Genomic DNA, 288358 nt, shown 5'->3' on the forward strand with positions numbered 1-288358 from the left:
TCAGTTGTAGATTATGGCAGAGACTGCAAATTGCCCACCCTGATACTAGTTTTTCCTCAGCCTTCAGATCTGTCACACCTCCAGCATTCCTTTCCAGGCTTCTGAAGGATGCAAATGTTCTTATCACTTGGCTGCTGTTGCTGGCTCTCCAGTTTTTGTCATTATGAATTTATACCTTTTATTTTCATTCCCTTGCTGCCATTTAATGGGGTTTGTGGATGGAGTGGAGATAAATGCATATATTCAATCTGCTGTATACAATCTGAAAATCCAAGAGAGTGTGCATTTTGGTAAACAAACCCCAGGGGGGAAAAAAATCCACTTTGAAAATAGAACTAAAATAGTATCCATTTTACAAAGGATTCTCTTAAAATGGGATAATATTTTAGACATGGGATGGTAAAAAAACACGCAATCCAACCGTTTCATTTTACCAATAAGAAAGCTGAGGGTTGCAGGCTAAGGATCTTGCCCAAGCAAGTCTCCTGACTTTCCACTCACATCTTTCCCCAGGGCCTTGTGGTTCTCAATGCTGGCTGCCCCTTAGAATGACTTGGAAAGTTTTAAACAACCCTGACCCCCAGGGCTACACCCTGGCCAATTAAATCACTATCTCTGCAGAAGGGCCTGGGCCTCAGTAGCCTCTGGATTCCCCAGGTGCTATATTGTGCAGCCAAGGTTGAGGGTGACTCCCTGTGGCCAGATTGACTGGTTTAGCCGATTTCTAAAGGCATGGTAATGGGGACATCAAGATGTCCATCATATGCTTATTTTTCATAAATTACCTTTGAGTGTTTCTCCAGACTTTGAATAGTGTCTACTTTCATGCTTCAATTCACAAGCAGGCATTCTGTTAACGCGATTAACAATGAACACTAATTTCGTTCGTTAGTGGCATTAATACAGTATTCTCATGCCACACTCCTTTGATGAAGGCATATCATTTAGCTCAGTTCTCACATCACATTTATACCCTACAGCAAGTCTCCACAAAAGAGTTTAAAATTGCTGAGTGACATGGTCATTTTGCTGTATCAGGATTTTTTCATTGTCTAAGTGCAGTAATGGCAGAGCATATTATGCACTTAATGGCTATTATCGTGATTATAGTTGGATACTGGATACTGTAGGAGTAGTCATTACAATCCTCCATCATGATGAATTAGTCTATTATCTCTACTTATTAGGTCATAGGAGCTGGTTAGTGTGGCTGAATTTTAGCTCTGCCCAGCAGAAAGCGTAGTCCCGGCTCATCATGGTTATCAGGAAAGAACAACATAGGTCACCATATATTATCCCTATTGTTGGGGTGGGGGGAGAAATCTCATAACAACCTACTAGACTGTAGGTTAGAATGATCTTGTATTATGAAGGACAACCCATTGAATTTGAGTAGAAGTCTACAGTGAAAGTAAACGGCTTCTCAAAACTCAATACTATCTCAAGGCACTTTTAATTCTAACAATGGGTTAGAATTGTCATACCAGATGACTTTGAAATATCTACAGGTCCTCTTTACCAGAATGGAATTTTTAGCTATTCAGGAACAATGATTTGTAACTTACTTATATCTTGCCACTTAAAGTTTATGTATTCAGAACAAAGTATAACATCGTTTTTCATTTTGAAAAGAAAGCAGATGCATCGAATAAATGCTGTTTAAAAAAAGTCACACTTTGAACTAAAATCATAGATGGCTTTATCTAAACAGATCCCTTCTGGTGAGGACCAGATAATTTGATGATTTGTGGGACCCTTATAACTGCATGTGATTAAAGCTTCATGTGTATTTATCATCTGTCACAACTTGTTTGTTTTCTCTCTAAGCACCATCTTTTTGTGATACTGTGACATTTATTTTGTAATTTTATTTTCTTTATACCAAAATAGTCTGTGGAGGTAACGATTCATTAAAATGGCCTGTCTTCCTCACAATAAAACTGATTATAAACTGTATCAAAATTTCTACCACTTAAAAGCCAAAAAGTAAACTTGCTAAAATTAAATGTGCCTAATTTTTGTAATTAAAAAATGTTTACTCACACCTCTAATTCTAGCACTCTGGGAGGCTGAGGCAGGAGGATCGCTTGAGGCCAGGAGTTCCAGACCAGCCTGAGCAAGAGCGAGACCCTGTCTCTACTAAAAATAGAAAAAATTAGCCGGGTATGGTGGCACATGCCTGTAGTCCCTGCTACTCAGGAGGCTGAGGCAGGAGGATTGCTTGAGCCCAGGAGTTTGAGGCTGTAGTGAGCTATGATGATGCTACTGCACTCTAGCCAGGGCAACAGAGTGAGATTCTGTCTCAAAAAAAAAAAAAAGCTTATGTTTACTTAAAAATAGTGGGGAGAAATCTCACTATTACTAGAAAGAACAACTATATCAAATTAATTATAAAAGCACATTCAGAGTCCGGTTTTTTTTTTTTTTTTTTTTGAGACAGAGTCTCACTCTGTTGCCCGGGCTAGAGTGAGTGCCGTGGCGTCAGCCTAGCTCACAGCAACCTCAAACTCCTGGGCTCAAGGGATCCTACTGCCTCAGCCTCCCGAGTAGCCGGGACTACAGGCATGCACCACCATGCCCGGCTAATTTTTTTGTATATATATATTTTAGTTGTCCATATAATTTCTTTCTATTTTTAGTAGAGACGGGGGTCTCACTCTTGCTCAGGCTGGTCTCGAACTCCTGACCTCGAGCGATCCACCCGCCTCGGCCTCCCAGAGTGCTAGGATTACAGGCGTGAGCCACCGCGCCCGGCCTTTTTTTTTTTTTTTTTTTTTAAGAGACAAGGTGTCACCTTTGTCACCCAAGATGGGGTGCAGTGGCCTGACCATGGCTCATTGCAGCCTTGAACTCCTGGGCTCAAGCGATCCCCCTACCTTAGCCTTCCGAGGAGCTGGGACTACAGGCACACACTGACAAAGCCAACTGATTAAAAAAAATTTTTTTTTTGTAGAGATGGAGTCATGCTATGTTACCTAGGCTGGTCTCGAGCTTCTGGGCTCAGGTGATCTTCCCACCTCACCCTCCCAAAGTGCTGGGATTGTAGGTATTGAGCCACCGTGCCTTGCCAAATCCCGGTTTTTAATATCAAAAGCAGTGAGGAGGGAAATAAAATACCGCAAGCCAGATGTGATCATTTCTTTTGAAACCTTTTAGATGTCCTAAAATTCTATTTTTAACAATGTAAAATCACCTTGGTTACAACCGTGCATCTTAAAGCAGTATATGAAGTATAACTGCTGCTTTATCTTTGGAAAGATAAGCTTCTCTAGTTTAACTTTTCAAAAATTACCAATTGTGATTTTCCATTTGCATAAGTTACCACTTTTGAGAAGGAGATTCTGACATTGTGAGTTTGCTGTAAGCAGAGTACAACCTTATACTAAGAGTGGCAGCTCAACTGAGGATTCACTTGCTTGTCACAAACTGCCACAGCTACAGAGAAAAAAATATTGTTAATTCTTGTATAATATTCACTCTATGAACCTAAAAATAGGCTGTAAAGGCTTAGTTTGATTTGATGCTACATAACCTCTTAAATCATTTCAGTTATTTGATCTCATGTGTATAAACACATCAGACACAGCATCATCATCCTGTTCAGCCTCCAAGGCACATCGGGTTAAGTACCTCAGAGAACGCTCGTGAATGATGTAAAACAGTTCTCAGAGAGTCTTGCTTCTGCATTTCATGGAATAGTCATTTTCCTTTGAAACGTATGATGTTAGAGTCTATGGCAATACCACCCTGAATGCACCCAATCTGGAAGCTTAGGTCCCCTTAATTTTGGCGGTGTGGAAACTGGAACCTCAGAGGAGAGGCCTGTAATGCCAACTAGAAACACTCTGCTGTCCAAGGACATCTAGTGGAAGGGTAAAAAACTAAAAAGCACCAGAATATATACAATGGAATACTTGTTCAGCCACAAAAAAATGAAATTATGTCTTTTGCAGCAACCTGATGGAAGCCATTATCTTTTTAATTTTTTTTTAAGTTTTTTTATTTTTTTGAGAGTTTCACTCTGGGTAGAGTGCAGTGGCATCATTATAGTTCACTGAAACCTCAAACTCCTGGGCTCAAGGGATCGTCTGCCTCAGCCTCCCAAGTAGCTGGGACTACAGGCGCACCACCACACCTGGCTAATTTTGTTTTTTTTCCATAATATTTTTAGTAGAGACAGAGTCTTGCTTTTGCTCAGGCTGGTCTTGAACTCCTGGGCTGAAGCGATCCTCCTGCCTCCATCCTCCTGCCTCAGCCTCCCAAAGTGCTGGGATCACAGGTGTGAGCCACTGTGGGCCTGGAGGGATACAATTCATTATCTTAAGGGATACAATTCAGAAACAGACAAATAACACCCCATGTTCTCACCTGTGAGTGGGAGCTAAATAATGTGTACACATGGACACAGAGTGAGGAATGACAGCCATTGGAGACTCAGAAGGGTGGGAGGGATGAGAAATCACTTAATAGATACAATGTACATTATTCGGCTGATTGTCACACTAAAAGCCCAGACTTTACCACTATGTAATATATCCATGTAACAAAACTGCATGTGTAGCCCTGACATTTATACAAACAAAACAAAACAAAACAAAACACCAGAAACCTCAGCTACACTTAGAGCTTATTAGACCAGTGCTTTCCAAATGGTAAAGTCCATTCTCACACCCTGGAAGTTCTTGGTAACATCAGCAGGTCTGGGGTTGTTGGCCTGGGGCATTTCTAACAAACTCCTGGGGCAGGGCCAAGCCACACTGGTTCCTGAGTCATTCTCTGGGTAGTGAGGTATAATCTCCACAGCATGATGAAATGCTTATATTTTAACATTCAATGAAGTTTACATGTTTTTATGCTCAGTTTGTCTTGTTGGCTAACCCCTAGGTACATAATAAATACTTAGAATTTTTCACCAGACATGGTGAGAAATTATTTTGCCCTTTAAAGCAGCAGTCCTCAACCTCTTTGGCACCAGGGACTGGTTTCATGGAAGACAAATTTTCCACCCGGGGGGGGGGGGGAATGGTTTTGGGAGGATTCAAACACATTACATTTATTGTGCAGTCAAACCTCACTGCTAATGATAATCTCTATTTGCAGCTGCTCCCCAGGGCTAGCATCACTGCCTCAGCTCCACCTCAGCTCATCAGGCATTAGATTCTCATTAGGAGTGAGCAACCTAGATTCCTCCTGTGTGCAGTTTACAGTAGAGTTCTTGCTCTTATGAGAATCTAACCACTGCTGATCAGACAGGAGGCGGAGCTTATGTGGTGAGGCGAGCAATGGGGAGCGGCTGTAAATACAGTTGAAGCTTCCCTGGCCTGAGGCTCACCTCCTGCTGTGTGGCCTGGTCCCTAACAGGCCACAGACCAGTACCAGTCCCTAGTATTGGTTCATAGCCTGGGGAGCACCTGCAGGCTATTTGGGGACTGCAGCTTCAAAGGAATAACACTTTGGTTACCTGTGTAATTTACTAGTGCAGAACATTTTACTCCTTGATGAATCCATAAAAATACAGCACAACTGTATTCCTACAGTCTGTACTAAGTCTTATTTTATCCTTTTATTTTCACAGGGCAATGCACAATCAGGTTGTTTTTAAACACAATAAAAGTATCATGTAAAATTGATAGTAACAAGCGTAACATACCTCTATTGTTATTTTAGTTTTCTTTCTCTGAAACCTCTGCTTTTTTTGTGTTTATACAATATTCATCAGTAAGAATTTTAGTGCATATACTAAGAGCCAAGCATTGTCACTTCCTGATCTGCTTAAAAACATTTAACATGTTTCTTTTCCTCCAGCAAACTCTATTTTTTTTAAAAAAGAAACTTTTCCCTTCAATAAGACTATTTCAGAAGTTGCCGGTCATCTCTGAACCCTAACTCAGTAATAAGCAACTGTGGCACCACAAGTGGAAAGCTTTTGATAATGGGGTCAGTGTTTTCACGAAACACATGAGTTTGTTGCTATAACCCAATGACTCCAGCTGGGACAGTCTGGCTCATTTGCATGCGCATATCCCAAACTATAAACAAGAGTAATGCTTGTACCCATACCCAGTTCTCTTGTTGACTATACCTTGCCAGATGACTACAGACTAATTTTTATGGGGTGAAGTATATAAATATGTACATCTTTCTTACAAAGAAACATTTTAATTCTATTCCCTTTTATGACATAAAACCTCCTTGAAAAATATGAAAGGTTTGGAAAGCAAATGCTTAGGAAGTTTTCCGATATTAAACCATCTTGTTCTTTTAATATAATCATACTCTATGAACACGTGCCTGCTGGTGTAGCAGAATACAAGTAGGATAAATCAATAAAGTTCTAGAAGTTGTACTCAGAGGAACATAGTTTTATAAAGGGTGACAGTTTAAGACAAAGCTAAAACATTTATATGTGGTAATGATTAAAACAAGAACACAATTTAAGGTGAATGGGTTTTTGAAGGCTATTATTACAAAAAGGATGGAAGGCCCCCACTGTCTACAGAAACTGTGATGTGAAATTTGTATTATAGTTAATAAAAAAGAAAAAAAAAAGGAAGAAGCTAAAAGGCCCCAGAGAAAATGAAATATTTTTGCACAATATTTCTTAATGTCAAATTGTGTGGTGTTTATTTCATTAAAATCAACTTAATTATTTTATCTATTGGCTTCAGATGGAATTTTAGAAAATATCTAGCAAGAAAATAGTTCTAAAAGTGCTTCCTGTTAAGTTCTTTGGTATAATTTGGTCATTTTGATAGTGATTAACCCATTAGGTAAGTACTTGAACGTCCATGTATAAAGGAAAATGCAATTAGGAGTACAAATATTTAGAAAACCACAGCTGAAGAATAAATTATATTTTTGCCCTCATGGAAAACAGAACTCTAAAATTTTACTTGTGTTTTTGTGGCAAAGATATCCATACCACCTACAAGAACATCTCTAACTTGATTTATATTAAGGAAATGTTACATAAAACATCCCTTGATTATTTGAACAACTGTTCTATATACTTTTTTAAAGTAGAAGAGGCAAGTTTCAGCTTAAAGAAAGAATAATTTTGAATTTCATAGTTATAATCTTTTGTGCCTTCTTGATTCAATAAGTGTCAACATCTAGAATTTAATGTCAGTTTGCAGAATGTTAACGATTATTCTTTTATTTTGGGAAACAGCTAATTTTCTTCTTGAAGCATTTTCTCTATTTCCTTATCCCAGTTTTCATCTCGTTTCTCTGATTCTGTCACCACTTCATATTCTTGAAGTTCCTGTTGTAGTTCTTTTTCCCAATCTGCAGAATCCTCTACAAGAAACAAAGAAGGAAAAGATTCTCTCTGAACTCACAATGCTGGTGTGAACAATTCAGTCAACTTCAACAACCTACGTAAAGTCCTAGCCACCGTAATTTTTAATGTCTCAGGCTTCATCACTGTGTGCACTCAAACTGAACAAATTTTAATAGTGACCAAAGAGAAATATAATTAAAAAGACAAATTTGGGCCGGGCGCGGTGGCTCACGCCTGTAATCCTAGCACTCTGGGAGGCCGAGGCGGGTGGATTGCTCAAGGTCAGGAGTTCGAGACCAGCCTGAGCGAGACCCCGTCTCTACTAAAAATAGAAACACATTATATGGACACCTAAAAATCTATATAGAAAAAATTAGCCGGGCATAGTGGCGCATGCCTGTAGTCCCAGCTACTCGGGAGGCTGAGGCAGTAGGATCGCTTGAGCCCAGGAGTTTGAGGTTGCTGTGAGCTAAGCTGACGCCACGGCACTCACTCTAGCCTGGGCAACAAAGTGAGACTCTGTCTCAACAAAAAAAAAAAAAAAGACAAATTTGTTAATGTAAAAGCAAAGATATCAGATGTTGCCAATAAATTTTGGGTGTTATTTTGCTTTACCCAGGCCTCTGCTTTTTCATTTATTCATTTATTCATTCATTTATGAGACAGCGTCTCGCTCTGTCACCCAGGCTAGAATGCAGTGGCATCAGCCTAGCTCACTGCAGCCTCAAACCCCTGGGCTCAAGCGATCCTCCTGCCTCGGCCTCCCAAAGTGCTAGGATTACAGGTATGAGCCACTGTACCTGGCTGTTTTATTTAAATGATAGTTGATAATATTTGCTTGCAAATTAATTTTACCACCACCAGTGATGATGATGGTAGCAAAACAGCTAACATTTATTAAGTACTTACCAGGCTGGGCACTGGCCTAACTGCTTTTTCTGTAGCATTCTTTTGATCCTTAGCACAATCCATGGACCAGACACCACTATTAGCCACGTCTTATGGAAGGGGAAATGGAGGCTTAGAGAGGTTAAGCAACTTGCCCAAGATCATACTACTTGACAGTGACACATATGAGGATGGAACCAGATCTGCAGGCTCCATGGCCTATGCTTAATCACTGTGCAGACAAAGATCCTGTCTCCCCGGAGTGGCAACACACACCAGGATCTGAAGTCAGGCAGTCTCTTGCCGAAGCCTGGACTCTCCCATGGTGCTCCATCTGCAGCTCTCACGCTGGTCTTCCATGTTGAGACTTAGAGCTGCAGTTTTCCCTGTGGATACTCAATATGCCTCTGTGTGTGTGTGTGTGTGTGTGTGTGTGTGTGCATCTGTGTAGAATAACGCATCTGCTATGTAGTGTTATAAAACAGTGAGAAAACAAACTTGGTATTTAAAAAGGTAAAACTAAGATTTACTTCCATCTTTTAAAAATAAACTTTAAACTTAGTAGCTACAAACAAAACCAAAATGTTTGAATTGTTCTGCAGCTGCAACCTCAAAGGAAAAGAAAACACACTGTGTGTTGTGTTGGAAACCACAAATTTTGCAAATATTTATTAGGTGCTTACTGAGTGCTAATTGCTCAGCTCCATGTTAGGTAATGTGGGGGAATAGAAAGGGTTGTAACAGCCCTTGAGGAGCTTAGAATTTTATCTGGGGAGCCAAGACATATAACATATAAAAGACAATTAAGTGACCTGAGTTATAACTTGGGCAGGAACTCAGAGAAAGAACAGCTCACCTGGAGCAGCTGGCCAGTGCCTTATGAATCCTAACCCAGGGCTGCTTCCGGTCTCCAGTGGGGCCTGTTACTAGTGTCATCACCAGTAAAAAGGGAACCTGTGCAAAGCGTGCTCTAGCTATTGCCTGCAACACACGGGGCTCACGCCCTCCTTCCTTCCTTCTGTGGTGGCCAGCAGTCATCTCTTAGCAGAAACCAGACAGGAGTGGTGGGGTCTGAGGGGTGTAAAGAGCCCAGGTTTTCACTTCCCCACTCAATTCCCTTCCCCCACCATCTTCTCCTCCAGAGTCCCTCCGCAGCCTGCAAACAGGGTTCGGGTTCAACTTTGAAGGCTACTTTTCTAGCTGGTGCTCTTTATCTCCCTGTGGGAACAGCTGGCTTCCTGGACATGCTGTACGTCTGAGAAGGCTTCAGGAAATGCGCTTCATCTGATGATGACTAATCCAATCCTTTGCTTTCATCCAGTAGAAAGCCAGGAACTTGTCCTGATGGGCCAAAGAAAGCAGCCCCCTCTAGCTCTTTCTTTAAAATTTGTTTTCTAAAGGCAGCCTGCTCCTTCCCAGAAGCGATGCTCTTTCTGCATGCAGCAGATGGAAAAAAAAATCTTCTATGTATATATCTGTAGCCAAGCAGAATGTCAGCTTTGAAAGCAGCAGGCTGGAGGGCAACATCTCCACATGCATGTGCTCTCCCCATTCCTGCTCACAGGTCCTTGGGGCTAAGGTGCCTTGGGGCAAATAGCTTAACCTCTCCAAGTCTCAGGCTCTTCCTTCTACATTTGGGGTTTCACCAGAGGAGCTCTATGGTCAAACCAGACTCCCAAACCCCTTGACCCACTTCTGTGAGTGCTTAAGGCAGAGGGATGTGAGGTCAGGCCATGTTTGCTAGACTCCTCCACCTTCTAGTGTGGAACAGAGAATACATTTTGATGCAAAATTTACAACATTTTTGTACACTGGCTTCAGAATAACAATTTTCTACAATCGACTTTGGAATTACGGAAAAGAACAGTTGATTTCATTTTGTTGTTTACCTTCCAGCACAGCTGTCTTCTCTTGCTTTTTGTCAAGCACTAGCTGTTCCATTTCTTTCCTCAGATCTTCCTGATTTAGGTTACAGGCATCAAAGGCATCACTGACAAACTCAGACACACCTGGGCTAGTAGAAATTTCTTCCTCATCCTGAAATGCAACAAATGAGCTCTTGAGACGGTTTCCTAGGCAACATTTATGTGTTAGAATTCTGGTTTATGGTAGCCTCACAATCTAAGGCAGGCCAATTTTCATTTCCTTCCTCTGCTAGCTGTAAGACATGATCACTGCTCTCCAACCTTCTAACTTGCACAGTTGCTTAGTAACTAAATGAATTACCACCTAAGGCTGTTATTCTCACTCACAGCTTGAATCACTCCAACCATTCTCTCTAATCCCTGATGAGCACATCTAGAATTATATATGTCAGTAAATTGCCTTACGTCTCAGCTGTAGATCCTTAACTATTCAAGTACTGGACACTTCTTCAAAACAGATAAGACCCATATTCACAAGTAGTTTTAAATGGTATCAGAGATAATTAACACATTTACTTCATTTCCAGACATCAACTGCTAGGTACAATGTAAAACTGTATTACCTCTTGAGTTTTAAGCTGAGATTTGATTACAACAGGTGGTGTTTTGGGCCGTACTGCCTCTAAGAAGTGAGAATAAAAGAGACAATAATTGCTTGATTCAGTTCTGAATACATATTATAATCACAGCTAAAATATCCACAGTATGATAATACTAAATAATTTTCAGAAATGAGCTTTTATGTTATGCTTTCAGCTTTTCTTAACTTATTATAAGAAATAGCCATGGGAAACCATCTCAACTTCTTACTTTTGGGGATATTTTTAATGTGTCATCATAGTCCATGCCCCTTATATAAAATTTCTAGCAGGAAATAATTTTTGACTTCAGTGTTAGCAAAATTCACTGAAGAATAGTTCTGCATTTTCTTTTAGGATAATGAGAGTTAAGTTATTTATCAAGTTTCCCTGTTGCCACGAATGCTAGAAAGTGCACAGGAAAATGCAATGCTCAATCACATCTCCTCTTTCTCATGGGCCTTGTTTGCTATTCATTAACCTTAACTAGATGGACAGTATTTACTGAATACTGCCTTAAATTCATTTTGTTAAACAGGCAGTATTTGATAAAATGGCATTTTCCAATAAAATTAATATAAATGCTAAAGAATGACAGACAATTGGGATACACGTTAACATCTATATACAAAATGACAAATTTTCCTGTGTAGAGCAACTTCATTACATTTCCCTGACCCTAAATGCAGTGTCAGATCCTCTCCTAGTAGTCTGTACAACCTATACCTGTTTTGCTTAATCATTTAAAATTCCATGAATTATATTACCCCACTTCTTGCAGGATAAACGTCCAGTTGTAATTAGAACCTACCTATACACAGCAGGTACACACTAAAAATTTTAAATATGACACAAAACCCATTTCTTATCTGAATTATCATTACAGCTCTCAAATAGCTGCCGATATTGTAAAGCGCTTTCCCCCACAGCCAGGGGTAAAGTGTCACAATAACAAAGTGTCAAATGTTTACTAGTGCCTAGCTCAAAGCTGGACACTTGGAACTTGGAGTGGAGCGGAGTTTTGTTCTGCTGTACGGAATACATGTACCGAGGAAGCATCAGGTTGAAAGAAAGACTGAGAAACAAAAAGGAGATGACTGAATCAGAATGGAAGACAGAAGATATAAAAAGTCACAGGGTAAAGGGACAAAAAAGAGAGGTGGGAAGATGACTGACATTTGAGAGAGAAATAAGAAGAAACAAAACAAAACAAAACAACCTCCTCGCCCCCCAAAGAACCCCACTGGGTGTGGTTGGGGCGTGCCTATGATCCCAGCTACTACTCAGGAGGCTGACGTGGGAGGATCGCTCGAGCCCAGGAGTTCGAGGCTGCAGTGAGCTGTGATCACGCCACTGCACTCCAGCCTGGACAACAGAGCAAGACTCTGCCTCTTAAAAACAATGCAAAAAACCAAAATGCATCCAAGGAATGAGAAAGGAGATAGCAAAGTCAAAAAAAGCTTGGAGAAGATATGTGTGAGCTGGGTCAGAGAGAGGTGAACAAGAGAAAATTGATTTTCTCTGGGAAAAAAGAATTTTTCTGTAAGATGATGAACATTTCTGGTACATACAAGAAGTCAAGCTTATTCGAGTCTCTACGTTAATAGCAACTGTTTTTTTTTTTCATTGATCTGTTGGTTAATTTAAAAAAAAAAAAAAGAAGACTACTTCTTTGGTAGAGTGCTGTCTTGTCCTTGGAAAGTACCTGTGAGCGGCGAGTCCTCCTGTCTGCCGTTGCCTTTTTCCTCCTTTTCCGCTGCCTGCTGCTGGGCAGCCAGGGCGGTGAGCTGGGCCGACTGCTTAATCAGGGAGACGCGGTAGAAGTAGTTCCTCCAGAACACTTCTTCCTTCACGCTTTGAAAGACAGACAATAACACATTTGAGAACGTATGCAGACAAGTGCACGCAGGGGTTATTTGTTGCAGAGGAAACTGGAATATTCTTATTTATTTTTTTAGAGATGGTGTCTCGCTATGTTGCCCAGGCTGGAGTGCAGTGGTTGTTCACAGGCACAAGCATAGCTCACTGCAGCCTTGAACTCCTGGTCTCTAGTGATCTTCCTGCCTCAGCCTTCTGGGTAGTTTGGACTACAGGTGTGTGCCAGGGCACCTGGCTCTGGAATAGATGATTTTTAGGAGCACTTTCAAAGCCTAGTAAGGTTCAAAGGAGATTCACATTGGCTTTAGAACTGAAAGCTGCATACAACAGATTAAACAGAACAGCTATCTTCTCCACAGCAGCAAATGACAAATTACGGAATGCCAACAAAACCTTAGCACTTCTTGGTATCTTAATGACAGCAACGCTGCCCTCAGCAGAGGAAAACAGGGTATGGTTGTGAAAGCAGCACGATCAACCTGGGAGAGCAGAAGCAGAGCCCATACTCCACCAATCATCTGCTGTTTCCCAGTGGATTCAATGCTTCCCAGCAGTGAGAAGAAAACATTGTGGGCGTTGCTCCTTATGAAATGCTTGGCAGCTTGTTAATAACCAGCAAGCAGTAAGAGTGAGCAATGAGGCGCGAGATGGTTGCTAAAAAGACCGAAGCGCAGTTCAACCTGAGAAGTCTCAGTGGTTCTCAAACTTGCCTATGTATTAGAATCACCTGGTGTGGGGTGTTGGTGCCCACATGGGATAAGTAAGTGTCCACACAGGGGGCTGGCCTGGAATGGAGAGTGAGAACCAACTGGGGAGAGAAGGGTGTCTGAGCAGAGGAATGAGTGGTGGCAAAAATGGGAGACTGGTTGCACACAGGGGCATTGATGGAGTCAGTAAAAATACTTTCTCGCTGTCAGAGAAGGGAGTTACAAACATGGAAAAGGAAAACATGAGACTGAGCCCCGTCATGAGATGGCACTGTGATCACATGGTTTTCATTCCATCTAGACACAAACGAGCACACACACATTCCCTAGCTGTGTCCACTGAGAGGGCATGGAGTAGTGACACTCCAATGGCAATAAGGACACCTAGCACCCAGATCTTTCAAGGTACCATTTCCACTAAAAGGAACCAGAGCTCTCTGGATAAATGGCAGATTCCAAGGTTAGAGCAGGGAAAACAAAAAGATAAGCCTGGATTATCTTGTGCCAGAAAGCAAGAAAACATTCGAACAATGATGGGAATGAGTTAAAAGGACACAGAAGTCATTTGAACAGGCTCCCACTAGCCAAACTGGTGATAAATTGAGCATGAAAATAAATAACAATAGCAACGGATTATAACCCATTGCATGAGTCCATACAGATGTAAATAAATGAATACATGGTAAGTTTGATGAGAAATGGAATATTTACAGTTACAATGTACCTCCCCACAAAATACTAATTACTTTCAAAGAGGAAAAGAGTAACTTTACAGAAAGTAACTTTATAGAGGTTTTGTGAGAAACTTGGGTCACCTTCATCAAGTGACCCATATGTGAACAGTAATGGGACAAATGGCAGCATGTGCTGCCTGAGAGGATGTGACAGACAAAAGGAGACTGACAAGACATGAAAACCAATTGCAACCTCTAAGTCTGAACTGGACTCTTCTGAAAAGGGCATTATTGGGACAAATGGAAAAACGTGACTAGGGTCTGAGAATTAGATGGTAATAATGTGTAAATGAGCATCTCCTGATTTGGATGGGCACACCGTGGTCATGTGGAGAATGTTTGTAGGAGATATACACTAACCCATTTGAGAGTGATGGGGCATCAGGTCTCAAAGGATTTGGAAAAAAGTCCTTTATATTGTACCTCCAACCTTTCTGTGAGCTTGTGAGTGTTTCAAAATAATAACAACCCATTGATGACTATGTTATCTCAGAGCAATTAAATAAAAATCTCAGGCCGGGCGCAGTGGCTCACGCCCATAATCCCAGCACTCTGGGAGGCTGAGGCGGGAGGATCACTTGAGGTCAGGAGTTCGAGACCAGCCTGAGACCCCCATCTCTACTAAAAATAGGAAAAATTAGCTGGGCATGGTAGCGCCTGTAGTCCAGCTACTTAGTAGGCTGAGGCAGGAGCCCAGGAGTTTGAGGTTGCTGTGAGCTAGGCTGATGCCATGGTACTCTAGCCTGGGTGACAGAGCAAGACTGTCTCAAAAAAGAAACAAACAAACAAACAAACAACCAAAACCAAAACAAAAACAAACAAACAAACAAAAAAACCGCCAGGGTGGAAGACAAAACAAGACTAAATGAAAACATAAAATATATACATGCACACAAACATGCACACACACATCCCCAAACCAAGGACACCTAAGCAAGGGCTTTGGTGACCTGCAGGGTGTGTACAGTTCCATTGGGTTTTTTAAATTTGTTGTTCCCTGGAGGAGCCACTCATTTTATGTTTTAAAAATGTTTTTATTTGCCAGTAGAAATGGCAAAAGGATGTGAAAATGCCTCTCTACCCCCTGGCTTATTAGAAGGGATACAGGGTTCTTACAATGAGGGGAAAATGGAGGAAGAAAGCATGACAGAAAAAGACTCCGAAGGAGTAGAAGCAAATTAGAGAGAACTAGCAGAACACACTGAGATTCAAGCCTATGAATCTGGACAGGGCTTTCCTTAGATGAGACATCAGAATGCACGGTTGTCACATCTATGAATGGTGAAGCTGGGCCTGGAAGCTAGCTTTGCAAGTGACAGAGACAAAATGCAAGATTACCTACATAAGCTAGGCTAGGCCAGGTAACCAGATGGAATTTGCTGCCATATGGCCCATATTTTCTTTTATTAATTCCACCAACATTTTCCAAGTGCCACACACATCAGGCTGTGTGTGGGGGGGATTCAGAGATGAATAAGACAAGTTGTCTGCCATCATAGATGGTCACAAGAATAATCACCTCTCCCTTGTGAAGTCTGTAATACAGGCCAAGCAGCATTTCCCAAACTTATATGGCCACACAATTCTCTTTCTTGTAAGATCTCTTGGAAGTAGTTCAGCAAGAATGAGACCTGGCTTATCAGCAGTTCATAAAGGGTTGTGTTGACCGTCAGGTTTAGCTGAGCAAACTGTATAATGCAGCTGCTAAAAGAGCTAATGAAATCTTAGGCTGCATTAAAAAGCACACAAGATATGCTATGGTGTGCTCTTCTGCAACATTGTCACATTCACTCCTGAGAACTCATTTTAACAATGACACTGACAAACCAAAAGGTATTTAGAGGTGAATCACCGGGATGGAGAGGGGTACAGAGACTAAGACACTTGGGGGAACTGATAAGTTCCAGGGTCTTAAACCATAACATCAGAACCATATAAAAGTGAAATCAGCCTTCCCATGAGTTACTGGGCTGCCTAAATATCTTCAAGACCACATTTAATTCTCAGCTCTATGAAATGTACAAAATGAAACTTAGGTGTACTGGGTATCTATGGTGGATCACGAGCAATGTTTATTTTCTTGATTAATAAAAACAAACACTTGGACTGCTTTCTTTCTTTCTTTTCTTTCTTTTTTTTTTTTAGACAGAGTCTCACTCTGTTGCCCAGGCTAGAGTGCCGTGGCGTCAGCCTAGTTCACAGCAAACTCAAAGTCCTGGGCTCAAGCAATCCTCCTGCCTCAGCCTCCCAAGTAGCTGGGACTACAGGCATGCACCACCATACCCGGCTAGTTTTTTCTATATATTTTTAGTTGTTCAGCTAATTTCTTTCTATTTTTAGTAGAGACGGGGTCTCGCTCTTGCTCAGGCTGGTCTTGAACTCCTGACCTTGAGCGATCCTCCCGCCTCGGCCTCCCAGAGTGCTAGGATTACAGGCGTGAGCCACCACGCCCAGCCTATGGACTGCTTTCTTTTCCAAAGTCTCTCCCTCTTGATATAAGAAGAGGTGATCATAGAGGCATATTGCAGAAATATTCTATGTCACCCTCTGGGGAGGAGTCACAGTACAGATGATATACGAAGGTTCTGAAAAGTCCTCTGATAAAGAAATTCATGGAGCATAGCAACTCCTGAACATTTATCTCACTACTTATGCTTTCATGGACTATCTTAAGGCATCAGTATCCTGTGAACATTCTCTGGGAAAAACTGGGCAAATGTCACAGCCTGAGGGGGGAAAGGACTTGTGATTTCCCTACTGTTAGAATGAGGGCCTCGGAGGGTGCCTGTGATGTACCCCATCTCAGTCATCAGGCTGTCATAGGGAAGTGCTAACATACTAATATGCATTTTGAAATATAGAGCAAGTGTTGTTCTGTTTTCCAAAGTATTCCCGGTTAATGATGGCTTCTGTTCAGAAAAAGTATCTCAAAGGATCAAAGTTGCACTTCTATGTGTCAGGGAAGAAAAGTCCAGAAGCCCCTATGTTTGTGTGTGATGACTCATTGCTGTTTTGTTTTATTATGGAAATTTTCAACAAAACACAAGTGGAGAGACTAGAGCCATGCACCCACGCACCAGTGACCTACCTACCACGATTATCAGCATTTTGTCAGCCGTGTTCCATCTATTCCCTCTCCCTTGCACACAGGCTTTTCTTTGGGTGGTGGGTGGAATATTTCAAGGTAAATGCCAGGCATTATATTCTTTCATCCATAAACACTTCACTAAGCATTTCTAACATTTAAGGGCTCATAAAAAATAACCATAATTTCTAAGTCACCTTGAACAAAATTAGCAGTAGGAAACTGGAATTATATTGAAGTACTTGAAGGACAGCTTACTTAACTTTTGACAAATTAGAAACACTAATTGCCAAATACCAATCCCCTGAAGCTTTCAAAAACTCTAAAATTAGTGTCAGCAGCAAGAGGGGGTCCAGAATTGTTAAAACCCAAAACTATGCACAGCAAACTGCCTCCCAGGAGCCACAGGCCCCAGCGACTCAGGGCCTCTTGATGCGTCATAGCAATGAGCCCAACATGTGGCCCAGGGTGATTCAAATGGTCTTCAACGACCACTTCTTGCAAGGAAAAATATTCAATTCTCAACAAGCTGTGGAAAATACCTTTTGCGATTTCATCACCACTCGCTCTCTAGGCTTCTTTGCTGCTGGCATGAACAACCTACCGTTAAGAGGGCAAAATTGTGTTGATAGTTTAGGCACATATTTTGATTAATTGTACTGCTTCTTGTTTGATATATGATAAACTGCACTTGATTTGAAAGTGGACATTTCATATTTAATGACCTAATATATAACTGTATTTTCTGAGCCTGGAAGAACAGTTCCAAAGTGGTGTTCCCACACAGACGGAAAACCTGTGCTGCTGTGTGAACCAAAAGTCTAGCAAATATTTGTTAAAACCTCTATGTAGCCAGCTAAACATAGGGAAACGAACACGTGTTCATCTGTGCTCCCTCTGAAAATGCCATGAAAATATCAGAAAAGAAATTACATCGATCAAACCACAAGGACAAAGAGAATGGGAGAGGGAAGGACAGTAGAAGCTAAAAGGTCAATGGGCAAATAGCAATCTATTTTGTTTACCAGAATAAGCTGTGCTGAGCCACCTGCAGGAGGGGCTGCTGACAAGAAGCAGGCCTGGGGGGGAAGCCTAGAGAGCCCCTGGGACTCCTGCCCTGCGCTTCCCACATGGGGAGGCAAGCTGAGCCGCTGTGCCTGAAGAGGGGACAGTTGAGACTAGGGGTGTGATCATCCTGAAGCCACAGGGGTCAGGGGACAGACAGTTTGCATACTGACTGGTGACAAGCCAGGCTCTTCCCATTGTCCTGGCTGCAGCCAGGCAGGAGGCTGAGGAGTCCTTGGCGGGCATGGGGGAGCCACCGCCCACAGCTACTGCGCCTCCGCAGTCCAAAAGGCCTGTCCCAACATACAGCGCCATGCGCCCTCTCAGTACAGCGCTGTTACCGCACAAGGACGGGCAAGGAGCACCCGCCACATGAAAGGTAAGGTCCAAAACAAACACAAAGATCCTGAGGAAATGGCATAGAGAAGAGGAGACTCTCTCAAGAAAACTGTAATTCATGTCCTCAGGAAACAGTAAGATAACCGCATCGGTGTAAGAAGTGTGAGTGGTATGAGAAAGGGAACGTTCACAAAATAAAAAACAATGCTGACTCCCAGCACGCCACACATTCAATACCAGGGACTGGACTAGAAAAGGCAGGGCAGAGCCGGGACACAAAGCCTGGGGGAAGCAGCAGAGGGGAAGGGCGGCTCCGGCAGGGAAGGCCTTCCAGAACACACTGTGCTTGCGCTGGAGCTTCAGACAAGCAGGGATTCCCAGGGCCCAGAAGAGCCATCAGTGGAGGAAAAGCCTTGGGCAAGAGAACAAGAACGCTGCTGCCAGAGCACAGCCCGAATGGAAAAGCCGCCAGCTTGAAAAGAACGTCCTGGCTGGGCGCGGTGGCTCACGCCTGTAATCCTAGCTCTCCGGGAGGCCGAGGTGGGCGGATTGCCCAAGGTCAGGAGTTTGAGACCAGCCTGATCAAGAGCGCGACTCCCGTCTCTACTAAAAAAATAGAAAAGTATTAGCTGGACAACTGAAAAAAAAAAAAAAAAATACATAAAACTAGCTGGGCATGGTGGTGCATGCCTGTAGTCCCAGCTACTCGGGAGGCTGAGACAGGAGGATCGCTTGAGCCCAGGAGTTTGAGGTTGCTGTGAGCTAGGCTGACGCCATGGCACTCACTCTAGTCCGGGCAACAGAGTGAGACTCTGTCTCAAAAAAAAAAAAAAAAAGAATGTCCTGGTGCACTGTGAAGACCTGAATTTGATTTGGGGAGACGAGGCATGTTTGCGGTTTCTGCAGGAAAATGTGTGCTACCTTTTGGCTGCGACAGAAGAGCACATGTCATCTCCACCCTCTATTTCCTGCAAAGTCTGCCTTCGGTTTGGATTCCCGGGTGTCCTGCGGGGTGGGGGAGGGGGGCTGCTGAAGGCCGCAGGCCCGCTTTTATGAACAGATAGTCTGAGGCCATTATTCTTCTCTCATGCCGAGCACGAGACCAAGGCCATTAGGAAATGAAAAGGACGCTGTGTGCGAAGTGCCACTACACTGAAGGACACACTGCTTACAGTTTAGGAACGAGGGCGAATCTCATCCTGCTCAGCAGCTCATCCTCCTGGAGCATGACCAGGGCAACGGGGTACATCTGATCAAAGTCGAAATTAAACTGCACGCCTGCCGGAGGGTCACGAAGGAAATTCCTCTTGTCCTTTGATGAAAAGGAAAAAAAAAAAAAATGGGGAACACTGCAAAGTACAATATGTAATAATGCATCCTGGATTGGACAAATATTGAATTCTTTCTAAAGCTCTTAGCTACAAAGTCCACTGAGCTATCATTAATCCGTGCACTTATGAGAGACCAGAAAACAGCTGATGCTTTCATATATTTTCAAACACTCTCAACTGGAGAGAGCCTCTTGGGAGGCCAGGAAATTCAATCGTGTGATTAGTTGAAATCATATGAACATTCGTTTGTTTTAGTGGGCACCTTTAGGTATCTGAAAACTAGTGTAAATCTTTTAAGAAACATTTTAACCCAAAGTTGAAGAGTCAGCTAGCCATGTGGTCACGTGAAAAAAGTGAAAACCATAACCCAACTCATTTTGCAAGTGTGCACAGACCCTGCTTTCGTCCCACATACCTCTTGGACAAAGCAGGCAGGCCCAGGCTCCTCCGCCTCAGTCCTTACACTGAGGGCCTGGGAATGCAATGGAACACAACTGTTCTTCTCAGAGTGCGTCCAGGCTGGGAAAGGCTCGTTGGTTCACTCATAGAACCTCTCACGCAACACCCCAGCTCACCTGCTGAGGACCCTGTGAAGTGAGTACTTCCATCCTTATTTTACAGATGAGGAAACAGGGTTAGGGAAGCAAAACTGGCCTGTCCAAGGTCAGGTATGTGTTCTAGGGAGTGGCAGAGCCAGGACTCCAAGTGTCCCCCTCCCACCAGGTCCAGCCCTTCTCTCCATTCAGCAGAGCTGCAAACTCAATGGGCTGTCTTCATATCACGCAGGCTCTCGTCATTTTAATCAAGGGCGATCACTTGACTCTGCAAGATGACCACTGCCACAGGGCATGACAACACTGCACGGTCAGTTTGGGATTACGTAGTGCTTCCAACTTTCTCACCCACTCCTCTCAACTGGCCTCCCTGTGGACTTGGTACCTCCTGCAAGTTTCTGATGCAAAAAGCATGGTGCTGGGATGTATGCAGTGGGGACAGGAGGAAAGGAAAATGACTCGCTCCCCTCAACACTTCCTTGCCTTGCCATAATTCAATCTTTTAAACACATAATAGGCCAGGTGCGGTGGCTCATGCCTATAATCCTAGCACTCTGGGAGGCCGAGGCGGGAGGATCACTTGAGGTCAGGAGTTGGAGACCAGCCTGAGCAAGAGCGAGACATCATCTCGACTAAAAATAGAAAGAAATGATCTGGACAGCTAAAATTATAAATATAGAAAAAAATTAAGCGGGCATGGTGGCGCATGCCTGTAGTCTCAGCTACTCGGGAGGCTGAGGCAGAAGGATTGCTTAAGGCCAGGAGTTTGAGGTTGCTGTGAGCTTGACGCCACGGCACTCTAGCCCGGGCAACAGAGCGAGACTCTGTCTCAAAAAATAAATAAATAAATAAATAAACATAATACACATAGCAATGTTAAGTGAGTTTTTCTTCATGCTGCTGGATTCAGGTTTAGGATACCTGAAATTAAGGGTCATAGAATCCACAATCCATTATTTAGTTAACACACTGACAAAATGTGTCACACAAACATTTAGTCATTAGAGTATATTAAAAATTGGAATCTCGGCCGGGCACGGTGGCTCACGCCTGTAATCCTAGCACTCTGGGAGGCCGAGGCGGGTGGATCGCTCAAGGTCAGGAGTTCGAGACCAGCCTGAGCAAGAGCGAGACCCCGTCTCTACTAAAAATAGAAAAAAATTATATAGACAACTAGAAATATATATATAGAAAAATTAGCCGGGCATAGTGGCGCATGCCTGTAGTCCCAGCTACTCGGGAGGCTGAGGCAGGAGGATTGCTTGAGCCCAGGAGTTTGAGGTTGCTGTGAGCTAGGCTGACGCCACGGCACTCACTCTAGCCTGGGCAACAAAGTGAGACTCTGTCTCAAAAAAAAAAAAAATAAATAAATTAAAAAAAAAAAATTGGAATCTCATTAAAAAGAAATTTAATCTAAGACTGTATTAGAGAAAATGATCCCACCACAGAAGACCCTCAACACGGCCTGTGACTGCACAGCCAGGGTACAATGTGAGAAATCTGACCGAGAACCACTGTGAACTCTCCAACGCCCTGTACCTGCCATGCCCAACCTGCAAGAGCTGTGAAAGGGTCCGTACTTCTCTTGGATCATGACTCTTCTGTCAGCCAAGATGGAAATAAAATGAAAGATCCAAAGTCAAAGCCTTCTTGGATTACCTGACCCTGGAGAGGCCAAATTTACTATGGAACAAGGATAGCTTCCAATTCCTCTGAGATGGAACATGACTCATGCTGATTAGCATGTAAAGGGAAGTCTCCATACCACCCCCTCTCCTACACACTGAGCATAATAATAACCAAGGCAAAAAGCTGCTGTTTTGGACTACTCAATTAGGATAGTTTGTTTCTCCCTTATTGTTTTCTTTCTTTTCTTCTTTAAAATCTTTTTTGTTTATAAATATGACACACATCCATTTTTTTTTTATCTTTTAGTTTATTTTGTAGAGATAGGGTCTCACCATGTTGCCCAGGCTGGTGTGCAGTGGCCATCCACAGGCCTGATCATGGTGCCCAACAGCCCCAAATTCCTGGGCTCAAGAGATCCTCCTGCCTCAGCCTCCTGAGTAGCTGGGACTACAAGTGCGTGCCACTGTGCCGGGCTTACATATCCATTTCTTTCTCTCTATCTTTTTTTTTTAAGACAGAATCTCACTCCATTGCCTGGGCTAGAGTGCAGTGGCATCATTGATAGCTCACTGCAACCTCAAACTCCTGGGCTCAGGCAATCCTCCTGTCTCAACCTCCTGAGTCGCTAGGACTACAGGCATGCATCTATGTTGGATTTTAACAGTATTTTTTGTTTTTGATAATTCCTGCATCAATAAAACATGAATGAATCTAAGCCTAACTGAATCTTAGTTATTTTACCTTCCAAGGTAAAAATTTCAAAGCCTGAAATTTCTCTCATGTTTCCCCTGGATTTCTATAGCAGCTTCCTAATGGGCATCTGTCTCTAGTCCCATTTCCCCTGCCTAGAGCAACTCACTCTGTACACCACCCCAAGAAAAACATACATTTCACCTATGACTAAAATCCTTCAATGACTCCTTGTCGCCTTCAAGATAAAATCTAAATTTACTAGAATGGTGTAAAAAGGTCCCCGGGATCTGGATCTTCATCTGCTTCTCCACCTGCATCTTATAGTCCAGTCAAAACCAAAACACTTGCAATGCCCCCACCTGGAAAGCGAAACCCTTCCCCATATCCTGCACATGTCCGTGCACCCTCCTTCTATGACAACTTGGCTCTAGTGCCACCGCTTCTCAGAAGCTACCTTGGGACTATCCTTTTCCGTCTCCAAAATAAATGAAATGCTCCTCTCCTCTGCACTTCCTTAGTGTGCTAAGTATTACCGTACTTATGATAGCATGTATTTATTTAGCAGCTCCCTACTAAACTTACAGGCTTTTGGAGGGTGTGTCAAGTTTATCTTAGGTCCTAGGACAAGGCTTGGTCCAGAGTAGTTAGAAAAAAAAAATTGCTGAACTGAATTCTTACAAGTACTTAATGACAACTGTATCAATTTTTTTTCATGTATTATGTGGCCCTAAATGGCCCCCCAGTTCAGGGAGCTTAAAGGGTTACTCTGTCAGACTCTCTGAATTGTCCCAAACTAGTGCCTGGCTAAGTCAGACAACGTGAGGCAACTCTGGCAGAGATTGCTAACTGTCTGCCAGTATCTATTCCAGGATTACAACTCCATGTTCTAGCTGGGTCATGTGGCTATCCAGCAAAAGGATCCCTTGCATCCAGGGGTGGCCATGTCTCTAAGATGCCAAAGGGATGTGGGCCTAAGTGACAGGTGCAGTTTCTGGTTCTCAGCCTTAAAATGGCTTGGCATGCCACCTCTTCCCAACACAGCAATGGTCACAAGGAGCTGTCTTCAACTGTATATTGTAGGTGAGGACAGACAACGTCCTAGGGGCCGGCATAGGAACAAGACAGGAGGAACCTGGCTTGGGTCTCTAGGTGACCTCATGGGGCAAAGCACACCTAGTTACATGAGGGGAGCAAAAGGGAGGGAGGAAGGAAAGGAACAAGAGAGGAAGAGAGAAAAACTCATAGCTTATTTAAACGACTACAGTTTTGGATCTCTCTATTACAGCAATTTAGTCTATCCCTTAAAAAATTCAGCTGCCATTACAAAGGACACATTAAAGAGGTTTCAAAGCCCCTGGGTCATGCAGAAACCTTGGGAACTTTCTTATCATGCTATCTGCTCAGCAGCAAACATGACAAGTACAGTCCCTGCCTTCGTGGCACTTACATTTGAGTTAGGGGGTGGGGTAGGAGGAATGGGAGGAGAGAGACAAGGGTTTAAGACTGCTATGGCTAGGCCGGGTGCGGTGGCTCACGCCTGTAATCGTAGCACTCTGGGAGGCTGAGGTGGGAGGATCGTTTGAACTCAGGAGTTCGAGACCAGCCTGAGCAAGAGTGAGACCCCATCTCTACTAAAAATACAAAGAAAATTAGCTGGACAACTAAAAATATATAGAAAAAATTAGCCAGGCATGGTGGTGCATGCCTGTAGTCCCAGCTACTGGGGAGGCTGAGGCAGAAGGATCACTTGAGCCCAGGAGTTTGAGGTTGCTGTGAGCTAGGCTGACGCCATGGCACTCACTCTAGCCCGGGCAACAGAGTGAGACTCTGTCTCAAAACAAAAACAAAAACAAAGATTGCTATGGCTGCAACTCATTAACAGGCCTATGGAAAGAATAAGAAAAAAAGATTGCTATGGCTAGGAGATGGGGTGAAGGGGTAAAAGGGTGGTGAGGGAAGGCCTCTAGGGGGAGGTGGCATCTGTGCTGAGATCTTGTGGAATGGTGTGGGGAGGGAGTTGCAGGAAGAGCAGAGAGCAAGCATGAAGACCCTAAGGCAGGGCAAAGCTGGGCCTGCTTTTGCCCCAGAAAGGAACAGCATGGCTGGAGTGCTACAAGTCAGGGGCGCAGGCACAAGGGAGGAATCGGGCAGAGCCAAGGGCCTGAGACGCCAGCGGAGGGGGTTTAGTTTGCAGTCCACGAGTGATGACATACCATTGGAGGGTCTATGCAGGGGAGTGACACGAAGTAACTTATACCATAAATGGATCCCTCTGGCTACTGAGGTGAGATTGTAGTCAATAAAAGGGGCAAGGATGGGATGGTAGTCAGGTTGCCTGAGGCAGGAGATGAAGGGATCAGGGCCAAGCTAGTGGCAGCAGAGAAGCAGACTAGAGCTACATTCTGAACACGGCACTGAAGGGACAGACGAAGGCACTGGGAGTCGGGGAGAGATATGACTCAAGGAAAATTCCTAGGTTTTTGCTACAAACATCTGTGAATAACTAGAGTCTTATTCTGAGATGGAGAAGATGAGGACAGGAACAGGTTTTGGGGACAAGAGGAGCTGTGGGGACTTGACTGGTGAGTATGTGATGTTTGCCCTCAAAGGACACCAACTGTTACTGTTCCCATTCTCTTCTCAGGATAAGCAGATATGTGCCCTCAGCGTCAAGTTTGGCTGTAATGCGGTAAACAAAATACACGGCACTCACGCTGAGCTACTAACGGATGCTCGGTCCTTTAAAGAGTTTACTAAGTGGGAAGAAAAAAACCTTACATTTCCCTGGCAATGGAAGGGAGTTCAGTTCTGCATTCATTTGTGCTAAATACTGAGGTCCCATTTATAATCTTGTCTAGTTAAGAAAAAGAGAGTGTGTTAAAAACAAAAGCTTGAAAGCCACTAATAATAGTAAAAAGATCTATTCATAGAGTTATGTGGTACGAGGTGTGCTGGGTGCTGAGGACAAAGAGATCAAGGCCGGCCTTTGCTCCCTGAGAGTTCACAGCCCAATGGAAAACACAGATGAAGAGTGAGTGTGACATTTGAGAGTGTCACTTCTCACCTGTCCAATGGGAATAAAAGCCCCTAGCAACTTTGCAGACATGCTGTGAGTTTCAAAAGAGAATGTGTGAGAAAGGGCTTTCTGAAACGGTCACATGCTACACAATTGTTAACTGGTATTGCTACATTCCCTCTGAAATCCTGAGGTAAATTTTTGTGGGCCAGCATATGGAGTTTTATCACTGTCAATTTTAGTTTCCAACAAATAAACATAGTTAAAGACAAAACATAGAATTACAATCATTTCATTCACAAGGATTAGAATGCTGCCAACAACTTCATGATAGCATAGCTCAAAAGATTATCTTAATAATAGAAAAGAACCTTTTTTTTTTTTGGAGACAGAGTCTCGCTCTTTTGCCCTGGCTAGAGTGCCGTAGTGTCAGCCTAGCTCACAGCAACCTCAAACTCCTGGGCTCAAGCGATCCTTCTGCCTCAGCCTCCCGAGTAGCTGGGACTACAGGCATGTACCACCATGCCCGGCTAATTTTTTCTATATGTATTTTTAGTTGTCCAGTTAGTTTCTTTCTATTTTTCAGTAGAGACAGAATCTCGCTCTTGCTCAGGCTGGTCTCGAACTCCTGAGCTCAAACAATCCGCCCACCTCGGCCTCCCAGAGTGCTAGGATTACCGGCGTGACCCACTGCGCCCAGCTAAAAAAGAATCTTTTTAAGGCTGAAAGAATTATTTCACATAATAGCTATACTTTTACATTACGAAAAAAGAACTTAAGGATAAGCAAATTAAAAGTTAGTAAAAAAAAAAAAATAGTGAAAGTTGATGTATACATTCCTAATACTTCAAAATATTTTAAAAAACTGTATAGAGGAAAAAAATTTTTCTAAGGATAAAGTCATATCAACAGAGATGTACCATGATAGGAAGAAAGTATGTTCTATCCAGGGTATCACAAGATACTTACAGCTGACAAGGCCAAGATTTGTTGTTGAATTGTTTCTTCATCATTACTGTCAACCCATGGGGGCACGGCTGCTTCTACACAGTTTTTAATGGCAAAGAAAAAAAGAGAAAAACTAAGTAACAATGGTTACACTGTAATCTAGAGCTTCAAAGAATGAGAAAGTTTCTGCAGATCAATTAAAATAGTAATTTATCAATAAGTTCCAAATATGAACATTCACCATAATAACTGGACTTATGAGTTTTATGCATGTATGCATTTGGTAAAAAAATAACTCTTTTTGGATGATACAGTGGAGAACTGGACAACACCTTAACTAGATGATCAAATGAACATCACCAACGAGGGAGAGATGGATATTGTGGGCCTCCAGACGTGATATCCCGAGATGGACACATCACTACCTATGTAGTACTCTGGCCAAGCATATATAATCTGAATCTAATCATGAGGAAATATCAGACAAAGCCCAAATGAGGAAGAGTCTATTTACAAAAAGGGAGCAGTAGTCTTCAAAAGGATTAATGTCATAAAAGACAAAGGCTGTTGGAATGTTCTAGGTTATAAAAGCCTAAGAGACATGACAAAGGAGTATCTTATCCTCACATGGATCCTGTACTGAGACAGAAAATGTTACAAAGGACATTACTGGCTCAACTCACAAAAGTAATAGATGAATGGTAGATTAAAATACCATATCAATGTTACATTTCCTATGGCCGTTAACAGTAGTACGATTATGAAACAGAATATCCCTAATTCTTAGGAAATGCATACTGAATGGAACAGGAAAAAAAAAAAGACACAGAGCAAAGGCTGGAGAGAGCATGGAAGGGTTTTCGGGAATGAAAGCAAACGAAAGAAATGGACAAATGGGAGGCAATAAACAACAGGGCTGGAATGAAATCCTCCACGAGCCACTAGAAGCTAAATATGGGGAATATCAAGAAGACTCACACCTAGCCCATGTCTGCTGGGGCTCACAACACAGAGGTGATGACAATTCAGCCCTGTATGTGCTATGCCAGGAGACAAATGGCAACTCCCTAGAGAGTTGGGACCCACGAGGTTTTCTGTGGTGACCTGTCTTGGAATAGAAGGAAGAGGTAAGTGGTGGATGGGGGTGGAGGTGTTCAGAGTGGAAACAACAAAGAGTGTGAGACTCATCTGAGGATCTTTCCCATCTGAGCACTGTGCAGGTGGAGGGGAGCAGGGGGCGGGGCAGAGTGAAAGCTGTGGATTTGGGAGATCAGCACAGAAGACACACAGGCAGGGGGTCCTTAATAACCTGCATTCAGCAGCCCACAATGGCAAGATTAGGATGGGAAGCAGGAGTCACCAGGAAAACAAAAATGGGTACCAGCAACTAGTTCATGACTCCATGCAATCACCCCTCCCGTCTTAACACTAGATTCTAGCCCTACTGGTCTCACAACACCAAGTGAAAAGGCAAATCTAGCAAAAACGCATGATGCTTCTCATGAAGTCAAAGAAAAGTGACACTGGAGAACTGCTTGAATCACCACAAAGCCCTTGACAAGAAGGATCTGGCAGTTAGGACAGCCCCAGCTGAAGGAAACTAGCTTGGTGACCCAGGAAGTACTTTAAAAGGGAACCATTTGAAAACCAAAGGGGCAATTAAGATAGGCCTTTGTGGAAAAGAATGCTGTCTTGGAACATTTTGGTGGAAACAATCCCTTTTACTATTATGCTCCAAGAGTCAAATGGAAAACACATCTTATCATACACCAATTGTGAGAGAAGTTACGTGTATGCATGGATGGACCTGGGGATGGGCAGACAGATGAACACATGGTTCATTCTTTGGTTCATCCCAAGCCAGCAAATGGTGGCAATTATAATCAAAATTCTGTTAATGATAAGATAATATGAACATAGTTTCACACTTTAAAGAAAAAATTAGGGTAAAGCCCCCTGAAACTTACTATAACATTTTGATCTCCACTGCAAGTGTCTTCACTTTGGGTAGCCTCTCCTAGCACTACTTAACCTCACACAATGAGGTCCTCCTGAGGCCCAAGCTACTGGTCTGGGAGAGATACCCCCACCCTCGGTTTCTCTGAAATTGCTCTTTTTAGAGTGAACAATAACCTCCTGGTTGTCCAACTCCAAGGACACTTGTAGCTCTCTTCTCTCTAGGCCGGTTTCCTTATGTGAAAAATTCTTCATAGAGTTACTGTGATCATGAAGTGAACAAACGTATGGGAAACATTTTCAGTGCCTTTTCTCATGGTCACTGGAACTCTCGGCCATCTCTCCCAGGGCTGACTGTGCTCCCCTGGAAATCCTCCCCTCTCTGGGCTTCTGCTGCTTCTCTCCCCCAGATGTCCTCTCTTGGGTAAATGGGCACTGGTTTTAAAGGCAGATTTTAGTTTCATTACTTACCAACTGAGGCACCTTCAGCAAATGACTTAACCTTGCTGACTGTATCATCTTCCTTTTATTAAATGGGATGCTATACGTAAAATGCCGGCTACATAGCAGGCACTCAGTGGTTGTCAATTCCTTCCATTCCTCCCCTCCCTAAACACTGCAGATCTTCTGCTTATCTCCCTTGATGCCTGACATACTTTTCACAGAGGAGCTCACCTACTCCCATGGTTTTCACATGATTCGATCATAATCTGCATCACTAGATTGACTTCTCCCCCATGCTTCAAACGCGGGAGCCTGTTCATTTAATTTAGAGCAGTGCTGACCAAGAGAACTTTCTGCAATGATGGAGATGTTCTATGTCTGCACTGTCCAATACAGAAGCCATTAGCCACGTGTAGTTATTGAGCACTTGAAACGTGGCTAGTATGACTAAGGATTGAACTTTCCCCAGATAAACCACCTACATTCCCTTCCCTGCCTTTGTACATATTCCCCACACCATGATGTCTAACAGGTACCTCAAAACTGAAATCGCCTCCAAACCTTCACCCCTACTCCCTCACAGTTCCTATCGCAGAGGCATCAGCTCCTACAGCAAGTCCCCAAGCCAGGATCAATTTCACTGCCTCCAAATAATCACTAAGTTATGCTAACTTGTATAGCTGCTTCACACTTTGGAGTTTATCTAGGTGTGACAATGCCTGATGGAAACTAACCGTGGCACAGTTCAAACTGAATTGTTTTATACTACTTTTGCCAAATCCAAAAACACGAAGCTGGTTTTGTGTTTGGGTACCACCAAACAGTAAAAGTAGGCATTCTGGGACCTTATAACTGCAAACATTTAAACAGGCATTTGTCAGTGAAGAAACGTATTGAAAACCCATGACTTTTCATGGCCCTTGGTCACTGCAGGTGTGGTCACTCCCCTGGAAAGCTCTTCTGGTTTTTTTCTCCTGAAGAGAACAGGAAAGGAGCCAACACTTGCTAAATGCCTATTAGGTATACATCATGCTGGGCACGTGGTAGAAAGTGAGAAATGAAAGCTTACTGTCTTTCAGAGCCAGTCCCTAGTGGGCCATCACTGGCTGACCTCACCCACCATCCCAGCCATAGAAAACAATTTACTCCCTTCCTTTAAACCCTGAAGTTTATAAGTTTGTCTCCCCCACTAGTCATTTTTTTTTTTTTTTTTGAGACAGAGTTTCACTCCGTCACCCTGAGTAGAGTGCCGTGGCGTCAGCCTAGCTCACAGGAACCTCAAACTCCTGGGCTCAAGCGATCCTTCTGCCTCAGCCTCCCAAGAAACTGGGATTACAGGCATGTGCCACCATGCCTGGCTAATTTTTTCTATATATATTTTTAGTTGTCCAGATGATTTCTTTCTATTTTTAGTAGAGACGGGGTCTCGCTCTAGCTCAGGCTGGTCTCGAACTCCTGAGTTCAAACAATCCGCCTGCCTCGGCCTCCCAGAGTGCTAGGATTACAGGCGTGAGCCACTGCACCTGGCCCCCCACTAGTTTTTGTGCTACTCAAAAGATTGGGGCCATTAGGCATGCACGTTTGTATTCTCAGAGCCTTTAGCATGGTGTCTAGCACATAATAGGTGCACAATAAAACTTGGCAGGTTAAGTCAGTCAAACCTATACCATACCTGACTTCTTTGTATGCTGCTCCTCAACAAATTTTTTCTGTTCCTTCTGAAAATCTCCGATAATTGTCTGTTAAAAAGAAACATAAAGAGTCAAATTACTTTGAAAAGTTTATTAGGTAAGAATTACATTCAAGATTTTTGAAGTCTGTTTGAGACACTTGATTCATTTTCTTCAAATAAAAAGGCTAAAAAAGTGATACTTCCTCATTTTCCCAATAAGAGGGCTCTTCAATGCTTTTGAATTTTAAATATACAACCTCCTTTATGATATATTATCTCTTCAAATGCAAAAATAAAGTAAGTTTAAAACTGAATTTTTATGTTATTCCATAAAACAATAAAAGACAGGTCAAGTCTCATTCTAATAAACAGTACACATAACAACAGTGTGTAAATAGCAATATATCTAGGATTTAACTGAAGACCTCCTTAGTTCAAATAATTAACAAAATAAACGAAATGCCCTAGGCCCACTGCATTTTAGCACTGCAAAAAATGAACAAACTGAGTCCTTAGAGTCATTAGGAACAAAACGGTTGTTCCAAATGGACTAGAACTTGAAAACCTTTAACAATTGATGTAAAAGCATAAACATATCCTGAAATAGTTATAGTTTAAAATTAAACTCACATGAAAAGTTTAATACAACCCAAAAGTATCGATGTATTTTAGAATATATTGCAATAAAAACCAGTTATTTAAATCAAGTACTGTATTTTATATCATAGCCACTTATTATACAAAGAGAGAGAAAAAACCAAGACTCAACAATTAATATTTTTTATCAGAATAATTAATATGTATCCTACCTGAGTTTAAAAATATTCATAAGATATATTAGCTGCTAACAAATTTCATAAATTTCTACTTCCAAAAGATATTTAAATGTACCTTATCGATGATGTTATCTATTTTTCCTTCTTCTACAGACTTCTTTATTGTTTGTGCTGTCTCAGCAACTGATTCAGTTATTTTTTTTGTGGCGGCAGTTGCAAAGTTAAATAGATAGTCTGTAATGAATAAAAAGAGTCTATGGTTATTGCATTTGTGGGTTTTCCCTTAAAGAGATCTCATAAGGATCTAAAATGTTAGGGCACATTCCTTGTTAATAAGGACTTGAAACAAGGAATGGGAAGCACTGATTGCTTTTTGGGGGGACTGGCCCTCCACACTGGGCCTGTAATTCATCCCTCTCAAAGACCATTGGCATATTCCCAATAGCTGCTTCAAACTTTTCTTGTCCTCAAGTCCCTAGTTCTAACTTATCTCAGTAAACAGTCTCCCCTCCTACTTTACCAATAAGAACAAGGCTCCTTTATACTTTCCTTCCTTTCTAGACCCCAAGTACCCCATCTTTATTTTCTCCTCCTTCCCTCCTGTGCAAACAAAAAATGTCCCTCCTGTCCTAGTTTAACCTGTCCCATGATAAATCTGGGAGAATTTTTAATAATAAATAGAAATCTGGCAAGCCCTAATAAAAACATAAATCCTTAAGAAATGATGAGCAAAAATGTAGAACAAGATTAAAACTAGACCACACAAACTTTCACCTTTACAAAGCCAAACCACAGAGTCAGCTTTCCTGTAGACCCGAAAAGACCTATGTGTTAAGGCTCTATGGCACTATAATATAAAGGCCCACGTGTAGACAAATAGCATTTCAAAGTCCACACTCTACAGAATCCGGGCTGCAGGAAGAGACGCAAGGCAGGTCCTGTGGCTGGACCTGCTGGGGGATGTTCATGAACAACTGACGTCCTCATCTCACAGGAAACATTCCACATGTTGAGGCAGTCTTGCCTCTGTGACTTGCACCTGTCGAGGGGGTAGGCAGGTGGAAACCACGAGACTCTGGCAGGGAGAAGGCCTGATAAGAATGGCAAAGGGAGCTGTGCACAGGAGCTCACTCTGTGGGTGGTATCACTTCCAGGGAAGCGGGCAGCTTATACGGGCATCTGGGAACAAACAGCAGTATTATCTCCAGATCTGAACGACCCTCTCCCCAACTTCCCACATCCTTTGCCATTAAACGGTCTACTTTCTCCCATCGTGTCTAGTGGCATTTATTTGTCGATCACATCAAGACCCATCAGTACTACTACTACTACCACAGGATGCTACTTGCTACTTATCTCTGGTCTTGTCCTCAGCATTCTCCCTCCTAGTCTACATTCACATGACCACATGGAAATTCTTTAGTACCTCCAAGGAAGCCTCAACTATGTTATTTCTGAGTTTGAAATGCTTTTATCTGCCCAACTCTACACATCCTGTAGGTCTCCATTTAAATATCACTTCTCCTTGGGAAATGTTCCTTGGCCCCTTGACTAGGGTGAGTGCTCCTGAGATGTGGTCCCGATCTTGTTTTGCCCGATCAACAACCTCCGTGACACTCTATGGATTACTTGGTGAATGTCTTCTCAGCTAGGCTGCAGGCCCATCCTAAGCCCCATCAGGGCAGGGATCAAGGCTGTCTGACTCACCACTGTATTGCCAGTGGGTGACCAATAAGTACTTGTTGAATGGATGAATGGGGAGGACATAATAAATGCTGAGCTTTAGGGAGGTCACTCATCTCTCTTTGGTTACGACTCGTCTATTTACACTGGCGTGATGAAATGGGCAGACAGCCACACTACTTTGTAAAACTATGTTTTGCAGACAAACAAATCTAAAGTTCTAAAAGTGGAATTCTTTTACAAAGAAATTCCTAAAAAAAAAAAAAAATTCCTTTTAAGATTTCCTCTGCAATACATTTTGAATTCAAACTGTCATTTTTATACTAAGAGAGAACTGTCATTTAAAAACTGGTTTTTTGGCATAATAATCTCAATCCTCAGATTTTTAATGACTCTGTGGGTAGAGTTTACTGGATACACTGAATGTTCCAGAAAGCAAAGTTCTTGCCTTCAAGGAATGTCCATTTCTAAACCAAAATAAATAAAAAATCAAAGATAATAAGAGGGGCAAGATTATTCATTAAACAGAGGTGATAGCACCACCATGGAGGGAGAATTGCCTCCTGAGAGTAATTAGAGTAGCTCAACCCCAAGGTTAGTGGGCGTGAGATCCAAGGGACCATGACGAGAGATTTTCAGGTAAGAGGCCCACAAAGACGAGAAATAGTTTATTGATTCTGCAAAGAGATCAGCTGACATCAAGTTAAAGACAGTTTTTATTAACTAGCTAGGAAGAATTAAGACTAAGATAAGGGTTAACAGGAAGTAACAGGAGTACAATGTCTACTTCAGGAACTTAGGCACAAAGAGAGGATCCGAAATGAAGTAGTGCCAAAGAAGAAATGGAAGTCAAATTCAAACATTTGTGAGTGTGACTTAGTAACCTTATGGAAGGTTGGGGCAAATAGCTAACAGTTATTTTACCTTCTGTATCATTATGTCATTTTATTCTCATAACCTTCCTGGGAAGAAGAGTAGGTATAATCTGCCCAGTTCACAGAAAGGGAAGCTGAGGCTCACAGAGGAAAACCAATTTGGCCAATATGATAGGGGTAGACCTTGCTGACTGCCTAGCTAGTAGTAGGCTATCTCCTTCCTCCTTGCCAAAACCACCCCAATTTTGATGGGTGCCTATGTGACCAGCCTCAGAGAATGAACCTTGACAAGTGTGCACTAACCAAGGTGATGGCACTGCCTCTTCCAGGATGCCTGCCAGATAACTTGCTTTCTAAGAGTGCTCTGAAGCTTAGAAAAGCCATGTGACAGCTCTGGCCAAAAAGACTTAAGGGGACACCTGCAAGGTGGCATCTGGGAAAGATTTTCCTTCCTAACAAAAAAGGAGCTGCAGGGAGAGTCTCCTTCCTCCCTTTGTGCTGCAGTTGCTGCCCTGTGAGCCTGAAGTGACCAGCACAAACCAGGAAGTATTTAGGGTCCAGTCTTGAAGGCAGGCACTCAACAAATGTTTGTAGAACAAATGGGGTTCTCAGGAGATTCCATGCAGATTTCCAAAGACTAAAGAAACTCATCTATTCTGGGAGTCAGGTTCAGAGATGTTTAATTTCAGTTTTCAAAACATAGATAGGTTTTCTTAAAGCTAATATATCTCTTAAGATCATTATGTAGAAATAAAAAAAATTATCTCTCTTGTCTCTCTCAAAGTTTGTGTATGAATTAGAACCTTTACTTCTTTGCAAAATCACATAAATTTCAGAAACAAAAGGGTACTTCCAGCTAACTGCAGCCTCCCCAAATATCAAAAGAGAATCGCTGAGCAAAGATGGCAGCATTAGCTTCAAACTAGATATCCATGTAAAAAATGCATTTATTAGAAAATATTCAGAGGTTTTTTTTTTTTTTTTTTTTTTTTGAGACAGAGTCTCACTTTGTTGCCCGGGCTAGAGTGAGTGCCGTGGCGTCAGCCTAGCTCACAGCAACCTCAAACTCCTGGGCTCAAACGATCCTACTGCCTCAGCCTCCCGAGTAGCTGGGACTACAGGCACGCGCCACCATGCCCGGCTAATTTTTCTATATATATTTTAGTTGTCCAAATAATTTCTTTCTATTTTTAGTAGAGACGGGGTCTCGCTCTTGCTCAGGCTGGTCTCGAACTCCTGACCTTGAGCCATCCACCTGCCTCGGCCTCCCAGAGTGCTAGGATTATAGGCGTGAGCCACCGCGCCCGGCCTGGAGGTCTTTATCACCAAATACAAACATGAGGTTTCAAGTTGACAGTAAAGCTCTAAGTTTTAAGAAGCCACTTTTGATATTCCCATGATAAATGAAAATGGCTGTTTTCTTTTTTTTTTTTTTATTTTATTTTATTTTTTTTTTTGAGACAGAGTCTCGCTCTGTTGCCCGGGCTAGAGTGAGTGCCGTGGCGTCAGCTTAGCTCACAGCAACCTCAAACTCCTGGGCTTAAGCGATCCTACTGCCTCAGCCTCCCGAGTAGCTAGGACTACAGGCATGCGCCACCATGCCCGGCTAATTTTTTGTATATATATATTTTAGTTGTCCATATAATTTCTTTCTATTTTTGGTAGAGACGGGGTCTCGCTCTTGCTCAGGCTGGTCTCGAACTCCTGACCTCGAGCGATCCACCCGCCTCGGCCTCCCAGAGTGCTAGGATTACAGGCGTGAGCCACCGCGCCCGGCCAAAATGGCTGTTTTCTATGAAGTAAACACCTCTACCTTGCTTTTCCTAACGGAGTCCCAATCTTATCTATCCCAACTACCTAAGGTATCTCTCAGCTCTAGTCAAATTCATCTCCACACGTCTTGAATATTCCAAGTTCATCCCTTCCCAATTTTCTACATGAGAAACAGTCATTCCCTTTCTTGTGATTTTATTGCACAGCACTTAGTTTTCTTTTTCTTGTGCACTATTTCGGGGCCTTGGGCTGAGATTATGCACTGCTTTGATTTGAGATTATGTCTGTTTTACCTGTCCCTCTGTGCACTGTATACTTTTTGAATGTCAGGGCCTTTCTTATTCAAATATGTGTTTCTCCACTCTGAGGCTTCTCTCTTCCCCCATTACCTGCCTTTGTCTCTTTAGCAGATTCTTTAAAAATACTTGCTAAATTTAATACCTGCCATTGCTGCAGTTCTCTTGCTTCTAATGCTGGTCTGCTTTAGGGCACATTTCCTCAAAGACGCTTTGACTACTGAAGCCCACCAAGGTCTCTTCAGAATCAGAGTACTACAGCATGTGTTTATATTCTTCATGCCTATTATTTTCCTCCCTCCTTAACCAGACTGTAAACTGGGAAAGAGCATGGGCTTTGAAATTAGACAGATCTAGTTTCAAATTTCACTTCTACCGCTTACTATAACTTTGGCTCAGTAACTCTGGACTTATTCCCCCAATTCATTGGGGGTGTTTAACAGATGAAATGAGGTATCATAACACATCTGGTACTGCAACCTGCACACAGCAGGCAATTGGCATCTCCTCTCCCACCTTAGGAAAAAGGTCCTTCTGCACCTAAAAAGCAGAAGATCAGGAAGGACATTCGGTATCTGTCAATTTACTTGGAACAACGCGTTTGCCCCAAGAGCAAAAAAGCACTTTCTAACCAACTGAAGCCCGCCAACGTTTCCTGCCCTGGCGGGTCGGGGTGAAGGTGAAAGTTTGCGAGTTGAACAGAAAAGATTCCTTGTCCAACCTGAGGACGTCGGACCACACTGCTTTCCTGCGGACCTGCTTCCAATGTTTACAAACTTTGCAAAGAGCGACTTGTCACCAGGAACTTCAGGAAAAGGACTTGACTTCTACATGAAGCTTCAGCCTTGCCCGGATCCTCACTAATCTCTCCCAACCCGGAGAGGACTGACCTACAGCCACGCCTTCCTCCCCTGCCTCTCATCCCACACGCCCCCGCCCCAATCCCCGGCCAGTGCCCCAGGGATGTCGCAGGGGAGAAATGTGGCTCCCACCCCCCGCTGGCCAGGGGAGACTCACTGCCCAGGCCTTTGGCCTGATGGAGGAGCTCCTGGTCCCCCGCTTCCTCCTGCTCCTCCTCCGCGGGCTCCGCCACCGTCTCGGATTGCTGTTCGAGTGGAGCGTCTTGCTCGGGCTGCCAGTCGTCCTCGGACCGCCCACCGCCTGCCGCCGGCTGTTCCAAGCCCAGCCAAACGCTCAAACCCCGAAACATCCCGCCTGCCGGGCCGCCGCCGCGGTCCCGGTCACCGGAGACCCCAGCTGCAGCTCCCGACTTGGGCTCTACTCTGCGGGTCTCCCAGGTAGATGGCCGGAAGTCAGAGCGACGCCGGCGCAGTCGGTCCAGCCGTTTCCCCGCCTTTATGACGCTTCTGCCGCCGGCCGCGCGTGCATCACATCCGTCCAAAGGCTCTGCCCCTGCTTACGTGGATTGTGACAGATTCCTCGTATGCGTGGAAAGGGGACAAAGGGCTTTCCCCGCGTAGCTCCGCCCCGCCTCTTTTCCTCTTTCCATGCTTTGTAGGCAGATGACTGACAGGGCGTGTGAACAGCGTCTTTGTCACCGCCCTATCCAGTCTCTTTTTATGATCGCCTCTGAGCAGCTTGGCTGGTGACTTAGCCTCGCCTTTTCAGGTCCAGCTGGGCCGGGCTCCCGCGGAAATGGATGTCTTCAGCCTCCTCCTGAGCCCAAATCAAAACTAACACAGGGCATCCAGGTCCAATTTACAGGAAATACAGAGGGCAGAGGAAGGTGTTAACACCATAGGATGCTGTCCGCAGAATCTAGACCATGAGAAACAATAGGACAGACCACCTTATTTCTTCAAATAAATAGCAAGGAAGAGCGGTGGGGTGGGGTGGGGAACCCATCGATTAAAAAAAGGCTTAAGAAAGGTAACCCGTGGCCACTCATACATTTAATTAGGATCCTAATTTAGTAAACACATTGGGAAAAAAAGTATGACACTTATTAAGAATTGGAAATTTGGACACTGGATAGTTGAGGAAATTAAGGAATCGTGAAACTAAAAATATTTTAAATTGTAAAATACACAAAATTTACCATCTTAACATAAAATTTACCATCTTAATCATTTTTATGCGTATGATTCAGTTATGTTAAGTACATTCATATTGCTGTGCAACCAATCTCCAGAACTCTTTTCATCTTGCAAAACTGAGACTATTAAACAGCTCTCCATTCCTGCCCTCCTCCCACCTTGGCCCTTGACAACCACCATTCTACTTTCTGTCTCCATGGATTGGACTTCTTTAGATACCTGGTAGAAGTCTGTTAGGGACCAGGCTGGCCACAGAGCTCCTCCCCCCGCCACGTAGCCCCCCTCCCCCCCCCGTAGCCCCCCTCCCCCCCCACCCCGGTTCCCTGGAAAACTTGTCTTTCATGAAACCGGTCCCTGGTGCCAAAAAGGTTGGGGACCGCTGGTATAACTGAAATCATTCAGTATTTGCTTTTTGTGACTGGCTTCTTAAGGCTCATCCAATTTCTAGCATGTCAACTTCTTTTCTTCTTTTTAAGGCTGAATAGTATTCCATTGTTCGTACATACCATATTTTGTTAATCCATTCATAAGTGGATAGATATAGAAATTGTTAATTTTTTTTTTCTGAGACAGAGTCTTGCTCTGTCGCCCAGGCTAGAGTGCAGTGACATCATTATGGCTCACTGCAACCTCCAACTCCTGGGCTCAAGGCGTCTTCCTGCCTCAGCCTCCTGAATACCTGGGACTACTGGCCCACACAACCATGCCCAGCTAATTTTTTCTAATTTTGGGGGGGGGGGTCTCACTCTTGCTCAGGCTGGTCTTGAACTCCTGGCCTCAAGCAATTCTCCTGCCTCAGCCTCCCAAAGTGGTAGGATTACACTCGTGAGCCACTGCCAGAATTGTTAATTTTTTTTTTTTTTTTTTTTTGAGACAGAGTCTCACTTTGTTGCCCAGGCTAGAGTGAGTGCCGTGGCGTCAGCCTAGCTCACAGCAACCTCAAACTCCTGAGCTCAAGGGATCCTCCTGTCTCAGCCTCCCGAGTAGCTGGGATTACAGGCATGTGCCACCATGCCCGGCTAATTTTTTCTATATATATTTTTAGCTGTCCATATAATTTCTTTCTATTTTTAGTAGAGATGGGGTCTCGCTCTTGCTCAGGCTGGTCTCGAACTCCTGAGCTCAAGCGATCCGCCCACCTCGGCCTCCCAGAGTGCTAGGATTACAGGCCAGAATTGTTAATTTTTAAATTGTAGTAATGGTATTTTATGTGTGTTTGTCTGTGTTTAAAGGAGTTCTTATCCTTCAGAGAGTCACATTGAGATATTTACCAAATAAATGATAACATGTCTGGAATGTACTTCAAATTAATACAGGATGGGGGGAAATGGTTGGGGCTATAGATGAAACAATACTGGCCATGGGTTGTTGAAGCTGGGTGATTGCACTTCAATGTCTACTTTTCTATATTTTTAACTTTTTCCTCAATAAAATGTAAAAAAACAAAAAAACTGGCTATGTGAACAACTATCCCTTCAGAGTGGCGAGTTCATGAACACATTTTCTAAGCACAATTTCCATGATCTGTTGTCGAAGGACACTCTTGATTCCTTCCCCGACTCCCCAACCATTTTGAGAAGAGTAGGACAGTTCCAGTGACCTGGGAGAGTACATGGGGAGGTGATTACAATTCTGATTTGCCTGCTGTCCAGTTTTCCAGCCAGACCTATATTTACATTTTATTCAAGTCCAGGATTTTAGCTTAACAAGCCCAACCTGTTTATTTTCCCCAAACAGCTTTATTGGGATATGATTCACATATTTTACAATTCACCTGTTTAAAGTGTACAATTCAATGGTACATATTTTTGATATATTACACTATTAAAATTCGAAATTGTGGTAAATATATGTAACATAAATTTGCCATTTTAACCATTTTTAAGTTAATGCAGTGGCATTAATGATATTCCACCCTTTTTTCAGAGTCTGAGTATTGATTCAGCTTTGACAGTCTGGAGATGTCTTAGGACCAATGCCTTTCTAGAGTCTATTAAGTCAGTGAGAACTTCAAAGTGGTTGACACTTTCCAGAAAAGGATATTTGTTTTAAGTATGACTGGAAAGAGCCTAGAATTTGAGTGAGAAGCCTAGGATGGGGGTTCTATCTCCACCATCTGGTAGGTGAATAAACTTGACTTTTTATTCATCATTTTTGCCCTTCAAGTTTCCTCACCAGCAAAAGGAGTACAGTGCTGGGCCTTCCTTCAGTAGAGGTGGGGCCCAGCCCATTCAGCCTTACTTTGCTTTATCTCAAGGAACATCCAAAACCATGGTGAAGGCTCTGTTCCCCAAGGGACAGGCAGTTTTACAACTGTTCTGAAAGGTAAAATTCTTCAAAATCAAAAAGATTATAAAAGAACATAAGCAATCAACTTTAATGATGGCTTTCCTTTTCCTTTTTAAAAATCATCTCGAAGATCCAGGAAAATGTTATGCTGGTGGTAGGCCATGAATAAAAACTTGTTCAATGAGGACACGCCCTTATCCCATACAATTTAGTCAAGCTGCACCCTGTTATCAAGTTTGTTTCTCTGCTCCTTATTTTTTCCATTTGGGATTAATAATACACTAGTTTTTACAATGACCCCTATGTATTTACAGAATATCTTTCATTCATTAGCCTCATAGATGAATGGAGTAAGATAATCAGATGAGGCCCCACATCCTGTGGTGCCAAGTCGGGCTGTGCATCAGTGTCCTGGCTTTGCCACTCAGATTAACTAATGTATCCTTGGTCAAGACATTTCACATCTCTGAGCCTCAGGTTCCTCATTCTAAAAAGGGGATCATAATAACTGTCCCGGCTGTAAAAAGGAAATGGAAGGTGGAAATGCTGGAGGCAACCTCACAAACTCAGCAGGTATTAAATTAAGCATCACCACCCACACCAACACTTTTCGTAAACATCCCCCCTACTGGGCCCTCTGGAAGACTTGTTTCATTAACAAACTCCTCCAGCCTTTTGACAAGGCATTTCCTCTTTTTTGTTTTTCAAATGTAGACCCCACAACCCGGCCTCCCCCAAGGATACCCTGCTGAGTGAAGCCTCAGCGTATTTTCCCAGAAGTTGGCGTCCCAAACCCCTTACTTCTTCCTCCACAACTTTGCTCTTTCATCCTTGGTGGGGAAATACTCCATTTTGTTTTGAAATTTATTGCTTTTTTTTTCCTCCCCCCCCGCCCCCCGAGATGGAGTCTCACTCTATTGCCCTGGGTAGAATGCAATGGTGTCATTGTAGCTCACTGCAGCCTCAGACTCCTGGGCTCAAGTGATCCTCCTGCCTCAACCTCCTGAGTAGCTGGGAGTACAGGTTCATACCACCATGCTCGGCTAATTTTTTATTTTTAGTAGAGACAGGGTCTTGCTCCTGCTCAGGCTGGTCTGGAACTCCTGAGCTCAAGCGATCCTCCCACCTCGGCCTCACAGAGTGCTAGGATTATAGAGGCACTGTGCCCGGCAGAAATTCATTGACTTTGGCTTCACAACCCTGTCCCCTTCCTTGTCACAGTCATCTATTAGCTTCAGGGTCACTCCCCCACATTCCCTGAAGTTCTTTGGCCTTAACTGACTCTTCCACCTTCTGGGGCCCTTGATTTCCAAAACACCAGCCTTTCGGGCACTAGACCTGAGTCTACTGATGCTCATCTCACTTTTCTAGTCCATTCTAACAGGCATGCCTAAACTGTGTCATCTCCAGGAATTGCTTCCCCTTTGAAGGCTTGAACACCAACATCACACTCTCTACTGCCAATTTGCCAGTCCTCTCCTCAGAGGCGCTGGTTTTGGGGCCTTTCTCTCCTCTGTCTGCCAGTCTATCAGCTAGCTCCCTGCTGGTTTTGGTTCCTGTCCTCTAGGACTAGAGCCCAGGTCCACCGCTGGGATCACATTCTTTCAGTGCCTTTCACTTCCTCACCCTTCTGTCCTACTTACTCAACCAGAAAACTCAGCTTTCATCACTAAGATCTATCTACATATAAATATCTTGCAAAATTATAGCTGGACATCCCTATATAATTATGGTGGTTTTTTTTTTTTTTTTTTGAGACAGGGTCTTGCTCTGTTCCTTGGGCTATAGTGCAGTGGCATCATCATAGCTCACTGCAACCTCAAACTACTGGGGGCTCAGGTGATCCTCCTGCCTCAGTTTCCAAAGTAGCTGGGACTACAGGCGGGGACCACCACAGCCAGCTAATTTTTCTATTTTTGGTAGACACGGGGGCTCACTATTGTTGCTCAGGCTGGTCTCCTGGGCTTAAGTGATCCTCCCACTTTGGCCCCCCCAAAGTACTAGGATTACAGCCGTGAGCCATCTCTCTGGACCACAATTATGGTTTCTAAACTCTGCTAGGTCTTAAATGACTCTTGTCTAACTTGTCGCTCTAGTGTCTCACACAGGTTATGCAAAATTTCTGCCACTTTCCTAAACCTTTCTTCTCATTTCAAACCCTTCAGTTTTCCACAGTTAGCTCATTTCTCCTTCAGTGGTTTAAGTACTTCCCTTCGCCTGAATAACCTCCGGTATCTTTTCTCAGCATCAACCATCCTCCAAATTCCCTTTCTAAAACAGTCACTCAGGGAAGCCTTAATTGTCTTTTTTCTCCTCTCCTCCCCCTCCCCACCCCCCGCAGCTTTTCTTCGCTGTCGGAAACCTACAGCTTCCAACAAGACGAGTAGACTTCCCACCAGACTGGGAGCTCCTCAAAGGCTGGAATTCTATTTAATTTTCCTCCTGTCCTGAGCGCTCCTGCAGTTCCTGGCGCGTAGTAGGGGATCCACCAACGCTGGAGACGAGTGAAGCTCTTTACAACGGTGAGAAGTGGACCGGAGGAAACAAGCGAGCGTCTCGGCTTGCCAGGGACCCGGGCTCGCCGGGACCCGTGGAGTTCACGCGCGCACCCGAGGTGGCTTCGCAAAGTGAGCCAGGGGAGGGAGGAGCAGGGCCTGGGCCTAGGGAGCCCTGGGACCAAGTGTGTCCAGAGCAGAGGGTGACGGGAGCTGCCTGTGCCGGAGGAATCACTTTTTAGGCGTTTGTTTTGGACCTTTGCAGACACACGGGTGCAAACCCCAAGCTCACCAGCGTGAGTCAGCGAGGCCAGCAGCAGGGCGGAGAGAGGAAGGTGGGCAAGGAGGGCGCCGCGCACCCCGGGGTCCACGCGGGCGGCGGGAAGGACCCGGTGGCGACTTCGGGCAACCCCAGCGGCGGCCCTTTCCCCAGCCCGACAGGTGAGCGCCAGGCCGGCCGCAGGGCGGAGCCCGCGGTCGCCACCGGCCACCCTTCCTGGCGCTGCCACAGCCGCAAAGGTAACTTCCCCGCTTGGGCCTGCTCCGGACCCCCAGAGTCTCGGCGCCGGGGTCACCTCCCCGTCCCAACGTTGCACCCCCAGCTCTGGCGCAGGCGAGGGGCCGGGCGCCTTTGTCCCCTCCCCGATGGCTCCCGCGCCTTCTCCGGCGCAGAGTCCGAGCCCCGCCCGGAGTCCCGCGTGTCTTGCACCCCGCGGTCCAGACCTCGGCTGCCGGGGGTGGCGCGGGGACTGGAGGACTCCCGCCGGTGCTCTGTGCCGTCGGAGCCTGTTCCTACGGCGGCCCGGGGCCCGGGGCCGCTCCTCTCTGCCCCCGCCAGTTCCCCGATCCCCATCTATCCCTGCCCTCGGGAGCGGGGAGAGCCCCGAGATGGCGTTGGCGGAAGTGAAGCCCTGAGCAGGGGTCGGGTGAGGCGGGCGATCAGCGCGGGTGACATGGCTTTCTGTCCTCTTCCCGGCGCCAGCGCACCCGTTAAACCACTACTCTCGCGTTTCCCCCATTAGTTAGCTGTTAGAGGGCACACTGCCAAACTGCGCTTCTACTTTGAGCTTTTTTGGGGCAACATTAACAAAAATGATGTATAGTTTACATACAATAAAATGCCCCATTTTAAGAGTGCAGATCGACGGGATTTGACAGATTATACACTCGTATAACCACTATCCCAAGGTAGACATAGGCCACTTCCATTAGCCGGGAAAGTTCCCTCTTGCCTCTTTCCGATCACCCCTCCCACCCCCGTTCTGATTGGTGTCATAGCTTAGTTTTGCCTGTTCTAGAACTTCATAGAATGAGGTCATTCAGTAAGTGCTCTTTTGTATCTAACATTACTTTTTGATTGGCCATCGTTGAGAAGGTGTCTTTTGCTGCTTCTGGTGTTTTTATTATATTGTTGCTCTAGGCCTGCCAGGTCTAATGTGGGAGCCACTTGCCACATGGGAGTGGCTACTGAATACTGGAAATGTGGTAAGTGTGAGTTGACTTGTATACACATCCGATTTCCGAGGGCTCAGGACAAAAAAAAAGGATATAAAATGTCTCACTAAAAATTCTTACATCGATTACATGTTGAAGCCTTAACATTTTGGATACATTGGGTTAAATAAGATATATTGTTTAATTTTAACTTAATTTGTTTCTTTGTACTTTTTTAATGTGACTACTAGAAAATTCAAAGTTACATACCTGGCTGTGTAATATTTTTATTAGGCAGGACAAGACAGCTCTAGATTATCCTATTCTGTGAACACTGGTTCGGCTCATGGCACATTAGAGTAAATGAAAAACTCTTCACACTGGAAAGCATCTCGATTGGAGAAAGTGATCAAAAATAGAGCCTATCTATCTTTTCCTGCACTTTTTTTTTTTTTTTTTTGAGACAGAGTCTCACTTTGTCTCCAGGGCTAGAGTGCTGTGTCATCATCATTGCTCACTGCAACCTCCATTGCCTGGGCTCAAGCCATCCTCCTGCCTCAGCCGGCTAACTTTTTCTTTTTCTATTTTTTGTAGAGTCAGTGTCTCCCTATCTTGCTCAGGCTGGTCTCAAACTCCTGGCCTGAGGCGATCCTCTGGCCTCTGCCTCCCAAAGTACTAGGATTACAGGCATGAGCCACCACACCGGACCCATTTCCTGCACTTTTAAATTTTCATTTCAAACTTGTTTGCTTAAAATAAGTAGAAAGGATTAGGTGTCTCCTTGGTATTAAGTTACATTTTTAAAAAAGGACTTCCTAAAATAGCTAATGTGCTTTTAAAAAGGTATCCTGTGTTTTTGAAAATACAGAAAACTAATGATTACGGATGTAGGTGGGGAAAGGAGGTGATACCTTTCCTCACCCATTGTAAGAGTCACAGCTGAAAGCTCTATAACAAAACTCAAGTTAACAAGAGAAAAGCATAACAGATTTATTTAATCATAGTTTTAAATGCCACGGGAGCCTTCCGAATGGAGACCCAAAGGTAGAGGGGAAACCATCTGATTTTACACTTAGGTTCCGTGAAGCAGGGACAGATGAGCTACTGGAAATAGACCAAGTGGGGCAAACTAGCAAGGCCTGTCCAGATTCTTCTTGGCCTCTCTGTTGTAGCATTATTCTTCCTTCCAGGTATGGGTAGGATCCCTCTGGAATGAGGGTCTTAATTTCTTCATGGCCAGCTGTTACACAGAAAGGTGAGGGGAGGGAGAGGTTAGAGTCATATGTTTTGGCTTTGGGGGGAAAGGGGTTCTATTTTCTATGAACTGCCTTGAGGAAGAGGACTTCTAGTGTTTCTATGACTTGGCTTGTGGGAGAATGAAGGGCTTGAGACAGGAGGGCAAGAGAAGGTCAGAAATTTTGCTTCTAGGGCCTTCATTTTGGGGTCTTGTTTTCTATGTCCCGACACCTACAACCCAATCACCTAAATATATTAAAATTTAACATGGTGTGATTGATCTTAATTAAAAAACAATCTATGCATGTATTGAGGTAAAAAAAATAAAAAATAAAAAACACAATCGATAATATTATATTCAATTTTGTATCCTGCTTCTTTTCATGTAATATAAACATTTTCTTATATGAAAATTCCTAGGCATAGTGTGACTTCACAGGAATGTACTTCAGTTTTCTTGATCATAACTCTATGGCATTTTGCAATTTTGCTAACTTTTATAAATGGGGAGTCATTTGAACAGTGTGACAGTGCCAGAATAAGGTATAATTAGAGTGCAACTTATTTGCCCCTTAATCCCACAGGAAAGGTGAAGTCCAAGAGGGCAGGCAGGGACTTTGACTTTTCCTTCATCCTCATATTCTCAGGACCTGGGAACATGTTAAGCCATAATAGATGTTCAATAAACATTTGTGAGCTGACTGAATCAGTGAGCAGGCAGCTCTGAAAAATGATAATAGCCAACCTTAATTTAGCACTTATTCTGTAAATTCCCCCACTGCTCTCTAAGGTAGTTACTACCATCCACGTGTACTGCAAGGATTTAGAAAATTAAGGTTTTGAGCAGTTGAAGAATTTGCCTAGGGTTATAGCTGTGAGTGCAGAGTCAAGATTTGAACCCAAGCTGTCTGACTCTCAAGGAATTTTCAACAGTGGGATGAGTAAGGTAGGGCTGTGAAGAAATTATCACCTTGGTGACTACCTAGGGCAGTAGGAGTGGAAAAGATGAATATTCGGATACATTTTAGATCTCCAGGAGGAGCAGTCTGGGTTTGGATTGAGAATCTTTTAGGCTATAAATATAGCTTGAGTGAGTGAGTGACCAGGTGGCTAGTGAAGAGGGGCAATGACACTGAATGTGATCAACTGTTGTGTAGAGAAAGGCAGGCCTGGGGACTTAAGGAGGCTGTTTGCGATGGGACATGTATATTTTGGATAGCTTTAGTTTACTCACCCTGACCATGGGTCGGCTAGTTCAAATTGAACTCACAGCTCTGGAGTGAGATAACTTTACACTTTTAAGTTCAGACAATTCGTTTTGAAAGACAAGCAGAGGAAACTACAAAATTAGAATGGGCTTTCCTTGGAGGAGGACAGAAAAGAAATGGTTAACTGAAATCTCTCCTACCTGATTGCATTTGTGCTTAATTTCCAAGTACTTTAAAAAATTTGTGAATTATAATCGAAAGTGGCATTTATAGTTATTAGCTTTTGTTAGTTTTTCTTCTCTCTCTCTCCCTCTGCAGCTGTAATTTTATATTATCGGTCTTAATTGTCCATTTGCCTGCCATGACTGCATAGATACACATATGATACTGTTAAGGGCCCACTTTCATGTACATAGTGAAATTACAAGAGCAAAAGGCCCCTGTACACACTCAAGGGAAAAATAAGAGTACCCAAAGAAAATCAAGGAGATATTGGGCTTCCTGTAAAACAAAAGGATTTGAATCAGCAGAAAAGGCAAATAAAATTTCCATAAGACAGAATATTTCTTTTTCCTGCTTGGATATGTTTACATGGTAAAACTACTGGGTAAAGAAGAAGATTCAGTGTTTAGCACGCTTAGTTAAGAAAGGTACACTTATTAGGCTGGGCCTGATGGCTCATGCCTGTAATCCCGGCCTTTTGGGAGGCCCAGGCCAGAGGATTGCTTGAGGCCAGAAGTTTGAGACCAGCCTTGGTAACATGGTGAGACTCAGTCCCTAAAAAAGAATTTTTAAAAAAATTAGCCTGAGGCCAGGCATGGTGGGTCACTCCTGTAATCAATCCTAGCACTCTGTGAGGCCAAGGCAGAAAAATGAGTCCAGGACTTTGAGGTTGCAGTGAGCTATGCTGACACCAGGGCACTCTAGCTCAGGCAACAGAGCAAGACGCTGTCTCAAAAAAAACAAACAAACAAACAAAAAAAAACTGGAAAAGCTGGGTGTTTTGGTGTGTCCCCTATAGCTCTAGCTGAGGGAAGAGAAAGGATCACTTGAGCTCAGGAGTTTGAGGCTGCATTGAGCTATGATCATGCCCCTGGACTCCAGATTAGGTGACAGAGCAAAACTCTCTCTCTTAAAAAAAAAAAAAGGATACATTATTATTATTTTTGAGACAGAGTCATGCTCTGTTGCCTGGGCTAGAGTGCAGTGGCTTTATCCTACCTCACTGCAACCTCAAATTCCTGGGCTCAAGCAATTCTCTTGCCTCAGCCTCCCGAGTAGCTGGAACTACAGGCACGCACCACCACGCCCGGCTAATTTTTTCTATTTTCAGTAGAGATGGGGTCTCACTCTTGCTCAGGCTGGTCTGGGGCCCATTTCTTTTTAGTGTTGAATAATATTCCAAAGCTTTTTTTTTTTTTTTTTTTTTTTTGAGACAGGGGTCTTGCTATGTTGCCCAGGCTGGACTCAAACTTCTGGTCTCAAGTGATCCTCCTGCTTCAGCCTCCCCAGTAGTTGGGACTACAGTTGTGTGCCACTGTGCCTGGCTACAAGGGATTGGTATCTTTATTCCACTTTCCAGGTGAAGAAACAGGCACAGAAAGGATAAATAACTTGCCCAGGTAGTTTGTGCAGATCTGTCTGATTCCAGTCTGAGTTCTCTCTCTCTCTCTCTCTCTCTCTCTTTTTGTTTAAAGGACAGGGTCTTACTCTGTCACCCAAGCTGGACTGCAGCGGCGGGATCATAGCTCACTGCGTGCAGCCTCAAACTCCTGAGTTTAAGTGATTCTCCTGCCTTGACCTCCCAAAGTGCTGGAATTACAGGCGTGAGCCACCACACCTGGCCCAGAGTCTGAATTCTTAAACATTTTAGCTTGCCTCTGAATTCTAGAGAAATCCGGTTTCTCATGACAAAGTTTGTTTTTGTTGCATGACAGAGTTTTGAAAGCCAGGGCAACAGAGCCAGGCACCTTGCAGAAAATATCCACATTTTTCTGTATAGTGACAAAAATTAAATGCCTAGAAGATAAGACTTTGTTTCAAAAGGTTCAAGAATTTTGTTTAGTTTTTTGTTTGTTTGTTTGTTTGTTTTGTTTTGTTTTTGAGACAGGGTCTTGCTCTGCCGCCCAGGCTAGAGTGCTGTGGCATCATTGTAGCTCACTGCAACCTCAAACTCCTGGACTCAAGTGATCTCTGACTTAGCCTTCTGAGTAGCTGGGACTATACCAAGACCTGGCTAATTTTTCTATTTTTTTTTTTTTTTATAGAGACGGTGTTGCTCTTGTTCAGGCTGGTCTCAAACTCCTGGCCTCAAGTGATCCTCCTGCCTTGAACTCCCAAAGTGCTAGGATTACAAGCGTGAGCCACCATGCCTGGCCAAGTATTTAGTTTAGATAGAAAAATGCTGTGTGCTTTTGAAATTCTCATTTAATGCACTCTCTGCTTTACTGGTTTGAGAAAATGTTTCTCTTCCCTGACTCTTTTTTTTTTTTTTGAGACAGAGTCTCACTCTGTCACCCGAGCTAGAATGCCATGGCATCAGCCTAGCTCACAGCAACCTCAGACTCCTGGGCTTAAGCAATCCTTCTGCCTCAGCTTCTTGTGTAGCTGGGACTACAGGCACGCGCCACCATGCCCGGCTAATTTTATATATATATATATATATATATATATATATATTTTTTTTTTTAGTTGTCCAGATAATTTCTTTCTATTTTTAGTAGAGATGGGGTCTCACTCTTGCTCAGGCTAGTCTTGAACTCCTGACCTTGAGCGATCCTCCCCCCTCGGCCTCCCAGAGTGCTAGGATTACAGGCGTCAGCCATCACGCCCAGCCTCTTCCCTGACTCTTAATTGTATTGCCTTTCAGGTTATATCTGGGTACTGGCACCCAACCACTCTACTGCCAATGAAGTACATTCTGGTGACAGGTGGAGTCATCTCAGGCATTGGTAAAGGGATCATCGCAAGCAGCATTGGGACGATTCTGAAATCATGTGGACTCCGAGTTACTGCCATCAAAATCGACCCCTATATTAACATTGATGCTGGTACTTTTTCACCTTATGAACATGGTATGAAAGAAAACTACTTCCCTCTTATAGTTAAACTGTAGTTCTTTCTTGTATTTTGGGTAATTTCTTTAGGATATAGTTCCAGAAGTATGGTTGCTGGATCCTACTTTGTAAACATGTGAATGTTCTTATGGTCATGAATACATTGTTCAGATCACTGACAATATTCCAAATTAGTCAACTCTTTTGGAAATATTGTACCTTTTGCACGTGGGTTTTGTTTTGTTTTATTTTATCATGAAGGTAACATATTTCTCTTAACATTTCTCACTGCGTGGAGTAACTATTATAAATGTCAACATTTCTTGTTTGTTTTTTTGTTTTTTTATAATGAAAAAATGCTGACTGAAAATGTCAACATTTTGATATATCTACTAATTATTTTTTAAAAGACATTAGCTGTTATATATTGTTTTTTTAGAAAAGTTTTTACATACAAGCAGAAAAGTACATAAATCATAAGTGTATAGCTGGATGAATTTTCATTAAATAAACATATTGTGTAACCAGCCCCTGATCAAGAAACAGAAACATTGGTGTCCCTTATCTTTCTCCATCCACAACCCCAGGGTAACTCTTATCCTGTCTTCTAACAGCATAGGTTAGTTTTGCTTGCCTTTGAACTATAAATGAATTGAATCTTACAGTTCTATTTTTAAACGTAATTTCTAAAACTTAACATACTGTGGACATATTTGTATGTTCTATACTGCACAGAAACTGTACAATAATAGGAAATAATTTCCAATTTATTTATTTATTTATTTTTTGAGACAGAGTCTGACTCTGTTGCCCGGGCTAGAGTGCCGTGGCGTCAGCCTAGCTCACAGCAACCTCAAACTTCTGGGCTCAAGCGATCCTCCTGCCTCAGCCTTCCGAGTAGCTGGGACTACAGGCATGCGCCACCATGCCTGGCTAATTTTTCTATATATATTTTTAGCTGTCCATATAATTTCTTTCTATTTTTAGTAGAGACAGGGTCTCACTCTTGCTCAGGCTGGTCTCGAACTCCTGACCTCGAGCGATCCGCCCGCCTCGGCCTCCCAGAGTGCTAGGATTACAGGCGTGAGCCACCATGCCTGGCCAATTTCCAATTTATTGATATTATAAACAACACTATGATGGAAATTTTTAAGATTTTTAAAATTTTTTTCTAACTTTTTTTTGAGACAGAGTCTTACTCTGTCGCCTGGGCTAGAGCTCCATGGTGTCGTCTTCATAGCTCACAGCAACCTCAAACTTCTGGGCTCAAGCGATCCTCCTGCCTCAGCCTCCTGAGTAGCTGGGACAACAGGTACACACCACCACGCCTGGCTAATTTTTTCTATTTTTATTAGAGATGGAGTCTTGCTCTTGCTCAGGCTGGTCTCGAACTCCTGAGCTCAAGCGATCCTCCTGCCTTGGCCTCCCAGGGTTCTAGGATTACAGGCGTGAGCCACCTCACCCGCAAATTTATTTTTTTAAACATAAATTTCTGTTGCAGAATTTCTAATTTGAAGAGTAACGATATTTTTCGGGCTTTTGATACATAATGCACATTGCTAGAGGTTTTAATGTTCATCATGCCTCATCTATAACTCTGAAATTGGAAAAGTTCTGAAAATTTAAGAGTCTTTGTAATTTTAAGTTTACTTATAGTCTTTTCAAAATTTCTAAAAATGGAAAATTCTTTACATATTTGTGGCTATTATAGTCTATATTTCATGTTATTCCATATGGAATGTGTTTAATTATAGGGCGTCTTCTAATATATAGAATGTATTCTATATTACCTGTCTATAAACTGGAAAATTACAAATTTCAATTTCCATCTTGTCTCCAAGGGTTTTCCAATAAGGATTGCGGATCTGCACCAGTTTATATCCTCATCAAACAGTGTAGAAGAAGACCTGTTTCTTTATACCCTTTTTTTTTTTTTTTTTTTTTTTTTTTGAGACAGAGTCTCACTCTGTTGCCCAGGCTAGAGTGAGTGCCGTGGCGTCAGCCTAGCTCACAGCAACCTCAAACTCCTGAGCTCAAGCGATCCTCCTGTCTCAGCCTCCCAAGTAGCTGGGACTACAGGCATGCGCCACCATGCCCGGCTAATTTTTTCTATATATATTTTTAGCTGTCCATATAATTTCTTTCTATTTTTGGTAGAGGTGGGGTCTCGCTCTTGCTCAGGCTGGTCTCGAACTCCTGAGCTCAAACGATCCGCCCACCTCGGCCTCCCAGAGTGCTAGGATTACAGGCGTGAGCCACCGCGCCCGGCCTCTTTATACCCTTATTGAATTTTATTTTTAAACTTTACTAACCTGAGAGTAGAACAAACAAAAAAAGGGTATCTTATTGTTTCAATTTAGATTTCTTTGGTGTTGATTTTGTTTGTGAATGACTTATTCAAGTCTGTGGTAGATTGCATTTTTTTTTTGAGACAGAGTCTCGCTCTGTTGCCCGGGCTAAAGTGCCGTGGCATCAGCCTAGCTCACAGCAACCTCAAACTCCTGGGCTTAAGCAATCCTCCTGCCTCAGCCTTCCGAGTAGCTGGGACTATAGGCATGTGCCACCATGCCCGGCTAATTTTTCTATATATATTTTTAGCTGTCCATATAATTTCTTTCTATTTTTGGTAGAGACGGGGTCTCGCTCTTGCTCAGGCTGGTAGATTGCATTTTTGTTTGAAAATATCACCTGTCACATTTCTGTAGCGTACCTTTCCCTGCCCCTTGATGTTGGACTTTGGCTGTGTAGGGCAGTTAATATATCCTGGTTTGTTTGGAACTTTCCTGGTCTTAAAACGAAAAATCCTGAGTCCTGGGGAGCCCCTTACTCTTGGGAAAACCAAGGAGGTTGGTCACCCTATTTGGCCATGCAATTCATTTTGTCCTATGGGACGTTAGTGAATGTGACATGCCTCATTGAAGAAGAAAGTTTAAATGCAACTGCATGGTTTGGCTCAGTCTCTCTTGTGTTTCTGCCATCTGCTATGAGAACAGCCTGCTCTGTACCAGGATTTCGAATTCAGCCTGGGTCCTGGAATGAAACGACACAGAATAGACTCACAAATGACTCACAGCCTCGATTTAACATGAGCGAGAAACAAATAAATGTTTTTTGTAAGTTTCTGTGATTTTGGGGTTGTTAGGAAACACAATTGACTAATGCATATGTTATACCAATTTTTCTTTGAATTTCTTTTTTCTTTCTTTCTTTCTTTTTTTTAGAGATGAAGGTCTCGCTCTTGCTCAGGCTGGTCTGTAACTCCTGAGCTCAGAACAGTCCACCCAGCTCGACCTCCCAGAGTGCTAGGATTACAGGTGTGAGCCACCATGCCAGGCCCTCTTTTCTTTTTTTTTGAGACTGGTTCTCAATACTTTTCCATAGATTGGGTTATTCCTGCTTAACATGAGGAAATGGAATTTTTTATTTTATTTTATTTTATTTTTTTCCCCCACGTGCTGAAAGAAGGCTAAGGAAATGGAATTTGAACTGGAAATGCAATTTGGGAAATACAAAAATATTGTAATTTCATCAATTTCCTCCTTTTGTTTTGGAGACAAAGTCTCTCTCTGTCGCCTGGGCTAGAGTACAATGGTGTTATCATAGCTCACTTTAACCTTCAACTCCTGGGCGCAGGCAATCCTCAGCCTCCCAAGTAGCTGCGACTATGGGCATGCACCATCACACCCAGCTAATTTTTTCTATTTTTAGGAGATGGGGTCTCACTCTTGTTTAGGCTGGTCTCAAACTCCTGGCCTCGCTTGATCCTCCTGCCTCAGCCTCAGAGTGCTAGGATTATAGGCGTGACCCACCGCACTTGGCCATCAATTTGCTCTTGTGTCCTTAAAGTTAATCTTCCAGACTACAGTTACGTAACTTATAAGGGAGACGTAAATGAGGGTATAAAATATTTCTGATTAAGTTTGTAAGCTAGTCAGCCTCCTTTTTTGCTGTGAACATCTAGCAGTAGGAGTAAATGATATAGTTTCCTTAATCAGGGAGAGGTTAGATACTTAGGAGGTGGCTTTGGAGCATTCAACTCTGGTCAATGCCCTCAAGTGACAATAGAGATCTAGAGATGTGCCCAGTAGTCAAGGCGAGTGCTCCTTACGTGATGAAATCTACACCTATGTGCTTATCACTGTGCTGTTGTGCCAGTGGCTTATGGCACACACTGGCTTTTTCCCTCACTTTCACCAGGTTGCCCCGTGGGCTAGCTGTGGCCCTGCTTTGCCATCTACTGTCTAACTGTGGCTTTAACCAAGATGGTAATCAAGCAGAACTTCCTTATGCCACTTCCAGACCCCAGGATACCCATGCTGTGAAGGAAATTGCTATTTGTTTTTAAAATTGCTCTTTTTTTTTTTTTTTTTTTGAGACAGAGTCTCACTCTGTTGCCCAGGCTAGAGTGAGTGCCGTGGCGTCAGCCTAGCTCACAGCAACCTCAAACTCCTGAGCTCAAGGGATCCTCCTGTCTCAGCCTCCCGAGTAGCTGGAATTACAGGCATGCACCACCATGCCCGGCTAATTTTTTCTATATATATTTTTAGCTGTCCATATAATTTCTTTCTATTTTTAGTAGAGATGGGGTCTCGCTCTTGCTCAGGCTGGTCTCGAACTCCTGAGCTCAAACGATCCGCCCACCTCGGCCTCCCAGAGTGCTAGGATTACAGGCGTGAGCCACCACGCCCGGCCTAAAATTGCTCTTTTAAAGTCCTTTTTTCATGTTGCTTATGATGAGTTTGGAAAAGCTAAATCTTGAGGACAGAATTTCAATAGGATTACAAAACATACCATGATAAATAGCATACCAGAATTTTTCTGATGTATTTTCATGCATAGAATTGAATTGTTAAATTTCTCCATCAAAATAAGGAGATGGTGATAGAATATGGCTTATAAATACATCTTTTGCTAGCTCCTTGAGAAAAATGTGTCCATCTTTGAAAAATAATGTATTGGGAGCAAATTTTTAATTTTTACATTGCCTTTTTATCCTAGGTGAAGTGTTCGTCTTAAATGATGGTGGAGAAGTTGATTTAGATCTTGGAAATTATGAGAGATTTTTGGATATTAATTTGTATAAAGACAACAACATCACCACCGGGAAGATATATCAGCATGTGATCAATAAAGAGAGGCGTGGTGATTACTTGGGGAAAACAGTACAAGGTATTATATTCCACGGACATGATCTGTGCTGAGCACCAGCACACTGCTCAAAAATAGAAGTGAAAATGTCACGGTCCCTGTGTTCTACAACTTCTAATCCTTTTTAGGTCTTTTCATTTTCCTCCGAAATGTCAAGTTCATCCTCCATGTTGCTGATTATATTTTCATCAGTTTCTTTTGTCTTTTTTACTCATGTCATTGTTCTCCTTGGTCTCTCTCTCTCTTTTAGCACTGGTTTGGAAAATCTATGGAGAGTCATTTATTCATCACATTTACCTAATTGGAGTGCAGATTTTTTTTGTTTTTTGTTTTTTGTTTTTGAGATGGAGTCTTGCTCTGTCACTTGGGCTAGAGTACCATGGCGTCATCACAGCTCACAGCAACCTCAAACTCCCGGGCCCAAGCGATTCTGCTGCCTCAGCCTCCCTAGTAGTTGGGACTACAGGCATGTGCCACCACGCCTGGCTAATTTTTCTATTTTTAGTAGAGACAGGGTCTCGCTCTTGCTCAGGATGGTCTCAAACTCCTGAGCTCAAGTGATCTTCCCGCCTCAGCCTCCCAGAGTGCTAGGATTACAGGCGTGAGCCACCGCGCCCAGCCTAGATTTTTTTGTTTTGTCTGTCTTTTATTTAGTGTGTTCTTTTTCTCTGCCCGCCCCCCCCGCCCCCCCCCATACCTTTGCACGGATGATTACTCATCTTTGAAGAAGGTCAGTGTTGGGGAGGGACTGGAGCGGCAGGCAGCATGGTCAGCCGATTCCTGACTCTTCACCAGCCCTTTCCCTGGGTGGTATGATTCTCTTTTGTCTTAGAAGAACACCTGTCCCAGCACCCTATAAAGTCTTATATCCATACATGCCTATATGGCGGGGTAATGGTAATTCCTCCTCCCCTTTAAATAATTTTCAATTTGGAACCAGCTAAGAAGGAGACGTAGGAGTCAGGTGGCGATCAAAACGTTAGCTATGCTACTACTGATACTGGACAGTGTTCTTAGATCTCAGCTGCAACTGTGTTTTCGAATAGTTTCCCCCCAAGTGTAAGTCTTGGGGAGAGCCACCTGAGGGAAAGTGGGCACCTCACACCTGTCACATCCCACCGATAGGGAGAAAGCAAGGACCCCTGAGCTGCCCACGTGGAGGCAGAGCCCAGCAAACCGGGTCTGGGTGGGCATGCGCAGTGGGTGATTCTAAATTCAGTCAGAGCTGCCTTTCTCCTGCCTCAAGGGAGAGCGGGTGGGAGGTGGCGGTGCCCCTTCCTCTCAGCTTCCCAGAGGCCACCGTTACTACTTCATGCATTAAGTTAGGAGGATGTGTTGAGTCCCTCCCTGCCCGCAGGCATGTCCCCTTTTTGTCTCATCAGCAGGTGCAGGCTTGTTTACCACCCAAGGAACCCCTGGGTCTTATGTGCCTGTGGAAATGTACCCTTTTGGCCTCTAAGGGCAACATTAGCAGCCAGGGGCCTGGTCACACCCTGTTGGGGCCCCTGGTCAGCACGCAGGCCTCTGTGCCCTTGGAGTGGACCCTTCCCCACAGGCTGGTGTTACCCTAGACGTGGTGGGCTTGGTGGGGTCACCCTGGCAGCTGCTATGTGGTGGGCTTGGTAGGGTGGCCCTGGTGGCTGCTCTGTGTCCTTCCCCATGGAGTGTAGCATTCAGTTCGCTGGCTGCCCTCCTTACACAGTTTTTAGCTGGCATTATGGGTCTTTCTAGTTTTATCAAAGATGGCATTTCAGCTGTTTCTTTTTCGCTGCGATTGGTGGGTTTCAAGAGAAACAGCCTAACACTTAAATGACTAAACTTAAACATAAATTGCATCAGTACATACTGATTTCAACGAGGGAAGGTCCTAGCATGAGGACTGTAGCTTGCCTAATTTATCAGGTGACTTTCAGGTTATTTGGGAGGTCTAAGTACATTCCTTTGTCCTGAGCATGAAATAAGCATTTGTTAATTATTACTTCTTTCTGCAGTTGTCCCTCACATTACTGATGCGGTCCAGGAGTGGGTTATGAATCAAGCCAAGGTGCCCGTGGATGGTAATAAGGAAGAGCCCCAAATATGCGTTATTGAGGCAAGCATGGAACTTTTCTTTATAAACTTATATCCTGCCGGGTCTTTAAGCATCTCGTACTGGGCTAAGAGGTGGGATTACAGCAGGGAACAATGTAGATGGCTTCTGCCCTTGTGGTCACAAGGCAGTGGGCAAGATTATCATTAAACAGATAATCAAGTGTACTCGTCGGGTGGGCGTGCAGTCATCTTCGTGTGGAGACAGATCAGGCGATCATCAAGTCAACGTTAGAGCCTCCTCTATGCTGGGGCCTGGGATGGCACAGTCTCTGCCCTTGAGGAGCTTGCAGGTGTGTGTGTCCACACATGACAGACTGTCTTCTAGTGCGTGTTGTTCGAAAGTATTTGCAAAGTGCTTTCGACATAGAGAGACCCTGAGTTAGGGAAGTCAGATGCTTGGAGTGATAAGTGAGTATCAGCTGTTTAAAGAAAGGAAGTAGCATTGGAACTTGCCACTTGTTCAATGCTTTCACCTTCTTCCCTTCCTCTTGATGTGCAGAATGAGAATAACATCCATGTCCTCCTCATCTAAACGCCAGTTGACCTAATGGCCAAGCAGGAGAACAGAATAATGAACAACTTGGTTGCTAGAGTCAGGCTGTCTGGGTTCACATATCTGCCATGAGCCCCAGTCCATCTATAGCTCAGTGGTTAAGAGTCTGGAGTCAGACTGCCTGGGTTTGTAGCCCAGCCGGGTCACTTACCAGCTGGGTGACCTTGGACAAGTTTGCTTAACTTCTCCATGCCTCAGTTTCCTCATCTGCTAAGTGGGGATAATGATAATACTTAACTCATTGTTTTAAGGATTAAATAAGTGACTACACCTAGTGCTTAGAATGGTGTCAGAGCTATAGTAAGTCCTTAAAATTATTAGCTAGTGCTAAGATACCTGTATGACTTTTGGGAAATTGTTTCTCACAGCTTTAGTGTGCTTATTTATAATGATATAGCAATAATGTAATATTATAATGATAACAAGATGATAATAACAAGGTTGTTGTGAGGATTAAATGCAATAATATAAAGTACTTGGCAATGTCTGCCATTTAGGAAGTGCTCAATCAATACACGTTAGCTGTTATTATTGTCATCATTATAAGTGTTAGCAGATACATATCATGCTATGTAGAAGATTCATTTTATTAACAGAGTTGTTAAACTTACTGCAAACATACTATGCTATCACATATTAACTACATATTATATTACTGTAATAACAGTATGGTTGAGAAACTTAACATCAATGTATTATATAATGTAGTGTGCCATACAAAATTTTCTCTCCCTTGGTGTTTCCTCCTTCACAATTTACACTGAGGAAAGAAGGGATGCTTCCTTTGTAATTTGTAAACTTGGAGTATAATAAACACAGAATAGTGCACATATAGGTGTATAGCTTGATAATGTTTTGCAAACTAAACATACCTGCATAACTAGGCTTGCTTCCTTTAAAAATATTTCATACCTAATATAGTGAATAGTTCACAAACAGATTGAGGCGATGATGAAGACAAATAATGTAAGAAAAGGGAAAGGCCAGGAGGAATCTGCAGGAAGAACAGCATGCGATATAGCAAAGGAGATGAAAGCTTAGCGCTCAGCTTGACTGCAGTGAAGGAGGCTCACATGGTCACTCTATTGACTGATTTTCAGTTTTTAGGATCAGTCCCCAAGATGCATCTCAGAAGACAGGAAAGCAGATGTAGATGTCGTCAGTTTCAAAAATAGGAATGAAGAGGTGGAGGGGGCGGAGGGGTCCGGAGGGGCAGGAGGAGAAAATTGAGATTAGGATCTGGGGCTGGGGGGACCGGAGAACTGAATCCTCATCTGGCACAACAGGAGATCAACTTGCATTCTGGAGAGGGTGTCTAGAATGGGTAAGTCAAGAAGGAGCTGAGTTGGATGCTATTTGGAAATATGGAGGTAATTAACAGAACAAATCTCCAACAGAGAATGTCAGGCATTTGCCTTGGGGAATCCAGATTTGGAAGAGGGAAGTGGTGGGACAGGGGACTCTTGCTTTTTGTTGTAAACTCTTCTGTACAATTTGATTTTGAACCATATGCTGCATGCATTGTTTTGATTTTTATAAAAGCATTAATGTCAACTTGAAGGTGCCATTTAGCAGTTTCAGTGTCTGTAGTTCAGCCCAAGACTGATTTCATTTGAGCCCACAGAGAGTAGACGTCATCTCACCTTTGGTGTATGCTGGTTATTTGTTATACGGTACCTCGTTGGCCAATATGCTAGCCACTGACCACATGGAACTATCGAGCATGTGACATGTGGCCTGTCCAAACTGATATGTTCTGTGACTTTAAAATACATACCAGGCTTCAAAGCCTTAGTATGAAAAAAAAAATGCAAAATACTCAATGATTTCATTCTGGGGCCTGTGCACCTGACTCTCTTTGTTATCTTTTTACAAAGTATATTGTAGATTCAAACTGTAATAGTTGAAGATTCCACTTGTACAGTGGAATCAAGAATGCTCAATGACATAGCAAATTAAACTGAAGTTTCCACCTAAACAAACAATAAGCAAACATTTTAGGCCTATACCTGGCACATTATTCCTTTTTTTAATGTCTAGGTCTGTGATTTTTAATTTTTGTTTTTTTATTTTTTTAGAGACAGGGTCTTGCTATGCTGCCCAGGCTAGCATTGCACACCTGGGTTCAAGTGATCCTCCTACCTCAGCCTCTCAAGCATCTGGGACTACAAGCATGTACCACCATGCATGGCTTATTTTTTGATTGATTTCTTATTCTGACCTTGAATTGACTCATTCAGTTTTATAACCACTAATTTAGCACTTAATATGTATTATCCCTGATGACAGGTTCTGGGGATGTGAGGACAAATGTGATGTGACTCCTGTTCTCCAGGAGCTCATCAGCTAGAGTTTTAATTTTATGGAAAGAGAGAAACTGTGACAAACAAAACTCCTTCTTCTCCGTATAACCCTGATGCTTTTTGGATACTAGGTCAGGCGTCCTCTTTGGTTCATTTGAAGTTATGTTCAACAGTTGTGTCTGTGCACTATTTAAGTTTTTGAAGGACTGCCAAAGCTGATTTTTAGTTTTAGGCATGTAGGAGTTATTGAAATGTCTTCAAAGCCTTTCTTTTTCTTTCTTTCTTTCTTTTTTTTTTTTTTAAAGAGACAAGGTCTTGCTCTGTTGTCCAGGCTGGAATGCAGTGGCACGGTAATAGCTCACTGCAGTCTTGAACTCCTGGCCTCAAAGAATCCGATCCTCCTGCCTCAGCCTCCTGACTACAGGTGTTCGCCACTACAACAGGCTAATTAAAAAAAAAAATTCTTGTAGAGACAGGGTCTTGCTTTGTTGTCCAGTCTGGTCTCAAACTCCTGGCTTAAGCTATCCTCCCAAAGTGCTGGGATTATAGGTGTGAGCCACCGTGCCTGGCTTCCAAAGCCTTTTTGTGGGTGAAGTCTCAACTTTTCAGACCAGTGGAGCTGACAGGCTTTATTCATACTAGTACAGGCCATCTAAGCATGAACCTGAAATAATTTATGCCTGGCTTAAAGGAATAAAAGTTTTCTTTTATTCACCCCGAAAAGAAGACTCCTTTCATTAAAGGCAAAACCAACTTTGCACATGTCATAAATTTGCTGCTGCTTCAATTTCAGATTTGGATAGATCTTAAAGTATTGTTATGGATTGTATTTTTCCTGTTGTTTGGGAAAACACCTTAGGACTCTTATAGTAATAGTACTGAAAGTTTCAGAACACAGTGATAATAATAATTGTGACCCAGTAATAGGAACTTCCGAATTGGCAGGGAGAATGCAGTACCACTGTCGGCCAGAGGAGGGCAGAAGTGGATAACGTTTAAAGTTGGCCTCCTTTTTGCATTCACTGACTCCTGGAAGACCCGATCAAGAAACACAAGGTGGCCCCAATAAGGTTTAGTTTAAGCCCAGACCTCTTTTTTTCCTTAAAGAAAATAAATATATATTTTTTTCATTAGATTCTGGTGCATTATAGTCAGGGAGCACTTACACCTCCCCACCCCTGGCAAGATCCTGCTTGCATGTGATAGGTTTTTGCTTCTTCGAGTTTCATAACTGAGTTTGCTGTTCTCTTACAGAAAGGTCATCTATTTCTATCTGTTCCATACCCAAGAAGCTTGAGTTTTAATTATGTTTTCATTATCTGAATTAAAGTTAGTAAAGAATAATTTTTTCCCTAGCAACGTGGTCCTGAGACCGCTGAGTTTCGTTCTATTGCAATTATGGTAACAGGTACTAGGACATTGTTACCTAGGGCTTATATTGAATTGAGACCTTTCTGTCCTGTCCTGACCACTAACCTAAAGCCCCAGTGCTGTGTGCAGGGTACTGGGCTTGTGTCCTCACAGGGCTTAGAGCCTGGTGTGGTAGAAAGACAGGAACAAAGACAGAAATGAAATAGTCGCAACTTGTTCCTAGGATGGGCACACACAGGGTGCTGTGAACCAGGGGTAGTGGAATGTAGGTTGCTTTAGGTGGGTGGTCAGGGTCAGCCTTTCCGAGGAGGATGCATCTTTTCCTGGGCTGAAGGATAAATACAGGTCACTGTAGGTTAAGAAGGAAGGCGGGAGAGATGGAGGGGCAGGAGGGGAGAGCGTGGCTCATCTGAGCACCTGAGAGGCCAGTGGGGAGGGACGCCAGACAGATCAGAGACTTCTGCAAGGGCCAGGTCGTGAGGGCCTTTCGTGGGCTGCATTAAGGAGTTTCCATGCTGTAGCGAAGCAGTGAGGCATTGAAGGGTATAAGCGTGGGAGAGACATGTTCTGAATTTTTAAAAGGTCACTCTGCTAGAGAGAGACAAATAGCTTGATGGTAGGACGGGGGAGGGTGGGAGCTGGGAGACATTTAGACTGGAGGGCCTGCAACCTTTTTCTGTAAAGGGCCTGTAAGTATGGTTAGCTCTGTGTGTCAGAGAGTCTCGGTCACAGCCGGTCAATTCTGCCATTGTGGTGTGGAAACAGCCACAATGTAAGTGAATGGGCATAGCCGTGTGCCAATAAAACTTGTAAAAATGGGCACCCGGCCATAGTTTTCCACCCCCTGGGTTAGATTATTACAGTGATACTGGCAAAAGATGACGTTGGAAGGGTGGTAGCCATGGCTATAGAGAGCAGTGGAGAGCGTGGCAAGAGGTTTTGGAGGTACGATCCACTGCACTGGGTTGGGTGAGGATGAGGATGGTTTCTAGCTTGAACTGGTTAGTGGGAAGAGATGCTGTTTGCTGAGATGAGGAAGCACCAAGAGAAATAGGCCCTGGGGTGGGGTGGGGGAACAAGAGTTCAGTTTGGGACTTGTTAAGTTTGAATAATTGTTGAGCCACCCAAGATGTCAAGGACAAGTGGCTTCAAAGCTCAAAGGTGCTGGGAAGAGAGGGCAGAACTAGAATTAGAAGTAGATTTTGGATCCATTCAGGTAGCTGAAGCCAGAGAAGATGGTGGATTCGGGAACTGGGCCCACCGTGATCCCTTCCTCCCCAACATCCAGATCATTCCACTCAGTGCTTACGCTGTACTCTTTTTTTTTTTTTTTTTTTTTTGAGACAGGGTCTGGCTCTATCGCCCAGGCTAGAGTGCCGTGGCTCATCATAGCTCACTGCAGCCTCCAACTCCTGGGCTCAAGCGATCCTCTTGCCTCAGCCTCCCGAGTAGTTGGGACCACAGGTGTGCACCACCATGCCCAGCTAATTTTTTCTCTATATATTTTTAGTTGTCCATATAATTTCTTTCTATTTTTAGTAGAGACAGGGTGTTGCTCCTGCTGAGGCTGGTCTCGAACTCCTGAGCTCAAGTGATCCTCCTGCCTCAGCTTCCCAGAGTGTTAGCATTACAGGTGTGAGCCACTGCACCCAGCATTAAGTTTTACTCTTAATTAATGTTCTTTAACTCTGTCTTGTTTTTCTTGTTAAATTCTGAGCTCCGTGGGAGCAGATCGTCATAAATTCTTCCCAGCACCTCACTTGTAGTGTTGAGCATGTGGCAGATGCTCAAATGCTAGAGAATTAATTTTAAAATTCGTCTAAGTCTCTAAATATGGTGAGGATGAATGAATTAAGGTGAATTTTATCCTTGTCTAAAGTAAAATGTTTAAATAACTTTATTGGAAGCAGATTGTAAGTTATGTTGACATTTATTGAAGGATTACACTGCCAGGAGTATTCATGGGGTTTTTCGTACTGTTTCCGGACGCCAGCATGTTTTAATTATGTTGATTTAATTCTAGTAGTACTAATATGGCAAGACTGCAAATGCTTGCAGGTGTGCGTGTGTGTACATGGAGAGAGAGCGAGAGCTCGAGGGTGAGAAAGAGCGCACGCTCACTATTTCAATCCAGGCAAAGCCAGGTGGCTCTTACCTCTCTCATATTGTCACTAGATTTGAGTTTTACTTTCTAACCGAGACCACTGGTGGAAACTAGCCTGTCTTGCTCCTCTATATTCTGGATCTTTCTATCTGCTTATGAATCCCCTTCTCTTCTTTCTCTCTCTTTTTTTTTTCTGAGACAGAGTTTCACTGTATCGTCCTGGTAGAGTGCAGTGGCATCAGCCTAGCTCACAGCAACCTCAAACTCCTGGGCTCAAGTGATCCTCCTGCCTCAGCCTCCTGAGTAGCTGGGACTGCAGGAACATGGCACGCCGCCTGGCTAATTTTTTCTATTTTTTGTAGAGACAGGGTCTCTCTCTTGCTCAGGCTGGTCTCGAGCTCCCGAGTTCAAGCGATCCTCCTGCCTCAGCCTCCCAGAGTGATAGGATTACAGGCGTGAGCCACCACATCTGGCCCCCTTCTCTTTTTTTTTAAGGTCTCCTTGACCTGGCTTTCTTCTCCCTTCCTGATGCTCGGCCTTGCCCTTTCTTCTTATTTCACTTTATTTACTATTTAATTTACTTTTATTTTACTTTCTAGTTTTCATTTTCTCTTCCCTTTACTGCATCTCCCTCTTAAATGGATCATAATTTTCTTCTGAGTTTTTAACTGCTTTATTGAGGTTTAATTTATATTAACATATTGTAACTTTAACCTGTTTTAAGCGTACAATTCAATGATTTTGAGCATATTTACAAACTTCAGTTCTTATGCTCGGTTTATCACGAGTTTTCCTATTAGTTTGTGAACCGTGGAAGATGTTTGGTCACTTGTGTCCCTGTTTTGTTTTTCATTCCCAGCTGGGAGGCACCATCGGAGACATTGAAGGGATGCCGTTTGTGGAAGCGTTCAGACAATTCCAGTTTAAGGCGAAAAGAGAGAATTTCTGTAATATCCATGTTAGCCTTGTCCCGCAGGTGGGCTTTCCAGATAAGTATGTGGACAGCAGTTTTGATGCATTTTCCTATGATGTTCTCTGTGGCCCATGTTTGAAACTGGGAAGCCATTAATAATGCAGAACAGCTAATGTCCCATGTCCTGATAGGAACCCCTTTCTTTTCAGCCCAGTGCTACTGGAGAACAAAAAACCAAACCCACGCAAAACAGTGTCCGCGCGCTGAGGGGGTTAGGCCTGTCTCCGGATCTGGTGAGTTGAGGGCAATGAATAAGTTCATCCCAAAGGTCACTTGGAACAGGACCTCCATTTCTTAATCAATAACATCATGTAAGTCCTTGGTAGCTCTCGAATGTCTCCTATGACCATGAGCTTTTTGTATCTGGGAGCCAGGAAAGGCTTAGTCCTTTATCCTCAAGTGTTGCTTAAATTGGCCATTTGTTCTTTCCCAGGCACTCGTTTGGTGGGCCACATGGACAGGTGGACAAGTGTGATGTCCTATCATTTTTATATGATTCCTGAACCCTTTAGAGTGAAGGGGGGACCTTGGGCTTTTCCTGTGACCCTGCTAGGATGGGCTATCACTGCTCTTATTTTTAGTCTAAACGGTAATGTGTCCTTATAGCAGGTAATCCCGTCATGGCCAATAGTCTACGTCAGGCGTCGGCAATTAAGGGCCAGCAGGTCAGCTGCCTGTTTTTGTAAATAAAGTATTATTGGCACACTGTCACACCCGTTTGTGTACATGTTGTCTGTAGCTGCTTTCATACTGCACACAGTCGAGGATCAAGACAGTGACTGCATGACCTGGGAACCTATAATTTTCCCATCTGGCCCTTTAGGGAAAAAGTCTGTCAGCCCCTGATCTAGTTCTCTTCTTATAGCTAACGAAGCAACACTTGTGAGCCTTGTTCCCCAGAGGCTTTTTGATGTTTCAAGTTCTTACTGGTAGATTTGTGCTGAATTTGATCATACTCACTTATATTAGTGCTCGGACCGATTTCTATAATAATACAGTGGAATGCCCACAGTGAACATGTGCATACTTGGTAAAGTCTCTTGTAGTAAAAAGAAATGAATATAGTGTCCTGCTGAGAATGAATGGCACCTTGGACAGCCGGGTTCCTGCTTGCTGACCTGTGCATAACTGGCTTTGACAGATTGTCTGCCGAAGTTCAACGCCCATCGAGATGGCAGTGAAGGAGAAGATTTCTATGTTTTGTCACGTGAACCCTGAACAGGTTGGTGCTGCTCTTTAGATTTTCTTGGCTGGCAGACACTTCTGCTGATGCATCTCTTCCATTATCGTATTAATTTTGGGAGCATTTATTCAAGCGTTGGGGCACTCCTATCCAACCATGGCTCCCTAGCCCTTAAGTGAAGAATCTTGACATTCCTGATTCCTTAGGTAGGATGTATGTTTCTTTGCATGATTGCTCCTTAAGTTACAGGCACAAAACCAGGGTGGGCTTTTTAACTCACTGTCAAACCTCTAGAGGGAGAACCATGTAAAGCCTCCCTACGGTCTCAATTCTGTCTTTCATTCGGGGACACTTACTGCTTTCACTCATTTCTCCTTTGTACCTTGTGGCAGCTTAACTCACCCCGAACCACACGAGTTACGTTGACATTCACACTAGCTCTTCTGATTGCAACAGCAGCCTCAGTTCACTTCATTGTTATAGAAACTGTACCATGATTCGAGCTCAGGTCCTCTGTTCTACAGGACTTTCTCCCTGGGTGTTCTGACAGCTAGCGTTTCTCTTTTCTTTCCTTCTCTTATCTCTGTCTCTTGTTTCCAATAAGCCTTGGGTACAAGGGATCAGCATGGGCGATAGTTTAGAAAGAGTAATAGAAATAGCACTCAGGAAAAGGGTGAGGTTTGGTGGAAACCTTTTCTTCAAATTAGCTCTGGGTTCTCTGAAGTCCAAAAACCAGCAAATTGGATTTCTGGGTCTCAGGAGGCAGTCTGATGAAGGGCCCCCTGCCTGATGCTTCAGAGTCAGTGCAAAAGTCTGAAATTATGAAAAAGGTGATGACAGATTTAAGGGACTCTTCTGTATTTCTATTTTGTCATGCCATTTTGTTTTTGTTCAATTGTTTTTGGCACCCTTCCTGTTGGTAAATAGTACTTTGTGTGTGTGTTTAGCAAATATGACTTGCTCAATGTTTCTGAAATAGAAGGAGAACAAAGCTTTTTGAGTTGGATTGCTGAGAGCTCTGGGAACAGAAGATACAGTGTAAACTTTAGACCGTATAGAGTGTATATAACTATAGATTCTGAAGAATGCACTGTCCCATCAGGCCACACATTCGTTTATTAGTCATTTTCTATCACATCGTTTTTTCTGACGTGAGTTAATTCTCTCACTTCTGAGTTCCAGCCTTTTCATGAATCCTGGTTAATTTGCATTTGAAGCTCTTGTCATCTGGATTACTGAGGAGGGGATGGAGAAGGCCAGAGGCTTCTCTTTGGATGTGGCCTATTGTCATGATATTTGAAAAAAATCTCTCTGGCTTGGAGGATAAATGAGTAAATAGCTCTGCATTCCATGACTTCCACTTGTGGGAAGTGTGGCTCTCCGGAGATTTAGTTTTAATGAGTAATTGGGATGGAGGTCCCCCCCCACCCCCATCAGTGACATCTCAGCACTTAGAATTGCGTTGGTGAACACGTAAGTGAGGCACTGTGGTCCGAGTATTAAGTTGGCAATATTCAAACAGGTTAGGAACCCTTGATTTTATAGCTAGGTGTTGGGGCTACTGAACACAGAGTTGGCAGAACATTTTCTGGAATTTCCTTAGGATGTGGCAGATCCTTAAATGGCTGCAAGCAGCCCCTTGGATGTATTAATACTTGACAAGTTGTGAAAAACAACTCCAGCCAGGCACCTCCTGGTATTTAAAGGTGCGCTTCTCCTCCAGCAGGTGTAATTAATTTTATTGTGGTCGATGTGTGCTTGTAAATTTACCCAAATGAAGGGAGCAGGAAACAAGGTTGCAGACAAAAGCAATCACAGTAGCAGCTGTTAGGGTGGAAACCCTAGTAGGTGCTCTCGGTGTAGGGAGAGAAAGATTTCTCATGCAGAGATTAGGATATATAAAAGTAAAACTTATTTTATCTTCTTAGAGGAGAGAAAGAGAGTGAGAGAGTGAAAGCGGGGAGGGAAAGAGAGCAGGGAGATGACATGGCATCCCAAGGAAAGAGAAGGGAGTGCCAGCACAGAGGCCAAGTGGCTTGCTGATTTTAAGGGGGAGGAAGAGGAAAAAAAATAGGATGACTGTCAGTTGATAACAAAAGCTGCTGCAGGATGTCAAAGTCCCAGATTGGTTTCCCTGCCTTTGCCAGGAGAGGTGACTCTGCCCTCCAGATATGGTGGAGGCTGTAGCTTGTTCTCCTGCTGTTTACTCGGAATTTCTTTAGGCTGCAAAACGCAGATTCTCAAAAAAACAATTTTAAAGAGAAAGATTTACATCTCTTTTCCATCTATTCAGCTCTTTTCAGAAGTTGTGCAAAACAGAACTCCTGCAGGGCGCCTGTTAGTGAGAGAATTCATAGGATTGATCTTTAACTGTTACTGCGGAATTGGTGGGATTAGGTATTTTCCTGTTATTTTTGCAAGGTCGCCCCGCTCAGCAGCAACAACAAATGAATGAACAAACAAAATGAATATACACATTGAGAAGCCAAGGTGTATGTAGTCAATGCTACTGCCTTGACTCAGACTTAGAAGATGGTGCCTTGTGTGTTGGATATTGACATGTAAAGCATCTATGTTCGAACACCAATTCTCTGACACCAGGGGATCTTGCCATTGAATTCTGACAGTAACTACTCAGAGGGAGCCTCAGACTCCAGGTTTAAGGGCTCAATCCCTTAGGAGACTGCCTCCCTCTTCAGACACCTGCCACAGCTTTCCATTGTCCCTAAACTACCCATGCTCCTGCTGGCTGACTACAAATCTGGGGCTTCCCACAATCCCCTTGGGTTTGATAGTCCACTAGAGTGACGCACAGAACTCAGAAAAGTGCTATATTTGCAATGACTGTTTTATTTATTTTATTTATTTATTTATTTTTTGAGACAGAGTCTCACTCTGTTGCCCAGGTTAGAGTGAGTGCCGTGGCTTTAGCCTAGCTCACAGCAACCTCAAACTCCTGAGCTCAAGCGATCCTCCTGTCTCAGCCTCCCGAGTAGCTGGGACTACAGGCATGCACCACCATGCCCGGCTAATTTTTTTTCTGTATATATTTTTAGCTGTCCATATAATTTCTTTCTATTTTTAGTAGAGATGGGGTCTCGCTCTTGCTCAGGCTGGTCTCGAACTTCTGAGCTCAAACGATCCGCCCACCTCGGCCTCCCAGAGTGCTAGGATTACAGGCGTGAGCCACCCGCCTGGCCTGCAATGACTGTTTTATAACAAAGGGTGCAATGAACAGCCAGATGAAGAAGATACAGAGGACAAGGTCTAGGAGGGTCCCGAGAACCGGAGATTTTTCTGAGTCAGGGTGCACCATCCTCCTGGAACCTGAATGTATTCACCAATTGAGAAGCTCCCCTGAGCCTCGGTCTCCAGTTTTTATTGGAGTTTTATTATGTAGGCAGGATTGATTGAATCATTGGCCATTTGGTTGAACTCAATCTCCAGCCCCTCTTCCCTCCCTAGAATTCAGGTGGCTTAACATTCCAGCCCTCTTATCACTGGGCTGCCTTTTTTGGTGATCAACCCCATCCTGAAGCTATCTAAGGGCCACCTGGAGTCACACCATTTGCATAACAAAGACACTGCTAGCACTCAGGAAATGCTGAAGATTTTTGAAGCTCTGTGTCAGGAACTGGGGACAAAGACCAGAGATGTATATATGTATTTTTTTTATTATACCATGGTATCCAGGTTCCAGGAGTAGGATAATGATTTCAAAGAGTTTTGTAATTAAATCAAACTAACTATGTATTAATTCTGACTCTTGTTTAGGTTGCTGGGTTTTCTTCTTTGTTTTTTTTTTTCTTTTTTTTTAGTCAGTGTAAATAAACTGCCAGTCTCTCTTGAGTTTCGTCTCATTCTTGTGGCATATTTGAGATGTTTGAGTCAATCCGTCTAACTAAGTATGGTGTTTTATCATCATTGAATAGGTCATATGTATCCATGATGTTTCTTCCACGTACCGAGTGCCTGTGCTTTTGGAGGAACAAGGCATTGTTAAATATTTTAAAGAGAGATTGGACCTGCCCATTGGTGATTCTGCAAGTAATTTGCTTTTCAAGTGGAGAAATATGGCTGACAGGTATGTGAAAGGAATTACTTATGTAATTTTTAAGAATTCTTGGGTTTGAGGGTAGGACTAAGACCTGCTTTAAAGAGTAAGCATGTCTTCTTTGGCATTCTGTATGTGTATGTTTTGGTCTGGACATGTCTAAAGATGTAGCACACTGTTATGATGTTTTACTGTATTCTTTGAAGATTTCTAGAGCCTTTGATTTTGTTGTACTTAAGCCAAAATGAATTGAAGGAATTCAGATTCTGGAAGGAATTTTTTAAAATCTGGAAGGATTTTGATTTATTAGTTTATTTCTTAGTTTCTGAATATTTTGAACAGTTTTAAATATTTTTTTTTTTTTTTTTGAGATAGAGTCTCACTCTGTTCCCCAGGCTAGAGTGCCGTGGCATCAGCCTAGCTCACAGCAACCTCAAACTCCTGAGCTCAAGAAATCCTCCTGCCTCAGCCTCCCAAGTAGCTGGGACTACAGGCATGCGCCACCATGCCCGGCTAATTTTTTTCTATATATGTTTTTAGTTGTCCAGATAATTTCTTTCTATTTTTAGTAGAGACGGGGTCTCGCTCTTGCTCAGGCTGGTGTGGAACTCCTGACCTTGAGCGATCCTCCTGTCTCGGCCTCCCAGAATGCTAGGATTATAGGCGACAGCCACCGCACCGGGCTTCACTTAAAGTTTTTAAAAAATGCTTCAGCCTTTCTGGGACAAATACAGTTGGTATAAATTGCAGTTTCTAAAGTTAGTTTCTCTAATGAGTGATGATACAATTAATCCCCTGCCCTCCATGATGCTTATGGAATCACTCATTTTGTAGGAACTTTCTGAGTAGTTTGGGGCTGATCTTCTTTAAGCACTAGAAATTTTAATATTTTAACTCTTTTTATTGGAAACAGCTGTACGTTATACTGTATGCCTCTATGCTTTCTAAAGCCAAATGTGTGGCCTTTGCATTTTTAAGCACTAGAAATTTTAATATTTTAACTCTTTTTATTGGAAACAGCTGTACGTTATACTGTATGCCTCTATGCTTTCTAAAGCCAAATGTGTGGCCTTTGTTTCCTGTGGTGGTCGTGAGAGAGGACCACAAACTGGGTGGCTTAAGACAACAGAAATGTATTTTCTAACAGTCCTGGAGGTTGGAAGCTCAAAATCAAGGCATCCACAGGAATTGCCTCTGAACAATTTGTCCCACGCCTCTCTCCCAGCTTCTGGTGGCTGCTGGCAATGCTTGACTTGTGGCTGCATCGCTCCAATCTCTGCCTCCATCTTTGCATCACCTTCTCCCTCCTGTCTTCACCTCTCCTATTCTTTTAGAAGGATGCTTGTCATTGGATTTAAGGCTTGCCCTAACCCAGGATGATCTCATCTGGAGAGCCTTAATTGCGTCTGCAAAAACCCTTTTTCCAAAATAAGGTCATATTCACAGGTTGTGGCAGACAAATTTTTTTAGGGGACTGTCATTCAACTCACTACAGTCCTCAAGCATGGAAGGTGTTGTGCATTGGTCCCTCTGCATCACGTTGGCAGTAGCAGCGGTTAATTGGTAATGGCAGTGTGCAGTGTCCATTCTTTAGCTGCTGTCCCCTCTGTACAGCCTGTAGAGAGATGCAAGGAGGCAAACAGAGGTCAAAGGAGCAGCATGCATCATGGAGGCCCAGTGCTGCTCAGAGGCCAGGGGCTCTGGTGAACCTGGGGTCAGGGAGCTGGCCTGGGACCTGAGGCCAAGGTGGGGACACCCCGCCACCTCCTCCCGTTCACCTCTGCCTGTGGGGGATGGGCCTGCAAAGCTGACTCCCCTCCTTCTCCCCCAACAGTTCACAGTGGTGTCTGAGGCTTACCTTACACACTGTGCTGAGGGCCTATGGCCGCTGGGGGAGGGAGACACATACAGGTCTGAGAGGGAAAGAGAGTACGAGAGTGGGCCCACGGCACCTTCCTGCAAGCCGCCCCCCTCCCTGGGAGGTGGGACCCAGTGCACTCACCTGTCCTACCCACTGCCCAGCAGCGAGTCCTCCTCTGGGAAGACCGGACTTGAGTGAATGATAGTATCGATTCCATCCAGCTGCTTCCTCCTTGACTGTGCTCCAGTGTGACCGTGACTGCCTGCCTCTGGCATCGTCTCTGATACTTGGCTTGCTATCAACTTGCTTTCTGTTACCTGTATCCTTAATGGGAGGTGACGTGAGGCACAGGCAGCTGCAGAATCTCCAGAGCAACATAAAATGAAGCAGTAGGGGTTAGCAGCCTCCTCTCGGGTTCCTTAGTCACCTTCCTAGAAAGTCACCTTTCCTGTCAGTGTTGACTTCTTAGCTGCTTGCCCGTTTTTCTCCACATAGCCTGTTTTGAGATCCCATTTCTCTTGCACTCTTTGCAGATGTTGATATGAAACAGGGATATTCCTCATCATGGTAACATTTTTCTAAGGTATTCGGGGAAGGGTTTGCTTCAAGGCCCTAAAACATCTTTAGCCCCAAGATGACTTTTCCACATACTTAATACCAGACCCGTTATTTTTCATGTTCTTTGCACAGATTTCCTGACAAAAGCAACACTAAAGATTGTACTCTAATGGTAAAATGTGATTGAGTGTCTTCTGTAGAATGGAATTTTTCTCATAAAAATGATCTAAATGGCTTGTAATATTTTAAATCATTCTCTTAGCACCATTCTTCAGGCTTGCCATGAATAACCAGACTTTTGTGGGCCAGCTGGGAATGTAACAATTTTAAATGCAGACACTTTGAATGCATTTTCTTGTACAATGTCACCTTACAAAGTTAATATTGGAATGTTTCCTATTGACAAGCAGAATGCATTTTTCTTATACGATGTCACCTTATAAACTATTATAATAATTTAAGAACAGCTCATGTTTATGAAATGGAGATGGCTTTTGAATTTTTTATTGTTAATGCTTTTAACTTTTTCTCTGATTTACTCTCTCAGATTTATATCTGCTTATGTAAACCAACATTGGAATTTCTTATGATTTTGGAATCCGTTTGGAGAACAGATTTTGGTTCTTTGAGGGGGGAGGTTGAATCAAGTACATCAAGCGTCAGGCTTGTCTGCTCCGAAGGTTTTAAAAAGTGCCTTGGAATAAGAGCGGTGGCTGCCACTGTTATGTTGGTGATGTTCTGTTACATGCATATAACCTTTGAGCTTGTCTTCCTTCCCAGATATGAAAGGTTACAGAAAACATGTTCCATAGCCCTGGTTGGCAAATACACCAAGCTCAGGGACTGCTATGCTTCCGTGTTCAAAGCCCTGGAGCACTCAGCCTTGGCCATCAACCACAAGTTGAAGCTGATGGTGAGTCCTAGCCTAGTCTTCTGGATGCTTTAGTCATTTATTCCAATATCTCGTGTTCCAGAGAGGCAGGTTGTGTTGAAGGACCCCTACGATCACCCCTAGCATCTATGATTTACCAGAATGACTCATAGGACTCACATGTAGTCATATTTAGGGCTAAGATTTATTAGAGCCAAAGAATACAAAGCAAAATCAGTAAAGAGAAAAGTCGCCCAGGTCGAAGTCTGGGGGAAACCAGGTGCAAACTTTCAAGAGCCCTTGCCCAGTGGAGTCTCATAAATTGAGCTTAATCCCCCAGCGAGCTGTGATAATATATGTGAAGTGCCATCTACCAGGGAAGCTTATTAGAGACTCAGTGCCCAGGGCTTTTATTGGACGCTGGTCGCATAGGCACCCTCCGCCTACCATGTACCAAAATTCCAGACTCCCAGCAGGAGAGCACGTGCTCCTCATAAATCGTGTTGTTTGTACAAACACTTTAGGCACAATGAGCCACTCTTATCAGTTCTTGGAATGGTGGGGACCCTCCCCAAACCCAAGTTCCCAGATGCCAACCAAGGACCAATCTTGTAGCAGGCCTTTCCAAGGACAGCAGTGAGGCCTGCTGTGTTAACTGTTTTCTGCATGCAGGTTTAAGGCACATTTCTGAAATTAGGCTGTGCATATCCAAATTTATATTTAATGATATTTGATATATGTATATCGTGGTTTAAGCAAGCCTTATCCTCTTGATTTAAATGGCAAAATCTTTGTATGGTGAGTAAAAAAGATCCATTTATATGTTGAAGAAATTTAGTGACTTCCATTTCGACACTAGCTTAGGACCTAGCTGACTGTTCTCTCTCTTCTTTTTAGCCTCTTTCTCTCCCAATTAGTTTTTATTTTTGGCTTTCCAAGGAATAGTTCACTTCCTCTTCCTCCCACTCCTCCATGTCCCCAACCCTCGTATAGAAAAAAAGAAAACGACGATAAAAAAATGGCCATGGTGCAAATTTTATAAAGGCTCTAAAATTTTGTATCCTAAGATATATTCAGATAGTCATTTTCATAAAAGCAATACTAAAATAATCTAGCTGTGTAGGGATTGTTAGGTACATAGGAATCGGTGTACATGATGCTTCATCTCATAGAATTTAGTGACATTAGCTTCTACTGAGGACTGTTTGAATCATGACCTTGTCATATTCCTGTTAAGGACAGGGTGTCCCTGTTTATCCTGCCTGGATGGCTGCAGCAGCTTCCTGGCTGCTTTTCAGCTGCCAGTCTTCCCTCTATTTTCCAAATTGTACCAGAGTGATCTTCCTAAAACCACTCAGTTCTCTCTGTTCCTGTCAGCCCTTTACTTAAGACCTTTTAGTGGTGTTGCAGTCTGTTTGGGCTGCTATAACAAAATACCATAGGCTGGGTGGCTCACAAACAGCAGACATTTTTCTCTCACAGTTCTGGAGCCTGGAAGTCCAAGGTCAGGGTGCCAGCATGGCTGTGTTCCGGGGAGGGCCTTCTTCTGGGTTGCAGATGGCCAGCTTCTGGTTCTATCCTTGTGTGGCAGAAGCTGCGAGGGAGGTCTCTGGGGTCTCTTTTATAAGGACACTGATTCTATTCACGGGGGTTCTGCCCTCTTGACCTAATCACCACCCAAAGGTCCCACTTCCTAATATCATCCCCTTGGCAGTTAGGATTTCAGCATATGAATTTTGGGGGGACACAAACATTCAGTCCATTGCCAGGGGTTCAAATGTAAACTCTGTGTCATGGCTTCTCAGCCTCACCCCTTCCCCCCACCCCAACTAATCAAGTCTCTCCTCTCGTGAGTGGAGCCTCTTTTGAGGGTCCCAGAGTAGCCACTACTTTCTCTGTCTTTCCTCTAAGGTTTCATAGGAGCGGTTCCTTTGCCTGAGATTTCATACCCTTCTCCCTTTCTCTCCTCATCTCCCAGGCATGTTCCCTGGGGCCTCCCAACACACACCCCTGTGCTTATCCTGCTTCCTTCTACTCATCCTTGGGGCTCAGCTTCTCGGATGTCATCTCCCCAGAGCTGGTCCCCGACCCCACTCCTTCCCTTCTTTCCTCTAGTGTCCAGTTCTTGATGAGATGTGGCTCCTAATTACTTCCATAGCATTCCCATCTTCGCCATCACAGCCATTGTCACACTACCGTGTGGACTCCCATTCATTTGGTTTCATAATCTTCCTGAAAGAGTACAATAGCCACAAGACAGAGATCATGTTTTTCTATCCCCAGAACCTAGTACGGTGTTTGCATAATAAGTAATTAATGAGTACTTGTATCATAGTTACGTGGTGCTAGTACTTTTCAGTGTTTATTTTTCTCAATATTTTTTTATCTGTTGGATGTTTTTTAGTACATAGACTCCATTGATCTGGAGCAGATCACTGAAACCGAGGACCCTGTGAAATTCCACGAAGCTTGGCAGAAGCTATGCAAAGCTGAGTGAGTACGAGGGACCATCCACACCAGTTAGGACAATGCCATTGTGATTTTCCCATAATGGTTCGGTTTATCCCATTTACTAATTTCTATTCATTTTGAAAGGTAGTTGAGAGTACTTGCAGTCTTTGTGGGTGGTTGTGTTGCATTCATGCTGCATTGCTTTGAACCGTGCCATGTTAGTGTTCGTGGCATGTGCAGTGGAAATGGTTTTATTTGGGGAGGATGGGAGTATTGTATTGGAGGGAAAGTGTGTTGATTCTCCTGAAAGATACAGAGATCTTACATATGCAAAGTTAAGGTACAAGAATGATAACTTTTCTTGAGTATATTTTCTCTTTCACATGTTTTGGTTCTTAGGTTTTATTTTGTAAGTAATCGACAGAACTCTTGGGGGCAGCATTGTGTCGTTGAATGCAGCACGACCCTCCTGGTTTCTTCCGAGACTGTTTGCCTAGAAGGTCTCTAAATTGTCTTCTAGCCAGGAAATTTCATTTGCCATTACTTAATTAGCAATTGAAATCTTAGGCTGCTGATTTTACCCATTTGATTCTTTCTGATGATGTGAGAGATCTTAACATTTTTGTAGTAGTGCTTTGAAGGAACCTTCACCTATTTTTATTCAGATTTTTCTCTCAGTGGCATTCTTAATTGAATTTAGTTTCCCAGTTACTATGCTCCGGTGCCACAAAGACTTATCAGAAAATACATATCAAAGTCAGCTGTGAGAAATTGTCTCAACTTCTTCATAACATTGGGAGGATTTCAGGAAGAAAGTTCAGGATGTGAAATCACGTAATCGATTCTAAAAGTAGACCTCAAACATATTCACTAGTGATTGCACCAAGCATTGCATGAAAGGCTGAAAACACAAGTTTTAAAAATAAAAATAATGGGTAGTCAAATTTACCCTCATCTTGTGTTGATTTCAGTGGTATTCTTGTGCCCGGAGGCTTTGGAATCAGAGGAACACTGGGAAAACTCCAGGCGATTTCTTGGGCAAGGGCAAAGAAGATTCCTTTTCTGGGTAAAACTCATGTTTATTGATCCTATTATTAATAGATTTTGAAACTTACTAGGGGTAACACTGGAAGTTTGTTATTGTGAAGGTGTGAACTCAGATTTGAAAATTCAGGCCCCAAATAGTCTGCTACAGGGTCAGCAAACAATATTCCAAGGGCCAGATCAAGCTGGCAGTCTGTTTTTATAAATAAAGTTTTATTGGAACACAGGCACACCAATTTGTTTGCATATTGTCTGTGGCTGGTTTTGTGGTTCAATGGCAGCGTTTGAGACCCCATGGCCTGCAAAGCCCAGAATCTTTACTATCTGACCCTTTACAGAAAATGTTTGCCACTGCCCTGGCTGGGCGGCAGGGGGCTGGGGAAAATCTCTGCTGCACTTGCTCTTGCCTTCTTGGGTTCCTGCCCCAACCCGTGCCCTCACCACTTTAAGCAGAGAACCATTCAACGGAATTCCACAATAGTCTTTCCAATGAGAAAAACTGTTTAAGTTGCACCTCATCTGCTCATTCTGGAAAAGAGAATGCAGAAAGACTGTCCTTGGTCACAGGAACAGCTCCGTTAACATTTGGCAGAGTTGGGCCTTTTTCCTGCTTTTGTTCAAATTGCAAAGCATGGCCCTTGTACCAGTGAAGCCAGATGAAAAGGGACCCTGATGTGGTAGAGGCGGCCCTGCAGCTGGGGATTTGGGCTGGAGGGGTGTGGAGAGGCTGTCTTTCCCACTGTGCTGTGGACGGAGGGATTGGTGGGTTTGTGAGCTGACTGGAGGGGATTTTACTATCAGCAGACTTTATTTTCCCCATGACCTGCTCTTTGATTAGCTTCCTAGACTCTCGCCTCTTGGGATCCATTTTCAAAAGACAAGCCAGGAGTAGTTACCTTGACACTTTGTTTTTTACCTGTCTAAGCTCATATGGGCCATCGTTTTCTTTTGAAGTTTCTATCTAAACTTGGTTTCTGTCTAAACATGGCTGATGTTCCTAAGATAATTTTCACGGTATAGAATGATTTACAAGTCTTTAGCTTTCTCTGTAACACAGTATCTCATTATGTCCCAGCCATATGGAACTTTCCAAAGTCCCCCAAGCACTCAGCTGTTTCCTGCTTATTGACTTTCGTTCTGGTGTCCCCAGTATATTGATTGCACCCTCCTTTGTGTCCCCTGTGTACCTTATATGTGTCCATGAAAGCATCTGGGATGCTCACTGGCATTTGTTTAGTGGAAGGGATTGGCGGGCCCCAGGGAACGTGGAGCAGCCCGTGGCAGCTGGCCTGGGCTATTCGGGCTTCTCCCTTTCTCCATCGGTTCCATTCTGTGTCTCCTTCCCTGCTGCCCACCGCGCTCAAGCCCTCCCTGGAGGGCTTAACCGCTCACCCCCAGCAGCCTGACTGATGTCCCTCAGGTCCTCGCCCTCTGGCCAAGCCCATATTTATGGCTGTGAAATCACCTTGAGAAGAGGGACACAGAGACTCCTTCTTGAGCTGGGGTGTTGCTAGATGGCCTCTGAAGGAACCAGGGCTCTGTGACAGCCCTGCAGCCCACACAGACACCTAGAGTTACGGACAAATGTAGAAGGTGACACATTTGCCCTTTGGACCCTTGCCTTCTCCTTTTCTGCCTTTCCTGACCTCATGTTCCTTCTTTGTCAACTCTGGGCCTTAGGTTGCTTCTTGGTAGTCTGAGTGCCTGCCCTGCTGTCTGCCGAGGGCCTTCTGAGGGGACAGGAGGGAGCAAACCAGGCAGAGTCTTGTTCTCTCAGAGTCTGCATTCTGGGTGGAGGGGACAGGCAGGGAACAAATGAACAGAAAATCTGATTAAATACACAGTTTGTTCATTTACTCTGTATATGTGCTTTTAAAAATAGGAGTTTGCCTTGGGATGCAACTAGCAGTGATAGAGTTTGCAAGAAACTGCCTTAACTTGAAAGGTAAGTTCGAGGTTTGCTAATAACCATTTATTAAAAAAAAATTTTTTTATCACTTCAAATATTTTTCAGCAATATTGGTGAATTACTGACCTCTTTTTTAAATCTTCAGATGCTCATTCTACAGAATTTGAGCCAAATACCCCAGTTCCTGTGGTAAGTGGCTTGTTTATCTTTCTAGGTCCAGTCATCGTCATTTGGTTCCCGGTCCTTTCCTAAACTCATAGGGGGCTGTTATTCTTTTTTCTTTACAAGATTAGAACATTTTAAATCATATATGAATTTATTATTATTACTACTTTTACATCAAACCGCTTTGTTCTCAGTACTCCATCTTGACACTTGTCCCTTGAAGACAGACAATCCTGGACTGATTTCTCTTTGCTGCAGTTTTCAAGCTTAATGTTTAGGAAAGGATTAAATTGGCTGTGACAACAACTTACAACATGTAGTATAAATACATGAGCTGTCCTGTCTCTAGACTCATCCCCAGTCTGCCTATTTTCCACATTGGTGGTCATCTATCTTTCCAGAACAAAAGTGTCAATCATTGTGCTGGCAGCCCGTGTCTCCCACCAATCCCTTTCCCTTAAAATATTCAGTCCAGGATTCTTGGCTGGGTCCCGAAGGCCATTGTACTCTGCCACCTGCCTTGCTCATTCATCCCATGACATCCTGATTCCTCCCATGCTCTAGGTTTTATGTTTGGATGATCTGAACTAGTTTTTTCAGATGTAGCCTGAGGTGTCCCCCTGCCTAAAATCTCCCTTCCCCTGGAATTGCAATAAAACCAGTGAAGAATTTAATAATAATAAAAAAAACCAGCCCAACAACTTGGTTACCAGCAACTCCCGATTCATCCTGGAAGCCTTTCCTGATTTCTTTTCTTTCCCTGCCTCCGCCTTTTGCGCCCATGCTACGGCGCTCACCACTAACGGGCACATTCTGTGCGGTTGTGATTGGCCTTTGATCTGCCTGTTCACCAGCTGCCCGTGCACGCCCACTGTGTCCCTTGTGCCAGGCACCCACCTCTAACAGAGCATGCACCTCACAATTGTGACTGGTTTTTTAAACAGCTTTGTTGAGATATAATTCACATACCACAAAATATAGCCATTTATAGTGTATAATCCAATGGCTTTCAGCACATTCACAGATCTTTGCAACCATCACCACAATCAATTTCTGACCGTTTTCATTATTTCAAAAAGAAACCCCACACCCCTTAGCTGAAACCCCCAAGTTTCCTACCCTCCTAGCCCTAGGTGACCATTAATCTACTTTCTGTCTATAGATTTGCCTATTCTAGTCATTTAATATAAATGGAATCATATAATATGTAGCTTTTTGTGACAGGTTTCTTTTACTTAGCATAATGTTTTCAAGGTCTATCTATGTTGTAGCGTGCACTGGTACTTTGTTTCTTTCTTTCTTTCTTTTTTTTTTTTTTTGAGACAGAGTCTCGCTCTGTTGCCCCGGCTAGAGTGTTGTGGCATCAGCCTAGCTCACAGCAACCTCAAACTCCTGGGCTCAAGCAATCCTCCTGCCTCAGCCTCCTGAGTAGCTGGGACTACAGGCATGCGCCACCATGCCTGGCTAATTTTTTCTGTATATATTTTTAGTTGTCCAGATAATTTCTTTCTATTTTTTTCTAGTAGAGACGGGGTCTCGCTCTTGCTCAGGCTGGTCTTGAATTCCTGAGCTCAAACGATCCACCCGCCTCGGCCTCCCAGAGTGCTAGGATTACAGGCGTGAGCCACTGCGCCCGGCCGGTACTTTGTTTCTTTTTATTGCTGATTAATATTCCATTGTATGGATATACCACATTTTATTTATCCATTCACCCATTGATGGACATTTGGGTTTTTTCCACTTTTTGGTTATTATGAATAATGCTGCTGTGAACATTCATGTGCAGCTTTTTGTGTGGATGTATTTTTTCATTTCACCTAGGGGTGGAATTGCTTTGTCCTATGGTAATTCTATGTTTAACCCTTTGAGGAACTGCCAGACTGTTTTCCAAAGTGGCTGCAACATTTTACTTTCCCACCAGCAATATAGGAGGCTCCCAATTCCTTGTGAACATTTGTTATTGTCTGTCTTTGATTATAGCCATCCTAGTGGTATGTACTGGTATCTCATTGTGGTTTTGATTTGTGTTTCCTTGATGAGTAAGGATGTTGAGCATCTTGTCACGTGCTTATAGGCCACTCGTATATCTTCTTTGGTGAAATGTTTACTCACATCCTTTGCCCATTTGTAAAGTGGGTATTGTATTTTTATTATGGCATTGTAAGAGTTCTTTATATATTCTAGATACGAGCTCCTTATCAGATATATGATTTGCACTATTGACATTTTTGGCCAGATGATACATGATACTTGTGTGTGCGTGCTGTCCTGTGCATTGTAGGCTGTTTGGTAGCATCTCTGGCCTTTACCATTAGATGCCAGTAGCATCTCCCCCAATTATGACACTAAAACTACCTCCAGATACTGCCAAATGTCCCCTGGGGGCAGGAACATAATCACCGGGGTTGAGAATCACTGATTTAGAGAAATCTAGTTCTATTCCCTCCCTTTCCTTATGGCAATCATTCATTCTTTTTTTTTTTTTCTCCCTTTGGTTATCTTTCCATTTTTAAAATATAAGTAAAACTGTAGGTCCATTTGTAACCCCCTCCTCTTCTTAGATTAATGGAAGTATACTCTGCATATTTTTTTCTTGCCTTGCTTTTTTCACTTAATGCTGTATGCTAGAGATCACTGCATGGAAGGATGTAGAAATGTTCTTCACTTTTTTTTATAGCTTGCAATTCAAACCATAATGAACCATAACTTACCAGCCAGATGGTACTTTTAAGTCTTATGCTCAGAGGGCCTAATACCAATGAAGAGTTCCTTATGAGCCTTTAATATAAACATATTTCCTGACTAATAGCTGAAATGGGTGTGCCAGGAAAACTATGAGTTTTCTAAGATATACCATGGGCTAGGAAGTGATTTTACCAGTAGGTGCCACTGTTAGACAGCCTTGGCAAGGTTAATTCTTTGATAACTGTTCTTTACTCTGTGTGTGTATGTGTGTGTGTGTGTATGTATGTATGTACATACGTGCATGCATTTAAAAAAATTTATTCATGGGGTGAAAAGTTAAGCCCGGCAAAAAAGGTACAGAATTTCCTCTCCTATGTCCTCACCTCATGTCAGTTCCCTTCCCCAGAAGCAGCTGCCTTGATCTATCCATCCATCCCTCCTTTTCTTCTTCCTTCCCTTCCTTCCTTCTTTTGAGGGGGTCTCGCTATGTTGCCCAGGCTGGAGTGCAGTGACTATTCACAGGCACCATCATAGCATGCTACAGCCTTAAACTCCTGGGCTCAAGTCATCCTCCCACCTCAGCCTCCTGAGTAGCTAGGATTACAGGTGTATGCCACCAGATCCAGCTAATTTTTTAATTTTTTGTAGAGACAGGGTCTTGCTATGTTGCTCAGGCTGGTCTTGAACTCCTGGCCTCAAGCGATCCTTTGTCCTCTGCCTCCCAAAGTGTGATCTATTTCTTTTGTTATTCATTCAGAGATTGTGAGTGTGTGTGTATGTATGTGTGTGTGTGTGTGTGTGTTTATGTGTATACCCACCTACCCACACATATGTATAGATATGTAATTCCTTTTCAAAAAATACATATGGTAGCATACTTGAGATGCTGTTCCCATCTTGCTGTTTGTACTTATCATTCCATATCAGTGTGCAGGGATATCATCTATATGCTTGTCCTGCTGTGTGCTATTTAACCAGTCTCGTACGTAGGTTGTGCCCATTATTTTGCTACTTTAAATCATGCTGCAAATTAGTATTGGTGTACATGTGTCCTTGCACCCATACATAAACACATCTGTGGGATAAATTCCTAGATAGAAGGGGAGTTCCTAAGTCAGAGGATATGTGCGTTTTACATTTTGATGTCTCCTGTGTACATAAGTGAGATGAGAACAATAAAATCTAATTGCTATTGAAGATCTTTATGGCCTGCAATCAGTTTGTTAGAGAAAAATAGCCTTAAGAGGCAGCATTTGTGTTGATGGTGAGAAGTCTTCTTAAAGAAAAAGACTACGGTGATTGAATCATGCGGCAGCAAGCATGAAGCCAGGGGAGTCACTGAAACTTGAACAAATAATAATTATTTAGTGAGAAATGGTCATCCTGGTCCTGTCTAGCCAAAAAAATAAACAATTGGGAAAACAGCAGTCTCCTTTAGGGTATATTTGCCGTGAAAATCTTTTCTTGGGCCATTGTGACTCTCCTTTGGCATGCAGGATTAATCAATAGAGACACTGGCATCCAGAACAGATCTAAGGGGAGGTGTCTCTTATACGCATAAAAGGAGAAAGAGATTTTTCTCCAAGGGTTAAATTAAGGTAGACTTTTTCTGAGTCTCAGAGTACCCGGGAGAGAATGAGTAAAATTTATTTTATTGTGTCATTTCTCTGCTTAATCCACATGGTAAAATACAAGGCTCTGGGACTTTGCAGAATATCTACGGTTCTACAGCAACTCTGCTTCAGAGTAGTCTCAGCTGCCTCCTCGAGGATGCTTACCAGGAACACAGCTGTAGCTGACTTATATTCTAATTCTATATCAACCACATGGCTGCTTCTCACATCCTTGACCTTGAATTTGGGTTCAGAACGCTCCAGTTCATCTGGAGGGTAGTTCATGGCATTGTGGACTTTATACTTAGAATATTTTTGGCTTTTGAGGCAGGTACACGAAGAATCATCCCAATCTCATGTGTAGACAGGCACGTGGATGTGCTTAATTTTAATCATTCCTTTTATGTTTGTTGAAAAAGGTAACTTTAAAAAAATCTGAATTTACATAAGATGTAACACCCTGAAAACAGAATTAATGTTCTAACTTCAAAACACATTAGCATGTGCACGCTGGATGGTGGTATTGATAAGGAAAAGTGAGAAATTCGAAGCATTTTAACAAGAGGCAAATGGATATTTGAGGCTTCAGCATTCGATATTATTTCAATTTTCATTATTTATCATAAGTTTGACTTCATTTATTCCTTTTTGATCCAGGGATTTTCAGAGTGAAAATTAATTTTACATCTGCCACGGTAGATTTGTGAAACTGTCATGTATAATTAAAAGTCAATTCAGGTGAAATGTAATTTGTGTTATACATTAAGCATAATTAATGCATAACATTTTCCTGCTTTTAGTTGAAGCCCTGTTTGAAATATTTTCCTCATCTCTATTATTTTTCGACAACTTCGTATGGAATGTAAATTAAGAGGTGTTTAAAAAAACCCAGACGACCCACTTAGAGCAAGCTTTTAGGCAACTTTGATTACTTTGGAAACTGATTTGCGTTTAGAATGTTGAAGCATCTCTCAGCTAACGAAAAGATCTTAATAGAAGTCATTTGGAGTTTAGTTTGTGCTAAAAATCTTTTTTCCCCGTAAAAGCAGTCATCAAGAATACAGCTATAATATGGTTGAAATAGCCTTTTATGGACGAGTCTAGGAGCCTAATAGTCATTCGATACTGTCTCTGTGGGGATGGTAGGTTTAGAGTTGATATAGGCTGAGATAACTGGTTTTTACCCAAAGAAAAATTCTCCTGAAAGGGAACCCTTGCACACTGTTGGTGAGAATGTAAATTGGAATAGCCATATGAAAAACAGTGTGGAGATGGCTCAAAAAATTAAAAATAGAACTACATATGATCTAGCAATTCCACTTCTGGGTATATGTCTGAAAGACATGAAATGAATATGTTCTAGAGATATCTGCACACCCATGTTCATTGCAGCATTATTCACAATAGCCAAGATACAGAATCAACCTAAATGTTCGTTGACAGATGAATGGATGAAGAAAATGTGGTGTATGTGTGTGTGTGTATAGTATAATGGAATATTATTCAGCTTCAAAAAAGATGATAATCCTGCCATTTGCAACAACTTGGATGAAGCTGAAGGACTTTATTAGTGAAATAAGCCAGGCACAAAGGACAAATACTGTATGATCTCACTCATATGTGGAATCTAAAACAATCAAACTCATAGAAGCAGAGAATAGAATGGTGGTTACCATGGCTTGGGGATCGGGCGGGAAATGAAGAGGTGTTGGTCAAAGGGTACAAACTTGCAGTTATAAGATGAGTAAGTTCTGGAGACCTAGTGTACTGTGTGGTGACTACAGCTAATAATACACTATTGAATACTTGAAATTTGCTGAGAGTAGATCTCAAGTCTTCTCACCACACACACATACATAATTATGTGAGGTGATGGATATGTTAGCTTGATTGTGTCAATCATTTCATAACATTTATGTATATCAAAATATCATGGTGGTCGGGCGCGGTGGCTCACGCCTGTAATCATAGCACTCTGGGAGGATTGCTCGAGCTCAGGAGTTCGAGACCAGCCTGAGCAAGAGCGAGACCCCATCTCTACTAAAAATAGAAAGAAATTAGCTGGACACCTAAAAATATATATAGAAAAAATTAGCCGGGCATGGTGGCACATGCCTGTAGTCTCAGCTACTCGGGAGGCTGAGGCAGAAGGATCATTTGAGCCCAGGAGTTTGAGGTTGCTGTGAGCTAGGCTGACACCACAGCACTCTAGCCTGGGCAACAGAATGAGATTCTATCTCAAAAAAAGACAAAAAACAAAAAAACATCATTTTGGCTGGGCATGGTGGCTCATGCCTGTAATCTTAGCATTGTGGGAGGCCAAGGTGGGAGGATCACTTGAGGCCAGGATTCGAGACCAGCCTGAGCAAAATCAAGACCCCTGTCTCTACAAAAACTAGAAAACTTAGCCAGGTGTGGTGGCGCACATCTGCTACTGGGGAGGCTGAAGCAAGAGGATCCCTTGAGCCCAGGAGTTTGAGGTTGCCATAAGCTGTGATAACACCACTAGCCACTGCACTCTACCTAGGGCAACAGAATAAGACCCTGTCTCAAAAGAAAAAAAAAGAAAAAATATCATGTTGTACACCTTGAATATGTATAATTTTTATTTGTCAATTATATCTTGATAAAGCTGGAAAAAAAAAAAAAAGAAAAAGTTTCCTTCCAGACATGATGGCTGCTGCCTAATGGCTCGGGCTGCTTTTCTTCCCACTCCTCCCCCTTAACCGAATCTACTCTTTGGGGTGAGCCCCCTTTAGTGAATCACAAGGGTGGTTCATAATGTTAACAATAAACGAGCGACTAAATGAGTACTTCAAAGCTAATGTCTTTTAAAGCTACTGTACCTTGAGCTCAATGGGAAATGCCTTAGGAATAGATATTTCAACCACTTGAAAGATTTTTTTGCAGTAGAAATAATGAATGCTAGTGGAAAGAGATTACTAAAAAGAAAAATGTCACTGTGTGTTTGGAGCTTGTCCACTTATCCTAAATACAATGTGTTGCAAAAGACCTGCTGCCACAACTCCACTTGCAGCTTAATGGGGGATTCAAGACATAGACTGGTGAAACCACTAAGCAGATGTATGGGCAGTATGTGAGTACGCCCTCATTAATGCTACCAGTTCTGCCAACCAGAACTTTCTGCCATGATGGAATATTCTATTTCTGTGCAATCCAACATGGCAGCCACTAGCCACATAGGGCTATAGAGCGCTTGAAATGTAGTTAGTATGGCCCAGGAACTGAATTTTAATTTTATTTAGTTCTAATTATTTTAAATGTCAATAGCCACACGTGTCCAGTAGCCACAGTTTTGGGCAGTGCAGGTAGACTATAGATACTTACGAATTCAGAGTCAGGAAAAAATATTGTGAGTTAGAGTAAAAAGGGAAGATTGTCAAAGGCTTGGACACCTTGTAGAAAGGAGGGGAGGCACATGCTAGGCTGGAATGTCCAAGATTTGGTCATAAAGTAGTGAGTAGTTTGGCTGAAGCAACATGGCCCCTGTAGGGATTATAGGAAAGTAAGGGAGACTGATGCAGATTTGTGGAAGTGAAAGCGTGTCAGTGTCAAAATTAATCCTGAAGGCAATAAGGAACCAATAAGGTAATATGCATCAGCTGGGACACATGCAAATCCCGTACTCATTCCTGCAGGCTAGGATGGGTGCTTTCTGAAGGTTCAACTGGCCAGGGAGCTTGGGTGATCAGAGTGGAGAAAAGATGCCAGCCAGGGCACATGGCCGAGTGTTGGGCATCCTCGGTCTGCGAGTTAAGGATCTGGGCTGGCACAGGTTTCATGGTAGAAAGAGCTGGCCGGTAGAGTGGCTTTGTGGAAAGAATTGCCCGGATTTAGTGACTGGATAGTCCAGAATCATTCATTCATTCAGCAAATACCTACTTGCCAGGTCCCAATCTAGACTTGGCGATTCTTCAATGAACAGACAAAATCTCTGCCCTTGTGGGGCCCACAGCTTAGTGAGGGTTGGAGTTCTGTGGCTGACAAAATTTTGGTACTGTTGATTCAAGAGGAAATTCACGTGGACCCTGTTGGATGTGGGAGGTCAGATCAGTGTTGGAAATGAGGTCAAGAAGGCCAAGCAAAGGGACACACACGCGTACACACCCCCTGCTCCACTTGTTTTCACCCTTCTTGAGTGTTAAACCTCAGATGATTAATTTGTCCACGTCAATAAATCTCAGCAATCGGAGAAGGTATCTTTCCAACACGCTTCCTGTGTGTTGTCTCTGTTCTGGCTGTGCTGCTGTGTTCCTTGCACCCTTGCAGACTCTTCGCTGGTGTCCACCTCTTCTTCTTAAAGTACAATAATATCACTCTGTGACTCCTATGCCTTCCTGTTCTCTTTCTGACCTTGGGCAGACTCTTGAGCATGGCAACCGCGGACTTTCATGATCGAAAGCCGTGTGCCCTCTTTATTCCTCATAGCTGGCCTTCCAGCCAAAACATAGCGTGTGTGTGTTCCTGAATTGCCTTGCACTTGGACACAATGTGTTGACTTGGGGTATTTTTTTCTCTCCAAATGCCCATGGCATGCTCTCCTCAAGGTACTTCCTACAAATCCCAGTTGAAATGCTACTTTTTCCATTAATTCTTTCCCTGGCCTGATCTCAGACTTACTGACTTAGAATCTCAGAGGTCTGGAAATTTGTGTCTCTATGGCATATTGCATAATGCCTTGCCCATAGTAGGTGCTTTGTATATGTTGGAGTTGAAATAGGTAATGTGTATTTACTCTGTGAGGGGCTAGCTGATACCTAGAACATAGGCTAAAATGAGAAGCTTGCTGGACCCAGACATTAGAAACTTAACAGAGCACGCACTACAAATAATAAAAACCCAAACTATAGACTAACGTTAGTTAGGAATGAGGGTGTGGAAATCTTTAAATAAAATATTAGAATCCCAAATTTAACAGCATTGAAGAATAATTGATTATGACTGGAGAGTGTGTTTACCCCAGGAATTAAATTAATTAACAAATCATATTGATTGAACAAAAGAGAGAAACTCTGCTCAGTATCTAAATCCTGCTGCTCACAATCTCATAACAAACCAGGAAGAGCCTTGTACTTCTTAAACAAGAGAAAGAATATCTTTTATAAACCCATAGTCAACAGTAAACTTAATGGAGAAATAGTAAAGGATTCCTATTATTATAAAACCAGCAACAAATAAAAGATGTGCACTATAGTGACTGATAAAGTTGGTAAAACAAGACCAGCTAATGCTGTCTGGGGAGTGAAGCCAGCATTCTCCTGCCTGCTTGTAGAGACGAATCCATACACACTTTTCGGAAAGCAATTGGGTGGTCTGTTTCACAAACAATATGAATATCCATACTCTGTGTCTCAGACATTTACTTCTCATAAATTCTCCTAAGGAAATGTGAAATGTTGACAGAAATATGAACAAATACTCATTGTAACATTTGGAAGAATCAGAAATGAAAACAATCTAAATGTCCCACAATGGGAAAATAGTTAAGACTATTATGGGGTATCTCTACAGTGGAATATAATGAGTCATTAGAAATGTTTAAGGGTTTTGACACCATGGGAATGCTCTTGTGTTGAATTAGAATGATACAAATTGTATTTAAACATTCCCTCAACTGTGTATAAAAATCTCCTCTGTTTCTTGGTGGAAGGATTGGTAGTCACTTTTCTTTTCTCCTGGTTGAGTTTCTAAATGTTTGAAATGGCATCTACTGAATTTCTTTTTATTATTGGGGGAAACTTCCATAATTATGTGCTTTCCTCCCAAATCTCCCCAATTTATTATACTCTTCTCCCAACATTTAGATAGTTGTATTTTCTGGTTGTTCCAAATAAGAGAGTGCCAAGAGGCTTATCACAAAAAGCAGCAACACAGGATTTAGACACTGTTCTCTGCTGAGTGAAAATTTTCATTTATTCTTTTTGATGGGACACACATCATGTGGTTCAAAAATCAAAATGTACAATAAGGTATCAAATGAAAAGTGGCTCTCTCATTCCTGCCCCCAATCTGCCCAGTCCTCTTCTAATGTGGAACCACTGATATTAGTTTCTAGTGTGTACCTGCAGAAATTTTTTTTAGCACATATTCAAACAAATTTGAATATATGTCCTCCCACCATCCTGCCCTCCCAGTCACTATCTACTACCTATTCATCTTGTGCCCGGCAGCTCAGTTTGGCCACCCTGGCCCCACCCTGTGCTTACACCAACCAGGACTTCCCTCTCTCAGAGATCAAACTCCCCAGCGATGAGCCTGGCCTTGTCCAGCCCATGGACAGGGCTCCTGCCGCTCAGGTGGCTGCCTGCCCTCTTTATGGGCAGGTTAGCAGGGAGTGTGGGCTCCTTGGCCCACCTCGGAGAGCCTTCCAGCTACTGGGGAAATGACAGCAGCCAACTTGACTGACAGACCCAGCACACACCTTCACGTTCATTAGGTTAAAAAAAAAAATAGAGCCAAAAGGCAGTGCTTTGCAGGCAGTGATTCTCAGCTTGATGGTAGGGTGATACAGAAGAATCATTGAGAGGGCTTGTGTAGTTCGGAAAAATAGTATTATCATTTTCTACATTTTGAACGTGGACATGATCTCATAGCTTTCTGATGTCAATTACAGAAAGTAAAGCGTGGCAAAGTAGGCTCTAGAGCATGAGATCAGAATAAAATGATTGGCCAGGTGTTGTGGTGCATGCCTGTAGTCCCAGCTACTTGGGAGGCTGAGGCAGGAGGATCCCTTGAGCCCAGGAGTTCGAGGCTGCTGTGAGCTGTGATTGTGCGGCTGCACTCCAGCCTGGGCAACAGAGTGAAATTCTGTCTCTTAAAGAAAAAGAAAAAAAAAAAAAAGACGAAACATTGTTCATAAGTATGTGTGTGATGTTGCTCCCAAGGAGGTTACAATTGTTTTTTTGGTGTTGGGGGGGGGGGAATCTGGCTCCATGTCTGAAGCGCAGATACTCAAACAGTAAATAAACAGATGCACACAGTATATCTGTGCAATTAAAATTTCATTGAGGGGGTGATTAGAAAAAAATATTTAACAAGGCTCCTTAGGAGGGTGATAATGATAAAGATAAAAAGGTTGAGAAGGGAATGTTAATGGTAATGGCAATGGGCATTTTGGAGGGGAGGAGAGTTGCAGTGAGGATAAAGGGGAAACAAAGACCCAGCTGCCAGGCATTTCTGTGGCCAGCTCGAGCCATTGGTAACTTACACCATCTTGAACTTCAACTCTGTCTAGTAAGGGGTAGATGAAAGTTACCCTCCCTCCTCTGTGCTCCCTCTTCAATACTCCCCACCCTCCTCACCCCCCTGCTGGACTCAGCAAGTGGAACTTGAGGGCTGTTTCCTCAGAGCCTGAGAGCCCCATACATTGGGATGCCAGAGCTGGGAGGGCCCTGGGTCTTTCTGTCATCTTTGTTTTGAGACAGTCTCACTCTGTTGCCCTGGCTAGAGTGCAGTGGCGTGATCATAGCTCACAGCAACCTCTAACTTCTGGCCTCAAGCGATCCTCCTGCCTCAGCCTCCCGAGTAGCTGGGACTGCAGACGCGCACTATGACTCCTGGCTTTTTTTCTATTTTAGTAGACACGGGGTCTTGCTCTTGCTCAGGCTGGTCTTGAACTCCTCACCTCAAGCAATTCTCCCACCTGGGCCTCCCAGAGTGCTAGGATTACAGGCATGAGGCACTGGGCCCGGCCTTGGCCCTCCTTTTTCTTTTTAAATCTGTAGAATTAGATGAATCGCATTAAGGTTACTTTCACATCTATTAAGTTATGAAGGTCAGCACTTGACAAGGTGAGACATGCCTAAGAATTTCTTTATTAGCAATAATTGGGCCTCACAGCCAGATCATTATAATTGCAAAGAATTAAACCAGAGACACTGGGGATGCCACGTAGGCTAGGGCTCGGCCCAGGCGCGCTTCCTTCGGTGCGTAGGAATACTGTTTCGTTTTTTCCTTCACTGGCATATCTTCTTTACAAACAGTTGGAATTCTTCAAAACTAACTTCTCCATCTCCATTCTTGTCCAGTTCTTGAAACAGGTCATCTAGGGTGTTTGGACCCTGGTTTTAGACAAAAAGGATGGGATAGGGGAGGAGAGAAAAAATGAATCAGCTACTGCTGCACAGTCTCTGCAATTAGAGGCCCCGAGTGTGCACTGCAGGAAGGCAGCTTGAGCTTCCAGTCACGTGCAACTGATAGTTAGAGGGGGACAAACCAGCTTCAGCTGTACTATTGCTTCATGTCACCGAACTGGCCACCTTGCTTTTTCCTATATCACACGTTCATTATTTTAATATAATGTATAATGTAATTGGTTTCTTATATGATCTTATGTCTTTTTCTTTATGCCTCTAAAAATATTCTTCTTAGAGGGGCTCTGTGGGCTCCACCGGGCTGCCGAGGGACCCACGGCCCACAAACAGTTGAGGACCCCTGCCCCAAGGTTTTCCTGGGAGCTGGTTTTATCTCTGGCTCCAGGTCTGGGGCCAGCATATTACCCGAGTCCCCAGGCAGTGAGGGCTCTTTGCTGGCCAGCACTGTGCCAAGGCCTTTAGACGGGCTCTGTGATCCTTCCAGCCACCCTGTGGGGGAGATCCACTTTACAGGTGAGGAAACTGAGGCTCAGAGATAGCGAGTGACTTGCTCCTGGTCCTTCAGCTGGTTAGCAGAGGGCTCGGGGTCCAAACATTGGCTCCAGAGCCAAACCCCTTAACTAGCCACCACCCCAGTTTTTCCCATATCCCAGGCTATGCAAAATGACTTTGGATCAGTGGCTCCCACCGCACTTTAGCTTGCATTAGAATCACCAGATGGGCTTGTTGACCTTAGTAAATACAGATTGCTGGCTATACCTCCAGAGTTTCTGATTCACTGGGCCTGGGGTGGGGCCTGAGAATCTGTATTTTTAACAGGTTCCGAGGTGGTGCCATTGCTGCTGGTCTAGGACCATGCTTGGAGAACCACACTGCTTGAGATGTTGCATGAGATCATGTTTCAATTTTTTTGATTACCGATATTTCTGTTGTGTCTTAAGCATACTTAAATTTTGTCTCTTAATAAAACTCAAGTCTTAAAGCCATTGCCACGTGGACTTTCAGATAGGAGTCTATCTGCAGCAAAATAGTACTTAGGAAACCTATTGAAATAACCGTTTAGTTTATGTCAGCTTCAAATTGGATTGTATATGTATGTATGTATAAATTGTGGTAAAAAACACATACCATTAAATTTTTTTTTTTTTTCTTTTTTTTGAGACAGAGTCTCACTCTGTTGCCCGGGCTAGAGTGAGTGCCGTGGCGTCAGCCTAGCTCACAGCAACCTCAAACTCCTGGGCTTAAGCGATCCTACTGCCTCAGCCTCCCGAGTAGCTGGGACTACAGGCATGCGCCACCATGCCCGGCTAATTTTTTGTATATATATATTTTAGTTGTCCATATAATTTCTTTCTATTTTTAGTAGAGACGGGGTCTCACTCTTGCTCAGGCTGGTCTCGAACTCCTGACCTCGAGCGATCCACCCACCTCGGCCTCCCAGAGTGCTAGGATTACAGGCGTGAGCCACCGGGCCCGGCCCATACCATTAAATTTACCATCTTAATCAGTTTTTAAGTGTACACTTCAGTAGTGCTAAGTATATTCACATTGTTGTGCAACAGATCTCCATGGCAAGATGCATTTTAAACCCTAAGATTCCTGCAAAGACACTTGACACTTTGCTATGATCACAAGACCAAACTGTTAGTTGTTATTCAGCATCTGTTTTATAAACACAAAGCACTGTTTTCTTGATGTGTTTACTAGATTCTAGACCATACAAGGCGATGATGATATATAAACAGAGCATAGCTGGAAAATCTTAGTAGTTCTTGTGGAACTATCATTAGTCACATGACTTTGTAAGTATACTTTCAAAACTTACCGTTTCAAAACTTACTGCTAGTCTTCCTACCGTTTTCCAAATTATAAAGTCTTATGTGCTTTTTGTAGGAAATACATAAAATATAGAAAAGTTTACCAAGTCTTACCGTTTAAAACAACTTGTTTGAATAGATTTCTTACGTTTTCCTTAGATTATTATTTTTCTTCCTTTTGGAAAATTTAAGAGTTTTTTAAGAATTTAAAATTTCTTAAACTTTTGTTTTTCTTTTTAATTAAAAAGTACCTTTTTCTGCTAGTGCCTTTAACTGTTTTTAAAAGTTCTTTTATATTTCAACTATAAAAAATGAGGAAATATCAGATTATAAGGTCATTAAATTCAGATTTTTTTCTTTCTAGTATTAAAAACACAAGTCTCACCTGCCATAGTGGCAGAAAGAATATTTCTGGTCAAAATCTGGAAAGCAGGGATACTTGAAGCAAATGCTTTCTTCTTCTGGAATTAGAGCTAAACAGTGACTTATTCAGATGTAACAGCTTTTCAGTTGCTTCCACAGTGAAGATGGTTTTTAGCTGCAAAGTGACAAAATCTCTTCTCCTTTGACCAAAACTTTAGTCAGGCTCCTGTGGGCAGCTCCCTGCTTAACTAGGCCCATCCTTGGGTTTCTCTCTTTGTCCTTGTAGAATCCAGTTTGAGCAGGAATCCTGCTATGTCAGTTTAGCACAAATCCTCCACCCCTAGTATCTGATCACCCTCTATATTTTATCTCCCTGGCCTGCCTTCAGCAAGAATCCCATCAAGGCATTTTAGCCAAAAACCGCTTATTCCTCATGTTTGCTCTTGGTGATTTTCCATCCACTGAGCCCCGGTAAGTGTTGGTCTTGTTGAGGGATTTTTACATATAAAAATGAAGTACGTCCAAGGCCAACTAACATTAGTGGGCAGTCCTCTTTGTTTTCCTAAAGCCTGGCACAGAGGTACTGAATCCAGGCTGAAGGCCTTTAGTGGGTTTGCATGGCAACTTTCGGGTCTTCCAGGCATAGCTTGGCTGCGCTTCCATTTACTATGGCTAATCCAGGAGGTGCCAAGGCTGGGGGTGGACTAGAAGGCCTGGCCCTTGCTTTCTGGGAGCTTGCCTTCTGAAAGGTGGCCTGACTTGAGGGGAAGAAAGTCCTCCTTCAGGAGTGCCCTCTCAAGCAATGCCCCCCACGAAGCCATTCCCACCCTGAGCCTCTGCCCTCTTCTCCCTCCCCTTCCACCAAGAGGTCTGGCCCAGCGGGCTCTGCACAGGTGCACTCACTTTGAGTAAGGTGGGGAATTCAGCCTGCATCAATAGCTTCAGCTCATCCTTTGACAACTGGTCGGGATCACCTTCTTTGGCTGCGTATTTTTCAAACATGCTCTTCAGTTCTTCAGGGGACTTTTTAGTACTCATTCTGGCGTCCTGTAAATTGGGAAGAAAATAAACTTACCAAAAAGCGGAAGTGGAGTTTCATGCTGAGAGTTGTCAGGGGGATCTTAGGGTTATTGGGCCATTTCTTGGCATAGATGTGGGAGAACAAGGAAAAGAGAGGGGAAGAGAAGAGAGGCTGAGGGTGGGAATGGCTCCAGTAAAATAAATCTTCTTAGTACGTTAAATGTCTGTTCTTGGGGTGATCTGTTAGGGGATAGTCCCTGCAGTCATACATTTTTATTAGTCATTAATGACCTGACCTTCTTCACTTTTTATGTACCTGGTCTGCACTCTCTGCACTCTGTAGGCTGTGGTTATTTATTTATTTATTTATTTTTGAGACAGAGTCTCACTTTGTTGCCTGGGCTAGAGTGCCGTGGCGTCAGTCTAGCTCACAGCAACCTCAAACTCCTGGGCTCAAGTGATCGTCCTGCCTCATCCTCCTGCGTACCTGGGACTACAGGCTCACGTCACCACGCCCGGCTAATTTTTTTCCTATTTTTGGTACAGACAGTGTCTTGCTCTTGCTCAGGCTGGTCTCAAACTCCTGAGCTGAAGCGATCCTCCCGACTTGGCCTCCCAGAGTGCTAGGATTACAGGCGTGAGCCACTACGCCCGGCCTTAGCTGTGGTGTTGAACAATACCTGACCACAGCTTCTAGCTTCTACGTGATAGCGAATACCTTTAGATGGCATAAGCCCACCTTTTTCCCAGACCATCTTCTTTCACACTATTCTAAAAGGAAGCAGAGTGTTATGTTAATTCAAGCAGAAGGAGCTCTAGGTAGTACTAAAATCACACTGACCTGGTGGCCCGGCAGTGAGGCAGCTAGAAGGATCAAATAGCATGAAGAGCTGAGCAGGATCATGAGACTTTTATAATCTTTACAGACACACCACCCTGATTATGACATTTTCCTTTTGTTGTCCATTTAAGGGTAATTATTAATGATTTTTGAAACCCAAGCTTAAGACTGCATGAACCTCATAATTAAGGGCAAGATGCAATAAAGGGCCACCTCAACAGTTGCTTAATGGTTCAGAGTCCCAAGAGTAAGCTTGGATTTTTTTTCCCCCTTAGATTATGTTTTCCCTCCAATGTGGAATTATGATATTTGCTCACAGTTCACATTTCATAAAGCTTAGATATGGAGGATTATTTTCAATTTAGTTTCGTATTTAGGCTTGAAAAAATAACTTTCTTCATATCCAGAAAAAAATACTGTCACAAAAGGACAATATTGCATAGTTTAAAAAATTGCAATATGGCTATTGAAGTCCTTCTCACGTCTTGTACATATTAGGTTCTTAAATGTTTGAATACATTAATGAATGAATGGAAGTCTCACTTCAGAAGCAGGTTGAAGAAGTGGGAAGAAGACACACAATAATTTGTGGTTTCAGTTGGCAAAGCAAGATTACTGAGTAATGTCATGTTTCAACCTTTTCATAATTTGTTGTTCTCATGTCTGCTTTTTATCTCTCATTATCCTTTTCCTTACCAAATACATTTTGTTAATCATTCAAAAAACTTGTGAAAACACTCAACTTTACTCTTATTCAATTGGAAATACTTCAAAATTTTTGGAACTGCCATGATTTAAACTTGGAGACTAAATTGATTTCTACTGGAAAGAGTTCCATGAAATAAGCTGGACATTTCCAGGGGACATTGATCTAATGCTGATTATAACTCACAGGACGGGGTTCCAGATCGATTTTAAAAGCACTTAACAGCTTTTAAACACTTGTACACTTCCACACTTGTAGAATTTTCTCTGACCCTGCATTATATCACCTACAATCTGAGGATTTAACTGTTGGACTGCATTTCTCCCTGATGCTTTTCAACTCTAAATTCTAGAGCCTTATTTACAGTGGAGAACAAATGTGAAATCTTATAGAATTCCTTAAAAGCTTCCCACCAATCCTAAGCATTTATCATTTTATGTGTCTTCGTTGTCTTGTATATATTATTCTTTTTTTATTACAGATTACTTGACTTTGGTATGCACCAATATAGAATATGTATCAACTTCATGGTTGGAGTGAAGACAAGCATTTTATTCTTAGTTGTAAGATTTTGTACAAAAATATTCTGATTTTGGCAATGCATTTTAATCAAGATTTTAGAAAATTTCCAGTGTTTTTACACATGGGTTCTGTTTTCCTGGGAGGAAGTAGGCTTTTGTGCATAATCATAACAAGAACTCTTTTTTAACATCTTTTAAAAATATTTCAAATCTACAGAAAAGTGGCAAGAACAGTACAATGAACACCAATTCACCTTTTGACTAGATTCACTAATTGCTGACATTTCCACATTTGTTGTCTCTTTCTCTGGACAGAGACAGCTTTCCCCACCCCTGAACCATTTGAGAGTCAGTTGTGGACGTCCAGATGCGTCCCTGCTAAACACCTTACCATCTATCTCCTAAGGACAAGGACACTCTCCTACATAACCACAAGGCCATTATGATAGCCCATAATTCAAATCTCCCCAGTTGTCGAACTAGCATCTTAAATCATCTGTTCTCTCAAATTACCACTTGTGAGCTAAAATCGATGACATGGTTACTATATTTCTTGCATCAGTATTGAAGAAATGATTTTAGTAACCATATATAATCTTAATAACTGTATATTCTATGACAGATGACATGTCCCTTATAAGACATATATAACACACAACATACATGGTGTATGCATATATAACAATTATCTCTAAGAAAAACTTTTGAAGCAGTATTGGTTAATAGTCTTGTAGACTACAGATCTCTTGTTTCAAGGGACAACCTCTGATTAGAACGGGCCCAAGGCTGCATGTCATCAGAACTTATGCTTTTTGCAAATGTCAGCAGAACTTGAAAAACAGCCCGTGGGACTTCTCAAGTTTTTGCTTGCTCACCTCCCCCAGTCACATCTCTTATCTCTTATTTTTCTCTTTGCCCATAGACTCAAAAGCGTGAGGGTAAACCTGCAGTCAGAAACACAAAATCCACCAGTAGATATTCTCATGAAACATTAACTAAAAATATATGGAGACAAATGATAAATATCGGGTGTGTTCACAAGAGTGCATTTTGAAACTAAGGAAGGGGGAAAAATTACAGGCACAAGGTTGGTAATAGAAAAATGGAGAGGCAAAGGTTATTATTCATCAGCTTGCTGTTCAATTGCTTGATCTTTGGACAGACTTAATATTTTCCTCGGGAAGCCAGGAGTAACTTATTTTAAAAGCTCTGGGCACCACAGGCTTCCATGGCTGGGATATTCTGCTTAAAGTCGCTAACACAAAGTGTCTTGACAAGCATCTTAGGGGAGAGGGAACAGTGTTAGTACCCATTGCCTGAAAAACAAAATGGGGGGCCGGGCGTGGTGGCTCACTCCTGTAATCCTAGCACTCTGGGAGGCCGAGGCAGGAGGATAGCTCAAGGTCAGGAGTTCGAGACCAGCCTGAACAAGAGTGAGATCCCATCTCTACTAAAAATAGAAAGAAATTATCTGTACAACCAAAATTATATAGAAAAAATTAGCTGGGCATGGTGGTGCATGCCTGTAGTCCCAGCTACTTGGGAGGCTGAGGCAGAAGGATTGCTTGAGCCCAGGAGTTTGAGGTTGCTGTGAGCTAAGCTGACGCCACGGCACTCTAGCCCGGGCAATAGAGCAAGACTCTGTCTCCAAAAAAAAAAAAATAACGGGGGTGAAATGCTATCCATGAGTTTTTATTATTTTCGATTCTGAAGTATAAAAGAGGTCCTGAATACTAAAATGCAGCTGTCCCTAAAGGGCACAGCTTATTTGTCCCCTTACTTGGTGCCTGCCTTCCCTGAACCCTCAAAGTTCATTTCCAGTCCTTGTCTGGGCTGTGAGTCTCACCATCTCCTGGGCCTGCCTGTGCTTGCCCTCAGTGGTTGAGTTCCCAGAAGCCTCCTGATCATAGCCACGCTCATGGAGGGCTTATTTTTCCTGTGGGCAGTGTGCTGCCTTGGTGGCTGACTCCTACGACCTCAGGAAACCTTTGTGGCAACTATATGAAGTGGATGCTTTTGTTACCCCTGGTCTGTGGAGATGTCTAAGGCTCTGCTCAAGGTCATGTTGCTGGTTAGTGGTAGAGCTGGGACTCAAGATCACCCACCATGCCACATGCCCCCTCCCAGGACTAGATCTCCTCTGAGGAGGACAGTTCTATGTTAGAATGAGGTCCACGGGTAGGAAAAAAATGAAGTGTTATATTTACATCTGGAGGTATAAGAATGGTCTTTTTCTGATGAAAGTGATATAGGCCTTTGTCTTAGTTCATTCTGTGCTGCTATAACACAATACTTGAGACTGGGTAATTTATCAAGAAAAATTTATTTCTCACAGTTCTGGAGGCTGGGAAGTCCAAGATCAATGTGCTGGCATCTGGCGAGGGCCTTCTTGCTATGTCATCATATGGCAGAAGGCATCACACGAGCAGGAGAGAGGGAAGGGGGCCGAACTCTTCCTTTATAAGGCCCCACTCCTACAGTAACAGCATTAATTCATTCATGAGGGCAGAACCCTCATGACCTAATCACCTCCTAAAGGTCCCACCTCTCAGCTGTGTTGCATTGAGGATTAAGCTTCCAATATGGGGGACATATTCTCCCCTAGCAGCGTTCTTTTACTGTTGGGACAAAACAAAACAAAGAACAAAAAAAACCCCCAAAAAACAAAACAAAAAAACCCACACTTAAAAGACCAGAAAATACATACATACTTACAGGATGCAAAATGTTTTCCTTGTTACAGATTCCATCCTCATGCTGCTTTGTGGCACAGCAGAGCAGGTTGGAAGCCAGAAACGGGGAAGTAAAGGTCCTGTTTCAGGTTAGAGGCAGGCCTGGGCACAGCGTGCGCTTGGCCTCCAAGCAAGGCGCTGCCCCTCCCTTCCTGTCTGCTGAAGTGACCTGCCTGCAGCTTGGGACACTCCATGGGTGTCTCAGACACCCCTTTGCTACTCTCCAGCCCACCATCCTGTCCTTTAGTCTCCTCTGTTAGTTTTTGATAAACTTAAAAACACTAGGAGATTGCATTATTGAGCACTTGATCTGAACTTGACACTGTGCCGAACTTTGGTGGAGATAGAGAAGAAAAAGATCTAATCCTTGTGCTTGAGGGGACTTCCGTGTAGTTTTTGAGAGGAGACGCACTTGAGAAATACTAGAGGGGGTTAAAGCTGTATGCACTACAGGACTGTATTAGATCCCTATTGCTGCTGTAACAAGTTACCCCGAGCACGGTGGCTTGAAATAACACAAACATATTCTGGAGGCTCCAGGGGAGAATCCGTTTCCTTGCTTTCTCCAGCTTCTAGAGGCAGCCTGCACATGGCCCCCTCCTCCATCTTCAAAGCCAGTTGGGTAGAATCTTCCAATCTCTCTGATCTCTGTTTTGTCATCACATCCCTGACCCTGACCTTCCTGCCTCCCTCTTTCAAGGGCCCTGGTGGTTACACTGGGCCTGCCCCGATAACCCAGGGTAACCTTCCCATCTCAAGAGCCTTTATTTAATCATATCTACAAAGTCCCTTTTGTCATGTAAGGTAACAGATTCATAGGCTCTGGGGACTAGTCTGTGGACATCTTTGGGGGGCGTTATTCAGCCTCCTACAGAGTCTAACTGAAAATGGATTGACAATGTATAGGTCATTTATTTGGTAGGGTGGGCATAACAAGGGTGTTAATTATGGGGCAACAAGAGGAACTGGAGGGTGGCCCTAGGGCATGAACTGTCAAGGAATGGAGGGAGAAGGCATCTTGGGAAAAATAGAGAAGAGATGGTCTGTGTGTAGCAGCTGACAGGGAGCAGAATGGAAAAGCCATTGGCAGTGGTCCCGTTTAGCAGAGATAGAAACCACAGGTTAGAACACATAAGGAGCTCAGCTAGGCTGGGCCCCTGCATGGGGTGGGACCTGAGAGCCACTCAGAGGAGTTTAGGTTTGATTTGCAGTGACAGAGGCTGCTGAAGCTAGCAGTGCCACCCAGCATCAGGGAACATAGCACTGATAGAAAGCTGCTTCATACTTTATGCACAGCTGGAATATGCAGAATCACAAAGAATCAAAATCAGAGTCAAGCTTGAAAACAAATGAATACAGAACCTAATGGGCAGTAGGAAAGTAACAGGTTGGGGAATCCTTATAAGGAATACTTGAGGAACACACTGGAATGTTTCAGAGAATCTCTGTGTGTGTTGCCTAAGAGACTGGAAATGGTCTGCTGGGGGGTTGGCTGGGCTTTCCCACTGTCCCCAGGGGAAATATTCAAAGGCAAGGAACGTGGTGGAAGCCAGTCTTACCAGGGCTAAGGTAGGTCCCATATACACTGCCATTTAGAAATTTTGTTGGTAAGAGAAGCTAACTTCCCTAGACTTTGTTGTTTAAGGCACCTGGGACACAGGAAAGTCTTGAACTCATTACACTTTTATCGTGGGCTGCAGAAAATATAGATAAAGGTTAATTATTGCCATTATTTATCCTTATATAGTGCTTTTACATCTCCTAAAGCTTTTTCACTTATTGATACTTTTTAAAATTTTTCTTAGGCTATATGGCTTAGTTCCAAGAAAGGACAGATCCGAGGATCAGATGACAGCCAATATTTAGGCTAAATTAGAGGGGGCCAAGGCAATCCTTTTGCAAGACTTGTTTTCCTTTTAAATGCAAAATTGAGGGTATTTTGGAAATGTAGGGGTTAAATCTAAAGCATATTTGAGGTTCTTTTTTTTTTTTTTTTTTTTTTTTAAGACAGAGTCTTCCTGTGTTGCCCAGGCTAGAGTGCCATGGCGTCAGCCCAGCTCACAGCAACCTCAAACTCCTGGGCTCAAGCAATCCTTCTGCCTCAGCCTCCCAAGTAGCTGGGACTACAGGCATGTGCCACCATGCCCAGTTAATTTTTTCTATATATTTTTAGCTGTCCAGATAATTTCTTTGTATTTTTTAGTGGAGACAGGGTCTCACTCTTGCTCAGGCTGGTCTCGAACTCCTGAGCTCAAAACAATCTGCCCGCCTCGGCCTCCCAGAGTGCTAGGATTACAGGTGTGAGCCACCGCACCCGGCCTGAGGTTCTTTTCTTTAACCATTCCGGTAATGATAAAATATGTTTGCAACTTTGATGTCTCTCAGGCTCTTTGTGGAAGGAATACAAGGAACAAAGACATTTTTGTTGATGTTTGGTGCTGAATCAGGTTGCTTATAACCCAAGAGGCAGCCAACTGTCATCTTTAGAGCTTGTAGGATGTTCAAGGCAGCTGGTGCGCCAGGCTTGGGCAGAAAGGCACTGTGTTCTCTGCCTTAGCCCAAACTTCCCCTTCCTGATAGAATTCTATCAGCTCGTGCCCGGCCGTGTTGTTCTTCGCCTGAGTGTGCAATGGGCATTCCCAGATGAGGCCTCCTAAGCCAGGCCCCGAGGGAGCCCTTCCGTTCCCGCCCTCCTTCGATAACTGTCCTGCCAATTCTCGCTCTACTTTTCTGCTTTCACACTGACATTCAGGGCATCATTTGGTGGGGAGACCTACTTCCACCTGCTCACTACCTCTTCTCTGACATTTTTTGCCCTCTCCACTGGTTCCTGTGCTAGCACGTTTTAATCAGAGGATCACAGTGGCTGTTACACCTTGGGATTTCTTCCTATGCCACCATTCTAGGAGCAGGTTGGATTTACTACTTCTGAAAACGGCAGGGATAATGTGAACTAATACCCTAGTATAAGGCCTAAATACTACATTTCACTCTTGGTGCCTTAAACTTGTATTTTCATTACTATAACACTATGTACAAAGTTGAAAAAGCCAACAGTTCTGAAAAGCCTATAATGAAAAAGTCAGTAATCCTCAGCCCCTCTCTTCTACCCTCAATACTTCTAGCTCTTTGTCCTGGTATTTACCACCATGTTTCTAAATCATATTCTTCTATTGTTCTTTCTAGCCTTTTCAGACTCCCTCCCCTTTGTTGGAGGAGTATGTAATGCTCTTTGCAGCCCTTGTGCCCACTGTATTTTCCTTCTCTCCCTCCTCGCCCCTACACTTTAATTTTGTAAATATTTTCTGGTCAAGTTCATCCCAAGTAAGCAGTACGGTAGGTTCCTGTTCTTGGTTGGGTAATTTTACTCTAGTCTCAATGGTTCATATCAGAACATTTCTTGAATACCGAACTTTCTGGTAACTGAACAAACTATATGTATAGACTCTTCCTGGGTGGTTGGACCCAGCACAGTAAGGAAGGGTGGACTGAAGAGTCATAGTACGTTACGTTTCGTTTCGTTTCGTTTCGTTTCGTTTCTTTTCTTTTCTTTTCTTTTCTTGACAGAGTCTCGCTCTCTCACCCTGTCTGGAGTGCAGTGGCGTCATCATAGCTCACTGCAAACTCAACTCCTGGGCTCAAGTGATCCTCCTGCCTCAGCCTCCCTGATAGCTGGGACTACAGGCGCATGCCACCATGCCCGGCTAATTTTTTTTTAGTTTTAGTAGACAGGGTCTCACTCTTGCTCAGGCTGGTCTCGAACTCCTGACCTCAAGTGATCCGCCTGCCTCAGCCTCCCAGAGTGCTAGGATTACAGGCACGAGCCAGCGCTCCCGGCCCATAGTGCACTTCTAACAAGAAACCCAGAAGGGTTATTGCTGTAGTCTGCCTAGATGATTCAGGTTATCGTAAACGTGAGTGGAAGTTGAGGCTTTGAATATACTTAGGACTTCTTTTTTTTTTTTTTTTTTTTTTTTTTGTTGAGACAGAGTCTCACTTTGTTGCCCAGGCTAGAGTGAGTGCCGTGGCGTCAGCTTAGCTCACAGCAACCTCAGACTCCTCGGCTTAAGCGATCCTACTGCCTCAGCCTCCCGAGTAGCTGGGACTACAGGCATGCGCCACTATGCCCGGCTAATTTTTTCTATATAGATTTTTAGTTGTCCATATAATGTCTTTCTATTTTTAGTAGAGACGGGGTCTCGCTCAGGCTGGTCTCGAACTGCTGACCTTGAGCGATCCACCCGCCTCGGCCTCCCAGAGTGCTAGGATTACAGGCGTGAGCCACCGCGCCCGGCCAGGACTTCTTATAAATATGTGGCAGGTAGTGCAGTCTTATCTGCCCTTTGCTAGAAGATACCCAGAGGGGCCAGCTCAGCTTCATTAACTAGAAACTAATGCCCTATTTCACGTCACTCCGGTAATACTTAACTAGCCACAATTAGCCAAGCAAAAAAGATAGGGAAGAGATGCTAGGGCCAAGAGTACTTCAGAATTGATCACTCCATCTAACAAGGGAGGTTATTGAGTTTTTTCTCCACCCCTTCCCTGAGGTGACTCTTGGAGAGACCTTGGGACACCGGGTTCAGATAGCTTTGAAAGTGACTCTTGGAGAGACCTTGGGACACCGGGTTCAGATAGCTTTGAAAGTTCTTCTGGGGCACTGATAACATCAGACGTTTTCTTGGAAAACTTTTAGTTCAGGAAATTTCAGTTGTCACAGATTCCTATGTAGCACTATGTGGCATTTAGGGTGTGGAAAAAAACAACAAAAGAAAGGTTTTATGAGAGAGAAGCTTGAGCAGAATTGTAATCATTATAACAGGTTGACTCTGGCCGGGTGCGGTGCCTCACGCCTGTAATCTCAATACGTTGGGAGGCCAAAGTGGGAGGATCACTTGAGGCCTGAAGTTTGAGACCAGCTTGGACAACACGGTGAGACCCTGTCTCTACAAAAAAAAAAAAAAGAACAGACTGACACTCACCCAAGTGTAGTGTGTTCTAACAACTTAAAAAAAAAAGATGGCACAAACCATGAGATCAGAGCAAGCAGAACTGAGAAAACATGAATTACAATACGAGAAGAGGCTTTTCATAAAAGTCACCTGTTCATTAATTTCTCTGGAGTGATCAAAGATAAAGCTGCTCCAGCTCTCAGAGATGGACAGTTTTGCACACAAAGCACTCGCCGGATAGCCGTTGGGAAGAGCCTGGTTCTGCAAGGGTAGAGACAGAGGAACCCCACTGGGCTACGGCTCCCAGAAATACCAGCTCCAGAGTCGCTGGAGTTGGATAGTTTGAGCTGAGATCTCGGGGTTAAGGATGGTTTCATTTAGGAAAAGAGGGCAGGGGAGTGGGAGGAGATGTTCCAGGCAGAGGGCACAGCAGTGCCAAGTCCTCATGGCGGGAGGAAAGAGGATGCATTTGAGGAACTGAAGGAACCAGGGCTCAGGACGAGAGTGAGGCTGGAGGGTTAGGTTAGGTTGGGCTGAGACCACAGGGTCAAGGGTTTCAAGCAGGAGGAATGCCACACTAAGTAAGATTTGCTGGTTGAATAGATCACTCTGCCTGCAGTGTGCAGGGTGCGCTGGAACTTCAGGAATGTTGGGTGGCCAGTTAGTGAGCCATTGCTGTGGCCTGGGGAGGGGCTGGAGGGAAGTGGATGGGTGCAGGAAGTGTGGAGGAGGTAAATCAGGAAGGGGTGAATCAGCAGGACTTGACAAAGTGGGGAGGGAGAGATCAGGGGTGCCCCTTAGGGTTCTGGCCTACAGAATGTGCTAGGATGGATGATACTACTTTTTCTTTTTTAAAAGAAATCCTTCTAGCAGTTTTCTATAAATAGATTGTTTCAGTACACCTTTCCAGAAGGACTGACAGATTTGCTTATGGAAAATCTTTGGGGAATGCAGTGGGCAGTGGGAGGAGGGTTACGGGGGAGAGACATGAGTACCCGCGTGGGAGGCCCCAGAGGCCCAGAACGTGAAGTGTGAACATTGCCTGGAACTGATAGTATTTGTAAGGCAGCAGGAAGGTCATAAGATGCTCCTGATACATTTTTTTACAAAGATGAGAAGCAGCGGCGGAGAGGAAGCCCAGCGTGAGGAGTGTGTACATTACGGCCATATTCGAACGGGAACGTCGGAAGGTCTGATCAGATGTTACAGTTCAGGGAACATCCTTACCTAGTGATCATTCCCTAAATAACAATTGAAATTTGAGAAATTACATTTTTACAAGATGGCAAAACCGGACTTGTTTTGTTTTCTAAGGTGATTGATATGCCTGAACACAACCCTGGCAATCTGGGAGGAACAATGAGGCTGGGAATAAGAAGAACTGTTTTCAAAACTGAGAATTCCATATTAAGTAAGTTTCCCAGATTCGTTTACTTTACCGGGTGTTGGGTGTCGTTCCCGTGACTGTGCAGGGCTCCGGGCTTCTCGGTGGAGGCTCACCTGTGCCCCGTCTAGCAGCCTCTGGGGCTCTGACCCTCCCTCTGCCCCCTCTCCCCTGCGCTGGCCGACCCTCTGCTGTGGGCATTCCTTGCCCTGGAAAAGTTCTCCCATGGGCGGGCCTTGGAAGAACGCAACTGAATGCCCCTTCCCAGGAGATCTGCACAACACCCTGTTGCTCGGGCTTTCTTGTGAGTCACCGATGCTCCTGGGTAGAGTGCCCTGATTCACATGCAGTTCTTTTGAATCCGTGGCTCTCTCCACTACATCAAAACCGGTCCCCATTTCATTGTTTAATGTCTGATTGTTCTTAGTGCCTCATGAATGAACTCCTGAGGAGGAGAGCAGTGGCATGTAACAGTAGTCCCAGCACGGGGCGAGGAAAGGATGGTGTGGCTTGCCTTCTGATATTTGCTGATCTTCCTTCTCCCTATGAGATTAATTCTAACTTCTGTGGAACGTTTTTTTTTTTTTTTGAGACAGAGTCTCACTCTGTTGCCCAGGCTAGAGTGAGTGCCGTGGCGTCAGCCTAGCTCACAGCAACCTCAAACTCCTGAGCTCAAGCGATCCTCCTGTCTCAGCCTCCCGAGTAGCTGGGACTACAGGCATGTGCCACCATGCCCGGCTAATTTTTTCTATATATATTTTTAGCTGTCCATATAATTTCTTTCTATTTTTAGTAGAGGTGGGGTCTCGCTCTTGCTCAGGCTGGTCTCGAACTCCTGAGCTCAAACGATCCGCCCACCTCGGCCTCCCAGAGTGCTAGGATTACAGGCATGAGCCACCGCGCCCGGCCGGAACGTTTTTTTATAGCTTAGCATATAATATGAGAATAACTTAATGAATAAAAAACCTCCAAAGCCTTTAATTCAATTTAATAAATATATCTTGAGCGCCCATCCTATACACCGTGCTAGATTCTGCTGATATAGCAGTGACCAGGACAGATAACCAGCCCTGCCCTCCCAGGGCCTCAAAACTAGTGGGAGAAGTGTGATAAAGGGGGCAGGGCAGGTGCCAAAGGGTCCTTGCAGAGGAAGGCCCAGGGATCTTGGGCGTCCGGGTCATTCCTGTGAAGTTATGATAATACCTTAGAAAAATGCCTTCTTAACTCCAGGAAGAGCTAGGCCAGAAATAAAAGGAGTTTCTCCTTTAAAGATGGATATAAAGCTTCTAAGGAATATAAAGTTTCCTAGCAAGAGTGAAATTTAAAAAGGAAAGATTTCAAAGTGAATACATTTTCCTCCTTTCTCTGGATAAGAAGCCATTGTTCTCTAAGTGACTAACATTTTTCTGTATAAATACTATATAAGAATTTTTTTTTCTCCTCTTCATGGATGTTAGCAATTCTTTGGCTTTTAGATATTTTCAAATACTTTGAAACTTTGTTCAAATAATTGCCTAAGTGACAAAAAATGGTTAGTGAAAAACATTAATGTTCTAAAATTATATCTGCTGTAAAAGATTCAGTGATAATTGCACTAAGGTTTTTAAAAAGAGCATTGTGCTCAATATATTTAAAAACTTGATGGAGATAGGACTTATTTAAGATTTTGGTTTTTTTTATAGTAGACATAAAAATAATGTTGATGGTTTTGATGAATCTTAAACACAGTGCCAAAGCTTGTTTTGAAAAATTTTAAAAACAGCTTTATTGAGATATAATTCACATACCGTATAATTCATTTGTTAGCAGTGTGTAATTCACTGGTTTTATTGTATTCACAGAGTTGTATGACCATCAACACAATCAATTTTATTTTATTTTTAATTAAAAAAATGTTTTTGTTTGTTTTTTAGAGATAGGGTCTCACTGTCACCCAGGCTGGAGTGCAGTGGCATAATCATAGCTCACCGTAACCTTGAACTTCTGGGCTCAGGGGATCTTCATACCTTGGCTTCCCAAAGCACTGGGATTACAGGCATGAGCTACTGTGCCCAGGCCATAGTCAATTTTAGAACATTTTCATCATTTCATATAGAAACCCTATAGCTATCACCAGCCCACTCATCAAACTTAGGCAACCACTAGTCTACTTTCTGTCTGTAGATTTGTCTATTCTGGACATTTCATGTAAATGGAGCCACATGGTATGTGGTCATTTGTGTTAGCATACTGTTTTCAAGATTCATCCACATTGTAGCATGTATCAGAACTTCATTCTTTTTAATGGCCGAATAATATTCCATTATATGAGTATACCACATTTTGTTTATCCATGCATCAGCCACTAGACATTGGGGTTGTTTCTAGGCAACAATTTGTTGAATTTTGTTGCCTTAAATTTAAATTCTGCTTCATAGTTTGCAAGAAGCATGTGATTTATGAACCTGTGCCCTCCTACCTATATGATACTATCTTCTACAGGTTTTCCAAAAAATGTGCCAAAGATAAGAATATGACCACTGTACATGGCTCTATTGAGTGTCATATTGCACCATAGTGTTTTGCAGACTTTTTTTTCCCTCGCCAATGTATTTCTTTTGTAGGATTTTATTTATTTATTTTTTGAGACAGAGTCTTACTCTGTTGCCCAGGCTAGAGTGCCGTGGTGTCAGCCTAGCTCACAGCAACCTCCAACTCCTGGGCTCAAGCAATCCTCCTGCCTCAGCCTCCCGAGTAGCTGGGACTACAGGCATGTGCCACCATGCCTGGCTAATTTTTTCTATATATATATTTAGCTGTCCATATAATTTCTTTCTATTTTTAGTAGAGATAGGGTCTCGCTCTTGCTCAGGCTGGTCTCGAACTCCTGAGCTCAAAACAATCTGCCCGCCTCGGCCTCCCAGAGTGCTAGGATTAGAGGCGTGAGCCACCACTCCTGGCCTATTTATTTTTTTTGAGACAGAGTCTCACTCTGTTGCCTGGGCTAGAGTTCCGAGTGCTGTGGTGTCAGCCTAGCTCACAGCAACCTCAAACTCCTGGACTTAAGCAATCCTTCTGCCTCAGTCTCCCGAGTAGCTGGGACTACAGGCATGCACCACCATGCCCCGCTAATTTTTTCTATATATTTTTAGTTGTCCAGCTAATTTCTTTCTATTTTTTTAGTAGAGACGGGGTCTCGCTCTTGCTCAGGCTGGTCTCAAACTCCTGACCTTGAGGGATCCTCCTGCCTCGGCCTCCCAGAGTGCTAGGATTACAGGCGTGAGCCACTGCGCCCGGCCTCATTTATTTATTTATGCAAGCTGGAGCATTTTTTTGTAGGATTTCCTCACCACCCCCCTAATCTGGCACATTTATTTTGTAGGCTTTTTTCCCAGTCAGCACATTTTTTCAAGAATGGTATGAACAAAGTACATTTGCTTACATTGCCTGTGAAAACATAGCAGTTTTGATAGAAAGCTTTAATGCTAGTCATTTAAATTTGATTTAAGGGTAGTGCTTACAATGCTCTGGATTAAATGAAAAACAGAAAAGTAAAGAGTTCTCTAGTAAAAGAGAATTGCTTGAAATAGGACCAAAATCTAAAGATATTGATAGACACAACGGCCAGATTACTAGAGTGATTCTATTAATACTTTTTGTATTCAAGAACAGTTCCTCTTTTTTTCTCAGTTACCTGTTAGTCCCTTAAGGGTTATGAAAGCTATGAATTCACTTTTTCTGAAGTAGAAATTATAGGTACAAATTGATTTGGACAAACGTACTGGTAATGATCATTTGCTCTGTTTATAAGAAATGTGTTCCCAGAGGCTTGCTCCTGTCCTGTGTTTTGTATGTGTGTGTCATCTTCGTCTGCAAAGGCTTTTTCTTATAAAAGGGCTAATGACAGTTGTGTGGAATTGTCAAAACTGGTTTAAGGGTCCTAAGAAATAAGATATTTTTCTAAATTGTATATCTATAACCCTTTACCTCCTAATTAATTGCATATCCATGATCTTTTTCTGACTTCATCATGCTTAGTTTCTATATAGTTTTTTATTGTAGTGTAACTTTTCATGTATCTGGTCTTCATGTCTATTATTTGAGCATATAGTATTTAATTGCATTAAAGAGCCACGATCTGCTGATTCATTTCCTACTGATAAACATTTCAGATTGTTCCTGGCTTTTTATTAGGAAAACACTGATTCGGACGTCTTGACACAGTGATTTTGTTCTTTTGAATGTTTCCTTAGGATAGATTTCCAGGAGTTGGATTACTAGGCCAAAGGATATGAACACTTTTATGACTGATAATTCTGCCAGATTGTTTGGCAGAGGGTGAGCCAGTTCATAATGACGTCAACTGTACCAGTGTTCCTGCTTTCCCTCGTCTTTTTGCTGGTATTATTTTCCTTGTTGCTCTTTTAGCAAGAACACAAAGAGCTCGTTATTATTGTACTTTATTTTGCAATTCTTTTCATTGCTGCAAAGTGACAATTTCTCCCTGCGTAAATGTTGATTACTTGTGCGAATACTGCCTAGGTCTGAAGTCTTCATTAGCACTTAAACATGGAAAGATAGAGATCTATCTGCCCCAAGTCTTTTAAATGGTCTAAACCATGGGTCAGTAAACTGTTTCAATAAAGGGCCAGATAGGAAATATTTCTGGCTTTGCAGCCATAGTAGTGTGAAGCAGATCTAGGCAAATATGTAAGTGAGTGAGCATGGCTATATTCCAATAAAACTTTATTTTTTTTGGTGCTGAAATTTGATTTCATATCATTTTAACGTGTCATGAAATATTATTCTTTGTTTGAATTTTTTCAACCATTTGAAAATTTAAAAAACCCTTTCTTAGTTTGAAGGCCAAATAGAAACAGTCAGGCGGATCCCATCTGGCTATGGGCTGGGCCATGGTTTGCTGAATCCTGATCTAAACAAGAAGCACACCTTGCATGAAGTGTGTGGCTGAGGCGGGGAGACTGTTCCCATCCTAGGGAGAGTGGAAGGACAGCAACTCCCGACTTGTTCACTTGTCTGCAGAAATATCCTATTTTGTGACAGAGAATAAGACCAAGAGGGCTTTCAGAAGCCATTTGATCCAACTTCTTTATTTTGCAGCTGCAGAAGTGCAGTCCTGAGGGGTGAAGTGGCATACAGCCTAGAGAGTCAGACCAGGGCTGGGACAATGTTCCTATGTTCTTTTCTAGTCTACTGAAACACGCCACCCTGGCTCCACCGTCCCACCATTAGAATCAATCACTCTCCAAAATGTAACTCTTAGAGCCCACATTTTACAATTGTCAGACTCATCAAATGCTCTATCCTTCAGACTTGTATATTTTATTGCATGTAAATTATACCTCAATTTAAAAAAACCCATTTTATCTGGAAAGTTAGATAGCAGGGCTTATCTCCTTATAGTGATGCATTAGTTGATTGATTAGCTCATTAGATGACTTGAAAAACAGGGATAAATGGCACAGAGCAGGTAGGTCTTAAATGGGGTGCTCTGAAGAGTAAGAAATCTAGAATGCGGAGTGGCTGGAGATGGAGGCATCAGGCTCGGGTGAGAGGTCACCTGGGGGAGCACTGAGGAGCTAAGTTATTAGAGGGTTTGAAGACTCCACAAGAAATGGGAACATAATTAAGCACCGAGAACTTCAGACACGATTCGGTGCTCATTCAGGGGCCCGTGCACAAGTTGTTTGATTGTGTCTCCAAAAGATTACAGATCTCAGCCTTAATTTGTTTGGTTAAGTCCAAGATGTGTTGCCAAGACATCCAAGAAAGGAAGCAAGTCTTTGTATTGAGTGTGGTTTTCAAACCAAACTGCCACCTGCTAGAAAGAATATGTTTTTCTGACCATTCAGTTCCCGTGTTTGAATACTGCACAATCTGGTATATGCGCATTAAGTAGGAATGCTAACATCAGCCGAGTTTAAAGTCCCTGAATTTTCTGTGCCTTCCACACCAATCCCCAAACAGTTGGGGAGCCCTTACCCTTAGAGGCAAGGGAACACCAGGAGGTGGAAGGTTGCAGAGGAAGCATAGGAGGGAGAGACCCACCCATGAGCACGTGGTCATGGTGAGATGGATGCCGTCTCACCTGTGCAGGTGTGCAGTCCAGTTGAGGACACAATGCAACTTACGTGAAGGAATTAGGAGCCCAGGGCAGTGCAGTCCATATAACTGGAGATCAGGACATGACAGTTTCCTGTCAGTTCTGTGAAGCTGACCCTCACCCTCAGAGCAGATGACGTGGGGACGGTGAGACTTGATGCAGGCAGATGACAGCTGGCATAGGAGGCCAGGGAGAGCTCATCGGGGTGATGCCAGCAGGAGTGTGACACGTGTCTGGATGTAGGACCCCAGCAAAGTCGCCTGGACCCGGCAGGTGGGGATTGAATGCTGTAGGAAAAGGCTTCATTCCTTTTGGGGACCTTCTATGCATTTCCTCATATTAAGGAGAAGAACTTGACTGAAACGACCGGTTCTGCTTTACCGTGAAACACAAAAGAGTTTTGTTCAGAAAGAACAAGGCAAGGGGCCCATTAGGAAGGTATTGAATGAGGCCCGGTGTGAAGCGTCCAGGTACAATTCATGACCTTGGAAATGCAGAGTGGTTAAATCAAAAATTTGAAAGAACTGAAAGAAATGGGGAGAAGGTAGAATAAATTTTCAGGGGCTAGAAAAATGGCTTTTGCTTTCTTATCTCTCATCGAAGCATTGATATAGAAAAACAGCTTCTAGTTCCTGGTGCGATTAGGTTGTTAGGAAGTTTTTTTTTTTTTTTCCCAAAGAAAACACCACACAAAAAACCTTGGCTGGGTTAATGAGGTGATTTATAAAACAGTTTAAAAGAGGTCCATGGGGACTTAGGGACCCTGAGACTCCATGCCATGGGAATTTGTCATTGTGCTGAGACACAAATTTGAAAGCATGGTGGGGCCTCATGAGAGCAGTAGACCAGTTGGGGAGCCTCCTGCCTGTCACCAGAGCCCAGATCCATGCCACGGGGTGGCTCTCTTCTTGTTGCTTCTTGCCTTTTACTGGGGAAACCATTTGTTAGTAGGATAGCTCATAGGTCTGGGACATGGCTCCTTTAAATCCAACAACAGATGGCACTAGAGCGGCACTGTCCTAATCACTTCACCGAGAACTGGTAGAGTATTAAGAGCCAGTCCCAGGAGCCACTGCCCACAAGAGGCTCTCAGTCCCTGGCTATGTGTAGCTACTTATCCTCGTCACGCCTCAGTTTCTGCGTCTGAAAGACGGGGATGAGAAGAGTGCCTACTTAGCTGGGCATGGTGGCATGCACCTGTAGTCCCAGCTACTTGGGAGACTGGTGCAGGAGGATCATTTGAGCCCAGGTGTTTGAGTCCAGCCTGGGCAGCATAGCAAGACCCTATCTCTAAAAAAAAAAAAAAATTAAAAATTAAAAAAAAAAGAAAAGCAAGGCACCTACCTCATGAGGTTCTTGTGAGGGTTAAGTAAGTTATACATATGGGCCCCTAGAACAGTGCTTGGCACAAAGAAGGCGCTGTTCAGGTGTGACTGTCGTGACAGTGTGTGAAGGGCTTCCTGTATTGACCTGCCATCCTCTCCAAGCCTGGGACAAACATCAGTTAATGACCTGGCATTAAAAACAGGGTCCCCCTAAGATAGTGGGAGGCTAGGTGGCACCCCCTTTGTCTGGAAGTTTCTCTCCCTCCCCTCTGTTCTTAGCTCCTTGCTCCCCTTCTGCCACTGTGACTCTCAGAAGAATGCATAACATCTAAGAAAAGAGATGCTAAAAATGAAATAAGAATACTAAATAGGAAAAAAAAAAGATGAAAGCAATGAAAAAGAATGTAACAGTACAATGCAGAGTTAAAAGAGAAGATGCGCATTCTTCGACTCAGATGTTTTATACTAGACAATTGCGATAAAAGCAGATAATGAAAATAAAATTAGATTCTGAAAAGAATTGAGATGTTTTATAAAAATGGGAGGAATGACATACTAAAACCCCAAAGTAAGAAAGAAAGGAGAAAGCTCATGCCCCAACTGTGCACTTTCTGAACAGCAGTAATGAAGACATCATGTGCATTGTTCCACTTGTTCCTCTCAGCACCCCGAGGGCCTAGCCACGATTTTGCACACAAAAAAGGAATCTTAGCAAAGTTAAAGGCACTTGTCCAGGTCATTTGTTAGAAAGTCACTGAGCTGACCCTTGACCACCTCACTATACCAAATGGCTGGACTGTAATCAAAGAAGAGACAGAAAAACCCAAATAGCTCCCAGAGCTGACAGCTACACTTGTGGAGAGCCCCGACACAAGGTTCCACAGCTTTCAGAAGTGTCTTGTGGGAGGAGAGAGTAAGACCCTGCCCCCAGGCCCTTTCTGAAAGCCAGTGTGAAACCATGGCTTTGGCCTAAGGAGGGATACAGGCACTGAATCCACATTGCACTGAGCAGCTAGGCTAGTAGGGCCAGGGTGCAAATGCAAACAGCCAGGTGTGAGAATGCCTCAGCTTAAGCTCAACAATCAGTAGCAGCTACACAGGGGCCCAGGGTTAGTGAGACAGTAGGGAGAGGTGGGGACTGTGGCAAATTGGCAAGCATGTGCCCCATCAAAGGGGAGTCACTGCTACAGCTGATAGTTGCATGAAGAACTGTGGATTCACTGCTGCCAGTCTTCTAAATTTTTAAGAGAATCTGGAAATCTAGAGTTTGATGTGAAATCTCTCAATTTTTTAAAATGTCGGCAACTTATTTACATTTTAAAAATATTATATGTCTACCAACACAATGTAAGCCAAGTATACCAAATATCTGCACCCCGGGCAGCCTCTTAGGATCTTCAAATTAGACAAACACTAGCAAATCCTTGCACGTACATAGAGTGTTCTGGTTCCTAAAATGCCTAATTCGCACAGGGCACAGTTCTAGGCAGTCTTAAAAGTGAATTAAATTAAGACACTGGTGCAGCAGAGATGTTTGTGCAAAAGCAAGGCAGTTCTACCAAGAAAAAAGAGGCAATGAAGCCATCAGGTAGTGATTTTCCTTTTTATAGATGATATAGGTGATTTCCTTTAGTCCCTTGGAAATAAGAAATGTGGCACCGGGTGCCAGATAAGGATCAGAAGGTATGGGAGTTGACAGTATATGGGTGGTAGCTTCCAGGGGCATGAATGTGGGAGACAAAGGGAGGATACCGTCTTTGGCAGGGGTCCCAGCAGGTAATGGGGCAAGAGAGTGCCCGGAGGAGCAGAGGTCACAGAAGGCGAAGGGGGCATTGCTCAGGTGGCAACCGCAGACAGACCCGCTGGACTTTAGAGAGCAGTTCTGTAAAATCGCAGAAACGAGAGCCAGGTTGCAAAGGATGGGAGTGGGAGGTTTGAATGAGGGGTGAGTGAGAAGAAGGCATGGGGGCAAGATTGCAGCTGTGTAACTTTTATTTTTTATTTAAAAAAATTTTAATTGTGGCAAAATACACATAAAATTTATCATCTTTTTTTTTTTTATAGAAACAGGGTCTCACTATATTGTTCAGGGTGGTCTCGAACTCCTGGCCTCAAGGGATCTTCCCGCCTCGGCCTCCCAAAGTGCTGGGATTGTGGACGTGAGCCACTGTGCCTGGCCGAAATTTACCACCTTAACAATTTCTAAGTGTATAGTTCAATAGTGTTAAATACATTCACGTTGTTATACAACCAACCTCCAGAACTCTTATCTTGCAAAACTGAAACTGTACTCATTAAACAACTCCCCATCCCCTCTTTGGCAACCACCATTCTACTTTCTGTCTTTATGGGTCTGACTTCTCGGAGATACCTCCCATAAGTGGAATCATTCAGTGTTTGTCATTTTGTGAATGGCTTGTTTTACTTAACATCTTGTCTTCAAGATTCATCCACGTTGTTTCACGTGACGGGACAGGCACAGTAATATTCCATTGAGCGGATATACCACATTTTGTTTATCCCTTCATCCCTCAGTGGACATTTTGGGTTCCTTCCAACTTTTGTAGCTTTTTTATGGGGGAAACTTTTATTCTAAAAAAGAGGAAGAAAGAAATTAGGTTCAGTTGCTAGGATTACTCGCATGAGGGTGGGGGTCGGCCGGGCCATTAAAGGGGTGAAAATGTAGTAGGTATGAGACAGAATCTCTTAGAGAAAGGGATGGCATAATTTGGGAAAGTTTTGTTTCTGATAATCCTCTTACACACATTATTGGTGTCTTGCTGCCTATAGTGGGAGTATTTTGTAGGTCCTAACACTTCTGTGGGTCATCTTTCTTTTAAGTTTTTTTTTTTTTTTTGAGACAGAGTCTTGCTCTGTTGCCCAGGCTAGAGTTAGTGCCGTGGCATCAGCCTAGCTCACAGCAACCTCAAACTCCTGGGCTTAAGTCCTCAAACTCTTGGGCTTAAGTGATCCTTCTGCCTCAGCCTCCCGAGTAGCTGGGACTACAGGCATGTGCCACCATGCCCGGCTAATTTTTTTTTTCTATATATATTTTTAGTTGGCCAGATAATTTCTTTCTATTTTTAGTAGAGACGGGGTCTCGCTCTTGCTCAGGCTGGTCTTGAACTCCTGACCTTGAGCAATCTGCCCTCCTTGGCCTCCCAGAGTGCTAGGATTACAGGCGTGAGCCACCGCGCCGGCCTCTCTTACGTTTTGCTGACATTTACTTCTTAAGTGAGCATTAAGCTTACATGCAGTAAATATCTGTGGCTTTTTTTTTTTTTTTGGCCTCCAAAAAAGACTAGGACAGAAAGGAAGACTGTGTCATTTCATTGTTGTTGAGATTTTCCCTTGTGCTTAGGGTCACTGCATGGCACATGTGCTAAATAAATCCACCCAGAGGACTGCTCCTGTCAACAGGGTGGATCCACCTCTCAGTCTCTTACTGGACTCCTAGGTACATTTTACCTTCAGCAGCACCTGGCATTTTGCCTTGTCATTGAATGTCCTTCTACAGCACTTTCAGTGACGGTGTGGACCAGTGGCTCCTAACCGGGGATGCATGTTGGAGTAACTCACGTTGCATTTTTAAAACCCACATACCCTCCTGAGAGTAATCAAATCAGAATCCCTGGTGCCGGGGTACTGGGACCCTGGAATGAGCATTTGTAGTTTTATTTTGTGTTCAGGGTGTTCTCAAATAGAGTTTAACTGGCAGCATTCTGAACTGACTCTCAACATAGAGTTTTAAAGGAAATTTTAGTTTTTCCTTTTTCATGTATATAGCAATAGATTAATTTTGTAAATTCATTCTTGATAGAGTTGTAAGTAATCCAGAAAGTTTTTTTTTTGTTTGTTTTTGTTTTTGTTTTTGTTTGAGACAGAGTCTCACTCTGTTGCCCAGGCTAGAGTGCTGTGGCGGCAGCCTAGCTCACAGCAACCTCAGACTCCTGGGCTCAAGCAACCCTCCTGCCTCAGCCTCCTGAGTAGCTGGGACTACAGGCATGTGCCACCACGCCCGGCTAATTTTTCTATATATATATGTATATATATATATATATATATTTTTTTTTTTTAGCTGTCCATATAATTTCTCTCTATTTTTAGTAGAGACGGGGTCTCGCTCTTACTCAGGCTGTCTCGAACTCCTGAGCTCAAAACAATCTGCCTGCCTCGGCCTCCCAGAGTGCTAGGATTACACGCGTGAGCCACGGCACCCGGCCCAGAAAGATTTTTGAATACACAAAAGAAAATTTCCAAAGTTCTGGAAACATGTTTCATGATATACCATATCCATTATATATATATTTCATTCATTCATTCAACAAATCTTTGAGTACCTGCTTGTGCGCTGGGCAGTGTTCTCAAGAATTGAGGCGACAGCTCCCTGTGTTTGTTACTTTGTAGAGCTTATGTTCTAGCTCCCTTGTTTGTATTTGGATTTCTTTGTCTGGAGGTAACAATAGCAATCTCTTACATGGTTTGCTTACTATTCTAAGTGCTTCACACATCATTTTGGTTGATTTAATCCTCACAACAACTCTATGAAGTAGGAACCATCATAATCCCCAATTTACAGATGAGGAAACTGATTTAGAGAGGTTAAGTAATTTTCCCAAGGTTCTTATCCATTAAATGGTGTCATGGAATTTGAAGCCAGGCAGTCTGGCTCCAGAGTCACTACAGTCCCCTCCCCATTTCTGTCACCTCTGAGATACTTTAGCAAACACAAAGTCTGCCTTAAACTAGGCTGCTATCATAAACCACGCTGTTTTAAAAGTTCCTACAATGCCCTTCGAGTCCCTATCACTCGAAGATAGAATTCCTTATATCCTAATTGGGAGATCTGTGCCATTTTCCTCCCCATCTCTGGTAATGTCGCCAACCTCTATCATTGGATTTGCTAAGTCATCTCTCGTAATGAAAGATGCAGAAAAGAAATTTTAGACTATAGGAGAAGATCAATGTCAAGGTTGGAGGTCATAGGAGACTTAGAATCCTTTCAAAGTTAGGTCCAGATCTTTCAACTTCTTTTTTCTGTAACTTCCTGATGCTTCCATGTTTTCCAATTGTATATTATTGTGCTTTACTTCTCATTTTTCTTTTAAATTTTATGGACCAATAGTTTTAGTACAAAGGCTGTCCTGAGCATACCCTCTGAGTGGTATGTTGGAGTTCTCTCAGTGGAGCTCCCTGCCCCCACTATTCCTCATCTTTCTAAAACACATACTTTAATATTCACTATCGGCCGGGCATAAGCCTATAATCCTAGCACTTTGGGAGGCAGAGGTGGGAGGATGACTTGAGGCCAGAAGTTCAAGACCAGCCTGGGCAACATAGTGAGACCTTGTTCTCTACAAGAAATAATAAACATTAGCCAGGCATAATGGCACATCCCTGTAGTCCCAGCTACTCTGGTGTATGAGGCAGAAGGATTGCTTGAGCCCAGGAGTTTGAGGCTGCAGCGAGCTATGATTGTGTCACTGCACAGCCTGGGTGAAAAAGTGAAACACTATCTCCAAAAAAAAAAAAACAAACCAAAAACCACTATCATTCACATCATCACCAGAGAGCTCAGTCTATGTGGACAGAATTGAAACTAGAAGTTCAATTGTAATCATTGATCCTACAGAGTCACATGAGAATACAACCAATATGCTTTTCCTTGATACAAATCAAAAGCTCAAATGAGACACAAGGCATTTATTTGGTCTTTCTTGCTTGAAACATCCTGTTTCAGCTCATGATGTCTTTGAGAGTCTGATAATCCCCTGCCTGTTGAACTGAGCCCGGCTCACACCTGATTCTGTTGGAGTTTGAGGATGACTTTCAGCACTAATATGTCCTCGTCCCTTGGCTGTGTGCTTGGGGTCTGTGTTTGGAGGGCTGGGGCTATGGGAATAGCCTCTGGTCCCCTCAGACTGCTTCAGGGCTGGAACTCACTTGGTCATTGGGCCATCCTGCTTCTCCACGTGCTCCAATGAGGAGTTCTTGGGAGTCGTTTGGTGATGGATCCGACTCCATTTCACCTGACGCTGTCGTCATTGAGCCCATCTCCAAATAGGTCCCACCCAGGGTGCTACCCTGAGCCGCAGCGCCTCAGCTGTGTGAGCATGTTTAAGCAGCTCCACAGATGGTTCCCAGCCAGACGTTCCTGGTGAAGAATTATTGGTGTAGGCGTGCTGCCATTTAATCCACCAATCTTCTATTCTCGATGCTCAGCTTATTTCCAACTGTTTGTTATTAAATAATGCAGCAGTTCACATGATTGTGGTTAAATCTTTGTCCTCATGTCTGTTTTCTGGGATAAATTCTTAGAAGTCAAATCGTAGTGTCAACAGATAGGCACTTTATTTATTTATTTATTTATTTTTTTGAGACAAGGGTCTCACTATGTTGCCCAGGCTGGTTTCGAACTCCTAGGCTCAAGCGATCTTCCAGCCTCAGCCTCTCAAGTAGCTGGGACTACAGACACGTGCCACCCTGCCCCACTAAGGATAAATACATTTTAAAGGTGAGGCCATAGGTACATTTGGAATGTGGCAAGTACCGTGTGCAAATACACGGGCATCTGATGGGATGGAGAAAGCCTTGGACTTAAGAATGGACTGTGCTGCTCAGCAAGGCTGGGCTCTGGGCAAGTCCCTGCCCTGCCCTCAGTTTTGTTTTCTTCCTTTGTGAAATGAACTTCATCGTGAATCTGCACCAAAGCAGTGGTGCAGGCATAAGCGTCTCAGTCCCACAGATTCCGTGGTGGACTTGGGTGACAGTGGGCTGCCGTTCGCGCAGTAGTGATGACTCACTTGAGAATTGCTTCAGGGTTTCAAAGAAGCTATCACTATCCTCTACGAGAAGAAAATGTAGATCACTCCCTGGAGTCTAGTTCACTTTTAGGCCTATGATAGTAAGAGATCCAACAGGCTTCCTCCATACATATGCCGTGGATGTGCTTCTAAAGCTGATTACACCAGTATTAATCTCACGCTTGTATCTTTACAGGGAAACTTTATGGTGACGTTCCTTTTATAGAAGAAAGACACAGACATCGATACGAGGTACAGCTTTCACACTGAATTACTGCAGAATATGGGTGCTTCATGGGAGGAACTCCAGTGATTACAAGCAGGCCCTCTGAAAAGGTGTCCAGCCAGGTGGCATCTATAGGGTTCAGGGAAGGCGTGCCAAATTTCTTACAGTTTCCCACTTCCAGAGGACATGGGTGGGGGGTGGGAAGACTGCTTTCTTTTTGTCTTTCCAAAGGCAAAATCTTTAAGTGCCTGAACATGGGAATATCAGGGTTCTATGCTACTCTAACTGCTGTCTCCTAGACCAAAATAAGGTCCCTGTCCCTTATCCTTAGCCTTTATTTTGCCAGATTTGGGAAAAAAGGGACTTGAATCTTCTGAGAAGGAGCCAAGTGCCTCTGGGGATAGGGATGTGTCCCCTCGTTATCAACGTGGCACCTTTGGAAGTTTACATCGAGCTTGAGGCTTAGTGTCACATGACAAAGAGGAGTTAATTGTTGAGCTTGCCACATGAGAAGCATAGGTTTCCAGAAATTTAGGTTGTCTGTACCAGGATTAATTAGTGTGTCAATTAGGATGCTTTTGGCCGTGAAGAACAGAAATCCTTGCCCGTTATCATTCAAACCAGGCTAAGCAATGAGGAAATTTGTTATCTCAGGGAACAGGCAGTCCAGAGGCTGGGCAGCTCCAGGCATGGTACAGCCAGGGCTCCTGTCGTCTCTGTGAGTCTCTTGGCCCTGCCCTTTTCTGTGTGTCTGCTTTGCCCGATGGCTGCCGGCAGCAACTGGGGCAACACGCACCTCTCCCAGATAGGGAAATGAACTTGGATTACCTGCTCACCCATGAACTAGTAACCATTGCCAGGGCAATGCTGAATGTCAGTGGGCTTAAACCTAGGTCCTTGCCACATTCATCTGCCAAGAGTGATAGGGTACCATGTTTGCCTTAGACCAATTAGGACCAAACTCTTATATGGGACACATGGCGTCCCATGGGCCATGTCCAGGAGGGGTGGATACATGAACAAGCCCAAGGTTCTGTTTTGAAGGAGGACCTGTACGAGTCAAGGCTGGGTAGGCTACGAACAATCTCACTATGGTCAAAGAACATAATTTGCTGAGTGTAGGCCATTTTTTTTTTTTTTTTTTTTTTTTTTTTTTTTGAGACAAAGTCTCTCTGTTGCCCTGGCTAGAGTGCAGTCCCAACCTTGAACTCCTGGGCTCCAGCGATCCTCCTGCTTCAGCCTCCCAAGTAGCTGGGACTATAGGTGCATGCCACGACGCCCAGCTAATTTTTTCTATTTTTAGCAGAGATGGGGTCTCACTCTTGCTCAGGCTGGTCTCTAATTCCTGACCTCAAGTGATCCTCCCACCTCGGCCTCCCAGAGTGCTAGGATTATAGGCGGGAGCCACTCTGCCCAGCCCATTTTTTATCTTATTTCCACTGAGAACTGGCCCAACTGATGGGCTTGAAAACTATTGTGCTGCTTTGCCTAAGTGGTGATGAGAAGGTATAAGAACTGCTGTGCACACAATAGTGTGGCTGTTCATTCATCCCCACCTATTTTTGTCTGGCATGCACTGTGGATGGAGGGGGAAAAGACAGACATGGTCTCCCTGTTGTTAGGGAGCTTATGTTCTAATTAGAGCAGACAAAAAATAAGGTAACATAATAATTTCAGGTTAAATCATGTATTGTATAAGGGACTTGTATCTAGAATATATAAAGACCATGACAAAGGATCTGTATTGACATTTCTCCAAAGAGGATGTAAACATGGCTAATAAGCATATGAAAGATGCTCAACATCATTAGTCATCAGGGAAATGCAAATCAAGACACTAAGATGGCTAGAATCAAAAGAGACAATAACAAGTATTGGTGGGGATGTGGAATAATTGGAATCTATATATTGCTGGTGGTAATGCAGCGTGGTGCGGCCACTTTGGAATATCATCTGGAAGCTCTGTAAAAAGTTAAACATAGAGCTAACATGACCCAGCAATTCCTCTCCTGGGTATATACCCAAGAGAAAAGAAAATATATATCCACACAAAAACTTATACATGAATGATCATAGCAGCATTATTCATAATGGCCAAAAAAAGTAGAAACAATTCAAATGTCCACCAACTGATGAGTGGATAAGTAAAATGTGTTCTATGCATACAAAGGAATATTATTTAGCCATAAAAAGGAATGAAGTACTGGTACATGCTACATAGATAAAGCTTGAAAACATTATGCTAAGTGAGAGAAGCCAGTCACAAAGATCACATATTGTATGAGTCCATTAATATCAAATGGCCAGCTGGGCACAGTGGTGTAGGCCTGCAGTCCTGGTGACTCAGGAGGCTGAGGCAGGAGAATCCCTTGAACTCAGGAATTCAAGGCTGTAAGGTGCTATGGCGGCCCTTCTGAATAGGCACTGCACTCCAGCCTGGGCAACATAGCGAAATCCCGTGCCTAAAGAAAAATACATATATACATACACACACACACACACACACACACATATATATGTGTGTATGTGTTTGTGTGTATACACAAATGGCCAGAATAGGCAAATATTTAGAGGCAGGATATACATAGTGGTTACCACTAATAGGGGTGATGGAAGGATTGGGGAATGATAAAGAGTACAGGGTTTATTTTTGAGTTGATTGTGGTGATGGATGCACACCTCTCCACTGAATTGTACACTTTAAATGGGTGAATTGTATGATATGTGAATTATAGCTCATTAAAACTGCTCAAAAAGGAAAAATAGTTACAAATTATGAGAACTGGCATAATGTTGAAAAGTAGAATAAAAGCTATGGGGTTCAGATTGCAAAGGGCAGGTGAGACCCCACCTTTAAATTAATTTATTTTATTATTACTATTATTTTGAGATGGGGTCTTGCTCTGTTGCCCAGGTGTGAGTGCAATCACAGCTCACTGTGCTCTCGAACTCCTGGGCTCCAGTGATCCTTCACCTCAGCCTGTGCGTAGCTAGAACTACAGGTGTATGCCACTATGCCCAGTTAATTTTTTTTATTCTTTATAGAGATGGGGTCTTGCCATGTTGCCCATGCTGGACCCCAATTCCTAGGCTCAAGCAGTCCTCCTGTCTCTGCCTCCTGAGTAGCTGGGATTAGAAGTACACACCACCGCCCACCGCTCCCACTTTGATTTTAGATGGGAAAGCACTTTTAGTGAAGGAGAAGCTGAAAAGGAGGAAAGGGATAGTGATGAGATGAGTGCAGGAAGGGGCCATGAGCCAAGTCATCAAATTGTCATCTCAAACCGTTATTTTAGTAGAAAAATATCTCTGAGCTTTTCTTTAGTGCTTTTATGTGACTACATGCACAGCAATCATTGGGGTTAGTCATAAGGGAAATAAGATAGTTTCAAACTCTCAAGCAAATTTGTGATCTGGGGAGAGATAGATAAGTAGACATAACGGAAGAAGCAAATATGGGGACAGCCATAAATAGCTAGTTTCAAGTTTCTTAGAATATCTGGGTCACGGTGTGACTTTTTGAATCTCATCTTTGGGTGATAGAAGGTGGGCTTCCCAAATTGTGCTGATGAGACTTTATATCTCAGGTTCATCATGAATTTAAAATTGGCTTTGGGGATTGAATATAGAAAACAGCTACTAGTCAGAGGATCACTGAAATGGAAAGCCCATCCAACTGATGATGAACCTCTTTATAAGCTGATACTGCACTGTGGCCCAAAGATATTTCCTTTCTTGTTTTTCCAGGTGAACCCTAATCTGATCAACCAATTCGAGCAGAGTGACTTAAGTTTTGTAGGTCAGGATGTGGATGGGGAGAGGATGGAAATCATTGAACTGGCAAGTAAGCGGACTCTTCATTTTTGAAAAGCTTTGCGGTGAGCTGTAATGTCTTTTTGTCGACTGCAGACTAATTGGTTCATGTTCTTTCTTTTCTGCTCTCCTCTGAAATAAGTATGCAACTACAGAGTTCATGAAAAAAGCAGACTGGTTATGATCCTAATCATTTGGGGGCTTATTAGTCTGAATCTACTATAAAATGGTGTGTGGTTCAGAGTCTTCCAGTTCTACAAGCATTATGCTTCCTTACTGTACCCCCTTGGGTTTCTCCTGTGTGCCGGCCTCTAGGCTAGGTGCTCTGGGAAAAGCAGACAGCTCACTGTTGAGTGGCACTCTACTGGCCCCCTCCTTTGAGGAAGAATGGCCAAGTGCCCGCCTTGCTGCTGGTGACTGGTGTTGATATCTGTTGTGTGAGAGACCTGGTCCCCTCCTCCCTTTCCCTGCTGTTCGTGCTCCATGGTCAAGCATGGGCCAGTCATTTAGCTTCTGAACATTAATTGCTGCCCTCAGAGTTCTTTGTAAGACTAAACAGAACACAAGCAAAGGCACTGGACTTCTACTGAGGAAGAACACTAAAGAAGTTGTTTGTGGCCAGGCTGGGACACCCTTGTGAAGATAGGCACAAAGCACACATTTATTGCATACGAGACAGAAGGCAGTTCTTCTCATTCAGCTGTGCGAGGATGTGGTAAGCCTATGGTCACAGCTGGTCTCGGCTCTTTGTCTTGTCATCCTAGCCCAGGGGTTGGCGAACGACTGCCTGTGCGCCAGATCCAGCCTGCTTACTGTTTTTGTATGGCTCATAAACTAAGAATGTTTTTTACATTTTTAAGTGGTATCTCAGGCTTGAGATTTTATGTATCAGCTCTTCTTCCCATTTATACCTGCAGCCTGTAATCAATTGTCAAGTCCCATAGATTCTGTCTCTATATTCCCATCCCTGCTGCGCTAGTCCCCACTCATGGCAACCTACCTTTTGAACCTGTGTACTTTAGGCTCCAGATAAACTGGCCTACTTACTGTCCCTCTAATTTCCCTCTCCTTTCTCCATTTTAGCCCGTGCCACTGTTCTCTACTTCAAATGCCTTTTCTCTGTCCCTTTCCCTTTTTGTCTCTAGTCTATTCGAGTACTTCCGGAATCCTGAGCAGGGAGGAGAATTAAAGCCTAAGAAGGCTCCTTTGAATGCCACAGCATTTTATCTGTTTCCTAGAAGAAGGAAAGCAATGGACATTCATTGTGTACCTACTGTATGCTTGTCACTAGACCTCTTGCTAGGGACTCTGCATGCCTTATGTACCTAACAAAGCAGGTGATGCTCTTCCCACTTTACTGAGGAGACTGGAGTGCAAAGAGGTTTAGTAACATGTCCAGGGCCATTCAGCTAGGCCCTGGCAGGCCTGGAGCAAACCCAGGTCATCCCTTCCTTCTGCCATCAACCCTGTGGGATTTTATTATGCCTCCTGTTTTGTTTTGTTTTTTTTAAATTTCTTCTTCACAAATTCTTTGCCTATGTTCCTCTTGTTTTCACACTCCACCTAAGATGATTAATTCATGCCTAGAGTTTTGAATTAAAATAGTAAGGACGTATTTCCAGGAGTATTTGTGATGGAAATGCTCATCCTTTAGAATTAAAGTGTGGATCACTGTTTGTTATCGAAGCCTCTTAAATCTTTCTAGCATGTGAGAAGGCAGAGAATTTCTTAAGCAAATTACTATTTGTTTGCTTTGTTCAAGTACTTCTTTTCTTTTAATTCTCCTGGTTCTCATTATTGTCAGCAAATACTTAGAAGCTTCTTTCATCATAAGGATTTAGATTCCCATTGATGCTTTCAAATTTCATGTGGATTGGAAAGAAATGAGAGCTGCTGTAAAACCTTGCAATTTTTAAAAGCTGCCTACAAGGGAATTCATTTTATTAGGAAAAATTTCCCAGAAGATTTTGATCTTAGGTACCCCTGAGAAGCATATCCGTGAATTTCCACTGTTCCTGAAGGATTCTAAGAGGAACAACAAAGCTTGAGATTAGTATAATGTCAGAATTTGGTTTAAAGCAAGTAAGAGCATTATTTTAAAGGTACTTTGTCTGACTGATAGAACATCATCAAAATAAAAACTTTTTAAGCTCTCCTCACGTTGGCATAGAAGATTTTTTTTGGATAAAATGATTCAGAGCAATGATCCATTCATTTAAATATTCTGTCCCTGGCTATGACACGATCCATTGCTCAGCTTCTGTCTGTAGTGATACAAAAACACAATTACTGTCTGCTTTCTTTCAAAGACATCCCTAGATGCTATGCTGTAAGATTTATTGCATCTTAAATTTAAAGCCACATTGCTTAATTTCTTTTCTAAGTATGGATGATTTCTCTTCTTTTCTTGAGGGCATACATTCCTGGGAGAAAGAAGGTGGCATTCCCCTCACCAAGCTTTCATACTTGAGTGTCCCCCTCATTCAAAGAGGGTTCTTGGCTGGGCGCGGTGGCTCACGCCTGTAATCCTAGCACTCTGGGAGGCCGAGGCGGGTGGATCGCTCGAGGTCAGGAGTTCGAGACCAGCCTGAGCAAGAGTGAGACCCCGTCTCTACTAAAAATAGAAAGAAATTATATGGACAACTAAAATATATACATACAAAAAATTAGCCGGGCATGGTGGTGCATGCCTGTAGTCCCAGCTACTCGGGAGGCTGAGGCAGGAGGATCGCTTGAGCCCAGGAGTTTGAGGTTGCTGTGAGCTAGGCTGAAGCCACGGCACTCACTCTAGCCCGGGCAACAGAGTGAGACTCTGTCTCAAAAAAAAAAAAAAAAAAGAAGATTCTTCTTAGATGTAGAGGATCTCTACACTGGATTTTTCTGGAATCAGAGCTGTCCAATAGAACTTGCTGCAATGATGGAACCGTTCTGCCCTGTTAATGTGGTAGCCACTAGCCACATGTGGCCATTGAGCACACGCCCAATTAATTTTAATGAGCTTAATTGCCACATGTGGCTAGTGGCTACCATTTTGTATGGCAGAGTTTTTTTTTTTTTTTTTTTTTTGAGACAGAGTCTCACTCTGTTGCCCGGGCTAGAGTGAGTGCCATGGCGTCAGTCTAGCTCACAGCAACCTCAAACTCCTGCCTCAGCCTCCCGAGTAGCTGGGACTACAGGCATGCGCCACCATGCCCGGCTAATTTTTTGTATGTATATATATTTTAGTTGTCCATATAATTTCTTTCTATTTTTTAGTAGAGACAGGGTCTCACTCTTGCTCAGGCTGGTCTCGAACTCCTGACCTCAAGCAATCCACCCGCCTCGGCCTCCCAGAGTGCTGGGATTACAGGCGTGAGCCACCTCACCCGGCCCAGAGTTTTTATTAGTATTATTCTTATTGTTATTATTATTTTGTAGAGATGAGGTCTCACGATATTGCTCATGCTAGTCTTGAACTCCTGGCCTCAAGCAATACTCTTGCCTCAACCTCCCAAAGTTGTAGGATTACAAGTGTGAGTCACCGTGCTCCAGCCAAGCAGAGCTTTAAATAATAATCTTAGGAGAGTAAATATTTCTGTTCGGTCATCATTTCCTTATTACTGTAGTAGTAGTTTTGGGTCTTCAGTGGTAAGTGATGGGAATTTGTGATTTTGAATTCCATACTGGATTTTTAGATCATTTGATAAGCTCATTGAAAGCTTTAAAGTTAGATTTACTTCCCCCTATGAAACTTATTATATTTTATTATCTTTAGTTTGAGTCATAGCCAGGGATGGAATGTTTGAATGAATGGTTCATTGCTCTGAATCACTTTATCCAAAAAATTCTCCATTTCATGGTACTATGATTCATATCCAACTTAAAGCTGTGACTTAGAAAAGCAGTTGTCCTTGTTGTAGTCCCAGGGGTAGCCCAGTAGGTCAGCATTTTGTTGGTTTATCCCAGGGGACCCTTCCCTTGGGAAAGGAGAAGACCTTGTAGGAAATGGCCCAGGGTTAGCCTAAAGGCCCAGGGATACCATGGAAATAGAGCCAATGGAAGTCTACAAAGTGCCTTCGAAAAGCAGGCAGATTTTGGGAAAGCAGAATTCTTGCCATTCAAAAATTTTTGCTTGGCTTTGCTCACTCTAACACCTTCCACAGGTAAAATTTCTGGAACTCTTCTTCAGTGAGATGTGTTTTACAATTTGGAATTCCACTCAGAAATGGATCGTGAAAGTAACTGACTATGATGATAACAAGTTAAATTGTCATCTTACCATTTTATGAGTTTTCTTATTCAAAGATAAGAAGACCTTTATAGCAGTTCTCATATCTGTCTGTTTCAGTCGAGTCATGATTGTTCTTATTTCAGATCATCCCTATTTCGTTGGTGTCCAGTTCCATCCTGAGTTTTCTTCGAGGCCGTTGAAGCCTTCCCCTCCATACCTGGGGCTGTTACTCGCGGCAACTGGGAACCTGAACGCCTACCTGCAACAGGGATGCAGACTCTCTTCCAGGTAACCAGCTTACTGCTCCCAGCAATGGCCCAAGATGCACAGTTATTACCATCTGAGGTTTCTCACAAAATTTCATAGAACTAGAAATTTTTTTTAAAAGGGAAGAATCAATTTTTTTCTTCTTAAATACATTTTTTCCTCTTAATGAAAATAATTTAATCATGCTTACAGCAGTAATGGGTCAGCTTTCCAAATCATGCTGACATTTGGTATTATTTTAGAAATTTTTGTCATTTTGGTAAGTAGAAAATGAGATTTTCTTTTGTTGGTTCTTTGATAAGTATATATGAATATTTCATATGTTTATTGGCTCTTTGTTTTATGAATAGCTTGTTCACATCTTATGCCCCGTTTTTTTTCATTTTGTTATTGTATTCTTTTTCTTACTGATTGGTAAGTTCTTTCTACGTAAAGGACATTAATCCTTTGTTAGGTTGCAAATAATTTTCCAAATGATTTTGCTTTTCTTCTAAGTTGTTAGTGGTAGTTTTTATTCTCCCCAAAGCGTTTTAGATAATGACTTTATATAGTCCTTATTTATGTTATTTTAAAAATTTATGTAGTCAGATCTTTTATGAATTCTGCCTTTAGTATCATGCCTAAAATCTTTCCCTATGGAAAGATTATATAAATAATAATGCTGGTGTTTTCCCTTAACATATTTATGGTTTCTATTTTATAGTTTAAATCTATTAAGCATATGGACTTTCTTTTCAGCAAAATGTGTGAGGTTGGGCTCTGACCCCTGACCCCGCGCCCCCGTGAAATTGCTAGTAAATCGAGTAATTTGCATTTGTTTCAGGGACTTCTATTCTGTTCCACTGATGATTTTGTCTCTTATACCAGAAACTTTACCACCCTTTTCAGTATCATAGCATTATTGTAAATCAAGACCTAATTTACCCTACTCCTATTATTATTAACCTTTTGAATGTATTTTGCTATTCTTCCAGGCAAACTGTACAACAATTTTTAAAATCAGATTTGAATAAAAAAATTCCTTAGGGATTTTCACTGAAATTTCATTACACTTAAATATTAGTTTGGGGGGAATTTATCTTTACTTCTTTTCATTCAAGAATATTGTAGATAGGGGCCGGGCGTGGTGGCTCACGCCTGTAATCCTAGCACTCTGGGAGGCCGAGGCGGGTGGATTGTTTGAGCTCAGGAGTTCGAGACCAGCCTGAGCAAGAGCAAGACCCGTCTCTACTAAAAATAGAATGAAATTATAAGGACAGCTAAAAATATATATAGAAAAAATTAGCCGGGCTTGGTGGCGCATGCCTGTAGTCCCAGCTACTCGGGAGGCTGAGGCAGGAGGATCACTTGAGCCCAGGAGTTTGAGGTTGCTGTGAGCTAGGCTGATGCCACGGCACTCTAGCCCGGGCAACAGAGTGAGACTCTGTCTCAAAAAAAAGAAAAAAAGAATATTGTAGATAATGACTTCAAAAGAGGAAGGACTAGCCAGAATATCATAGATGCAAGTAGGGGTTATTACCACAATAATTAGGCAAATGTTGTTTAGAAGATTACCATTGCCAATGCTCATGCTAGCAAACAACGCTTGCAGTATCGAAGTTGAGGGCTGCCGTGGTCTGTGCATGGTGTGTGCCTGTGTTCCACAAGCCTACTTATTTGTGGCTTAACCTGCTAGGAGAAATGCACAGCTCTCTAGCATTCCTTTCATTGTGTGTTCCTTATGGGAACAACTTTACATATTTTGCATGTCATGCGTCTAATTGAATTAATGATCACTGCTTGCGGTCTTGAACCAGTGCACTGGCTTTCAAACTGTGCCCGCAGAGCTGGAGTCTGGGCCGCCGTGAAGAGTAGGCTGAGGAGGCTCTGGGCTCTTCCCTGCTTCAGTGAAGCGGCTCATTTTATCTGGCTCCTGTGTCGTGGTTCTGCATGAGAGACTTCCTCTAAAGAAGAGCTTCCTGTGTTCTGAGGCTGCATGGCTTACACAGCGTATCAGACATTCCAGGGTGCTCCCACGTCAGATGCGTACTGTGACCCTTCCTAGCCACTTTATAGTCTCCGTTATTTCAGGTTCTCACACTGAAAGAAGGTGGGTGACAGTAGAGCAAGTTAGATGGCTGGGAGAAATAACTCACTCAGGACCATCTGGCTACTTGCAAGCACCAGCTCAGATACAGACGTCGTCTGGTTTGTGTGCACTGCCCACCTGCGTGTTGCATGGCCTGCCAATTCCTGCATGCAGGCTGGTGGTCTCTGAGCAAAGCTCCCCAGTCGTTTCTGAGCAAACTGACTGATTGCTAGAGACTCCTAAGCAAGATACAGTGTGTTTTGGAGAGAAGGAAAGACCCCTACCAAAACTCTGATGCAGGCACTGGAATTATGGCCGACTACTAGGCTTCCACGGAAGTGAGAGAAGTCCTATGTGTCAACCGTAAACTGGTGTATTCCTTAAGGGCGGCCAGCATCTTATTAATATTTATCTTTGTCTCCCTGGCTCCTTCTCACACAGGGGTTGTTTATTACGCATTAAAGTAATAAATGCAGGTAGCAGGGAAGGATGGATGTAGTCTAGTCTGATCTTGACACACTGCAGGGGGTTTTCCAACTGAGAATAGTGACTATGAATTGATCCAATGACAGACACCAGGATTCCAGAGGAGCCTTGCATTGCAACTCCTCCCTGCCTAGCTCCATGGGATTAGTGAGCTTTGAAAAGCAAATGACCGCTTTGATGGCAGGCTCTAATGTGAGCTGAGCTGGGGCTGTATTTCTGTCAAACAAGATTACTGCTTGTAATCAACCCTAAACAAATGTGACAAGGAATATGAACACTAGAATAATGACTTCCTTTCCCAGAAATTGGCTCTGATGATATTCAACTGTATGGCACATGTACTGAGTGTAAATATCTTTGGCTTTGAGCAAGTGTATCTGAGCTGTAGTCTCTGCATTCTGCCTAGTGGAGAACATTTATCTTTTAATGCCTGTGAAGTTGAAGTAAGGATGTTATTTTGGGATTTAGAGCCAGTGAGCTAAATTCTCAGCTACCTTGTTACCTATAGAATGGCAGCAGTTATGAAGACCAATTCTACCTGGTTTTGGACTTGTGGTTGTCTGATTAAGGACATAATAGTTTTAGGGCAGTATTTTTTAGGTTTTTATGAGGTACTCAGAATACATGCAAAATCAAATGAAGAGTCTTGTTTAGGGGGCCCCCTCAAGACCACTCACACAAGTTGGTGATTTGCTAGAAGGGATCAGAATGTGGTTGTACTCAGCTAATATGCATTACAGTGACACAGTAAGCATGCACAGTAGGCTCAGAAAGGGAAAAGATACACGTGGAACCTGGAGACATCCATTTGCAGGTTTCCTATGCTCTCTCCCTCCTGTGATAAGTCACATAGATGTCACCCTCCTTACAGCAGCGCAAGTGCAACAACACGTGTGTGATATTTTTGCCCAGAGAAGCCAGATACAGCTCAGGAGTTTGAGACCAGCCTGAGCAAGAGTGAGACCCCATTTCTACTAAAAATAGAAAAAATAGCCGGGCATGGTGGCAGAAGCCTATAGTCCCAGCTACTGAGGCTGCTGAGGAAGGAGGGTTGCTTGAACCCAGAAGTTTGAGGCTGCAGTGAGGTATGATGAGGCCACTGCACTATACCCAGGAAGACAGAGTGAGACTGTCTAAAAGTAAATAAATAAATAAATAAATAAATAAAATAAAGCAAGGAACAGCTGAGAATGAATGGGGACTATTTTTTACAAGGTCAAAGAAGCCAGCTTGAAAGGGCCCCTGCTGGCCTTATTTTGGGCAATTCGAACATCAAAAGGAACAGTGACAGTATTAGATTATAACACATTTTATTTTTTGAAATTCCATGTGTCCATAATGATATTCAGAAAATACAAAAGTAAAAGAAAAAAAGCCAATTAAAAATGTAGAAGCAGGCCCGCTGTGGTGTCTCACACCTGTAATCCTAGCACTTTGGGAGGCTGAGGTGGGAGGATCGCTTGAGGCTGGGAGTTCAAAACCAGTCTGAGAAAAAGCAAGACCCCACTTCTACAAAAAATAGAAAAATTAGCTGGGCATGGTGGCATGCACCTGTAGTCCCAGCTACTTGGAAGGCTCAGGCGGGAGGATCGCTTGAGGCCAGGAGTTTGAGGTTGCAGTGAGCTATGATGACACCACTGCACTCTAGACCAGGCAACAGAGCGAGATCCTGTCTTAAAAAAAAAAAAATTAAAAAAATATGTAGAAGCAACCCCTGATGTAATACCTGATTCGAATGGGATCATTGGTGGATGCCAAAACCTCTGGGTGAAAGTTGTGGGAAAGAGGATATTATTCATATGTTCTCAAAATATCACTATAAATTCCTTATTAATTACAGAAGGCTGTATTTTGAACTTGACACCTCATTTGCAGGTTTCCAAGTTGCATGATGTTCCTAATGTTTAATGGCTGCATACTTCAGCATTCACTCAGCACACCCTCTGGATTACAGCTTATTCTATCCTGGCCACTGTGCTGGGTGCTAGAGGAGCAAGTGCTAGTTGAATAGGAACACAATCCCTGTCCTGGGCGACTTGTCCAGGAATATAATGGTTCTCTAAATTTTGAGAGATGACAGACGGCCTTCTGAGATTGTGGTGAAAACTGTGGGACCACTTTCTGAAAAACTGTCCAAACATACCCACAATGCCCCCCATCCCTAGACTTTCTGCTAGGGGTCTTCAGCTACAAGACCCCCAGTCTTGGAAAGGACACAGACCTGCCAGCACACAGTCCCAGCAGTGTCGGGAATGCTGCTGGCATTAGAGCTTGTTCTCTCTTCTATGGTGGCACTCAAGGGCTGCTCCCAGGCTGCCAGGGGTAACTAACATCAGGGTAAACATCTTCCTGCAAGTGATCCCATGTTCCATGCAGTGTGACCTGGCTGCACTCCCGTGGGGAAGCCCAGATTCCTCCTCCCTCCTCCCCCCACCCCCAGTAGCTCACAGTCAGCAGATCTTAGAGATTCCTATTGTTGGAATCCATCCCATCTTCCCTCTGTTTTCTGCCAGGCTGCAAGGGAGTGTGCCCGGGCTTCGGAGCTTAAACTCTGGAGTCTGGACTTTAGCTAAGTCAGCCAAGTTCCGACTGGCTCTTTTATTTCCCAGCTGGCTGTGACCTCATTGTTCTGTGCTTCAGTTTCTTTATAAAAGTCCCCACTTGACATGGCAGAGATGGAGGTAAAGTTTCATACTAAAATGTAAAGCACTTACCACAGTGCCTGATCTATGGGAAGAACTTAAATGGGAACGATGATGATGCTGCTGATGCTATTATTGTTAATTTTACCTTAGTTCCAGTCTCCTTCATCTCTTGCCTCCTGCAAAGCCTCCTACCTGTTCTCTCTGCCTCCAGCTTTCCTATTCCCAATCCGTCTTCTGCTGTTAGAATGATCTCCCTACATTATTTTGGAGCTTAAAAACGCTCAATGGCTTCCTTTGACTTAGAGGATAAAAGGCACACAAATCCATACGGAGCAGCTTGCTGTCCCCTGAACTCCCCATGCCGTTTTGCCGCTTGGCTGTGGATATACGTTCCCGAACTGCTTAGCGAGAGGGGAATAGGGATCTATATCCTATTAGGATGCCAGTTCACGGAATTCGTGGCGGGCATCGGAAGTGAGAGCAGTTCCTCCACTGACTCCAGAGGGTGCATTTCTCTCTCTAAGGCACACTTATCTCACGTTAGGTGGCTGTGCTTTCGCTTGGATTTGGAGAGTAAGATACTCTTTTCCCCTGCATGAATCAACATTTAGTTTCTAGCACTGTTTCAAACTTAGAATCACCTTGCTTTTTGGCTTTTGGGCTGCTCGGTTGCTGTTGCCAGGGGCTGTTCTTGCAATATATAGTGCAAATATTTTATTTCTGTGGGGACAGTATGGATGAGTAGAGTAGATGTTATGGGTTTGACTTCTGGGTCTGCCACTCACTGGGTAGTCCTCCTTAGGGCTGCTGTGAGGAACAGTTGAGATGGTGTTTTGTAAACTTTAACACATTGACTGCCACACTAGAAAAAAATTTTCTTTCCTTGGGGCCATGGTGTTTCATTACAACAATAGAATAAAAACTTCAAAAACAAAACGATCCTTTCTAATTTAATGAAAAATTTGTTATTTTTTTATTGTTTTCTGTTTGTGAGTTATTTGTAACTTGAAAAATAGTTCACTTGGCTCCCAAGGTCAAGAGACTCGTGAGTTACATATGCTTCAGGAGGTTCCGGGCTCAAAACTAGCATGAGTTAAATACAACTCACATGGCAGTTAATGTGTTAAACTGCTATCAAAATACCACTTTCCCTTAATGTGTTACACTGCAAGCAAAAGTGAACGGAAATTGAAAAGAAAGATTCTGTTTTGCTTTGTTTTTGAACTGTTCTTTTAAACACCTTTTAAAACAGTCTTCCCCCGCGATTGTTTGACTTCAACGCTGTACCTTGAGATTTTTTTCTGGGAAATTATTGTTAATAAGCCACATGTAAGTACATCTTCCCTTGCGGAGTAAATGTTGGGTAAAAGGTGCTCTTTACCGATCATGTTTCACTGCAGAGTTGATAATGTGGTGCCAGCCAGGAATGGAGTTAATAACAATACAGACTTCTGTGCTTTTAACACCCTGCCTGGGTTGTATTCTACTGTTTACTATGAAATGCAAAACTCATTCAAAGCAAACTAAGTTTTTATTTCGTTGCTCTTATATTTTATGGCTTCCAGGGGCCCTTTACGAAGGAAGTAAGTATAGCAGTAACAATGCTTTGGGGAAAACTGTGTGCATGGCAACCTGTTTTTAAAACATGCTTTTTCACATGTAATGGATTTTGATGTTATAGGAACTCATGCATGCTGGGAATCCTAACTGTGTCATTACAAAAATTTTAGATTCCAACCACCTCTTTCTGTTAATGGACAAGAAATGGTTTAACGGCTGCCTTGGGGTAGCGTAGAAGGTGGGATGTATGAGGCGTCACTGTATTCTTTCCCTAGCACCTTGGAATATGTATTTTCTTATATTGGGAACTTATTAGGAACTAGAAGTCTTTGACAAACAAACTTGGCTATGACAAGCCTTTTGTTTGTCAAGAACCGCATGTGGACCATGGTGGTCACATCTTGGAAGTCGAGCCGGTGTTGTAAGGATAGTGATTCCCATGTGTTGGCTGCTGGTGATTTTGATTTTTGTCCTGCAAGAAATGGTATCATGAAATAGTTTTTAAAAAAGAGAGTTTCCCTGATTTGGGGGGCACATGCATGCCTAAGAGATATTTGCTGTGATTTTATTTAATGGTAGGTGGTCAGACCTTTAAAAAAAACCTTTTTAGGAAATGATGAGGGCCATTGCATGGTGACTGTAGTGTGCTTATTTTAAATCATTCATTTGTTTTTAAGTCATCACTATCCTATAGAACTTTCTGCACTGATGGAAATGTTCTATAATTTGCACTGTCAAATATGGCAGTCACTAACCACACTGAACACATGAAATGTGGTTAGTGTAAGGGAGGAATGGGATTTTAAATTTTATTTGATTATAATTGATTTAAATTTATATAGCCACCGTTGCTTGTGGCTACCATATTGGGCAGTGCAATTTTAAAACTTTCCCCTCCTCAAATGTAACAACACACACATGAATGAGTCTGTATTTTGTGGCACTTCATAAAATTTAACATGCAAGACCCTAATATCTGATAATTCTTCCCAGGGAGAACTTGTGTGCCTAGGTGTATATGTATGTGGAAAAGATTACTAGAAAAGACAGGTTAGTCTTAAGATAGAGCTGAGATGTCTTGAATTGAATGAAAAACACCCAGATAAATCTAGCTTATGAATTCTTTTGTTTGTTTTGTGTGAAACATAAATGAACCCCTAAGTCACAGGCAGCACCGAGTGACACTCACATTTTATTGCGTGTGTAAGAGCCACTGCTGTTCTGCCTTCACATGGTGACCCCCATTTTATTTCTAGCAGTTGGTTTTTGCTGGCAGATGAATGTCCTAAAATCAGCAAGTTCAGCAGTGATGCCTATTTTGATAATTCTGTTCTTGAGTGTCATGGTGTAGTTTATTGTCCTACCCTGGTCTCTGAACACGTATGAAAGACAATTAGTGAACCCAGTCATTAACCTTGGACATGAATAAGCTCAAGCTGAGCCTCATTTTGTTAGACTCAGCCTGTGCCATTTTGATGTGTTGGCAGAGTTTGGGGCAGACAGCCATCAGATAGGAAATGAGAGCCATTAGGTTAGAAACACACCCACCCAAGTCCACTTGTTAATGTGGGTAGGAAATTACACTTGGTTTAGGAAACAATTCTGAAAATCATGCACTTAGCAGTTTTCATTGATTCTTTATGTTTCCATAACTTTTTGGGAGATACCATGTTATGAATATGTAATCCCCATAAATAGTAACAGCTTATATTTTGATATAGTTTTCAGAGCAAGCTTATGCATTTTCTTTTTGGCCCTTATAAACATTTTGGTGAGTTTGTAGGTATTATTGCCACTTTTTCTAGACTCTTAGTCGTCAAGTGACCTGTCCAAAGGTCTGTGGCTAATAAATAATATAACCAGGAGTGTGAGGGGGACGATATGAGCCCACCCTATTCTTTCCCAGGTTTAGAGGTGGGGGAGGAAGTGGGTGTAAAATCTGACACCCAAGGAAATGGAGTTCCCTTGGTCTTTGGCCCTTATTACTTGTGTTAGGGGACATGCCCCGGGGGCCGCTGCTGCCCTACTGCATTGCACCTTTAACACCAACTTGTGGCCGGGTGAGTATGATGGGGATTCTGGCCTCAACTTGAATGAGCTGTATGCCAGGTAAGTCACTTGAATGCCCTTGACTTTTATTTCTTCTCAGATAGGGAGTTGAGTGCAACTTTCTTTGCTAATTCTGTGACATGAAATGTTGCATAGAACCAGGAAAAAATCTACATTTGAGTAGGGAGAGTGCCTGGATAAGGATATATCAACATTTTTGGAGCCAATTTTTAAAATATATTCTTCAGTTATTCCTATGTAACAGTAGAAGTGATTTTCCTGAACGAAAGTATAACTAGGAGGTTTATTTTACTTGATTGGTTTTAAGGATGTGTTTCATATGTTTATTTACCATATCTTGTCTTTTCTGTCATTTCTTAACCTTCTATCTCCTCTCCATACTCTAGTGCCCCTCTACCTTCACTATTTTGTCCAAAAGTCAGGGGGAGAGTGAGTGTGTGAACCAGAAAATAGATTGTAGTTTGTGATTTGGCTTATTTACTGATTTTCACTCAGTGTGTTTAGAGTAAAATCTTTGTTTTCTAACATAGGGTTTCTCCAATTGTTCCCTTCCTCCCTTTAAAAAACAAAACAAAACAAAACAGAAATTTCACCTGTTATGGAATTCAGACTTTTATTGCTATAAGTCAGCAAAAGCTTGGCCAAAGTTAGGAATGGGTCAGGCATGAAACATCTCCTGGCAATATCATCTCCATAAATCAGTAGAGCTCTAGTGAAGTTGATCAATGTGCTGATTTATTTGGAGCAGAGCAAGAGGGACCCTAAACAGAGCCCATGGCTTAGAGCACAAAAGTTCCATTATAGAGCTATCTCATGGAGAAGGTGTATTTCTATGGGAACCCAACATGGTAACATGTTATGTTAATAATCAGTCCTATTTTGAATACCATATGTGACTCAAGGTAATCAGAGCATCCCCATGTATTTCCAATTTTGAGAATTGCATAATTGTGTAATTTATTTCTCAAACCCTTGGACCTATGAGAATGTTTCTTGGAGTGGAAAACTTTCATGCCGCTCTCCTATAAATCATAATGAATATATGATCTGAAGCAGATAGGATTTCAAGGCGAGTTTAGAGAGTACATTAAGATTTTTTATGTGCACTGCTGGGTGTTTTCTGGGTCTTGAGCCAAAATGCATGTCTGAGCCCTCATGACCACCAAGTTTAAGCTCCCTGTCGAATGTGCTGATTATAGATGGCCAGTTCCTCCATAATGAGGAGCTACTGTGATCCTCAAACACAGAGGCAAGCACAGATCTGTGTCTAGGGGTGTGCTGTGGTCCTTAAACACACAGACAAAACCCAACCTGCCGCTGAAAAAAAATGGCTAGTGTTTGACCAATGTAGTCAGGGACACACAACTGTGCTCACCGTTCTCTACTTCTTTCATGTTGACATAGGGGAGGAAAATTAGTTTTTCCTCTGATCATCTTGGGTTCATGGCTGAGGTCCCTATAGCAATAGACAGATTAATAAGAGAAAAGCATACATATTTATTTACTATAAGTGCTCTGTGACATAGGAGTCTAAATAAGGAATGAAGACTCAAAGAAACATGTAAACCCTAGTGTTTCTGTAGCAGATTTGATGAAGAGTGGAGACTCAGAGAGAGATATGCTAGGGCAAAAAGAGTATGATCTAATGCTAATAAACTGGGGGAAACCAAGCAAGGCCTGTTTGCCCATATTCTCTTCTCTGTGTCCCTGTGTCTTCAGACATAAGGATGCTCCTTTCTTCCAGGTTTAGGGAGGACACCTCTCACCTGAGGCTCTTATGCCCTGTTTGAGGGAAGGTCAGAAAATCCTTCCTAGGTTTTAGGACCTGCTTCAGGGGTGGAAGGGCAGGGGGAGGTAAGAGAGATCTTCCTGCACATGCTGTCTCTCAAATCCCTTCAGCTTCAAATATTTGATATGCCAACGTGCCATATTTTGAGGTGGTATGTCCTGAACCCACTCATTGCCAAAGGAAACAGTTGGCATCAGAAGGGTGAAAAATGAAAAAACTGAAGATCCCAGGTAGTATTTTATGTTGTTATTGCACTTAAGAGCGAATTGAGATCAGTAGTAGTAGGACCAAGTGCTGCTCAATCTCATATAGACTGAGATTTAGGCCCTAGTATGACAAGAGCAGATCACAGAAAGTAAATGGATCCAACAACTAAGGCTTTCATTTTAAATTAATTTGTTAATGCAACAGCTATGGTATGAAAACAATAGGGAAGGGAGAAGGAGAGCAATCTGCTTTCAAGGGTTTTGTTGAAGTTTAGAAATGATCAGCGGTCTTCAGAAGATTATAAATTTCAATCTAAATTGAAATGCTTTTTAAAATTTTCTGAATAAGTAACTTCCAATTGCCGATGAAAGTAAATGCCCAGTTTCTCTGACCAAAGGAAGAAGCTGCTGTGTGTGGTTGGACTAACCTCTTCCTGTGGCGACTAGAAAGTGCTAAAAGAATATTCCTTAGTATTTTCTCTGAGTGGGGGTTAATATGGAATGTGTTTGGGATTGCAAATTGAATGATTGTCCAGGGTTTATTTTTATACCTTGCTAAATTAGTTCTTCTTTTAATCTAGTGATAGATACAGTGATGCCAGTGATGACAGCTTTTCAGAGCCAAGGCTAGCTGAGCTGGAAATAAACTGAAACCAATACGCAACTTGGAGTTATGGGGACTGCCTGCAAGGGTAAGGTAGAATCTTCGAGTATTGTTTGTTTTACAGACAAGCTGTCAACCTGGTGCAGAGGTGGCCATTGCAGGGCTTGTCTCACAGGATCCTGCTCCCTTGGGATGCTCTTATTTGACTGGCACAGTTAGCAGGACAGATGTGACAGCCTATGGCGCTATCAAGAATTAGTATTGGAGGCAAATGGAATACACCTGAGGCCAGGAATAAATACATAAGTATACCTGTAACTGTCTACCTGGAGGCTGCTGTGGTTAGAGTTGTAATAGTCTAGGTCAGGGGCTGACAGACTTCTTCTGGAAGGCCAGATAGTAAATATTTTAGGCTGTGGTTCATGCCGTCTCTGTGGCAGCCACTTAACAGTAGCGGGAAAACAGCCATAGACGATGCATAGATAAATGGACATGGCTGTGTGCCAATATAATTTTATTCACAAAGTTTGCTGACCCCTGGTGTAGGTCACGCAGAAAAGCAGATTTCCATGGACTTGTAGATAATAAAGTACTATTTTATTTCTTTGTAGGAAGAAGCAAGAGACAGGCTCGGTGTCCAAGGGCACCTTATTTTCCACGTGGCTCTGTAATGTGCTATTACAGAGGATAGCAGCCTAGAGAGCTTTATTAAATTTATACTCAGAGGCAGATATTGCCTGGGATTACCCTGGGGGTTATCTTTAGCAGAGACAGCCGCTTCTGGAAGACTTGTGCAGAATTAATTGCTCTAGTGTGAGTTCTCTTCATAGGGGCAGAATATTCATGTTCATTTACCTCAAACAGAGAGATCTTTAGGAGCAAGCCAAAATGGGGCAAAGGTTAGCTGGAGATATTATTTTCAGTTTCTGATGTTGCTTATACTTACATTCTTTCTTTTTTAAGCCTCTGAAGTAATTGAACTCAAGATGAAGGAACTATCTGAAGACGTCACCACACTCTTACAGTATCATTCTGTTCTCCACCAAACATGGGCTGTAAAGCCTCGAAGGGAAACTAATAATATGTATTTCCATGAACCAGAACTTTGGTACTTACAAATTTTTGTAGCTGATTAAACTTTTCCCAACAACCTTACTGGGGAGAAAGTGTGTTTGCGTTTTGTCCGGTGTATCAGGATGACGAGCAAGGATCCCGGTAACTGGGCCTTTGCTGTGTTGTATGGGAAGGGTCGCCTGGCACGTGCTGCAACTGACTTTAAGTCAAAAATGAGTCATTCTGTTACTTGGAATTCAACCATAGATTTGTGTGTGGCCCAAGATTATTTCAACTTCTTACTCTGCTTATTTCCAGTTAAAACTAAAATTTAGGCCGGGCACGTTGGCTCATGCCTGTAATCCTAGCACTTTGGGAGGCTGAGGTGGGTGGATCATTTGAGTTCGAGACCAGCCTGAGCAAGAGCGAGACCCCATCTCTACTAAAAATAGAAAGAAATTATATGGACAACTAAAAAAAATATATAAAAAAAAAAGTTAGCCGGGCATGGTGGCGCATGCCTGTAGTCTCAGCTACTCGGGAGGCTGAGGCAGGAGGCTTCATCCCAGGAATTTGAGGTTGCTGTGAGCTAGGCTGACGCCACGGCACTCTAGCCCGGGCAACAGAGTGAGACTCTGTCTCAAAAAAATAAATAAATAAATAAATAAATAAAACTAAAATTTAACAAGTTCAAGACTTGGGGTGGCAAGAAAGGCCCTTGCTTCAGGCACAAAATTTAAGGGAGCTCCAAAAATCTTGATTCCTGAATCAAGATCATTAATACAGGTTCAGTATCCCTTATCTGAAATGCTTAGGGCCAGAAGTGTTTCAGATTTCAGATTTTGGAACATTTGAGTATACATAATGAGATATATTGGGGACAGGACCCAAGTCTAAACACAAAATTGATTTATGTTTCATACAAGCCTTATATACCTAGCTTGATGATCATTTTATACAATCTTTTAAGTCATTCTGTTCATGAAACAAGGTTTCTGTGACCCCTCACATGTGGTCAGATGTGTAATTTTCTACTTGTGGTTTCATGTAGACATTCAAAAAGTTTCAGATTTCAGATTTTCAGATTGGGGATGCTCAACCTTATATGTTTTTTTTAATTGAGGTGAAATTCACATAACATAGAATTAACAATTTTAAAGGGACTAGTTCATGGGCATTCACTGACATTGTGCAAACACCACCTTTATGTTTTTCCAAAACATTTTCATCAGTCCAAAATAAATCCCTGTATGCATTAGCAGTCACTCCCCACCTCCCCCTCCTCCCACCCCCTGGCAACCACAAATTTCTTTTTTGTTTCTGTGGCTTTGTCCATTCTAGATACTTCATATAAGTGGAATCATATAATATGTGCTTTTTATGCCTGGTTTCTTTCATTTAGCATAATGTTGTCAAGGTTCATCCATGTTGTAACATGTATCAGAACTTCTTTCATTCTTATGGCTGAATAAAATGTCATTGTATGGATATACCACAATTTGTTTCCACCTTTTGGCTATTATAAATAGTGCTGCTATAAACATTGTGAACTAAAATAAAATATTAAGGTTCCCCTGCACCGGCTGACTGAATGGACCCCCTTCTTGTCCAAGGCGATGATACCCTAAAACTGAGTTGCTAGCCATGAGAAGGAAGGTCAGACATGCCTCATCATGCCTCCCTGCCTTCTTGGAGACGTCCTTTGTATAATAACTCACCAACAGGCCTAAGGCTATGCACGATAAACCTGCAGGTTCTCAATTTACGTGATGGATCACTTGGATCTGGGTGTAAGTCTGGAAGTCTGATTAACAGACTTCCTTATCTTAAAACATTCTAAGCCTTTAGACAAAGCTTCATTTCTTTAATCAACTACAAATCAAAGAGTCTTTAAACCCACCTATAACCTGTGAGATGTCCCATCTTTTTGGGCCAAACCAATGTACACCTTCCGTGTATTGATTTATGACTTTACATGTGATTCCTGTCTCTGAAATGTATAAAACCAAACTGTAACCCAGCCACAGCAAGTCCACTTGCTCAAGGATTCTTGGACGTGGCTCTGGGCCATGGTTCTCAAATTCCGCTCAGAATAAGCCTCTTTAAATTGTAGAGTTTGGCTTATTTTCTGTTGACAACATCCATGTGCAAATATTTTTTGGATACCTCTTTTTAATTCTTTTGGGGTATACATCTAGAAGTGGAATTGCTGTGTCCTGTGGTAATTCTGTTTAACTTCTGTGGAAGGATCAGTAATATTTTGACACAATAAAAAATAATAAATTCACGAACAAAATTTTAAAATAAAAACAGGATCCACCTCTGTACCCCATTATCCAATGTTCTCATCTAGTATGCTTTCTAATTTTTCCTGTTGAATGTGCTTGAGATGACTTAGGTGTTGCTTACATTTAAGCTTTCTGATACTAATTTAAATATTTTATTTACTCAGTTAACTATTTTTTTGTGGTTGTTTTTGGCCTTTTTATTTTTTTTTTTTTAATGCTATAAGGAGTTACAGCATTATTTTTTAAGATGCTGCAGAAAATTGATCTACCAAACACATACAGAAATGAAATGAATAATTCTGGCAGACAAAAATATTAAAGCACTTCTGGGCTCCACTTGTGAAAATTACAGCTTGACTATCACAAGAGGCTCCAAATCAAAAGCCCACAAGGTAGGTTAAAAGCTGGAATGGGCCTCATGGAGAGAGGGTTGGAAGCACAGAGGGGCCACTTTAACATCACAAAGGGGTAGTCTGGCTTAAATGGATGTTTTCACTTTTAATGATTGCAATTTCTAAAGTCACTTATAATGGAGTGCTTTGGCTGCTGGCTAATGATGCATGTAAGCCAGACCAGGAGGAAGGGCACTTAAGAAACAAACCAGGTTCTGGGTTGTTGCCACAGGAGATTGTTTTCCCTTTTGGAGGCTCCCTTTGAACTTGGAATGTGGGGAAGCCCAGAACAGCTGCTAGCATGGCTGCGCAGAGTACAGGCACTGGAACGACCGTGGGACATGAACACATGGAAAATTACTGTAAGTCACTCATACAACAAATGTTTTTTGAGCCAGGCATGGTGTCAGGGGCTGGGGTGCAGTGGGGAGCAGCCTACCTTCTTGCACCTGACCGTCGCGTGGGGGAAGGCAGGCTTTAAACACATGTATAGGGAAATAAGTATTTCATTAGAATTGTGATATGTTCAGGGGGCTATGTGAGTGTCAAAGAACAAGGACAAGGACAAGGGGACTTGTGAGAGAGGGTAAAATAGGGTCCTGTGACGAACTGGGGAGCCAAGGAAGGCCTCCTGAGCAAAGCGGGTAAACTCACAGGGCAGACACAGTGGGCCCCGAGCTCCGAGACCAGTGGGGCTGTGCTTTCCCTGACTGCCAGAGCAGCTGGGTGGGTGGTGGCCCAATGGTGTCATCATCTGCTTGGTATCAGCCCACAAACTTTAATGAAGTAAAAGTGTAGGCTGATAATTAAGTGACAATTAAGAATGGAGCTAGAGGCCGGGCGCGGTAGCTCACGCCTGTAATCCCAGCACTCTGGGAGGCCGAGGCAGGAGAATCGCTCGAGGTCAGGAGTTCGAGACCAGCCTGAGCAAGAGCGAGACCCTACCTCTACAAAAAATAGAAAGAAATTAGCTGGACAACTAAAAATATGTAGGAAAAAAATTAGCGGGGCATGGTGGCACATGCCTGTAGTCCCAGCTACTTGGGAGGCTGAGACAAGAGGATCGCTTAAGCCCGGGAGTTTGAGGTTGCTGTGAGCTAGGCTGATGCCATGGCACTCTAGCCCGGGCAACAGAGTGAGACTCTGTCTCAAAAAAAAAAAAAAAAAAGGAAGAAAGAATAGAGCTAGAGAGCTTCTGGAGAAGACAAAAAAGAATGAGTCCCTTCTATTCTTAATTGTCACTTTTGCTGCTGTATCTCTTTCTTACGCTTTCTGGTTTGTTAAAAGAAAAAGTACTGATTATCTGTACATCTGTACTCTGTTAAGGTCAGTGCCAGATGTTGGCCCTCACCACCGTTTCCCCTAAAGCTGAGGTTCTGGAACCCAAAGATGCGCCAAATTAGGTGAGCTGCACAGCAGCAGGTAGGGGAGGAAAAACATTTTTTTCTCTATCTATCTTAGGTTTATGGCTGAGGGCCCTTTAACAAAAGACAGATTAATAAGAGAAAAGCATACACACTTATTCGATATGGGTTTTACATGAGACGGAAGCTTTCATAAAGGGGGGGGTAAAGGGCAGGAGAAGGTCAGAGAGACCTTCCTGCTTCTGCAGTTTTCTCAACTTTTGTCATTTTCAAATCTTTGATATGCCAAAGTGCCATATTTTGGGGTAGTGCGTCCTGAACCCCATCTCAAGCAGGTTTTGATCTTTAAGAGTCAAGTCCATGAATATCACTAAAAGATGGTGGCAAATTCCATGGACTGCATTCAGTTTCATCTCTCCTGAGGGGAGCCCAGTTTCCATCCCTGTGGATTCGTCAGTCTTACCTGCTTCCTCTGAGAAGAACGCCAATGAGAAGCTAATTGATACCGTTCCATTATAGCGCTCATTGTTAAGGTTGAATGGTGTTTTAAACTTTCATCTTTTTCTTCAGCAAGAAATTGTTTTGAAAAGAGATGCATTGCTTTGATTTGTTTTCTCTGAGGGTGACTTTGCTTTCAGTTAACATACTGGCAGTATTCTGTAGAATAAGATAAAAGCCTAGAATCTGCAGGAGGGAGCCAGTGTCCCCGGAAACTAAACTTTTCCGGGCTGAATCATCCTCTCAGTGGGGTTCTCTGTACTACAGAAACCTCGGCGTCACCAGGATCATGAGACTACTTGTCATCACGGTCACTTCTGTAGAGAATTTAATACCAAGAGATCAATATTTGGTTAATTTAGATTATCTACATTTCTGGATTAGCCGTTTCTGAGTTTATTTGCACAGTATATATTGTTTTAATATCTTCAGAGGTATGAAGACCCAGAAGTGATTTTCACCCCAGGATGTGACTTCTTTGTTACCACCATTGAGTCCTACCAAAAAGATTTCTGAGAGGATGAGATTTTTTTTCATGGCTTTAGAAATACCTTTGCTTTTATGCGGGACTATCACAAACTCCATGGTTTTATCCCACAAAGTAGATGTTTTTCTTCTGTTGCCCGTTATCTTTCCTGTTTTTCCAAACTTCCCAAGCATAACTCTTTTTTTTTTTTCTTTTTAGACAGGGTCTCACTCTGTTGCCTGAGCTAGAGTGCATTGGTGTCATCATAGCTCACAGCAACCTCAAACTCCTGGGTTCAAGTGATCCTCCTGCCTCAGCCTCTCGAGTAGCTGGGACTACAGGTGCGCACTACCACGTCTGGCTAATTTTTCTATTTTCTGTAGAGATGGGGCCTTGCTCTTGCTCAGGCTGGTCTCGAACTCCTGGCCTCAAGTGATCCTCCTGCCTTGGCCTCCCAGAGTGCTGAGTTAACAGGTGTGAGCCACTGCTCCTGGCCCCTAAGCATAACTCTTAACTTGGGTTAAAAGAACGTTTGTTTTTAACCTGTTTAATAATGAAAAAGAAAGAGCATGTTAATTACACATTCTTTATTGTTCAAAGGAGGCACTATTTAAAACGGTGCCTCCCCCACACCCCCACACAAGATTAATCCTGCCTATTTTTATAAATAAAGTTTTATTGGAACACAGCCACAACCATTCCTTTATGTCTTGTCTGTGGCTGCTTTCGCGCTATGAAAGGAGAGTAGTTGCCACAGAGACTCACAAAGCCTAAAACTTTTACCATCTGACCCTTTACAGAAAAAGTTCATCAATTGCTTATCTAAAGGGTGTGATACAAGAAAATATTTTTACAAATCTCCAATGGAATCCAAGTTTTAACAACCTTTTTTTCTATATAGTGAAGATAGTCTCTTAGAAAGGTTTTGAAAGAATATGTGGCATGAGGTTCCAAATTGAAAGGTTACAGAAAAGTCTCTCTTCAAGCACTGTCCTCTGCTATCTTGTTCCCTTCCCTGGAAGTCATAGAACAAGATTGTTCTGAGCTTTTCCAGAGACACATCATGCAAAGATGATTTGTTTTGCTATATTGTTTATGCAGCATTCTTATTTCAGTGGAGATTCTATTTCTCTATTTAGTGAAAAAAGAATGTTTATGAGAGATACTGAGAAAAAATGTACAGGGGAGGAGAGGCCAGTAATTAGTTCAGACTGGCACAGGTATTGTGCACATGCTAATGGGCTTAACTCGGAATTGATGCAGCAGAGAATACCGCAGACTTCTAAGACATGGTCTGGCTGGGGAAGGCTTTAATACAGTGCTTGAACCAAATCCCGAGGGCTGAGTAGATGCATCTTTGTATTACAAATGCTGGCAGGACAAATCATTGGCTGGCATCCCAGACACTTCCCAAGCATGCTCCTGAAGGACGTGTGCCTAACTCCTCAAATAATGCTGCCCACATTTGGAGCATTCTGAAAACTGTGCATCACTGTGAAGGTTGTCTGTCTTCTCATTAACAGGCAGGGACACTTCGGTGCTGAGAAACCCAGGTTCTCATCCCAGGTTTTAGAAGAACTCCAAGATCCCCTTTCTCCTCCCTTTTCTACCCCAGCTGCTCTCTGGACTTGCGCTGTCCAAAAAATATAATGTGAGCCACATGAATTACTTGAAATTTTCCAGTAGCCATATTAAAAAGTAAAAAGAAACAAGTAAAATTACTTGAGTACTTGAGTAATTTTAATACAATATGTCTAAAATATAGATTTCAACATGTAATCAATATAAGAATTACTAACGGGATATCTTACATTCTTTTTCTCATACCAAGTCTTTGAAATTTGGTGTGAATTTGACACATCTATCACATCTAAATTCAGACTAGCCACATTTCAAGTGCTCAATAGCCACATGTGGCAAGTGGCTACAGATCGAAAAGCACAGATTTAGACTCTACATAAAGGGAATGTGTAGTGTTAAAGAAAAAATTATTCAGTGATGCTTGTTAAAGAATGGTAAGGTAGATTTTATTCAAGGAGAGGCTATCCTGATAGGTACAGGGACCACAGCTTTGGGGTCTTGCAGTGGGTGGAGAGATTGAGCTTGGCTCCCACACCAACAAGGGCAAGTATTTGTAACCAAGGAGCAGCGAGGGGGGGCCAGTGGATGGAAAATTACTAACAGGAAACATCGGGAGTGAAGGGGATTCTTGCTAGACCAACTCAACAGGATTCTTGCTGAAGGCAGGCCAGGGTGGTAAGACATCGAGGGCAGTGGAGTTTTGCTAAACTGACTTAGCAGGATTCTTGCTCAAACGGAATTCTACAAGGACTGAGAGGAAATGTCAAGGTCAGGCCCAGTGAAGCAGTGGGCTCAGGAGCCTGACCATAGTCAGGTCAAGGAGAGAGTCTCTGTCAACAGATCTATCACTTGCTCACAGCAGAATCCCTGGGTATAATTCACAAAGCACAAGGATACATATATACATTGAAATCTTGAAGCATCTCACCTTTGGTTATGCATATTTTTTGTGTTTGGATTGAAACCAGTATAATATGGCCATGAATGGGGTCTACTGTTGAATTTGGTAATCTGTCATCTTGCTTGTTTCTTCAAGTGGCTCCCCAGGTACCCTAGCCCTTACCACACTGCCTCTGGTTTTTGAGAAAATGTTTGTTTCTCTTTTCCTTAGAACTTTCTAGATGCTGAATAGCATTCTTGAAGAGAGGAAAGACATGAGTTAGTTGGGTTTGCTGTTCTAGCATCTACCATTCTCTACCCAGGACCACTGTAGGGGAAATTTACTTGGCAGATTCTTTCAGAATCCCTTTAAGAACGTTTGCAAGTGATAAGTACTTTCTGCATTCAAAGGACAATAAACCTTGATGGCAAAATCTACTAATTGCCAGTGTTTCACTTCCACATTTTGTCCTTGATTTGGGCATAGTTTAGAAAATAGCCAGACTCCTTGGCAAGCTTCAGATGTAAGCTACTGTGGATCAGCAAATCATTGGGATTAAAGAAAATAGAACTTTTTAATACAGAAATGCTGAAATACATGGAAAATTCAATTCATCGACAAACATTTGTTTTGAGTCAGCTTTGCCAGTAAGATGCTAGACAATGGGCTACAGAGGTGCCTTAGAGCCTTGTGTTCACGAATTCTGTCTTATGTTAGTAGCAGCTAGGGAGAGATTTGCACATCAGTGACATCTGAGTCATTCAAGAGTGCTTCGATAGAGGGGTAGAATACTGACACGGCATCTTGCTGGGGAAGGGATCATGTGGGTGTCAAGCTTTCTACGTTACTGAGAAAAGTTGTGTAGCTTCTCTCATGCACATAAACACGCACAAGAATGCTTTGCTCCAACCTAGGATATAGATGGGTAGATTTGTGGAATTGTGACATATTTTATGAAAGGATTCTCTAATAACAATATTGACACTTTCAGCTGTTGAACGAACAGTAGGAAATGCAGTCATGCTATGCAGCTGGGAATTTATTAAATTTGTAAAGTGCACTAGAACCCCTGCCCATGACTCTCCTGATTCCTGGCTATTTCTGGCTTGATAATGAAGAGTTGTATGTTAGTATTAATATAATTCCTTTCTAATCTAAAACAGAATAATGGCAACCTAGGAAGCCCGAAGCAAGTGGGAAGTTCCTAATGTTAATGACCCAATCAAAGTTGTTTTAATATGTCAGTTAACCAGGCAAATCATAATTGTGCAGCAGAAAATCCTTCAAGTGTATATGTAAATGATGTCTTCCTTAATTTAGAAGTGATATTTAATGTTTATTGGAATTTTGTTTTACATTTGGTATATAGTCTGGGTCTGTTGCTCTCAAGAAGGACGACATTCTTTCTGGTATGCTAGACTTTGTGGCTGGTCCCACAGAAGCAGGGAGCTTGGTGTCTGCTATTGACTGAATGTTTATGTCCCCCGCCACCACCACCAAATTCCTGTGTTAAATCCTGATCCCCAATGTGGTGGCATTTGGAGGTGGGTCCTTTGAGAAGTAATTAGGTCATGATGGTGGAGCCCTTATCATGGCATTAGTGCCTTTATAAAAAGAGACACAAGGGAGGTGATCACCCTCTACGCCATGTGAGGACACAGGGAGCATTTACAAACCAGAAAGAGGGCCCTCATTGAACACTAGATCTGCTGGTACCTTGATCTTGGACTTCCAGCCTCCAGAATTGTGAGAAATAAATTTCTGTTGTTTAAGCCATCCAGTCTATGGGATTTTATTATAGCAGCCTGAACAAGGATAGTATTCAGAATACATCCTAGTAACACTATGAAGTGTATATGTAATGTTCCTTGTCTTTATTGATCAGAGGAATATGAGGGCAAGAATGTAACAGAGGGAATGGCCTGAAAAAAACGGCAAAAATCTTTTCTGTCTCTTTAATACATCCTTGGCTCTTTTCTGGACTCTAAAACCTGCATCCCTGCCTCAGGCCAGTGGTTGAGAGGGGCGGGGTAAGTCTTTTGTTATTTGTGCTAAAGGAGATGGTTCAGCCCTGACCTGCTAAAGGGAGGTCCTAGGTGGAGGTCACAAGATTGTCTTCAGCTGAAACGGGACAATCAGAGTCAATTGTAGTTGAACAATAATTGCCTGAAGCTGAGAACCCATCCTTTAAAAGCACTGTATTGCTGCCTATTATTAGGATGATGGCGTTTCAGGGTCTCTGTCCTCCTCTTTTGCCAGCAAGGTAATAACATTTCTTTTTCCTTCTCCTCAAAACATTTCTTGTTTTTCTGATGCCGCCTCGAGGACTAGTGGCTGAGCTTTTGGTAACAAGGATAAACCTTAACTTCTGATTTATATCTTGCAAACCCGGGATTCACCAAGGATCTGGTAGCCAAAGTCCCCTTCAAGTGATACCTTTTTATTTAAGAGAGAGAGGCTTAAACCTCAGACAGGATACCACTGGCCAGACAAGGGCAAACTGCCTGGAAGGTGGCTGCTCTGGAAAACTACTGAACTGAATTAGCTAGAAGTCAGGCTCCAATCTCACAGCATCTTCTTTTTTTTTTCTTTTTGAACAGTCTCACTCTGTTGCCCGGGCTAGAGTGCTGTGGTGTCAGCCTAGCTCACAGCAACCTCAAACTCCTGGGCTTAAGCAATCCTCCTGCCTCAGCCTCCCGAGTAGCTGGGACTACAGGCATGTGCCACCATGCCCAGCTAATGTTTTCTATATATATTTTTCTAGTTGGCCAGATAATTGCTTTCGATTTTTAATAGAGACGGGGTCTCGTTCTTGCTCAGGCTGGTCTCAAACTCCTGACCTTGAGCGATCCTCCTGCCTCGGCCTCCCAGAGTGCTGGGATTACAGGCGTGAGCCACCGCGCCCGACCTTCACAGCATCTTCATGATCAGAGTGTGGTACTGTATTTCTGAGTCCATTTTCTCTTCATTTAATCTGAAGCCATACAATACGGATTGGCTGGTTTTGGAATGACAATCATTTGCTCTGGTTATCTTGTGGTCTCATAGAAGTAGCCTTAAACTCAGTTCTGGTTCCGGGCACAAATAAGAATTTAGACAGAGCATGAAAGGAAAAACAACACATAACCTAGAATATCCCATAGAAATACAGCACACGTCAGGTAAAATCTTACAGTGTTTTTGGTTTGTTTTGTCTTGTTTTCTTTGCTTCCTCGATTGCAACTTTACTCTTACGCCAGTCAGGAAGGCAGCCATGATGGCATTTCCGGGGTTAAATTACTTATTATAGAATTGAAACCCTGGGAATAAGGTTTATTGTGAAGGCAAAACTGCTGTTGGTGGGATTACACAGCTGTGAGAAAATGCAGAGTGCCTGTAAATTGGCATGCCAATCAAGACAATTTATTTATTGTCTACACCTGAGGGTTTTTAAAGCCCTAAATCATTTGATATGCAAAGAAAATAGTGAAGTAGGTAAATAACTGATTACATAACTGAAAATGTCTTTTTTTCATAAGGCATCTTTCCCCCCCTAAGACACACACCTGGAAGTGACCTTATTATGCAAGGGAGCAAATCTGGCTGCTGAAGACGTTTTAAGTCCCTTTGCCATAGCTTATTTAACTTTAAGAAATCCTATCTTGGCCGGGTGCGGTGGCTCACGCTTGTAATCCTAGCACTCTGGGAGGCCGATGCGGGTGGATAGCTTGAGGTCAGGAGTTCGATACCAGCCTGAGCAAGAGCGAGACCACCCCCCCCCCCCCCACACACACACATACACACCCGGAGTTTGAGGTTGCTGTGAGCTAGGCTGATGCCACGGCACTCACTCTAGCCCGGGCAACAGAGGGAGACTCTGTCTCAAAAAAAAAAAAAGAAATCCTATTTTATGATAGTAATTAAAGGCAAAGTGGTAAAAGTATAAATCATTTATATGTAATATAGCTATATAAAAAGTAGTAGGAAAAACACAGAAATAAAATAAAATAGGTAGTAGAAGTATATATGTAGCATTTTACATTTATATGTAGAATTAACTATATAAAGTAACTTAAAAAACATTCCATTGAGAAAACATTGGGAATATTAACAATGGTTATCTTTGAGTGGTGGGAATAGAGGTGAATTTTTTTTCTTTTTCTAAATTCCTTTATTTTTTTGAGTCATCCAGAATGAGTGAGTAAAATATGTAACTTCTGTTATTTATTTAATTAAAAAAAATCTCTGATGCAGAGAGCTTCATTCATCATGTGTCTGCATTCATGGCTTACTATCCTTTGTGGTCAGTGTAAGGCCCCTGTTTGTGTTTTTGTATTCTCCCCACTTCCCCACCATGTTCTTGAAAAGATATATATCCTTGAAATATCGACAGTATTGTTTTATGCACATGTTTGTGTTTATAGAAATGGCATTGTGCTATGATTTTTAATTCTAATTTTTTACTGTTATCATTCAACACCATGTTTTAAAAGTTTATTTCCCTTGCTATATGTACATTTAGCTCATCACTTTGGGCTTCTGCATGGTATTCTTTAGTCTGCATGCATCATCTTTTACTTGTGTGTTTTCTAATAATTGCTCCACCTTTGTTTGCTACCACAAGCAAAGAATATCCTTGAACGCATGCCCTAATTGAGTTATGTGTGAATTTCTTTGGAATACACATATCCAGGAATGGAATTGCAGGTCCACGGAAATAGGTGCACTTAATTCAGCCAAGACTGGCCAGTTGCTTTTTTGGAAAGTGGCTTCACTAGCCTGTCCACATCAGTAGGTCAGGAGTGTGCCAAGTCCCCACAGACTTGCCAAGTACTTCAATGTTTCTAATTTTTGTCTGTCTGATAGGTGCAAAGTGGTATCTCATTGTTGTTTTAATTGACATTTCTGACTGCTGGTGATGTTAACCATTCTGATTTCAACCTTTGTGGATTCCCTCTTCTTAACCTTTGTTTTTCTTTATCTCCTTGACTTCTTGACTTTAAAAAATATGTATATAATAGTCTTATTGAGATATAATTCGTATATCGTACAATTCACCCACATAAAAAGCATTCACTGATTTTTAGTATATTCACAATGTTGTGCAACCATCACCACAATCAATTTAAGAATATTTTCATCAGTCCAAAAAGAAATCTGATACCCATTAGCAGTCACTTCCCATTTTCCCCAAACCCCCTAGTTCTAGGCAACAGTTTTGTATTTCTTTTTCTTTTTTTGTTTTTTTTTTGAGACAGAGTCTCAGTCTCTTGCCCAGGCTAGAGTGCCATGGCGTCAGCCTAGCTCACAGCAACCTCAAACTCCTGGGCTCAAGTGATTGTCCTGCCTCAGCCTCCTGAGTAGCTGGGACTACAGGCATGCACCAGCATGCCCCGCTAATTTTTTCTATATAAATTTTTAGTTGTCCATATAATTTCTTTCTATTTTTTTAGTAGAGATGGGGTCTTGCTCTTGCTCAGGTTGGTCTCGAACTCCTGAGCTCAAACAATCCACCCGCCTCAGCGCCCAGAGTGCTAGGATTACAGGCGTGAGCCACTGCGCCTGCCCTGTTTTCGATTCCTATAATAGGTTTTTCTATTCTGGACATTTGAATACATAAAATCATATAATATGTGATCTTTGTGACTGGCTTCTTTCGCTTAGCATAGTGTTTTCCAGCTTCATTTGTGTTGTAGTATGTCTCAGTACGTCATTCCTCTAAGTTTTTGTATGGACATATGTTTTCATTTCTCTTGGGCATATACTTAGGAGTGGAATTGTTGGGACATATGGTAACTCTATTTAACCTTTACAGGGACTTGCTGACTTTTTCTTGTTTATTTATAACACTTCCTTGTCTATCTTAGGTACATCTTAATTTTTTTTTCTTTTTTTTTCTTTTTTGAGACGAAGTCTGACTCTGTTGCCCCAGGTACAGTACACTGTCATCATCATAGCTCAGAGCAACCTCAAACTCCTGGGCTCAAGAGATCCTCATGCCTCAGTCTATGGAGTACTTGGGACTACAGGTGTGTACCACCACACCTGGCTAATTTTTCTATTTTTTGTAGAGATGAGATCTCACCCTTGCTCAGGCTGGTCTCAAACTCCTGAACTTAAGCGATCCTCTCACCTCAGCCTCCGAGAGTGCTAGGATTACAGGCGTGAGCCACCATGCCCGGCCTGGTACATCTTAATTCTAAATATCTTCTAAATGTTTCCCATCTGTTGACTTTGTAATATTCTTCATTGAGCAGAAATTCTTGATTTTAATGTACCCAAATATTAATATATACATTTTTTAACCTTATGCTTTTTGGGTTTCGTACATGTTCTATCCCATCATCATAAAGTTATTCTCCTATACTTTCTTCTAATAGTCTCAGCATTTTTGTAACTAGGTCTTTAGTCCATTAAAATATTTTCTTCAAAAAATCCTTGTTCATGTTTTATTAGATTAATTGCTAGATGTATAGCTTTTCCTGTGGAAAATAGCACGTAATAAATTTCATCTTAAACCTGCCTGAATGAGCATCCTCTGGCATCAAAGCAACTTGACCAACTTTATGTATGTTTGTTCAGTCGATTGAGGTTTCTATAAGTGACTGTCTGTGAGACTTGGGCTTCTTGTGGCATGGCAGCCAGGTTCCAAGAAAGAATATAAGAGCAAGCGCTCCAAGAGGCATGAGTGGAAGCTGTAAGACTTTTAGGAGCCAGTCTTGGTAGTCTCAGAACATCACCTCACTATATTCTTTTTTTTTTTTTTTTTTTTGAGACAGAGTCTCACTCTGTTGCCCAGGCTAGAGTGAGTGCCATGGCGTCAGCCTAGCTCACAGCAACCTCAAACTCCTGAGCTCAAGGGATCCTCCTGTCTCAGCCTCCCGAGTAGCTGGAACTACAGGCATGCACCACCATGCCCGGCTAATTTTTTTCTATATATATTTTTAGCTGTCCATATAATTTCTTTCTATTTTTAGTAGAGATGGGGTCTCGCTCTTGCTCAGGCTGGTCTCGAACTCCTGAGCTCAAACGATCCGCCCACCTCGGCCTCCCAGAGTGCTAGGATTACAGGCGTGAACCACCGCGCCCGGCCCTCACTATATTCTATTGGTCAAGCAAGTCACTAAAGCCACCCCAGATTCCAAGGGAAGGAAATCAGACTCCACCATTTAATCGGAGAAGTAGCACAGGATCTGTGCCCATCTTTGATATACCTAAGTGGGCTTTTCTAATTTATTCTTTTGCTGAGGGTCACCACTTTATTTCTCTCTCCCTGTGTCACTCTCTCTCTCTCTGTATGTGTATGTGTGTGTACGCGCGCGTTTGCATGTACTGGGATGGGGTGGTCTTGTTCACAACTCCAATCCTTGATTCCCATTTCTATGAGGAATAACTATGGGCCCTTTGAGCTCAAGATCTCTTGGGCATAGACACAGGCATCTACCTTCACCTCCCACTCCTCAGCAGGGTAGTTACAGTGTCAACTCTTGCTTACTTTTTGAATTTTTAGTTCACACTGGGGCTGTGGAGATTTATTTTCTTGCAAGCCAAGAGATGCATTTAAAAGGATGTTTGCTTTACTTTATTCAGCATTTTGTGATATTTTGTAGTGGTTTTTCAGATTTGCTAATCATGCTACCCCATAGGGAACCATCTGTACAATCCAAATTATTGTTTTTTTGCTTCTTAATTTTTTTCTGGGCTTTCATAATTGGAATTTAACTATTTAAAAGGGAGCAAGATGCCAGCCTTGGCAACATAGTGAGACTCCATCTCTAAAAAAAAAAAAAAAATAAGAAGAAGAAAATTAGCTGAGCATGATGGCGCATGCCTGCACTCCCAACTACTTGGGAGGCTGAGGCAGGAGGATCACTTGAGCCCAGGAATTTGAGGTTACAGTGAGCTAAGATGGTGCCACTGCACTCTAGCCTGGGTGACAGAGCAAGATCCTGTCTCTAAAAAAAAAGGGATGGGGTGGGGGAGAACAAAACGGACAGTTTATTGAGAAGTATATAAATATCATTGTCACAATTGTCACAAAAAAATCACAAAAGATGGCTTTCAAACCCAAGCATTGTCTCCTTCCTTTAGAAGATTTCTCTGACTATCACCTAATTCAGTCTAGGCTAAATGAGGTGCCCCTTCCTTTGGGCTTTTTTTCATCATACAACCTCATCAAAGCTGTTCATACTGTTTGTAAATCATGTTCCCATTGCTGGGAAGAATGCCTGACTCCTAGTAGGTGCTTCATAAATGTTGCTTGAAAAAAAATGAGTAAGCTCACCTCCCCCTGAAGAGCATACAATTCCTACAAGGGCTCTCTATGCCTAGCACAGTACTTGATCCAGAAGGTACTCAAGTGTTTGCTTACTAAATGAATGCAAAGATTTCTTTCTTGGACATCCTTCTCCACATAGTTGAGTACAGTGTTGTTAGGTCTATCTTGATGTTCCCTGGTCCTCAGTTCCCAGTGTCAAGCGTGAGGACTGGTACCAAGTTGAGCCAATGATGGAGTGATCACAAATACAAAGCAATCTCACACAGTTTATTACAGAAAAGAAAGAAACTATACAAAGTCAAAGTAAAGAAGGAAGCTACCCAAAGTGAAAATACATCCCAGAGAGGAATGACGGGTCAGTCTCCACGAGTGGAGAAAGATGTTGAGGACTCCTGGGTGGTTTCCTTTTATTAGCCTGTTCCGGGGAAGGGCTTACAGGAGGTGTGGGATAGTAGCAAATGATTATTGGGTGTTCTACATTTTCCTGCAGTCCCTTCCCTGGATGGGTCCCCAGCTTTTCCACCCCTAGGAACCACCCTCCTGGCCTACACCCACCACCTCAGATTTGATCCCTACCTAACAGTGTTACTCCAAGTGGAGAGGACTAGCAGCATCACCACCACCTGGAAGCTTATTAGAAATGCAAATTCTCAGACTTTCAATATTTCTAGGGTTGGGGTTTGGATATTCTTGTTTTAATAAGGTGATTCTTGTGTACATTAAACTTTGAGATCTAACTTCCTAGCACACAATAAGAACTCTGAAACCTATGTTGACTTGTTTTAAACAAAAAGTTACTGAAACAATCTTGGAAGAGTTAAATGACTGAATTTACAACTCCTTTTTATGAAATAGCACCAATAAAGAGAATGGTAGTCATCCAAGGAAATTAAAATTTCTTTGAATTACTCTTTATGTCTGGAATGAGAATATATAATCAAATGGGTAATAACGCCAGTTTCTTAATTATACATTATTTTGAGAGAGCAAAATTGAGCTAAGAATTCTAACATTTATAGAGCATTTATAATTGCTAGATCCTAAGGCTTTAAATAGAAATATGTATGATAATCAAATTCGTTTTTTAGACCATCACATTAGTAAAAATGAATGAAAAAAAAAAAAGAAAAAGGAAACAGAACACATAAGTTGTAGAAAACATCTATTAATATTAAGCCAAACCAAAAGATTAACTCACAGCATGTTTAATATTAACCACGTATATTTGCATAAAACAAAGACAGGACTGATATAAAATAAAATGTAATTAGCATTTATGTCTGCATGGTAAGATTAAGAGTAACTTATTTTGTTTTGTTCTCAAATTTTCTACAGTGAATCTGTATATTTTCAAAAAAGACAAAAATTTAAAGTTACAATAAAATGATAGAAATGTAAATTTAAAACGCTTAAAACCTTTTTTTTTTTCAGACAGAGTCTTGCTCTGTCACCCTGGCTAGAGTGTCGTGGTGTCATCATAGGTTACAGCAACCTCAAACTCCTGGGCTCAAGTGATCCTCCTGCCTCAGCCTCCTGAGTAGCTGGGACTATAAGTGGGCACCACCAAACCTGGCTAATTTCTTTCTATTTTTAGTAGAGATGGGGTCTTGCTCTTGCTCTGGCTGGTCTTGAACTCCTGGCCTCATGCAATCCTCCTGCTTTGGCCTTCCAGAGTGCTAGGATTACAGGTGTGAGCCACCGCGCCCAGCCAAAACTTATCTTTAAAAGTAACAAATCTTTTTACTATGGAAACTTTCCAATATTACACGAAAATAAAATGAAACCCTCAACTCATGGCTAGTCTCGTTTTTTATGTATGAGTGCTTCTCAAACTTGAGTGTGCATCAGAATCACCTGGAGGTTTTGATACAGATTATGGGGCCCCACCCTGAGATTGTCTGATTTTATGAGTCTAAGGTGGGACCTGAGAATTTGCATGTCTCACTAGTTCCAGGAGATGCCTATACTGCTGTCTGGGGACCACTGACTGTTTTACACCCTCACCCACCCACTTCTACCGCTCCCTGGATTATGTGTAGGGAATCCCAGACATCATTTCATCTGTAAATATTTCAATATGTATCTATAGGGAATAAATATAACCACCAAACCATTATTCTATATTTTAAAACAAGTAATTCCTTAAAATAATCAAATATCTAATCAGTGTCCAAATTTCCCTGTCTCAAACATTTTATTTACAGTTGGGTTTTTTAATCAGGATGTATTCTAGGTTCATGCCTTGCATTTGATTGATATATCTCTTAAATTTCTTTTAACGTATTAAAATCTGTCTGAAAAATAATGGGTGAACATGGTCTGGTCCTTGCCTCTATTTCAGAGGGCGAGTGTTGGACACATCGTGTAGGCGAGACTCTCTGCAAGATCATCGAATCCAACTCCATTTTGAATTCACAGCTCGAGGAGACACATTCAGGTTGGGCACTCCCTGTCACCTTGTTGATCATACAGCCCTGGGTGAAAGGTCTGTGGACTCTGGTTGCTGAGACTCTGGTTGTTCGTGTCCTTTCGAGTGTGTGGACTTCCTCGGTGCTCTTCCAATGAATCTCCCTGCGACCTCTGCCTTCTCTCTGTGCTTATTGCTAACTTTGGTTTCCGGTTACCTGTAACCAAAAGAACCTAAATTAAGTCAGAAATTTGTACCTAGAAGAGGGATTTTGCAAGCAACAGACCCCAGGATGTGGAATTCATTGAGCTGTAGTGAATGGCAGAGTCTCCCTTTTGCTATATCGAAGGGCAACAAAAAACCTGTTGATGAATCTATGCTTTGTTTCCTCCTGGGACTGTGTACTTAACCTGTAAAAATGTCAGGGTGCTTCCCAGGCTGGGCTACTTCTTTCTGCCTTTCTTGAGGTGCTGCAACAGAAAGTGCTAAGCTTTGGCTCAAGACGGTCTATGTAAAAGCAGGGATCGAGATTGCTGTACGATTTCATTTCTGGCCAATGATCCAACATATTAAGGATCCATCAGTGATGCCCTCTTAGGCTGCCAGAGTGGTTTGGTACTCAGCAGGGGAATCCTCCCCACTGCCTCTCTCAGGTGGGGCCTTGGGGGACCCTGGGCAAAGGAAATTCAATGGGCACAACTTTTCTCCATGGCCAGGGACGTTGAATTAAGAAGTGAACATTTACAGAAGACAGTCTAGGAGGATCACATCCATGATTGAGATGTTGCTTTTTCTTTTATTGAACATTTTTGGTCCCCCCACCATGTTGTATATTGGGTATCATTCAGCCCACAGATTGCAAGATCATGAGAAGCCCCATCCCCTCCTGCCTGAGTCACAGACGTCACCAAGAGATACTTGACTTGGAGCTGGTTGGGAGCACTGGTTGTGATTTGGGGTTGTCTCCTAATGGAGAGGGGGTCAGTTCATTTTTGCTTATTTGTGAGATAGCTGTATTATGTTAGGTGGTGGCATTTTAAAAATATGTGCATTAGAATAAAGGTGTGTGTGTGTGTGTGTGTGTGTACACTGGACTACCAAGGATAGACTATGGTATACATTTATTATTTTGTTTTCCCAGGGCAGGAAAGAAACCTGTATTAATCAGGTTTCTGCTGTGAAAATGACACATAACAACTAACCCCTCAAATCCCAGTGGCTTACAAAATCAAGCATTTATTTCTTACTTATGGGTCTGCAGGTGGTTTTGGCTTCTGGCTGCAGGTTGCTTTCTGGTCTGCTACCCATGGCATGTTCTTGTGGCCATTGGCAGAAATGCAAAAAAGAGGTCAGGCCAAACCATGGGAGCACAATTAAAGCTGAAGTTTCATTTGTGGCTACAGCAAACCGCAGGGCCAACGCCCAAATAAGTGAGGGTTGGGATTTCTTTTCTGCCCACAGCAAAGGAGGGGAAGGGAGGAAGAATTGAGAACAAATAATTGATTTGACTACACTCTCTCTTCTTCTGGGAATCAACCCATGTGGTATAAATGTGTTTCCCCTCTCAGCAGACTGTGTCATTACCCATTCAGTTGCTCATGTTGGAAGCTTAGTATACAAGAGAAGGTCCAGATTGGTAAGGGAGGAGCATTTGTTCGGTTTTAGGTAAATTAAGTTTTCAGTGACTATGAAATAATCCGAGAGATGAGAAGACTATTGACTATGCAGATGCAGAGCCAAGCCACTGTGGTTGTTTAGTTTTCTACTTAGGCTCCTACAGGCTTTATTAGTAGGGTGATGACAAATGTTACTAGCTTCGTAGGGTCCTCTCCACTAAGGTGCCCTTATGATGTAAACCTCAGGAAGTTGCTCTGGATTCGGAACCAAGACCGATCTTCTTTCCTTTCATATATAACTCTGTGAGTTATTAAATGTCTTGTCAATGTTCTCTGTGTGAAATTCCATGCAGGTTTTTATTACTTCAGAGAGGTTCTATGACTGAAGGGCATCGGCAGTTAGTACTTTTCAATCTAGGTCTGTTTTGGTCCACTGTTCGTAAAGATTCTTCTGCAAAAGGAATTTCTGTGTTTGTGTAAATACACTTGAGTCATCACATCTCATGCAAATTGTCTGTATTGATTAATGGTCTCTTGTTTGCTTCCTTTTGCTTGCTGTATTTATAGCTCACATTACTTATAATTGTTGGACAACATAATATGGACCAGATGGCTTCATTATTTTGAGTTTCACGTTTTGAATTTTAAACATTGTGTTGGACAGCCTGTGGCCAGCTGTGTGCTGGGGGAGATGATGCGGCCAGACCACAGTTCAAAGATCTTGGGCCGGTTACCATGGACATTAAGTATTGTTGAGGTGTTAGCCTTTGAGATTTCCTCTGGTCCTCTGCCCTTGGTTTCACTTGGAAGTTCAGACTAGAGGGCCAGGGGTGGGGGGGTGGGGAGAGAGAGAGAGAAAGAAAAAGAGAGACCATGCATTAAAGGCCTTCTGATCACATGGCTGGCCTATGATTACATTGAGTTTGGAAAGGCTCTTCACCCATAAGCTTTTAAAATTTATTATATGTTAGAAATTTTAACAATAGCTACTAATATTTAAAAATAAAAGTATCAGTCAGGGGCCCAGAAGAAAGCAGGTATCATACTGAAATGGGATAATGGAGCAGTGGTTACCTGAGGGTACAATGCTGTGGGTTCAGGAAAACAATGAAGCAACATTCTAAACCTGAATGGGCAGGGGAAGGAGTGGTTACAAGAACCCAGAGAGAGCAGCTGTAGCTATAGGAGAAGGTGACTGGGCCAAGGGATGCCCAGACATTTGGTCAAACATGACTCTGGGTGTGTTTGGATCAGATTAACATTTGAATTAGTAGACGGAGTAAAGCAGATCGCCCTCCCCAATGTGGGTGGGCCCCACCCAATTAATTGAAGACCTGAACAGAACAAAAAGATTGAGTAAAAGCAAACTGCATGACAGATATAAAAGAAAACATACTATATGATTCTATTTATATAAAACCCCCAAATAGATAAAACTAACTGATGATAATAGAAGTAAGAATAATTAGTTACGTTTGGGGAAGGTGATGACTTGGAGTGGACATGCTGGGGGCACCTGGGACTAACAACATTCTTTATCTCGGTCTGAGAGTGAGTACATGGGTAAATTCATTTTATGGAAATTCATTGAGGTGTGTACTTATGATTTATATGTACTTTTCATTTTTTTTGTAACACTTCAATAAGAACTGTCTTGAAGATGCCTTATGTTTGGAAATTAACAAAAACATGTCAAATGGCCATGGGTAAAAAAAAGAAATCATGCTGGAAAAATAACTTAATAATAATGACAACATTTCATAGTAAAACTTGCAGGAAGCAGGTTAAGCAGTACTGTAAAGGAAATTTATAGTCTCAAATGCTTACATTGGGAAAGAAGAAAAGCTTAAAATTATGAGGCAGGTATCCAAATATAGCAGTAAAACCTTTTTAAAAAAGTATAAAGAAAGCAATGGTAAAAATAAATGAAATGGAAAACAAAGACACAATTAAAAAAACTTAATACAGATCCAAAAGTTAGTTCAAGAAAACAAAAAAAAGAGAAAAGGCACAAATATACAACTTTAAGCATGAAAAAGAGGACTTAGCTACAGGAGATCCAGTTCAGCTGCACAGGGTTTTCTAAAGATTACCCTGCATGGGGAATATTTTATAGAGGAAGCTGAATGGATGCATGCAGACCAGTTAAGAATTTATTGCTGCAATCTAGGTGAGATGCAATGGTACCTTTTATTGGGACTAGAGTTTTGTTTAGGAAGGATGATCACACCTTATTATCCATTGATTCTCTTAACTTTTATTCTAATATTTTTTGAGATTTTTACACTTAAAATAGTAATATTCATTTGGAATTTAAAAAAAATACAGTGTGAGGTAGAGCTATAACTTTTCAGATGGAAAACCATTTATACTAGCACAATTTCTTTAAAAATAAATTGCAATACCACCGTTGTTGCATATTGTTTTCATATTTACATGAATCTGTTTCTGTATTCTCCATTCTTTGTTCTGCTATTGTTTGTCTCTTCCTATGTAGATACTATACGATGGGTTTATAGTAAGTTTTAAATCTGGAAAGATAAATTATTGCCTCGCTATTTGTCTTTAATTTTTCCATGGCTTTATTTTCTTACATTTATTCTTCCATATGAACTTTAAAATTATTTAACCCATTAAAAAATCCCCATTCTTATGCTGATTGGGATGGCTTTTATATATTAGTTTTTTAGAATTGACACTTGTCTTTCCTTCCAGAAATACATTCTGATTTTCTGTTATTTGGGTCACCTTTTCTTTTCCATGAATATAGGTATTAATAACTAAAACTTGACTGAACTTAGGTTCAGTGTTTTATGCTTTTTATTTGAATAACTGAAAGTAATATTCATTTTATGGTCTATAATTAAACAAGCAAATAATGTTCATTTAATTCATCACTTAATAGTCTATTAGGCTGATGCAAAAGTAATTGTGGTTTTAGCATTGTTGAAATTTGCTGTTTGATATTGGAATACATTCTTAAATAAATGTGGTTATGTTATACATCATTTTAATGCACATTTCTCGCTTTATGTTGTTTTGTTAATGACTTATTACTTGCTGTTTATTTTATATTTATTTTAAAGTATGGGAATGATGTTAGACAAAAAGCAAATTTGAGCGATTTTCTTATTCGAGTTCAAAATGGGTCATAAAGCCGCGGAGACAACTCGCAACATCAACAACGCATTCATTTGGCCCAGGAACTGCTAACGAACGTGCAGTGCAGTGGTGGTTCAAGAAGTTTTGCAAAGGAGACATGAGCCTTGAAGCTGAGGAGTGCAGTGTCTGGCCATCAGAAGTTGACAACGACGGAAGAACTCAACGTCGACCACACTATGTCATTCGGTATTTGAAGCAAATTGGAAAGATGAAAAAGCTGGGTAAGTAGGTGCCTCATGAGCTGACCAAAAATCAAAAAAATCGTCGTTTTGAAGTGTTGCCTTCTCTTCTTGTACACAACAAACCATTTCTTGATCAGATTGTGACATGCGACCAAAAGTGGATTTTATACAACAACCGGCAATGACCAGCTCAGTGGTTGGACAGAGAAGAAGCTCCAAAGCACCTCCCAAAGCCAAACTTGCACCAAAAAAAGGTCACAGTCACTGTTTGGTGGTCTGCTGCCGGTCTGATCCATTACAGCTTTCTGAATCCTGGTGAAACCATTCTGTCCGAGAAGTATGTTCAGCAAATCGGTGAGATGCACCGAAAACTGCAACACCTGCAGCTGGCATCGGTCAACAGAAAGGGCCCAATTCTTCTCCACGACAATGCCTGATCGCAGGTTGCACAACCTATGCTTCAAAAGTTGAACGAATTGCGGCCGGGTCAGTGGCTCACGCTTGTAATCCTATCACTCTGGGAAGCCGAGGAGGGTGGATCATTCGAGCTCAGGAGTTTGAGACCAGCCTGAGCAAGAGCAAGACCCCGTCTCTACTAAAAATATAAAGAAATGATTTGGACAGCTAAAAATATATATAGAAAAATTAGCCAGGCATGGTGGCACATGCCTGTAGCCCCAGCTTCTCAGGAGGCTGAGGCAGGAGGATCGCTTGAGCCCAGGAGTTTGAGGTTGCTGTGAGCTAGGCTGACACCATGGTACTCTAGCCCGGGCAACAGAGTGAGACTCTGTCTCAAAAATAAATAAATAAATAAATAAACCAAAAAAGAAAAGTTGAACGAATTGGACTACAAAGTTTTGCCTCATTTACATGCACCTGACCTCTCGCCAGCCAACTACCATTTCTTCAAGCATCTCGACAACTTTTTGCAGGGAAAAACACTTCCACAGCCAGCAGGATGCAGAAAATGCTTTCCAAGAGTTCGTTGAATCCTGAAGCATGAATTTTTAGGCTATAGGAATAAGCAAACTTATTTCTCATTGGCAAAAATGTGTTGATTGTAATGATTCCTATTTTGATTAATAAAGATGTGTTTGAGCCTAGTTATAATGATTTAAATTTCACGGTTTGAACCCGCAATTACTTTTGCACTAACCTAATAAACATTTCCAACATTTCCAGTGTATCATTTTGAATATGGAAATTCTTCTTGCTCTGTGATTACTGAGACGCTCAGATTCAAGATTAGGATGGAGAAGAGGAAAAATATTAGCATTAGATTAATCAATTTTATATATTTTTTACTTATTTTTGAGAGATAAGGTTTTGCTATTATGCCCAGGCGGGACTCAAACTCCTGGGCTCAAGCGATGCTCCAGAGTCAGCCTCCTGTGTAGCTAAGACTACAGGCACCTGGCACAATTTTATATAATTTAATAGACAGTGTACCATTTGAATTGGTTATGCATCATTGTCTCATATGGATACCCTTCCAAGCTTTTGATTTCATCAGGTAGCAAAGCAATGGTTGAGCAGTTTTGGGATTTGGATCAGATTATCTTTATTTTCTGGAAGAATCAGAGTTAGAAATTCATCCAGAATTACTCAACAATCAGTAACAAAGCTGCTTGGACTTCTGATGCCCTGCCCTCCCTCCACACCCATAACCTGGTTGCTTAGAAAGGAGAGAGATGGACTACAGTCCTCTCAAATTGCAAGATTCCCAGTGAGTGAGAAGGTTCAAAGGACGTTATCAACATTAGCACTTATTTTCCTTTTGTGTTTTAGTGAGATTTTGGGCTGCAGCCCCTATTTATTACTTGGGTTTCCTTACAGACATGGTTCCGGAAACAACAGCGGGCGGGCACCCTTACCAGAGGATGCTTGGAGATGGAGGAGGCTGGGGTGAGTGGAAAGGAGGGAGAGAGTGTCCCTTAGTTCTGTCCATCTCCAGTCAGGGCCAAGGGCCAGTGCTCCTTTACTTTGTTTTAACCTCTCCTCTCTCCTTCCCCGGGACAAATCCAGTTTTATTTAGAGAAGACTGAGGCCAAACTAGAAACTACAAAACTGTGAAAGGGAACTATTTGGGAAAAACACTTTTTCTTGACACCTTTATTGAAAATGAAGCATGCAGAAGAATGAGAGGGGAAAATCTAAATGTGGTATGTTTGGGGAAAGGGATGGCATGATTAACTTTTAGTATAGTATTTCAATTCAAGCAAGATATGTCTGCACTGGTCACACCGAGGCTACACATTAGAATCTCCTGGGGCGCTATGGAAAATGCTAGTGCGTTGGCTCAATGCTCCAGAGGCTCTTATGGAGAATGAGACCAGTTGATTGTCTGGGATTGGTCTTGGGCATGGGTCTTTTTTAAAGCTCCCCAGTGATTCTAATGTGTGACCAAGGTTGAGAACACTGTTTTGGGGAAATTACCAAGGACCTAGGAGGGTCAGGTTTTTTAGCAATGTGTAAGACAAAATCCCAAGAAGCTTTGGCAAGGGATTGTAAAATGACATTGTCAACAGAAAGTTAGAGGGTAGATCCTTCATTTACAGTCATCTTATTAGAGAACAGCCAGTGTCCTGCTTGTTAAGTTTGTGGGCCTATTTTTTCTAAGTTGGCTTTTTCATACCGAAATAATATAGTATTTCTATCAAATTAAAAAAAATGTCATTTCCTCACATTTGTGCTTATTTGAAGTTGTATCTTATGGAGTTGTGTATGCCTGCTGCTGTTATAAAATGATTTCAACAAACACAATCTCAAAAATAATAATTGTGGGGTCTTTTTTTCTTCCTAAAATATATATGACCGTATTAGTTGCTTCATGAAAAAACCTTTGGGTTTTATTTTGTCCTGAATGTTATGATTTGTATTGGAATAGGAAGGTCATTAAACCTTCTGGGATTCATCCAATTGCTCATCCACTTGTTCATTCATAAAGTACAGGAGATAACAGACATTTCTAGTGTCTCGTAGGCCTCTCATTTTCCCCAGTTTCCAAAAGAGTTCTTCTTAATAATGTGCAGATAAAGCCAGGATTAAACTCATGATTCTGATTACTCCTTACTATTCTTCTTTAATTGACAAGTTATTGTGCTGGCTATGTTCTGTCACTTTGCTCTGATACTCCAATTATGCAGGCATCAAAAATCATAATGAGGGGGACAGGCAGAGCTTGGTCAACAGGTATAAAGTTACAACTAGAAAGGAAGAGTAAGTTCTGGTGTTCTATTGCACAGTAGGGTGGCTATAGTTAATAATAAGGTATTATATAGTCAAAATAGCTAGAAGAGAGGATTTTGAATGTTCCCACTACAAAGCAATGATAAATGTTTGAGGTGACAGGTATGTTAATTACCCTGATTTAATCATCATGCATTGTAAACATGTATCAAAACGTCATACTGTACCCCATAACTATGTACAATCATATGTCAATTAAAAATAAAAAAGTCATAATGAAATGGTAAGAGAGAAGAATGTTAAAAAACCCTATAGTATTCCATGGCATATATATACAACTCCCCCCCCAAACCTTCTAGGTAATTCTGGAGTATTGACATATGTAATAAAATTAGCTCTCCAGTCTACGAATGTGCCTACATCATGCATAGATGATTCTTTCCTATGAGAAGCTGAGTCGAATTTTTAAATTAAAAAGAAAAATGCAATGGTGTATCGGTTAGGATTATTTTGTCTGTAACAGAAACTTCCAATAGAAGTTGTTGTACTTTTCACTTTGAAGTGCGAGGAGAGCCTTCCAGGACCTGGGTGGTGGTTCTAGTCCATCAAGTCGTCACAGGCCCAGGCTACTTCCAGCTCTCCCCTCTGCCATACCTGGGGGATGGCCCTCATCCTAATGGTCCAAATTAAGCTAGAGCCATCACATCAACATGTTAAGCAGCAGGACGAAGGAAGTGGGGGGTGGTGTAGAGAGAAGGGGAAAAACATGAACTCTTGCTGTTAAAAAAAGGTTTTCAGTTAAGATCATTAGATGAGATCACATTTATAGCTCATTGGCTAGAACTTAGTCACATGGCCAACCTAGCCAAACAGGAATCTGGGAAATGTAGTCTTTTTTTTTTTTTTTTTTTTTTTTTTTTACAGAGTCTTACTCTCTTGCCTGGGCTAGAGTCCCATGGCGTCAGCCTAGCTCACAGTAACCTCAAACTCCTGGGCTCAAGCGATCCTCCTGCCTCAGCCTCCCGAGTAGCTGGGACTACACGCACACGCCACCATGCCCAGGTAATTTTTTCTATTTTTAGTTGTTTGGCTAATTTCTTTCTATTTTTAATAGAGACAGGGTCTCGCTCTTGCTCAGGCTGGTCTCGAACTCCTGAGCTCAAGCAATCCTCCTGCCTCGGCCTCCCAGAGTGCTAGGAGTACAGGCGTGAGCCACCGTGCCCGGCCGGAAATGTAGTGTTTACCTGATGGCTATGTGCCCAGCTGAAGGTCAGTGGATATAAGAGAGGAAGAATGGCCTGGGACCACCATGAGATAAACAAATAGAACTCCATAGAAATCAAACTTAAAAGGGGCATCTTCCAGAGAAGTGTATTTACATTCTAACCCATCCCTTATTCAAATAGGCAGTTCATTCAGTTGTCTCATGACATTTTTTATTGAGACCCCACTAGAATTGATATCACAAGATGGAAAAGGTGGTCACCCAAATGGAAGGATTTGGGAGATGCCACAAAAGGCTTTCCTAAAAAAAAAAAAAATGTCCACAGCCTTTTTAACACACCATTTAAGATCCCACCATTAATAACACAGCGCTTTTTAAAATGTGAAGTATCTTGGGGGAATTGTAAAGCATTAAGCTCTTCTTAGCTATTCATGCCTTAATATAAATTAGTTTGCTATGTATATGAGATGTAGTTGGAATAGGAACTTTGAGAGGTGAGACAAAAGGGAAATATCAATTAGGAACAGACAAGAAGACATGAATGGGCCACAAAGGTGCCCTACGGTATCTCCTAAGCCCCCCTCACCCCAGTATAGACCATTGCTTTCTACTGAAATATCAGGATGCTGGTTGGGAATGTCGAAGAGGTTTGCCAAAAGAATGGAAGACCACATAGTGAAAGAGACAAGTATCATCACTTTAGGCTCCATCTGAAAAAGACACTTACATAATTACTTAATTTTACTCAGAGGAAATCATCATTTCATTATCTAACATTAATGTAAACTCAAATAAGAGTAAATCATGTTTTGAGATCAAGACTTTATGACAAAAAAAATCATACTGCATCATTGGACATTCTCACTTTACTGGAAGCCAAGGTAACTGAATCCAATATCACTTTTACAGACATTTCCTTTCCTGCTAATGGATTTTTCCTTTCCTTTTTTTGATTATTGGGAATTTGCTTGTAAGTCCAGATTGAATGTGATTGGGATAAGGAAACTGTCAAAATGGTGGGAGGAAGCATTGGAATTAAATGTCATCTGCCATGTCAGCAAACAGGGATGAATATCACTTGTATTTCACTGCAATGTTCATTCTTTGCCTTCTCTGCTTACGTGCACTAGGTTATAAGGATCCTTCTGAAACTGTTCCCAGAGGACAGAAGAGGCAAGCCAACCATGCTGGGTGATTGGAGCACAAGTTAGTTGTGTTATGCCGGTTGGATATTCTATAGGAATAGTCCCACCAGGGGCCAGTGCAGGAGGACAGTCTGAGCTGACAGGTCTAAGGGATTCATCATCACAGATGAAGTCAGCGCACCACCCACACCCTGAGGCACTCAACATTCCAGTACCCACCAGTGCCAATGGCTTCTTCTTAGATGCACATGCAACTTTGCCTGAGGGCTTTCTCTGGCTGCTGGGGAGGGCCTTGTGCAGGGCAGATCAGAAGTGGCAGGGTGTGAAGGACCCTGGGGGCCCGGCCCCCCTCAGCCGTGATGAAGGGGTTGGTGAATAAATCCTTCAGCTTTCCCACCCCTTGAGAGAGGCCTACCCAACACTGTCTCCCAGAGACCCCCGCAGGACAAGCCCCATTTGCCCACGTTGATAACTTGCTCACAAGTGCACTGGCTATTCACTTCCTTCTGTGTTCTGTTTCAGGTTCCCACTCCCCTACCAGAGCGTCCTTTGATCACCTCCCAAATTAGCTACTTGCATTCAAATCCCTGCCTTGGTGCCTGCTTCTTGGGGAACGCCACCTGAGGCACAGGCCGTAAAAGTTATGGAAATCTGAAGAAGACATAAAACATCAGTGGTAGAAACTGGACCCCAGCATGTAGAAACCAACTGCTGCTTTACTGTAGTGAAGGATTGTGAGAGCATTACCAGGGGACATTGGCTCTAAGCTCAAATGAGCCTGTATAGGTAGACAGACTGAGATAGAGGTTATTTAATGCATCAAAGTTCCTCTTTACAAGATCACTAGCTGTCTGGAAGTCTTGCCTGCTTGTGGCGGTCACTGGGATGTTCTTGATTACTGTGAACGCGAGAGAGGAAGAGGGAGAGAAAGACACTTCTGAATAAACGAAAATCAGGACAGAGAGATGCAAAGAAGAGAGAGGGAGATATAGGAATGGCTCTTGGACTCTCATGTGTGACCTCTCCCTGCAAGCTCTTAAACCTTGAAAACATTATATTAAAACTCACAAAATGCTTGGGATGAGTGGGTTCCCTGTGGGAAGTGGTGAATGATTTCATTTTTGCATGTGGGGGAGGGACTTGGGACAGATCAGAGAAGGAAGAGGTGGACACTGCAGCTTGACCCCAGGAGTGCAACTCTGGGGATGAGCGGAGATCACAGAGAGATCCTCCATAATGACCTGAAAATTTTCTTTTGAGTCAGTTAATTGTCCCTCTTTTCTAGAACAGATAACTGGTTTACATGGTTTTTGGAATTTCTTGAGACTTGCTTTATGTTTCTGTGAAAGGAACCTGAAATTGGGAAGTAGTTGGGTACTTGAAAATTTTTCTTGGCAAATTCTAAGGAAATAGGCAGCAGGCTTTAGCTGACTCGGGCTTCTGTATTCAGCATGTCATCCAGCAACTGCTTAGTTCTCTCTTCTGTATAATTGTTAGATGTTCATTTTCTTCCTGTATCTGAAGTTCATGAGTCATATTCTTCTACAGTTTTGGTGATTGATATTTATTTTCAGTCTGAAGAATTTTTCCTTTTCTGTCTTGTTTTTAATTTTCCAAAAGCCTTCTTCGAACGTATGGACTAAATGGTGTTCTCTGTGTGTTGATACTGTTTTTACTTGATTTGATTATATAATCCTAAAAAAGGCATTTCTGTTCAGAAATTTGGAGATTTCCTGCTGTTGCTTTGTTGCTGGTCCTTGCCTGGCATAGGACAGGGGAAGTTCCAAGTGCTCTGTCCTGTAGGAGCCCCCCGTCCCCTCCGGCCCAATGGCTGGAGCCTACAGGCTTTCCCTAGAGCTCCCTTGGTCTGTGCACGCTCTCAATTCTGGGGTGCAGGTTACCCCAGAGCTTGAGCTGGGACATAGACGGATTCCTGCCCCTCCACCCCAGGAATTCACTTCCAGGTCATCTCTCAAGACCTGGGTTCTTTACCTGGCCCATCTGTAATTTATGCACTGTAGTAGGCAGAATCATGCTCCTCCCCAGAGAGGTCCATATCCAAATCCCTGGAACCTGTGATCATGTGACATTACATGGCAAAGGGACTTTGCAAACCTGATTAAATTAAAGATCTTGAGATGCTGACATTATCCTGGATTATCTGGGTGGGCCCAGTGTAATCTCAAGGGCCCCTGTAAGAGAGAGGCAGGCCAGTCAGTGCCAGAGGAGATGTGATGATAGGAGCAGAGATCAGAGAGATGAGAGGACAGCGCCATGAGCCAAGGGATGTGGGTGGCCTCTGGAAGCTGGAAAGAGAAGAGATAGAGTCCCCTCTATGGCCTCCAGAAAGAACACAGCCCTGCTGACCCATTTTAGGTTTCTGACCTCTAGAATTGTAAGATAATCTATTTGTGTTGTTTTGAAGCATTAACATTGTGATGATTTGTTACAATGGCAAAAGAAAACTAATACATACTCCTTTCAGAGTCTTCTGGTAGTTCCTTTGTGCATCTTGTCTAGGTTTTTTTGTTTTAATCAGAGGAAGAGACAGAGTGGCGTGTCCTGACTCCATCTTGAGTGGAACCGGAAGCCCATTGTTGTTAATTTTCAAATTTTATGACTTTGGACAATAGGAGCTAACTTCTGTGTCCTGTGGACCCCTCATTACTCTTTGAACCTTCCTTGCTCTCTGACTCACCATGATGTCTTGTCCCTTTCCTGCTCCAGACCTAGAAGCAGCCATTTTTCTGAAGAAAATATTTAAATTAATGAAAAATTATTTTCATTAAAATATGCTATTGAAATTTTTAAAAAGTCATCATCGAAGCCTATAGCTACCCGGTCCTCTTCTTATAGCCACAGGGCCATGTGGGACTGCTAAGGTACCCATTGAGAGGGGTTCTGGGGCAGGGTGGAGGTGATTGGCTCTCCTGACTGCCACTCCCACCCCAGGCATATCAGCTGGGCAGAAGTACCCACGGTGGGAGCCAGAGTCAAAGCCTGTCCCCAGATGCCCAGCATCCCTGTGACCCAGCGCAGTGCTCGTCCCACAGAAGGGGCTAATGCATGGGTATTTAATCAAAGCTAATGGTTCACAACCAGCTATTCAAAAACACACAGATGTCCCAGAGCACAGACTGAAGCTGAATGCTATTTAAGTAAGCAAAAAGGCTTAAATTGAGCAAATCCCAGTCAAGAAATCACGGTAAACATATAAGTCTTGCAAGATGTCTCCCTGGCTTCAGACCCTGCCCAGTGGGGTGTTGTCAAGTCTATGGAGTGGAGAAGCAAAGAAAGATGGGAACTGGCCTGGCAAAGGCAGGCGGCCCTTTTCATGTTCTATGAGGCGGGCTGCAGAATTTATCTTGGCATAAGACTGCTTTTCATTTGGGGAAACATTCTGATGGGCCTTTTGGTTATGCAAATAAATGAAAGACCCTGAGCTGAGTGTTGTGAGAGAGGTTGAAAACATGCAGAGCTAAATTCCCTCTTTGAAGAAGTCTGCCTCATTAAGGAAAGGTATGTATCCATGAAAAACAATTTTTTTTTCATGTGAAAGAATTTGTATTTCTTTTGTAAACCCGGAAACATGAATTCTTACGGGGCTGAAACTAGGGATGGGGGGAGATGGGAGAAGATGCTATGATTCGTGGGGGCAGAAGCCTGAAGGCTGTTCACGGTGACAGCCAGGACAGATACCCGATCCGTGAGAATATTCCCAAATATTCCAGAGATACCTCCACCGATGGAAAAGTGATAAATCACCCAGCCCCAGCATGCCCTCTGTGTAAAGGTGGAGAAGGAAATGAAGGTAGAGCAGGGGCAGTATCTAACTCAGCGCCGTTGCAGAGAAATATAACGTGAGGCACATACGTATTTTTAAATTTTCTGTTAGTCACAGAAAGTAAAAAGAAACAGGTGAAATCAATTTTAGTATATATTTTATTTAACCCAGTATATCCAAACTACTACTATTTAACATTTAATCAACATAAAATATTATTAATGAAGGCTGGGCGCAGTGGCTCACGCCTGTAATCCTAGCACTCTGGGAGGCCGAGGCGGGTGGATCGATCAAGGTCAGGAGTTCGAGACCAGCCTGAGCAAGAGCGAGACCCCGTCTCTACTAAAAAAGTAGAAATAAATTACCTGGACAACTAAAAATATATATATAGAAAAAGTTAGCCGGGCATGGTGGTGCATGCCTGTAGTCTCAGCTACTCGGGAGGCTGAGGCAGGAGGATCGCTTGAGCCCAGGAGTTTGAGGTTGCTGTGAGCTAGGCTGACGCCACAGCACTCTAGCCTGGGCAACAGAGTGAGACTCTGTCTCAAAAAAAAAAAAAAAATTATTAATGACATAGTTTATATTTTTTCATATTAGATCTTTGAAATCCAGTTTATGTTTGACACTTAAAGCACAGTTCAACTCAGACTAGCCCCATTTAAAATGCTCAATAGCCCCCTGTAGCTAGTGGCTACCATATTGGACAGCACAGGTCTAACTCTACACTTTGTGGTTACTAAAATAATTCCAAAGCCTTTTTTTTAAACAAACAGTTTGCTATAAGAGCCTGCTTTATCTCAATGACTATATTTACTTTTTCCATAAAAAATAAAAACCAAAATCCATTATAGCACACACAATCTCTTTATTTCAGAAGACTGTCTTTATAAAAGGCTAAGGAACTGGTTACAGTCAGGGGTGACTTCTGAGTGGGAGACAGAATTAAGCCCATAGGGAGATGAAAAATAGATTGGTATAATCATCGATGAATTGAAAAATAAAAATATTACAGCCACGTCAGTGTAATGGTTACTTAGGTGATAAATCTCTGCTGGAGCTGGCTTAAAAATGCAACTCCTACTTAATTCATTTTCAGGAGTGTTCTGAGAAAATGCCATGTTATAAGAAATGAAGTATTAATTTATTAGAATGAAAGGAAAAGGCACTTTTCTCATTGATTAGATGGCTGTCTCTGACGCATCAACCTCTTTGTCTCTGCTGTTTATATAACCCAAGCATTCCAGCCACGCCATGTTGGAAGTTGAGTAAGTTAAAACAACAGCAAGAAAGCTCATAAACCTTGTGTAATTCAAAACCCACACAATTCAGGTGAATATTCTAATAGGAGCATTATTTCTGTTTAACAGCTGACTTGGCTGTACCTTGTGGCCATTGGAAAAACTCTATGAAATTCACTTGGCCATGCAGCTTGGGAATTGTGAGATTCTGGAATTTTAAAAGTTATGAATTATTTCACATTTTGTATATAAAGTGAGACTTCATTCATCTTCTCATACTGCAAAATGGCAAATTTACTTAATACAAATTGGCAGAAAATGAACATGCATTCAAATTCCCAGCCTTAGCCTCCACGTCCAGCACTCTGTTGGAACTCTGATCTCTCTAATTCCTTCCAGGTGGTCTTAGGAGTCTTAGGGCAATATCTCATGAAGGCTCCATGAACTAGCTCCCTTGGCCACCCTGCGGCACCCATGTTTATCTCCTCTCCTGCTCCAGAGCTCTATGGGAAAGTCTCTTCATACCACTAATGCCCAAGGTGGCAGCTCGTTCACTGTTGGTGGATTCCAAAATGAAGCCAGAACTGCTATTTGCCTTGAAGCTGCCCAAGTCCCATACTGAGGGCACTAATGCCTGCCTGGAAGGCACAAACTCCATTTGCTGCAAGAGCCATGGCAGTGGGTCCTATTGTTTGTGACTGGAACTGCCACAATTGACGCCTGGCATTTCAGCTCTTCTGGGTTTTGCTTTCTTCTTCACCTCAGCTCCTTGGCTCTGGGACTGCACCAGAAATCCAGATGATCTGAAGACCCACCTCTTTCTCTGATCTTATCCACTGTCCTAGTGCCCAAATTGTCCTTTATGAATCTCTTTTCTTAAAGGCACATCTCTATAAATCCCCAAGGACCTCCCAAGCACCTAAATATATCTGACTTCTGTGGTGAACCAAATTTAGGTTCAAGCTGGGTTCCCTCCTCTATTTAAGGAGAATATTCTAAATTATATTTCCTCCTTTTCATCCTCTTTAATATAGTAATAAGTTATCCAGTGAGTAGTGACCATTTTAATTTTAATTGAATAATCAGAAAAAGATCTGACACACAATAGATATTCAATGAATATTTGTGAGTGAATGCGAGCTTTTATTTGCAAGGAAATCTTTATTTTGAGAACCAGACTGAGTCTTTCTTCTAGTACACTAATCAAGGTCAATTTCAGTCTTTGATCAGAGCATCTGTTCCTTTTGGTGTTGGCGTTAGGTGTCTGAAGAGGGGCAGGGCACAAGCCAACATAGCAGAATAGTTAAGAATTGAACAAGTTGAGGGAGCATAGTGATTGGACAAGTTAGTTCATCTTTCTGATCTCTTCCCTCACTGTGTAAAGGGAACAGCATCTAATCATAGGGCTGGGTGAGGATTAAATGAGGTAGCAAGTCTTTAACATTATGCCTGTCACATAATATTTGTCCAATAAATGGTAGCTATTAAAATATACTATTAATATTTCCAGAGAAGGAAAAAGAATCCCAATTTCTGAACATCATTTGAGTTTGTCACTGTTGTCTGAGCGTAGAACTTGGAAAACATGAAATGTCAAATCTTGTGCAAAGGTAGTAAAAATGGTTCCCAGATTCTGCATTGTTTACATATATATGTGTACATATATATGTATTAATATATATTTGGATGGGAATAAGGGTATTGCAGCAAAAAGATGTGTAGCTCTATGTATAAGAGGGTGTTTGTTTTTGGTCACCAATATTTCTGCTTATGTCATTATTGCCTGTGTTCCTGGGGCTAGAGGCTATTTTGCTTTCTTTGATCCGTATGCCATGAACATGAATACAATGCCAGGAGCTTAAGATTAATAGCTGTCTGGGCAATGGCTGCACCAGAGAACTCCATTTCTGAAATTGTGTTTTGCCTATTAATTGTAGATGAAGAACAAATCAAAGTCACTGCAAAATTTTTGTCTTGGAGAAACAATAGTTTGGGAGTTGTAACTATATAGAAACTGCTCAACAATAGTTTGTGTTATTTTTAAAAGGTATGCTAATATTTGAGTGTCAGAAAGCTACATATATTTTGACATATTATATATTGAGTTAAAATAACCAGAAGAACCAAAGTTCTAATTGTACCAGATTAATGTGGTGATTCGTGAATTTTCCAGGTCGCTAGTCTCTCATACAATTGGCTAAATGTACAACCTAGCACCTACTCTTGACTTTCTCCTAGATGCAAACCTCTTTTAAGGGTAGAGAAATACTGTTTGGACCCACACCAATGTGAGTAAATTTTATTTTCTTCATCAGATGAATTTTATAATTAAAACCCAATTATGATCTATGATCATAAAGACCTACTCATGATACTATGGCAAACCAGCCAGAATGCAGTGGAATCTTTGTCATGCCAAGATCAAATTATGATCAATCCAGAATTTTATACACAGCTAAACAATTATAGAAGAATGATGGTCAAGGGAACAAAAATTCAGGGAAACAAAAATGAAACCTACTATTTACACACTCTCACTAAAAGAGCTACAACATTTAGTAAGAAGTAAGTTGAATTCAGAATGGAATAAGAGGCAAGAAGGAGTAATGATTAAGGACCGGTAAAGAGATGGGCAAATCTAAAATATTGATAATGTGAAATAATTATAAAAATACTAAATCATGGACATAGACACAAGGCAAAACTAAAATATTGATCCAAAGCAATGTAAAAGAAGAGTGGAGATGATCAGAAAAAATTCCTTTCATGGTCCTTGTATTGCTCTAGACTAGACATTTAATTTTAATTTTAACTTTGTTAAGCAAGATATGAATGTTCAATTTTTAATAAAAAGAACTAAAAGAATAGAATCTATAGCTTCCAAACTAGTAGAAATAAAGAAAGCAAGCCTTAGTCAAAGCAAAAGAAGAAGTAAAGAATTTAAAAAGAAGAAAGTGTGGAAATAGCAGGGAATAGAAATAACAGGCTAGGAATATTAATAATTCCAAATAATGGTGTTTCTGCCACAATATAGCATATATTCCTGAAATATCTTGCATTCTATGAAACCACACACTAAAAATTAGATAGCTTAAGGGAAAAATAGGGTGGTGAAAGATGATGACATATAGCCGTAGTCTATGACAGTAAAATCTAACTAGAGAGAGAATTATGGAGAGAGGAGAAACAGTCACATAAACATGTAATTGCTTAAATCTGCATGGCACACTGTCTTTAATAAAACTAACTTGGTCTTGTTTAAACATCTGATAGCTTAGTATTTATATCATTCCACTTTCCCCTATTAACATATTTAATGAAATGGACTTTATATTCACAGCATTGTAGCCAATGGGAGTTGGGGGAAGAAAAATAAGAGAACTCAGAGAAAGGAATTGTTTATGCATCTTTTTCTTCTTTTTTCTAGAGGTGGGGGAGACGAGAACTTGCCCAAATTCATCTTATTTGCAATGCAAGCATAGGGAAGAACTGCAGGGAGATTGCAAGCAATTTCAGTTTCTTCTGTGAAATCAGCTGTTTCAGAAAGTTCATGTGGACTTTTTATCTTAGGGTGAGGGAATGAGGATGCATGTTTCCTGGAAGAAAACAGACAGAGGCTGTCTGTAATCTCAGCCCTTTAGGAGGCCGGGGCAGGAGAATCACTTGAGGCCAGGAGTTTAAGACCAGCCTGGACATTATAGCAAGATCCCATCTCTACAAAAAATTGAAAAAATCAACTGGGCATGATGGTGCATGCCTGTAATTCCAGCTACTCGGAAGGCCAAAGTAGGAGGATTGCTTGAACCCAGGATTTGGAGGCTGCAGTGAATTATTATGACGCCTTTGCACTCTAGCCTGGGCAACTGAGCAAGGCCCTATGTCAGAAAAACAAAACAAAACAAAACAAAACACCAAAACCAGACAGAACAGTGCTGTGTTCAATGAGAAAGAAACATGTTGGAGAAAATAAAATAGTGAGCATGCTTTGTTTTTCTTTTATTATTTATTTATTTTTTTGAGACAGAGTCTCACTCTCTTGCCTGGGCTAGAGTGCTGTGGTGTCGTGGCGTCAGCCTAGCTCACAGCAACCTCAAACTCTTGGGCTCAAGCGATCCTCCTGCCTCAGCCTCCCAGGTAGCTGGGACTACAGGCATGCACCACCATGCCTGGCTAATTTTTTTCTATTTTTAGTTGTTTGGCTAATTTCTTTCTATTTTTAGTGAGACGGGGTCTCGCTCTTGCTCAGGCTGGTCTCGAACTCCCGAGCTCAAGCAATCCTCCCGCCTCGGCCTCCCAGAGTGCTAGGATTACAGGCGTGAGCCACCTCACCTGGCCACATGCTTTCAATCACAGGTGGTATTCAAAATATCTAATCATCTTTTTGATACCCTGTGGAGGATGTAGTTCCCACGGGTAGCCAAGCAAGGGCAACTTCAAGGCAATATGAGCCTGCAATGATGGGCCATAGTCTCAGAGACCAGATGGGCACTGTGTATTTGTTCACTGTGTGCCAACACTGCCCATTGGAGAGACACCTCCCTAGTTGGGGATTGAGCCTTCTCTGGCTAGGAGGATACATACAGATGGGCGCTTGTGCTTGGGAGTTCTAGCAGGCTAGCTGGAAGGCCAGTGGGCACCAAGTGGCCAGACAGTACCCATTTGGGGCTCTCTAGAGCTGGGTGGTCAGGCCAGTGTGGTAGGGAGCCCTTATGGGGCTTGGGGCAGCAGTTACTTACTGATTGGCATGGGAGCATTTCAACATTTACAACCTGGGCTTGAGACCTTCTTAGTAAAATTGTCTGTTTGGCAGGACTCCTGATTTCTGCAGGGAGATATCAATCAGAACACTGAGCAAAGACATTGCAAAATAGAAGAGCAAGAGAGTTAGAGGTCAGGGACAATTCACAGAGGTAATCATAGAGGTAGAATCCAAAAAGATTTCCTACAGATGCAAACTTCCCCTTCTCCTTGAATGAGTTTGAATTGGTTTCTCTGGTTCTTTTCTTTGTGGACAGTTTGACATACCTGCTCGCTCCTAAGTCCCTTTGCTTCTTCAGAAGATTAAAATTCCCTTCCAGAGAGCAAAAATGTCCACTAACCAAGATAAATTGTAGCTGCAAGCATAAGTGTGTCTCGTTTAGTGTTAGCCTTCAAGGGAGGTGTCCATGAAAAATTGTCTGCAAAATTAATTTATGGAAAGGGATAAATTCCTTTCAGCTGGCTATGTTTTCAGAGCTACCACATTGGAAAATGAGATCATGATTGTGAGAGTGTGCAGTAAAAGATATTTTGCTCCAACTTCAGGCAGGCAATGAAAAGTAGTGTTTCCTATCACACATTGTGAAACTGGCTTATTTACATAGTAGAAGAGAGTTGGATTTGAACTCTCCAGGTTCTATTCTTCTACACAAAATTGTCTGCCCCTTAAGGTTTCTACCAGCCAAGCAATTATTTATGTTGGCGAGACATCACAGTTTGACTCAGCTTCAAGATTCATGCCACAAGGCAGGACACACAAAGGAGCACTAGACTGACAGCCTCAACACTTGACTTTTAAGCCCAGCTCAGCCCCTAGCTAATGTGGGTGTTTGTGGTCTTTGTGTTTCACAAAGTGAAATCAAAGTGACCTTGTACACCTAGTACACTTGCTTTCTTAACCTGCTGGGGCTTTTCTGATTGATTTAGCACAGGATTCCCAAGGTAAAAGTTTGCAAAATATGTACTGTAGGAAATCACCACATGCACGCTCTTCAAAGTTGATGGGGGAGATTGATTAGCGCATCTTAAACATGCCGGCCTTTTCAAAGAACAATTTCCTTTCGGTATCTGCAGAGACGCAAAGATGCTGGTAGGGAATCATCAAAGTCGATGGATATGCATTTAAATGTCCATTTACTGGAACATTGTGGGCCCCCAATACTGTAGCTGCAAAACGTTTCACTACCACTACGGAGTTAGCCAGACAACCCTTCCCAAATTAATTGATGCTTATGAAGCTAAACAGTAATTTATAACTCAAAAGGAAGAACAACAGCAATAGAATATCTCATCAACCTTGAGACACTCTGATAATGCACCAAAACAAAATATCCTGCCTCAAAATTGGGGGAATATCATCAGCACGTGCAAACGTGCAGAAGGGATTTGCTGTGTTTCTGGGGACGGGAACAAGGCCCATACAGAAGGCTTCAGGTTCCTACAAAACTCAGATAAAGGGTGAATTTTAGGGTATGAACACCAGATTTTAGTAACTTTATTGAAGTCACTTGAAAATAAACAGTCTTTTATTTAAATGAAAGAATGAAGTCTTTAAAGTCACTCTTTCTTCCTTAAAAACCAAAGGGATGGTTGTGTTTCTGTGGCAGCACTTTCCTCATCTCTAAGAGTAGCAGTTGACTTTTTCTGAGGGTTTCTTATGAGCCAGGCTCAGGAACCACCATCTTACATGGGTTGCCTCCTTTACTCCTCATAACCACCCTGACAGGGAGACAGCCCTAGTATCCCCATTTTAGAAATGAGGAAACCGAGGCTTAGAGACGTTAAAGAACTTGTTCCAGGGAAACACATCAGGAAGGGATGCAATCTCAGGCAGTCTGACTCTCCAGTTCATGTTCCTAACTTCTAGGCAGCACTACTTTCAGGGGCTCCTGGACCAGACTTTGGTAACCATTGCCTAAAATACCATTTTCATGGATGTCAGTAAAGGGTTGGAAATGGTTGACCCAAGAGTCTGGAAGACGAGATTGTAGACAGGGGAATCTGAAGTATCACCAGCCAGGCCCAAATTCCAACATACTCTGCCTGCTTTCCACTTCAGTAATCCATTTCCATGGTCTCAACACCACTGGAAATGATTTTTTTTCTTGAATCTTACACTCCATTGTCCATCCTCTGAGCACAAGCTCCTGGCTTGCCTGTTCTCACACTCATTCCTGGCACATCTACTCTCCTACTTTACTGGCCCGATTCCTTTACCCCTCCCTTTCCCCCAGGCTTTTAGCCCCTTCCTGAACTTGCTGCTTCCCTCTCCAGTGAAGATTTCATAATACGTCACTTTAACATCCTCCTGCCTCTATCCTCAATGCCCCCCACTCCCATCTTTCCATCTTGCCCGCCCTACAAAGCTCAGACTAAGGCAATTGCAAGCCTTGCTCTCTCTGCCATTCCACCTGGGTTGCTGAGGGCTGCCGAAGACAACCGTCTAACTCCAAAGATTTGCACCATGAAGGGACCAGCAGCGAGGCAGACTGATGTGGCCCTGACGTCCACCCCATTTCACTACAGTGTTGGTTAAAATAGTGCAATTTCAGAGCTGAAGTGGAAATAAGATAGGGAAGTCACCAGGTGCCAGTAAGAAAGAAGAAACTCATAGCACCCAAGATGACATTCTGGTGGCCCAAAAGACTTGATGCAAACATCATATATAGGGGCTAACATTTAGCATCCATAACCTAGAAAAATGTCCCGGTGACTAACTCTTTGTCACCATCACAAGGAATGTAGACAGTCCTAGGCTAGGACCACGAGAGGACCACGAGAGGGTAGGCCCGTCCATCCAAGAGAGGTGTCCTTGGCTCTGTGTGAGGTGGGGAGCTGGAATTGGGATCTCAGACTGAAGCGGCCACCTAGGAAAGGCTGCCCCTTGTGGAAAACTGCCACGGGTCTAGGAAAGAAGTGATCTTGTCCCAGCTGTGGTTTGGGCTGGGGAAAAATATGTCTCCTGTGAGAAACTGAGACCCCAAACCTGCCCCATACAAGGTGTGGAGCCTGAATTTACAGCCTCCGCGTGCTGTGGGAATCTGCTGCCAAAGAATGAACGTGAGCCCAGCTGCAACCAATGCCATAAGGCAAGCAAAAGGAATAAGAGGCACAACTTCTATAAAGAAAGAAAGAAAACTGCCATTACTTTTAAGTTCCATGATTGTGTATCTAGAAAATCTGAAAGAATCCTCAAACTATAGTAGATTTAGCGAGGTCACTGTACGTTTATGTCCCAAAACAGAAAAAGTAAATGAAAGTAAAATCTTTCTCTCATGCCTCATGCTGCTCACCCCATCATTTGGCAGATAACCTTGTCTTATACTATTAATACACAGAGAAGAAGGAGGCCCTGAGGTTTGAACTCCTGCAACTTCTGACCTCATGACCTCAAACTTACCTAAGTTGGCCCCTCCCTCACCGCCTTTCCTGTGGTCATAGGAGGACACCCCTTTCCCATCTCTTGTTACAAACCAGCCAGTGCTTTTAAGTCTCTTCTCTCTTCTCCCATCTCCACCACAATAAAGATAGAGCTTCCTGTAATATTTCTTTTTCTTATGTGTTCAACTTGGCTCCTTCCTGTAGCCTTTAATGATACTGAAGCTACTGTTACCTCCAAAAATAAAAAAAAAAAAAAAGCCCTGACAGACTTCTAAATCCCCTCTAGCGATCACATTTTCAAAAGAACAGACGAAACTTACTGTATCCATTTCTCACCTTTTAAAGGCTCTTAAGCCCATTTCAATCAGATTGCTTTTCCTGTCACTCCTGTGAGATGGCTTTTGCCAGAGTGACCAGTGATCTCCTGAACTGCCCAATCCAATGGACTCGTTCTGGTCCTCTGGCACCCACCTCTGGCTTGCTCAACTAGCCCAAGACCCCTGCATGTAGCCCAAGACCCCTGCATGTAGCCCAAGACCCCTACATAAACTTTGACTACAAACTTCTGGGCCTTTGTATAGGCCTGGCTGGTTCCTTGACTCTATCCTTTTTACTGTCTTCCTTCAGCTCCTGTGGTCCTAGCCTAGGGTTGTCTACATTCCTCATTGTGGCAACAAGGGCCTAGAAACCTGGATATTTTTCTAGGTGAAAATGCGGAGTCAGGGTAGGCAAAAGTCTGAGATGTAACCCCCGAGTTAGAACAAGACCATGGCACTGCCATCGAGAGCAAAGGGGGTTTTCTATGGCTTCTGTTTTGCTTCCTGATGAATCTATGTACCCTGGGAGGTAGGAAGTAATTGTAATCATGACTTACTGGACTTCTCAGCTCTACACACTGTAGACCAATGACTGACGACTGGTTTGGTGTTGGGGCATTTTACAACCCAGGAGAAAGGGAGGGGAAGTGGGCATAAATGATTAAGACTGGATTTCTTGCAAGCCAGGAGGAACTAGGGCTCAGAGCCCAATTTGGGTTGACTTAAAGACAATAAAGAAATATGCCCTTTCTTGCATGGTTAAGTTTGCTAGCTGAGATCCCCACCTGTTTCTTATTAAAAATATCCAATAAATGGTAGCTTTTAGCATAGGGAATAATTATCCAGCTCCCTGAATCTGGTCCAGTGTGCTGAGGGACTCTCAGCTGTTGAAGCAGAAATGACCTGATGTACCAGCTTCCCGAGGTGGATGTGACCACTTCTGGCTGCAAAGCAACCAGAGAAATAAAGATCCTGTGCAGAGAAGGGACACTCCTAGGGTTATTTGACCTAAAGAAGGACACTTGGGGTTTTTGTAATTGTGCAGAGGCTGAAAAAGAAAGACAGTTGGCTATTAGCAGCACTGAAATAAATTTCTCTAAGCAATGTTTCTGCTTAAATGCATTAACTAATGCAAGAACAAAATTTGAAACTTCAGCTCATTATCGTTCTAGTTTTGGCAGCATGACTTTCCCTGAGGCTTTTAATTCTTTCCTTAGAGTCCTCTATATTAACTCTGAAGCTTTGATGTGTTTTCAAATATTGGCTTAAGGCATCTCAGGTTGTTATTTTATTTAAGTGAATAAATTGGCTGTCTAGATGTATCCTATTTCATATACAAATGCATATTTTCATGCAAATAAGACAAACTTCCATAGGTAGGTGTTCATGATATGAGGTGTCATAGGAAGGTTGTGAATATTTATTTACTTTCAGAGTTCTGGCTCCTTGATTACGTTATTGTTAAATCATTTGTTTATGCCGTTACCTTGTTAATAGTGGAACTAAGTGTCCCAAATCATTCCTTTTCTTATTTATGTCATCTCCCATATCACATATAACCAAATTTTAAAAAGAAAACCCTGTTGGCACATATATAGGAAGGATTTCTCCAGTCCTAATGATCTCAATTACAAAGGATCCTCTTCTATATTTTCATTCTACCCATCTCAGTCTTTTTTTTTTTTTTTAGACAGGGTCTTGCTGTGTTGCCCAGGCTGGTCTCAAATTCCTGGCCTCAAGTGATCCTCCTGCCTTGGCCTCCCAAAGTGCTGGGATTACAGGCATGAGCCACTTTGCCTGGCCCCATCTCAGTCTTTTGCCTTCCAAATTCCCTTTTGCTGGACCTCCTGAACTTACATTATATTGTGAACAACCTCCCTTATTTTCAGGCACTCACAAAATTGAAAGTCTGGAAGGTACTTTAGAGCCGTGCTACCCAAAGTGTATCATTTCACCCCATCTCACTTAATGACTGAATCTTGATCTCTGTTCTCAATCAACTGTGCCCTAATAAGTGTGCCAGATATTATTTTGCAATAGCTTTTGGGTATCTCTGTGTGGATGTCAACTAGTGTGTCAGAGTTAACATGATTAAAACCCAAAGACACATAGATATGGCAACACACAATCAACTTACCATTATCTGCTTCATGTGCTTCATTTTCTATATTCCATTTTTCATTGATGACATTACCATCTTCGTAGTCATCTCAACTTGGCACAGCAAGAGCACTATAATATCTCTTTCTCTCAATACCACCTCCAATTTAATTAGCCCATAAATCCTGGGAATTACATTTCCGTCAAGCCCTGGGCATAGATCCCTTCTTCTCTATTCAACTGCTATTATTCTGATTAACATTTTCATTATTGGTTGCTTTGCCTAATGCCAGCTTTCCTAACTTATCACTTTGCCTTCTTCAGTCTCTCTTCCTTCTAAGCCACTTGTATTAGCTATACATTGCCGCATAACAAATTTAACCCCAAATGTAACAGTTTAAAATGACAAACTCACATAGTCCAGAAGCCCAGGGGCAGCTTAGTTGGGTGGTTCTGGATCAGGATCGTCTCATGAGGCTGCAATCAATGTGTTAGCCAGGGCTGCAGTCATCTGAGCTTGGCTGGGGAAAGATCTGCTTCTGAGCTCACTCACGTGGTTTTGAATAGGCCTCAGTTTCTCGCCACATGAGCCTCTCCACAGGGCTGCCTTTGCACATGGAAGCTGGTTTCTCCCACAGAGAGCGATGCCAGAGAGAGAGTGAAAGTCTCCCACATGGAAGTTGCAGTCTTTTTATCATCTATTCTTGAAAATGACATTCCGTCTCTTCTGCATATTGTATTCATTAATAAGAGAGTCACTAAGTATAGCCCACAGTCAAGAATAGGGGAACTAAGTTCCTTCTCTTATTGAGAGGAGTATGGAAGAAATTGTGAATGTAATAATCTCTCTCAAACCACCACAATCTGTCCTCTGACCAAAAATTATTTACCTCCTTCCCACATGCAAAATATATATCACAGAATTTGTGGCCATATATTTAAAACTACCACACCATCTTTTTTTTTTTTTTTTTTTTTTGAGACAGTCTCACTCTGTTGCCTGGGCTAGAGTGCCGTGGCGTCTGCCTAGCTCACAGCAACCTCAAACTCCTGGGCTCAAGCAATCCTCCTGTCTCAGCCTTCCGAGTAGCTGGGACTACAGGCATGTGCCACCATGCCCGGCTAATTTTATACATATACATATATAAATATATATATATATTTAGTTGTCCAGCTAATTTCTTTCTACTTTTTTAGTAGAAATGGGGTCTCGCTCTTGCTCAGGCTGTTCTCGAACTCCTGAGCTCAAGTGATCCACCCGCCTCAGCCTCCCAGAGTGCTAGGATTACAGGCATGAACCACCACACCCGGCCTACCACACCATCTTATACTTCACAGAAACTGGGATCTTGAGACATATCTTTTGCTGAGTCCATTTCTCAAATCCTCTACGAAAGCCCTTGCCTTACTTTTATACATTACTTCCTTCATTAAGTATGGCAGCTCCCCTGAAATAGAACGCATTTACTCTATTTGTAAATTGCTAGAGGACAGGAACCATAGCTTGTTCATTTCTATATCCTTCAAAACAGGATGCATATTTCATTGTGTCCAACATATGTTCAAAAAATGTTGAATTAAATGATGTGAAGACAGCAGTTCTCCATTCTAGGTGAAACACTTTGCGTTTGTGTCCATGCGGTACACCAACATCATGCTAGCATTTTATTTGTTGCATAAAATCTGTCTTTCTAAGATACAATGCCAAAATTGCTATGTGGGGGGCATCCTGACGGAATTGGGGGTGAAATTTCCAAATTATATCAACGTCTTCAAAGTCCCAGCCTTCTGCTGCTGTGTTGGAGGGCCAAGAAAAATTCAGTTGCAAACAAGTTGATGTGCCACATATATCCCACCAAGTGGGAACCACGGAGCTGTACAAGTTAGCTATGCTGTAGTGGGACATCTCTTGTTTAATATTTAAGCTCTTGGCCGGGCGCGGTGGCTCACGCCTGTAATCCTAGCACTCTGGGAGGCCGAGGCGGGTGGATCGCTCGAGGTCAGGAGTTCGAGACCAGCCTGAGCAAGAGCGAGACCCCGTCTCTACTAAAAATAGAAAGACATTATATGGACAACTAAAAATCTATACAGAAAAAATTATCCGGGCATAGTGGCGCATGCCTGTAGTCCCAGCTACTCGGGAGGCTGAGGCAGTAGGATCGCTTAAGCCGAGGAGTCTGAGGTTGCTGTGAGCTAAGCTGACGCCACGGCACTCACTCTAGCCTGGGCAACAAAGTGAGACTCTGTCTCAACAAAAAAAAAAAAAAAAAAAATTTTAAGCTCTTTTCTCCCATACTCATTTCCCCCACACTCATTTCCTCTTTTCCTCTTTCTCCTCTTCCTTCCTCTCTTCCTTCTCCCTTCCTTCCTCCTCATCTGACCTCCCTTGTTATTCTCTCCCAACACTCTGTGAGGTTGTTACATGGGTGTCCTGATGCTATCCCTGTCCTTTAAATTAGTCAAATGGAAGTTCTGTCTTTGTTAACAGTTTTACTGAGGTATAATTTACACACCATTAAATTTATCCCTTTTAAGTTCACAATTCAATGACTTTTAGTAAATTTAGAGCCGTACAGCCATCACCACAATCCAGTTTTAGAACATCTCCATGACCCCAAAAAGATCTCCTATGCTGACTGAATTTTTAAAAATGTATTTTTACCTTTTTTCTCTTGTTATAAAAACAATACCAAGTTACTTTAAAGCTTGGCATGGTGGTGTGCGCCTGTACTCCCAGCTACCCAGGAGGCTGAGACAGGAGGATCGCTCGAGCCCAGGAATTCAAGGCTGTGGTGGGCTATGATCAAGCCACTGTTCTCCAGCCTGGGTAACAAAGTGAGACCCTTGTCTCTAAAACAAACAAAAAAAGTTACTTTAGACAATTTAGAAAATATATAAAAGCAGAAAGAAGACAATAAAAAATATCTTCATTCCACAGCCTACAGATAACCACTGCTATTTTGCCATATGCCTAATCCCACTCTCTGTCTACCTATTTGTTCCTATCTTAGAGGGGAAGCTACTATTTAAGGGAAGCTTAGAAGATGATTAGATCTGGGGACACAGCAGCTACACATTAACAACTTAAAAAGGGCAGAGAGTATCTCTTTTTATCTTATTGATTTTAAGGAATTTGACTGGAATTTTGACTTTTGAAATACCACATTAGATATGTATTTATGTCTAAGGTAAGAAGCCAATTAAAGCAATGAATACTATGGTGCTCACACAGTAGTAATATTCTCCAAAGATTAGGGGGTTGGAGGGTAAACTCACAACTAATGGACGTGGTGAGCATTGTAGAGGGGAAGGGCATGCTTCTGATACTCGTTTGAGTGAGGCAAAGACATAAAATGTAACCAAAATGTTTGTACCCTCATAATATCCTAAAAAAAAAAAAAAAGAAAGAAAAAAAAAGCAATGAATAGGCCATTTTGTACTGGGATTGCAATGTGTGCAGGGTTGGGGGGGTAAAGGTGGGGAAAACAGTGGTAGCTGCCTAGAGGCTTCAGGGAGGAACCTAAATGCAGAAGTTGTGTGCTGGGGTGGTGGGAAGGATGTGAGCACGAGAAAAGAAGAACTCTTACAAACAAAAAGCAAGTTGGGCTTCAAGGGCCTGAATTGGGGCTCTCCAGTGTTTTTTTGAAATGGGAAAAGGAAGGGAAAGCTGAATAAAAAGGAAAGTGCTTGTGATGGCAGAAAGGAATTAGCATGTCAGAAGGTTTCTGATTAACTTGGTAGAGTACCTTGTCCAGACGAAATGTCAACACAGTAAATGAGTAACAGCCAAGATGTGGAATTGGATGATCAAGGTGAGTACGGCGCTGTGGAGATTGCCCACCCCTGGCTGGGAAGTTGGCAGCTTCTGTTCTGTATTAGCAAAGAAGTTGATTAAACTGTCATCCATGGCATCTTGGAACCAAGACCTTTTATCTGCTGAGGCTAAAGCTTTGGGAATATTGGTAGGAAAACAAGTGAAGATGTTGGCATATGCTGGTGACTTTCTGTAGTCTCTAACAGCATTTATGAGAAAGAGAAAATCATCTCATCTTGGAGCTATTTCAAAGCTATTAGAGGTCCTTTTGCCTGCAGCCAGCAATCCAAGTCAGGGAATCATGACCCATGCAGGATTAGGAAAGGTGAATTGTTTGTCAGAGGCTAGCGTGAAAATAGAGAGGCAGAAAACAAAGTAGGTAATGAGATGGGGGCCTGGGAAACCTCCATATTCCTGCCTCTCCTGCTATATGTTCCCTCTCTGACAAAGGTTTCAAAGGTGCAGCCTGTGGATACAGAGTAGTTGTGCCTCCTCAATCCTGCTACTGTTTTGCCTTTCTAAGAATCAGATGTCAAAATGAAGACCATTAAAGTAGAGGCTGGAGGCCTGGCAGAGCATGGAAATTTGTTACTGAAAGAGAGTAATTCTTAGCTTAGGGGCTAAATTCATGGACTTGACAAAATCTTTGACTGGTTCTTAACTGATAGAATTGGCTAAATGAGTATAAGCAAAAACTCATCAAGCTTTTAAGAAAGTTATATTGCAGGAGAAACCCTAAATCTGATCAGTAAAACTCTGTGATCTGCTGTTTAATCTCTAAGGTTATTTTCAGGCCCCCAAACCTGCAGCAACCGGGATTAAGCTGCTAAAAAGTGCAGTCGCCTAATAGGAGACTCCCCTGCCCATGCCCACCTCAGATGCAGATCTGAAGGACAATGAATAAGGGAGCTTCTCCCAAAGCGCAGAACCAGGGGTAGCTGGTTTTCTAGGGCAGGGAGTTGCTGAAATTCCTCTCATGGAGGATATATTGTGGTTTTTCCTCCTTTTCCTTTTTTCAAATGGGAGCTGTTTTTCTACAGTAGTCCTGTTTTCCAAACTCCCTTTCCCAACTTTGTACACTGGGTCTGTTAAGGTTAAATAACCTGTCATGGACTTCTGGACAACAAGGAGCTACATTTAGACTCCTCTGGGAGACATCACTCAGATATCTTGAGTACAACAACTTAATGAGACTTAGCATTGAAGTCTATCCTTTTGGAAAGGGAGTAAGTGCAGTTTTGGCAGTACATGGAACAGTTACACAATGTCGAGAGGATACATTTTAAAAACTGTATGTATGAAAAGAAAGGTGTATAAATGTTGGGAAGTCAAGGGGTGGACTGTAGTGAGTCCTGATGACATTGTCTGACACAACTGTGACTGCAACTAGAATTCGTTCCCTGGACTTTTCAGTTACTCAAGCCAATAAATTCCCTTTTTAGTTTAAATGAGTTTGAGTTGGTTTTACTATCACTTGCAATCAGAAATTTCCTGACTGATCCAATGCACACATATTTAATAAATATTACCTCAAAGTCTTATATTAGACAATTTATATAGGCAAATGGTATTAGCAACTAAGAAAGTAGACATATATTTATAAATATATCAACTTATTTTCTAGAATATAAAATACTTTTTACAAATCTGTCCTTCAAAGAGAGGGAATATTTCCTGCCATGTTTGCATTGAAACATCTGATTAATTCTCAGATTTAGGTCAATGGCCATGATCATACATAGGTTTTAAACATAAAGGGATTAGTTAGTTAAAGTATTTTAAAGATTATATTTCATTGTTGCTAGATTTGGGAGTTACAATCCAGTCTTCATGGTCATTTAAACTTGCTGGACATAGTAGATTAGTAGATTAGATCTTTGGCCAAGAAAATTTTACAAATAGTTTTATAAGCTATAAACCTAGCCTGTGTAATACACAGATGTCTAAAGATACCTGAATGATGTGTTAATACTGACAGGAAGATAATTACTTTCACTCATAATTAAATTAACATTTTCTGACAAGTCATCAAATATTACTTCTCTGTTCAGGCATGGAAGACTTTGTTCCACACCGTAGACCATTTCATTGCAAGTGAAATCTGAAATGGAAAATATTAGGTTATCTAGCCTGTTCACTAAAATTCATTATTAATAGTATTATTTTCAAAGAGTTCCTCTAGGAACTCTAGGACCTTGCATGGTGTTTCCTCCAAATTCCAAAATTTTGATGTTTTTTTCCCCTTTCCTTCCCCTACCCCCACTTAAAAAAATCCCTACTTGATAATTTTAGCACAGTTTGGGGAAGGAACAAAAGTAGATGTGTTCTTAATTTATAATTTTAACTTGGAAGGGACCGTTATATATTTAAAGTGCTCAGCCCAGATTAGGTACACAATAAATGGTAGCTTGTATCATTGTCGGGAGGAGGGTGGTGGAGCATTAGGAATCAACTAATGTATTTCTTCTTTCTTTCTTTTTTTTTTTTTTTTTTGAGACAGAGTCTCACTCTGTTGCCCTGGCTAGAGTGCCGTGGCGTCTGCCTAGCTCACAGCAACCTCAAACTCCTGGGCTCAAGCAATCCTTCTGCCTCAGCCTCCCTAGTAGCTGGGACTACAGGCATGTGCCACCATGCCCGGCTAATTTTTTCTATATATATTTTTAGGTGTCCAGATCATTTCTTTCTATTTTTAGTAGAGACGGGGTCTCGCTCTTGCTTAGGCTGGTCTCGAACTCCTGACCTCTATCGATCCTCTCGCCTTGGCCTTCCAGAGTGCTAGGATTACAGGCGTGAGCCACCGTACCCGGCCTCAACTAATGTATTTCATTCATTTTTATATATGAGATTGGACTTTTGATAAATTTGGATGAGCTTATTCTACTTGGTACATGTAAACTGCACACATTTTATGCTTTAATGGATTTTTGGATCCTTTGTTTCTTCTTAGTTTCATAATGAATATTCACTTTGAAAATTCTGAGCTTATCTTGGCAGAATACAAGGAAACAGGATCTCCTCAAGCATTGTTGAAATTGTTAGGGAAATCTTTGTGGTATCAGACCTGGTTCCTGCCATTACTTATGCTACAATAGAGCCCTAATATTAGTCATACATTTGCATATCATTTCAAATTCCTTTTCTATTCATTTTTGTTTTACTGAATTAATTTCATCATTGTGGGTTTGTGCCACGATAAAAATACTCCCCGTGGGGCTGGAGGAAGTCTCGGTTTTGGTGGACACCAAATCGTATCAGATTCTGCAGCCCTTTATTGTTAGACATCTTGCAAATGCAAGCCCCTGCAGGAGAGATGTCGGTATGAAGACAGAATCCCTATTCTCTGACATCTAAAATTTAGTAGAAAGGATAAGACAAAATGCACAAGTAACTGAAATGAGGCAGAAGACAGCAAAATACAAACCATTCTATAAAGTGCTTACTCTGTGCCAGTCACTCTTTTAAGTACTTTAAAAATAGTTAATTCATTAAAACCTTAAGCAATTATGAATATCTCCATTTCATATAGGAAAGCTGAGGCACATAGAGGGTAAGTAATCTGTCCAAGTTACAGAAGTAGTAAATGACGGATCTGGGATTTGATCCACTTGATCCAGAGAGTACAGTTCTAGAACTGGCATGCTACCCTGCTTATGTTAAGTCTGGTTCTATATACCTATTCAAATGAAGGAGTGATTCTGTGTGCTCATGCATGAATGTGCATGTGTGTGTGCAGGGAACAGAATGGGATTTAAAAGACAATATGGTGTTTGAGCTATAGCGTTCTGATTTCACGTCCTTCTGTGTTCAATTTGTTACATCTTGATCTTTTCTTAACATTCCAGTCATACTCTGCTTGAAACACTTCAAAACTTTTGGACCTCCGATTTCTCCCATTAGCTACCCAAGTCTAATCAGGCCAGAACTTTATGACTTCAGAGCAAAAGCCTTTACAAAATTTCCATGGCAAAGTGAAAGTACATTATGTTCTTTAGAAAAGGTTATAGGGTTTCAGACAGAACAGAATGAAAGTCACCGAGTCTGTGACTACACATTATAGAGTTGGTTTTATTATGGGAATTATCAGACCAATTCATCACTGTATCCAGCTGACTTCATTGTCCAAAATCAGTTTGGCTCTGATTTTGAGGTCTGCTGAGTAAAGATAGAGTGTCTGTGTTGGGTAATAAGTGACATGAGGATGCCTGCTTAGGCCTAGGTTGTGACCAGCCCTGCAATTCACACATACCTGGGAAAGGATGATTAATGGGGCACCAAAGGTCTGTAAGCAGGAGGGTTTGAGGAGGAATAAGAACAAGGGAACTCAAGGATGATTATGGGAAAAGACTTTGGAGAGGACAGCATGGGGCTTGTCTTGGAGATGCTCTCCAAAATGGCCCATGGACTCATGGTGGAACTCTGTGGTTGGAGGGGCTGCAGGTAGCAGATGTCAGAGAAGTTTTTCCACAAAGGGTTTAATGTGACACAGGGGCACAAACAATACCACGTTGGTGCCCATGTGAGGAAGTGTGACCAAGGTGGGGAAGGGGACATTATTCTTTCTTCCTTTGGTGCTAGGTGTGACGTCAGTGTGGTGAGAACCCTGGGGAAGGGATGATGACCCTCACTGGAAGCAGTGGATAGGGGGCAGAGGCCAGCTCAAGTGGCAGAAACATGACTGACTTATCTGCAGCTTATGTGAGACACATTTGGGAATTCCTGAAAATAACGTAGAAAGGCCTAGAATGTAGGGACAGGAGAGAGTGAGATGTGGCTCATGTTCTGCAGAATACCCACCAACTAGTGCAGTCCAGGAAATGGGTTGTGTAGTAACTGATCTTTTATAGACTAGTTCTTGAATGAATTCTATTGCATGAATTTATTGGAGTTAGATGACTCCAACACAAGTTTGCCATTGTTCTAAATTCATAGGATGGGCTGTTTTCTTAGTGTGGGTCTCCCCCAAAAGAAGATCTTGAGACACTCTTATATGTAAATAGTTTGTTGGTGAGTTAGTCCCAAGAAACACTGGTAGGGGAGTGAGGAAGTAAGACAGGGGTAAGCAGACAGCCAATAAAGGGTGGGTTATTAAGCCAGTTGCTACTGTGGGCAACCGGGTGGCAATCTCACTGAGGAATCACCAGGAAACAATGTAGAACACACAGCTCAGAGTCATCCCAGGGAGCTGGGGTATGCATCCATTCACTCTCATCAGGCATTGGATGAGGGCTATTCCCAGGGGGATATTAATCCCCCAGCACTTCCAGCAGAGAGAGCAGCCAAAGTCCAAGGGCAGGGACTTACAGGTGCTGGCTGTTGGAAGCCAGGTTGATGTGCATAAAAATGGTAAGTGTGGGGATACGGGTGGGGTGCAGGCAGTGTATGCTATGACTATGACATGGAGGGTCCCCTCGCTTGGTAATTCTACTATTTGGCATTGTCTTGGTCATGTAATGGCTTTCTCTGCTGACCGACACTTGAAAACTTATGTCCTTGCTGCTCCTGGTTCCATTCTGTGTTAGCCTTCTTCCTCTTTGTCTTCCCACTTCACTCTGTCCATCACCATTTTGCCTTGGCTTTGGCAGTGAAGACCTGTGGAAAGTTACTTCCTTTTCTGAGCCTCAATTTTTCTAATCTCAAGGTAAGAATAATAATATCATTTTAGGACTGTTGTGTGTATTGAGGAATGAGTTAACATATGGAAAATCAGGCCGGGCGCGGTGGCTCACGCCTGTAATCCTAGCACTCTGAGAGGCCGAGGCGGGTGGATCGCTCAAGGTCAGGAGTTCGAGACCAGCCTGAGCAAGAGCGAGACCCTGTCTCTACTAAAAATAGAAAAAAATTATATGGACAACTAAAAATATATATATAGAAAAATTAGCCGGGCATAGTGGCGCATGCCTGTAGTCCCAGCTACTCGGGAGGCTGAGGCAGGAGGATTGCTTGAGCCCAGGAGTTTGAGGTTGCTGTGAGCTAGGCTGACGCCACGGCACTCACTCTAGCCTGGGCAACAAAGTGAGACTCTGTCTCAAAAAAATAAAAAAAAAATAAAAAAAAAAAATAAACATATGGAAAATCATATGTCATAACCTGCGTTTGAGAAGGGCTAGTACTCCTTCTATTGCCATACTTGTTTTTCCCTCTTCAAAGCCAAAAGATCTTGGCGACCTTATCTTTCTGGGATTCCCAAAAGCTGAGATGTGTAGATAGAGGCTGAGTTTGTCCCCTAAAAGAAAGCTATGTATTTTATTATTTTCTAACATTTTTATCTTGGTTAAATGGATTGTATGTTTAATTTTGAGATTTAGTAGAACAATGCAAAACATCCTTCATTGATATTTAGGCATATTGCATTTATTTCGCTGTCTTTCATCACTTAACTCATCCCACAAATAATCAGGGTTGGAAAAGGGACTCAGTTTTATGAAGCCACAGCCATGGCTCTGCCCTGAGGTTAGGCCAATCTCAGAGTCATTTATGTGCCTCAGGAGGCTGTAGTGTTTTGTATTCCTGGCCTTTTTTGTCCTGTGGTGTCTGTGTTGGCTGTTGATTCCAGGGATTACTGCTTTTTGTTCTGAATTTTTTAGGATGGAGGGCAGGAGAGGGAAAAGGGAGGGAGAGGGGAGAAGGGAGGAGGGAAGAGAGCTGCTATTGTTCGCTTCTGAATAACCTGTAATTATTATAATGACACTTTCCTAGATATGTTCATGCTGTACATGATTACAAAGTACTTTTACATACATTTTAAAATTTAATCCTCGTAACTGTCCCATAAAATGAGCAAGAAGAAAAAGGTCTATTAAGAACAGGTTTGTACTAATCCTTTGGAGGAAGCAGCTGTGAAGAAAAGGAGACTCGGAGGAAAATAAGATGCCTTAAATAAGATGCCTCCCACTAAGGCAGTGAAGTCACGCCTTTTGTTTGCTTAGGGATAAAAGAATGTGCCCATGGGGTTCATTGCTTTTTATGCCATGCAGGTGAAAGGGATGGGTATCACTGAAGTTTGAACCAGTCTTGGCCCTGGCAGTTCTGAGATGAGTTATTTTGAGAAAGTTTCTCTTATCACCACAAGTCCTACTTTCCTCATCTGCAAAATGGAGATAAAAACACTTGCACAAGAGACCACCACCTGGGGGCGGTTGTAAGAATTTAACAAAATGTGCATAAAAGCACTGTGCGATTTGTAAAGTACTGTACATGGATACTACATACTGATATTTCCCTGACAATGAAGAGATGATCCTGTAGGATCAAGAGAGTATAAAATATCAAACTAAGAGTTGACTGCCTAATGGCATTGTTGGGGATCCAAAGTTTATTTGGAGGTTTAAGATTTGTCTGTCAGAAGATTGTTTGACGATTTGCTTGTTTTTAAAAGTAAGATGTCAACACTGATTTATTTGTCCAGTGCCTGCGTTGACAGTGGAGGGGTAATACTGGAATATTTTGGAGCACTTTTATCCAGATATTTTAAAGTAATCCTTATGCAATATAGAATTGCCATGAATTTGCCAGATAATGGCAGGAAACTGCACTGTGTTGGATTGTTGGGTTTTGAGAGATCCAGGTTCAAGACCACATTCAGCTGCATATTATAGTAGCTGTGTGATCTGGGGCTAACTATTCTATTTTTTTCATTTGTAAAAAAGGCTAAAAGTACTTCTAGGGATCATTGCGAGGATGAAATGAGACATTGGGTGAGAAAATTCTCTGAAAACTATAAACAGTTCCATAAATATAAGGTGATATAATTATTATCATGACTCATGTTTAAAGAAGTGAAACCAACAAATAAATATTCAGTGACACAATTTAGAGAGAATCAAGTGAGAAATTAATGAGGTGTAGTCAATAAGGAGACGCAGATTGCTTTCTGATAATGATTTCTTTCCATATGGCTTTGGTATGGGATGCTTATGGGTGACAAATGGGGAATGATGTAAATGTGTTGTATGTGCACAAATTTATTTCAAGATTCATAGCTTGTCTTGTTGGCAAGAGCTTCGTTCGAACCTGCTCAGTCCATTGCTTGTTTCAGACTTAGAAGACTGTAAATAAGTTTGATTCAGCTTCCAATAGCACTGTGAGAAAGCTATAGAGCTAACTGACCCCAGGTGTCAAAGGGTAGTACAGGAGTTCTACCTATGCAGAAGATGAGTGGTGAATTTGCCACAGTCCACGTTTTGGGTGTCAGCATTGTATTAATAGCATATGAAATCCAATTTTGTTAACATATAGAGAGATCTTTCTCTCTGGAGTAGACTCACATGGGTGATCCCTGCTTATCACCTAAAGTTTAAGACCCAAATGCCAATTAACTAATTTTCAGTGAGAAACATAGTTACCAAGAAACCCAGATTTTCTAGTTAACACATGAGAAGCCAAATTGCCGTCATAAAATTGCTTGGTAAGCTTGGGATCTGAATAGGCATCATCAGTCATCAGATTGGACTATTAAAAGGGTTTGTAGGTCAAGTTTCTTGGGTGCAGGCAACAAAATTCTCTATTGACTCACCTAAGCAGAAAAGAAATTTATTGGCACTTCTTGGACAGCTCACAGAAAAGATGGGCAGGCTGGATAACCAGGCTCAGAAGACAATGGGAACCAAGAGAGGTTATGAATGGCAGAGCATGTTATCGTCTGTTCAGTGTACCACTGCTGTCCCAACTCTGAACAGTTGATGCTGCTGCTACCTGTGGACTCTCAATGCTTATGCTATTGCTGGTCTTTTGGAAATGCTCACACCATCATGTATAGCTTCTCAGCTATCCTTGCATCTTTGTTTCTCCCCTTCAAGATCCAAAGACCTGGGTAGGAGCATCTGGTTGCTGAGTTCAGGTCGTGTGCATCTGCACAGCTATCAGGATGCTAGGAGGGAATACATGGCCCTTGGACCTGCACTTCTCAAAGTGTAGTCTGCAGATTTGTGCCAGGCCACGGACTGATCATTTTTATTTAGTGCTTTTTCTACTGAGAAAGCTTTGCTATGGAAAAAGTGTCAGCTTAATTAAACGGCGTGCCACTAAACAGAACAGCACTTCCTTAGACTTAATCATGGGAGGCTAAGATCTGACATCACGGGCCTCCCCACAAAAGAAAGAGTATTTGGAATCTGTATAGCAAAAAAAAAAAAAAAAAAAAAAAAATCCACCACAAATGAGATCAAGCTGAGTAAATCTGATGCCTACTACTCCACCATAGAGACATACCTGCCATCAGGAATGTGTGAGTTATGTGCATCTAGACTTACTCTCACCTGGCTGGTGTTTGGTTGGGCATGATGATTTTGACTCTGTCACTACTTTCTTTCCCACAGAGTAGGTCTCTAGCTACCCTTTTGGGAAGGGAAAGGCTGGGAAAGACAGTTTTATGTCCATCCAAGTTGGCTGGTTGAGACTTCTCACTATGAAGGTGGGCCAATGAACTTCAGATGAACTTGGAGTGGGGGTCACCATCTGTCCATTCTTAGTCCTTCACTTTCTGCCTTCCAAAAGCCAAATACTCATAGCACCCTGATGGAACGATTCGTTACCCAGTGGTTCAGGAAATGATCACAATGTAAAGAGTTGGGGGATGGTGTGCGAAGGGGAATGATTGAGATCAAGTATTGTGACTCTGGTTTGATGACTTCCTTGGTCCTTTGTATTATACATAGAGGTAAAATCCTCCCTGTGAAAGCCATTGGAGTACATCTGATGTGGATGTCCCCTTGTTCTCAAACTCTTCCACTTTTCCTTCAGTTCTCTCTAAGATCTTCACTGCTGAGTGCTTCCTCAGCACCTCCCTAGGGATTGCTAACCCTTCCTATAAAATAATAAAGTCCCCATCTGTTCTTGAGACTTTTGAATTCAGACTCCCTGGTAGTCTACTGGATATAAAGAGCTTTTCCCTCCACGTTAGCTGGTACTACAGTATGGGAAGCTCTGGTCTTATGAATGGAGTGGAGAAAAGATGGTAGGCTGCAGAAGAATTCCTTCCTAGTTTCCTAAAAATGGAAGACCACTCACGATCTAGGGGATGAATTGCCTTCGAAGATTACTTAAAAATTGCATAGTACTGTAGTATAACATGGCATTGGAGCTATTCCTTATTATATTTATGCTGCATTCATTGCTTATATATCTTGAGTTTCATTATGCAACTTCCCCATGACAATGGACAATGAATGGCACCACAATGAAGTTGTTCTTCTCCAAAGTTCAGTGCTCTTCCTGCCTCTAACTTTGATCATGGAGAGGGGAATGTGGCAGAGAAGCTTTAGTTCAACCTACCTCATCCTCTTACTCCTTCTATAGCTGACAAAACTCCAATTCTCTTAGAGAGATTAATCTTCAATGCGGTTAGAGACACATCTGGTGGTATGAGAGCAATTCTGCACCTTTAAGATAACTGATATGTTCTGATATTATAGATTAATCTGAGATTCTTACCATGTACCCCATCAAGAAAAGCTGTGAAAATTGCATATTAAGTACTATGGACTTGAAAGCAAGAAATAAAGAAGTAGAAGGAAGGAAGAGAAAAAGGAAGAAAAAGAAGGTAGGAAGGGAAGAAAGAGACAAGAAAAATAACTCATATTTAGGGAATAAATGATAATTTCTGTATCTTTTCAAATGTTATCTAGTGGGTGGGTTAAAATAACTGGATTTTTCTGACCAATGCCCTGAAGTGTCTCCCCAGTGTTTTCCTTCAGTAGTTTCATACCTTCAGTTCATAGATTTAAGTCTTTAATCCATTTTGATTTGATTTTTGTACATGATGAGAGATAAGGGTCTAGTTTCATTCTTCTGCATACAGACATTCAGTTTTCTCAGCACCATTTATTGGAAAGACTAGAAAGGAAGATTTTTTTACTTGAGGCAGTCTGAAAACAAATGTGCTTAGGACATTCATTGATCTCATTAAAAAGTGATCTTTAGCTTCCACATCCCGTAACTCCAGGTTAAAGGGCTTTGATTTCACAGAGTTGATATGGTTTAGTGTTTTAAAGGTGAAAATGTGGTAAGTGACTATGGAAGAAAGGAAAACTCAAGGAGAGTGTGGCTGGAGGAGGAAGGAGGATGGTGCAAGGAGGAGTGAGGGGTGTACATCATCAGCACATCTGAATGGAGGGGGAAACGGACCGGTAGGACTCTGTGTTCGCATGGTGTGAAAGTTCTCCAATGTTTCACGTGTATGGGACAAAAATCAAGGAGTCAATCAGCAAACATTTTAATGAATATTATGCATAGAGCAATGGGGGGTTTGGAGATGTTAAAATGTAGACACATACAAAATTATAATAAAATATTCTATATCATCAATACTAAAGGCTGAGTAGAAACAGGAAGTGTTAACAGCTCTGAGAGGTTAATAAAGGTGCTTGGAGTTAGACTTTGGTTAGGCATTGAAGGATGGGGTGATAATGCTAAGAATTGTGAAAGGTCTGAGATTTGACCCTACTTGCAAGTTAACAAGTTAGCCTGCCACAGTTTCATGGAGTCTGGCAGAAGGTATAAGACCCCAGGATCAGAGACAAAGGACTTTATTGCTCACAGCACAGCAAGCAGAATGAGCCAGAATTTCTTTTTCTTGTTTTGAAAGAGAAATTTATGGAGCAAATAATAGGGGAAAATAAAGAGATCAGGAAGTACAACTTGTTCCTGACACAGTAGAAAGTAAGAACTGAAATTGGGTTTTGACACGGCAGATGTGGCCCAGACAGTAGGGCTGGCTACATACGCAATTATCTCGAAGAGGAGGGCTGGCTTCCGGCTCATTCCTTATTCTTCTCTCATGGCTCACTCTTGCTGGTTTTGGTCTCTGATTTCTATAGAGAGCACTAGTTCCACTGCTAAATGAAACATAGTGAATGAAGGGCTGTTACCCAAGGGTCTGGTTTTTTTCAGGGTCACCTTCCTCTAGTCCTATGCTGTTCCGTACTGTAGCCATGAGCTACATGTGGCTATGGAGCCCTTGAAATGTGGCTGGTCTGAACTGAAATGTGCTGCAAGTGCCAAATGCACACTGAATTTCAAAGACTTAGTGAAAAAAAGAAAATATCTCATTAATGCCTTTAATATTGATTACATGTCAAAATGATAGTGCTTTGGATATGTTATTTATTTATTCATTTCTTTTCTTTTTTTTTTTAGAGACAGGGTCTCACTCTGTCACTTAGGCTGCAGTACAGTGCGTGATCATAGCTGGATATATTATTTAAATAAAATATTAAAATAAATTTTTCCTCTTTCTACTTTGTTAATATGTGGCTACAGAAACTTTACATGTGCGGTTCGTCTTTGTGGCTGATGTTATATTTCTTTTGGACAGTGCTATTCAGGTACGTTGAGTAAGAGAGGAGGCTGCCTTGGTCCCTCCTTAGCATCCTGCAAAGGCTGTTATTGATTCCTGCACTATCATGGCCTACAGCTGGGCATGGCCTGGGCTGTTGACCTGCACTGAACTGTAGTTTCCCTGATGAGAAGTGCCCTCAGAGGACAGGAGGCAGGTATGGTCAGGACTCAGCCCCCCTCATGACCTTGTCCCTCACTTCCCTTCACAGCACCCCTCACAAAGTTTTGTAGGTGATCCAGGCTTTATGGAAAGGTCAAAGAATATTAAAGGGAATTATAACCTATGAGGGGGGCACTTTCAAACTGTATTGATTGTGCCTTATTTCCATGGTCCACAGAAAATGTACTCAAGGATTTAAGCCCTTCACAGGAGATCTCTTTGGGGATGCGACAGAGTTGTATCCTTAGCCTTGTTCTTCTGATTTTGCATCTTCACCCCTCGGGGAGACCAGCTCCTAATATCTGTCACGCAATCTGCTACTCACCTTTTATGAAACTCTACAGGTATCTACTCATATCTTATCCAAGGCTATCTGCCCCCAACCCTGTTCCCCACTCCCTTTGAATGCGGGATCCCTGAGAATACCACCAAAACAACCTACTGACAAGACAAGGTGGAGTTTACTCTTACTGGAGTAAAGGCGGGCATTACCTGGACAGAGTCTTAGTAGCTTCCTTAGGGGAAAGGGCTAAGTTGGGATGTTCGTGAGATTTTAGAGGCCAGTTTAAAGTGGGCCTTTAATGCAGAGGCTTGATGAGCGTTGGATAAGAATCGGGATATAATAGTTTAGGATCGGTGGACACAGCAAGGGGAGATTGTGAGAGGAATGTTTTAAAGGGTCGTGTGGAATAAACAGTTGATGCCGTCTAGTGAAGAATTGAACAGTTTGGTTTTCATCTTGGAAAAGGTTTCTGGAACAATAAGGTTATTTATAACTTTTGTCCTCATAGATAAGAATTATTTGGAATAAATAGCAAAGTCATGTTGATGAAGACAGTGGAATAGGAAAGTGATGTTAGTGAAGCGGGCTGGGCAGGAAACCATGTTAATGCTGATAGAAAGCTGTGTGGGTCCACGTGGTGCAGTTCTTATCCACAGCAGGACGTGCCCCCTAATCTGAGCTGTTCAGTTTGCAGGGCTTCAGAAGGGTAGTCTTGGGCACTCTATGTCTATAGATAGTAGAGTGCACATTGGCTTACCACATGTACCCATAGACATTGCTTGTCTTAGTTTGGGTTTCCCCCCCCAAAAGACCCTGAGGCAAGGATTTGGGTGCAGGTGATTTATTTGGGAGGCGATTATAGGAAGAGAGCCAGGGAAGGTAGACAGACAGTCAATCAAGAGTGCATGAACGAATAGGTTACCACTGTAGGCAACAGGGGCTTAATCCCTCTGGGAACCTTCTGAAAGACTTTGGGACATCCCCTTAAGGGGTAGGAAGCTGGGGGCATTATCTGTCCCCTCTTATCCTGGCACTTCTGGTCCATCTCTGGCTGGGTGAGCACATTCCTTTAGTGGCCAACGAACACCCTTGGGGGAGTCCATTAACTTGTAAGGGAATTCTCTATAAGTGGCCTTTGGGAAGGTCCCAAGGGCACCTTCAGCATTTTCTACACAGCCCAACTTGGTGCCAGACCCATAGTGGGTGCTTGATATTTATTGGATGAATGAATAAACTCACATCATTTAAGGACAAGCCTCAGACTACAGTCTAAACTTGAGGAGGAAGGTAGACTTCTCCTTACCTGCCCCGTAATTATAAGGCTGGTCCTCTCATAGAAGATTTAGCACCTTACAATATTATACGTCCACCTCCTCTGCCCTATTTTCTCCCTTTAGCCCCGCCAAGGATGAGAAAAGGGTGAATCACTGATCCTTTTAATAGCAACTGCTTTAGCTTCATGAAGACCAGCCATGAAGACTAGAAATTCACTTGCAAAGGCACAATGAAGTTCTTAAGTGTTGGGGAGTTGGGGGATGGGCTGACGTGTGTTCTTCCATTACAGAGTTGTTTTGACATCCTTTGTCCCTAGTTTTAGTTTCTTTTTACTCTGAGAATGATGTCTTAACCCAAAGGGATGGTTATCTTGGTGGGAATGTCAGAGATGGCAGCAGGCCTGTGGGTGGTTAGGAGGCTAATTTGGAATAAGTTGGGGGTGGGGGAGGAGGCTGTGATTCCTCAAACCACACAAATAGAGGCAAGATCTGCAGTGTGAGAAGACCTTGGTGAAAGGCAGTGCCAACATTATAGAGAGGGAGGCGATTTAGGAAGATGTGAGCTAAATGTACGTGAGGGGGCGCCACTGACCAGAGATAAGACTTCCAGGTATGTAACAAAACAGAAGAGGGACTATTTAACAAATAAAAATTTATGAAGCAACAGCCACACATTAGGCATTGTGCTAATATAATGTGCTCAGCTCCAACACAATAAAACTGCATCCATACTGAACTAGGGACTGTTAGTTAATTTGTTTATTTATTGTCTGTCACTTTCTTTGAGCCTAATTTGGGGAAACCAAATCTCACTATACTGTGTGCAAAGTAGGAGAAGAAGTGTTAAAGGATACTGCTGTGAGGCCGGGCTCACGCCTGTAATCCTAGCACTCTGGGAGGCCGAGGCTGGTGGATCGCTCAAGGTCAGGAGTTCGAGACCAGCCTGAGCAAGAGCGAGACCCCGTCTCTATTAAAAATAGAAAGAAATTAGCTGGACAACTAAAAATATATATAGAAAAAATTAGCCGGGCATGGTGGCGCATGTCTGTAGTCCCAGCTACTCGGGAGGCGGAGGCAGGAGGATCGCTTGAGACCAAGAGTTTGAGGTTGCTGTGAGCTAGGCTGATGCCACGGCACTCACTCTAGCCTGGGCAACAAAGTGAGACTCTGTCTCAAAAAAAAAAAAAAAAAAAAAAAAGGATACTGCTGTGGACCGAACGTTTGTGTCCTCCCCAAATTCATTCGTTGAAATCCTAACTCCCAATATGATGGTACTAGGAGGTGGGGGTCTTTGGGAGGTGATTAAGTTTAGATGAGATAATGAGGGTAGAGGTTTCATGAATGAGATTAGTGCCCTTATAAAAGACAGGAGCCGGGCATGGTGGCATACATCTGTAGTCCCAGCTACTCGGGAGGCTGAGGCAGGAGAATCACTTGAGCCCAGGAGTTTTGAGTCCAGCCTGGGCACAACATAGCCAGACCCTGTCTCTATTAAAAAAAAAAAAAGAAGAAGAAGAAGAAGAGATATGAGAGCTTGCTCTGTCTCTCTTCTCTTACCATGTGAGGATACAATGAGAAGACAGGCTCTCTGCAAACCAGAAAGAGTCCTCATCAGACACCAGATCTGCCTGCACCTTGATCTTGAACTTCCCAGTCTCCAGGACTCTGAGAAATAAGTTCAATGTTTAAGCCACCAAGTCTATGGTATTTTTGTTATAGCACCAGCCTGAACTAAGACAGGTATTTTCTTAAAAAAAAAAAAAAAACAAAAGTTAAAACCAGGACTCTTACGTGAATATAAAATAAACATATAAAATATCTTATTTATCTCATTAATTACTAAGGGAACCAGTAAGACATTACAACCAGTTCAAAGGAGAATTCAAAGTACACATCAGGAATGCTTCCAGAAATTCAGAAATGGGTTCAAAACTGATTAATATCTGTTTCATTTCACTGACACAACTCATTTGCATTTATATGGACATGAATCATTTACATCATTTTTTTCTACATTTACAGAGTTGTAAAACAGCTTGAAGGCATTGAAAGGCACAAGCTCTATAAAATCAGATAACCTGGAAGGGTACACCAGACAGGACACCCAGAAAATAATTTTTTTTTGGTCCATTTTAAAGTCTTTCGTAAGATTTCCTGACAGAAGTAAGGAAATGTTTTTTTTGTTTTTTTTTTTTTGATGGATACACCAGTTACCTTTATTTGATCATTACATATTTTACGCCTGTATCAAAACATTACATTTATCCCATGAATATATACAATGATTACATACCCACAATAATTAAAAATAACTTTTTAAAAAACAAGTTCAGTGGAGTTTTAAAGGTAAACTACTACATTTGTCTTGTCATGGACTCTGTTCATTGGAATCTGTTTAGCAATGGTTGTCCATGAAACTTATTAGGTCTTTTTATAAAATGTACTGTGTAATGTCATGCTTTGTTTATGTATTCTTTTTTTTAATTTCAGTTTATTATGGGGGTACAAAACTTCAGGTTATATATATTGCCCATGGCTCCCCATCCCCCTGAGTCTGAGCTTCAAGCGTATCCATTCCCTAGACAGTACACATCGCACTCATCAAGTAGGTGTGCACCCATCCCCTCCCCCCCCAGGAAATGTTTTTTGAATAGTCCATTAGGAAGCAGAATGTAGATTGCAGATTGGCCAAGTCTTTGAATCAGAAGAAAAATAGTTTCTTGTGGCAACATTGCTTGCTGCCCAGGAGATAAGTGAATGGTCATTTGAAACTACATCTTTTAAGTACAAGAGTACTGATCTATATTGGGGAAAGAACAATTGAAGAGAGATTTAATGAAATTTGCCCTATGAAGAGGAACGGATCAATTTCGCAGGCACTTCTGTTACAAAATGTTCAGCTACAGATCAAAACTATTGAGGGGAAAAAAGGAAGTTCCTAAGACATTCTTAATTCAGACTCCCTAATTCAGATTTCATAATGAATTTTGACATGAAGTGGGAGGAAAATTACTTTTATTTTTTTACCGCTATATTGAGATATAATTTGTGTACTACACAATTCACCTATTTAAAGTGGATGATTTTTTTTTTTTGTTATTTTTACAGGATGTAGAACCATAACCACAATCTAATTTGAGAATGTTTTCATTTTCCCTAAAAGAAACTTGGTACCCATTAACAGTCACTCCCTCTCCCCACCCCACTTCAGCCCTTAGCCCTAAGAAATCACTGATCTTCATGGTTTTTTTGAGTCTCAGTCTGTCGCTATTGATAGAGTACAGTGGAGTCATTGTAGCTTGCTGTAGCCTCAAATTCCTGGGCTCAAGTGATCCTCCTGCCTCAGCCTCTGGAGTAGCTGGGACTACATTAGCACACCACCACACCCAGCTAATTTTTTCTATTTTTGGTAGAGACAGGGTCTCGCTCTTGCTCAGACTGGTTTTGAATTCCTGAGCTCAAGTGATCCTTCTGCCTCGGCCTCCCAGAGTGCTAGGATTATAGGCACGAGCCACTGTGCCCAGCCTTCACTCTGTTTTTATAGATTTGCCTATTTTAGACATTTCATATAAATGGAATCATATAGTATGTGTTTTGTGACTGGATTCTTTCAATTAGCACTTAGCATAATGTTATCAAGGTTCACCCATCAGTACTTCATTGCTTTTTATTGCCAAATAATATTTCATTGTGTGGATATACTACTTCTTATTTAACCAGTCATCAGTTCATGGACATTTAGGTTGTTTCTGCTTTTTGGTTCTTATGAATAGTTCTGCTGTGAACATTTGTGTACAAGTTTTTGTGTGGACATATGTTTTCATTTCTCTTGGGTGTATACCTAGGTGTAGAATTGCTGAGTCAGGTAACATTATGTTTAACATTTTGAAGAACTGCCAAACTGTTTTCCAAAGCAGGTGCACCATTTCATATTTCCACTAGCAGTATATTAGGATTCCAGTTTCTCTAAATCTTTGGCAACAGTTGTTATTGTCTGTCTATTTGGTTACAGCCATCCTAGTGAGTGTGAAGTACCAACTCATTATGGTTTGATTTGCATTTCCCTAATGACTAATGATTTTGAACATATTTTCATGTGCTTATTAGCCATTTGTATATCTTCTTTGGAGAAATGTCTATTCAAATTCTTTGCCCATTTTAAAAATTGTGTTATTGGTCTTTTTATTATTGAATTGTAACAGTTCTTTATATATTCAGGATACCAGTCAGACACATGATTTACAAATGTTTTCTCCTCTTTTTGGGGTTGTCTTTTCACTTTCTTGATGCTGTCTTTTGAAGCACAAAAGTTACTAATCTCGATGAGATCGAATTTATCTATTTTTTTTTTCTTTTGTCACTTGTGTTTTGGTGTCATATATGAGAAATTACTGCCTAACCTGAGGTCATGAAGATGTACTCCTATGATTTTGTCTAAGCGTTTTACAGTTTTAGTTCTTACATTTAGGTGTATGATCCATATTAAGTTAATTTTTTCCACATAGTGTGAGGAAAGGGTCCAACTTTGTTCTTTTGCATGTTGTCCCAGTTGTCTCAGCACCATTTGTTGAAAAGACTGTTTTTCCCCTTTGAATTGTCTTGGTACCCTTGTTAAACATCAATTGACCGTAAATTTAAGGGTTTATTTCAATTCTACCCCATTGGTCTATGTATCTCTCTTTATGCCAGTATCACATTGTCTTGATTACTATAATTTTGTTGTAAGTTTTGAAATTGGGAAGTGTGAGTTCTCCAACTTTGTTCTTCTTTTTCAGATTCTTTTGACTATTATGAGTCTCTTACATTTCCATATGAATTTTAGGATCAGCTTTTCAATACCTGCAAAAAAAAAAAAAAAAAAAAGGCCAGCTGAGATTTTGATAGGGATCGTATTGAATCTATAGATCCAAAGATTACTGTTAGACTTTAATGAAAACATTTGCTAAGCTAAATTGTTTTGGGATACTTGAGCTTCACCCATTCTCATGTAAACTGTTAATATATTTATTTTACCCTATAAGCAAAGATCTGTTAAGACCTTTGCTGATAGCACGTTGGCATTGATTTATTTATAACCCACATTTCACTAATGTGTTAAATCTGCCCCCTCCCCAGTTAATTCAATTAGTAATAGTGTAGTTGTATAGACTGTATAGAAAGGCAAAGGATAGGAAGAGGGTGATAAGTATTTGTTAGAGAAGTAGTATAACATGGTCTGGATGAAAGAACCTGTCTTTTGACTGTATATTTATGTTTTAATGTGCTTCATCAAGCATAAGATGTAAAATAGATTGGTAGTTTCATTGAGTTTTCCTCATCGTTATGTAAATGGATATAATGAATTTTAATGCCAAAAAGTGTTTTCAGGGAGATTAAATTGCTCTTTTATTCAGATGTTATGAAATTGGGAAGTGCTGTTTTACTAAAAAGTATTTTGAATGAACCATTATAATCACCCCAAACTAAAGAAAAGCAAATGTATTTCAGTGAAAAAAAGTAGAGTTACTTTTAAGGATCTAGAATTATAAACCCAGAGGATATCACACATATATGTGCAGGATTGTGCTTGCTTTCATAAGGAAGTTGGCAGATCAAATGATTTATTATTGAAGATGCTATAAATTAATCTGGGATACAAAAGCAGTTATTGCAGACATAAATCTTAAAAATATTGTTCACAAAGCTATATCAGTCATGATCCTACCAAGATAATGAAAGACATTTAGGCTACAAAGACAGACTCAAAATGCCCACCACTCAGATTGGACCTCTAGAGCTATCCAGAGAGGAAGTGGGGCACCATGAACCAGGCAGGACTTGGATCTGCACATATATGACCCCGTAATAAAGAGAAATTAGCATCTGTAACACTGTGCCTTAAAGAAAACACAGATTTGAAGTGAATTGTCACTGAATTACTTGGACCTGGCTGGAAATTAGTAACTGGGAAAAAAATGTTTAAAGTTTATTTCCCAGAAGGTAGAGCCATTTGGCATGGTACAGCTGTGAAGTACAAGAGTATCTTGGGGGCATGGCAGCATAAATGACCAGGAAGAGGTCTCATTTCTGTAATCAGGAAGGTGACATGCTTTGCTCAGAGCAGGCTCGGGTCCAGCAGAGGCTCAGGAACTGAGGCAATGGGTCCATCATGCCAACTGTTCAAAGGAACATCAGTCCTGGTGAGGAAATCTGCACGTCATAGGCATATTGAGGCCAAGATTTTCCCGAGCATATGTGGCCTGTGGTGGCCCATTTTGTTCCCTCTCTTTCTGCTGGTGGTAACAAAGTTCCTTATGAAGTCTTGCCTTGGACAAGACTAGATAGTGCTGAAAGTGTTGGCACATTTAGCTGGGTTAGACAGGGGCTGATATTTCTTATTGGGGTAAGCAGAACCTCATTTTTCAATCAATTACTAAAAAACACTTAGCATTACTGTACTAAGTCCTGTGCTAAGATTTGGGGATATGGAGATGAATGGGACCCAAGGCTCCTGATCTGGTGGGGAGACTCACATGCCAGATTTCTGGGTGTTTGCTGCTACCATTCATTGAGCAAAGGATTAATGGAGGAAGAGCAAGTTTTGGGGGACAATGAATTCCATTTTGGAGACGTTGAGTTTGTGAAGCCTATAGAGCATCTAAGAGGAGACACCTGGTGGGCAGTTGGAATTGTATCTGAATTTCAGGGGGAAAGTCCAAATGGGAAGTCTAAATTTGGGAGTCATCATTTACAGATGTTAACTGAAGTCATTGACACTGATAAAGTCACACAGAGATTTTATAAAGAAGAGAAAAAGATTAGAGCTGAAACCCTAGAGAATCCTTCCAGTTCAGCAGTGACATCTGATGAATGCTATTGTCTGAATACAAATTGTTCTCACATCGGTGAATTTACATTTGAAAAGCATGAATAAACTTGCAGAACACAATCAAAAGGAAATTGTCACAGCAAATACAGACACAGGACATTTTGAAAGCAAAAATTTAAAATTTAGGCCAATAATAAAATCCGAAGTATCTTGAGAATCAAACAGGAAGTTCAGGCATTAACTATATTAAGGGAGTAATGTGGACAAGGTTTTCAGTTTCTGAACCCAAAGTAAGCTCCAATAACTTTGATTGTTTCAATGGGAATTATGGGGTATAATATTTTTTTTTTTTTTTTTTTTTTTTTTTTTTTTTTTTTTTTTTTTTTTTTTTTTTTGAGACACAGTCTCGCTCTGTTGCCCGGGCTAGAGTGAGTGCCGTGGCGTCAGTCTAGCTCACAGCAACCTCAAACTCCTGGGCTTAAGCGATCCTACTGCCTCAGCCTCCCGAGTAGCTGGGACTACAGGCATGCGCCACCATGCCCGGCTAATTTTTTGTATATATATATTTTAGTTGGCCAGATAATTTCTTTCTATTTTTAGTAGAGACGGGGTCTCGCTCTTGCTCAGGCTGGTCTCGAACTCCTGACCTTGAGCGATCCACCCGCCTCGGCCTCCCAGAGTGCTAGGATTACAGGCGTGAGCCACCGCGCCCGGCCAATATTTGAAATAAAAAACGTCTGGAATACATGGTTGAGATCAATATAGAATAACCAAGAAAAAAAAGGACAGTTCAAACATAAAAACTAGGACAATTAAGAGGTTATCTGGGATCCATATTTGTTGATATCCTTGACTGAGATTGGTTGAATTGATAAACAGAGTGGTCTCAGTTATCTATTGCCGTGTAAAAAACTCCCTCAAACCTTAGTGGCTTAAAACCATAACCATTTATTGTTTCTCCTGGATTCTGTGATGGTGGCATGGTACAGCAGGGATGAGGGATTAACCTCTCGGGAAGAATAGGGAGAACTCCTGGGAATTTTGGATTGCCTGAAAGTTGGAGAGGAGAGAGGATTTTAGTAAGAGTTGTGCTCTGTGTAACTGATCCTCAATGAAGGGATCGGAGTTCCCGTTTGGACAGCGCTTCTTCAGCAGTAACAGCCCCTCCCAGGCTCAGCTTCAGTGACATTATCTATCTTAGGGAGTTTTGGACCCCAAATCTTTACTGGAGAAATTCACTCTTTTTGTGCTATTCTTATCTTGCTTTATTTCTCTTGGCAGTTTATAATGTAATTTTGGAAAAATGTCAGTCTGCCTCTGCCACGGAAACACAAAGATAAAGATTTCCTCTGTGTTGTTCAGCTAGACTGCGAGGGAAAGTGTAGCCTGGGGGCATGCACAGAGGCCATCAAGATGTGAGATCAGAAAGGTGAATACAAAGCTCAGGGGTAAGATGGTTAGCTCTTACCACAGCTATCACTTTGCTGCTGTTAAATGCTGGGCAAGGGCTTTTCTCTGCCTTTTTCTCTGCCTGGTTTTATCTGAGGGCTTTCTTAGAGCAATGGTTCTCTGCTGCAGCAGGGGAGGCCACGTGTAGCTTGGAAGCGTTCCATGTGTGACACTGATGTCCTGTTCTCCCTCTCCCTTCACACCCAGTTGAGGAGGATTGTGCCAGGGGTTCTCCACCAGCTACAGTATAACATTTAAACTCTTGCACTAGACATTCAAGGACTGTCTTAAGGGGGCTCCCTGGACCATAGCTCCATCTTGCCTTTCGGCTGAACCTCTTACTGTGTGCACCTCAGGGGCACCTCATACTCCTCAGACTCCCTGCTTAGCACTAGTGTGCTGGACTCTTCTTCCTACGCCTGCCTACTAAAGATTTTCCCACTCGTCCAGGCCCCACTCAGGTCTTTCTTATTTTATGGAACCTTCCATAAATGCTCCAGCCACATTGATTGGACTTTGCTTCTGGAATGGGTTAAGTGTGGCCAGCAGTGGAGAGAGGCGGCTGTGAATGTAGGGACATAAACAGATTTACTTGTATGAAAACCTGTTGACAGTTTCCTATATAGTTGAGTTAATCGAATGACATCAATGCTTTAGACACAGGTTCCCAGTGGTATGAACAATTTTTTTTCCCCAAAAAAAGACTTCTGCAATCCCCTCTGCCTTCCTACCACAACGTTTTAGATTTCTTGATGAAGGAAACAGTGTGCAAATGAGCACGTACCTACCATAGCCAACAAGTGATGTATCACTGCAAATTTGACAATGCTGGAGATTGGCTGGGGGCAAGGAGAGGAGAGCAAAGGTATCCCATTCAGATAACAGAGGACCATCAAGGACTCAGAGACAGGACGGTGAGTGGGATCGTATAGATAAGAAGAAGTAATGTTTAGAGGCTATTCTTGTTAACTCTTTGCTCAAATAATATTATAACAAGTTTTCAAATAGTTGCATGATATTTCCCCCATCATTCCCCTGTTGGATATTCAGATTGTTTCTAGAGTTTTCATTAGCATGAAGAACACTGTGGTGGATATTCTTACTCAGATCTATTTGTATGCTCTTTTCTATAGTTCATGCCTTTCCCCCCTCACTCTCTGACTATATGAATACAGGCAAGCCATTCAGAACTTCTGTAGTTCCACACCTGCTTAAAAAAAAGATCTTATAGCTTCATAAATCCATAGATGCTGCAGTTGATCAACAACAATTGTGAACTTTACTGATTGATAAGGTTTTATCACACTTACATAGCCATCTCATTATAAATCTACTAATAAATCTACTACACAGTTTGAAAGTGTGCCAGGTTTATTTCAAGATGTCAACTTGAAACTCCTGGCCTAAATCAGGAGAAAGTGTGGAAAAAAATGAGAAATAGCTGAGTAGGTGGAAAAAGGGTCAGAATGAGAGAACGAAGTAGACAGAGGGCAATGGGTAATAGAAATTAGTAAATATCAAAAGCAGATAAGTATAAGGCATGCCTAATGATTGTGCTAGAAGTAGAGTGGGCAAAGTGAATGTAAAAGGTCCAATTATTCTTCAAGGGCTGCTTGGTCAAGTTAACTGGAAAATATGACAACAGTTTGCTCTATGAGCTTAAATCATGAAGACAAAAGTCAAAGATGAAAGCTGTGTTTAAAATTCCCATCAGCTGCGTGACTAACAGGATGAGTGATCAAATGAACCACCTTGGGCGGCTGAACAGCTTTACTTGTCAAAACCATTAGCCATGAACCCTTCTTAACAATGAGGCAGTGACATTCAGCAAGCTGCTTTTCCCAAAGGAAAATCAGCCCCAGGTGGCCACTTATTAACTTGAGCAAGACTTGATCCTTCTCACAGCTGCAAGTTTATGAATCCAATAACCTATGTTGCTGGAATATATGATATAAAAAGTCCTGGACTCTTGTTCTGGTATTTAAAATATTAAGAGATCATAATGGGGTGGTCGGATGTATCTATTTGTCCAACATCGTTTCAGAATTTCTGGAACCATCAGATAAATGCAACTTCTTTACATATTATGAACAAGATATTTTTTCTAATTATAAAAAAGTTACATGATTACTGAGAAAAGATGAAAAGTATAAAAAACTTTAAAGAAGCAGGATCCTCCTTTACCCCACCACAATCAATCCAGTTATCTGGGCCATTTTTGAGTGTTTTCTTCCTGTCTTTAAAAATGCATTTTTAGAACAGAGTTGAGATAATACAACATACAACAGACAAGATCTATATTCACTCTAAAATTATTTTAATTTACCCACCTAAGAGCAACCATATATTATGAAAACCATGATCTGAACCAAAGAAATGGAGTCTTTGATAAAATCGGGCTAAATAAATAAATAAAATCAGGCCAGTGACTTCTTTTCTCTAATCACAAACTCACCCCTTTCCTTCCTCCTCTTGCTTTTTTTTCTTTTTTTTTTTTCCTTTTTTGAGACCGAATCTCACTGGTGCAATGATGTCATCATAGCTCACTGCAACCTCCAACTCTCGGGCTCAATCGAGCCTTCAATCTTAGCCTTCCCAATAGCTGGGACTAAAGACTCTTGCCACCACACCTGGCTAATTTTTCTATTTTTTGTAGAGACCAGGGTTGGGGGGGAGTCTCACTCTTGCCTAGGCTAGTCTTGAACTCCTGACCTTAAGCAATCCTCCCACCCTGGCTTCCAAAGTGCTGGGATTATAGGCTGGAGCCACGGCACCCACCCTTGTCCTGCTTTTTAAACCTTGAATATCCTTGGCTCCTCTCTTCCCTCCTAAATCTCCTTCTCCTTTATATGCCTATCTGCACTGATTTTTTTGCTTCTCTATTAGTCACTAAATTCAAGAATTCATTTACATGGCGTCTTGTTTTCTAATTTTTTTGTGATTATATGCCTTGCTTTTTGAGGGCAGGGGACACTTATTATAGTTTTTGTATCTGTCCTGGGAAGTTGCAAACAGCCAGGAACATAGTAGGTGCTGAAGAAATATCTAGGGTTAATACCAAAAGTGTTTTAACAAATAGTTGCAAGGAGAGATGTAATAGTTAAATTGTCCAGACCTATGAAGACAAACTACAGCTGCACTGTTCAGTCTGGTAGCCACCAACCACATGTGACTGTTGAGCATGTAGATCATGGCTAGTATGAATTCAGATGTGCTATAAATGTAAAATACACTCTGGATTTTGAAGCCAGTATACAAAAAAAGAATATAAAATATCTCAATATTTTTTATGTCGATTACTTGTTGAAATGATAATATTTTGGACATATTGAGTTAAATAAAATATATTATTAAAAAGAATTTCACCTCTTTTTTTACCCATTTCAATGTACTATAAGAAAATGTAAAATTACATATATGGCTTGCATTATACATATATTTTCTTGGACATTGCTGTCTCATATGGCATAAAAATGTAATGGTTGAGGTTATTTCTACAGGGCAAAAATTCATTATATTTCCAGATGAAATTTATTTGCATTGCAGTGGATAATAATTATATTTGCATTACTAACAGTTTTCAACAACTTAACTTCTACCCTTACAGAGTTATAAAGTAGCCTAAACAATGGAAAGATGATCTATCAAAGGTATATATCTGCATAGAATAAGGCAGTCCTGGGAGGTCACCTGGGCAATACCCACAGCCCAGCAATGAAAGGACACTCAGTGATCCTTTGCCCATTTCCAAGTCTTTGACAGTTTTTCCTAAAAGCATCTTTCCATATTCTTTTGTTACTGTCCTAAAGTGATTATGATAAGATCACTTTTTGTTTTGTTTTGTTTTCTTTTTTTTTGAGACAGAGGCTCTGTCGCCCTGGCTAGAGTGCCGTGGTGTCATCATAGCTCACTGCAACCTCAAACTCTTGGGCTCAAGCGATCCTCCTACCTCAGCCTCCGAAGTAGCTGGGACTACAGGCATGCGCCACCACGCCTGGCTAATTTTTCTATTTTTAGTAGAGACGAGGTCTTGCTCTTACTCAGGCTGGTCTCGAACTCCTGAGCTCAAGCGATCTTCCCACCTCGGCCTCCCAAAGTACTAGGATTACAGACGTGAGCTATCTCGCCCGGCCACACTTTCTCTTTTCTAATTAATATGAACAAAATATATTTGCAAAATGCATTCTTAAGTTAGAAATCAATGCTTTAGGGACTATGAAGTTCCCAGTAATACAAGTACTTAAAGAATCATACAGAATAGAACCAAACACAATTGGAATGATTGAAAATAGTGGAATTAAGTAATTGCATTTTGTTATGATTCCTTAGTTTATCATACTATTGTTGAATGGGTGGAAGCTAGATTCTTTTCTACTATTTAAGTAGCTGGAAACAAAGCCTGGCTGTCGGTTGGCTGGATTTAGTATAATTCCCCCCTCCATTTTTGATTAATCAAACTGTTATTTCTTATTTATTTATTTAAATAAAATGTACTTATTTAAATTTATTTAAATTAACAGATAATAATAATTGTGTATATGTTTATGGTGTATAGCATGATGTTTTGAATTATGTATATATTGTGTGGGATGGCTAAGTAGAGATAATTAACATGCATTACCTCATATACTTATTGATTTGTGGTGAGAGCACTTAAAATCTACTCTCTTAGTGATTTTTAAACATACACTATATTGTTATTAACTCCAGTCACTATGTTGTACAATAGATCTCTTGAACTTATTTCTTCTGTCTAAAACTTATGTACCCTTTGATCAACATCTCCCCCCACTCCCCAACCTCTGGTAACCACCATTCTATTTTCTGCTTCTGTGAGTTCAACTTGATTAGATTCCACATATAAGTGAGATCATGCAGTATTTGTTTTTGCTTATTTCTTTTAAAGGAAATAAATTCTTCTTGGAAAAAAACAAATGGAGTGCTCTCTTTGCAATTTCGGGCCTGTTCACTCTGCAATGGAGATGAACAAATATTAATTAGTGGATGTCTGCTGTGAAGTGGAACCCACAACCGATGCAGTGGGTAAGAAAAGTTGCCCTTTTTGACATTGTCATTTCTAATCCTTTAAATATATATATGAAAAAGTTTCTTTAAAAATCATTGATTTAAACACGTATCTTAGTTCCCAAAGGATTAAACATGGCTGAAAAGGGATTACAGTGATAACTTTTGTTTCAAATATTTTAAAAACATCCAAAATTTTAAGTAGATGTCTGTCCCTCAAAGTTAGCTGATCCAAGCTTGGTTTGCTATTTGGGACGGTTCCTTCTGCTCTGGCTCAGGTCAAAGTAGTTCCCAGGGGTTGGGGATGGCATGGGGGGAGGCGGGTAAGCAGGTCTGGATCTAGTCCCACCCTTACCCCAAGATCCCCCTTTCTCTGTGTCCTGGACTCCAGTGTCAGTTCCTCTGGCCCAGGGATGCCATGGAATTGAAGGCAGGTGTTTATGTTATTAATGAGGGTGCAGAAGACTCTAGAAGCTTTGAGGCTTTGCTTTCCCACTTAGCCCTGCAGGGTCAGGCTTCCATGAAGAAATTGGCCTGGAAGTTCCCCACTGTGTTTTCATACCTGCAATGTTTTTGAGGCATTGTTTAAATAACAAAAAATTAAATACAATTCTCAAAGCTTATTTTGCTTACTGTTATGACTGAGTACACTGAACAATTCTGCAAAAATTAGTATTATATGTATTCCAATTGCTACTAAGACTGTATAACATTGGTGGGGATAAGAAATTATAAGGTTTAATGCACTCTCTTTTAATAGTCTGTTTTGCTGTCAGTCTTTTTTCCTATTTAATTACTTGAAAGATTTTAATAATTGCTTTTTTAAAAAACATACTATTGATAGTATTAACAATCATCATAATTATTATTGCAGTATTTCCCTTTCACTAAAAAATATATATTTATACATCTTTAGAGAAATGTCTATTCAAATTCTTTTCTCATTTTTAATTGATGTATTTGTCTTTTAATTATTGAGTTGTAGGTATTCTTTGCATATTCTAGACACCATATTCTAGACACCTAGACACCAGTCCTTTATTAGATACATGATTTGTAAAAAATGTTCTCCCATTCTGTGGGTTGTCTTCTGATTTTCTTGATGATAACACTTGCAGCACAAAGGTTTTTAATTTTGATGAAGCCCAATTTGTCCATTTTTTCTTTTGTTACTTACGCTTTTAGTGTCAGGTCTAAGAAATCATTGTCTAATCAGGTAATTAGCTTTCAGTGTCTCCTAAGAAGGGCCATAGAAGAAGAGGCCGAGTAAGCACTTGCAATAATGATATGTGATTGTGTGTTTTAAAGCAGACTTTATTTTTTAGAACAGTTTTAGATTTATAGAAAAATTGAGCAGAAAGTACACAGAGCTCCCATATGCCCCCTGCCCCTACACAGGCATTGCCACCCCTGTTATCATCATCCCACACCAGTATGGTCCTGTTGTTACAATCAATGAACCTACATTGGCACATCATTATCGCCCAAAATCCACAGTTTATATCCGGGTTCACTCTTGGCGTTGTACATTCTGTGGATTTGGACAAATGTATAATGACATGTATTTCACTGCCCTAAAAATCCTCTGTGTTCTGCCTAGTCATCCAGCCCTCTCTCCCCACAACCCCTGCAACCACTGATCTTTTTACTGTCTCCAAAATTTTGCCTTTTCCATATTGCCGTATAGTTGGAACCATAAAGTATGTAGCCTTTTGCAGATTGGCTTCTTCCATTTAGTAATATGCATTTAAGGTTCCTCTCTGTCCTTTTATGGCTTGATAGCTCATTTCTTTTTAGTGTTGAATAATATTTCATTGTCTGGATGTGCCACAGATTGTTTATCCATTCACCTACTGAGGGACATCTTGCTTGTCCATTTTGGCATTTATCAATAAAGCTGCTGTAAACATCTGTGTAAAGGTTTTTGTGCAGACATAAATTTTTAGCTCATTTGGGTAAACACTAAGGAGCATGATTGCTGGATTGTATGGAAGGAGTATGTTTAATTTTGTAAGAAATCACCAAATTGTCTTTAAGGGCATCTGTACCATTTTGCATTCCCACCAGCAATAAATAAGAGTTCCTGTTGGTCTACATCCTCGTCAGCATTCGGTGTTGTCAGTGTTTTGGATTTTTGCCATTCTAATCAGTGTGTAGCGGTATCTTATTGTTGTTTTAATTTGCATTTTCCTAATGACAGATGATGTGGAGCATCTTTTCATATGCTTATTTGCCATCCGTATATCTTCCTTGCTGAGATGTCTGTTCAGATCTCTTGCCTATATTTAAATTGAGTTGTTCATTTTCATATTGCTGGGTTTTAAGAGTTCTTTGTATATTTTGGATAAAAATCCTTTATCAGACGTGTATTTTGCAAATATTTTTTCCTAGTCTGTGGCTTGTCCTCTCATTCTCTTGAAGTGATTGTGTTTCCTTGAATCGTTCACCTCACATTCAATTACTGAGTCCAGCTTCATCTACTGTGGTCCAGGTTCTCCATGAGGCTTTGGGTATATATTAAATAAAAGCGATTAAGACATAATCTTGCTCTTGGGTGCTGTTAGCCTGCTGGATGAGAAAGACGAGTAAATGAGTGATTTGAAAGAACACCCTTCTAAGGTAAGCAGTCTCTGGCTTCTTGGAAGAGGAGGCTGACACGTAAAGAAGAAAAAGTGTTTTGACGGCAGGCAAAGGTGGGCAGGGCCTGCTGGGTGTAGGGAATATTATACCACCATGATGTAAGTAAGTTCTTGTCAACATGATGATTAGCTATTGTTGCTATGGTGGCAATCTGTGTAGGCTAGAGGTAGGCAAACTATGGTTGTGGGCCAAACCTGGCCTGCCACCTGCTTTTATAAATAAAGTTTTATCGAAATACATCCATGGCCATTTATTCACATATTGTCTATGGCCACTTTTGTACTGCACTGGCAGAGAGAAGTAGTTGCAACAGAGATAGTCTGGCCTGCAAAGCCTCAAATATTTACTATTAGGCGCTTTACAGAAACAAGTTTGCCGACCCTGCTCTAGGCAACAATTTATTGGAAAATGCTTATACCTAGTCCCTGTTTTTTAAAGCATTGCTAATTTGGGTGCACCTGGCAACTATTTATATGTCTGCAAGCAATTTTGTCTGGTTTTCTTTCAGAATTTCTCCCTGATTTCTGATTTTCAAATTTGAGCTAATTAATTTTCATCCAATGATTCTACATATTTGACTTAAACTACAAATGATAACCAGCTCAACCCCTGAAAAGAACTTTAAATATTTGTTCTTTTTTCTTTTAAAGTTTTCATTGTTTCTTATGGTTTATGTTTCGCACTTTTTAAAATGACAAAACAAATTCATGGTCATTTCAGGAAAATCAGATATTATGGATAAGCAAAAGAACATTAACCTACCATCCCACCTAGCTTCCTAGGAGAAAATCTTTTTGGTGCCTTAGTATGTAAACTTTGAGGTCCTTTTCTGTGCATACGTACACATTTTGTTATCATTTTTCCATAAATGAAATTATGCTGCCACCAAATATCTTCAACAGGCATATACTTTCCTCGTTTTGGGGGTATTTTCACGATTCATGTGGTCAGAGCTGGTCTACTATTGAAAGATGCCAAAAGAGGTTATTATAGAGTTACCTGCATTTGCATCCTTCCAGGGACAAAAGGAAGATGCTATAAAAAGTGAATTGGTTGATTGCCCCATAAAACGGTTGAGTGATCAGGTATAATGAAGCTATCTTTGGCTTTCTGAATATTCCTAAGACAAGAGTGGAGTCAAAAAGCTAGGACTCTGTTATCAGTTTTCTAGTACCCTAGTAATGCTGTGTGACAAACAAGCACGAACCTTAGTCTCATACAACAAAAAGATCTATTTCTCATGCACGTGGGGTGCTTAGCTACCTGGTTCTGCTGATCTTGGCTGGGCAAGCTCTTATGTCTGAGAGTCTTCTGGGGACTTGTTTTGTTGTCTAGGGGGCCAACTGCTGATGGCTGATTTGGGCTGGCCGTAGCCAGTTGGTGAGGCTCTGTTCCATGTGTCTCTCATTCTCCAGCAGGCTGTCCTGGGCATGTTCTTTTGGCAATTCCAGAGGTATATGAGAGAGCAAGCAGGAACATGCAAGGCCTCTGGTGGCCGCAGCCTCATCTCTTGGCCAAAGCACATGGGTGAGCTCAGACTGAGGGAGTAAGGGGACAGACTGCTCCTTTAGTGAGATGAATGGCAAAATCATGTGGCAAAAGTTCTGGACATAGGGACAGGTGGAGAATGGCGCAACCAGTCTACCATAGACTCCAATCATATGGCCAAAGGTGCTATAAGATACACATATCTTTCAGCAGCCACAGAAGTTTCATTTGTGGCTGGTTTAAGTTAATGTCTGTCAAATGACAAGTCACTTCTCCCCATTTTCCATGCCTAAGAGGAACTACTCTGTATAGGACTCCTGGCAAGCTGCTCTGACATTTCTTTCTTTTTTTCAGAAAAGTAATCAGATGTAGATTAGTTTCTTTCTGATTGTTCCCGAGTAATTTGAGACGAGAAAAGAGGACACGGCCTCTTTTAAAGACACGTTGATTTTCACTAACAAAGATGCAGAACTTTTTAAGCTCTGTTGGATTGTAAATGTATTATAGCCAGAAAGATTTTCCTTTCAGATAAAGTTCAAGAGGGCGTCTCAATTCCTTTACGAGATATGATTAGCCATCTGAAAATTCTGTCTATATCGCTCACTTGTGATGTCTACTTTTTAGGTGTTATCTATTTACACCATATTTTTCATTCTCCTATAACATTTGTCTGCTAGGAGAATACATGTATATACTTATATATAATTTGTCCTGAGACCGGGCCATTTTAGAGGTATCTGGGAGACCTGGGCCAGGTTGTAAGGTCGTATGAGAATGGTAGCAACGACCTTTAGGGGACTTTCAGTTTTCCTTTCATCTGTCTTTTAACCAGTGCCCCATCCTGCTTTCTGCTCCCTAAGTCATTTCTTCTCCCACAACCCCCCACCCCTTCCTGGGCCCAGGGGTCTTTTGGGCTTGTCACCTCCTGTCTGGAAATTACAATGTCCGATGAAGACATTTGTTTGACATGTTAGTAAATTTATACATTATTCTTTTCAAGGTTATTGGCTTTATTTTTATTAAAAACTTCTTTTTTTGGAGACGAGTTCTCTCTATGCTGCCCAGGCAGGTCTTGAACTCATGTCCTCAAGTGATCCTCCCTCCTCAGCCTCCTTAGTAGCTGGGATTACAGTCATGTACCTCTCTTATTGGCTTTTAAAGTGGGGCATGGGAAGAGGGGCAATGCTTAATCCAAAGGAAAAGAATCTCTTAGAATTGAATTGTAGACATCAGCATAGAAGTGGTATTACATTTATGTTGGCGATTTTCCCAGGGCCTCTGCCTTTATATCACATACACAATTACCCACTCCACCAAACAAGACCTGCCCTTGTTTTATTAGTATTATTTCAGTATTTACATAAGATATTAATTGCTTATAATAATATCATATAAGCTTAAATTTATTAGGACTGTAGGGTAAGGCATTCTTGGACTCTAATTCCTTAGGGGAAGTTATATCTCCTTAACGACAGCTACAAGATGTTGTGACCCAACAAACCCAGTAGATTGTACAAGAACAGAAGCAATAGTTCTTACCTAATAAACTTTGCATTTCCGGATTACATTTGTACATCTGATCCTGAGAGCAACCCTGTATGAAGTATGCTGGATAGACATTATGATCTATGATTCCCATTTTACAGATGAGGACATTGAGGCTCAGAGAGTATAAGTGCCTTGCCCAAGTTCACATGGCTGAGGGAAGCAGGTAGGGTAGGGCTTACCCTGGTCTCCTTTTGTTCCAAGCCTGGGACTGTTTCTTATGTTGGGACCTCAGAATCCCTCATGGCGTCTTTGGGCTGTCTGAACTTTCCTGCCTCCACTAAAGTGTCTCAGCCTGGGTTGCCCTGCCCAGGAATCAAGCGGAGCAGGTGTCTTGCTTGCAGGGACTCTGAAGAACTGGGCGGGGTTGGCCACTGGCAGTTCAGTGGATGGGGTCAGACTTGCCTCGGTGACCATTCCGCCCCCTAGTGGCGAGATGATTTGGGGCTGACTTTTGCCCAAGGTTTGGGCACTGAGGGAATTGTATGTCCCCCTGGGGTTTACAAAAGAACAGAGAGATCTTCTCTTCAACAGATATGTCACAACTAGGCAGCAGCGCTGTGCTCAGACCAGGGCACCGGGGTCCCCTGTCCTAGGCCCTACACCTTAGAAGACCCGTTACACTGACAAGCAATGAAAGGCCATGACTTTTGGAATTTTTTTGAGCTTACAAAATTTGAAATGTTTTAAAAGTTTGATGAATTTTTAAAGTTTTAAAAACACTTTTTAGAAGTGTGATAACTGACTAAGTTACTGGGAATTATGGGAAAGAGATGCACTGGCTGCCCCAGGCCCCCCAGGCCAGAGAATTCTAGGCTGAGAACTTGTAAATGTATGCGCCTGAGAGGAAAGCACTGCCTCTACCCCAGGAAACCAGAGGAAGAGTGGCTGTTTTCCATTACAGTTGGCTATTCTAAATCACCCAAGTGCATGATTAGGCAAACGGAGTGCCCCAGATAACTGCATTCCCTCCCTACCCTCTGCTTGGTGGTGTAGTTTTGGGAAATGCTTAGAACTGCCTGGAAATCTTGAGTCTGTAAAGTGTCCTCCCTGGCTCCTTGGGGAGCCTCACCTAGTGGATTTGGGGCAGATCCGGTCACCCAGACACTGCCCAGGCATCCCAGACTTGGGGTCAACTTCCACCAGCCCTGCCCCATGAGATCCATTCTGTCATTTAGACTCACAGACAGTAGGGCTGACCTGGGGTAATCCTAGGTTCCTTTAGCCTGTCCAAGGAAATGTTGTTGCTTCCCAGGCTGTGGAGTGCTGTGTGTGAATGTGCCCCAAGCTGTTGGTGTTAGCTTGGTTTGTAAGATCTATATATCTTTAGACTTAAGATATGTGGACCTCTATTCATATGCATGCTCTAGGCTCTGCAAATGTTACTTTGCAAAGCTGTTGTAGTAGCTTTGCGGGTTTTATGATCTTTGCCAATAATGTTTTGAACCCCTTCTCTGGGTTACTGTCTATTATGGGTTGAATTGGGTCCTCTCCCAAAAGATTGGTTGAAGTCCTAGACCCTGGTACTTGTCACCATGACCTTTTTTGGAAATAAGGTCTTTGCAGATGTAATCAAGTTAAGATGGGTCATTTGGGTGAGCCCTAATCCAATATGATTGATGGTCTTTATAAGAAGAGAAAAACACTATGTGAAGACAAAAGATACACAGGGAGAAGATGGCTGTGTGAAGACTGGAGTGAAGCTACCATAAGCCAAGGAATGCCTGGAGCTACCAGAAACTGGAATAGGCAAGGATTCCCCCTCCCTACCCCCCCAGACTCTGGAGGGAGCATGGCTCTGCCAACACCTTGATTTTGGACTTCTGGCCATCAGAACTGGGAGAAAACACATTTCAATTGTTTAAAGCTCTGAAGTTTGCAGTAGTTTGGTATAGCAGCTGCTAGGAAACTAATACACCTTCAAAGATGGTTCTGGAACCACCCACAGACAATCTTGAAGCCTTTGTCAATGGCAAACATGGTTCCAACCAAGTTACAAAATAGTTTCCCACGAGGAACCCTCAAATGGCTTTAAAGAGCATAATTGAGATGAGAGTATTATCCTTGCGGTGTCCAATTTTAACATCATAGACAGAAAGGCCAAGACTAGCAGATATTTTAGCATTTTTCTGAGTTAAAGTGACCGTGATGTTCTGTGCAGTGACACTTTACACATTCAGTTTTAAGGACAGAATTGGAACAGATGTGATTGCTAATAAAAACCCGGAGAAGTTTTTTTGCCTTGTGATTTAACAAATGAATTCACTTTTATATAAATATGCTGATGATTTTGCCTTTCCAAGGGGAAGTTGCTAAACTTTTTTGGGCGAGCAGATTTCTTTAGCTTATAAGGTTACAGGTTGACGTTATAGACCCTGAAACTGTCAACAAAGCAGTGTGTCTCTGCATTTGCATCTATTGCCTACAGAACATATGAATGTTTAAACAAGATTTTAAAAACTCCAATTCAGCCCCTCCAAGGTCATTTTCAGTCCTAGGAAATGGAAATGCAGCTTACACCTGTATTTCCCAAGGGATTGATGTAATGCAATTTGTATAAAATAATCATAGAGTATGAGAGGAAAGAGTGGATCTTTGCATTAAAATAAAATCAGCCTGGAAATCGCTCTTTTCAGGGTCTGCCTTTCAGAACCCCATTTAGCTTTTAAATAGGTTCCTCTTTCCCGACTTACTTTGATGAGCCGCTCTCATCTCAGTGATTACTCTTGACATTTAGCTGCTTGTACAATTAACTGGGGTCGTTCTTTTCTCTTGGAGAAGGACTGTGTGCAGCTAATATGCATTTGTAAAGTGTCCCCTGACTTGGGAGAGTGGCTGTGGATAAGTAGTTAAAATGCTGCCTGGAGTAATTTAAGTTGGTGATGGAGAAGCCAACCACTCCTCTTAGCAAAGCCATGAGTGGTTATCAGCACATGCCCACTCGGCCTCCATTCTAGTCCCCCATTAAAGCTCATTGAGTTCCCAGGTAAGCTGGTATTTCTTATCTCGGGGAATGAAAAATTAAATCTGATAAGCTTCTTGAAGGATTGAGAACTCCATATGTTGTCCCTACAGGTGACTGCATTTTTGGCCCGATGTGCCAAATAAAAAACAAGGAAATAGAAAAAGGATTGAAATTTTTGTGATGGGATTTTAGATATCAAGGTGGGAAATATTTGTTCCCCTTGGCGTGACTGTGCCTGGGCTTAAGTCTGGCCCAGAAGGTATAAACAGGCAGAGTTGGAATAGATCAATGAGACTGTAGCAGAGAAAAGTCACCGCCTACCAAAGATTCTGCCCTCCCCTTTCTAGCGTAGAGCTTTTGTTGGGGCTACATTTCCCAGATTGCTTTGCGTGGCAGTGGGGCCACGTAATATTTTATTGCCTTGGCCTGTGAGTGGAAGGGATGTGTGTCGGTCTTGGTTGGAAGTGACTGATAAGCGGGTGAGCCTTCTGCTCACTCACTTTCCTCATCTACTGACCATCTTCAGAGGACTCTGAGACCCTGGCAAGGTGAAGCCCCAAGATGGAATTGCCACAAGGAGGGACACCACCTTGGACTATTTTGAGAGCCAGAAATGAAGTTTGATTGCTCTGAGTCATTGCTGTGTTTGAGCTCTTTAGCTCTTATTGCTGCCTAGCCCACTGCGTATTGTTGTTTATTTTCCCTTCACTAGTATATAAGTCCCATGAGGGCGAGATTTTGGTCTGTCTTGCTTGCTGCTGTACCCCAGGGTCTAGAACATTGCCTGGCACTGAGTAAGTGCTTGAGGGTGTTTGTTAAATGAATGAATGAGGGAATAAATGCAAGGAATATAGTTGTGATATGGTGGAATTTGGAGACCTCTTTTTCTGAGGCAGAGTCTTGCTCTATCACCCAGGCTAGAGTACTGTGGTGTGATCACAGTTCACTGCAGCCTTGAACTCCTGGGCTCAAGTGATCCTCCTGCCTCGGCCTCCCAAAGTGCTGGGATTAAAGGCATGAGCCACCGTGCCCAGTGAATTTGTAGATCTTAATCCTGGTTTCACCAGGTATCATGATCAGAGAATTTTATTCAAGGCTGTTGTGTGTGTGTGTGTGTGTGTGTGTGTGTGTGTCTAGAAATGGGATGGAACTGCACTTCAGAATCATTTACTCAGAATTACATTTTGAGAATATGCATTAGTTATCTATTGCTGTGTAAAAAATTACCCCCAAATTTAGTGGCTTACAACAACAAAAATTTATTATTTCATAGTTTCTGAGGGTCAGGAATCTGGGAGTGCTTTGGTTGGTGGTTCTGGGTCAGGGTCTCTCTGATGAGGTTGCAGGCAAGCTGTCAGCTGGGGCTGCAATCATCTGAAGGCTTGCCTGGGGCTGGAGAATTTGCTTCCAAGATGGCATGCTCACATGGCTCTTGGCAAGAGGCCTTAGATCCTCATGGCTATTGGCCAGATGCCTCCCTCAGTTCTTCACCATGTGTTCCTGTCCACAGGCCAGCTCACTTTATGGCTCTGGGCTTCCCCCAGTGCAAGTGATCCAAGAGAGGGTTAGAGGTGGAACAGCCAAGATGGAAGCCACAGTACCTTCCTATGACCTAATTGCTAAAGTTGCTGCACATAGTCACTTCAGCTACATTGAATGTGTTAGACGTGAGTCAGTAAGTCCAGCTCACACTGAAAAGATTTAGGCTTTCCCTCTGGCATATCAAAGGCTTGTGGATATTTTTTTAAACTACCTGAAACCTTATTCCAAGATTGCCATATTTTTTTTGAGACAGAGTCTCACTTTGTTGCCCAGGCTAGAGTGCCGTGGTGTCAGACTAGCTCACAGCAACATCAAACTCCTGGGTTCAAGCGATTCTCCTGCCTCAGCCTCCCGAGTAGATGGGACTATAGGCATACCACACCCGGCTAATTTTTCTATGTTTAGTGGAGATGGGGTCTCACTCTTCCTCAGGCTGTTCTCGAACTCCTGAGCTCAAGCAATCCTCCCATCTCGGCCTCCCATAGTGCTAGGATTACAGGCATGAACCACCGCACTGGGCCCAAGGTTGCCATTTTTGACAGACAACAGTCATTGAAGCATGTGCTGGATACGAATGACATTTAGTATTATTCAAATAAGATTGTAGAAATATTTGTTTAAGTGTACTTTTCAAGATTGATATGGAATTCATAGGACAGTTTTCTTAAGTCAGTGAGAAACTTTCTTACCTTACGAGTGAGATGTGATACGGCAAAATCCACAACTGACTCTACTGTGAGTTCCTAGGAAACAGGAAGATGGAGACTCTACCATATGCATTATTTGTTAGTTTGTGATACTATGTAGCTAAATGTTCACTCTATTCTGCCCTTTCCCCGTCCTCCTTCTCTTCTTGAGAGGAGAGGGGGCTGAATGGTCAAATACACTTCACCTCTTATTCATGTCTTCTGAATTCTTTTGTTCCCCTCCCTGACAAATTTATCAGTTCTTTCCTAACAGTTGAGCAGGGCCATAAGGACACAAGCATAGTGTGTACTTTCCTGTAATAATAGTCTTCTATTTGGAATATAAGAAAATATATGTATCTGTCAAAAAGGAATATTTTATATATTTGAATTCTCACTAACAATAATAATAATTATTATATCAAAACACTGATAATTTATTAGGGTTTAGAACATCAAACTTCTGGTAGATCACATTGAAAAAATTAAGTATATAATGTTAGTGGAGAGGATCATGGGAATGGGGGTATATGTTTGGAAATGTACTTTTTTTGAATACAGAAAGACATCGCTCTAATTTATCATTTGTTAATGAAAAGAACCACATTTAGAGAGGCTGGTGTGCATCCTCCAAAATATATATGCTGAACGAAAATGGATAACTGTGTTGTGAGCCTCTATTTACTTCATTGCCCTTGAAAATCACCTCCAAGTAACAAAAATGTGGGCGTAGGCTTGGGAATGAGTTCAAGAAAGAACTCACCATTGCAGGGCATTTTCACCGACAATATTACATTTGACACAACAACTGTGCAAGGTACATATCACTGCTGACATTTTACATATGCAGAAGCCTGAGATTCAGAAGCTAAATGACTTGGCCGGGCCCACATACCCAGCAAGTGTCAGACTTGTTGTGTTTTGTTTTTTTGGGAGTTTTAGTCTTTCAAATTGGTGATAATATGTTTACATGTTTCAGAAACTAAGACAATATTTAAAAAATACAGACTGATAAGTTTTGTTCTTTCGTATTTACATCTGCCTGGTTCCTCCTTGCTTCCTATGGTAACCCCTTTCATCAGATTTTAAAAAAAATCTCAGTGCCAGGCACTGTGGCTCATGCCTGTAATCCTAGCACTCTGGGAGGCTGAGGCGGGAGGATCACTCGAGGTCAGGAGTTTGAGACCAGCCTGAGCAAGAGTGAGACCCCGTCTCTACTAAAAAATAGAAAGAAATTAGCCAGACAACTAAAAATATATAGAAAAAATTAGCCGGACATGGTGGCACATGCCTGTAGTCCCAGCTACTCGGGAGGCTGAGGCAGAAGGATTGCTTGAGCCCAGGAGTTGGAGGTTGCTGTGAGCTAGGCTGACGCCACGGCACTCTAGCCCGGAGAACAGAGTGAGACTCTGTCTCAAAAAAAAAAAAAATCTCACCCAATACAAGCAAGAGCTTGTTACATGCAAGAGCATATGCTATACACTCCTGTTCACCTTGCTTTTGCCACATAACAATATTTCCTGGGATTCTCTCTGTACCAGCAGGTGGAGAACTTCCTCATTCTCTTTCTATGGCTGCATAGTTTTCCTTTGCATAATGTACCATGGCTTATTCAACCAGTCCCCTTTCGATGGGCACTTAGGTTGTTCCCATTCTTTTGCTATTGAAAGCTCTGCTGCCATGAGTAATGCTGTAGATATGTTATTTTGAATAATACATGAGCAGTTGGATCTGGAGGCTAGCTGCCTAGAAATGGAGTGAACTGGGTTTTGAACCCATGACTGAATGAAGCAGGAGCTCTCTCCCCACACAGCCCACCTGTGCTCACCCTTTTCTTAGCTGCATTTTGCCCCTTCCAGCAAGCAGATAGTGAAACACTGTTTTGATTTTGATCTGTTATATTTTTTGTGCTTCTAGCTCCCTTAGGAACCTCAAAAGGGAAAATGGAGTGAGTGGCCAGGCAGGATTATGGCATTCTAAGGACCCTGGCCCTTCAACCATCAATTCTGGGCTGTAAATCCTACCCTCGTTTCTTTGTACCAGCAAGGGGGAATTTAGAGCAGGGCCCGGGCAACCAGGAAGAGCTGGGAAATGCAGCAATGGCCAAATGCCATTTGGGGGATATTTTTAGTTACCTAAATAAACTGTATTTCCACAGTGTCTGCAGAGCTTATGGTTTGCGTGTAGTAAATAAAATGATAGAATGCCATGGGGGAGCCTGGCCAGATGACTCCATTTGTGTGCATTCTGTTCCAGAGGAATCCCTTAAACAGCAGACGGGCTCCGCGTGATTGAGTGAAGGCACACAAGCTGCTCTCCGACCGCCGTGGCGTCTCTCCTGTTCCGGCTATTGTGTGCCAGTCTCGCCGTGCCACACTCGGAGGGGTTTCCTAGACGGTATTCTGTGGGGTGTTCATGATCAGGTGGCACAGAGTTCTGTGATCAAGTGAGTTGTGGAAATGCTATGCCAAGCAGAGTTAAATAAGCTTCGTTTCCACAGGACATCTTGGCACTGCTAATAACGTGTATTATGAGGGTGGTGTGTTAAACAGGGCTTTCCAAAATTACTTGAACACACATTCATTTCTTATTTAAAGAACAGCTGTTGATATCAATCTCTTGCCCCTCAGCTCCAAATGCAGCCTTTGTTGCGCTGACTGTGATGCTGGGATGTTTCCCCCTTGCCCACTGGCATGGTGCTAAGCTGATTGGCAGAGGCTGCTGGGCAGACTCTGGAGGAAGAAGGGCTTTCTCTTCCTAGTGTTGGTGTGTTTGCTTCTCTTCGCTCTTGGCACTGGGCTGGACATGTGGGACACCCAGTGGAGCTCACCCCCGTGAGTTTCAGCAGCACACCCATGGGCGACTTCATGGCAAGTTTTGCAAGTGCCCCAGCTGTGGTGGGATCACTGACAACCCCGTTCATGGGTGCCCTGGCTGGTTTTCCTGTGAGTTCTGCAGCAACCCCTGCAGGTGACACCCTTGTGGCTTTCTGGAGAGTCCAGCCATGCCAGTTTCCCAGCAAATTCAACAGCATCCCCCAAAGGAAGCTTTTTACTGAGTTTCATCAGTACCCCAGTGGGCAGTTTCCTTCCCACCAGCCTTGGCCTTCTGGCCCCCTGTGGGGGGACTTCCAGCTTGCCAGCTGTGGCCCACGGCTCCTGGCCATGGCTCTCAGCCTGCGCTCTGGTCCAGGGCAACCCCAGGACAACCTGGCAAACTTCTCTGCCACCCAGTGGGCTGTAGCCACACCCTCTCCAATGAGGGCTGAATCCCAGCCTTGGGGAGACCTCTCTCCCAACCCTATTTTAAAGTTTGTTCTTTCTTAGATAGTCTCCCTTACCCCCTAGGGTGGGCGGGCGGGCTGTCTTTCTTTCTTTCTTTCTTTCTTTCTTTCTTGTTTGACATATAATTCACATACCATAAAATTTATCCTTTCAGAGTTTACAATTCAGTGTTTTTCAGTATATTCACAGAGTTATGCAACTATTACCACAATGTAATCCAGAAAGATTTTCATCAGCCCAAAAAAGAAACCCTGTATCCATTAGCAGTCACTTCCCGTTCCCCATCCTCCGTGTCACTCCCAGCTCCTGACAACCACTAATCCACTTTCTTTCTCTAGAGATTTAACTTTTCTGGACAGTTCATATAAATGTAGCCATATGGATGTAGTTTTTTTGTGTGTGAGGCATCTTTCACTTAGCATAGTATTTTCAAGGTTCACACATGTTGTAGGATATACCAGAATTGCATTTCTGTTTATGGCTGAAAAATATTCTGGTGTATGGATATACCATAATTTTTTTGTGTGTGTAGAGACAGGGTCTCGCTATGTTGCCCAGGCTGGTCTTGAACTCTGGGTCTCAAGTGATCCTCCCGCCTCGGCCTCCCAAAGTGCTGGGATTACAGGCGTGAGCCAATGTGCCCAGCTCCCACATTTTGTTTATCCATTCATCAAATGTGGATGGACATTTGGGTTATTTCTACTTTTTGATTATTGTGACTAATGCTGCTATTACAAAGTTTTGGTGTGGAGGAGTGTGTTTTCATTTCTTTTGGGTATATACCTAGGAGTGAAATTGATGGGTCACATGGTGATTCTGTTTAACTCTGGATTTGACCAAAGAGAGTATCAGATGATTGATTGTTTTATTAAAAGACTTATCCTGGACTTATTTTAATTAGCAAGCAGGTTGGTGCATTTAAAACATAATCTAAAACATTATTGTGAAGTACAGATAAGGTGCGCTTTGGAGCCAGGTGGGCCAGGGTCAAATTCCACCTCTGCCAATTTTATGTGAGGAGTGGTGCTGGGCTGGGCTCAAATCCTCCTGCCCCCATTGTCATCTTGGACACAGCACATTCTGGTATCGGAGAGAACAGAGTATGGTCTTCCCTGTTCAGGGATGGAATTAGAACAATTGCTTTTCTGTGACTTGATATACTAAGCTTTGTTATGGTACATGTGGAAATGGGGTCTTCTGGTTAATTAAATATTTTGGCTGAGAGAAAAATACCACAGATCCACCTGGGTGGATTTTTTTTTTTTTTTAAAGAACTGATCACAAAAAACACCCACTCAACACTGAAAGTACATCAATAGCCCTTTGTGATCGTTTAAAGTGCATTTCCAGAAATGGACAGTGATGTAGCCTGTCACAACTTGAGGAACCAGGAAACAGGGCCAGACACCACTGAGTAATGAGATGGAAGTTCAGGTGAGGTGGTGCTGACAGAAGCTTTCTCCGCCACGCCAAGACCAGACACATGTGCCATTGGGTATTTTGAATATTTGTGACTTTAAGGTAATCGAAATGGGTTCCTGTATCTTTTTGCCCAAACATACATTAATAAATTGTGTATATGTTATGTTGGAGTCCATTGTACAGTCATTCATTACTTGTGATTTAAATCAAGCTAGTAAAAGGTTTAGGTCAGTATCTCTGAAGATCATGTAGCCTTTATAAAAAAAAAATTCTCAGCAATTTTCTTCCCCTCAGTCAAAGGGCTTTCTAATGGTGAAAACATTTTATACAGTAAATGCATTAAAATGCTTTCTCAGATTTTACTATTCCAGTTAATGGTTCCATTTTCTTCATAGGGTGATTGACTGAAACGAGAGTGCTTCTCATATGGGAAGCATGATCACACACTTAATATCTAAGGGCTCTCAGCAGCCTAGCTCAGTGCTGTGTCCTCTGAGTTTGCAAGCTATTAGGACCGAGAAAGTCCTTGATTGAAGCAGGTCCATGCTCTGATGCAGTTTCTCCAGCTGTGGAAGTTTCTAGGGCTTATCAACATCCCATGAAAGCGAAACTATATGAAAGTCCACATTAACTGCACAGGGGATAGAGAAAACTATCACTAGTTCTAATTCACCTGGGATGCAGGTGCATGTGTATGGATTACACATAATTACAAATGCTCTGGACACATGTGATCCATGTGCACCTTCTATGCTACCAACGTATCCTCCTGAATGATCTCAGAAATTCAGATTATTATGCAATATGGGAACAATGTAGGTGGAGTGGATAGTCTTACAGATGTCTTCCCATATATTCTTCATGCCTAAAGGGTCGATAAAATGCAGTTTTATTTTAGGGCTCATTTTCCATGGATCATTGATCATAAGCTTTAGAAACACCTACAGAGTGAAATTCCAAAAGTGCCCAAGAGACAGTGCGACAGCAACAATATCGGCCTCACAGACATATATTGCCTCTTATATACCTGTCTTAGTCAGCTTTCATTACTACAAAGGAATACCTGAGGCTGGGTAACTTACAAAGAAAAGAGGTTTACTTAGCTCATGGTTCTGTAGGCTATATGAGAGGCATGACATGAGCATCAGCTTCTGGTGAGGGCCTCAGGAAGCCTCTACTCATGGTGGGAGGTGAAGGGGAGAAAGTGTGTCACATGTCAAGAGAGGGGGCAAGAGAGACAGGAGGAGGTACCAGACTCTTTTAAACAACCAGCTCTTGAGTGAACTAATAGAGTGAGGATTCACTCATTACTGCAGGGAGGGCACCAAGCCATTGGTGAAGGATCCACCCCCACGACCCAAACACCTCCCACTTGGCCCCACCTCCAACAATAGGGATCAGACTTCAACATGAGATTTGGAGGGAACAAACATCCAAACTATATCAATACCATATAGTATATACTAAATAGCAGGCATTATATATAAAAATTACATGTTATGTGTGATCATCTTGGGTTTTTAATAGCTTTCAAGTTCAGAGAGTAGAGTAGGAAGCTTGGCTGCACACAGTATGTGGAATGCTCACATAGGAAATATGGAAGCACTTATAAAACACACATTCATTCTGGTCAATAATCTTGTGTACAGGATAATTATTAAATGCCATTGCAGGCAACCTTAAAAGGTTTTCTGTTATGTACATGCAAAATCAGAATAACATCTATTCATTATCCTCTTCAGCGCTGTGATAGGTGATGTTGTGAGAATATTGCCAGGCTTTCTTAAGTAATCAGGGGGAGGAGGAGGGGGTTTAGGAGGATAACAGGTAGGAAAATCCAAATATTAGAAAAACAATAAACATGTAAATAAACAATTGTGCCTTGATTCTTTAAGAGAAAGGCCATGAATTCCCCAAACTATAGGCTAGCGAATTTGATATTGACTCTAAGCCAGAGGTCAGCAAACTTTTTCTCTAAAGTTCCAGAGAGTAACTATTAGAGGCTTTGCATGCCACGTGGTTTCCATCATGACTATTTCGTGCTGCTGTAGAAGTGCTAAAGCAGCCACAGACAATTTGTAGGTGAACGAGCATGGTTGTGTGCCAACAAAACTTGATTTTCAAAAATGAATGAAGGGCTAGATGCAATATTCCAGAATGGGCTTAAAAGAAATAAAAAGATTGTGACCTCTTAAGAAGAGATGTGTTGATCCCCGAGGAATCTGCATGATTGCGGTGGTCCTCAGTCCTGACTACACATTAGAATCACTTGGGGGAAACTTGAAAAATTCTGGTGCTCAGCCTACGTCCCAAACCAGTTAAATTTGTTCCCTGGGGGCGGGGGGGAGGCAGGAATTCATCTTTTCTAGAGGACCCCTAAGTGATTACGATGTGAAGCCAAGGTTGAGAACCACTGCATGAAGTTTTGGAGTAGTGCCGGGTCAGCCTCATTTCTTTTCCTCTAATAGTTACTCTCTGGCACTTTAGAGAAAAAGTCTGCTGACCTCTGGCTTAAAATCGATATCAAATTCATCAGTCTATAGTTTGGGAAATTCATGGCCTTTCTCTTAAAGAATCAAGGCACCATTGTTTGTTCATATGTTTGTTGTTTTTAAAAAATAATTTGGACCTTCCCACCTGTTATCCCCTCCTTTCCTCCCTCCCTCCTTCCCTCTCTCCCTTCCTCCCTTTTTTCCTTCCCTCTTCTCGCCCTTCTCTTCCTCTGCTTTCTTCTTTTGGATAAGGTAACCAGACAGCTCTGTTGGGGCAAAATAGTAAATAGTGTTCATCTGGATTCCTGCTAGCCATTTGGTGAACAAATTAGGACAATGCAGTGGATGACAGAGCCAGGCTCTGATGAATGGAGTAGATATTACCTAGAAGTCTTTGATTGTCTCACCTTTGCCCAGTGGGACTGTATAACAGACATCCAATAAATCTTTGTCGGGGGACTGGAGATCCATTCTGTAAGAAATGGTTGAATGAACCAGGGATGTTAAACTCAGAAAAGAAAAAAAAACACTTCTAGTGGGGTTTGGAGAGGGGTAAATGTGATAGTTGTCTTAAAATATTTGTTGGACCGTCATAGTGAAGAAAAACAGATTTCTTTTGACTTTTCAGAGTAGAAATAGAATCATTACAGGAAGCCCCCGAGAGGCACTTGTTCATTTGACAAATATTTTTTGAGCAACTACTTTGTGCCAGGTACTGTTTAGGCCCTTGAGACGTATCAGTGGACAACACAGGCTAAGATCCCTGCCCTTGTGGAGCTTACAGTCTAGAGACTTATTTTCATGTATCTGATGAATAAAATAGTCAAAAAGTAGAATGGGCTGCTTCAGAAGGCATTGATGGTAGGTTGTATAGCCACTCATTTGAGGTCATTGTGAGCCACAAAAATCCAGTAAGAACCTTCAGCTCGAGTTTCTCTGAGTCTGAGAAAGTACCTTCCTTCTCTTTGGACTCACCCTCCCTTGCCCTCCTACTCCCCTAATCCCAACATTCATTTTCAAGATAACAATGTCAGAAGTTTACGTTTTGATCTGGTAATGCTGAAGTTCCAGGCAGGAGAATCACAGAAAGTGAATAAAGCTATGGACAAATTGTCCATCTTTTGCACGACAAGGTCAATGGAGGCAGAGAGGGGCTTGTCTTCTCCTTTGGGTTACTGGGACTTGTTTCATGCATACTGCCACCCTGCACATTCCATACAATGGGAGCTGACAATCTAGTGTTTGGGGCCATAAGAATTTGAATTATGCATCTGTGGAGTCTTGGGGTTTCAAAGGTCACTGGCTGCTTGATTGATACATGGTACTGGAATGGGGTGTCTCGTTTTGTCTGTGCCCATATGTTTGTTCCTGTTAACTCTTTGTCACAACCATGCACTAGTAATGGGTTGAGGTGATGTGAAAGCTGTGGGGAGGAAGGATTCTCTATTTTCTTTCACTGACCACAGTGATGCACATACATATACATGCACACGTGTGTATTATACACAGATATGTACATGCATGTATGTGTATGCATATATATGTATCTATACAAATATCTATTGTTTGCTCTGCAGCTGGTGGGCAAGAGAATGAACACAGTGGGAGAGTAGAGGTGACAAAGTGGCCCTGTGAAATGTGGCACACCCCTATTTCAAATGCCCAATGCTGAGAAGAGCAGAGTAGGGGATTTCACCATTTGCTAGAATGTAGTTAAATATGAGGGCAAGAGAACCAGGGATAACATGGAAGGCTGGCTCTGCTCCAGGCTGGACTTTGGACAGGCCAGCAAGGTGAGTATGTGGGGTGTGGTTTGGGTGGTTGGGGGAGTGCAACAGAAATAAGAGATTGAGGGTCTTGGGACCCTGAGTTTTAAGGACAAGGAGAGCCACAATATTTTGTTTTTCTCTCTTCAGCATGGCACCTAGTAGGCTTAATGTTACCTAGTTATTTTTTATTATATGTTATGAAGGAAATTAGAATTTGTATAGTATTTGTCAATTTGAGGATTCACATCCCTCAAGAATGTAAAGGTTCTGTTTCCTTTGTCAACAACTGGATTCAAATTTTAGAAATATCTAGATTATGCAAAAACTATTTAAATGTTGCAAATAGAGAAAGCTACCAAAACAGGATTAAGATATACTGTTTTCTGACAATTGTAATTGTTTTTAATTACCAGAGCTGAGTCATCTTCAGTCCCCTGCCTAATGTCACCTAGAGTATTGAGCTAAAGCTTGACAAATAGTTTCAATTTCACCATTTAGGGTTGTGTTTGTTCTTTGATGTTTGCCCAGAATCTCCCTGAAAACGCAGGCTGGGAGCTTGGCCCCAGAGTCAAGAGTGGTTGGTGTAAAAAAATCAATATTCAGACATGGCCATTCAGCAAAGTCTTTTCTGTTCTCAACCTCAATTTGAGAAGTAATTTAATAATGGTTTAAATTAGGTCAGAGAACAACAGGGCTTCCCTGAAGAATTACAGATCATATAGATTTTTCTTTCCAGCAAGGTAGTGTTGTAGGGAAGTGTAACCAATTCCCCTTGCTGCCGTGTGACTCTTGATATCAGAAAGATTCCGTGCATTTATCTCACTGTAGAAATATGGTTGGCTCCTCCAGGAGGTGGCATATGTGGCCAGGGTGACTTTCTTCTTGCAGGTGCACACGTCTTTCTCCTCTTGGATAAGTCCCTGCTTCAGTCCTCAGTGTGGCGCCCAGGTTCTCCGAGGCTGGCATCCTTTCTTGCTCTTGCACCCTTCTCAGGAACTGGTGTGCTCACATGGCTTACAAAGTCCCTCCAGCTGGCCTGGGCATGCCCCCTTTCTACTGAGATAGCAAGAGGCAGTCCCTTTAAAACAATGATTTCCAACCCCAGCCACACTTTAGAATCTGAATGCTGATGTCCAGGACACCCCCCAACCCCACACTGAGATCCTGAATTAATTGGCCCAGAGAGGGTGGCACTGGAGATTCTGATGGGCAGTTAGGGTTGAAATTATTGCCTTAATCAGTTGTAATTTTGGTTTCAGCCTCTTTTAGGATAAACTTTCAGGAAAGCTCTGTGGTGGGGAGTGTATGACTAGATTGCGTCAACAGGTTTGGGAAGGTTGAAATGGTAGTTACAGGGCCGGGCGCAGTGGCTCACCCTGGTAATCTTAGCACTCTGGGAGGCCAAGGCTAGAGGATCGCTTGAGGTCAGGAGTTTGAGACCAGCCTGAGCAAAAGCGAGACTCTGTCTCTATTTAAAAAAAAAAAAAAAAAAGAAATGAAATGGCAGTTACAAAGGCTCAACAATGGAAGTTACAGAATGATTCCTTCCAAAGGGGATTTAGAATCCTTTTAATAACATTTGCATACTTCTGTGATTGATACAATAAGTCTTTGATTGTCGGTCTACACTAGGCTTTGAAAAATGCTAATATGTAGCCTGAAGTTTTGCCCCTGTGGCTCAGGAGTTTTGGAGGCTGTGTTTGAATTGGCTCCCAAAGCTGTGAAAGAGTAGAAAGAAGGCATGAAGTGTGACAGCTTGCCACGTTCACTCCTGCTCTGGGAAAATACATGTATAGGGGAGGTACTGAGCCAGTATCTGCAGAATACATTTTGCATGATCAGAAATGATTTCTTTCTTTTTTTTATTTTTGATACAGAGTCTCACTCTGTTGCCCGGGCTAGAGTGCCATGGCATCAGCCTAGCTCACAGCAACCTCAAACTCCTGAGCTCAAGCGATCCTACTGCCTCAACCTCCCGAGTAGCTGGGACTACAGGCATGCGCCACCATGCCCGGCTAATTTTTTCTATATATTTTTAGTTGTCCAGATAATTTCTTTCTATTTTTAGTAGAGACGGGGTTCTTGCTCTTGCTTAGGGTGGTCTCGAACTCCCGAGCTCAAACAATCCGCCTGCCTCAGCCTCCCAGAGTGCTAGGATTACAGGCATGAGCCACCGCGCCCAGCTGATTTATTTCTTTCAATTTACAAAAACCTGTTGGCAGAGAGGAGCCAGTCAAATTTTTTTGAGTAGAGATATGATGTGATGAAAGCTGTTAAAGATGACTTTGATAATATTACAGCCACGTGCCTCATAACGTCATTTCAGTCAACGATGAACCGCATATACGGTGATGCCATGATATCATCATACCATGTTTCTACTGTGCCTTTTCTGTGTTTACATACACAAATACTTACCACTGTGTTACAATTGCCTACAGTATTCAGTGCAGTGACATGCTGTACAGATGCATAGCCTAGGAGCAATAGGCTGTACCATGCAGCCATATAGCTTAGGTGTATAGCTGGCTGTACCATCTAGGTTTGTGCAAGTACATTCTGTGATGTTCACTCAACCACAAGATTGCCTAATGATGCATTTCTCAGAATGTGTCCCCACTGTGAAGTGATGCATAACTGCATATTGGATGGATGGCAGAAGAGGGAGAACCCAAAGATGGCAGTTCAACCATACAAATTATACCTCTACGTTGAGACAGGGGAAGTGCCATTGTGGCCGGAAGGTCTGAGGAGGCTTTGTGGATGGGATGGAGATTGATCTGAGCCTTGAAAGATGCACAGGCTATTCGGGGGTGGTGGTGAGAGTCCTTCCAGGGTGGGAGACATTTATGAATTGTTATCCAGTCATGTTAAAAAAGGAATAAAAAATTTCCCTAATGATAGAGATGCTGAGCACTTTTTTATATATTTGCTGGCCATTATTCTGTCTTCTTTTGAAAAGTTTCTGTTCATGTCCTTTGCCCATTTATTGATGGGGTTGTTTGATTTTTTTCTTGTTGATTTTCTTAAGTTCTATATAGATTCTTGTTATCAGGCCTTTATCGGATGTGTAGAAAGGAAATATTTTCTCCCATTCTGTAGGTTGTCTATTTGCTCTAAGGACAGTTTCCTTGGCTGTGCAGAAGCTTTTTAATTTGATCAAGTCCCATTTGTTTATTTTTGTTGCTGCTGTGATTGCTTTGGGGGTCTTCTTCATAAATTCTTTACCTAGGCAGATGTCTAAAAGAATCTTCCCCACATTTTCTTCCAGAATTCTTAAGGTTTCACGCCTACAATGAGATATCACCTAACTCCAGTGAGAATGGCCACTATCAAAAAGTCCCAAAATAACAAATGCTCGCATGGATGTGGAGAGATTGGAACACTCTTACACTGCTGGTGGGACTGCAAATTAGTACAACCCCTGTGGAAAGTAATTTGGAGATACCTCAAAGAACTAAAAATAAAAATACCACTTGATCCAGCAATCCCACTACTAGGCATCTATCCAAAGGATAAAAAGACATTCTATAATAAAGACATCTGCACTCAAATGTTTATAGCAGCACAATTTACAATTGCAAAGATGTGGAAACAACCCAAATGCCCATCAATACATGAGTGGATTAATAAAATGTGGTATATGTATACCATGGAGTACTACTCAGCTATAAAAAACAATGGTGATCTAGCGCCTCTTATATTATCCTGGATAGAGCTTGAGCCCATCCTTCAAAGTGAGGTATCACAAGGATGGAAAAACAAGCACCACATGTACTCGCCATTAAACTGGTACTAATTGATTGACACTAAGGTATTCACATGGTAGTAATACTCACTGGGTGCTGATTAGGTGGGGGTGTGAGGAGGTGGGAGGGTAAACCCACAGCTAATGGAAATGGGGCACGGTGTATGGGGGAAGGACACGCTTGAGGCCCTGGCTTGCGTGAGGCAAATGCATTTCATGTAACCAAAATGTTTGTACTCCCATAATATCCTGAATTAAAAAAAAAAAAGAAAAAAGTTAGGAAAATTAAAGCCAATAGAAGGTGGATCAAAAAAAAAAAAGAAAGAAAGAAAGAAAAAAGTAACACCTTATTTCAGATTCCTCATTGTATATAAAATCTGCACTCTATTCCAGGGCCGTAAGTACATCGTACAACACACTTGTGTCTCTCTAAAAATCTCTATAAACGCCTCTTCCTAAGTTTCCCTCTCAGCCATTCAGTTCCCCAGCTCCAGCCCAGCCCCCACTTATCCCTCCAGGCTCCTCCCCTCCCTTCTGGGGAAGATTTCAGCCCCATCCCCGTCTCTTTCTCCAGTCTTGTGTACTCTCACCCAACAGATAGCAGGCATTGGGGCACCTCCTGCTCTCTGCACCTCCCACCCCAGCCTGCTATTACAGAGAGAATGGAAGATTTTTATAAAGGTGCTTTTTGTTGTGCTACTTATGTGTAAAACACGATTCCTCGCTTCAAGAAGCTTCTGGTCTCATTATTGGGTCTCATCAAGACTGATGTGAGAGGCCAGGACAGGGCAAAAATCTTCTCCATAAGCAGGGTACGTGGTGGCGTCTGAGCTGGAGAAAAGAAGAGGAGTGGGGACTTGCATGGTTCAGAGCAAAGACTTGGGGAAAGGGATTTGTAGGGAATTTTTTGACACACGTGTCGTGTGCTGTGCGCTGTGGAATGTAAATTCCTTATTTATCTTCTCGGGACATGGTCAGTACATTTTCATGAATTCTCTGGTGCAAATGGATTCTTGATGGTGTCTGAAAAGATTGCTCAGTCCTGCTTGTGGTGAGAGGACAGAGGCTGCCATCTGTGATGGCAGACATTAGGACTTTCTTGGCCCAGCATGGCGGGACACAGGCTAGATGCTCAGTAAATACATCTGAGTCGAATGTATTTTTATTTTTACAACTTTCTTTTGAGGCCCACAATTTTAGCCCCATTTTCCAGATCTGAAAACTGGGAACCTGAAGTAGTATACTTCTGCTTCCCAGATTCTTGCACATTGTAAGAGAGGTGTTATAAGGTTTATGCCAGATACCATCTTTTACATTATACATTATATAAATGTGAATGCACAAAGCTTATTTCAGCCACAGAGCTTTCTCTTTTGTGTCCCATTTTCAGTTTTCAGCACAAAGATGATATATTATGTCTGAGTGATAAAACAAGAGATGATATTTGGCTCCATGAAAGCAAACTTCCATCTACCCACACTGAAATTTACACCCTTCCCACTGTGGTTCAATAGTGGCCTAAGAAAGCAGAGGTTAAGTAAGACAAGTGTATATACGTAGGCTTGGTTAAAGACACAAACCGATGGGTGCTCAAGGAATTTTGAAATATTTGAACCCATCAGGAACACTGTTGGAGTTCTATTAGTGTTTGCTGGAGTTAATGGTTCGTCATGGGTCTTGCTGCTCTTTGAACTACAGTGGACATTTGGAAAGGGGGCTCACTCTAGAACAGATACCATGTTAAGATGAATGTTGTAACCACTTTGGTGTTTAGGATCTTGTTTCTTAAAGCAATACAGAGTATTAAGGGTGGAAGGAGCCTTAGAGATCGGGAAGCTGAAACCCCAAATAGCCAGTGAGTTTGGTCCAGAGCCCAGATCTCCTGAGGCCCAACTTGATGTTCTTTTCACCAGACATGCTGCTGGCACACAGTGAGGTAAAGGGTATAATTGACTGAGAGAAAGAAAATTTAATATTTCGTCTGGGAGTGCAGATTAGATGGCCTCTAAGAGCCTAAAAGAGCCCACATTCCATGAAAAACCATATTCTACATTCCATGAAAACAAATGAGGATGTTTATTCCCCTTTAACTAAATTTCTTAAACTTTTACAGCCTCTTATCTCTCCATCAGCAAATATCTTTTTGAAAATTATGTAGAAGATAATTGAAAAATTAATAGTAATGATAGCTACCATTTGTTTACTGTCTTCTGTTATGGACTGAATGTGTCCCCCAAAATTCACATGTTAAAGCTGTAACCCCCAATGTGGTGACATTTGGAGATGGGGGCTTTTGAGCGGTAATTAGGATTAGATGGGGTCATGAGAGTGGGGCCCTCATGATGGAATTAATGTTCTTATAAGAACGGGATGAAAGAAATGTCTCTTTCCCCAAGCATGCACTAAGGGAAGGACATGTGAGGACACAGCAAGAAGGTGGCTGCCTGCACTCCAAGGAGAGAGCCCTCGCCAGGAACTGAATCAAATGGCACCTTAATCTTGAACATCCAGCCTCCAGAACTATGAGAAAATAAATTTCTGTTGTTGAAGCCACACAGTCTATAGTATTTTGTTACAGCAGCCTAACTGATTAGGGCACCTACCCTGAGCCAGGAACTTTCCATATGTTGTTTCAACTAATTCTCAGAACAATTCTGCATTTCTACCTGGCAAAGGACACAGAAACAGAGAGGTTAACCACCTTGCCAGAGGTCACACAGCTTGCCTGTGAGAAAATGTTTATAAAGTGCTTAGTGCAGGGTCTAGTACAGAATAAGCTTTTAATAAAGAGCCTTTTATGACTCCAAAGCTCATGTTGTTTTCAGTGTACATTCAGGTCACCCTTTTGTCTGAGCGTGTCAGCTGTCTTTATCCTTTCCACTCCCTAGCTACCACTTGACACAGGGATTCTGACCTTATTGTGGCAGCCTGGAAATTAATGAATTTCAGCCAAAGGTGGTTTCTGGCCCTGGACGGAGAGCCCAGCCTCACTGTTCCTTAATTTCTATCCTCTTAAGTAAGAAAGCTCTGGAATAAGAACCAGTAGTGGAGGAATCCCGATCAGGAATCAAATAGGATAATTTCTTGAGAAACTCCTCCTCTAAGGCCTGATCCTGGGTGCTACTTTACTGCTGCTCCATGGCTTACTCGGTCAAGGTCTGGAAAACCTTGGAGAAGTCTCACCAGTCACAGGCAGCAGCTTGGCAGATAATAGAAAATGAGTACCACATGGGAAGCTGGATTCATAATGCCAAGGGCTGGGGACAGACTCCTGGCTCATCCTTGGATGGGTCCAAATCCCAGAACTGGCCTTTCATCAGGAGAATGACCACAGCAGAGGACCTTTTGCTCCAAATCCTATTTTGAGCCACACAGCAAACCCTGGGGTGGGGTGGGGGTGTGGAGGTAGCGATGTACCTTTGTCCCCAAGGCTGACCATATCTCCATGACATGCCTAGGGTTCCTGCCATTCCCCATCTATCTGCCCAGGGCCTCTGGGGTCCAGCAGCAAGGGTGAGGAAAACAGGAGGAAGAAAGTAGATGGAAATGGATGGCAGGGAGAGGAGGGTGTTTGGAAGGCTCAGGACCTGGCAAGAGGTGGAGAAAGTGTATCAAAGTAAAGCAAAGAGCAGCAGGAGCCCATAAGCACTTCATTTCCTTCTCACCCTCCCTGCCTTACTCTTCAATGAGGAGCTCGAAGTAATGAGCAAGGAGGATTTTCCTAGCTACTGGCAGCATAAAGGAGCCTAAGAAAGTGAGCAGGTAAGGAATAAAGGCAGGGGTTAATACAAAGCACCTTTACCACTGGATTCTTCGGAGAAAATTTCAGAAGTAAAATTCCTCAGCAAATTTTAGTTTATCTTTCGTGCTGGGGAAATGTCAGCCACTCTCCTCTAATTAGCATTGCTAAAAGCCTAGAGTGAAGGCTTTCCTTTCCTGTCGCTTTTGTACATGGGAGCTGCCACAGCAATCAATGTCTTCGTACATTTCATTCCTTCTGCTCTTGGTGTTCTGACATTGAAATTCTCTTCGTCTATGGAACAAGTGTTATTTTGTTAAAACTGGATGGCTGTCATTTATTCTTTGTGACTAATATACATTTTATTAAAGGTTTCTGAGGGTTCACACAGAAGTCCCACAATGCAGTTCTCCATTGGAAGCCATTTTTATTTCCTGGGGGGTGTTAATTGGCTTACAACAAAAACTTTTAAGCACTTCTCTTTCCTGAGAAAATTACTCTCATAATCAGCAGGATTGAGCAGAGATAATAGAAAGAGACAATAAGATCATCTTGCATGTAACCAAGCTCCCATTTAGAGCTCAGTTTGTCTGTTTAACCTGGGGAATTCTGGGATGCTCCACGAAGTGTTCCTGAGATTTAAGTTGCACATTGAGAATTCAGGGTTGTTTCCTAGAGATTGACTATTTCCAGAGAGGGTGATCCATCATGTAACAAACTTGAGTGGGCCTGTGGGTGCATCCTTAGGACAAATGAGGGCTCAATCTGAATCTAAGCCAGGGTTTCTCAACTGTGGCACTGTTGACATTTTGGACCAGATAATTTTGTTTCATGAGCGGGCTGTTCTGTGCAATGTAGGATGTTTAGCAGCATCCTGTGCCTCTATCCACTAGATGCCAGCACCCTCCCCCTGGTTGTGACATCCAAAAATGTCTCCAGACACTGTCAAATGTCCACTGGGGGAAAATACCACCCTATGTTGAAAACCACTAACCTAAAGCACACACGATTGCTTCTTCTGGTGAGGATGTTAGAAGGCCTCCAACACTTTTCTTCAAAGGGCTGCACAGCCTTAAGAAGCCACTAGAGGGCGAGCAGGGCTGATAATTGGAGCTGCTCCATAGAGGTGTCTCCGAGGGAGCAGAAGAAGCTGGGGGAGAAGGAGAGGTCTCCTTGACAGCCTGATGGAACCATTGATAAGAGCAAGTCCTGGGATTCTAAGAGCTTTAGGGAAGCAGCTACCAGTAAGAACATACCCCTCATTCCCAGGAGCTGAGAAGATCATGGTTATGAGGTGACTGTCAAGTGGTAGACTCCATCACCCCCAGGGGGAGGTATCCCTCTGTGAGGAGGGGTCAATTAGCCTCTTCTGTCTGCCTGATGTGGTGTTCGTAATGCAGAGAGGAAAGAGATTATTGGTTGTATCTTGATTTTTCATGAAGGGGAGATAGCATTCAGTTCAATGAGCATTCATTTCATGTCTGCTGTTTTCTAGGTTCTGTGTTTGGTTGTGAGGGTATTGGTAGATTGCATAATGGCCACAAATTATTTACCTATCTGTATCTGTTCCTTTGGGTAGTCCCCTCTCACATTGACTCTGGGCATAGCCAAGTGATTTGCTTTGGCCAATGGATCAATAGCAAACATGATGCAAGCAGAGACTTGAAAAGCTCTTGCTCATTGGGGCTTATCCACTCTTGAGGTTTTTGGGACCCTGCCACTGCTATCATGTGAGGAAGCCCAGGCTAATCTGCTGGATGATGAGAGACCTGTGGCTCCTGTTGCCCCAGCTGACAGCCAGCTAATTTCCAGAAGCTGAAACCTAGCTGATCAGCAGCTAACTGACATGGCTCAGCTGAGTACAGCAGAAGAACACCAAAAGAAAAGCCCAGCCCAAATTGCCAACCCACAGAATTGTGGATGATGTAGATGGTTGTGGTTTTTAGGGAACTAAGTTTTAGGGTGGTTTGTTGTGGGGCAAGAGCTAACAGAAACGCAAATGGCTAAGACATAGTTTTTCCCTTAAGGATTTCCCAGTCTAATAGACCAACAATTTGCTCCCAAGTGAACCTGCTTGTGTAATTGGACCCTTAGAGCCATACTAGTGTGAAAGAAAATGGATAGTAGTCTATTTGGGGATTCTTAAAGTTGTTAGGCCCTGAGGAAGGTTGACTTTGGAGACTGAGTCAGAGAGCTTGACCTCTTAATTACTGACCTTTTGTTATACACTAACTTCCTTCCTTATTTTCATGTTCCCAGCTCAGATAAAAGATGGCTCTTGAGATAAGATGCTTGACTGAGAGAAAAGACCCTTTGATGTGGAATATTAAATATACCCTCCCAAAAGGAAACACTGCCTGTAACCAATCAAATTGCTAACTATGCACTAACCTTGTATAGAAAATGTTGAAATCCTGTTAAGCTTCTTTAGACCTTGCCTTATATAAACGACCCTCAAACCTCTCCACTTCAGAGCACTGACCTCATCTTTTTGGAATCCGTGTTCTCCTGGGTGGCCATCCTCAAACTTTGCACTCAAATAGAGTCAATATTTAATCATATTGCCTGAATCTCATTATTAAGGTTTACACTAGGCAGTAATAGCAGTCACTCACATTTGTTTTTTTCTCCCTAGAATATTAACTAAAAGCATGAATTTGGAAACCAGACTGCTTGGATTCAAATCCGTCTCTTATTAGCTGTGTGTCTCTGGGTAAGTTCCTTAATCTTTGTGTCTCTATTTCCTCAAAAAGGGGTAATCATTGTCCATACCTCATAGAATTGTTGAGGGGATTAATGGATATACATTTCTTAAAATAATAGGGCTTACTACTTAGTAAGTGTTTTGAAAGTACTAGTATATGGTTGGTCTAAAATAGAATCAACATTAAAGTTTTTACTTTTTGAACACCACTATCCCCTACATATAATAGCAATATATATTCTTTGTGGAAAATTAAAAAAGTACAGGAAAACCATAAAGAAGAGAACAGATGTCATTCCTTAGATTTTGTCAACTTTAGCAATAACGCATTTTATTTTAAATCATGCTACTTTGATCAGCTGTTGGAGAAAGGTCATTCAGGAACAGAAAGACAAATACCACATGATCTCATTTATATGTGGAATCTAAAAAAGTTGAACTCATAGAAGTAGAGAGAGAATGATGCTTACCAGGGGCTGGGGGTGGGGGGAAAGAATGGAGAGTTGTTGGTCAAAGGGTACAAAGTTTCAGATACACAGGAGGTCTAAGCTCCAATGAGCCCAGCAGAGTGACTACAGTCAATAATAATGTTAAACTTAATCAATCAGGAGTTCCAAGCATGCCTTTAAAATAATTCTTATATGAATTAGTACATTCTTTCTTCATGAAACACCCCTTCCCACTGTCCCCCAGTTCAGGTATTCCATTAAACTTTGGGTAAATTATATATTCAATCATTTCTGGTTAATGGTGACAATTTATTAAATTTTTCCTGTTTCTAAAGGTGGGAAGGTCTTGTCACACTGGCAAATTATTTAATTTCTACTTCTTTAATAGTTTAATAAGTAATGAAGGGATAAACTCAAAATAAGTATAGAGAAGCAAGTTCTGAGTATTTTTTGAACTTGTTGGATATTAATTTTTTGATGAGTTTCTAATCAAGAATCTCATAATTGCTAAAACGTTAAAGAAAACTCACTGCAAGTTAGCTTAATTATGAGGGTAGAGTACATTTTACATTTTTTTGTCAGATTTTTTTCCAGAGGTACTTCAAGATGGAGCACCAATCCTTGAGTTTTTCCAGATGGGGCCTCTTCTTCAAAGATTTTTTTTTTTAAGCTTAGAAACCTTAATAAGCAACCTATAACTCTTTGTTGGGAGAAAAAACATAAAAGTAAATAAACTACAGTTTGTTTATAAATGTGCATGCATATATTTAGGTATAAGTTCTATTGCTCTCTATTCCCTGGAGAGTTCCTGGATGAAATTACTTTTAAGAGAACATCGGCCAGGTGCCTCAAAGGTTAAACTAAATTGAGGAGTTCTACTGCAATTTGATTATGTTTTCATCTTTTCAGATTAGTCATCGAACACAGATTGAAGTTCTATTTTCGTACGTCTCTATAGGTCACCTAAATGGCTTGTTCAAAATTCTAATTTTTTTCCCTCATGAATAATTTCCCTCAAAAGGTAACCTTTGTCCTCTATGGGCATAATAGAAGTGTTTATGTAGAAATAGCAAAGGAAAATGGATTATATTTTGTAATATATTGAATTGTAAAGCAGAATTCTGCTTCTGTACTGTGCAGCTGCTCTTTTCTTTTCCCAGACGTGGAGGTTTAGAAGAGAGTTGACCTGCTATTGTAGTTGTGTGAAGAAGGGAGAATCAGGGCTCCCATGGCAGAGAGGAGGAGGGGTGACTAATACCATGGTGAACTTTAATGCCAGTCAAGAACCAAAAAAGTATTTCTGTCACAAACCTACCCCTGGTGTCTTGCATTTCTGATATTAGCTCTCATTGATTCTTCTAGAAATTTCTTCCTCCCTCCTAAAATCCTGCAGCCTTGCATCTCATGCCATCTGACTTTACCACCTTCTACTCTTTCTTATTGTAGTCATCTCCAGAGTCCGATATGGGAATCTTAGAGAACCTGACTTGGAATCCGTGTTAAACTGGGCAACCAGAATTTCTTTCAAGGTCCCTCTAGTGGAACAGTCTGATTTGGGCTTCTGTGTTGCCACTACTGGGCATAAGTGCTATGGATGGTACCGCTGCACTGGATACTGGAAGCCCTGTAAGCACCACTAGAATGAATTTCAATTGACCCTGCTTTTTCAAGTTGCTGACTCAAGATTCAAAGAACTGGGTAGGAAGGTCTGATCGGCCAAGCTTAGACTGTGTGCCCCTACCCCAGCAGCCAGGGCTCAGGAGAAGGCGGGATCTGACCTTTTCTCTTATTTAGCAGGAGGGAGGAACTGCTTCACACAAGGGTCGCATGATAGCAAATTCTCCAAATCTGGGGGCAGCATCCAGATCCTGGGAAGCCCTTCCTAAAAAAATCTATTGGCTATTCAATATCAACATGCACTTTTCCTACCATATTTTTATGTCACAACACTTAAGGAAATATGTAGTCTACTGTCTTCATTTATACTTCTGGCCACAAGGCAAGCTGGTATTTATAACTCTTACCCTCTCCTATATGTTCCAGTCCTTTGTCTGCAGCCTGTACCTCAATGCTCAATGTGTCTTACTTAGTAGAGTTACCTAAATCTTCATTCCTAAGGAAATTGAACCCTTAGTTGTCCTGCCTGGATTGTCCTATATTAATATTTCATTAATTTTTATTACTGAACATGATAATAGGAGGGACCATGGGACTTACCTAATTTCCTTCTGCCTGAATTGAGTAGCAGCAACTCCATTGACCCTTAATAGTGTGATGATACCCTACCCCTTCCTTCCTTTTTCTTTTTCTTTTTTTTTGGCCTTTTCTTCTCAGGGGAAAGTGGAAGCCAACATGGCGATGTGAAGTCTTGGCTTCTCACTAAATGCAAGCCATTGTTGGGGAAAATTTACTTCTTTAGGCAATAAAACATCTTACAAATATTAACTCCTTTAATCCTCCCCCAAATACTATGAGATTTTACATTTTACAGGCAGGAAAATAGAGGCATAGAGAGGTTAAGTAACCTGTTCAAACTCACACAGCTAGAAAGCAGTAGAGATAGCATTGGAACCCAGCCAATCTGGTTCCTGCTGTCCGTATTCTCTCAGTATGACACAGTATTTGGGAATGTTCTGTGGGATGGTGGGAAAGTCAAGGTTCCTGCATACCAAATTGTGGAACGGAACTAGAAAAGCACTGTGACAAGTTGGTAAGATGTTTTGCTCTCACTGCCAGGTAAAAGCAAAATGCTTCTGGTGTTTATCTAACAGGAGGCAAAGATATTTGTCAGATATACAACTGCAAGGATAGACAATTTTGTTTATTTCGTTCACTGTAGTCATCCTAGCATCTAGAACATTACCTGGAACACACTAGGCACTCAATTAATTGAAGAATGAATAAATGCCAGATGCCATTTAAGTTTCCCTGGTAAGTAAGCCACATCTGGAAATGCAGTTGCAACCAGAATCACCCCCTGATGAAGCTTATGCCAAACCACCATCATTCTCCAAGAAGCCCCCAACTTCTGCACTGTACAAACTGGAAAGTTAAGTAGAGATATACTAGGAATCACCATCCCTGGTGATTTTCATGGTGACACTAATTGCTATAATTCCTTCAGATATGGCATTGCCTTTTATTTTTCATTCTGAGTGAAAGGGGTAACCCTGGGGCCTTCTATTCGGCTCATTTTACCTGTGGATCAGAAACATGTGGGGATTCTTCCAGTGGCTCCGCTTAGCTATTCAAAGAAAATCCTTAGAAAACAGATAAACCATCATGGGCTGAGTTCAGACTGTCATGTCCACTTTAAAGCAGACTTGGACTTGGGCTTCAACTCCATTTATCACCTGAATCCTGTAAGTTTTCACTCTTGATTAGTGAGTGGCAGTGTTGTTTACTCAGATCTGGCGTTTGACAATCTTTGAAAAGGCTAGGCATTTCCCTTTGCCCAATACACTGTTTCCTTCATAAATATTCACAGGTCTCTTTGGGACAGGATAGGAAGAAGATTCGCAACATATTTTTGTGAAGTAATTTCAGGATGCTTCTTTAAGGACCTGCCTGGCTTCCCCTTCATTAGGGGGCTCAAGGCCTGTGAACTGATACAGTCTTCCTTGTGCAAGGTAACCCTTGCAAGGAAAGAGAGGTATGGAGTCTTCAGATAAGGCACAAACTACCTCATCAGGCGTGGGAGGAAGAATGGCTTGAGCTGAAAACCAAGGTTCAATGGAGTTTGGGGATTTGGGTGTTTGAGGCCTCGACACCTCCCATGTAACGCCATTGCAATTCTCAGGGTCTGCTTTTTCTTCATTGATGCCATAACTTTCATTTAAGGCTCTTGATGAGTCTGTGATTCAACTGACATTATAAATTAGCCCCTGATTGAAGTAGGGGTTTGATTTTGGGTAGTTTTATACTGCTGCTACAAAAAAAGAAGACATTCTTTTTTAGCACAGAGATAGAAAGTCTCTAGTTTCAGTTTTTGCTTTCAGCCAAGACTATGGATTGAGTGTGTCATTCTTTCTTTAAGCTTTCCAATATTAGCCATCTCACTCTTCAGTCCTGGTTTCCCACGCTGTTATATATGGCACTGCCAGTGTGGTTCCCCCAAGGCTTGCTTTCAAACAGGTACTGTACAAATTATAATTTGATGAGTTGCTTTTCCACTCTGGGCCACTGGTTGCCAGATTTCTATTCCTGAGTGCTCACTGCTTTTGCCCCAACCAAGTTGTATAATCAATCTTAGATTCCTCTCAGTTCCAGAAGATCTATTATCTGAAGCCCCCTCCTGGTAACAATTTCTGATCCATTTAGGGTTCATGAAATAAACTGACTTTGTTTATCTTAAGCAGAAAAGGGACCAATTGGAAGGATATGAAGTATTTCATGGGACTGATGGGGAAGCTGTTGAACCAGGCACAGAAAATGAGCCAGGACTAAGGGAGAAATTCTGTGGTCCTCATGGGCAGGAGGAACAACAGAAAATGTTGCAAGCCAGGCTCTTTGGGTTCAACTGTTCCTCTAACAGGGCATTGAATGCTGCCGTGACTGCCAATATTAGAAGAGTTTCCAAACTTCCTTCTTGGCATTCTGATTGGCTGAGCTTAGGTCATGTGCATGACCTTCCTAGCTGCCTGGGTCCAGGAAAAGGAAGTACTTGGCCTTTGGCTTCTGTGGGGAGGGGGGCCCTTCTTTGCACCCAAGATTCAAACAACGACAGATTCCTCAAATTTGTAATGTGCATCTATAGTATGACATTGGGATCACAAGTGTGAGTAAAGGGCTTACCCTAGCACTGGGATGATCCAGGCCTGCCTGTGAGAACTACTGACCACAGAGTCCTGTTTCTTTGGAAACTGCAGTGATCAGCAAAAGTGGAATGTTGTACCTGGTTTGTTTGCTGTGAAGCCTCCTCTGTGGGACTATTCCTGGGCTGGGGCTGCTGGGGCTGGCATGCAGGTTTTGGGCCTGTGTCATTGGAACCATATAAAAGATTGTTGGGAAGCTGTGGCTTCTCTGTGTGAAGGTGATCTACCCACACTTTGGGTGCCATTCTGTGGCAGTCTTGCATTTCCTGTGTGGGTGTAGGGGCAAAAGAAGCTATCCATGTTGGTAGCTGTTGGATGTTGCATTCGTTTCCTATCACTACTGTAGCAAATCACCACAAAATTGGTGGCTTGAAGCCACTAAGTAGGACAGAAGTCTGATAGAGTCTCACCAAGCTAGGATCAAGGTGTCAGCAGGGCTATGTTCCTTTCTATAGGCTCTAGGGGAGTATCTGTTCCCTTGGCTTTCCTGGTCTCTAGAGGCAGCCTGTATTCCTTGACTCATGGCCCCTTCCTCCATTGTCAAAACCAGCAATGGTGGATTGAGTGCTTCTCACATTTTATCACCTTGACCTCCTCTTCTTCCTCCCTCTTCCCCCCTTTTTTTGTTTGAGACAGGATCTTGCTCTGTCACCCAAGTTGAAGTGCAGTGGCCCAATCATAGCTCACTATAGCCTTGAATTCCTAGGCTCAAGGATTCTCCTGCCTCAGCCTCCTGCGTAGCTGGGACCACAGGCACACACACCATGCCCAGCTAATTAAAAAAAAATTTTTTTTTGTAGAGATGGGATCTCCCTCTGTTGCCCAGGCTGGTCTTGAACTCTTGGCCTCAAGTGATCCTCCTACCTTGGCCTCCCAAAGTGCTGGGATTATATGCGTGAGCCACCCTGCCTGGCCCTTCTTCCACTTTTAAGGATGCTTGTGATTACTTTAGGTCCATCTGGATAATCCAGAATAATTTCCCTATTTTAAGGTCAGCTGATTTATCAACTTTAATTCCATCTGCAACCTTAATTCCCCTTTGCTATACAATGTAACATATTCACAGGTTCTGGGGATCAGGGTGTGGATATCTCTGGGGAAATCATGATTCTGCCTACCATAGGTGTCTTGCAGAAATGAAGATGCTGTGTACGCTATTTCCTGTCCTCTGTCTTTCCACAAAGCCAAGTAAATGGAGATTAAAGCCAGTACTGTGTCCTGAATGTGATTGTCAACTTAAATCTGCAACCACTGCTGTGTTAATGCCATTAGAACACAGTTTTGGGAGGGTGGATATTTTATTGCAGGCATTTTCACATGTTCAGGCACAACTTACTAAGTCTCTACAGAAGTCTACTGTTATTTTGAAAATGGATTAATTTCTTAATTGGTAGCTCTTAGCGTTTCTTTCCTTTACAAAACCTTTGAAAATCATTCTAAGATAGGAAGCTGGGAAATAGGTTTCTGGGACTCATAACTATCCAAATCTCCAAAGCTTTTGGACTTTTCTTGGCCAACAGAAAGAGTTTGAAAGCTACTGTTTTCTTTTACCGGAATAGTGTTAAAAAAAATCTGTCTGATATAAATTTTAAATGAAGCCAATATGCTAGGCTGGGCTGATGTAAAATTATTTTCATCATCACATTCATTGTGTCAACCAGATCTTTGGCTCCAAATATGCTGTCCTTGTAGAACTTTCATTTCAGCTGTCAGGGTAATCAAAATGGTTTCAAAAGCTTTCCTTAAATACTGAATTGAAATAAAATAATAAAGTGCACTATCAATGCCAGAGTCTGCAGAAGGACGACACAAGATGGGCAGGTTTTACATTTAAAAAAGAGTCAATCTCATTAATTTCTTTACTTTGATATAACTTTGGAATAACTATTTTCCTAAAATATACAATTTCAGAATAAATCAAGTGGATTTTCGATCCAATGTCAGATTTGGGACTGCTGTGTAATTAAATGAACGATGTTTCATTTATTTAAATTAACTTTTGATGGCACTGGGTATGTTGTGTGGTAGTGTTTTTATAATGTCATTACATTGCATAAGCAGAGAAAGAAAATAATGGCTACAAGTTTTATCTTTTAAAATTTTGACATTGCAGATCTGTATTTCTAGGAAAACCTGCAAACTACAGATGTCTGCAAGCTACATATGATCTTACTACTCTATTACAGAATAGCAATGTTGTTGAGGTTGTGGATGACACAAATATGAATATGAGAAACACATTTTGGAGGGAACACGCTTAGTAGTCAAAAGGCTATGCAAAATATTATTCAAAAGAAGCTTCTGTTTTAAAACATTACCCAGCTAAGTCCCAGTTTAAAACCACTCAAGAACACAAGGTTAGACCTTTTTAGAGGCCTTGCAGGGCTAACAGTATGAGTTTTTCTATTGTGTCAGTATCAGAGCAGCAGGGGAGGAACTTTTCATCCTCCTCATGCCCCTTCAAGGAAAGCCTCTTGACAATCTTCCCCATGAGTCCCCAGTTTTGCACCTCTGATGGCTGCTGTGTTTGCACCTTAGAATTCCTTCCTGCTCTTGGTGTTCACCTAGCCATCCATTCTTCCATCCAATGCCCTTTTGTTGAGCACCACTTACAGGAAGTTAATTATAGAAGAATTGATAAAGTTGCGAATGATACTGATCTGTATTGCCTCGTAACTCAGACATAGGGAAAATCACTCATTCTTGCCGACTACCTCTATAAATTGGTCATCATGTTAGGCACTGGCAGAATATTAAGATAAAGAGGACATCAATTAGCAAATTGCAAGGGGATAAGTTAACTGGAACAAGGGTGGGGATTGTGGGAGAAGGTAGGCTAGGAAAAAAGGGATACACAAAGTTGTGAGGTGACTGAAGTTCTTCCTCACTATTTCATATGCTTAGAAACTGTTAGTAGCTGCTGCCTCAAATTTCCAGGACATTCTATTGCTCTGTAACTAGTGAAGGGCTCCTTCACTCCTCACTCCTATTCTGGGGGACCATGGCTGTCTCCAAGCTCTGGATTCAACCTGACATCTCTCGTGAACATGCCTTTTTTCCTGCTCTGCTATGGAAGAGTCCTGTTCTAAGGGCCAGTCTTTCCATTTGATTAGCCAGCTAGTGAGGATACATAAAGGGGGACATTCTCCCTGGAGGCAAAACAGAAACCCCAGTGGCTCTAATGGAACTTAGCAGATAGGCAGGACTTTCATTTCCAAACACATCACACCACGTACATGGTTACCCTTCATGGTTTTGATATGCACTTTGCCAAAATACCACTCTTAATTCGGGAGCAGCTAGTAAATGGTTCTTGCCCAAGTTCCTCTGCAGTAAATGGCAGGAAGGGTGCATGAAGCTTCAGCTACAGGTGTCTTTCTCTGGGGTATGGGGCAGTGATTTCAGATATATCAACAGTAGAACAGATTGCAAATGGTCTCAATACTCTGCAACTCCTCCCGTCCAGAGTTGGAGTCAATTTCCCTACCTTTGAATTGCACCTGGCCTTGGGAATATGGTGCAAGTGACATCAAATGAGTTCCAACCTGAGCATCAAGGCATCAAGAGGCTATGAGACTTCTGCTTTCGTTTATCTTGGGAGCCTGTGACCACTGTGTGAAGGAACCCAGGCAGTCCAGCTGGCTGAGGAAAAAGATACATGGCCCTGTCACTCCAGCCTGCCAACTGCCAAGCATATGAATGAGACTACCCTAGATGATCCAGCCACCGGCTGCTTGCCAGCTGACTGCAGATGCATGCTCAAGTCCAGCAGGCATCAACTGAGCCAGCCCAGATCAGAAGAACAACCTAGCCCATCTCCAGAATCAGCTAAATAAATAGTGGAGGTTTAAACCACCAGGTTTTGGGGTGGTTGGTTACACAGCAAAAGCTAAGATAATTTTAATCTGTTTTAAAAGAGGAAGCTGAGCATAGTGGCTGACACCTGTAGTCTCAGCTACTCAGGAGACTGAGGTGGGAGGATCACTTGAGGCCAGGAGTTCGAGACCAGCCTGGCCATTATAGCAAGACCCTGTCTCTGAAAAAAAATTGAGGGAAGAATGGGATGGATTCATCAATAGTGTGTAGTTAGAGCTATAAAGCTTGGCTTTGTAGCCTGAAGAGGAGAAAAAGAGGAGGAAAAAAGGATATGAAGATGCAGATATCTAAAACAATCCAGAAAACTCAAATCTGTTTCCAGTACTTGCTGGGAAAAATCCACAGAGTACTTTAACAGGCCTGGATATCTTAAACGTGCCTCCCAGCATGGAGGAAGACAGCCCTGATTCTAGATGGCACTCAGCTTTTATGGCATATATCCCAGTTCAGCTCAGATTAAGATTCAGAGGTTGGTGACCTCGCTAGGTATCTGTTTACGGGTGTGAGATGGCTGAGAACCTTTGTTATTTTGTTTAACTTATATGCAGTCTCTGAAAAGTGTTGCTTTCAAAGAAATGGAATTGTGACAGAAAACAGAATTTATAGCCATCCACATCTGTACTCGGTCTCTTGAAAAAAAAATGCCAACAGGGGACTACCTTCTTAATGCCAGTAAAGCTTAAAAGAGCATCCTTTTTGACATCTTTATCATTCTCAATCTTTCTAGTATGCCCTGCAGTGGCACTTCTAAGAGCTCTCTTTCTGGAAATGGCTCATGAAAATATAAAATGTCCTCATTGTCTCTTTAGTCTTTGAAAACTCTTCCCTGAAACCAAAATGTGTGGCTCTTCTGTCTCTTGACCTTGAGTTCCTACTTAAGCCTAGAACTAAAAATCTTTCTTTTCCTTTCATCTAAACTCTCCCGCCACCACTGTGACACTCTCTCATTCACTTTCTCTTTTCTATGCCCACGTTGCTCACTCACAGTGCTCCCTTCCTAAAAGCTAGTGCTCCTGGCATTTGATCTTCTGTGATGTACTCAGGCTCTGGGTGGAATGGGTGATCTGGTTTTATTTCCCTGAGAATCCTCTCATTATTTAGATTCCAGGCACCATGGGAGAAACTAGGTGCTTACCTCTCAAGTAAGATTCCCTCCCCACTTAGAAATGGGGGCGGGGAGTGGGAAGGGCTGAAGTATTCTTATATTAATACAGCCTTATGTGAATTTAGATTATATGAATATGAAATAATGTGATATAAATATACTAACAAAGTCTCATTTCTGAAACAAAATTTGGAATAATTTGAATCTCCCCAAATGAGCAAAAAAAAAAATTAATAATCACATACGTTCAAAGCTGCGGACTGAGTGAATTGGAAACTCTACTTGTGCCATTGCTATGGTAGCCGATAAACAGAACTCCCTGCTACTGTTCTTTGCCAGTCCTCTGGGAAAATTGTTCTTGAATTATATGACTTTTGAATTATGACAAATGTTCCACAAAATATTCTGGCATAAACTGATTTTGATGTTGTGTCCTGTTACGTTTGCTTTTGTGCCTGAGGTGAGGGGAGGAGGACCAGAGAAAACGAGGAAAGGAGGGTCACGTTTTGAGCCCTCGTGAGGAAAGGCAGAAGCAGACACTGAATGAGCTGCCTCAGGGTCCAGGTGACAATGGACATCACTGTGAAAGGACAAGAGCCAGCATCTCTGCTTCTCTGTGGCACCCAGGACCACTCTGGAATTTTCAAAACTGGCAACTCTGGGACCATGAGGAGACATGGTGAAAGGTGTTCACCGAGGCTCCTCCAAGTGGCTGCTTTAGCAGGAGGAGATGGAGGGGAGAGAAGGGACCGTGAAGATGCCACATAGTGACTGTGGCTAACAACCTAGTCCAGGGCACAGGAGATGCATCCTTGGAAAACTTTTAATACTATTTTGGGGTAGGGGGATCTTTGGAAGGCCTGTGTGAGCAGGAAGAGTTAAATGCAAGAAGTCTGAGATGCTGACAATGATCACCTTGAATTTATGTCCACGTGCTGAGGCCTTGGAATTCTTGTTACTTTTGTACACACCAGTATGGTGGTTTTACTCCTTATTCTCTTGGTAGGCTTGGGCTATTTGACCCCCTGAACCTTAGATTGCTCTTTTGGAGAAAGGGGGAATAATAGTATGTATGTTATGAGATTTTTGTGAGGATTCAATGAGTTGATGCAAGGAAGGATGTTAGCCTGGTGCCTAGCCTATATTGTAAGTACTCAATAAATGGGAGCTATCATTGTGTCATCGTCACATCCACAGTCTTTGAAGTATATACTGTCAGTTTCACAGAATCCTTGGATTGCTAACATAGTTCATTGACCAGACTACCTTAATACTCTTAGTAACTTTTGGGTCTTGGATCCCTCTTGATCTTTAATGACTGATGTGGCAGGAGGCCCTCTGTAAAGGGAACTGCCATTGCAGCCAGTGTTTTCCAATTTTTTGCCACATCTTCTGGGAAAACAGTAACTTCTTACTCAGGAGAGATGGTATTTTATCAGGCAAGAGCAAGCAATTGTGAGAGAGGAGAAATTACCTGTATATTCTCATTCCCTGACCTTTTTAGAAATTCACTGCTGTTTGCTTTCTTCTTCATTAAATGGCAGAAACATTCATCTATTAAAGCAATTAATGGGATGCTAACTATATTAAAGCCACATTTTATGTCTCTATTGCAGTCAAAATGGCAGGACAAAAGAATCCTTGAAAGAATGACTGGGGTTTTTTTTATGGCAACAAGATGGGGGTGAGGGGAAAAGACCATGTTCTGGGCTTTAGGTGCTGTTCTCCTACTCCTTGGGGACCACAGGGGTTCCCATGTTTGAGGTTCAGTGATGGGGTTGGCTAGGGGTTTCCTTGCCATGGCTCTCAGCCCAGCCCAAATTTAGGGCTCTGCATGGCCCTTTCTACCTGGGGCAGGGCCAATGCCAACAGAGGTTGAATTGACTGCTCCCATGAATAATAAAACCGTAGATTGGGTTATATTTTCTAGTTCACAAAATGTTTTTAGTAACATAATTTCATTTAATCATGTTAACTTTGCTCTAAGACAAGTTTTCCACATTCTAAAGGTGAGGAAGCAGATTAAGAAAGGTGAAATGGTTTGCTAGGGACAAGTGGCAGGGTCAGGGCCTATATCATCCAACTCCAAGACCAGCGTCCATTCCTTTGGGCCATGGTATGTGTTAGAAGGTATGCTCTGTCCACTGTGGCATGTTAGGTGGTTGTAGAGAACAACGTTTTACCTGTGTCCTCGTTGAAGGCTGTGATGGAAGACACGACACAGCCCTAATGTGTTTCTATGAAAGGCTTAGTTGCCAAGATGGGAGACCAACACTTCCTGGAAGAAAATGTACATTGTGTTTTCTTCCATGATTCCTGATTCTTTGCTTACTGAAGTGTGTAGCTTCTCATCGACTGCAGTAATGAAAGACACTCTTTTATTGCATCTATTAACACAACCTTCCTACAATTTTCTTCAATGACACTGATTATTTCTCATTATGAATTTCTTCTTTTCTGAGCCTTTTCCTTGAGAAGCTTTTTCAGTTTCATCTCCAATTATTATATTATTGTAATAAGTGGCTCTCCAGTGACACAATGGAGTGGATGGGGATTGTGCCATTTAGACCTCTCACATAAAGCATCCTCTAATTTTTGTTTGGGATGAAAGAGCTGGTTGCTGATTGGAGTTGGATGAACTGCATAAGTATCCTAGATCCTTAATTATGATGAAATAACACTGCAATTATTTCCCAGTTTTAGAATCCTCTCTCTCTTTCACTTTCTACTTCCAGCCTGCCACTAAGCATTTCTTCCTCTGCAACTTTTCTTGGCTTTCCTGCTTCCTTTTGATTCTCGCCCTCATCTCATGGCCATCTCAGTTGATGGCCATCTTAGATCCACAGTACATCATCTGCCTTCTCTCTGGCTTCTCTGTTTCTTGTTTTTATTCCAACGCATCCTACACGTAGCAGAATGAATACCTTCTTCAACTATTATTTAGGTCAGGCTACTCCCATTCTAAGAAGCCCAAAATAACTCTTGGTTACCTCTTGAATAAAATTAAACCTCCTAATCGTATACTCTTAGCTTCTCAGCCTGTAACTTCCTCCACTTCCTGGCCCCCTTGCTTGCCCCACTGCACTTGGCCATCCTACTCCAGCTCCATAGGCCCATGAATGCTTCCTGCCAGTGAACCCAAGAGAGAGCCTTTGAACATCCCACCTCTCCTGTTCAGAATGCCTCCCCTCTTCATTTGACCAGGAAAATAATTGGTTTAACTTTGTTTAACTCAGTATTTCTCAAATTTTTGTTACCACAGCTCACTTTTGCTCACAAGGTAGCTATTGAAACTGTACTGGATAGCTTCTGTCTTCTCTTTGCCCCACCCTCAACTCTCTTCCATTCTGCTCTGTGCCTGGTGAGGGAAGGCAGACCAGTATGGACCACATCCACAGGTCCCCCTTGACATCTGTCATGATTAGTTTTGTGTGTCAACTTGGCTAGCTGTATTACCCAGTTATTTAACCAAACACTAATCTAGATGTTACTGTGAAGGCATTCTGTAGAATCAATACACTTGAAGTAAAGCAGATTATCCTCCATCATGTGGGTGGGCCACATTCAATTATTTGAAAGTCTTAAGAGCAAAAACTGACATTTCCTGAAAAAAATTCCAGTTCAAGAAGGCAGCATCAACTTCTGCCTGAGTTTTCGGACTGCTGTCCCGTCCTGTGGATTTTGGACTTGTCAGCTCCTCCCTGCACCTCCACCAAACCACATGAGCCAATCCCTTAAAATCTCTCTTCTTCTCCCCTTCCCCCTCTTCCTGCCTTTTTATCTCTAAATATTGATTTCATTTCTCTGGAGAACCCTGAATGATACATTCTTTAACTTCTGGGTTAGCCTGGCCAGTGGGGTCTGATTTTATGATCAAAAGGAGGAAGGAGGAAAGAGGAAGGAGTCAGGGTATTATTCCCTATGTCACACTCTGCTGAGTCACCTATGGTTGGCTGCCTCTGTAGACAGAAATCATAGTTCCTATCTGGAGCTGTCTCCCTGGGATGCTTTCCTTCTTGGTTCTAGGTTCAGTAAACCACCCTATCCTCTTTCCCCTTCAGGCCCAGGGATGGTAACAGCTCCTTGCTGTTATAAGACCTGAGGTGCTGCACTATCTCTTGTGATTTCCCTACACTCTGCCCACATCTTTGTAAATAGCCCATTAATAAACTTTCCTCAAATTGCCCAATTCAAATATACTGTTTCCTGACATGACTTTGACTGATACAATAACTTGTGGAATCAGTGTTCCAAGGAAACTGTGCTTCAACTTCAACCTTTCTCTTATTAGGATGGCATAATTATAGGGTTCACTGTTTCCCCAAACAGCCTAGGGGAAGTCAGGACAGACTTCAGAGAAAAAGAGATTCTGGGTTAGGAGTTGCATCACGGGTAGGTTTAGTTCCGCTGGAGAGAAGGTGGGCATGGCAACAGAGAGTGACAACTAACATTTGTGGACATGGTTGTTATAAACTACTTCTGCATATTTTATCTCATTCAATCCTCTCAACAATCCTGTGGGGTGGGCAATTATCCTCGTGTCACAGATAATCAAAAAGATGAGCAAATGAGCAGGGTGTGTTCAGGGATGCAGGAGAAATTGGTCTAATTAAAGTGGAGAGTTCTTGATAAGAAGTAGGGAAGAGTAAAGGTTTTCATCGTCAGGCAGGGCCAAATAATGTGTGACCCTGAGGGTGGAGGTGAGCAGTTTCATATGATGCAAGAAGCTGCAGAGAGCTTTTGAAGGATTATTTCAAAAAATTTTAAATTGACTGTACAAATAACACATGTTCATGGTAGAATATTTAGGGACGTAAAATATAAAGAAGAAAATAAACATCATTCATAATTTTTTTATTTAATAAAACAGGTGAGCCTTTTTATTTATTTATTTATTTATTTATTTTTTTGAGACAGAGTCTCACTCTGTTGCCCAGGCTAGAGTGAGTGCCGTGGCGTCAGCCTAGCTCACAGCAACCTCAAACTCCTGAGCTCAAGCAATCCTACTGCCTCAGCCTCCCGAGTAGCTGGGACTACAGGCATGCACCACCATGCCCGGCTAATTTTTTCTATATATATTTTTAGCTGTCCATATAATTTCTTTCTATTTTTAGTAGAGATGGGGTCTCGCTCTTGCTCAGGCTGGTCTTGAACTCCTGAGCTCAAACGATCCGCCCACCTCGGCCTCCCAGAGTGCTAGGATTACAGGCGTGAGCCACCGCGCCCGGCCTATTTATTTATTTTTTAATGAGGTGTTTATAATAGTCGCTTGCATTTGCTCATCATTCATAATTTTTTCACCAAGTGTTTGTTTTTCCCTCATAAAATTTGAGATCAGTCCACATTAATAGGATTGTGCCCTGCTTTATTCATCTGACTCAGAGTTTCTTAACTGTGGTGCTATTGACACTTGGATGAGATAACTCTTTGTTGCAGGGATGGGGTGGGGAGGTGTGGGGGCTGTTCTGCACACTGTAGGGTGTTTAGCAGCATCCCTGGCCTCCACCCAGTAGATGCCCCTTGGTGGGGAAAATCATCTCTGGTTGAGAATCTCTTATCTAACTTTACATTGTGAGTACTTTTTCCATATTGTTAAGTAGTCATTTAAAAAAAATCCATGTGATAGATATACCATACTGTATTTACTCATGGCTTTTTTTTCCCTGCCAAATATTTAGTTTGTTTCCAATTTTTTTTTTTTTTTTACTATCATGGACAGCACAGTGGCGAGTATCCTTGCCTATAAATCTTTGGGAGAATCTTTGATTACCTTTTTAAGACCAATTCCTAGACATGCGTTTCTGAGTCAAAAGACATGAACATTTCAGGACTCCTGGAATATTTTTCTGAAAAAGTGCCTTTCAGAATGGTTATACAAATATACATGCCTGCTAGCTGGGGGTGTGTGAGTGTTCCTATGTTATCAGCTCTCATAAGCACTGAGGATTATCCTTAGAAAAACTCCAGGTACGTATACAGGTTTAAAAAAATGACATCCTGAAATTTAATTTGCACTTTTCGATCTTTAGTAAAGTTTTCCTATGTATTGCTGGAAAAAGTTAGATTTCTTTGTGTTTATTTCCTCTTACCTAACTTGTAGATTGTTGGGTGTTTTCATCATTAGGAAAGCAGGGTTTTTAGAAAGATGTCAGCTGACCTGTGTTTAGGGGGACGGTACTGACTTGAATTTCTGTTTTTCAGATGTCTCGTGTTTCCAATTTTCAGTTCAGATATCAGAAAGTTATTCAATGTCATGAAGACAACCTAACTTCTTAATAGAAGCATGGAGAGAAAGAAGGAAAACAAAAAGACTTGCAGATAGACTTTTCAACTTTCTAGTTTACAATTTCAAAGTTGCGCTTTATGTAGCCAAGTGTGCCAGTGTTTGCTCATTAGTATTATAAAATGGATTGTTACCCACTGTCGTGCTCACCTGGGGACCTAAAACTAGAACTGGAATCCAGTTTCAGCTCTTCCCCCAACTACTTCCGTAATCTGCACATTTTCTTTCTAAACCTAACTCACCTCATTTGTAAAATAATGTGGTCAGAGAAGATAATCTCTTGGGGCCTTTAGAATCCTAAAAGTTTCTGTTCATGTAATGGGAAGACAAGAAATAACTTGACAGCAACAACCCGGGACCCTGGAGTCTTGTTTTGACTAGGCAGATGGGGAGGCATGCAATGCTAAAATAATATAATAAAACAAAATAGTGGCACAATGCAACACTTGGATTTGTATTCCAATCATTAATGAACTTTGTCCCTCTTACTTTTTACTCTCTGCAGCCTTTTTGTCCACCAACAGCAGTTTTCCTGACGTGCCAGATGTTACAAGGGCAATGGTAGAGTGTGAATGTTTACATAGTGTTACTGTTAAGGCAGGAAAAATCACAAAACTGGTTTTTGCCACAGTGATATAATATATGTCATTGTATATATTTGTCAGCTTACTGAGTGTCTGCACCAATGGAATGTTAGTTCCACGAGGGGAGAGACTTTGTGTATCTTGTCCATTATGGGATCCTCAGTACCTAAGACGGTGCCCAGCACCTGGTACGTGCTCGACAAATACATGAAGAATGGATCCATAAATGAATGAATGAACTGGAATATTTCTGCAGCACATGTAAGCATAACTCATGAATACAACTTACTCAAAGAGCTGCAAAAGCTCTTTGCTTATAGTTTTGTGTCCATGGAGCTTGAACTCTATAACGTTCTTCAAAATGTGCCCTCTGCAAAGAACCCCAATGCATGTATTTTAAAGTTAATTAAAAGGATGAAATCAATTATATTTGAGAATGATTGACTGAAGGAATGAATGGAGAAATGAAAAAAATGAAGGAGCAAATGGGCTAACATGCAGGTAAAATAAACTTGGCTAAAAATTAAATTTAAAGGAGAGTTTGGATAATATGATTTTCCTTTGCCATTATCTGAAGCTTTTATGAAGACAGTTTTGGAAATATGCTTACCATTTATTAGAACAGAGACTTATGAAAACAGATGCTACTAATATTTTATAACACTTAGAATATTCACATTGATAAATACATTGACAAAAGGGTGATGAAACTACAGATATAGATGCAGGGGAAGGAGGCCAGCTCAGGACTGCAAATCAATGAGAGCCTTTGAGCTCCATTTGCTGCCTCACTTGTACAATGAGAACGGAAACTGTCAAAGATGGTGAGGGAAGAGCTATGATTGGCATTTGCAAGATACAAATAGATTCTGTGAAATTACCATGGCAGCAGCAAGCGGTCTCAAAATTATGTTAGAGATCTCCATTTTGCTGTGAAGTTGTAGAGAAACAATTCCAAAAAGCACCAGATTTTGAAGTATGTAATTTATGGGTAAAATTTGTTCCAGAAGTTGAGCAAGGCTGATGTGTAGGTCCATAAGTTTGGCAGTTGTTTTCAAATGGACAGTCAAGGTATATGGGCTAGCCAAATACATACTCAAAAGTAGTAAGATAAAGGAGAATCTATTTGAATCATACCTTCTTTTGAGAGACAAAATTCTTTAGTCTCTGAACATAATTTGCACGTTATGTTACTACTGTTTAAAACAGAATTACTGTTTTCTCTGGTGATTGAAGGCAATTTGAAGCATTTAACGAGCATTTGCAGTGTGTATTTGGCAGTGAGCTTATACTTTAAGATTTGATCTCCAGAAAGTCTCTCATTCAGACTGTTTTGAGATTCCAGTGATTACAGTGACTATGTGTAATTAGTTTGTGGTAGAGACTGTTGGGCTATCTACCACACTTGTTTCCTTTCCTCCTTTACACACAGTTGGACTACATTTCCCAGCTTCTCTTGAAGTTAAGTACAGGTAGGTGTAACTCAACACTGGCTGGTACAATGTGGGTGAAAGTGATGTGGGTCACTTTTAGGCCTGGCCCATTACAACTTCCCTCATGATCCTCTAAGGTGGCAAAGTCTTAGCCTGGGTCCCTGGGACACTCTGTGGAGCAGAGATGTAACCCACTTCCCCAACCCCCAGCTTACTGGACATTATTTTAGAGAGCAATCAACTTTGATTGTTTAAATCACTCAGATTTCAGGGCAACCAGCATTACCCTAGTACACACAGGCTAGAGAATGGAAACACTCTAGAACAGAAGCAACAGAAACACATAAATGATCATTACAATTGTAAAAATAGAAACAACAACAGTATGAAGACATGCCTGGCTTTCCCATTGCAGTGATCTGCGCTAGTCTATTTACACAATATTATGCAGCAGCTGTCCACTTGCTGGGAAATAATTGAAGTGGAGCCTTAATAAGAACAAACAAAAATTATAACCAATCTGATTGTAAAAAATTTCAGTTCAAAAACCACTAAGTATTTAAGGACACTTCCCTATTTCTAATTCAATGACAAAAAGGTTTTATTGCTTTTTTTACTTACTGTGATAAATCATTAAAGGGAGCGGGGGCTGGGAGAGGGAAGAGAAAGAAAGAAGGAATGTAAGGAACAACTATTGGCTTTCTCTAACTGGCTTTGCCAGTGCACGGCTTGAGCCACATGACCAGGATGAGTGAGTCATTCCTGGGGGAAACACTTGGGAAAGGAAGCTGCAGGGTCTCCAGCCAGCCAAGGGCAAGTATCCTTAGCGATCATCACAAGAAGAGCCCTTGGATACTCAGGAGTGGGAAACACTCCTTCTTTCCAAAAAAGAAGAGAGAAAAGAAAACATCTTTTGTGCTGAGTGAACATTGAACCTCTCTTCTGCTTCTCTTATGATGGCATCAAAGCTTTTGTCATTTTAATACAATTGTATTAGCCTTGTGGAATAAACAATGGCAGTATTTCACTATAATGATGATGAAATAATAATTATATTTAGATTATGAATTAGAATTAAGTTATAATTATATATAAATTGTAATTAGATTATTATATCAACCAGAAGACCAAACAAACCTACTAAAGAAGCATTTGCATCTACTCCAAAATTTAGTTATTATTTTTAAAAGTCTGTAGCTGAAGATAACCATGTTACACAAACAGCTGCCAAAGGTATGAAGCCCTAGTGCGCTGTGATGTAAGGCTATTTATTTTGACCAAATAACTACTCTTCATTTGCTCATTTTCAATTCTAAATGTTCTGGTGCACATAACATTGCAGTTAATGTGTCAGGTCAATTACCAGAAAAGAGCTTCACAGACAGTTAAATGATGCCAGATTTATATCAAAAGATTTCAGATGTTTCAAATGAAAAATCGGTTAATACCAACCATAATTTTATTTTTCCATTCTTTTCATGAAATCAAACTGAAGCTTTGGACGTTCATTCTGCTGAAAGTGAAACACATGATGCTGTGAATGCTATCATAAATTTGATTATAAAGTTCAACTTGGAAGGTAAAATTATTTGGTTTTATGTGAATACGTAAATATATTTTATATGTATATTTTATATATATTTCATGGAGGACAGTGATGTGGTACAAGTAATGGCATTATTTCATTAAGAAACATGTTGAGAAGGTATGTTCTTGGAATTGGTTTGCTACATACATTATTCATGATTGTGCTCAAACAAGCAGGAATAGTCTATCAATCAATATAGAAGCTGTAGTGGTCAAAATTTCGGCTATGTTTCTATATATACTCAGAGTAACTGAACTATAACATTTTTGTGACAAAAGCAATGTTGAATGCAAAAAACATATGTCAGCCTGGCGGTACATGCTTGCTTTCTTTGCTACCTTCATCTATCAGATTGTAGAAATGCTTGAGCTTTTGAGTCTTCCAATGGTATGGGATTTTTGTGTGTGTGCAGAGTCCTCTAAATTTTGCTTACATTTTCCCCAAATCTGTTGAACATCTTTAATCAATGCATTCAACAAATGGAGAACCAAAATATTTAAGCTTTTAACCAATTGTAATAATTGAAATAAAGTCTACAGATGGAAGTCATTAAAACATCTCTACAAACGCAAAAGAGAAACCAAACAAAATAAATGATGAGAACTCAGATTATATACATGATTTAATTTTCACATTCTATTATTGTGTTTCGAGATATCTTTAGTTGTGAGAAGAACCTTTGGATGGCACTCCTAATATTACTGTGATACATTCATATGTTTTTCACTAAATGGATTGAAATTGATAAAGTCTACAATTTTGCAGCATCAAAATTTGGTGACACATTCAAAAGAATCATAAAAGAGACAATTTTTGTATGAATTTTGTCCTGTAAAGTGTTAAAGAGAGATAGTTGGAGGCAAAATGATACTACATGTAAAAAATTATTTGTGCTTGAATACTTATACATTTTAATATCCACAAAAATTGAGATGAGAATATTCCCCATTTAGCAGAATTTGCTCAAAATCTATAAATTCTCAATTGAAAATATTATGGTTTAGAGATAGTTGATTGATGTATCAACATTTTAAAATCATCAACCACAAAAATGCAACTTCAAAGAAAACTGCAGCCAATTTTGTGAGAAAATAATTTAAAACAATAAAGCCATATTAAAATATATTTTTTAGATAAACACCAGTGACACAGTCTTAGAAATATAGCTAAAAATCTAATAAAATGTGCAAATACAGTTGACCTTTGAACAACTTGGGGGTTAGGGGTATTAATCCCCCAAGCAGTTGAAAATCTGTGTATAACTTTTGACTCCTTAAAACTTAACTCCTAATAACCTACTGTTGAGCAGCAGCCTTACTGATAACATAAACAGTCAATTAACACATATTTTGCATGCTGTATATATTATATGCTGTATTCTTATAATAAAGTAAGGTAGAGAAAAGAAAATGTTATTAAAATCTTAAGGAAGAAAAAATATATTTACTATTCATTAAGTGGAAGTGGATCATCATAAAGGTCTTTATCCTCTTTGTCTTCATGCTGAGTAGGCTGAGGAGGAGGAGGAAGAGGAGGGGTTGCTTTTGCTGTCTCAGGGGTGGCAGAGGTGGAAAGGTGGGGGAGCTGGAAGGGGAGGCAAGAGAGGCAGGCACACGTGGTGTAACTTTATGCAAATAATGTACATCGTAATTTCTGTCTGACTAAAAATGATTCTATATGGTAACAATCCTTCTTCTAACCATTTGCTTTAGCTTCACTGCCCATATTGGAGAAGGGTCCATGTCATAAAAGAATTCAAAAGCAGTTTTGAATAATTGGAACTCTTCTGCCAGATTTTCTAATGTCAATTTGTTTCCCAGCGCTGCTGCTTCTATGTCTTCTTATTGCCTGGCACTGGTTCCAAAGCACTCATCTCCATCAAGTTGTCTTTTGTTAATTGCACTGGTGTGGAGTCTATTAGCTCTTAAATTTCTCCAAGATCCATATCTTGAAACCCTTCACCCCACCACCTTTTTATTGGTTATATCCACACTCTCTTTTATGATTTCCTTGATTGGCTCATTTGTAAATCCTGTGAAGTAATGCACAACATCTGGACCCAGTTTTCTCCAGCAGGAATTTATTGTTTTGGGCTTGATGGCTTTCATAGTTTTTTCTATAACAACAGTGGCATCTTCAATGGTATAATCCTTCCAGACATTCAGGGTTCTCTTCCATAGCATTGACACTTCTTTCCATAGACTACTGTGTGTAATGAACCTTACGACCCCCGGTCTAGAGGCTGAATTAGAGACATCGTGTTTGGGGGCAAGTAGACCATTGCCTTTGATGTTGAACTCAGAGGGTTTGGGGTGGCTGCGGGCATGGTCCAATATTAGAAGAACTTTAAAAAGCAGTCCCTTACTGGCATGGTACTTCCTTACTTCAGGGACAGAGCATTGATGGAACCAATACAGAAAAAGGGTTCTGGTTGTCCAGGCATTCTTGTTGTGCAACCAAAAGACTGGCAGCTGGTGTTTCTTTTCCTTTCAAGTCTTAGGGGTTAGCAGCTTTAAAGATAAAGGGCAGTCCTGATCATAAACCCAACTGCATTTTCACAAAACAGAAGAGTTAGCCTATCTCTACCTGCTTTAAATCATGATGCTCATTTCTCTTCCTTACTAATAAATGTCCTTGTGGCGTCTTTTCCCCCAGAATAGGACACTTTTATCTGCATATCTGTTCAGGCAGATACCCTTTCTCCTCAATGATTTTCTTAGTGGCGTCTGGGAACTCATCTGCTGCCTCTTGGTCAACAGAAGCTGCTTCTCCTGTTATCTTGACATTTTTTAAGCCAAACCTCTTTCTAAAACTATCAAACCATTCTTTGCTGGCATTAAATTCTCCAACTTTAGATCTTTTACCTTCCTTTTGCTTTAAGTTGAAATGTCATGACTTTGCTTTTTCTTGAATCACATTAGAATCTATAGGTATGCCTTTCTTAAAGCAATTCTGCAGTCTCATAAAAACTGCATTTTCAATGAGAGATAAAAAGGTACTTTTCCAAAAGTGCAAGGTTTTCATGACTTCTGGTGTAGCTACAGTGATGGCTTCACAAATTTCCTTTTTTTAAAAACAATGATCCTTATGCTGGATTCATTTATATTGAAATGGTGGGCAACTGCAGCTGCAGACTTCAATCTACAGCCCGTTATCAAGCAATTCAACTTTTTCTTGTAGATGTCATGACTTTTCCCTGCTTCTTGGGAGCATTTCCAACATCATTAGTGGCACTTCATAGGGGTCTCATGGTGTTATTCAAGGTTTACGGTATTGTACCAAGCATGATGACAAATATACAAGAACTGAGAGAGATCACTTTTTACTGTGATACGCAATTTACTGGAGAGATGAACTGCTCACACAGAGATGATTAGCATCACACTGCGTTTTAAGCAGATACTTGCAACACTTGAGCTCACGGCAATAGCCACAGCAGGTGGCTATGAAATTATTACTGTAGTACAGTATTACAGTAGTACAGTTAATTTTAGGCAGTTATGATTTAATACTGCATCTTTACATTTGTTTACATTTCTCTCAACAGTAAGAACATGCATATATGGTCTGTAAGTGTGTGTATACATTTTGATAAATATTAACTTTTTATAATAGATTTGCATATATTTTATGGTAGTAAGTGACAAAATGGACTACTATCTACATATATTTTATGCATTTTTGGCATACCTAGCTTTTTCTTAATTTTTTCCATATTTCTAGGCTACTTGATTGGTCTGTGAGTTTTTGAAATTGTCACAAATCTCCCAAAAATTTATTTATTGAAGAAAATCTGTTTATAATTGAACCTGCACAGTTCTAACCCATGTTGTTCAAGGGTCAACTATATATTCAAAAATCATTGTCCTGGCTGGGCGTGGTGGCTCATGCCTATAATCCTAGCACTCTGGGAGGCTGAGGCGGGAGATTGTTTGAGTTCAGGAGTTCGAAACCAGCCTGAGCAAGAGTGAGACCCCGTCTCTACTAAAAATAGAAAGAAATTATATGGACAGCTAAAAAAATATATATAGAGAAAAATTAGCCAGGCATGGTGGCGCATGCCTGTAGTCCCAGCTACTCGGGAGGCTGAGGTAGAAGGATTGCTTGAGTCCAGGAGTTTGAGGTTGCTGTGAGCTAGGCTGACGCCACGGCACTCTAGCCTGGGCAACAGAGTGAGACTCTGTCTCAAAAAAAAAAAAAATCATTGTCCTGCTTTTATTATTTTTTAATGTGAAGATTATCAATATAAAAATGTTTCAATTTTGTTTTCATGTATACATTTACACATTACCTTTAGTTTTGAAAGATTTTCTTTCTTTCTTTTTTTTTTTTTTTTTTGAGACAGAGTCTCGCTTTGTTGCCCGGGCTAGAGTGAGTGCCATGGCGTCAGCCTAGCTCACAGCAACCTCAAACTCCTGGGCTCAAGCGATCCACCCCCTCAGCCTCCCGAGTAGCTAGGACTACAGGCATGCGCCACCATGCCTGGCTAATTTTTTCTACATATATTTTAGTTGGCCAGATAATTTCTTTTCTATTTTTAGTATAGATGGGGTCTCACTCTTGCTCAGGCTGGTCTCGAACTCCTGACCTTGAGCGATCCACCCACCTTGGCCTCCCAGAGTGCTAGGATTATAGGCGTGAGCCATCGCGCCCGGCCGAAAGATTTTATTTCTGATAAAACTATTTTTAGATCTGCCAGTATTAAAAAACCAAATGTTGGTCAACAAACAAATATTTCATTTTAGACCCTCCCCTTTTCACTTTGAAAATGTCTTAGTTTGGACTACAAATTACATGGTTAACCTAATTGTACTAGTAAAAAAAGCTTTACCAAACAATAAGATAAATAAATGGTTGAGATTTACCCCATACCATAAATGACAAAAGCAGTATAAAAAGAACATTAAGACTATTCTCTGTATATACTCTACAGACGGGTTGCCCAGCCTCTATTTCCCACACAAATTTCACATATTCTTAAATTGTTTTGTGTCCCCACAAACACCACTAACCGATGACCTGACTTGTTTGTGTATTTCTCAGGCTGAAAATGAACCATGCACTACTAGATTGTTCACTATATGACCAGCTAGATCAGTGGCATCATATACTTGTCCTACCATCACCACCCAGTTCTGGAAGGGGTTAGCTGTCTCAGGGAGATTGTTTGCAAAGACCATATCTTTGCACTTCTACCGTCAAGAGGTTGAGTCTATTTCCTCCCCCCTTGAGTTTGGGATAGCTCTGTGACTTGCTTTGACCAATGCAAAGTGATGGAAGCATTCTCAGGGAATTTCTAATCAAGGTGTCAGGACCCTTTTGAGCTTCCTCTTTTACCCTTTTGCTGCCTTGAGATCACCATGGCCAGGCTAGCTTCCTTGTAGATGAAAGACCACGTAGAGAGAGAGGCCCAGCTGGCAGCCAGCATCAATTATTAAATCGTCAGCATTTCTCAAAGCGTGGTCTGATGACTCTTGGTGGTCCCTAGGGCCTTGTCAGGGAGTCCCTGAAGTCAAAACTATTTTAATATTAATAGTGAAACATGCGCCTTCTTCACTCTCATTGTTTTACATGTGTACACTAAAGTTTTCCGGAGTTTTATGTGATATGTGATGACATCATTGCTCTGATGGATAATAGAAAATGTGTGCTTATGTATTCTTTTTTCAAAAATTTTTATTTTCTAATATAGTAAATGTCAATAGATAGGACCCAGTTAAATAAAAGCTCTTTGTTGTTCTCAACAATTTTTATGTGTGTAAAGGGATTTCAACACCAAAATGCTTAATGACCACTGTTTTAGACTATCTAGCCCCATTTGAGCCACCAGATAACTACACTCACATGAGTTATCCCAGACTAGACCAGCAGATGAACTACTCAGCTGAGCCCAGCCCAAACTGCTGATACATAGATTCATGAGCAAACAAAATGGTTGTTGTTTTAAGTCACTAAGTTTTGGGGTGGTTTGTTAGGCAGTAATAGATAACTGATACATTGTCCATGCCTGCCCTAGTCTGAGAACACTTCATTTTGTCAGCTAGATCTCTGCATGCTTTCCTTGAAAGAACAGTGCTAATAAATCTGTGTCTGGAAAAAATTGGAAAAGAAGGAATTGGTTATTAATAACCATGTTTAATATTTAATCACTCATTAAGAGGAGAATTCTATTTGCTGCTCATGAGTTTCACATGCTACTGCATGAGACCATCACAGAAGTTGGAATTATAAGATAGAAGTCTACTAAATCCATTCAGCTTATATAAATGCAACTCTTTATAGCATTACTTTTTTAAAAATGAAAAAACCCAGAACAAAAACTAAACATAACAGGATCCTAGGACAATAGATAGAAACTGGACTATCTCAAGCTGAAGAGTATGTATGGCCATTTTAGCTCTAACCCACCATCAAGAGGCAGTACATCCTGAGTGACCATGTCTGTGATGGTGCTGGTGATTTCGAACAACACAATGAGAGGTAGCATTGCATAAAACTGTAAATAGGTTCCAGAAGACATTAAAATGTTGACTAGGTTAAACAAAAAGAATGGTCACTACACATTGAAAGCATCATTTTTTTCTTCTCCAATTTTTTTTTTATTTCAGCATATTACAGGGGTACAAATGTTTAGATTACCTATATCGCCTTTGCCCCACCCAAGTCAGAGCTTCATTGAGGTAAGAATTTAGGGCTCTTTGTGAGCTGGAAGTGATCAAGTATAGCTGGTAGAGAGCAGGCGCTAGTGTCAACAGATGTGGAATTGAATTCTGGTGAATCTACCACTTAGCAGTTGGGATTTGGGGCACATCATTTAACTCCATATGTCCCCTTTTCCCCCTCATCTGTATCATAGAAAGATTAACTGTCTATCTCACAGAGTACATCTAAGGATTATAAGTGCAAAATATACATAATACATTTAAAACAGTGCCTGGGCAATAGCAACTACTCAAGACATGCTGTTTATTATCAACTTTAAGCTCTTGAGATAAGTGTCAGTGAATACAGTCAGTGACAACAATGGACTAGAAAAACCACAGGTCACACCCAGTATAACGTTTCTTGTAGTTCTGGTGCTTTACTCTTTTAGGTTCTATGGTCCATTATCAGCAATGATGGATACTGATATTGCTATTAATGTTGATTTGGTAAGTCACCAAAATGGCAACACATTTGGTGAAAACAAACAAGCTGAAATCAGCAGTTGGGTACACAAAGCAACCAGCCAACTTCAAATATATCAGTTATAAAAGATATCTAATCAGTGGCTTAAACAGTTATTTAATAGTTTCATGTAACAAAGAATATAGAAGTGGACAGTCTAGGGCTGGTGGCGCCATGATGACATCAAGTCTACAGCTCCACCTCTCTCCTCAGCTATCCTTGGTGTGTGATTGCTGCTCAGGTCACAGTCGGCTGCTTCTCTTCCCGTGTTGTGCCCACATTGCAGGCAGGAAGACAGGAAGGGCAGAGGGCAGACGGTACCCTATCTGAGTCTGCCCTGGTGTCCTCTTTAAGGAGCTCTCTTACAGGCCCCATACAGCAACTTCCACCTATGCTTTATTGGCCCAAACTGGGTCAGATGGTCATCCCATCTGCAAGAGAGGCTGGGGAATACAGTCTTTAGCTCGGCCTATTGCCTCCACCCACCAAAAGCAGAGTTCTGTTAGTAAGGAGAAAGGGGAAAGAGATATTGGGTTGTTAAAGGTAGCGTTCTGTTCACTGCCTTTAGGTCTCACTTGCTATCACACAAGATCATGGTGAAGCTGGAATTACAAAGCGGATGTCAAGTAAACCCATGCCAGCAACTCTGCCACACATTATGTTTTTCATTTTCCATCCAGTTGTCATGAAGTCACATTGATACACTCATTAAGGGACCGGAGGAATTTATAAGCACCTGGGGGACTCATCTCTCAAAATGTTTATTTGAAAGACCATTTAGCCAATTCAAGAGATTGCATTGTGAACAACAATTTATCTTTTTAGAGGGATACGGGAATAGTCAAGCCACAGTACTTTATTTTGGGAAATTTATATATCATCCTGTCCCTGGATAGATTTTAACACCACAGGCAGGAAACATAAACAAGATTTTCTCTTGTTCTCAGAGTAGTTCGGGGACAATAATATCTTTGAGACTAGTTTTGGTTTGGCTTTCCCTAGTTTCTCTGCAACTCTTAGCAAAAGCCTATTGTGATAATGCACCAATCTCTGTGAGAAAAATGGTGACAAAACACAGCGGGGTGTTTTCCTGTGTAGGAGAAGACCCAACGTGGTTCTCCCCAAATAAAGCCCAGTTACAGAATTCCTTTCTCCCCTTCACTCACATAGCATTTGTCCCTCCAGTCTTCTGTCTCACTGTTACTCTGCCTTCTATTAGTTACTTGTGGGTCTATTCCTTCTCTTCATTTCTCTCTCCACTGTACTAAAATAACCTTAAAGCTCAGAGACTAAAACACTCATCTTTTTATACCTCAGAGCTCCTAGATCAGCAAGGTCCTGTAGGAATAGAATGTGAGTCACTAAATTTTCTTCATATTAAATATTTTCATAGCTACATTAAAAAAGCAAAAGGAAACAAGTAAAATTAATTTTGATAATATATTTTATGTAGCCCAATATATCCAGAATATGATCATTTTCATGTGTAATCAATATAACACAATTGTTGAGATATTTTACATTCTTTTTTTTTCTTGGTATTAAATTTTCAGAATCCAGTGTGTATTTTACACTTACCTCATACCTCATACCTCACTTGGGAGCAGGCATATTTTAAGGGCACATTTTAATAGCCACATGGGACAGTGGCTACCATATTGGGCAGCATAGGTCCAGACAATGAGGATACATCATTATCACCAGTATAATTTCATTAGGCCCCAAAAGAGGCTTTTAAATGCTAGGATTTTAGGAAATACCATAGTTATAGATTGGTGTGGTCCACAAAGACCTGACTGTTTCCCCAATAGTGTGGCCAGCTTTCCGCTGCGTTAACCAGGCTCAAGAGATCAGTGAACAGGGAGAAATTTTTCTAGATTTGTATAATAACTTGACCTCAGAGAACATTGAGTTGAGTTCTCTCATTATGGATAGAGGAAACTAAGGCTCAGACTGGTTAAGTGATTTGTCCAAGGTCACACAGCTAGTCAGTGCCAGAGCCAGCCCTAGGATCCAGTGACTAACCCAACATTTATTTAACAGAGTTATCAAGACCCTTCCACCCATAAGGTACTGTGCTATGTGCCTGGGAAGCAAAGCCATTAAGGTGCAATCCCGTTTACATGGAGTTGACAGACAAGAGGGTGAGAGAAGGAATAGGAACCATGTCCTGGGGCATTCTGGGAAATATAAACTGTGAACAGTGGAGCCCAAAGGAGGGAGAAGTGGTGAAAGGGGTGAAGTGTGGGAAGACTTATTTATTGTCCACTTCAGTGCTGCCTTTAAGCTCTTGAATTCAAAACATGGGAGCCACTTAATAATTGATTAAATAACACACCATTAAATGTGGAATTTCTTTCCTTTTCAACACAGTTAGAGATTTTCCTCTGACATATTTGGGGCATTTCTTAGCTTGTGTTTCCCCCAAAACAGACCTTGAGACAAGGACTTGGGTGCAGAGAATTTAACTGGGAGATGACTCCAGGATGCACAAGTTGTGGAGTGGGGAAGTGAGGCGAGGAAGAAAGAAAAGCCTATAAAGGGTGAATTAATGTGTGGGTGGATGACAACTATGGCCAGCTGGGGCACAATCCTATTGGGAATGTTGGAAGATAATGTACGGCGAACTGCAGAATTGTCCCAGCCTCTGAAGGGGAAGCTGAGGCATTTAGCCCCTGAATCCTGTTCCTCCTTAGTTGGTTTAGCCTGCAGGTTTTTAAATCTGGGCTTCCTGGTGCACAGGCTGAGTAAGCTCCCTGGATGGCAGAGGGATGCAGGTGCCTGAGGCAGGGAGCTGCCAGGGGGCCTAGGAACCATCCACTGTAGCTGCAAGTGGACTCTGAGAAGGGTGGAGGGGAAATGGGGCAGGGCACCCACAGTGTCTGCCACGGAGAAACATCAGAACCAGTGTGAGATCTGAATATCTTAAGTGCAGAGACGTTTTCTACTTTATTTTCAAGTTTGTGTCTGCCTCAGTTGCCCTGGTTCCTCCTCTGCAATGCCTGTTTTTGGAAGCTTGCACCTTTATCCCCATAGCTACAATCTTCTCTTTTTATCATTTTCATCCTTTTGTTCTTTTCCCTTATTCTTTTTGGAGTGTTGTGCAAGTTTGCCTTATACATTTTTGATTTGTTTGTCCTCTAATGCTGTGGTCCCCAAGCCCAGGTCCATAGACAGGTACCTGTGCGTCCACCCCGCCCCCCAGAAAAAATTGTCTTCCATGAAATCGGTCCCAGGTGCCAAAAAGGTTAGGGACCGCTGCTCTAATGTAGATTCCACTCTTTTGTTAGCGCCAGTGGATACTTTAACTTTTGCCGTTGTTTGCAGTTTCCTTGGATCCTTCTCAATTGTTTCCAGCGCCTTCTTCACCCTTCCCTTCTCAGCCCCTTCCATTTTCATGCCAGCTGTTTGTGCTTTCATTTCACCTTTCATCACCTGCTTCACAGAGTTCACATTGTCTTATATATTTTTTGAGAGCCTTACTTCCTCCTGTTTCCCCACAGTTGCATGTTTCCCTGACCTTTGCTGCTCAAACTGTGGTCTGAGCAGCAGCAGCAGCAGCAGCAGCAGCAGCACCCAGGAGCTTGTTAGAAATGTATTTTCGGGCTCCACCCCAGACTTGCTGTGTCAGAATCTGTATTTTAACATGACCCCCAGGGGATTTGTATGTGTCCTGGGAGCTGAGAAGCACAGATCCCTGGGTCCCCGGGAAGCAGTCTGGGGGCTGTGATCAGGAGCAAGGACCTTCAATTTTTATTTGAGTCCCAACCTTGCTACCAACCAGCCACATGACTTTGGGAGATTTAACCATCCTCCCCAAACTTCACTTTTCTATCTCCAGAATGGGAGCAATAATGCCTATCTCATGAGGTGGTGCTGAAAATTAAAGTATAATAGATAAGTATGTAAAGTGCTAAGCAGAGTACCTGAAACATGAGCATTTGAAAAATGGCTGCTATGTGATCACCTTTTAATATTGCAAAATATTTTTATTGGTGCCTCTATGTTGAATTCTTTTCCCCCCCTCTCCTGTTAGTTCATCCTTGTGAGAAAGAGATCTAGCCTATTGAGTCTTGCAAAAGATAAAGTGATGCTACTGCCCCTGGTTGTGTTCATGGACCAACTAGGGCTTGTCACAATTTCTGATTCAGGTTTTAACCCGGGGGAGTGGACTGATGGGTACAGCCCTTAGCCAAATTCCCGGTATCTACAACCCTAAATGTCTCTGAGAGTTGTTTTCTTGCTGAAAAGGTGTGATTCAGACCTAGCTAGATCCCACTCCCACCATTTCCTCTCTGACTCTGCCCTGTTTCAAAGGACTAGGAAGTGAGTAGTTTCGAAGTCAGTCTCATTTCCCCTATGGCCACCAGAATTTCTCCCAGAGAGTGGCAAGTCATTGATTGCTTTGCTCAGCTCCCAGTACCACTGTGAAATGAAATGTCCTGTGCATCCTAGGCGTTTTGCAGAGATAATGAAAACCGAGACTCACACAGTGATTCTGCCATCATATCTGAGAAGTTCAGACGTCTTTTACATTAGAGCTGTGCTGACCTTGGTAATTTGAGTTTTAGACATCCCATATATTAATACATTATTCACTGGGAAATCCTAAACTGCCTTTCCTCAGCCAAATTGAAATTTACGTACATCAGCTGATGAATGAGTGTTCCAAACCATTGCCTGTCATTCAACAGTCAGGTTTGGAAGCATCTCCATCTTTGCACAGCAGGTGCTTGTGCCATTATTTGAATGTCTTATTACATTTTGTCTTTATTATTTTGTAAAAATGTCAGTGAGGAAAGCCTAGATTTCAAACTCAATATAAATCCTTAAGCATGGTAAAAGCTGATAATCTTTATTTGGATACGCATCAGACTTCACAGGTATACTAGGTTAATTATGAAGAAAATGAATAAAAATGATAGACACAACCAAAATGCTGAAAATTGATGTGTGTCAACATGGTGGATGTATTTTGGATTTTTAAAATATTTTTTCATCTCTCTGGGAATGAAATCCTCTTATGCTGTTGTTCGACTTTCTCACATTGGAATTTGCACACATTGTGAGGAAGACATTTTGTATCAATGTTATACTGTAATATTTATGATGCTAACATACTATAATTATGATTTATTTCCATATTTTTTCTCTTAAGTTTAAAAACTGAAAAGACGATTCCTATTAATTGATAAATAATCCTGTTTCTTTTTTCTCTCATGAATATGTGAGACTGCATAAATAATTGTTCATGGGTTTTTTTCTGGGATATTGCTGGCACAAAATAAATGATTGAGGGCTACATGTAACTTTCCCAAGTTATTATTAATTTCCTAACACTCAGGGAACTACCAAAATAGTTTTATGATAACTCAGAGGTTAATTCATCATTGATAGCTTTTACAAATGCCATAGTTTATTTTTTTCCCCCATTCCATTTGGGGAAAGGCATTTTCTGGCCCCAAATTCCTGGTTAGAGAGTGGTTATTTTAGAAAAAAATATATAGCTTTTTCATTTTATGGGTACAGAATCCAAATTCAAGTCTCTCTTACTCTAAACCTATAAAGGTCCCTCGTTTCCAAGAATACTTTAATGTGCCTAAAGGTAATGAAAAAAGTCCTGTTCATATATTTTGGGACCACATGTGAAGTGAGATAGATGTGTTTTTTGCCACAACCTGCTGTGATCTTGGGAAATATACTGAATCTGTGGGAGCCTGGGTTTCCTCATCTGTAAAGAGGAACCTAATAAGGGTTAATTAGGTTTTAAACTAATAGGTTGAACCAAACCAGTTGCACCTGGCCTATGACGCACTTTTTGCAGCTCTTAGTAGTTATTAATAAATCATTGACACCTTTATTTATTCACAAAGTTCATTGACGCTATTAATAACCTTGTTCTTCTCAGAAAGCACACTTGATAAGTTCAATGACTGAATGCTTGAGAGCTCAGTGATAGGATGTCCATGACTAAATATACATTGTGGTGGTATAAGTTGTTTCTGTCAAAAGCCTATCTATGCGTCAGGTCCTGAAGGGCACTCAATACATATTAAAAATACTTTCATGCACTGTATTCTCTTCAAAATAGGCAAACCATTTTTGACATTTTAGGCTATGAACATTCTACGATTGCTTTCAAATGATTAAATAAATTGAAGCTTAGAAATATGTACAATTCTAATTTCTGTTCTTACACTTATGCTTACCTGGGAATGCTAGAATGATTCTATGAAAACCTTTCTGGATATTTGTTTGTTGGGAGACGATTCTCCATGGGTGTCTTGTATTTCTGCACATCTGAGCAAATGCATGAACAGATTTGTGTTCCAGACTACATTTTCAAGGATGCTTGAAAATGCCTTAGAAAAGAGAGAGTCTCTCTCCAGAGCAGATGGCAGATTTGTTTGTTGTCCAGGATGATAAAGATAATGTGTCTTTCCAGGGCAGGTTTACTAGCAGCCCCCTTGTCAAAGATTAGGGTTTGCTAAGCTCTGAATTCCTCTCCTGTAATGTACCTGTAATGTATGTTGAGGCATCGCCTGGCTCTCATTGCATCACCCTGTGGGAATTGGGACTTGGGGAACTGGTGCAAGTGATGTCACTTTGGCTACTGCTATTACTGTCCTTTGTTCTTGTCTCTGTCCAGGAGTCTAATTATTTTATATGCATGGGGATGAGGCTCTGAGGCTCTGATTTTATCTTGTTACTCCCAACCTTTGAATCCCTTCCCTTCACCACCCCCGACCCCTGCAAGCAGAAGGGACCAAAGGCTAATAGTAGGACTTACTTCTTAGTGTCTTGTGAAGATTAAAGGAGATAATTCTTGCAAAGCGTTAAGTACAGTGTCTGGCACAGAGTAAATATTCAATAAATCATAGCTATTTAATTTTACTTCTGTCTATTAAAGGGCTTTGGACACATTTCCCCAAGGTTCATCTGAGCATGGTTTTGGTTTTCTCTTAATTGGCATATACTTGTGTCTCCATTGATTGGAGTGGCCATTTGAAAGTCAGGTCTAACTTACCCCTGGGGAACCATACTTAAACATTTTATAAATAAAGATGACATAGTGTCTACTAGTGTAGTGCCTAGTATAAGACAGGTACTTAATAAATATTGGATATGATGATGATGATGCTGGTGGTGGTGGTGATCATGGTTATTTTTCCCTTTATCCAAATCACTTATTTCACATTTTATTCTATTGTTCAGCCCAGTTCTTTTCCACCTGCTGGTTATATGTACAATTTAAAGCCACCTAAGCAGAAAGTATTCAAGGAACTTAAATTTTCAAAATGTGGAAGATTCTGTGCATTTGGGGGAGCACAGGTGGTTATTTTTTCTTATGTTCATTGTTTTATCTGATAATGTCATATAAAGAAGGAAAATGGTGGGCCAGGCACAGTGGCTCACGCCTGTAATCCTAGCACTCTGGGAGGCTGAGGCGGGAGGATCACTCGAGGTCAGGAGTTCAAGACCAGCCTGAGCAAGAGCGAGACCCCGTCTCTACTAAAAATAGAAAGAAATTATCTGGACAACTAAAAATATATAGAAAAAATTAGCCGGGCATGATGGTGCATGCCTGTAGTCCCAGCTACTCGGAGGCTGAGGCAGGAGGATGGCTTAAGCCCAGGAGTTTGAGGTTGCTGTGGGCTAGGCTGACACCATGGCACTCTAGCCCAGGGAACAGAGTGAGACTCTGTCTCCAGAAAAAAAAAAGAAGCAAAATGGTGGAGAAAGAAATTGAATGAATGATCTTGGCCTAAGTTTCAGCTCTACCATTTAATTAGTTATGAACCCTTGCAAGTTTAAAAAAAAACTCTCTCTGTGCCTCAGTTTCCTCATCTGCAAAATGGAGGAAATAATAGTATTGACCTCAAGGAATTATTGCAAAAATTAAATGTATTAATATTTGTAAAGCACTTAGAACAATGCTTGGCACATAGTAGGCACTCAAGAAAAGTTAAGTATTATTAACACACTATTGTCTATTGTTTAAGAAGGCAGGAAGAGGCATTTTTATGTTGATGGTGTTGATATTAGCAAAAATATATATCAATAATTCTTGGAATTCAGAGATGTATTGGGGGAGAAATTCTTCCTTATTATTTCTTTTGACAGCAAACCACTTTCTATGGTATTGTGTCAATTAGGATTGAGTTTGGCTGCAAGTAATAAAAAATGCAATTTTTATGACGTATAGAATTCTATATCATGGAGGCAGGGAGGTCCTGCTATTGATTTGGCAGTTCAACTGTGTAAAAGCCAGAGTCTCTTATTTTCCTACGCCTTTCCTTCATCGCTACAAGATGGCAGCTGTGGCTCCAGACATTGCATAGAAAGAAAGGGCAAAGAATGGTGCCAGCCATATTTGCCTATTTTATCAGGAAAGCAAAATCTTTCCTAGAAATCCTTTAAAAAAATTCTGTTTCTGTCTCACTGGCCAGTATTATGTTACATGGCCACCACTAGTGGTGAGAGAGACTGGGAAAGCCAACGAGTAGTGTCTTCAGTGCCTAAGTTTGAAAGCAACAAGGAACAGGGGATTGTTGTTGGGTAAGCCAATCAATGGTATCGGTTTCAGGTAGTAATTTTTTCAAAAGTGAACATTTGATCCAGCACACTACAGGTTCTTTTGTTATTTCTGGAAGGAACATTCATTGCAACCCTCTCATTTTAAAAATGCCTGAAGCATTAAGCAGTAGATGTTTGTTGACTGAATAAAAATAACCTCAGAAATGGAAACATAAAATGACTTTTTATACTGGGTCACTGCAATAGTAATCTATTTCTGTGTAATAAGTTACTCCAAAATTTAGTGGCTTAATAGAATAGATATTTATTATGTCAGAGTTTCTGTGGGTCAGGAATTTGGGAACTGCTTCTTAGATGGTGGTTCTGATTCAGAGTCTCTCAGGAGGTTGCAATCATGAGGTCAGCCAAGACTGCAGTCATCAGAAGGCTTGACTGGGGCTGGAAGGTCTCCTGAGCTCACTGAAGTGACTGTTGGTCATAAACCTCTGTTTCTCACCTTGTGGGCTTCTCCATATGGCTGCTTGAGAGTCCTCAAGATATGGCAACTGGCCTCCCTGGGAAAGAGTAATCCAAGAAAGAGGAAGGGAGAGAGAAAGATAGAGAAAGCCACAATGTCTTTTATGATCTGGCCTCAGAAGTCATATGGCATAATTTTTGCCATATTCTATTGGTCACACAGACCTTCCCTGATGTAATGTGAGAAGGGACTACAAAAGGGCATGAATACCAGAAGGAAGAGATCACTGGATGCCATCTAGGAGATTGGCTACCGTAGTCAGAGAGCCAGTTAGCAGTGAAATGACAACTGAAAGCCCAGCTTTTCTAATTACCAACCCTGGCCCATATCATATTATTATCTTCATTTTTATATTGTTTTAAAAGTTAGAAATAATAATTCACAAAGGAAAATTTTTATTAAAAAAATTATCACTTAAATTAGCCTATAGCTTCTCTTGTGTCTTATACACACACACACAGTCACATTCACACAAACACACAGATGTTTTGCTATGGCTTGATTTCTATCAGTATATTTTATTTTTTATTTTTTGTGGGTATTACTCAAGAAGTCCTTGCCCGGACCAATGTCCTGAAGCATTTCCCCAGTGTTTTCTTTTAGTAGGTTCATAGTTTCGGGTCTTAGATTTAAGTGTTTAATCCAATTTGATTTGATGTGGTGAGAGACAAGGGTCTAGTTTCATTCTTCTGCATATGAATATCCAGTTTTCCCTGCATCATTTATTGGAAAGACCGTCCCTTTCCCACTGTATGTTCTTGGCACCTTTGTTGAAGATAAGTTCGCTATAGATGTGAACTTCAGAGAGGACAAAAATCGCAGAACTCTTGCCTCATGTAGCTAACCCCATAACTGAAAAATTAAGATAGCTGTGTCACTAATAGGGTATAGATCTGACATAGAAATTATCAGTTGGTTTCCTCTTCCATCAGTGAAATGGAAAACAAGCATGAAAGAAGAAAAGAAACCATCTGCAAGATGGAAGAAAATGAAGCAAAAGATAGTTGAAAGATTTATAAATGAAAAGAACAGCTTTTATTTTTTATTGTGGAGCAAATCAAGTTCCCAAGCTATTCTTTACTGTGCTCCGGTGTTGTATAGCAATGCAGATTGGTAGAAAATTGCTCACTCCAGTTGGATACTATAGGGAAAGGAGCCCACACTGAATTTCAATTTAGTACAATGATACTATTTTCCAAGGATATTTTAAAGTAGGTACAAATTTGTTTTCAGAATGACCAATCCTCAATAACTTGCAGAAGTAAGCAGTTTGCAGTTTTATCTATTCCAGTTTTGGAGCTAAAATAATAGTGGGCATTTGCTTTATTTTAATAGTGTCCTTCTGTTCCTATTCCTCCAAAGTCCATCAAAATCACTTTGAGTGGACATTAATAATTTGACCCGTTTTAGACTAATGAAGAGGGAACAAAGAAGGAATTTTTTTTGGTCTGGCTTCTTCTTCCTTATGGACATGTGTACTTCAATTATCTTCAGTTAAAATTGAAATATGTTCCTTTGTGGCCCATATTATTTATGTTTTAAAACAAGTGTTTAAATCTAGTTGAATAAAGCTACTCATTGAATTAATCTGAGTATATGAAAGGGATCATACTCCAGGGCCATTTTTTTATTCACTGAAAATACCAGTTTTAGAGACATGAAAAAAACTAACATTTATAGAACAGCAAATATGCAGTTAAGAACTGTGCCAGGCAATGTTTATGTGTTTTCAGTTTGAAACGTCTTGATATAGAGAGGCAGGTATTGTCCCAATTTGTAGCTGGGAGAGCTGAGGCTCAGAGAGGTTAACTTTCTCACTCGTTCAATGACTGTTTTTTGAGCTCTTGCTGTAAGCAATATGTACTGTATGGGGTGGTGGACAGGGATAAACAGCTAGTGAGTGGAAAAGCTGTAAGTTGCACCTGGATGGTTCCAAAGTCCAGCATTCCTTTATTTTACCTCTGTGTGTTTATACACAAATAGCCATGACACAAGGAAAAATGTACAGTCAGTTATAGAGAAGTACATCCGAATATTTATTGAGCACTATTTGCCACGCATCATTCAAGATGCTAGCCTTGTTTTAATGTATATAACACTCAAAACCACCCTGTACATTGAATTAATGTCCCATTCGCCAATCAAAAACTGAGGCATAGAGGGGTTCAGATTGTTGCTTATGGTTTCTCAGTTACTCAGGGGTGGAAAATTATTTGAGCTAAAGAGGGAGGATTTATTTCTAGCAAGAATCACCCAATAAGTTGCCTTGTATTTAAGTCAACCAGAGTTGGTTTCTGTTGCTTACAACTAAGGAATCCTAAATGATTGATAACACCATCCTGGCTGGGTCATTATTACTGCTGGCCCTGGGTAATTCTGTGATCTCATCGCCTGAAAGTTAAAAAGAAAAATAAAAAAGAGGCACTCTTCTTCTCTGGAAGTAGCCTATTCATTTGAGTCCAATTCACACTGTCAATTTAAATTTTATGCTGTTCAGATAATTGCAGGGACAGACCAGAATGCTTGGTGCCTGAAATAAACGCGTCTCTGTCTGGATGAACCACTACAGATGGGTTTCCAGAAGACACCGCTAACACACTGGCTTCTCCAGGTCATCTATGAACCAAAGCCCTTCTGAAACATGTTCAAATTCTGACTTCTTAACTCAGAAGATACGGAAGGCTGGCTTTCAACCCAGAGGTCCCAAGCCATTTCCAAGGTCACTGAAGTTTAATGATAACCAGCAGGATTGGCTTTGTGGGTGTGCAGGCTGTGCCCTGTGATTAGAAGGGCCTCATATTTGCTTTAATGCTCTTCTGGCACTGTCTTAAAATTCTTAATAATTTTTGCAAAAGGGGCCCCATATTTTTGTTTGTACTAGGCCCCACAAATTGTGTAGCTGGTCCAGATTTCAATTTATCTTATGAACTGAGTTAGAAGAGAATTAATTTAGTAGCAGAATTTAGGTTTTTTATTATGTAATTCAATATTACCTAACTTTTAAAATTTTTATTTTATTTTATTTATTTTGAGCCAGGGTCTTGCTCTATTATTTGGACTAGGGTACAGTGGTGTCATCCTAGCTCACTGTGACCTCAAACTTCTGGGCTCAAGCAATCTTCCTGCTTCAGCCTCCTGAGTAGCTGGACTACAGGCATGCAGCAACATGCTTGGCTAATTTTTCTATTTTTTTTCAGAGACGGGGTCTTGCTATGTTGCTCAGGCTGGTCTCAGGCTTCTGGCCTCAAGTGATCCTCTTGCCTTGGCCTCCCAAAGTGCTAGAATTACAGGTGTGAACCACCATGCCCGGACAACATAACTTATAGTTGGCCTATAGAAACTCTGACCGGTGCTACTCTGAGTCTTTTCTACTATTTCACAGTGTTTCAAAAGAGAACTTATTCTAAAACCTCAGGTACCATCATAAAAAAGACATCTCTTTACTAGTAATTGGAGATTCAAGGGAAAATTTTATTCTGATATTATTGCTGCTGAGGTCAAATATGGTTAATATTAAATATAAAATATGTAAATACATAAATATAAAATAATATTAAATATGTAAGCATAAACATATTTCAATAGATTAAATATGTAAATATAAAAATAAATATAAAATAATCGTAACAGCTCCAAGGACTTAGGTGAAACTTCCTAACAAATAACAAAGGAAATGGAGTGTGTTACAGAGAGTAATGACGTCATCACAACCAGAGAGCATCTTGACACCTGATGGGAGCAGGAAAGCTTGATGCCAGAAATATATCAACAAAGCAGAACTTCTCATAGGTATTTGTAGCTCTGCTGCCAAATTGATTTTACAGTATTTCTGACAGCAGAAGCCACTGGATCTTTATAGGGCAATTTCCAATGTCCATGCCTCCGAAACCCACCATCTTGCAACCAATGACAATTTCTAAATAGATATTAAAGCAATTTGCTAGATGAATCAGGACCTTGAGTCTTGATGGACATATTTATTACTTTTACTAATAATGTAGTAAACAGGATGTTGTGTTGAGCTTTCAGAGCCGAGATAATGTCAGGTTTTGCTGAAGTAACTCTAACTCCTTCCTCATAAAAAAAAAAAACCAACCAAACAAAAATGATTATGAATTAAGGAGTCACTCTAGAGTGGGGAGAGAGACCAATGGGATTAAAAGTAAAATTAAAGTGTTATATGCTTTAATATTTAAAAGGAAGGGTTTCATTTTGTCAATTACTGGAGCACCCTTGCTCTGGGCCAGACTCTGGGCGCTGAATAGTAGAGGGAAGCACATCCCCAAAGTCCACTGGGTGCCCTGGTTTTGGGCTGCTGTGTGGGAGTGCGGGATATGCAGGGAAGTGTGGGTCGAGGATGATTTTATTTGAAGTGCTAAAGTGGATCCCTAAGAAAAGGACAAAGAGATTTTTGCATGGGGAAAGGCTCTCCAGACTGGCTAGGGGGTTTGATGTGTGGGGGTAGAGATTAGAGGACACAAAATAAGAACAGTCTTTTCTCCTTAACAGAGAAGGCAAGACAGTGACAGAAGCGGTCGATATAGAGTGCAGGAGTGGTGGGCAAGTTCACTGGTCTCGGTTAGCAGAGAGGACTTTGAGGTTGGTGAGCAGACTTGAGATTTGTCTGAGCTGTGTGGCAGGTGGGTTTTGCGACAATTGTGATTCAATTGGAAGAATTGTGGCTCAGATAGAAAATGATTTTGCTCCAGAAGCAGAAGAAGTGGCAGAAGCTGGGAAGAGCTGAGCAGAAATTACTTAGCCTGCACAGGGGAAAGGTAGATTATATATGCAAGACCTGTCATCATGAATTCCAGGCAACAGGGAACGAATTTTAAAAGTTTAGATCTCTGAGAAAAGGGAGACTGCAGTTGGGGTTATCTACTTGTGTCCAGACTGTGCCCCAAATGGCTTTTAAAAATTAATTTATTTGTATATATGCTTTTATTTTTAAATAGTTTGACTCACAAGAAATTGCAAAAATAGCACAGAGAGTTCCCATGTGCCATCTACCCTGCTTCCCCTTAGGATAACATCTTTACAAAAAATTCTTCCTATGATAACATCTTATATAATCACAGTACATTATCAAAACCAGGAAATTGACAATGGTACTACTCTATTAGCTCAAATACAGACTTTATTTGGGTTTCACTAGTTTTTACATTCCTCTCTCTCTCTCTCATAGTTCTATGAATTTCTATAATGAGTATAGATTTGTGTAACAGAACTGTTCCATCACCACAGAAACTCCCTTATTACTCCATTATAGTCACATCCTTCCTCAACACTTAGCCCTGTTTACCATTAATCTGTTCTTCATCACTATAATTTTGTCACTTCAAGAATGTCATATAAGGCCGGGCGCGGTGGCTCACGCCTGTAATCCTAGCTCTCTGGGAGGCCGAGGTGGGCGGATCGTTTGAGCTCAGGAGTTCGAGACCAGCCTGAGCAAGAGCGAGACCCCATCTCTACTAAAAATAGAAAGAAATTATATGGACAGCTAAAAATATATATAGAAAAAATTAGCCGGGCATGGTGGTGCATGCCTGTAGTCCCAGCTACTCGGGAGGCTGAGACAGGAGGATCGCTTGAGCCCAGGAGTTTGAGGTTGCTGTGAGCTAGGCTGACACCACGGCACTCACTCTAGCCTGGGCAACAGAGTGAGACTCTGTCTCACAAAAAAAAAAAAAAAAAGTCATATAAGTGGAATCACATAATATGCAATCTTTTCTTTATTTTTTGAATTATTCATTTGTTTATTTTATTTCAGCATATTACAGGGGTACAAATGTTTAGGTTACATATATTGCCTTTGCCCCACCTGAGTCAGAGCCTCAAGTGTGTCCATCCCCTAGACAGTGCGCACCACACCCATTAGGTGTGTATATACCCATCCCCTCCTCCCCACTCCCATCTGCCCGAGCCCTGATGAATGTTATTACTATATGTGCACTTAAGTGTTGATCAGTTAATATCAATTTGAAGGTGAGTACATGTGGTGCCTGTTTTTCCATTCTTGTGAAACTTCACTTAGTAGAATGGGCTCCAGCTCCATCCAGGATAATACAAGTATTAATCCACCATTGT

The 288358-nt window shown here is 41.9% G+C and overlaps 3 protein-coding genes across 7 annotated transcripts; 1 reads left to right on the forward strand and 2 right to left on the reverse strand.

Annotated features, from left to right (window-relative positions):
• Positions 1-5711: 5711 nt before the first annotated feature.
• On the reverse strand, positions 5712-37450 carry SYAP1 (synapse associated protein 1). Its single transcript, XM_069463154.1, has 9 exons — positions 37145-37450; positions 31616-31734; positions 30725-30791; positions 26674-26747; positions 19654-19793; positions 12379-12527; positions 10659-10717; positions 10060-10207; positions 5712-7299 (listed from the first exon to the last, which is right to left on the reverse strand). The coding sequence occupies exons 1-9, from the start codon at positions 37335-37337 to the stop codon at positions 7172-7174; spliced, it is 1077 nt and encodes a 358-aa protein (XP_069319255.1). The 5' UTR covers positions 37338-37450; the 3' UTR covers positions 5712-7171.
• A 5729-nt stretch (positions 37451-43179) lies between these two features.
• On the forward strand, positions 43180-140917 carry CTPS2 (CTP synthase 2). Of its 5 annotated transcripts, none has more exons than XM_069462866.1 (20): positions 43180-43487; positions 48282-48468; positions 49716-49920; positions 54901-55071; positions 57042-57142; positions 64332-64448; positions 64595-64678; positions 65587-65667; positions 69561-69712; positions 72882-73014; positions 75377-75465; positions 76395-76489; positions 78350-78412; positions 78522-78565; positions 105220-105316; positions 119717-119772; positions 123494-123590; positions 127913-128057; positions 139442-139552; positions 140428-140917. In XM_069462866.1, the coding sequence occupies exons 3-19, from the start codon at positions 49755-49757 to the stop codon at positions 139509-139511; spliced, it is 1761 nt and encodes a 586-aa protein (XP_069318967.1). In that variant the 5' UTR covers positions 43180-43487; positions 48282-48468; positions 49716-49754; the 3' UTR covers positions 139512-139552; positions 140428-140917. The 5 variants fall into 5 exon arrangements, with proteins under 5 accessions (XP_069318967.1, XP_069318968.1, XP_069318969.1 ...); XM_069462867.1 differs by having other exon boundaries at positions 48286-48468; XM_069462868.1 differs by lacking the exon at positions 48282-48468 and adding an exon at positions 48544-48672.
• S100G (S100 calcium binding protein G) lies at positions 90816-94171 on the reverse strand. Its single transcript, XM_069463035.1, has 2 exons — positions 94037-94171; positions 90816-90920 (listed from the first exon to the last, which is right to left on the reverse strand). The coding sequence occupies exons 1-2, from the start codon at positions 94169-94171 to the stop codon at positions 90816-90818; spliced, it is 240 nt and encodes a 79-aa protein (XP_069319136.1).
• Positions 140918-288358: the final 147441 nt, after the last annotated feature.

This window comes from Eulemur rufifrons, chromosome 30, assembly GCF_041146395.1.
Source record: "Eulemur rufifrons isolate Redbay chromosome 30, OSU_ERuf_1, whole genome shotgun sequence".
NCBI classification, from domain to species: domain Eukaryota; kingdom Metazoa; phylum Chordata; class Mammalia; order Primates; family Lemuridae; genus Eulemur; species Eulemur rufifrons.

Excerpts from the sequence above, each read along its gene's own strand:
- SYAP1 (XM_069463154.1), bottom strand. The coding sequence starts at position 37,337 with ATGTTTCGGGGTTTGAGCGTTTGGCTGGGCTTGGAACAGCCGGCGGCA. Across the intron at positions 31,735-37,144 it reads TCAGGCCAAAGGCCTGGGCA|ACTATCTATTTAACTTTGCA; the intron begins GTGAGTCTCCCC and ends TATTCATTACAG. Across the intron at positions 26,748-30,724 it reads GCAGCATACAAAGAAGTCAG|AAGCAGCCGTGCCCCCATGG; the intron begins GTATGGTATAGG and ends AAAACTGTGTAG.
- CTPS2 (XM_069462866.1), top strand. The coding sequence starts at position 49,755 with ATGAAGTACATTCTGGTGACAGGTGGAGTCATCTCAGGCATTGGTAAA. Across the intron at positions 55,072-57,041 it reads CTTGGGGAAAACAGTACAAG|TTGTCCCTCACATTACTGAT; the intron begins GTATTATATTCC and ends TTCTTTCTGCAG. Across the intron at positions 128,058-139,441 it reads GGATGCAGACTCTCTTCCAG|TGATAGATACAGTGATGCCA; the intron begins GTAACCAGCTTA and ends CTTTTAATCTAG.
- S100G (XM_069463035.1), bottom strand. The coding sequence starts at position 94,171 with ATGAGTACTAAAAAGTCCCCTGAAGAACTGAAGAGCATGTTTGAAAAA. Across the intron at positions 90,921-94,036 it reads AATTCCCCACCTTACTCAAA|GGTCCAAACACCCTAGATGA; the intron begins GTGAGTGCACCT and ends GTCTAAAACCAG.